The sequence below is a fragment of the Aquila chrysaetos genome, chromosome 24 (assembly GCF_900496995.4).
Source record: "Aquila chrysaetos chrysaetos chromosome 24, bAquChr1.4, whole genome shotgun sequence".
Taxonomy (NCBI): Eukaryota; Metazoa; Chordata; class Aves; order Accipitriformes; family Accipitridae; genus Aquila; species Aquila chrysaetos.
Window position 1 is genome coordinate 1,139,056 of NC_044027.1, and position 237,969 is coordinate 1,377,024.

At 43.5% G+C, this 237,969-nt stretch overlaps 4 protein-coding genes across 24 annotated transcripts; 2 read left to right on the forward strand and 2 right to left on the reverse strand.

The window, feature by feature from the left end:
* The first annotated feature begins 5,516 nt into the window (after nt 1–5,516).
* Nucleotides 5,517–148,204, forward strand: KCND3 (potassium voltage-gated channel subfamily D member 3). 9 transcript variants are annotated; one of them, XM_029999618.2, is made up of 8 exons: nt 5,517–5,713; nt 20,442–21,626; nt 112,608–112,770; nt 128,812–128,913; nt 135,785–135,877; nt 138,615–138,671; nt 139,637–139,884; nt 141,814–148,204. In XM_029999618.2, the coding sequence occupies exons 2-8, from the start codon at nt 20,518–20,520 to the stop codon at nt 142,016–142,018; spliced, it is 1,977 nt and encodes a 658-aa protein (XP_029855478.1). In that variant the 5' UTR covers nt 5,517–5,713; nt 20,442–20,517; the 3' UTR covers nt 142,019–148,204. The 9 variants fall into 9 exon arrangements, with proteins under 9 accessions (XP_029855478.1, XP_029855480.1, XP_029855484.1 ...); XM_029999620.2 differs by lacking the exon at nt 5,517–5,713 and adding an exon at nt 15,045–15,088; XM_029999624.1 differs by lacking the exon at nt 5,517–5,713 and adding an exon at nt 15,168–15,448 and having other exon boundaries at nt 139,637–139,889; nt 141,814–141,945.
* A 1,893-nt stretch (nt 148,205–150,097) lies between these two features.
* On the reverse strand, nt 150,098–156,313 carry DDX20 (DEAD-box helicase 20). The gene is made up of 11 exons (XM_029999615.2): nt 156,092–156,313; nt 155,913–156,007; nt 155,515–155,683; nt 155,099–155,213; nt 154,879–155,021; nt 154,364–154,502; nt 153,921–153,979; nt 153,131–153,213; nt 152,299–152,404; nt 152,121–152,222; nt 150,098–151,426 (listed from the first exon to the last, which is right to left on the reverse strand). The coding sequence occupies exons 1-11, from the start codon at nt 156,285–156,287 to the stop codon at nt 150,327–150,329; spliced, it is 2,307 nt and encodes a 768-aa protein (XP_029855475.1). The 5' UTR covers nt 156,288–156,313; the 3' UTR covers nt 150,098–150,326.
* A 7,652-nt stretch (nt 156,314–163,965) lies between these two features.
* Nucleotides 163,966–176,334, forward strand: INKA2 (inka box actin regulator 2). Of its 7 annotated transcripts, none has more exons than XM_030000947.1 (3): nt 164,364–164,474; nt 174,136–174,242; nt 174,385–176,334. In XM_030000947.1, exons 2-3 carry the CDS (start codon nt 174,228–174,230, stop codon nt 175,375–175,377), a joined length of 1,008 nt encoding a protein of 335 aa, XP_029856807.1. In that variant the 5' UTR covers nt 164,364–164,474; nt 174,136–174,227; the 3' UTR covers nt 175,378–176,334. The 7 variants fall into 7 exon arrangements, with proteins under 7 accessions (XP_029856813.1, XP_029856807.1, XP_029856812.1 ...); XM_030000948.2 differs by lacking the exon at nt 164,364–164,474 and adding an exon at nt 171,755–172,778; XM_030000949.1 differs by lacking the exon at nt 164,364–164,474 and adding an exon at nt 173,605–173,774.
* Nucleotides 176,335–192,067: 15,733 nt separating this feature from the next.
* On the reverse strand, nt 192,068–235,732 carry RAP1A (RAP1A, member of RAS oncogene family). Of its 7 annotated transcripts, XM_030000207.2 has the most exons (10): nt 235,627–235,725; nt 234,905–235,023; nt 215,714–215,783; nt 211,616–211,699; nt 207,838–207,906; nt 206,230–206,286; nt 204,687–204,827; nt 199,446–199,589; nt 196,159–196,274; nt 192,068–194,018 (listed from the first exon to the last, which is right to left on the reverse strand). In XM_030000207.2, the coding sequence occupies exons 4-9, from the start codon at nt 211,670–211,672 to the stop codon at nt 196,188–196,190; spliced, it is 555 nt and encodes a 184-aa protein (XP_029856067.1). In that variant the 5' UTR covers nt 211,673–211,699; nt 215,714–215,783; nt 234,905–235,023; nt 235,627–235,725; the 3' UTR covers nt 192,068–194,018; nt 196,159–196,187. The 7 variants fall into 7 exon arrangements, with proteins under 7 accessions (XP_029856067.1, XP_029856069.1, XP_029856068.1 ...); XM_030000209.2 differs by lacking the exon at nt 234,905–235,023 and having other exon boundaries at nt 235,627–235,732; XM_030000208.2 differs by lacking the exon at nt 235,627–235,725 and having other exon boundaries at nt 234,905–235,142.
* Nucleotides 235,733–237,969: the final 2,237 nt, after the last annotated feature.

Here is a 237,969-nt window from a genome sequence, read left to right on the forward strand (position 1 = left end):
ATTTGCATTTCTTATTTGGAAAACACTTCAGATGAAACAGATGTGAAGGGGGGAGTTGCCCAGAGGTTACAATAACACCACAATAATAAGGTCAGAAAGTAATTTATGACCCTACTTCGCAGGGAGCTGCCGGCTGTTCGGTCACTTGTGCACTTGCTGCTGGAAGCAGCCCATCAAGGGACACACTCCCAGACACTCTGTGTCTGTGCAAAAGAAACAGGTTGCCAGAGACCAAAGTGTTTATCTGCTAGTCACTACCTCATACAGACAGGAAGAGTATGGCTATTGCCAGCACTTAGTTCAACACCTTTCTTCGGTAATTAAAAAACAAACCAACACAAAACCCGCAGAACAGTTCTCACATTATTTTCCTTTGCTCTTTCAACTCTGGAAAGTCTGACTAACTGGCATTTGCAGAGTGCTGTAGTGGTACTTGCACCTCCCTGTCTTCAAACTGCTTCCCTTCCCCTTATCACAGCTGTAAACATGTATCACAGAGCCAATATTTACATTGCAAATGAAGACTGACTACATCTGGGATGACTTTACCCTGTTTTGCTCTCTCCTCAATTATTTTTCCATTTGTAAGCTGTGATGGCAGCAGATACATCGGGGTTCAGATGCAGAGGCTGGGCACAGTGTCCAGCAGAGGAAAGGGGAGATCCAAAATGCCAATTTTTGCTTCTCTACAGAAAGGTCTTTACAACAATGCAATGCTGTTAGAGAATGCTGAGGAACCGTTAATATGTTGGCCACGTTACAAAAATGTTTGGGTGATTAGCTTGTGAAAGGAGAGATCAATCCACTGGAGTGAAATAACTGTGGGTTCATTTTGCTACATGCTCTGTTCTGCATTTGATGACTAATTATCAGCATCTAATAAGAGAATGTTATCTTTAAATCATGTAAAGGTTAAATGCATTGCTTTTACTTGATGGTGAAGGCTGCCCACATGAGAAGGCTAATATTTCTTTTATTGCTATGTTTATCTGTTTTTATCTGTGTTGAGTAGAAAATACTCTACTTTAAAAATACATTGTGGCTTCTTTGATTTCCTAAATAGATTTATAATTATCTCAAAATTGAACACACTGAGCTTCTGTACAAGTAATTACCACGCGCTGTCCTTCACAGGAAGCGCAGCCTTTGGCGTATTTTCACTGTTCTCTTTGGATGCAGGAAATGAGGGGGAATGAGATAAATCAGCACAGGTTTCTGTGTAGCTGCAGGGGTGAGGGCACACACGTGGTCAGGCACTGCCGATACTGTGCCCCTCCACTGGGCTGGGTATTTTTTCCTCTGACCTGACTCTTTCTTAGGGAAAAAAAAAAAAAAGGGACTGCACTGGACAAAGCTGGAGCAAAAACTACAGAGACTGATAAACCGCAAATCTTCGGGGTGTACCTGCACTGGCTTTTCTTTCCAATATAATCTGAAAGCATTACAAAGTCCAGATCACGCAGCATTTCTTTCCCTAAGGTGTTGCTATGCCAAGAACCATTAACAAAACCCCTTACACCGCGACATGCATCTGCTGCAGAATACCTTTTTTAATACATATAATAAGGTCCGCACATAGGTGTAAGTTACCTCCTAAAAAACCTTTTCCATTAAGACATTTATTATTGATATACATAAAGAAGAGAGGTGGAGAGAGAAAGAACAGAAACTTATTGGCATTGTCTTAAAATTCTGAGCACTTAAGTCTTTTTAAAATTTTAGCTCAGGCACAGCCCGATTTAGGCCGGGGTCCCTTCTCCCTGCCCGTCACATCGCATTGAGCACCGGTGCTCTTCCACCCCATCGGCAGCTGCTGCCGCCAAGGGCTGGGTGTGCTGCGGGCACCTTTTTTTATGAAGAAGAAACTTTAACCTCTACTAAGAATTAAATTAAGGAAAAGCAAGAACAGCTCCCTCTCCATCCTTTCCCCATGCCGACCCTCCCAGCCAGCCACGGGCTGAGGTGGGAGGTGGCTTGTTTAGAGCCACGTCAGGACTTCACTCCACAGTGGCCATCCCTAAGTTTCCAAAAATTCATCCTTATTACACCCATAATTTATAAGCCTCCTCTGCGGTCCACAGGGACAGACAGGCACCTCCAGAGTATAAATCAAAGAATAAAACTGAAGACTCAGGCTGCTGCTGTGAGTCACCATCACAAAGAGCCTCTCGCCACCGGCTAGACCGAGAGCCAAGAGCAAATGGGATCTGACGGCGATACCGGAGTTAGATGCTAAAGCTGGCAGGACAAATCTGAGCCAATATCTACAACGTGAACATATCCGAAACCTCATTCAAGGTCCAGACCCTGAACCAACGTACAAGCCTGGTGGTCAGTTGGGATATCAGACTTCTTGGTTCACACCAGTGAGAAGGCAGAAAAAGTGAAGAGCTGGGAGAAGAAAAGCAAAAATTGTTCCCAGGTAATTCCGGCCCTGATCGGGAAGGGAAGAGCTGAGCTTCCTGGAACATATCCTGCTCTCACACGAACATAACAGTGTCACAGCCCAGGTTAAACTGATCTCTCAGTGCTTTTCTGAACTACTTCAATTTTAAAATTTTTTTTATTTTTCAAAGGTTTAATCTTTCAGTGAAAATAGCATCCAGCCAACTGCTTGCATTTCAGGTTTATGAATAATTTGTGTAATTTTTGTAACTCAGTAGAGTGACTGTTGTTAGCCTGTCCTTGAAGGAAATTCAGAAAAATAATTGCAAGGTAAAGCAAAATAACATAAGCATGCTTTAATTCTGCAAAATCTAGGGAATTAAAGCTCTTTTTTCTAAATGGCAGTCAGTGCCATTAAAGTAAACATCCAGGCTGAAAATGTATCTGTCCAGCATGCTGTTAAAGAAAGGGTTTTCTGAAAGTGAAGAAATAAGTAAAGAATCATGTCGACAAGAAATGACTTTAGATTCAGGTCTGTTGCAGGGCCCCAGTGTTTTATTGACACCCTTCAGCAAGTGACATTTCTAGACTGAGGAGTCAGCCAGCAGAGATGTCAATAGCCAATTTGTGGCTTGTTAGACTTTACACTTGTTTACTGGCATTTAAGCAGACCAGACGTTGATGCTAAGAAAGTGGGAGGGAAATGGTTTGAGCCAATAGCGTGTCTTGTCAGAAAATTAATTTGACTCTGGTCTTTGTGCCCCAAACTGCAGAGATAATCCGTTACAGGAGGACTGGCACTGCTGAAAATGAAATCAGTAACATGGAGGAGTCAGCAGCTCCTCCAGCACAGGCCCAGTTTAGTGCTAATTTAAAGCTCACGCTGGACATCTAGCAAGTGCCTTTTATCACAGAAAATTTTAAAAGGAACAACATTTTCTGACATAAATGTCTCTGCTAACGACAAAGACCAGAAGTAGCTTGTGGCCAAAGAATAAATGTTTTTCGAAAGCTTAGCAACAGCTCATGCACAGAATGTCATCATCTGCCTCAGAAGGCTAGCACTGTATTGTCAGGATTATGTGAAATTATCCTGAGTCCTGTTTGTAATGGTTTTTTTAGCTGTGCATCTTTATCTTTCTGTCTGAAGGTCAACTGAGAATTATCCATCCCTACTTTTGTTCATGAATAGAGGCTATCATTAAAAGTCAGGAAGTGCTAACTATAATTATTTATCGTTAATAATACTTGGTGTTATTATTATTATTATAGCAGTTTAAAAATTCCTGGAATTTAACGCAGTGTAGAGAAAACATCGCATTTTGCAGCACTGAGCAGCGCTGGCTGCTAGTAATATTGACTGGTCCATGGCCCAAATTCTCATCTACTTTGATATTCCTCTGCAATAGCTGCTAATGCTATTATCTGGATTTCCAGGGGAGTAAGTTAGAGCATAAGGTGGTCCAATATAGAGAGTTGATCCTGTAACATGAATCATCCCTGTAAAATGCTATTTTTATAAAACCATTTTGTATGCACACCAAACGTCATACTAGTACAGAGCACCATGAACCAGTCCCGTCCTGAGTGCCACCAACATTATCTCCACCACAGCCTTTTGCAGAGGTAGGACAGACAGGGCATGGCACAGCTCTGCTTTCAGAGCCTGCACAGGCTCAAGCAAACATAATTCAGTTCACATTTTCAGGCTTTTTCTTATATTTACAAGGGCAAGAAACAATATTTAAACAAAAGCTGGCAACCTAACCTCACCGTGCTCTCAGTTACAGTTTCCGATTTTCAAGATTTTGGGGGAATATGGTGCTTGGTGCCTCTACACACCTCTGCCACGGTTACCTTACTGGGGGGCACGGATCATCTCTGCACTGTGCTGAGCCATCGGTGGGTGAAAAGCGCTATATTTCTGCTATTATTGCTGCTGCTTTGGTTGACAATGGTAACAGAAGCGATTATCAGCAGCAATGTTCTTTCTTGGTTTATATCATTTATCTGCTCTCCAAGTTGCACACAAGTGGCTTTCCAGATTTATTGTGACATTGTACGTGCGTATACTTGCAAAGAGATACGCTATAAAAGTCTGACCCCAAACCTGGCCCAGTCCCTTCAGCAGTCTGTCAGGGGCTCTGATAAGCGATACATGCATTGGTGTGCTTTGTTTTGAGATCTTTCCAGCCCTAATTACAACCTGAAGAGCTGCTTGTTTCATTATTTAATTTTTGTTTACAATTGTAAACATTTGTTTTTCTAACAACAGAGCTTATTTTCTCAGACCTGGTTATCCTGCAGGGTCCCTTAGGCTGGAGCCAAGAAAAGCACCTCAATGGCATGCAAGGCTCGCTCTGTGAACCAGCAGGAATTTTAAATGAACATCTATTCATATGTCTATTTGTACTGGATTAATTAGTAAATAATCATAACCATTCTCTTCTCCTCCCTGCTGTCCGTATGTGAAGGAAGGGTTGTAGCTGTTTCCAAGCGGTTGCCTGAAGAGCCCTACAGCAGAAAAGCTCTACATCCAGCAGCAGCTCTGAATGCCATGTGACAACTTTTGTTATCCGCTGGGTCTAAAAATCTGCATTTTAATGGGGGTTGGGATCCTACAGAGTCAGCCCCCTGGCTACAGACCAGCAAAGCACTTAGTGTGTGTTTACCTTTATGCACATTAGCAGACCCTTGACTTGCTGGGCCTTTAGGATCTTCATTTTAAACGTGTGCTTAAATATTCCTGAGCAGGCACCAGAATTCTCCAGGGAGTCAGCACCTTGCAGGGCTGAGTGCTCAGGGTTAGCTTGGATTTACACATCAGCCCTCCATAGCTCTGCTTCGCCCCAGGGCACAGCCCGGCACACCAGTGCATGATGTCTGCACAGCCAGGATTAATCTGCATGCCATGACCATCAACCAAGTCCCCCTCAGCCATTCCCATGAGATCAGCTTCCCATAGGGACTCCTGAAAATAAGCAGTCATGGGAGTTCAGCTAGCAGATTTACCAGTTCCTTTGCCTGCATGTTTGAGCGCTTTAGATGATTTATCTGCTCAGAAAAGGATTACTTTTGAGCCTCCCTTTGCCAAAAAATGTAAGCCTTATCAAATGGAAATCAGAATCTATTCTTCGGATCAGCAGCCTGGATCAAAGCTGAGGTGGAAAGGAGGTCACATAAAACGCAGACACTTTCATGAATATTTGCCTTGCTTTTCTTTAAGCTTTACATCTGAAGGTCTGATCTTGAACACGCCGAGTGCCTTCACACGGTGCTGCATGCTTCCAACTCCTAACACAGTCAGTAACACAGCCGGGGGAATAAGGTACAGTTTTATTTGGCTTCTATAGTATATTAGATTGCAAAATACTGAAAAGTTCTGTTTCCTTTCTTTCTGCTGGTGTTTATAATAGCAATAAAGGAATCGTGAGATCCAAATTCCTAGTTATCTGTGTCACTTCTAACCCAGGAGAGTTTACCCCTGTTCCTCAGCTAACTTCATCATGCAGATGAAGGTAGTATTTCAGGTGGTAGATCTTTGCAACAAATAAACAAAATGTGGAAAAGGTTCTTCAACATTTTGAATACTGAGAAAAAGAGGAATTTTATATGCCTTCATTTCTGCCATCAGCAGAAATAAAGAGCTGCTTCTCTCTCAACTGGCTGTTCTGAGAAACCGGGCAATGACTGCAAACTCAGAGTTATCCAAATAAGAAGTGGCATAGAATTGTGAGGTTTCATCAATACCAAAGCAATCATCTGGATTGAACTCTATTTGAATGCTATTACATAGATTTATTGCTTGCCATTTAAACATTTCCTATGTTCCTATTTAAGCTGGCTTGTATTATGCCCTGCTACATCATTCTAGAGTGTGCTACTTTTTGCATGTTATTCCTTGCACAGAGAAATACTACACAGTGTTAGAAAATGCATTATCTAAGCATTCAGCTACAACAATGAATGTTATCTTATCCAATTTAAAAAAGGGAGTTAGCGTAACTCATTCCTGGGTGAACAATATGAATTTTCATTCTAGAAGGCTTCCTGGTCAGAAACATGTGCACAGTGATTTTGAAAAATCAAATTCTTTTTTTTATTTGCCAGCTTGTCACCTAATACAAAATCAGAATTACTAATCAGTTTGACCCTGAATTTTGCTATAAGCAAAACCTGTCATATTTAAAAAGATGTGCTGATGTGTCTTGATTAACCTCACCCCTGCCTGTAATAGAAGTAAAATTGTGTTCAACAGCAATAAAGTTTGCATATTTGGTGATATTACACATTTTCCTAGTAGAGATAAAAAGCCCAACAGTTGTTATCTTTTTACACTGCAAAGCAAGTGGGATCATGTTTCCAACACCTGCACAATCTTCAGGCAGTTTATCACTTTGACAAGTCAAGTGAGGATTAGTGCCGGGGAAAGCACCGCTCCGCTCAGGCTTTGTTTTCCAGCTGGAGACGACCACCAACACCCAACTTGGGGGCCATTCTCGTAGGCTATGAAGTATATCGCCAGATGGGACGTTGGTAACAAACCAGAAAACCAACAGACAGACAAGGTCTGCTTTCTGCTTTCTTTCAGAAACTGAGGGTCTTACAAAGTAGAAGCAAACATCAGCAGTGTCCTGGCAAAATGCCTGAATATTCCAAAAACCCCTTTAATGAGCTGATCTTCCAGCCTGTTAAGAAGCAAGATCTCCCTCATGTGTGCATGATCTAAGAGCAAGAGAACCTCCTGCTCAGAGAGATGTTTGCATAAATATCCCCTTTGAGCTTCTTGAGAAGCTTAGATGAGAGATTTTCCATTTGTGAAGAACTTCATTTAAGACTGGACTATCCAAAAATACTAACTGAATTTACTTTCAAGCTCTCAGCTACTGCTTCGAGCAAGTTTAAGTTAATGCATTAACAAAAGCCCCCTTTCTATATCAAAGGTCTGTACTGAGGATTAAGATCTGAATTCCAGGTTAGCCCTTAATGACACACATACACACAGAGAAAACCTTCCCTTTAGCTAGACGACTACATCCTGCTATAGCAAGACAGAAATAATGATCTTACTGGATTCAATAATTTTAAAAAAAAGTCAGATTAAGCTTTAATTCTAGTTACAGAATTTGTCTGCAGGTAAAGTTATTTTTAATCTGTTCCAAGATAAAAGAGTAAATCTACTTCTGCCTACTAGCATTCTCATATATAGAGAGAGGGTTGGTATGATAAATTAGTTCGGGGCTAGAATCCATCTCTGCTTTTTTTTCCCCTCAGCAATGAGTTGGGAACCATCCCCTCCCGACCATTAGGAAACAGTCTGAAAAAACTGTCCCTGTCTGGAGGTCCAAGCTCACTACGCTCACAGCTAAGACCACCTTCGCTACAGCAAGCCTGCCATATAGCTCTGTGCACACAAGCCAGCCCCAGCACCTGCTGCTGAGGGGCTTCTCCTCCAGACCCTTCATATCCTTCTAGAACAGACCAGGGCCACTATCCAACAAACGACAGAGAAATTACAGTCCTCACCTCGTTTACACACATTAAGCCTTCAGCATTTCACTGCTGGGCTCAGTCCTCGTCTGCTCCAGGCAAACAGAGACTGAGGTGGCTCAAAACCCACAGCAGCTCTGTTCTCACCGGCTGCAATGGTGGATCTTACCCAGCTCGTACCTGGACAAGCCTTACCGCAGCACTGGAGGTCAGACGTTATTTCCAGTAAGGGCCTCTAACATTGCATTTCTCTACAAGCAGACCAGTAGCACGGCTCCAGGTCTGTCCTGGATCTCTGTCCTGGCTTGAGAGGAGGGCGGGCACATACAGGGGCAAAGTGGGGCCAGTTCCAAAGAGGACAAGGCTTGCTGCAGAAAGCCTTCATCTCCTCTTCAGTGATTTTTCAGCTATTTTTATCTTCAATCTGATAATTAAGCAGCAGGAAAAAAAGGGCTTACAAGAAGTAGGGCCTTTGATTTTTATTTTCAACATTTTGTCTGTCTCATTAAAAGTTCCATCAGGGAGGAAAGAGCCACCTCTCCAGCGATGCCATCGTCATAGAAACGACGTTAAAGGCTAAAAGTGCTGCATGAAGCCACCAGGCTTTGGAAGGAAAGGCAACACCCACCCCCCCCCCCCCCCCCCCCCAAAAAAAATCAAATTCACAGGGTCAGAGGTCTTGAGCCACACTTAGGAAAGGGGGAGAATGGGGAATGACTACCTCAGCTCTCCTCTCCAGGAGGCACCAGCAGCCCTTCTCCAAAACCATACTCGTGCCACCCTCCAGCTGTGCGCGCGGGGAGGGTTCATCTGCCCCGACCCGTACTCACGCACCTCAAAGCCACCCAAGCAAGTTGCATGAGGAGAAGTAGTCAGCAGACGGGACCTCCCTGTGCACCAAGGGGAGCAAAGCAATCCCACAGCAGGAGCCCAGCATGGCTTCGCCAGCAGAGAGGAGGCTTTCACCCACCCTCTCCAGATCCCCGAGAGCCGTGGGGCTGAGCAAGCACCTCCTTCCCCCACCCTAATCAAGAGGTTAGCTGTGGCTGCTATCTTGGCTCTGCTGTGTATTTCCAAGTGTGCTTCATCAAACCCCAAATGGAAAACAAACACAGGCTTCCTTCCAGAAAAGGGAATTCACTGGGGAGACAGAGTTTGCATCTAGAAAAAGAGCAATTGCCTCCCACAGCAAGAAGATACAAGAAGTGGATCCAAGAAAAAGCAGCAGCAAAGTCCTTACTACAAGCTCTTTCCAGGAGCCCCTGGTTCTTCCCTCTCTCCCATGTCCTTGCGCAGCTGCCCCATCAGCAGTGGGCATCCCACCACAGCCCCGGGTGCCTTTCAGGAGACAAAACTCCAAGCCAGCCGCTTGAGAGGGCACAGGAGCCACGGGCTGCATGGGGTCCCTTCTCCTGACAGCTTCTATACTTTCTTTTACCCACAAATAGTTTAATCTATTTTGTCTCTTATTCCAAAGACATCCAAAGCTCTCCAAGCATGGCAGCAGCAGTATGTAAATTTCTGTATAGGTTTGAAATTGGGGACTAACCTCACAGGTGCAGGTCCATGACCAGCAGCCACCAGGGTGACGGGCAAGTGTGGTGCCGTGCACAGGGCGGCGAGGGACAGCAGGTCCTTACGGCATGAGCCAGGAGCAAGCCACAGCTCTGCAAATCTAATATGCCACATGGGCACCATAATCTAATTAGTTCTTTGTCCTGCCTGTCTGGGCCATGGCTGCCCAGCACTCACTGCCTGGGTCCAGAGGGACCTCTGCCACAAGGGTGGGAAAGCTCCTTCCCTGGACACAGGGATACCCAGAGAAACAACCTCAGAGCTTGCAGGGAGAAGCTGGCAGCCTCGGCCTTTTATTATCTCCCTTCCCTGCCCAGGCCACACTGATTGATGCTGTAACATAACGATCTCACGTGGTGAATAGCTTATAGCAGGCAGGTGAGCTTAAAAAAAAAAAAAAAAAAAAGGAAAACAAAAAAAAGCAAGGCTCCTGGTTCTTACTGGCCAGCCCTGTCACACTCTTGAGGTACACCTGTGTAAACCACTAAGACCTGGGAGCAGCTGGCTTCTACTCCAGTTTGCCCAAAACCAAGTAATCAAAGTGCAGGCCTTGGGTGGAGGAGACCCCATTGTTTTTGATGCAACCATATACCCTATATACCGGTCAGCTGAACAAGGACAATCTCTCTCCCAGACTTCTCCTCCCTGCCCCCATATCTAATAATAATAAAAAGGAATCATGATAGTACAGGATTCATTCCCCAGACAATAGCTAGGCAGGCTGTATATTGCTTTATGGCTGTTGACTTGATTTAAAATGCACTCTTAAAAATGAAAGAACAACTCCTTAAATTTGCAGTAAACGTATAGTTCCACAGATCTGATTTACTGGTTATAAGCCACTGAAAAACTGCAATTGCAATTTATTGTATTGTTGACTCTATCAGCGAAACCTTCAGCATCACTCTAGCTCTGGTAACCATTCCAAACCCGATAATTTAATATTAAACATTTATTTCAGGTTGGTTCGGGGGTTGGGGTTTTTTTGCTTTTTTTTAATTGGTCTCTCAACTTCCAGGAGATAATGATGATTCCTTTGATCGTGACTGGTTAACCCGATGTCTGTGAGATCAAAGGACCGCAGTTGGCTTGTGCTTTGCTCAGTTCAGAGCTTTTTAGCCTTGGTTGACTCATAATTGCAAGAATTCCCAACTGGCTGGAGGCAGATCATTGCAAAAGAAAGTTGCTGCAGAGCAGTCAGATAAAGAACGATGTGTGAAGTCCTGCCTGGACTGTAAGACACTAAAGCATTAGCAGTAAAGAGTACAGCAAAGCAGCAAAGATATGCTTTTACAGAGCTTCTAGCTTTAAGCCAATTGTCCTGATTTCCCTCTCATTGGCATTGCTCTGTTCTAACTCTCTTGTCTTCGGTGTATCTAGCACTCATTTACGCAGGACAAGCAAGAGGCACATCAGGCCTGTTACACTGATGGTACAGCAGTATTAGCGAAAAAATGCTTCAAATTCAGGATGGCGAAACTAGACTTCTCTGGCACCGTTCTCTTCAAGGCATAAATAAAGGCAAATCACAGGCAGTATTGTCTCACAAGCAGACACGGAATACCCAGGCATGCTAATTCACTTCTCTGCTAACTGATCTAGCAGCACTGCCTTCTTGCAGCTAACGCATCTCTCCACCTGCTCCTGAACAGCCCTGCATCCTCTGCTCACTCCAGCTTTATTTTCCACTTTGCCCTTCCCTACCTGCCTCGTGCAACATGCCTGGTCTCATCTGTAATCAAGACTGTTAACACGATACTCTCATTAGTTAAATGTTTGGATGTTGATAACGTGGAATATGGCCAATTAAGCACAATCCCTGATGAGCTGTTGCAGTGAGTAGCATTGTAAACCAGCGTTGTTATTTTACTCACCCTGTGAAAAGATACTGGAAGAGCGAGCCATGGTACGCACTGGGGAGGGACAGGGGACAGTGGACAATAAATCAAAGCCCTGATTCAGTGTCACTACTGTCTTTCAAGGGTCTTTTCCCTCTACTATCATGTGTGATCTTTTCTTGATTCATTAAGGTCAGCTGAGCAGAAAATTTTGCAGCTGCTGGCTAGCTAGCAGAGCCGCTGGACACCATCCATGGCTCTTTCCTCTTCCCTTTTGGAAAGACGTGGCAGAATGCAGCTGCCTGTGAAGCTTTATTTCGGGTTGGAAAATCTCCAAACGTAGAGGGGGGGAAAACTGAACACGCTGTAAATCGGAGATGGCCTTGAACCAACCCCCCGGTGTCCAAGTACCAACAGGCAGTGAAAGATTGCAGACCGAGACAGGGATACGGACTGCCCATCACAGACCGATGTCTCTGACAGACGGATGGGTCTGAGAACCGCACAAGGATGCAAACAGTACCCCTGTAAATTCTGCAGTGTTCCCCAAAGTGGAGCTAATACAACCTCCAGTCATCCTAAATAAATCCCCCAACCCTTATCATCTCCCTGTACAGAACTTTCTTCAAAAGGTGCTTGAAAATGAGTCACTTTTTCCTTCAGGATTTTTTTAAGCCATTAACAAGATCCCCTTAAAATCTCCTGAGGGATGCTGAGAGAATTTGGGGTTTCCTTTTTTACAAATCTCTGTAAAATGTTTCACATACTGGTTTTGCAAAAACACTAAAGCAGAACTGTGTTATGAAAGACCATTTATTATGGACACTTTCCCAACTTAATAGTCTAGTTTTCCTTATAAGAAAGCCCGCAAAATTTTGATCCAAATCCAATTTTTGGCAGTTTTTTCTGTGTCAAAATAAATGTTTCACCAGAAGTGTGCTGATAAAAGAAAATTTAGATTAGCCCTAGTGAATACCATTTCTGCCCCTAAAGTAGACACTGCGGTTTCCAGTGATAAACTATATACATGAGATAGACATACCAGTGAGCAAGATACTTGAACTCCTTATTTTGCCATGCCTGTGGCATGAAGGCTTCTTAATTCAAGAAAGCGGTAGATATTTTTTATTGGATTTATAGGACGAGATAGAAAGTGCCTTGTGCCTTCCTTCATTTATTCATTTTTAGGACTACCTGTTCTGTGCATTTGTGTACCATGATAAGAAGCCCAAGAGAAATCTTGGAGGGTGGATAGCTGGAGAGATGGATGGATAAAGTTTTGGAGAAATGCCCTATCAGTTTGCTTTACTATGCCAGAGTGATGGGTAGACAGATCAACAAACACGTAACCAGATTGCTCTCACTCCTTATACTTTTGTACAACTTATGTCCTTCAGGAACCATATAGCCATTTATAAATATTTATACATTCTGATAATATACTTTTTGTCAGTAAATATTATTATATTCTTTCTTAAGATGGAAACTAGGAACACAGAGCTTAAGAGACTTAGCCAAGGTCTGAGAGTTTTCGAAAGAATGAGGGATATATTCCAGCAGCTGTGTTTTCCAGGCTGTTTCAATCACTAGACCACATATATAATTTTAAGGTTACAAAGACTGACTCTTTCGCATAATCATATTAATGATCTTTCTTTAATCTATGCAGGCATTTTCACAAGCTTGGATCCAAAGCAAGGAAACTGTTGGCACAATCTATAGGACATAATCAGACTACAAAGCTACAATGTTATGGCAAGCTGTAATTTCAAGCAACCAAGCTAGCTTTATTACTGCAACTGTCATTACAGAATGCTTATGCAGCATGTCCATGAAGTCAATGGGATATTTAGATGCAGAATTAATGCAGGATAGCGCCCAGTGTAAAGAACAAACACAATAAATAAAGTACACTGTAGAGGCGTAGGATATAAATACAGAAGAAAATGGCAGAGCAAAAAAAAAAATCAAGTTAACTATATTTAATATTTATATTTAACCACGCATAGTTTATTCCTATTGTTTTTCTGCGTATGTGGCTTGTTTTAACACTGGCAGGTTCTACTTTTCAGTACTAGAAAGACAAAAAGTTATTCAAAAAGTTTTAATAAAACCCGTAATTGGTGCAGTAGAACCTAAGGAGATATTCCCAGAAAGACAGAGAAAGGGAAAGGCAGAAAGAAAAAGCAAAAGAGAAAGACGGAAAGACAGAGAGTTAAAGAGAGAAAAAGAGAGAAAGAAACAAAGAAAGAAAAAGATAAATAAAAAGAGAGAGAAGAAGGAATATATTCACATCAGACTATCTGCAGCTAGCTTGCTTCTGACTTTCATACTCTATTTAAAAATACCAAATTGGGAGCATTGAAAAAGAGTTCCCAAATTAGCTTTTTAATAGAGATTGGAAGTTAAAAGGGGGCCGAGTCATGGGGGAAAAGCTATTCAGAATCACAGCCAGGCCAGAGCCAGCAAAGAGTGAGGCCAGAGCATGTCTGAGTGAGAGAAGAGTCAGTAAGTTTTATGAAGTGGTGACGCTGTAAATCACAGAAAAATCTCTTATACCAGTAAAAGCCAAATAACATTTCTGGTCTTGCTTTCTTCTGAGCATCTGCAAGAGGAAAAGAGCAAGTGGAGACAGAGGAAGTCTTAGAAAAAGGAAAGCAGTTCTGAAGACATCTAATCAGGATGGATTCTGGATGCTTTGGTTTGCATAAATTCATGCGGCCACTGAAAGTTTCTCATAGAAGTTTTAGGATTCACTTTGCACACAACTATTCATGTGTCCAGCATGCAACTATTGGTATCCGTGTTCTAAAGACTATAATACATCGCGTTCGCGTAACCTCAACAACTAGTCTGCAGACATGGTTATGCAGCTTACAAATATTATCGTGGGAAATTGTTTAGGGGGAGGGTTACCCAGGACCTGACCTTGAGAAATTAGGATTATTTTTTAATAATTGCATTGAATTATCAGGGGTTGGACAATGTTGAGATGCTGAACTGGATCGATCAGGGTTCTGGTATCAGAGTTTCCAGATTCCATTTTCCAAAGCAGACCATCTGAGTCTTGAAGCGTTTGAGGATTTGGAGGGTTTTTTCTAATTTTTTTTTCTTTTTTTTTAAAATAAGGCCTTGCTCTAAGAGCTCTCAGCAGAAAGCCGTGTTATACCACAGGCACGCAAAACCACCTGGAAAACGGACCCCGGCCGGCGATGGCTTTGCGGACTCCCCGCTTCCCCTACCTTAAACCAGCAGAGGCACACCAGCTCCGCGCCCCCCCAGCCCCCCCTTTCATTTCTCTCGCTCGACGCGATACCCCTGGAGCAGCACCCGCGGGGGTCGCCTCCGGATCGCCCCGCAGCCGCCCCGAGCGGGGGTCCCGCGCCCCGCCGGCCGCCTCCCGCTGCCGAACGCCGGGAGCTCGCTCCGGGTGACACCTGCCGGCGGCTCGGAGGGAGGGAGGGGACGGCGGGGAGGGACGGAACGGAGCGGAGCGGAGCGGAGGGGAGGGGAGGCGGACCGTCTGCGGGGGGAGCCCCCGGCCACCCCGGCCCCCCCCCCGGCCCCGCTGCTGCGCCCCCGCGCCCCGCCGCCCCTCCCCGCGGAGCTGTCCGCCGCGGCGGTGCTGATCGCCGCGCTCCGCCGCCGCTCCGCTCCGCGCCCGCGCACTCCGCTCCGCTCCGCTCCGCGCCGAGCCGCTCCGCCGGCAGCCGCATGGCAGCGGAGGCGCTGGGCTGGCGGCCGCGGCCGGCAGCGCCGGGCGGGCGGGGCGAGGCGGCGGGCCGGCGCGCCCTGCGGAGGTGAGGGGGGGGCCGCCGGGATGGGCGGGGTGGGGGGACGGGGACACGGGGGGACACGGACACCGGCCGCGGGGAGCGGGAGGCGGGGGGGGCTCACCTGCGGGCGGGGAGGAGGCAGCCGGCGGGGGCAGCGAGGGGCAGGAGCCGTGCCCCCCGGCTCGCCGCCACCCCCGCGCCCTCCTCGTCCTCGCCCTCGCCCCCGCTCCGCGCTCTCTCACGCCCCTCGCCTCTCCCGCTTCTCCTCCCCTCCCTCGGGCCCGTCTGGCGGCCCCGCAGGCTCCCGGCGATAGATGAAAGTGTAGTCCCGAGCCGTGGAAGGACGCGAGGCAATGGCGAGGCAGCCGAGCTCCTGTATTTCATGTAGGTATTTTGTCTTACTTTATGGAAGTCGCTAACTATCGCTGCGGCGCATCAGTCGCTGCCGGCAGCTGCCCGGCAGAGCAGGGCAAGACCGGTTTGCTCGGATTTGGGCGTATAGTTATTTACTTAACGGAGATTCGCCGGCAAACAGATAAACGGGCAAGGATGCCGGGTCTCTGAGCGTGCGGAGTCCAACTTCTGACCGTGGATGAAAGGGGGATGCTCAGGTGGTGCGGAGACTGGACTGGTAAGAGCTGCCATGGAGCAGGGCAAGCGAGAACGGCAGGACGCGGGGGAAAGGGGACAGGTGGTGGGAAGGAAGAGGGGAGGAGGAGAGGGCGAAAGATCGGTTTAAGTCCGAATTATTTAATTTTATTCCTCAGTGTAGCCTCCTGCCCTGGCTAAGGTGTTGGTTGTAGGTTTGTGATGCTGGAGGAATAGCTCATTTTCTTGTCCGGGAGAAGGGACCTCTCCTGCACGGTCCCCGCCTGCCCGAGAGTCAGGGACACACAGGGAGCTCCGGGAGGGACCAGTGAAGTTCATCCCATACTTTTCCCCCCTTTATCCCCCCCTTGCCACTGCTGGCACATTAGCATGCAGGGTAGGCTCTGGGGTGTATTTAACGACTCCATTTGCCGGTGCCTCTGCTAGCTCACATCGCCTTTCTTCAGTCTCGCTTCACAGCCTGCCTCCCTGGGACCAGCTGGGTCCATCTCCCTGCTGCGTCCAGGCGAGCGGACTCTCCGGGACCCGGGTGCCGTTCCCAGCTGGGTTAGGCAGCGAGAGCAAAGCTCCGAGCGGTACTGGAAGGGGAGGGGGCAAAACGAAGCAAGCTCAGGCGAGAGAGGCAGGGAGAGACTCCGTCTCGGCAGTAACGAGGGAGAAGCTGTTTAGTCATCTCTCTATATATACTTTCACAATGATGATCACATTTACTGATTGCTTCTGACTGCATTTAGAGAGGGAGTCAAGAGGCAGGCAGCACAGTTCACCTTTTATCTGGAGGAGTGACTGCTCCCCCTTCCTTCCTGTTCCCCAGATGTAGCCCTACTTTTGGGCGCTGAGAGTGTCTTTCCTTGCCAGGTAAGGCATCGCTGCGAGCCGGCAAGATGGGGCTCTCTGGGCTGACTGGGAGGGAGGGGAGAAGTTTGCATGCATTTATCCTAAGCCTGTTGCTTTTGCTCCTAAATCTCTCCGACGGACTGAGAGAGTGAATGTTTTGCAGAAAGTTTTATTATCTGATGTGATTGCGAAGGGAAAGAAGTATGTGAGTGACAGAGGATATCGAAGCTTTGGCTGACATATTTTGCTTTAAAGCAAATATCTCTCTGCTGTCTGAGCCTGACCCAACAAGGACAGGAAAGGAGAGAACAAATGATCTCAAGGCTCTTCACTCTCATTAGCAGTGTCTCATCAAGAAACTAACAGTATGTTTATCAGTTGCATTTTAAATCATCCCTGCCTGCTTCTAGAAAGGGAAACACTATGAGATTTTTGTTTTGTTTCTGCTTTCATGAGACTATGAAGAGACGTTTATTAAGTATGGCATTGCCGGCGGGAGCTAATGTGGTAAGAATCCATTGTTCATTTCTTGACCCTTTAGGTGAATAGAAATAACTGTGTTCTCTAAAGTTTTCCTCCAGAGCTTTACCGACCTAGCCGTGCCTGTCAGGTTTTTGTTTGAAACTGGGATGAAACCGTGGTGCCCACGACGCGGCTGCAGCGGTGCCAGCGGTGGTCAGGGAGGGACTCAGATGGGGTCGGGAGCCCTGGGAGGGGGACAGGGGGCTCAGGCCACAGGCTTTTCTATCAAATTTGCTTGCACCATTTCACTGTCCTCATAATTATCTAAAGAAAACAGATTCTGTTCTCTATAGATGCTGACTTTTTTAAATCAGAAGGGGGCAAATTATTTTATTTCGTGTACCAGGTCTTCTAAACGTCATCAGCAAGGTACTAATCTTTTGTTAACTAGTTCCTTTCAAATTACATGCAGAAATTGCAGTAATTGAAATGAGGAATATGTGTATAGCTAAACATATGCTTGTTAGGACTAAAGCGTGTCTGTTTGCTATGTGAGCTGAAGAGACTGTCGACTGTACAGTAGATTTTGAGCCTGGCCAATTGCTTTCCAGCCTAAAAAGACTAGTTAGCAGTTACCAAACCCCAGGCATGCAGAAAAGGAGGATTCTTTCCACATTCTGTAGATAAACCAGTTACTTCATATTTTTTACTCAGCTTAGTTTGCGCAGCTCTGAATTACAAATCCAGTTCTATCTCTCTTAATTTTCTGTCTCTTACTTTGGGGAGGGGTGGAGTTCCAAGGACTCATGGACAAGAACAAGCAAAACCTCTGCGATAGGGGATTTCATTACTCTTTTCCCTCTCAGTCTTTCAGACAATTTATAGCTGAAAAAGACTCTCTTTTTGTGTATTTTGAGGATCAAATGGGACAGACTTAATGCAACTTTGAAAATTAACCTGTGTGCACTACATTTTCTTAACCAGCTGCATCTCTTGGTCACAGAGAAATGGGAACTAAACTTTCACAGAAGAATACCCCTCTCTTTCTCTTTTGTTTTCATCTCCTGTCCATTTCATAGCTGAGATATTTATAGCTTCCCCACATACACTGCCAGCATGGAAGGACCCATTTTATCTTTAAAAATTGATTTAAAAATGTGTAAGTCACTTATGAGTTACCAGTGCTTTATTAGAACAATTATATGTGAAGTATTTATAGTGCCTCAGCAGCTAATGTAGGTAACCTGGAATTTACAACCAAAGTTATAAAAGTACAGAAGAGATTTCTAACAAGGTTCCCCTGAGAAATTAGGGGAGATGAGGATCCAGTGTACTGTAGCTGGTCAGGTCACTGTACATCGCCAATCAGTCCTGGTAGAATGACTGTGGTGGTGCCGCTAATTGAAATTAAAAAGCAGAGAAGACAGTTTACCAGCAGGGAAAACAGGAATGGGATGCATTATCTTGGTCTCTTGGTTATTTGCCTGTATATATTTGGTGATTAATGAATGAAATGGTTCTCATTTTGCTGCCTCCTGTTTTGCAGTCCTGTTCTTAACGCAGTGTTTCATAAAAGTTGAAAGATCCACCACTGCTGGTATAAGAAATTGGCAGCTCTGCTGCCTGAGCCCACCGAGCCCCTGGAGATTGCCTTTCAGCTGGAGACTGAGGCATATTTTCAAAGTCGTGCGGAGAAAGTTTGCAGTGCTGTGCTCTGCCTCTTCCCCGCACAGACGAAAGAGCCTGGTCTCCAGGGCTGTCAGTCTGGCACTATTAACGCAATAAATTCCCTCTTTAGCGGGAGAGAAAAAATAGTGCATAGTAATATTGAACAATTCTTTATAGGAAAATATTATGGGATGTTTGCTCCAGTGCCATGTATATAAGCAAAGTGTCTCCTTGGGATAAGCATCGCTATGGATTATGATATGTTTCGTAATTACCAAACCTCTTCCAGCAGCAGTAAGATGCTTGCACGAGGGATTTCAATTGTCCTTTAGATAGTAAAATTGCATAGAAAGATGCTCCACGTTAAGGTGATGAATGTTAATGTGCCCTGAAGAGGAAGAGCATTTCTGTGAGAAGTTTAGTCATTTTCACCACAGATTGATTCCATCATTTTTTATTCAGTATTTTGATGGCCTGTTGAAATCAATAATGCTGCAGCCTTACTGGCTGGAGTGGCAGCTTTCATATAATTAAAAAACTTCAGAGGAAAACTGCCTAGAAGGATACCATGTAGAGGATGTAATTAAGCTTTGAGGGCCTGAGTCAGTGGAATCAATGGAATTTCCATTGATAAATCGACTTTTGATAGGGCCCCTAATGCATCTTATATGATAATGGCACCTTTCTCCAGATAATTTTATGGTAGACTTAGAAAAACTTTAGGGAAGTGAAAGTAAATACAAGTTAAAACAAAAGTTAAATATTGTAAGAACTCTGACCAAAGATCAAAAAGAAAAAGAAAATTCATGGCTAGATCAGAACCACAATAACTACTCTAACTTCAAGAGAATGTTGGCTTCCAGTGGCTGAGGATCTGGACAACTTGGGATATTTTTCGTCTAAAAATCAAGAGTGCAGTGAACATACTTCATTTCAACCTAATAGTCCTCCAGTTCTTTGGCTGAAGGACTTCTGCCTCTGTTAGCTAGGAAATAAGGTTTCCTGCTGGAAGAAAGTTGTCCAGCTTTGGAGGCTTCCCTCATTCTGATGTTCTTGGTACTCAGTTGGTAGCTTAATCCATCAGCTTTCACACCTGGGATTCAGGCTTACTGTTGCTCATGTATTCTGAGCAATGTTTCCCTGAAAGTCAGAATTTTCCTCTGTTCCGGTGGAGGGATGCAATATTTCACAAGAGTAAAACCCATCTATAAATGAAAGAGACGAGCAAAAACCTGCTGCTGAGGCCAAGTCTTTAATTAAAGGTGGAAGAAAACTAATGAAAACTATGGAAGATTTTCTGTTTCTTTCAATTGAAAATGTTCTTAGTGCAAGATTCATTACATATTGAACTTTTTTAAGACTGGAAACCCAGCTCAGTCCGGTCATGGCTTTTCATGGCATACAATTTCACTGGGTGAACTGCAAGCTGATTTCACTGGAGTTCCCAGCTCTTTCTTGACAGCTGTAGTTAAACTGATGAGCACATGAGGCTTACACCTGGGGAATTATGGATTAGTCTTGTTTGTAAGGAAGCAAATATAAATTAGTGTGTTTATGCTACTTTTAAAATGCTTTTAATGAGGAATCATTTGCTATTCAAAATTTCAATCTATAATAATGCCATAACCCCGCTGAGCTGATTATCATGTGCCTTGTTTAACATCATTCTTCAAATGGGAGATGAGGGCAAACCAGTTGTTTTAAATTCTTGTGTATGTACTGATACCTGACTCTCTCACACAACGGGGCAAGACACCTCACTTGACTGTGTGTTGTGTTTTTATTTTGTTCTGTATTTTAGATGGAACTGATCTGACTTCCAACAGGTCTCAGGAGCAGCCTAACTGTCTTCTCCAGTAACAAGGCCTGGGGTCATCATGGCAGCAGGAGTAGCAGCATGGTTGCCCTTTGCCAGAGCAGCTGCCATAGGATGGATGCCAGTGGCCAACTGTCCCATGCCACTGGCTCCAACGGAGAAAAACAAGAGGCAGGATGAGCTGATCATTCTCAATGTGAGTGGCAGGCGTTTCCAGACCTGGAGGACTACACTGGAGAGATACCCGGACACTCTCCTGGGCAGCACTGAGAAGGAGTTCTTCTTCAACGAAGACACTAAGGAGTACTTCTTTGATCGGGACCCTGAGGTCTTTAGGTGCATCTTAAATTTTTATAGAACTGGCAAGCTGCACTATCCCAGGTACGAGTGCATCTCTGCTTATGACGAAGAGCTTGCCTTCTATGGGATCCTCCCTGAAATCATTGGGGACTGCTGCTATGAAGAGTACAAAGACAGAAAGCGGGAAAACGCGGAGCGGCTGATGGATGACAATGACTCAGAAAACAACCAAGAAGGGTCCATGCCATCCCTGAGCTTCCGGCAGACCATGTGGCGAGCCTTCGAGAACCCCCACACCAGCACCTTAGCCTTAGTCTTTTACTATGTCACCGGTTTCTTTATTGCTGTCTCTGTGATCACTAATGTCGTGGAAACTGTCCCTTGTGGCACGGTGCCTGGGAACAAGGAGCTTCCATGTGGGGAAAGATATGCTGTGGCTTTCTTTTGCTTGGACACGGCTTGCGTGATGATTTTCACAGTTGAGTATCTGTTGAGACTCTTTGCGGCCCCAAGTCGCTACAGATTCATTAGAAGTGTGATGAGCATCATTGACGTGGTGGCCATCATGCCGTACTACATTGGCTTGGTGATGACCAACAACGAGGATGTCAGCGGAGCCTTTGTGACACTAAGGGTTTTTAGGGTTTTCAGGATTTTCAAGTTCTCTCGCCATTCCCAAGGCTTAAGAATCTTGGGCTACACTTTGAAGAGCTGTGCCTCCGAGCTTGGCTTTCTCCTCTTTTCCCTCACTATGGCAATCATCATCTTTGCAACTGTGATGTTTTATGCAGAGAAAGGGTCCTCGGCAAGCAAATTCACCAGTATTCCTGCTTCCTTTTGGTACACTATTGTTACCATGACAACACTGGGGTGAGTATTACTTTTTCTTTTACTGAGCAGCAGGCAAGCATGTACCAGGAGCTTGACTTCAGTTACTTCTAAGCATTTTCCTGGGTGCATGTTCGAAAAGGGGCTGGAACTGTTAAGGGCTTGATTGTTCTTTGCCTTACAACTTCTGCAATTTATGCTTATGTGAAGTTGTATAAAACAGAAAAAGCACTTACACCCACTTGACAAATGCTTGGCGCAATGCTAAATGAGTGCAGGAGGAGCAAGGCTGTGCAGTAGCAGGTCCTGTTTCGCACTCCTTTTGCAGGAGAGAAAAGTTAACATGAGTGCGAGGGAGCTGGCAACTAGAGCTGATGTTTTTTTTTCAGACATTTGTTCGAGCCATAGATTTTACACAAAGTTGCTGATGTATATGTTGTCTCTCTTCATGATGTCGGTCATTGTTTCTTCACTTGACATGCCAGGAACTATAGATTTGCTGAATTCATATGGATATTGTGGGCCACTATACTGAAAATACTCAGTGATCTCCAGGACATGATCTGTTTATTACTTAATTGAGCAGGATATGAGCTTCTTGTCTGTGTTTAGTTGTGAGTTTAAAAAATAATACAAGTATGCTGTAGCAGTTGCAGTAGAATTTCAAACATTCCCATGGACAGGTACAAAGATAATAATATCAAAGCAAGGGGAATGTAGCCTGGAGGGCACTTTTTTCCCTTATATTTCATTTTTGTCTTACAGATGTTTCTACTGAGATTATAGATTTGAGCTTCTGTTGTTCTGAACTAAAACCTTTGTAAGCAGAATGACCAAGCCCTCACCCTGACGGTGTTATGTAAAAGAAAGTAGGCATCACAGGCTGCTGCTTCAGTCAGTCACAAAGTTATGATCGAATGCAAACTCTTAATTCCACACATCAGAACAATATACTAAGTTTGTAGTTACTTTGCAAAGAGTATTCCCACTGGAGAGTTCACAGAGTTTAATATTCAGATGTAGACAATTCTCATTCCTGTAATACGGTGACCACTTTTTCTCTAAACTGCTTTTGATTTTAAACACTTCTCTGTGCCTATTATACATGAACAGGCTCACAGTAGCACTTTTAAATTATTAAAATAATAATTCAGCTGTCAGAAAGGCACAGAATCTGAGCATATGACAACTGCAAGTCTGAATTTGTTCATTAAGTGAAAATGTAGAACATGTTTGTCATAGTCACCAAAAGATCCCTTTTTCCTCCTTTTTAACATCTAAGCAAAGTTTGCAAGTTCATATGGCAAAAGCTAAGTTCCTTACCCTGGAAAAGAAGTCAGTGCTTACTTGGAAATCGAAGCTGGGCTTTGGATCCCAGCACTCCCCCACACCCTGTGGTTCAGCTTTCCATATTCTGACTGGTCCGTACTGGTCAGTTCCCACCCTCCTGTCCCCACCATCATATCTGAGCAGCTTCAGAGGGACACCTGTCCTGGGTGGCTTGTTCACACGACCTCTCCACGAGGGGGAAATGCATGAAAATATGGTTCTATTTTCTGGTTTCTGTTTAATAATGATTGCACCTATCTGTCTGTCTACACTCGTTTATGCACATTCACACGTATGTTGTTAGATGTTTGTAACAGGAAAGTTGGGGTCAAGGAAATGTTTGGTGTTGGTTGGGAACAAACCCTCTTTGTGAAATACATGCAGAATGTGCTGTAGTGCAATTGAGTATTCCTGTCAGCGCAGTGACTTGGTCTTGTTCTCTTTCCCTTCCTTTCTGAACGCATGGATAGACAAACCAGAGTGCTCCTGAGGACTTTCAACTGTTCTCAATCTGTTGTAATCACAGAAATTATAGATGAATAAGTGCTTTAAATGAGTTGACAAGAATTTAAAAAATTAGACATTTAAACATGGCTTTGTAAGAGTTCATTGAAAAGGGACCTATAAAATGCTGTCAAAACCTTTAAGCTTAAACTTCTAGTATTACTGATTTGGGATTTTTGTTGCAGGATTTTAATTAAAATAGGTGTCTTTAGCAAATAGTCTATCAGCTAAGTTTAGTGTCGTATTACAGATTTACAAGGAACTCAGAAACCTTGATAACAGCAGACCTCAAAGAGCCCCTGTGCTCTCGGACAACACCTGTCTGCCCACGACCGCATTCACCGGGCACCTAGCGCTTCCTTATCCAAGCACCCGAAGCCAAACACTGTCCACTGGGTTGCCCAAAACCTCTGCTAGAAAGAGTAGTTGCTACTATGAGCCATAAACACCTAATTCCTGCCAGACCAGCTCCACAGAGCCCCGGCCGGACCGCCTCGGAGAGGCACTTTTTGGAGCTGGTCAGGACAGTGGTGGGGTCCCAGCTGCGCGGGTGCAGGGACAGCACCGGTGGAGCAAGGCACCAGCGGTGCCAGCACCAGCCCTTGGCTCCTGCAACAGCTCTCACCCACGGCTTGGTATCGCGGCACAGAAATTCATGAACTCTAGAAACAACACTTTTGGCCTTAGGTCATTTCCACCTTCCTGACTCCCACCATGTGGTGTGGGTGGTTAACATCTCCTGGCCCCCTTCATTTCCCCATAAATCCTTTCAGTTTTAACAAACTAGCATTTTCATACAATGTTTCATATACATACCTCTTCAGAAGTAATTTCAACATATTTGGAAGGATCTTGTTACTAATGAGAGTACTGGCAATTCCTATCGCACAGGCATTGCCAAAAATGCAGCCAAAGTCTCTAATGTGCTTCTTAATACATCAGACTTTGCCTAGTTAGTGGTTGCCACTTCACTGCTTGCCTTTCAGCAATGCTCAGAGCTTTTATGAATGTCTTAAATATTTTCTGCCATTTGCCTTTAAAAATTCAGCCGGCATTTAAAACAAGGAATTATAAAGCACAATGGTTTTTAACTCAAATCTATACACATATGTATGTATTTTTTGTTTTGAACACTGAAACATTTAAATCCAGATGAGTGAACATTTCCCTGACACTGGAATTCCACCATTGCTTGTGACAGAATGCTTTATAAAAAGTGATTTGGAACACGCAGGGTAACTTTTCGCATGTTATTAGGACATTAAAAAATTAGCTCCATTTATATAAAAGGGAAAGTTTACTTACAACAAACAAGGCTAGCATTAGGAAACCATTAACTCTCCTACTGTACTGTACATCAGCTGCTGTTATTCCAGATTCCTAAGTATCTTTAGAATACAGCTGAATTTCCAGATTGACCCACAAATAAATAGCAATAAAAGTGCATTTCTTCTGAAGGTGAAGCACTGTATAAAATAGAATAAGGGCTACTTTTGGTGGGGTTACTATGCAAATCAATTTTGAGGAATCCAGGACAACTTGCAAGCTCCTTTAGGTAGTTAACAACCCAAGGAGATAGGTACAACAGTTTTTCTGGAATGGGAAACAAAGCAAAGGAATTAAATTATACTGACCCCGCATCTCTGATCCCTCTGCTGTGCTCATCAGCCCTGGCTTAACAGAGGCTGTTTTTAATTTAGCACGATTTAAATTTTGCTCAGGAGGTTTTATAATGAAAGCATTATTCTTGGGTGCATCTTAAATCAATCTGAATTACGGAAACAACTATTCAAAATTAATTCAAAATCAGCTATCCAATTCATGCAGAAACATTCTTCTCAAGAGGCCAACAGCTACCCATCTTCTCTCTTGCCCTTGTCTAAAACACCAATACAATACGTATTAGCTTTGCCAGCACCCTCTCTTTGTTCTGCAGGAGGTTTTGACCCCAGGACCCTCCATCTCAGTAATGCAAGCAGTGGTGAAAGCAGCGGAAGAGCACAGTGCTGGTTCCCTTCGTTAGCATTCATGTCCCTGCCTTGGTTTTTAGCTAACTTGATACGCAATACCCACCAGTTTTACATCTATATAGAGACAGTTTAATTATCATAAATTTTGTTACTCTGTTACCAGCGTATTGGTTTTATTCACTTTTAAATAGCTTTTGGTTGCGGATGGGGCAGCCTCATGTTTCGCTGCCCATCAGCACACATCACAAACTCGGCTGTGGTATGAGACCTCTCTCACGCTACTAAACCCCACATCATTTTTGCCCAGAGCCCATATTTTTCTAAGCTTTTTATAGCTGTTTTCACTTCACCTGACAACAGCAGTATGTTTCAGACTCTCGGGCAGTGTCTGCGACCTGCAACGTAGGCAGCAAATTGTAGTTGTGAAAACCGAAGTGCCACATCTACCTGCACCATCCCGGGGCACGGAGAGGTTCCCAAGGGCCCTGCAGAGCATCGCAGCGGGGCTCCCCGCCGTGTCCCGGCCTGGGGGATGCCCGAGCGGAGCACCGGCACCCCGAGCAGGCGGTGTCAGCACCCCCCATCGCCACCACAGCTGGGAGCAGACTGGAGCAGAGAAGGGGGAAAAACCTGCAGTATGTCCTGGAGGGAATGGTCACTGAGATCTCTGGGCCATTTCTGTCAAGAAACCAGCAGTATTGAGGACCAAGGAACACAGGTTGTTGATGGATTTTGTTCTGGTTTTAGCTTAGGGTATGCTGTGTGATTTTCTGTTGCCTAATGAAGGCTGAGCTCCCACAGCTCAGCGCCCTCGGGGTGGTCCTAGGAGAATCTATCTTCTGTCTGACTGTCTCCCTTACAATTTGCAAGAACATAATGGTTTCAAGAACACTATCCCTCTTTCAGATTCGGCTGCACTGGTCAATGAGTTTGAAAGACACACATCAGTGCACTTGGACAACACAGTCCTATCTATATAATTCATTTAAGGAACCAGGTTAACGCTAGGAAATCAATAAAACAGACGTGCTGGCCTGGTTATGTCAACAGCCTGATCTGGAGCAAGATCTGAAATTTCTTACAGTTTTTATTAGCTGAGTGCTTAGAGAGCAGGGATTTGGGGGTAGGGGTCTATTTTGGTTTGTGTTGGCTCAAGCTGATAGCCTGTGGTTCTGCAAAACGTGGGTCAGAGAGAGCATGAGAGAACTGACACCTAATCAACCCCTCTGGAAGAAACATCATTCTTTGTTTTGCTTACTTCTTGGACTTTCTTTTTTACTGGTATTCAATCATGGACAAGAAAGGGGATGAAATTTAAGTAGTGAAATAGCATGTGAAATACTTGCTGCCAAACTGTGGACAGCTGGACTAGCATGAACTTATTACTGACCACGTTTCTTGCAAATGCTGCCAGCTACCGTGTGAACAGAGATCTCTTTGCAGTTATTTCTCCAAAGCAAAGTACTGAAACCACTCAAGCTGATAGTAACCTTCATTCACCCTCCTTCATGCCAACTAAGAGGAGTTTGCAAAGTAAGGAAAATAATAAATCATCTCTGGAGCGCTGCCATTCCCGGCTTCTCCGGAAAGATTGCTGTTTGGCCCAGTAATCATATTGTGCGTGTCAGTACTTCAGTAACTGCCATTAAACTAAATCAGAAAAATTGCTTTAATAGAAACACTACTTTGCATATTTAACATCATCGATGGAAAGATGGATGAGAGGTGGGATATTTCCTTTGTAAAGCAAGGCGCTAAAATTTCATCACCGTTTCCCACACAGTCAACAATTCTTATATCCACAGGCCAAAGAACTGCTTGAATTTAATATACAGAAAGTCCAATCAAACAATGAATTGATGGAGCTACAGAAAGAAGCCATTTTCCTGAGCTTTCGTTCTCTTGATTCCAGCTTCATCTTATACGAAATGTGTATCAATTTTCTTCTCCTAATGGATTTACAGATACTGTGTGTGAAATGTCTTTGTATCAGAAACTACAGATGGAACCTTTTCCCTTCACTATCTTGATGTAAATCTCAGGCAAGCATCTCATTTTTGAGCTATTTGTATTCACCAGAACCCCAGAAGTATTAAAATACCTTTATTCATTCTCAGAGCAAGTGGAATTCACTGGATTTTTCTCTCTCATAAAAAAAATAAAATTTATCTGTCCTTAGGCTTTTTGTGGCTTTGGATATTTGTAATGATTGCACGTATGTGCACATGCACCATTTTTAATGTGCAAGACAAAATAACTTTCCTTTGGGGTGAACTCATTGTGTGAGAAGCGAATTATTTTGAATAAGGCCAAGTAATGGTACTGACTAAAATTGTAATGTGACTGCTAAATTTACCAATGGAAGCCTTGGCAGAGATGCATCTATAGCAACTGATTTACGAATTTTTTCTAAGCTCCTCTTTCTTTCTTTTTTTCCCTTTCTTTCTAGCCTGCATCACTGTAAGTGCCTGAGAAATACAGATTAAAGATAACATTGTATTTTCATTGGAGATGAAGGGAAGTGATTGGCTTGCTGACTGGATCTGAGCTATTTTTAGTCTCATAAAATGATAATTTCATAACAGCGCTGACCCAGTAGAAGTAATTAGTTTACAGAGATCAGCTGAAAATAAGGGACAGAGTAGCCACTGTCAGTCAGAAAGCAGGGAAAGGGGAAGTGAAGTTAAAGGCCCTGCAACAAATCAGCCAAAGCTAATTACGTCTCTTAGCTGATTACAGCCCATACAGTCAGAATCAGTTTTCGGTGTGAATGGCGGAGCACAGGCGAGCACAGAGGGACTTTCTGAGCGACCCGTGCTCTGCAGCCCCTCTGGCCGGAGGTTAATCCTCTACCCAGCCGGCTGCCAACAACCACCCTCACCCGTTACAGATGCCATCTCTATGTACATCACACCCTTACCTAGACTTTCCTACCTGGCACGGATTTAGCATGGGGCACCTAAAATATGAAATGAAACTCCTGCCGCACATTAATATTAGGAAAACAATATGAGACATTTTTACTGCAATTTCTTAAGGGATCTGCGCATTCTGGGTGGCTGAAGCCAGAATGTGGGAATAGCTGTGACCAAAACCAGCTTATTTCTAGGCTGTAGAAGAGTTTCCCAGGCACTGTAAGGAAACCACCTCATTAAAAAATAAGAAAAAAAAAAACCAAAAGTGTAAGATAAACAGAGAAACTTTTTCTCAGCGTCAACCAGCACTCTTCCCTGCCACCCATCACACTTACAGCTGGACTCCAATCTCAGGTACCATGGCGCTCTCAGTGAACATTAACACTGCTAACCGTGTAAACCAGTATGGTTTCAGTGGAAGCAGCGTACTATCTGCATTGAAGGCAGGCCATGTCTTCCTATCCTTCATTCCAGTCCACACAGAATTACACAGGGACGGAGCTGCCAAAGTGCGTTATCAGAGGACACAGCAGGTTTATTTATTTTTAAGGCAGCACAAGCCTCAGAAGTGGCAATACCTGAACCTAGCTGCTGGTTTTTGCACTGCTCATGGAAGTGCTCTGGCAATGTGCTTTTGTGCATGACCCTGGCAGTCAGAGGACCCACGGGTCGGCCACAGCCACCTCTCAAGGCTCACCAAAGGGTGCTGGCAGCCGCAGCGATATCCCACGGTGAGCATCAAGACTCAGAAGAAGTTGAAGAAGAAAAGAGCTACAATTATGCCATTTATCCATTGCCCTCCCGCTCTCGCTGCTTCAACATCCAGCACAGAAATTTTTTTTCTGTCAAACTCCACCACATCCACTGTGAATTTATTAATACTTTCCTTCGGTGCAGGCAGCTTGCTGGATGTTTTTTCTGCAGACCAGGAAGACAGGCAGGGTTCAGCAGAGCTCTGCCTTCTCCTGGACAGGCAATGCCTGCAGAAACAGATTGTGCCTATTTAACTATTTACCACTGCTACATTAGAGCACATTCAAGGGCTGTAATTCACCTCTTAAAGTTACAAGTAAGTGTGGAAGAGTTATTTTAAAATCAATATCTAACAGAATGCCATTGTTCCAACATTAAAACCTGCTGGGAAATTACTAGGAGGCATGTGGCAAGTCAAATCACTGCCTGCCAGAGGAGGAAACAATTCATTACTCCTTTAAAAGGTGCAAGTCTTTGCTGGCTTTTCATTCTGGTTTGCAGCTTCAGAAATTATGCTGGAGCATCTGGCTCTTTCTTTCCCTCATTCTTTCGTGATTTCATTCTTTTGTTCTGGCTCTACATTGTGGACTTTTTCTTACTTTCTGCACGGGGCCGTGAGGGGTTTGGGTCTGGGGACAAGCACTGCAATGGCATTGTCACTGCTGTCACTCCTCCTGATGGAAAGTGGCACTCTGCGTATGAATTATCTCTCACCTATAAAAGCATCTGCAACAACAACAAAACAAAATGGGCAGCCACTCAAAGTCATTTTCCGAGCAGGCTCTTCACCGCTCGGGTTCAGGAGAGCCATTGAGCAGATCGCCTGGGGAAGCCTGCTGCTTTAATCTTGGCCTGCCATCTGCAGCAAAATTAAAACACACATCAGCTTTAGCTTTTTGCCTTCAGGACCTTGTGAAATTTGGCTGATGTACATCCCCAGAAAGCCCTTGAGAAGGATTGTTTGCTTCTGAAGAGAGTAGTCCTGTGGAACCAGGCTACGGGCCCCTGAAACCTAAGCTTAAACAGAGATGCAGAGGTCTCAGTGCAACTGTGCTGTGGAGCGTCCTAATAACAAGGTCAAATAATTCAAGTAATAAGTCTTACACGTATGGAGGGAAGCAGCTGCTGTTATTGAACGTGCACCATGTACGGGTTTGCTGAACGCTCGTGCGGCAGCACGACAGAAATAACACCCTGCACCCACAAACCTCGCCCAACCTGCCTTGCAGCAGGCAGGAGTGAAAGCTGCTGGATTCACTTTTAACAGCTCCTGTTAATCAAACAACCCATCCTCAACATTGTGAAGCACCCTTAGCTTTTTATTATGGGTAATTATTTTTCATGTACTTACTGCTTTATTCTTTCAGTACACGTGACTCCCCTTTGCCATCTAAAAGACACAAACCGCTGCTGTTTTTCTCATCTTGCCTGTAGACACTGGGTTTCACATCAGATGTGAAAGCAGCAGATGATAAAATCTTGAGTCACTTTCAGCCTTTAATATTTAAATGCACAGACTTGATAACGAGATTTCACCCCACAACCAGACAGCCCCTTTTCTTCTCTCTCCTTCTTCTAAGGAAAATACTTCTTACTATTATTTAATTCTGCTTATTTTCTCATTCGGTTGCCACAATCCTCAATTCCATGTCTGTATGCTCTACATGCACTTTTGGGGTGTAATTTGGAGATAACGCGTCATCAGCAGTACACACTTTCCTCTATATTTGTATGACCTGAAGCACAAGGGAGCCATCCTCCTTAAATATTAATTACAGTCACTATGGTAAGAACAAAAATAGCACTTTATTTTTCAATTGAAAAGGATAATGCAAGCCAGCTATTCTTGCAACCTAATGCTTGGCAGAAGTAAGCTATCTTCAAAAGGAAAGCTAAGATGAGAGAAAGCTGCTCTGAGCTGCTTTCTCCTAGAGTCCATCTACTTCAGTCTTACTTTGGATCAGGAATGCTCTTTGAAAGCAAACTCAATCATCCTGTCCTTGCTGCAGTTTGGCTCACAGTGCAAAGAGGTTTCAGAGCATGCGAACTGCATTCCTTCTGGATGAAATACGACTGGAAGATGCACTCCAGGAATGCACCTAATGCGCTCTTACTCCTAATGGGCATTCGGTCCATGGACCAGACTAGGACTAGCCTAAAATTAATCCTCCCCGAGATGTGTACACTAGGGGTGTTTAGTCCCCTGCACCAGCTCAGCTCCTGTTGAGCCACACTACCTGCTAATGCAGATATAAACTTATTCTTTCCCTGCAATTGATTTCAGAACTCATTCTCAATTATAATCCTGTTTTAGTGTCTTTTGAGGTTTACATAGTTTCTTGGCCTTTTGTCATCAATATTAAACTGAGAAAAGCTCCAATTGCTTCTTTCTGCCTCTTCAGAGAGAAGACAGGAGTAGGCTGTTGTCGATTTAACAGACTCTGACACCTCCGTTACTCCACTGCATAAGAGCCTTTTCCTAGTAATCAGTGTCTGAAATGAGTAGAAACAGGACTTAAATTTACCACTTTGAACATGAATCAATGAAGCATTATTGCCAACACACATCCTTCACTGTCACACATTTCAGTTGTGCTGTTGGTTCAGGAAGATTTAAAACCCCGTCTCCCACCCAGCTTTGCACCTGTGAGATATCCTTTATATCAAGCTCACTCTCTGATCTCTGCATAATTAACCAAAATATGAAATCCCTAGCTTCTGCCACGCACGTGTGTGCTTTAATACTTCCTGCAAGACCACTAGATTGTGTACAGATGGGCAATCACGGTCAGCTCACAGGAGGCAATCACAACTTTTACTTGGTGCCTCTTTCGTTTTCCTGCCTACTTACATCTGCCTAACCGTCTGTTCATCAATCCAGGGAGCATCCATCATGTAATAGGATGAGTCCTACTGAGTCAGACACTCTGCTTCAGTTCATGAAATGAGTTGGCATGATATTCTAGCCTTGGCACGCTAGATGCAAAAGACTTCAGCCCTTTTAGATATTTTTCTGCTACAGAGGAATAGCAGGCCAGATTAAATAATAGAAACATTCATTCAGCAAGACAGCTGTTGAATGAAAATATTCAAAACAGATGAAATCAGGTAAAAGTCATCTCTCTTGCTGAGGGTCAAAACAAGTAGAAAGATGGGCTGAAGGGATACAAGATTTTGGGCTGCAGAGGGCTGAGCAGGATGAATTCCACCACTAATGAGCTTAGTGAATAAGCTCATTACCTAACGAGCTCTATTGAACAAGCTTGATTTCCAGCCTGGGAAAGCCTTCTGAATAGATAAAACATAGGTAAACAGCTCCATCAGTTTACACACAGAAGACATATCCGTAGCTCAAGAGCAAAGTCACGGTCATTGTCAGATTCTTTCCTGAAGGTGTAGGTGTCAGGATGGATCAGAAAAGCAACAAACGGTAGAGGCTCTTTTCCAGTTTTGACCTTTCTTTACAAATTCTGATACAAACAAGGAGGCATACCAACATGACTGGTTAACACACACACATCCTGATAACCTTCCTTCGGCATTAACATAGGACTGTTCTACCCTCCATGTAAGACATCACAGAGCTGGACTAGGTAACCTCCAGAGGTCCTTTCTGACCAAAATTATTCTACAACTGTATGAACAAATGCTCCTGAAATGGCGCGTATCTGTGGATGTCCATCTGAAACCCCAACCTTGCTTTTGTGGCCTGGGAAGACGTGTCAGATCAGATGCCAATTTAGAGGTCTTGCCAAATGGCCCAAAGGAAATCTCATATCCACAGTGTCTTGTGGACAATTTATTACCCAGAAAGGTAGGAGTCTTGAAGTATCTAGTCTGTAAGGAATGATCCATCATGTACCCACATGCTGTTTAGCATAATTTTCAATTCTGTTGGCTTGGAAGTGAAAGGAGAAAATGAAATTTTAGAAAAAGAGGCTAGATCTACAGACATTGAAAGAAAAATCTTTAAATCTTAATTTTGTCTTCTATATAGTAACACTTGCATTTATTTTTAACATGTTTTTTCTTAGATTTTCAGCAGATACTGAAGTATTGTTTAAACTATTCAGCTCCTACAGTTGTGCCCCTCTCAGACACTGCCACTGTCCATCCTTTGTCTATTATTGTCTGAGCAGAGCTAGAAATGTTTGAAGAGGAAAAGGGAAGGAAAACGTCTGAACTTTGCAGTAAAAAATAACTGCTAATTTGGCGGGAGATAAAGATTTTTAGGAGAAAACAGGTGTTCAGTCTCTAAAACTATATATATTTAAACCTATGCATGCATGCCCTCAAGTGCACATCACGGGGTAAATAGACATGCACACAGCTCGCTTGTACATGTCAGGATATATTCACATGATTGCAGCATGAAAGTCTGGCACCAAATGTACTGTGAACTGAAAATGAATTTCAGCAGCTTTTATGATTCATTTTTTGTCAGAAACAAAGGAGGCGTCTGTAGCTGCCTCGTTAGCCGTGTCCAGGGGGGTTCGTTTGCTACTGCAGCACATAAAACGCGCTACTCAGGCGAGGCTGTGGCTATGTGCGTCTTTCCAGGACTGCTTTATTGACAGCTTTGACAACCCCTTGCAATTTCCTCTATGTAAATAATTTTTAATGGTTCTGCCTACTCTGATTACAATGTGTATCGGGAGTAACTTCATTACAGTCAGTGAGTCACACCAGTGAAAAACGAGTGTCACTGACAGCTAAACTGGGCTCTGTGGATTTGAATAGGTCAGGGTGTAATTTGGGAGACATGTTATGCACTACTTTTATGGGAAAGTCATTATGGCAAGAGATGCCTTCTGGTGTCAGGTCCTCCACAGAGCAGTATCTCATCTTTCATGTTTACCAGTGCTTTCCTTGGACATCCCGTGAAAAGCAGCGATTTCCAGCTCGCAGTATTAGATGCACTATAGTTAAAGCACTTAAGAAAACTGCTGGACAGAATTTGTGTGCCATTAATAACTGCTACCCTGGCAATATCAAAACAGAGTGGGCAGGCAGCGCATCTATTACCTATAGCATTTGACTATACAATAAATTAAATCCACCCATTAAATCATCACAAACTGAGAGAAAGGGCATTTATCTGAACATCTGTGCATATTGAATGCTTTATCTGCAATGTGAAATACTTATGATGAAACCTATTGGTGACTAAAAGCATGTCAGACAAGGATTTGTGGAATTTTGTAGGAAATAAGCATAGCTAATGCACCCTGCACTCAGAGCAGTGATTTTAGAGGATGTGCAGGCAAACAGACAAATGAAACCATCAGCCGCAGCAGCATGCAGACAGACACATGGGACACCACACAGCTGTTAGGCAGTAGTAGCACCTTTGCTGAACTTGGTTTACAATATCAGACAGCTTAACACAAATGAATGCCGATAGTATTAGTGCAACCCAATAAAGGAGCAGGAGTTATCTGGCAGTGCTAGTTGAGTATCTCCAAGTAGGAGCGGGCAGACAGCTTCCCTTTACCTTGACATGTCCCATCTAATTGATTACTCTTAGCTTGTTCTCAACCTCATCACTGGATTGCACAGAAAGATCCACCTCTTTCTCTAAAGGTCGGCATCACATTTGATACAGGATACCATAAAATATGTTGTAGAAGTAGGATGTCTTGTGTCCTGCATTTCTGGACAATGTTTCTCCCTCATGAGCTGTCACAGTGGCTTAGCGTAATGGGCTTCTGAAGGCCAGATATAACTGCCAAGGGACAAGGTGAAGGGGTTTTTAGACAGCCGCAACCACTTCCCTCATCCAGCCCTATCACCAGGGAAAGATATAAATGAAAGTACAACAGCATCTTTGCTTCTGTGCAAGCTCTCACTATGACTCAGGACAAAAAGCTTCATGTGAGCAAGGCAAAATTATGATAACTTTGTGCTTCCCATAGCAACCTTTGGCAGGCATTTGGGAAGGACCTGATGACCATCTGTCAATTAGCTGTATTAATCTCTGTGCCAGTATTTGCAAAGTCAAGTGAGACTTAGATTCCACCTCTGGCTGTGCAATGACAGAGATCCAAAGTTTTCATCACTGTGCTCTGCTCTTCCGGACACCTGAAAGCAGTTGCCAACCATTGGGCGATGAACTTTACAGACAGAAAAAACTCTGATATGCTGAATCCCCAGCTATATGGAATTTAATCAGGTAAACATGCCCAGTCAGGTATCCCTCTCATCCCACACTTGGATCGCTCCAGTTACAATTCTGCTGCAAGACAGGCACCGTCACCACCGCATAGCTGAAAGACCAGAGGTCCAGAGAGAGCAGGTGACCTGACAGTGGTCATACAGTAAGTATATCAGTAGTCAGCTCAAATGGCTTACTTCCAAATGTGCAATGCAATCTAAATAAAATATCAAAGAACTCGATCTCCTCTCACAGATAAAAGGAGAGAATGGTGACAAAAATCACACAGAATTTTAGATGACAGAATAAAAGATGTTCTACAGGTCTGTGTTTTCCTGCTTTATAGGGAAAGACTGAAAATGATTTAGCAAAATGCAAACAGAAGTTGTTTCTTTCCCAGACGCTGATTTATTATTTAATGCTAAAATACTATAAATAAAAAACCTGCATAATCATCTAGCCAAGAAACGTATGCATGCATGTAAAGAAACACATGCACATCTCAACAGACTCTGCCAAAAGGTTGTCATTCGGCTCAGCCTGCGGATGGGCTGTTCCTGTTGGTGTTAGTGAATTAGCAAAGCAGTTATGTCTGTTCCACACTTGCCTCACCTATCATGAGCTTGCAAGTATTTCTGTCACTGTACTGGCCTTTCCTCATATTAAACTTTGCCCATCATTTATCAGTTTTAATTGGTTATAGCTATACATTTTGCCAGAAGAAAAACCAGTTCATCTGTGAACCACACAGTACTTTGAACTAGAAAGTGGGACGTCTGTGTCTCAGGCAGTTGGGCATTCTTCAAAGTTTTACCCAGCAACTGAATGTATGTACTTTGTGACAGGCACTGCCACATAGTATGTAAAATGTTAAATAGCAGCAAAATTAGTCCATTTAAGTTACAATACCATGTAAGGTTTTGAGCTTTTACTATGTAATCCATTTTAAAGTATTCTTGGGTAGGCTGTTCTATGTTAAAATTAGATTTTTAGCAAAACCTGGCCTACAAAATATAGCCCAAATACTTAGCATAAGAAAATGTAATCATAGGACTCAGTTTGCCATCTAAGATGCAATGCATCCTGTAGATCTTTTTTTCCCACTTATCTTTTAAATGCAATTTTCTGTCCCACTCTGTTGAAGACCAGGTTAAATCAATAAAATAAAATTAGCATTGTAATATCACATCTTGTGGCAAAAGACTAATGTTGGTTCTAGTCAGTAGCTGTAAAAGTGATAAACCCAAACCAGATTTCATGTAAACATGCAGGTCTTTGACTGTCTTTATCTATGTCACTGCTTGACTATGGAATAAGGCACCGAACCCCACTGACACCAGACCCCAACTTTCAGCAGTTCCAGATTTGTCATGCTATCTTGTCCACAGAGAAAAATCACTTCAAGAGTGACCACATCTCCAAATACAGATAGTGATTTTAACTGTTTTTAATTGCGTTTTCATCCATTTCAGAAGAGTTTCTTGGTTTTCTTAAAAAATGTGATCTTTCACAAAATAGAGCATCTGTCTCCCCCTCAGCTGTAAACCAGACTGTTCACACACACAGAGCGAGGTGTTTCCAATCGCAGAATACAGAACAGTCATTTAAAAATAGGGTTTAATAGGAACTCTGAAGAACGTTTGTGCGGCTCTGCTCAAGCCACCTGTAAGTACAGGAGAAACACCACCAACACCACCCCCCCCCCCCCCAAATCTCTGATTGATTGGACAGACTTTTCCTGTAAGATGCTTGAGCATCTTATGAGCACACCAGCTTTCCAGCTGACAGCATGCCTGGGCTGAGAGTCAGAGGGAATAACAACAAATGCAACAAATCATCTACTTAGTCAGTGGGCAGAGTCCAACCTTGGAATTTAAAACCAATCACTCTGCCTAATTGTTATTCGTTGCGTATTTTTCCCTTGTACAGCTCTGTCACTGGTTAATAAAATACCACAAGATGACTGTCCACTTTAAGCAATTACATGCAAGACACAGAATGCAATAGTTGGAGCCCACACCATCAACACTTCCATAACACAGGAATAATGCGTAAATTTAATGACCTTTCTATGGAAACATGGTGAATAAAAGAAATCAAGAGAGCAGAAGTCATAGTGCATACAGTGGGCTCAAAAGACATCTTAAAATCTGCCACATGCAATTTTGAAGTCTCATGAATAGAGTGAGTGTATCCTTAGCCATAACCCTCCATGCATCCAACTGGGAGTAAATCAGATTGAGTGGATATGAAAAAGATTCTTGAGGATTATGTCTAAGATGTGAAAAGCAATCACATCACTATATACAATAAAACATAACGGTAAAGTAAAAGACTGAAGGCCTGAATGATTGGGCATTGATGCAAAGCGATTTTTAAATGTTACCATTCAGATATGGTAGAAAATAATATCCCTCTTGGAAAAAAACAGTACTGAGTGGTAGAAACCAAAACCCACTACAGAAAAGGCAGCCCTGAGGAAAGACAGGGCAGAAGCATGGGTTGGTCTCCTCTGCCTAGCAAAGCCCATAATTTCCAAACTGTTTTCCTTTCTCAGTGTTTAAACTTTTACATAATTCAAGAGGAGTTCAGTATGTGCTGCTAGACAGGTCTGTGTCTGAAGAGCTGCAGCAGAGGATGTGCACCTGCAGCCAGAGATACAACAGGGCTTGCATATATTCTGCCCCTCATCCTTTTTGCAAAAGTATCATATATGTGGACTTCACAATAAAATTATAATAATTTTTTTAGTGAATGGACATGTCAAAAAATTGGTCTTCATGTGCTGATATACTCAGTTAAGGTTGATTTGAGACTAGCCAGCATAAGAGAGAAATCCAATACCCTTTTAGAGATACGTGTGCCGAGCAATACTTTTCTAGTCCGTGTATGGGCCGATGCGCAGTTGAACAATCTGAATCCTGGTCTAACACGCGTGAAATATGTCAAGCATCACAAGGGGTGGTAGGAAATGAAGTCTAAAATTTCAGAGATGATGTTGATGAAGAGATTGTATGCAGCTGTCAATAAAAGTCCTCTTCCTTCTCACCAAGTGCCCCCCGTGGTCACAGATCACTTGCAGGATATGCCACGCCTGACAGCAGCGTTACAGGGAGTGTTCTGTGAACCAAAGGGATATTGGCTTTATGCCCACTGTGAATAATGGGCTTTGTCAGGAATGATCTATTTAAAAACTAAGCACTACTCAGAGTTGTCTTTCAGACATGCATGATCGTTTACAAGGTACCACATTAGCGGTGCTGAGGGCTGGGGCTCCCAGCAAGGTCGCGGTCCCACGCCGAGATGGTCAGGTCTGCCCTCGGCTTGTGGCCAGTCCCCGGCCGGTCTGGGGACGGCAAGTGAGCCGAGGGCAGGACTCGCCGCCCCACACACGGGCACGGATCTGCGTGCCAAAACCTGCAAGTCCCCACACTGTCATCAGCTTACCCATGGACACGGAGAAAGGGGACACAGTAAGAACCTAGGTGGTTAAATGTAAATTGCTTATTTCCTTCCCCAAAGCCTTTTACTACAGGGAGAACAAGTATCATCCTCAGTCCTCATTCATCCTATCCTTAGCACAAAGGCGTGAGCTGCCTAGCAGAGAGAGATAGGGGAAGCACAGTTCAAAACCACTTGCCTTCTGTCCCATTTAGGTATTTGTTCGTGCCAGTGCAAGCTCAGGCTGTTCATTACTAAGCCTAAAAGACTCTTTCTTAGGGACCTAGGGAAGAAAAGAGCTGCTAAGGGCCAGTTATTTCTGCTGCCTCTCCTGCTGCTTTTTTTTCATAATATGCATCCTCCCAAAATGCCATTTTTTTTCTTCCATCTGAGTCACACGCTGCTTTCCTCTCCCTTACCAAGCAGTGATTTCGTGCTTCTGTGTAGGGACTGTTTTAGAAAGAGGGGAAGTGTCTGTGCTGCAGCCACGGTAAGTGACCCGAGTGCAAAGCTGTCTCGCAGCTCAACTGCTACAGCAGTTGTAGTGCTGCCGAGTCTGTAACCCCGCGACAGCTCTGCAGAGCAAACAGCTGGTGTCTGAGATTATTTCGGTGACGTGAGATGATTTCAGAGACTAATGTTCTCCCAGCTCACTATTGACACATGGGACGGGTAAATGAGATTTACTTTGGCATCTCATTCACTTCTCAATCCATCTTCTCTAGTACTTTTCTCCCCTCCAGCCTCTACATGGAAAGGTCAATCAGTTTAATTACAGATGTTAGACGCATATGTGCCATTTGCAGATCTGCTAAGTGTGCTCAGGCAACTGGAACTCTGTTGCACACTCCTACTGACTTTTGCACCAATTGTAATAGCAACAGGTTTCTTACTGCAGCAAAGAAACCTCCCCATGTGGTCACTGGATTGATAACAAAAGAAATAAATAACTGAAGAGTAGTGAGTTTTAATGACATTTCTGCAGCTTCACCAAGACTGTCAGCATATGCTACAAATATTTATTAAAGTTCACTGCCTTCCTAAATAAATATTGATATCTCCATTTTACAGATGTAAAATCCAAGTCAGTAAACGACCGAACTTCTCCTACACAAACCATACAATAAAGAATTCCCCGCTCCCGTTTTGGGGCAGAACAGCACATCTTTCTCAGTGGAGCAGAGGAACTTGTGCAATCCCTCAGACCATCACCTGTACCAGAACAGTGATAGCACAGCAATCTGAAGGCAGCTTTGATCAAATTACTCTGTTTCTTTAAAGACCCTGAATTCCACAGAAGGTGACCAGAACGGGTCACCTCCTACAGACAGGCAAGGGGTGGCACTGAGATTTCTGACGTTTGTTCAGAGAGTCAATCTGGCACTTTTCCACCCATAGTTTTCTTGCTAATCATGGTAACATCACCCTAGAAAAAAATTCTGCTGACAAGGCAGGTGGTTTTGATACCTGTCATTTCTCTCCACATCACGGTTCTATTTGGTACTCCCACATTGAAGACCCTTTGAGAACTGGAGGCACAAATCATTAAGGGGCTATAAACGGCCCACTGAGGCTGGCGTGTTGTTTCTGTCTCTTTAGAGAAACCCACAAACTTCTACAGGGGTCAAAACAAACACACAAACAGTAGATGCCTTAGTCTTCGGAAACGATTTTGTAGTGTGTTCCAGGAACTCCTACTGCAGTACAAACTTCACTTTGAAATAAAGGACACTTTACGATTTTTAATTGCATCCTAACCTTTCATTAATTGGGCTTTATGCAGCCAGCAACATCACAATAATAGGTCTGCAACCTCTGTGCAGAATGCAAATGGGCCACAATCAGGGGAGAGCACCTGAGCATGCCAGGCTGCCAGCCGCTGCGGGAGCAAATGGACTCATCCAGCACAATAGAGACTTCCTAATTATCCAGTGGCCTTTGTTTCACTGGAATTACTTTCAAAACAAGCAACATCTGAAGAGCATTCCCCACACACCACAAATTTTGGCATTCACTCATCAGAGAGGCATACAACAGCTCTAGAAAGTGATGGCTTTCAGCAGCTCTGAAAAGTCACATTTTAAATTTATTTCCATAATAATGAGTCTAGTGAACGATTTTGTCAGAAAGATTTATTTGCATACCTCACATTTATGTTTTCGTGTCATTTTTGAATTTCCCATAAACAACGGATTTTTACGGCTAATAAAAGTAATAATCCCAAGGGCAGTAACTTTGTTTATGGCTTTGGCTGCACGCGCACAGTCTGCCTGCATCTGCGCCACAATGCCCGAGGGACGGATTCTGCAGGATGCTCAGCACAGCCCTGGTCACGTCTGGAGCTCACCTGTCTCTGCCTGCAATGCACAGAACCTGCAGGATGAGGCCACCCAGTGTGAACTCAGGGCTTGAAAGACACAGACCCTATCTTGGGCGAGAGAAGGGAGAGCTCAAGCTGGAAAGGATCTCCCCACAAAGCACAGGGATGGCCTCTCATGCCTGTGCCTTGGAAGGACTTTTACAGCTAAGAGGAACAGTTAATCACAGTCCCAAAGCCAGATTTCTTCTCTCTTTTTTGCCATGACTCAGGCTTCTCAACCCCAGCTTTAGGAGCAAAATTTGGCTTTCTCCCTGGCCATCTCGGTCTTCCTACTTCTTGCGCCTTACCCTTTGCAGCCCCTCCACAAAGCCCCAAAGCCGCGGTTGAGCAGTCATTTGCCAGGGACAAGGGCAGCTGCACGAGCCCCGCTCGGGGAGCAGAAAACCTTCAGCACAGCCAAGCGCAGCCCTTGCGGATCTGCGCGAGCTGGGAGCAGCTGGGGAGCCCACCCAAACCCCCCTGCTCTGTGGCACAAGGAGGGGCTGGGGATAAAATCCAGATCCTGTATGTGTCCCGTGCACAGGGGCAGAGTTTTCCTCCCAGATTTTAAGGCCAAGGTTCTCAAAGCCTCCAGGAGAGCCCAGCTCTCCAGGGTAGTTTTGAAGCTCTGGTCCTGCGACCCTCCCCAAAACGCGGCTCCAGGCAGGGCGAGGGCTCTGGCACCGGCTGTGCAGAGAGGGCTGCGGAGGAGCCAGCAGCACCTGAGACCTCTCCCCTCCTCTCCCCGCTGTGGGCTGGCTGGAAATATTTCCCAGAAGAAACCTGTGGTCTCTTGGGGATTACAGTGCCATTTGTTCTAATTCTTGTTGACATTTCATTTCACACACTATTAAATGAACCCCTTCAGAAGGATGAAACAGAAATTTGCTTTAGAATAGAGAAAAACAATGTGTGCTTTAGGACTAAACAAGCTTATGATTTATTTTTCTGATATAGTTAACATATATGGTGCAAAGCATCCAGACAACCTTAAACAGTAGTGCTCTATTGTACATAATGCTCTACTTGGTGACTATGGCAGTAAAGTCACTAACGTTAACGCCACATGCTTCTGTCATTATTGCCATTTTAAACCAGTCATAGTATTTCTAACTAAACTAACCTTTCCCTTTGTTTGTAAGTAGAGTCGAAATGCTTTCTGTAAATATCCAGTTTTGTATCTGCAATAATACGGTACTGGATAACGGAAGGACAAGTGTAAGGGAACTTAGACGAATCATTTTTTATTTGAGCAATTTAGCAATGACATATTATATCAATCACTTCTGTACTGGGTCTGTAGAGTAAGCAGATATCCTGACACATTTTATACCTTTCTTTGAACAATATAAAATGACCTTAGGAAATGGAACAAGTTGCTAAAGGTAGCTGTGAATCTCTTTTACTGGTGAAATGGAGCAAGGGGGGAGAGGGATGTCCTGGCCCAGGCAGTCTGGGGCAGAAGGACACGTGGGGACAGTGGCTCCTGGAGCACCGCAGGGGACGGGCCACTGCTGGGGGGACCACAGCTCCCAGCTTTGGGGGGACCACAGCTCCCAGCTTTGGTGGGATCACCTTACCCAGAAAAAACCACAAACTGATGTGAGCAGAGCTGGAAAATACAGCAGTAAGAACAGCTACTATAAAAACACAGCTTCCTCCTGCTTTCCATGGGCTTTAACTCCCAACGTGCTACATTTATCTTCTGTGGTGATTAAAGCTCAGCAAAGTCATTAATACTGAGACTTTCCTCACTGTATCATGTTAAGAAATAGACTTTCTTACATATTTAGAGAAAATAGCCCCCTTTTTCCCTTCTAAATCTGCTTTCATAGGGGAAGTGTAAAACTGAAAAATGCTGTGGAGGAGTCCATTTGTATATGGCTAATCAACAATTTTATGAATACTGTAAAAAAATACAATTTATGGGGATAAACAAAGGCCATTATTTGCAGAAATCACACAAGTTCACGATGGCAATGCATCAAAGCAACTTGCAGAGAGGTATCCCACAGCATTGCCCTGTGGGCTGCAAATGTGGGGATGAACTGAGCAGTATTCTCTCCATCCAATACCTGGGCAAAGCGAGGGGCAGAGGGACAGATGCACAGCCTGACCAGCCAAGATGCCGGCAGGATCATTACTCTTCTAGCCCTGTACCTGACTCCAGCTGCCAAAAAAATGCTAGAAACTACCATGGGGAAAAATTCTTTTGAAACAAGGAAGAATTCTGAGGATGATGTGAACTTCTACTTTCTCAATTTTTAAACTAGGATTATGTCATATAATATCCTTAAAGATATTCCCCAGGGCCAGTCACTTTTACAGTGAATAATATCTAATCACCCATTTCTTCCCATATAATATACTACCACCTTCTAAATTTGTCGATCTAATTAGCTCTTTCCCCTAACACTCAGTATGATTAAATCTGTATTAAAACTTTCTGTGCAGCACAAGAGCAGACACACCTGAGCATTTTCTAAATTTAGCAGAGGACAATATTTAATGGGTTATTTTTAATGGATGCTGGAATTGCTGCATAAATGAATTCTGATTTGAATTTCCTCAGCCTCCTTATTTTTTCCTCAGCTCCCTTAAATTGTATATCAAGCAGATGAGAAAGAATAATGGAGAAACTTACCTGGTACCATCCATCAAGTATCTTTCAGAACTAAATTAACAATGAGCACTTTATGCAAAAAGAAGAGGAAGAAACTGGGTTTCTTTATACTTCAGCTTCATCATTTTATAAGATGTGTCAGAATAGACACATTTGGACTTGCCTCGCAGTTTCCATGCAGTTTAAACAGGGCAAACATATGAGCTGGAAACAAGGATTTTCATAACTTGCCCTTGATCCAAATTTTAGGAAGATTTGCATATATTTGGGGTAATTAAAAGGCCCGTTTCTGCATTGTGGAGCAATGACCCAATCCCCTTTTCACAGACCACATCAAAGTTACTGTTGATATGAATCATGAACACATCAGCAATTATTAAAAGATTTGTCATGCACCAGCACTCTGCAGACTGCAAGTGCGAAGGCAAAGCCGCTTTCCCCGGCAGCCTCGCCAGCCCATGCCCCGCTTGGCATCCGCATGCGAAGCCACACGCTCTGGGGGAACCTGATTTTCTTCTTCCTCCACTCAAATCGTGGGGACTCCTTGGGGCACAGCACTGCAGACCCAGAGGAGATGGGGGATGCTGGGCACAGCACTGGGAAATGCAGCCCCTGCACTCTGCCGGCTCCACCAGCCGACAGGGAAACCCGGCTCAGTTCGCCTCCCCAGAGCCCAGGAGATGCTGAAGTTTTCCCTAAAGCTACAGGCTCAGGAAGCAGAGACTCGGGGGTTATCCGAGTCGTGCAGAAGCACAGGGTAAGGGAAGTGCAGCAGATGTTCCCCACCAAGGAAGTCTCCTGTTAGAGCAACAGCTGAGCTGTCTCAGCCCCTGAGGAGCGACTCAGGGCTGTTTCCTGAGCTTAGGAGAGAATTTAAATTGCTCAGTGCAACTGGCAACTAAAGAGGTAAAGCAGGAAGTATGGAAGACCTGACAATATCAGCTCCAAGAAAAAACAGTAAAAATCTGCGATGGGATCTCTTCCAAATCCTTTCACTGTCATTCATTAGGTAGGTAGATGGGAAACCATGCTGGTGTTGCTGGAGGCTCTTGACTGCCTTCAGAAAACCCCACAAAAGTCTTTGCGTGCCTCTAATCGGAATACTTCCTGTTGCCAGTGCAGGAATTTATCTGGATCGAGTTGTGAGGGTTGAAAGTCAGTTCTTCGCCCATTTAACTATACAGCCACCTCCTTCATTAGAGTCCACTGGCAGAAAGATAACCAATTCCATCTTCATAATTACAAAGGCATCCACAGCAGGAGACAATAAGGTTGTTTCTTACGGAGGATTTGAATTACTTCAATTATCATGTTTGAAGCCTCCCATTCAGGGAAGCGTGAGGTTTGGGATTACTTTAGAGCAATCAATTGTGCCTGATTGGTTATATTCAATAAAACTAGATGGGAGAATCTTTTTTTTGTTCCCTTTAGGCAATACAAGCTCAAAGACTTGTAAAATCTCTATGCCCCCTTCAGGGATGTCACTTGAACAAAACAAAGGGACAAGCTGAAGAAAGGAGAAACTAATATTCTTGGGTGCATTTAGGCTGCTTCTGCCTGAAAGAACAGTTTATCCTCACATGTCATCCACCGAATTCAAAGAGCTGTGCTAGGGAGGTCAGTGCCGTTACCCTCCCTTTGCAGGTGAAGAAACTGAGGCACACAATGGAAAGTGGTCTAGGAAAAGGAATCACTTCTGCTCATGTTATAAAGGCAAAAGAGAAGGAGATCCAGTATGTTACTGTGCAAGGCTATACCTGGCTTCCAGTAGAGTACAGAAGTAGAGCAGGAAGGTGTCATGAACCCATCCTGACCAAAGGACAGATCCATTCCCAGAGTGGATTCACTCTGCAAGCAAAACCCAGCCAAGCTGAAGTTTGACCTCCAGTACAAATGAAGTTCTCATGACTAATTAAAATGCACTTTTTCTTTCTCTTCTCTCTGCTAGTCAATAAGATAAACAATAGGCTAGTGGAATACAAAGAACTTGCTTTGTGCATTGTGGATTCTCAAAGATGCTTTACAGCATTAGATAGCAAACACAAAAGCTGAGCTGATGATGTGTTTACTTCTATATAAATATGTGTTCCTCTGGTGTCATTTTTGGCATGGAAGAAAAGAAACATGTTTCTGCCTAAACATTTCAAAATGGCCAGAGGATTTAAAGCAGATCCTCATTAAAAGATTTGTAATCCTGTCTCTGGAAGGCATGCAGAAAAATGGGTATGCCTCAAAAACCTACAATACATTAATGTTTTTTACATAATCCACTCCTATTTAGCCAGACCTCCAACTTACATTTAATATGAAGCATAGATAAGGGTTCAGACTGGTTTAAAATTCTACATTGAATAGAAACTCATTGCTGATTTGAGGCCACAGCTATGAACTTACTCTCATCTCTAGTTATGGCTGACGTTAAGAACTCCACCAAATCTCTGAACATCTTACTGGCTCCAAGCTTATTAAATTTCCTAAAAGTTTCCCCTAAGAAAAGATTATTTTTCTCTTCATTTCCACCTCTGATCAAAACCCTAACACCTAAGTCAGACAGGTGTGTTTCTTCATTAGCCCTAAAATCTCTTTTGGGGAGGCAGCAGAATTGTTCTCTTCGAGTGAAACATGTATTTATGAAAGCTACAATTGCTCTGCTCAGGAGAGCAACGCACCAGTTCAGCGCTCCATGCTGGATCAACAAAGCACTTAAGCACATATTTCATTTAGGCAGGTGTTCAAATCCTACTGCCTTAAGCAAAGCACATCTCTAAGCAGGTTGCCATACAGACTGGTTTAAGCATCAGCTTTGCTGTACTCTGGTCTACAGCTTAGCCCTTTTCTGTTAAGCTGCCTAAGACGGCACCACCAACTCTTTCAAGAGCTAGACAAAGTTGCAGAAAGTAATATCGTGCACTCCCCAAGGAAATTAAAGTGGTCATGTTGGAGCTAGTTTCTGCAAGGGAGAATGAAAGATGCTTGCATTATCAGTGAAGTATAAGATATTGTGAAATAGGGCTGTGCTTTTGCAGTTCACGCCCAAGCTGAAGCTCTATCTTATCTCAGGACAACCTCACAGCCTGCTCCTACATTTGCTTTGCAAAGAAAAGGAGGACATAAAAAAATACTGAAAAAGACTTTTTTCTTTACTTAAGTGTCACCTGAAGGTTTAAATTTAGTAATTAAAAGTCCCTCTATGCTTATGCATGAATTTTTAAATATAGTCATTAAAAATAAAATAAACCCTTAGCATGATCTACCTTACATAACTTCCTCCACAATTTAAAAATAACTTGTACAACTTTCTAGTACTCAGTGTGCATCACGGCAATTACAGGAGAGGCAGGTACCCCGACTGTGGCGCACGCAGAGCTCACACCTCACCCCGTTCCTCGCCAAGATCTTCCTTTACAAGAGCTTTAGCCTTCAGGTACAGAATCCCCACAGTGAACGGGGTAAGACAGCCTCCCGCGACAGACCCGACCCTTGCTGCACCCCAAACCCCAGCTCTGGGGGTGCTGAAAGGAGGCACAGCCCAAATCCCTCCCTCACCCCAGCTGGGCGCCTGGCCTGGGGATCGCCCCTCACCCCACCATCAAACAAGCCTGATGGGCCCCAGGGCTCCTGGGTGGGTGAGGAGGCAGCTGCATGCGCACAGCTGTATTGTGGGGATCTGGTTGTCTTTCTGCACGTGGCGTTTCCTTACTTACTGCAAGCACATGTCACATTTTAAAGAGCGGTTTATGTCTGGAGCTAAAAGAAGCATAGCTCTGCATTGTAGCTTGGCTCCTGGCTAACTGAATTACCAGAGAATGCTAAATCTTGTGTTATTCTGGTCCAATAAATATTAAAATCAGGGGAAAAGCTCATTAAAAGTCCCAAGAGTATAAATACAAAACAGAGCTATCTTTGTATTTGTGCTGAAATCAAACAACGCATTAATAGCGCTTCATAAAATCTTCCATGTATTGGTCTATACAGCTCTGCAGCTGAATCCTCTGCTGTGTACCATGGGAGGACCAAGTATGAATGCTCTTCTGTTCCAGATAAAGTTCCTGAGAAATTCTCAGAAATGGCCAAAAACTGGAAGCCAGTAAGAACTGCAGAGTGGAAAGAAATGACCATGTGAGAATGATAAATGCATTGGAAAATAAGGAGAGCAAGTATATATATCAACATAGGTATATAAATCATGTAGATGCATGATGAATTTGTTATGCCAGCTATGCCTGTTGAACTGTTAAAGCAGTGCTAAAATATGATTGAGGCACATGTGAGAAACTCTAGGCAAGTCTCCCAGGCCTTCATCCCTGTCTGGAGTAAATTATTATAGCTGTACTCACCTAAGTTTACATTAAATTGGGATCTAGCCAGTTTTAGCTACAGAGAGAATTATTACTGAGCATACATCAGGCAGAACATCATTAGGTAGTCAGGCACATATTTATTTTCTATTTCCCAACTGTATACCATCCCAAGTCTATCTACTACTTCAAGCTTTCATCTCCTAAACATACACACACCTGCTTTGAGTGTGCAAGAAAAATCCTTCAGATGAACATCATCTCACGGCGTGGCCCTGAACCGAACCCCGGGCAGGCAGGCAGGCAGGGAGGGTGGCAGGGCATGGGTGAAGCAGGCTCCTTGGCGTTCGGATCGTGCAGAGCCACCGCTGCAGCCCTGCCCTGGCTGCTGGAGCTGGCTCCACGTTTGTTTTCAAGCGAGAAGCCAGGTCGGAGCAGACCCCGGGAGTCCTGCCTGCCCTGGGCAGCGCCGCTGCCAGGCTGCTGTGCCACTGCCTGCAGCCCCCACGCCGGTTTGCTGTGTCATTGCACAGCTATTTATAGACTCACGGTTGTATCCAGGGAACCAGAGGATGTTGACTAGTATTCTTCCATGAATAAAACATGGATATTTTCCTGGCTTGAGAAGCTAAGAGCTGCTTTAGATTTAACGTTTTTCTCTCTGATCGGACTCAGCTGCTGAGCCAGTTACTTGTACTTCAGACACAAAAAAAAGGATTTGAGGCTTGGCCTAAGAGAATACGTTACAAACGCTAGGTCAGTATGTCCTTTGCTGTGACGAAACAGCACTATTCTAACAATATTATGGAAAAAATGATAAAACTTCAGGAAATTTGCTTTTTCTGCAGATAGCATCCTTTTCTCCAGTTTTTCTTTCCCCTGAAGTCAAAAGATACCCTTGCCTGTCAACTGAGCACGAAACGTTTCATTCTGAAATTTCTTTGGATAATACAGGCCTTAGTAATTTTTATTAATAATAAAATAATAATTATAAATGGAATTTAAACAGAAGGCATGACCACGTTTTTTCCAAATACTAACTTGCACAAGAGGAAACGTTGCTTACTTCCCTTTCCTGATGCCCAGGCAAAAGCTAACTTTTAAAGGCAGGGGCTGTCCACTGTGTCCTGAATTCATACTACTTGGAAGAAATCCAACATCACCAAAAATCCTGTCTAGCCATGGAAGTCTAATGGGGACCCAGATCAGCGTAATAACAAAGACAGACAGACAGACCAACAACGCCCTTGCAAAGGCAGAGACTCCTCTTTTAGAAACATATTCAGGGAAAGGGCAAGACTCGCTCTTACTGATATGCCTTTATGCTATCCTGGCTTTGTAGGGGGAAAGAAGGAGCCTTAAAGTGAATGCAATGTGATTTATTCCTACCTATAACTTTTCAGCTATCAGCTTGGTGAAGGGAAGGGAAGCAGGGTGTCTGGATGTTTAGCTTTAATCAACCTAGCTTACGAATCAAAAGCAATGAAGGTACTGCAGCACACAACTCAGCACGCGGCTTTTCAGTGGGTTAAATGAATGTAAGCTGAGCTCTGTGCTGTTGCAGCCAGGCTGTTTCTTGTACATCCCAGCTTACCAGCACCAAATCTGCTTAGGGGTCTCTGCACTGCAAGGAATTCACCATAGGTCTGTCCCCAACATCAGTAAACAAGAGGTCTGGAGTATACCCAACTACACAAGGAATGGCCCAAATATTTCACTCTCTCCTGGTTAGGACACTGAGTGTTTTGACTTGTTTCCTGCTGAAATCCCCAATTTCTTGCCCCTCCTTCTTATACTCACACATTTGCTAGAAAGCATCAGACCCAATATACACTGCATTATTCCAGCTTTATGCCATCCTCATGCTATAGAGCTATACCAGCATAAAACCAATAGTTTATCAAGGACTTTCTACACCAGATCAGTGGACAGCTAGATTGAGAGAACAAACAGGAGATTCACCATCTCTCAGACACAACATGGCCTTTTGTTGATCAACAAGAATATGCATCCTGTTACCTGCAAATTACCATGTCTACCCCAATCTCTCTCTCCCTATTGAAAAATTAATGCCAAGTTTCCTACAGTCGCATCTGAGATGTGAAATGACAAAAGGAAGGTCAGTTTGGTGGATACATTTCTCCATACAGTTTTGAAGTGGGTCAAGTAATATAGGACTTTGCATCACTCTCAAAGTAATCATAACTGGAATTAAATTTAGATTTCAATAATGAAGGCACTTGAAAAAGTCAAAACTCCAGGCCTGTTTCTGTGGCCCCTCTGTCCTGCAAGAGCAACCCCATGAGTCTATAGTCATCTCAAAGGATCGATAATATACAGATATTGCCAATTCACCCAAGAGAGGTGAAGTTTCTTTTTTTTGCCACTGTTTTTGTCAGCCTCCCTGGACAAATCACCGTATGGTTAAGCATAGCACTTTCATGGCAACTTTCACTGTAAAATTTCAATTTATTTATGAGCTCTTGTAACAAACATAACCTTATAACTGCCTCTGCAAGATTAATAAATACCATCAGCCTCTGCCTTTACAGCTGAGGATACTGCAGCATGGGAAGATGAAGTGAGCTGCCCAGGTGTGTACCGGAATGACACGACCAACCCACAGAGAGCTCAGATTCTCCTGGTACTTAATCTACATTACTCAGAAAATGTTATTTTGAGGTTCAAAAAAGGCTTAGGTTTAATGTATACTTTTCATGGCTCACTAAACTGCTTGGTTTGAGTTGGATTCACAAGTAAAGTACTGAAACAGTGCAAGAAGTTCATTTCTCAGTGTTTCAAACCATCCTACGTTAGAAACCTTGCAAGAAGAAAGACTGACCTAATGAGATTACCCAGGCTACTATTTTCAGGACTAACCGCACTGAGGAAGAACAGAAAGAAAAGCACATTACTGACTGATAAATACAATAAAACTCATTTTCTGATTTATTCTGTAAATCAAAATGCTAAAAGAACCTCTAAAGCTATATTAAAGCTGAGAAAAATGTAACACGAAATCAATGTTAAAGGCCATCTCAGCATCCTTTTATCTAACCAAAATTGTAAACACACTGCTACGTTCCCGAAGCACAAAATCCATTTACACTTTGCATACTTGAAAAGAAGTCTAATGCATTTTGAAAACCACAGACTTAACTGCATGCTTCTCCCATTTAATACAACAGGACTTAATAAGATTTGCAAGAGGCATAAAAGGCAAATGGAACCCTATAGCTGAACACACAATTTCAGGTTCCCAGCAGAGGCAAACCTAGTGATGGGGAAAATGTAACACCAGAAGGGATCAAAGCAGGGTAACGGATGACCAGAAAACACAGGGAAAAGTCATGAAATGTAGACTCAGTGCTCAACTTCTTGCAATACTTCTCTGAACACTTAGCAGATGATTTGTAACAGAGTCAGTTTTCAAACCCAGCTCCCAGAAGGATTTTGTTTCTTGTGGATAACTGCATTTCAGAGCTACCCAGGTCTTGTTAGCTTTGGGTAACACAACTGGACAGCCAAACTCTGAAGGAAAAGGCTGCCCTGGCTCTGCAAGTTAGTGCTGCTCTTGTCAGCAAGCACGAACATGGCCTCCCTGAAGAAGCTGGTCCATCCTCAGGGAGACTTACATGTCTTTATCCTACTCTGGCCATCATCTAACAGCAGGTCAGTACTTCTACCCGAGAAGTGCAAGTTTAAATTTCTGAATACGACAAGAAAAGAGAAACCTCTGAAACCACACAGGCATGATCTTAGAAAGACAGGTCTCAAGACTTCTAAGACTTGTAGTCATTTGAAGTCATCCATGTAACTAGCCATCCACCCATCTGTGGACATATCCCTAACAATTATCCAGTGGCTTTTGATCTCCTTACTGACATCTCAGTGTCCTGCAAAGGCTGCAGAAGCACTGAATGGTGATTTCGTCATCTTAGAGGCCTCCTTAAACTCTCTGCCTTGTTCTCAGCACTTACAGGCCCACAACTTCTGTGAAGCCCACAATGTTGGAGAAGCATAAATGCAGGTAATATTTGTCCCTCTGCTTAAAATTAGAGGCAGGCATTAAGCTTAGTTTAAACTGGTATATACACAGCAGAAAGCTGAGAGCTTATCCACAAGTGGTCTAAAGCATGGCACAAACTCAAATGACTCAACACAACAGATGCTCTTTATACCTGTCTGACTTTCTGCACAACGTCTGCTTTGATCCAAAAGCTTTTATGGTAACGCTTGCGCCAAAGACCGCTGAGGAAAACAGAAAGACTCCTGTTGACTTGTGTAAGCCCTAGATCAGGCTGTCAGATGGCGGAACTAAGCATCAGTTTTGGAGTCAGTAACGTAAAATGTGCACACTCAAAATTAAAAACATGCCTCCTGCGCAGTCACCACAATAACTTATGTTAATTCTTTCTCTATCCCCCCCCCCCCCCAAATACCTTTCAGCAATGGTCTGGGAACAAAGTATGACTTTAGGAAATCTCTGCACATTGCCTGGCCGCTGCCTTGTCCGCTGCTCTCTAGATATCACGTGTTGCCAAGACAACGTGTGAGGAAGGAGCCATGCATGGGCTGTGGAGAGTGTAGGTGGCCTCATGAAAGGGGCAAGGGGTCGAGCAGGTTGGGAGCAGATTTCCATGGAAAATATCAAGCACTTACTTTGGAGGGGGCACATGAAATTACTAAAGATAATGTCTGTCCTTTTTCCCTTACTGCCTCCGTGGCGGTGTGCCGAACTCCCCGCTTCTGACAGAAAGTTCTGAACTGTACAAATAAATCCAGAAAAAAATGGGTCCACTGCTGCAAGCTGCCTTGGAAAGGAAAGAAACCCGATGGGGCTCCTGAGCCTTCGCTTTTTGGTCTCTCACTGTTTCCTTTTCTCGCCCTGCTCCTCTCCCATCTCCATCCCGTATCCAGTAGGTGTTTCCATGGCAACACCATGTAAAGCGATGCTTCCCTCCGACATGGGAGAAATGTTGAATGGCTGAAAAGAATTGGCTTGGGAAAACCTGGAAATTCAACTAAAAATAGGAAAGGCAATAATGGAAGGTGATGGTAGAAAGCTGCCTGGAGACTTCAAACCCTTCTGGAGGTCTCATTACAGGCTGAATGCAATTTGCTGTTTCTCTTTCACTCTGATGAGAAGAAAGAAAGATTTTTGTTTTCTTGTAAGATGTGAAGCATCTCTGGCAGCATTGTCCCTTCATTCAAGCTTACTATTAGCAGTAATTCTCCTAATTTTATCTTAACACATAGAAAGGATTCTGAGGGACCCAGAGAGCAAGGAATGAGCAGCAGAGCCCCAGATTCCTCCCAAAGGAATGGCTTCACTTGAAAGCATATACTGTTACAGTAAATCGGTGTAATTTGTGCTCTGATGTCCTGCACGGCTTTACAACAAGTGACAAATCAATCATTATACAAACATCTTTTGATAATCAGTGTGGTTACATTAATTATGATAAATGCTTTTAGCAGCTGCAGTATGTGGACGCAATGCATAATTGCACAGGAATCATATTACCCTACTTTTCTATTCATGTCCTGAAGTACAAAGTCTCTCAAAAATTGCCATACTTCAATAGCTGAATACAGAGTTTACAATCCACTCCTCCAAGTGTTTAATCGTAGAAAATGCAGAGTCCATTAGTATTACTGTTATTAAATATTAAGTAATATTCCTTGAAAAAGAACCATTGCCACTTTACAAATTACAAATATACAGGAGGACTATATCAGTTTCCTGACCCAGGGGATTAATTGTAGCAGTTGTTGCACAGCAACACGGTACAGCAGATTAGGACCTCACCTAATGAATAACACTGCATCCAATTGAAATTGCAAGGAAATTTAGCTTGGGAGAATGCAATTACACAAGTCTAAATCTGATTGGATTGCAATATTTCTGTATTCTTAAAAAGTGCATCTGTAATGAATGGTAAAGAGCAATAGATAAGGAACGTGTAATTCCCATTGGTCTTAAAGACCTAAGAGGGGTAGGGGCTGAAAGGTTTCGAATTAAAGCGACAAATTCAACAAACAGATCAATGGATACATCTTCCCATAATTAACCTCAGGAATTCAATGCCACAACACATCACTGGGAGTAAGAGTTCAGCTTCCTTTTCAGAAAGGACGAACATGTCTATCAAAAACAGGAATTGATGTCAAAATAATACAATGTGAATTTAGAAAAGGTTATAATTCTTTTGAATTAATAGAGAAATGTCCTTGGTGGTAGGTTTTCCCCTCCCTGCCTGCTCAGGGTCGCTTTTTTCAGAAGCAATTCGCATTTGTCACTGTGAATGACAGGATGCTGAACTGGACAGATTTCTGGAGTGCCTGTGTTTAAATTCCCTCTCATCCTAACAATCGCAAGGGGTCAGACCCTTGGTTTTACATCTTATCATCATGGAGCTTTAAGAGAGTCTTTCAGGGGATTTTGGTAAAGCAGAACAGCTACATTAATTGGGTAGGAAACCAAAAGCACATTTCAGCGCTTGCTACATCACCTGTGTTTTTCCCGCAGTAAAGCTATTGCAGGGAAAAGGATTTTAAGTTCAGTTTTAGGCTAGAAAAACCCTAGTTGTTTGGATAGTAAAAAAGCGGGCATGGCATAAATATTTGGACAGACTCTAAACCAGCACAGAGAAAGGAAGGAAAGCATGCAGGAGGCAGTGCCTTGGGAAGGCAGCCGAACAGCTCCTTGGCTTTCCAGCTGCCATTTCTCATCTGGTATGGACAGTGCAGCCGAGATGATGGAGCAGTTTGACAAGAGCCTTGATATTTTAGCATCATGGGAAATCTAAATGAAAAAATGTGCAGGAAGGCTCCAGCTGAATCACAGCCTGGCCTTCCTGAAACAGGGAGGAATTGTGATACTGACCACACAGCCAGCCAGGTCTGAGCAGGAGCCTCGACAAGGAAACTCCTGTTATGCTAACTCCAGCTGGGAACGAGCACAACAGCAGCCTTGTAGCATCCTGATGCCCCGGAAGGAAGCACAACAATGATTAGCAAAAAAGCAATATTTAAAGCATAAAGATAAGCGGAATTCTGCTTAAAGGACTATTTAGAGAGGATTTTCCCCCACAATTTGACTTTTTAAGACACAGAATTTTCATAAAAATAACAAGGGCTGTAATAAATTCTGAGTCTAAACATCCAATTCCCAATGCTTTACCTTTCGAGACAATCATTTTACAGGTTACGGCATTCGTCTTATCTGACACATGTAGAAAAAGACTTTGCAGAAGGATTTAGAAAAACACTAATATTTGTGTTTTCAGAAAAAAACCCCACCACTTCAGAATAACAGAGGCTGCATAGACACAAGTCTAAGGAGACTCCTGAAGCACCTCCATGAGATCCCTTCTTCTGCCTTTTACCACCCTATTCTTTAGGCTTCGACCAGAGCCTTTTCTTTTCTTCTGTACATGAGTTCTCCTGAGGCAGCTGTGTCCTCAGGTCCTCAGTGATCCGCTAGTCCCAGTGGTTTGTCCCCACCTTCCCCTTTGCTACTTTCAGGGATGTGCATCAGCACAGTTCCAATAGTTGTATTGCTTTTTAGCAAAGAGGGGTTTAACCCTGTATTTTCATCAATTTTCCCTAAACCTCTTGGCATTAAAAGATCTGAAAATAAACCCTCTTTCATATTTGGTGTGGTTTTGGAGTCTGATTTAGAAATGGTTTGAGAAGAGCTTTTTTATTCCTTTTTAGCCTTTATATCAGTCATTTTATCTGATATATGATAAGCTCAGATGAGTTTAAACTGATTCATCCTATTTTGTAATGTTTAAATGTACTTTGCCGAAGCTCCATCATAATGTCACACACTTTTAAAATGAATAATTCATCCTGCCCACCTCTTCTGAAATGCCAAAAGGATACTGCGCCTTACCAGATAGAAGCAAATAGCTTTACTAAAAAATACACAAGGAAACAATGTAATTTAAGAAAAAATACCAACCCAAGCTGTACCACTGCAAATCTCAATACCGCAATCTCATGTGGGAGAACACATTAAAACCCTGAAGGGAGGGAGAAGGCTCTTTGCCAGGGAGGGGTCAGACCAGGGGTTCAGTTGTTCTCTGCATTAGGCACCAATGGCTCCGCGCTTTCTAACGGGAATCAAGAAGTATCTGAGAATCACTGACAGGCACAGATAAGACTCTTCTAGCAAATGCCTGTCAAGGAACTGTGTAAGAAATGACATTGATTTTATCCCCATGCTGCTACTATTTCAGGTAAAGCCTTTGTCAGTTCTATATTTAGCTGCTGTATTATGTACCTTACTAATAGTCAGGTAGAGTTTTGTCAATTTTGAACCCAGCAGGGATCAGGTTAAGACTCCGGAATGAATGCCACTTTGTGCGAAACTGATGTTTGCCAACCGGACTAAAACACAGGTATAATGAAAGAAACACGGAGAACTTCAAATAACAGGCAGCAGAGGTTCCCGCAGCTGTATAGCACGATGGTTTCCTGCAGCCATCATGCAACAGCACACTCACACCCTGGGCTCAGCAGGGTGAAACCTCCCACCCAGCAGCACCCTCCCCAGGGCAGGGGGTAGGTTGTCCGTGGGATGCTCACAGCTCCCAGAGACACCACTGCACTCCCCGGGATCACCATTATGAATTCTCCAGCCACTGGGAAGGGGGAAACAGCCTGGGATGGAGGAAGATGAAGGTAGCAGAAACACCAAGCTAGGTCTTTGGGAAAAGAGGGTGTGCTAGAAGAGACGGGGGGGGGGGGGGGGGGGGGGGTGTCCCAAACCCACGCTCACTTGGATTACAAGTTTTGACTTGGTCCAGAGCAGAAAGCAGCATCTCACCCATTGGCTCCTGGCTGGCATTACCGCAGGAGCTGACCCGTACTTTGGTCATAGCCACTTGTCTGCCCAGCAGGAACCAAGAAGGAATTTTCTGAAGATGTCAAATAAGTCATTTTGCCACAGGGTAGCACTGACGGAAAGGCAAGAGGCTGTGCTCCCAGCTGGAGAGCTGTATGAGCAGGACCATTTGCCAGAACTGCTTGGCCTCCAGCAGCCCCATGTGCCTCTTACAAGCAGATTTCCAGCACAACGGAGCACTCCACAATGCCAATAAATGCATTGTTACGCAGCCTGATATTTGAGGGCCTAAGTCTTCATTTGTATTTCATAAATATTTTATGCAAGGTTATTTTTACTGAATCATGGACAAGGCATGAGACAAACTCTCCACTGGAGATACTAAAGGCATCTGGTCACTTTTGCTGAACATTTGCAGCACTACTGGGAGCACTGGGTGCTATCACTCACAGCACACCACTTCAGACATTGCCAGGAAGAGTAAGGCAGGGACAGACTTGTATCACACAGTCTTGCTTTTGTGGAGACAGGCTTTCAGAAAGCCAAAATCAGCTCTCAAACACCTTATGAGTCTGGAATAAATAAAAATTAAAGCAAACTAAAAAAACTGTAAAAATCCATAGTCATTTTCCATCAAGAGCCCCATGCTGCTCATCAAACATTGAAGAGCAGTCTGTGAATATCTGAAAAAATGACCTCATTGTCATTCTTCAAATCTTCCCTTCAAGCCTCAGAGCGCAGCGATGCTTGCAAAAGAACACTAGATGAGTCTGGAGTCCTGTGGCCACATGTTTTCACATTCACCAGCATTTTTTCACTCCCAACTATCCTTTTTTATATGGTTGAAATGCAAAACAAATGCATTGGCAGAGCCTCTGTACGCTCACCCAGGCTCTTTCTAAAGTAACTTGCGCAGGGAAAGAGAAAAACAAGCCAAATGGTTTTAGCACCGGTTGCAAATTTTCCAGTCTTAGCTACAAACCCAGGGAGCTAAACCACATAAAGCATCATGGGCATGCTATGGACATTTCCCAGACAGACCTAATTGTCAGTACTTTGGGGCACGACTAAGTGAAAAGTGTTGAGACCCCAGCTGAGGACTGTCTGTAATGCCTTAGAAATGATTGAAATAAAATGACTGAATCTTCATTGGTCTCTAATTAACCTCAGAGGGCTGACGATGAGCACTCTGAACCCTGATGAGAAACTAACATGTGCAGGATCCCTTAAAAAAGTAGGGTAGGAAACAACAAAACCATAAAACAAAAGGTGTGGCCTGGAATTGGACAGAGAGAGCTGGGGAGGGCGCAGAGGCACGTACAGAAAATTATGGCTACATACAGCGCTGAGCAGGGCCTCCCATGGTAACTCACTAGGGATTATGTTGTTTCTAACACAGATCTGTGGCAAACAGAGTACCTGTGCACATTTTCAGCTCCCCATCAGCCTGAGTCACGCTGCTTTCCTTTCAGACACTGGATGCTCCTTGGGGAGCATGAGCAGAGACCCGGACCTGTTCAGAGGTCAATACAGCAATTGCCTCCTGGCTAGAGAGCGGTGGAAGCGGTGCAAGGTCCACTCTGCGCCGCGAGTCAAGCGAGCTGGTGGCGTGGGCCTGGCACGGAGGGGTCGGGGAGGAAAGGCAGCTCCGAGAGCACAAAAGCTCGTGACTCACCCCCTGGTCAGGCTTCAGACCGCAGGGACGGGGGAGCGAGGTGGTTGCTGAGGATTCACGAGGCTCCTATGACTTGTGAACAGACTTCGGAGCTGCTGCAAAAATAGATGCAGTCTCCTGCTGGGTGACTTCTCTCGACCCAGTGCTAGCACTAGATTAGGTGAAGGCAAGTCTGGAAAATCCCTTCCTCCAGAGCGTGCCTCTGTGTGCATCAGAGGGAAGGGGCAGCACATCGCATTTCAGCGGTGGGTTCTTCTGTAAACGATGGGAGGTGGAAATATCTGTGCGTCAAACAAGATATTCAATGCTATACGTCGTGCTGCTCCAGGTAGCACGCCTGGTGCTAGCCCTCCTCTAAGTGAAAAACAAGCCTGTCTCATCCCTCCAAGGGCTGAGACGCACCCTTGGGAGGAAAATTAAATCTCCTGCAGCTCCTTTAGGAGGGCAGCCCTGCCTGCAATGGCATCCTGTCGTCTCCATGTTTGTCTGGCCCACTTATAAGGCAAGCGCTAGGGACCTGACTTCTGTCCAAAAGTAAAATCTAAAAGAGAGCATATGGCATAGGTCTAAGCATTTGGCTAATATTCTAGCTTGGGAAGAAGAGAGAGGAGCTAAGTTTTGGATGCCAGTGAAAGCTCAAGGTCCAGCCACAGGAAGCCCATTCCTGCGGGATAAGACTTATTTAATGTGACTAAATTACCCTTCCACATTTCACATTCATTGAAGGAAACTGCGTGTGTGATACTTACCTATGTATCTCTCTATATATATATGATTACACAGTGTTTTCATAAAGCTTATGCAACCGATCAATGGGGGGGTGTCCCTTTCCTATATAACCCATCACTCATAGACCAGTAGTGTTATTTATAGCTGTATATAAGAGAAAGCTATTAAGTTCAGAAGTCTTGCCAGACTCTGGGCACATAAATGCCCAGTGGGAGAAGCAAGGCAGAATGCACTAGTAAATAAACACAAGATGGGCCATAGGAGATCAGAGATTCATAAACAGCTTTTAAGGCAAGAAGGGAACATTGTGATCACCCTGGTGCTGGCTGTTCAGCAGCAAGAGGCAAAACACCCATCTACTTGTAGATATGCCATAACCAGAATGGGCTCATGACTAATTTGCTTAGTTTTGAAAAACAGTAGCATTTTCTATCAAGTTTGGTCACCTCTTTTTACTATCATTATTTATTAGGTGATTTGGTTTACCCTCTTTCTCTGGTACCAGGCTGCTAGGGATGTTGGCAATAGTTGCTAAGAGATACTCTCTGCTCCAAAAGTCTCACAGTTCAAGAGGAGAGGATTTAAAAGTGGAAGGGACCCACCATGCTGATGAAAAATGGGGACATACAGACTGACTCCTGAACTGTACTGAACTCTGTTCCTGATACAGCAAAGCAAATCAGCATTGATTTAAATGTGCTTACAGTAAAGCAGGTGCTTAAGTGCTTTGCTGGATGATGACTGGGACACTGAGGGTCTTGATGGATCCAGCCCAGCATTTCCCTGTGGCACTTAAGTCACTTTTGTTACGTTTTGCTATAATTCTGTCACTTCATGAAGAATATCAAGCCTTGTCTTCTACTAGCCATCTGCAAAAAGAAGTCAAATAAAACTCCGTAATGTGTTCTCACTGCAGAAATCTTTCCCACCATCCATGTTTTGGCCACCTTTGACCTCACATCCCCATAGAAAATGACCTTTCCTACATCTCATGGCTATGATCTGTTAACACTGAGTCTTACATTGCATTCATATTCCCTGTGACATGACTTAAATCTGAACCAAGACAAGGGTAAAAGGTGTGAAAAAATCCAGTTATAGCTTCTTTATAAATGATGATTCCATTTAAGAACTAGAAAGTACTATTCAAGAGAGGATAAAAGAAACCTTCTATAGGAACGCATAAATTTGGAAAGGGACACACAGCTTTCATGAGTCATAGGAGGATTTACTATCTATATTGTCTCTTATCATGCCAGTTTAAAGCTCATCTGTTGCAAATGGTTTCAAATTAAATTTCTGGGGTACAAACATACAGAAAGTGATCCACTGACTACAGTGCTAAACTAGGGGTTTGGCTGTGTGGGTTCAAGGTGCTCTTCTGCTCTGGAGCCTATGTGACCATAGCATCTTTGTGCCTCAGTAAAGGTTGTGAGTCATCCAGCTGCTGCCATTACACAGATGAAGTAAGTTAATAGAAGAGACAGGGCAAACATCCTGTTTTGTTCTTAATTCATATCATTGACTAAGACGTGGTTTAATTAACCAACCTTCTCTCCCTATAGGACAGTCTGACTATCATCACTTACCATATGTAAAACACTACACAGTGTCATTACATGCTGTTCTTTATACTAAAAAGCTGTATCACAATGTCACCACGATAACTGAACCTACTGTCAGCAGTCTAGATAGAAATGCCAAAGATGTAATGGCTCAGAGAGACTTAAATACCCTCTCAGCTGTAGAGCTGATGTCTTTCTTGCTCATACATGGTATCGAGACCGTGCATGGAGCAGAGCTAATTCTTGCTGAATCATTCAGAGGCCTTTTTCCTGCTTGTAAATTATCCTCAACCTGGCTGTTCTCCTGCCACATGCACTAGCACACAGGATTTCTCAACCTAAACATCGAGCAGGCAAATCCTAGCCTGTGAATTGCTGTCAAGCAATAATAATTGCTGTCCCCAGTAATATTCCTCTCATCTCTAAGCCAATGACTCTGGTGGGACACCTGGCACCCCCAGCTGCAGGGGAACAGCTCTGCTTGCCAGGACTCCGAGTATCCACTCGCTTCCCAACTGACTGCTCACAGGTATTTACACAAGCATTTACAAGACTTTTCTCAACCACTCTTCTCAGTAGCCTGGATGCAGGTGAAAGCACCTCAAAAGATGTTGCAGTTCAGGAGAACATCTCAGCTGCCACTGCAGCGTGTCAAATGCTTCATCCGCTTCCCTCGCCCTTCTCCTCCCACTGGCAAGTGGGTGCTGGGAGCAGGGGTTAGGGAAAGCAGCAGGTCTGGGCACATGCCAGACCCATCCTGATGGTCACACACGGGAAAACGACGGGAGGTGGTAAAGCCTCACGGCAACCAAAGTAATAGAGAAAAGGAGATTTTTGTGTTTGACAACTAGATGAGTAATCATCCTGAATTCTTGCTTCACCCTAATCTCCCGCTGAGTCACTGGGTCCCTGTTGATACCCTGGGCTGGGTGACTCCTCTCTTGGAGACTGCCAGGGATTTTTGCCATATGGCAACAAGGAGATTTGATTAGTTGACTGTTTCCTATTTGTTTTAATTAGTAGTTTATTAGCCATATGTTAAATTGCACATTTCAACTACTCAGCAGTGTTACTGGAAGTCAGAAAGTATCTGGATGGGGTTTCTGTTGCCTGTGAGCCATGTGGATATTTGCTTTGAACATAATGTCACCTGGTGGGAGTGCAGGAGTGCTCTCCCTTGTCTCATCCTATCTCATCTCATCTTATCTCATCTCTTCCTGTTTTATTTAATCTCATCTGCCACCTCTGCCAGCACTGGGCAGGGAAGCAGGTCAGACCTCCGGCTGCCTACCAGAGCTGCTTGTCACATCGGTGGATGTCAATGAGCTTTGGCATTCCCAAGCTCTGGGGGGTCTGCTGTAGGACACCCAGGGACCTCCAGGGAGAACCTCCTGGATGAGTAATTTGGTGGTTCTCCTCTATCTGGGTAGTAGATGAACAGGAGCTTGAAACCTCTGCACCAGTCACACTGTGGTGTCTGCACCTCTTTGTTTCTGTATTCCCATCAATCAGTCATATAAAAGTTAATGGCAAGTAGATAAAGTCATAAACAGCAACAGAGTAGATTCAGTTTAAAACTCACTACAATATCCACAGAGACCCGAGAGTCGTTTTCACCCAGCCCTAGTGCACAAGCTTTTATTGCAGACGGATTCTGGCACCAAGGGCTGCTGCTGCCGCCATACATTTTACCAGCACAGAGCTCTTTCTAATAGCTAACCAGTTATTAAACAAATCCCATACAGCATCCCACTTCTTGTCAGGAAGCCACTGGAAAGGTACTTGCAGCATGTGACTAAAAACACCGCTGGAAAGTACTGGGCAACTCAGGAAACATCCCAGACCCGTGCAGGTCCAACAAGGTCTGGCAGTGCCTTCGTGTGATGGCTGGCAGATCGCCCATGGGAAGCATGCCTGACCTGTTTGTGGTGTCATGCAGCCGGCCACAGGACACTCCTGATGGTGGTGGCTAGACAGCATGTTTCTTTTGCCTTTAAGAGAGTTGCCTTTTTAAGTTTTCAGATGATAATCGGATTTCTCCAAAGATTTGCCATGGGCTTTTCCAGCTCTTCTGAGTTCTCTCAGTGACCAGTATTGATGGCATTTATAGACTTCTATCAAAGTTCCATTCTTCCAGAGCTACAGCTTCAGGTTTTACTATTTCTGCACACAGAAATGCATGAACGCGCTACTAATTTTACCCTTGACTACCTTTACTTTTTCATATTCTTATAGTCTTTCACCATTATCACACTAGATGTCAAAGTAATTGCACAGAATTAAACACCAAATTCCGGTTTACTGGCTAGGCTAATTTGTTTACATTTGTTTTCTTTTTTTTTTCCCTGAGAGAACTGTGAACATCATTTCATACAATTGTGTCAATGGCCTCTCCATGACTGTTTCCCTCCTTCAGAGCAATGTTAAGTATTTTGTTTCACACTTGCATTTTCTTTTGGAAAACAACTTTAAATTAGGTTTTCTTGATTCTCATGCAGTTTAGAAATGCAGGTTCCTAGATGCTGGGATTGATTTTGTATCCTTTTTTTTTCCATCAGTTCAGGGGTTGTAATGGTCTAAAATGCAGGAACTTCACTCTCTCAGATACTATATTTAATCAACATGTTACTCCAATTCACTCTTATGCACTTGGTCCCTGTGTGGGCTCAGATCAATTTTTAGATTCTAATGACTGACACATTTTTAAAATACATTTCAGTTGCGTGCTCACAATAGATCCCAGGTGCAAATTTGCAAGTGCAGTTGGTTACAGCCCCAAACCCTTTCCATTTGCAATGCGAAGGCCAAGCAGTGGATGGAAGTGCTCACAGCCATGCTGCTGATGGGAGCAGGGTGGAGACTCCATCACCCCTGCAGCGGCTCCTGCTGCTCCTGGGGCGGTGGAGCTGCCTCCTCCCCCAGCACAGCACACTGGTTGCCCTGGGCTGACAGCAGCAACCAACAGCCTCAAGTCTTCCTCCGGCCCAGCAGACACTCAGGTGCTTTGCAAGAGCCCAGGGTTGAGCATGTAGCTCTGACTTGACTAAATAATCCAGAGCAGAGCAGCAACGGTGCTTTCCATGGCACAATAATAGAGTTTCTCGAGCTATCACGTTCCACGGCCCTCAAAGCGATTAGTACATCAACCTATTAATACTCCACGCCCTCTCCCCAGCCTGGGGGGCTGTGGTCTCCCTAATATTATCCTCAGAATAATCTGAGGGTGGCATGAGGAAATTGAGGTTATAAAGCTGTCCACCTAACAAAAAACAGCAGCAGCATCCCTCCCCTGGCCTCATGCCAAGCTTGGTAACATTTTGTCATCTCTGCTGTGACAAAACATAAGTGCTCACTACAAGAGCATTACAAAGCATTGCTAATGGAAGGAGATTTTGATTAGCAGGCCCTGGAGAAGGAGTTATACCCAACAGTGAATCCTGGAGCTTGTTCACGTTGCTCTTCCCTTGCTCACAACAATCCAGCAAGCCCAAGCCTGCACGCCCTGACATACAGGCAGTTCCTTCGCTCCAGGAAACAACCTCCCACCCCGTTTCAAACACATTTCAGCTCACACACAAATCCCTGAACTCTCCCCAGCTCCTGCATTCCCCCAGATTGCACTGACCCAGCTCTCTCCGAGACACTGGCGTCACAGACCTTGAACGTGACACCAGGGTCAATGAGGTCTGCCAGGGATGGGGCAGGAGGACATTTAACACCACGCTCTCAATGGCTGCAGTGCCTACGCCACACTATAGAGCACAGTGAACCTCCTGATATTGAATTTCTCAGTATCTTGAGAAGCAGGATCACACATACCCCACTCTGCTGATGGTCTCTCCCCATGAAATGAATCCCACCCATCCCAGCTCATCTGCTTTGTGGTGCAGAGGAATCACCAACACTCTTCCTGCAGCACAAGATGCTCATTTGTGTACAGAAGCAAGGAGAGAAACCTCCCTCTAAGAAGGGATGAGGAGCTTCATATTTACTCTGCCTGGTATATGAGAGATTATAATGTCACTGGTCATGTTAGTAAACACTGACAAATGTGACAAAACATGGAGTTAATCCTTGAAGCCTACTGAAACCAAATATTCTGTCCAATTTGGTAATAAGTACAAATAGAAACATGCTCTATGGCCTCAGTGTAGTCATATTAAATATTTAAAGTTACTTACTAAGTACACAAAGGGTCTGAACTTCCAGCTGATCGTTGGAACATGCAGATTCTGGGGAAGAATATGGAAAGGCAGGCATGCCAGCAGCTCCGCCTGGGTGTGAACAACTGGAAGTTATCCTTCAGCTGGAAAGTAAGACAAATGAGACAGTATTGAAGCATCAGATAAGAAAAGATGTTCCCTTTATTAAAAAATAGCAGTACATTCTTTACATTTAGCATAAAATCTGCTGTAATTACCTAGCAGTTGGAAAGCAATTTGCAACAGGCTTTATTGTTCAGCATCTGTACCAAATTCTCAGGGAAACATCCACGAGGGAATAAAGTAAAATGAGATGTGCCACAGTAACTACAACATTTAAATGCTTGCACAATAGAAATTTCAGTGAGGCTTAAATGAGCTACAATGCAATTCTACTTTTGTGTTGCTGTTTTTGTTTTGTTACTTAAAGGACTCTGGGTTTGACTCCAGCCTCTTTTTCTCCTGTATACACACACCCACCAGGAATGCTATCATCCACACAAACTAGTAAGGTTATATTACAAAAAAAAAGTAATTGTCAAAAGAAAAACCAAGTCTGTTGCAGCCACAGAACCAGAAATATGCTGGCAGGTACTACCACCAGGACTTCACTATTTATCAATGCATGTACCTCTTTGGTTTTAATCTCTACAATAAAGAGAAAAGGTAAAATAGCTTGCAAGTTAACTTATGACTTGCAAATTCACCACGGCATCCCAGAATAACTATTTTATCCAGTGGAGAAAACTGGAGGTAACACAAGCTTTTGTGGATGCTTAAAGGAAGCTAGTTTTACTCCTGCTTAGCCTGGTATAAATCTGGCCTAAGAAGTGAGACAGTCAGTAGAACTGTGATGGAAATAAATCACTTCAAGTTTGTACCAGTTTTAAACAAACAAACAAACAAAAAAACCAAAACCCACACAAGAGTTCTAGTTTTGCATCTACCCGAGGCAGGGAGTGTACATGTGAGGCCATTCAGGAATTCTGTCTCAGGTGTTGAAACCTGTGCCATGCGGGAAGAGAATACAAGCCTCATGCTTTCCAAATGCTTCCTAAGTTCCCAGGGGACCTCACGTGTCACATAGTGACAACCATGAATTTATTGGATGCCTGTTTATTCCTTCTTTCTTTCTTTGCTCACTGATTAAATAACATTCCTTCTGAATTAATTTCAGACCATCAAATAAAATAGGAACGTATCTTTGCAAGGAAACTTATCTTATGTTCCATTCCAGCCTGAAGCTAAACATCATAAACAAATTCATCCCTTTTGGTGATGAGGACATGATTGCAAGAGTGCTTGGAATTAAGGAATATTAACAAATTCCCTATGTTTTTCTCCCATCCAGAATTATGTTTCAGAACTCTGCTTCATGCTTTGCTACCCTACATTATCCTGTCCAATCAGGCTGTGTGCCCTCAAGCCTCCAAGCAGGTTATTAGTCTTACAAAATGCATAGGATTAAAAGCACGTGTCTTTAAGCTCTACAGGCTGAATTTTACTCAGCGTGATTGCATGGATACAAATGAGAACAGAGCTTGATTCTAGATGTTTACAGTACCATGCAATTTGCTTTAACACACTGACTTCTGATGTAAGGCGAGTTCCATGCAGAGGAAGTTAATGTCTATGTCCTTTCAGATGAGAGCAAAGCACACGTGAATGGAGAAATCAAAGTCGTCTTATTAGGTAAAATAATTCCCTCATTCAAGATAAAAAGGAAAAATTCAACTAATACTCAAAGAAATGGGATGATCTATGAGAGAAAGGAGGTAATGTAGATGTGATGACAGGAGGGATGTGACTGTGTGTTCTATGGGTTGGTAGGAAAGCCAGGAATAATAGAGAGCAAAGAGAATCAGACAGACATCTACAAAAATCCTAGACTTTATTCAATGAATTATTTAAAGTCTATTTCTGATCTGGCACAGGAGGTCACTTGATCTCCAGAAGGGAGCAACGGGAGCCCCATCACTTCTGCCATTCAAAACTCGAACAAACAAAGTAATAAGAAATACACAGCACAGAACCATCATCCTGCAGCTCCAGGGAAAGGACTATCTGACCTTAGTAGACTTCCCCTCTTTCTAGTATTTCTGTCCTGTTTGCAGCCCTGGGAGTTCACTGTGTGAACTAGCTTCACTGGGTAAATACTGACACCACCATACGTGTCAGTACATGTGGACCAAAGCTGTGGTCAGCTTCTTCATGTCTGATGGCTTAGGTGTGCCACCACAGACAAATAGCATCAAGCTGGATGAGGCTTTTCAGACTTACCAAACGATAGCATTAAATCATAACAACCTAGTCTTGAAAGACTCATTTTATTAAGACAATACCAAATACCAAAGAGGAAGTCTAGATGCTATCCAACAAAGCCTCTGAGCCGCTAAGCAGCCTCAGGATCTTACCCCCAGACCAGTGCCCTGAAGCGTATGAACATTGTGACAAACTTTGTCTTTATTAGATCCTGGTCTAAGAGTTGGAAAAAATGATAGAAATATGAGCTGGAAGTGATGAACTAAATCACATGAAGGTTAATGACTTTAATGACTTAGCCAAGGTCTCACACAGTACACTGCAGCAGTAATTTGGGAACACTATTGTCCCAACCCAGTTCTACAGTCATAAGATCATCCTTTCTACTTTGCTTCAGACAGCATAGAATAATGGAAGACACATCTTCCCACACACACCCCAAGAGCTTCTGCAGACCTGACATCTCCAGCAAGTGCCCTATTCCCAGGATCTGAGGGAGTGCAGCACATTTGTAGAAAATGGAAAGTGTATCTCAGGACCAAGGTTACGATCAACAGCCCAGTTTTGCAGGTCCACCAGGTGACGAGAGGCTGAAGTCACTCTTCATTCATCAAACAGTCCCTCTATTCCCCCACCTTTCTTGAAGTCATGGAGGTGTTTATTCATTCTCTTTCTAGACTCTATTTTGTCCCCTGTCCTACAAATATCCTTGACAACAAGCTCTGTGGTCAGAGAGGAATCTAAAAATGTACACTTGGTTTACCATGTTCAGCACATTCGCAGTGTCTGGGTTTGCCCATAAATAACCATACTGCTTAAAGGTGAACATGAACAACTTGAGCTCTGTAGACACAGACAGAGAAAATGAGTTCTGGCCAAAGCTGAGGTACACAGTTTCTCTCACTCCTATTCAACTGCAGCAATTTCACATCTCTGGGAAGAATGGAAAAAAGCTTCAAGCATAAGATTATTACATTTTGTACATTACACCCTGATAGAAGCTAAAAATAGACTCTGACGGTTGCTAAGTGCATTTCAAATGGCTTTCCTTAGAGGTAAAAATGGGATTTTATTTGAAAAAGCAGAAGGTGGGGTTTATAACATCTTGGGAAAAAGATGAACAGAAAATCACCAGTTGTTGGAATGGAAGAAGCAACGAGTTTGCTATTCCTTTTCTTCTCAAGGGAGAAGGCAAGGGGTGTTTACTAAAGACTATTTAGGGCTTCCTAGTGCACTACATGAAGAATACACATGCAAACTCATGGCACTTCTCATCCCCTTCCTTTACAAAACCCCACAAAATTCTTACAGGTCCTACCACACCACAAGGAACATCTACCCAGTGGACAGCAGAGGAAAATAAAAATACCTGTACTCGGTCCAGGTGGTTTCACTTGGCTAGGGAAGCACGGAGCCCCGTGTGAGCACACCTGGCAGGGGGGTTTAGGACACTGGGACAGGAAAAACTTCAGCTTTAGCCCAATAATCAGGGTTAGAGCTCAGGTGAGTCTGAACCCAGTGCTCCACTGCCGGGTAACCTTCGACACACCAAGCACCAAGGATGTTAACAGCTTTCAAGCTTCCATACAGACTAACACCACTTTGTGATTGCTTTCTGTTTAACCATTTGGTATCGCAGGTTTCAGATAGAAGAGCATGTGTAAAAAAGCCATGCACGTCACTGCAGTTAGGACAATGTGTTAAGGGTGAAGCCTGTTTGCCTTTCTTCATAGGTCTGAAATATTGAAGTGTAGGGACTGACTGCCATTCTCATTAAAAACACTGTGGTTATCATTTTGTAATTAAGAAAATGAACTGTTATAATAAAGATTGAGAGTTGTAATTGAAAGACATCTTACGTCAGAACAATTTTTGAGACGCACTCCAGGTATTAGGAGAGCCATTTCCTGCAGTAGTAACTGCTGTAAGACTAGGCAACTTGTTAACATACCTACTTGGCAGAAAACAGTCTTGAGATAATTAGAATTACAGCCATGCAAACAGAATGAATACACTATTCAAAATGTTTAGATGCTGTTAAAGCTTATGCAGAAACAGTTGCAAGCAGACAGGGAGAGATGAGGTTGGGAAGGACAGTAACCAGAAGCTCAAGCTTCTGTGGCACACTTTGAAGCATCAGACTTTCTCTGTGACCTCGCAGCTCTCCAGAAATAAGAACCACTATCCAGGGGGGGACATTAAAATGTTAGGAGGAAAGTAAAATAATGCTTCAAAGAAAACGGGTGTTAAATTAGTGGATACTTATGCACTGATGTGGAAGCATGTATATTGAAAGAAGAAAAAAAAGGAGAAACTTCATTTATTTTCTTGTATAACTTTTTCATTACAAACTCACTGTGTCCTTATCAAGGCAACATGAAAAAAAAGCATTATCATGGCTGAGAAAGAAAAGCTATTTTTAATCAATTCTGTCAAGGGAGACAAACTTGGATACATTTTTTGCATGCATTGTCAAACCAAAGATCTGGGCTGTATGCATCTGTGGACAGTAATTGTATCAAAATAGGTAAGTGTCTTACTCTGAACACTCAGTGTGGTTTCTCTGTTCCACCTTTCAAACAGTGTCAGTTTGTGGAATGTTGATATTCACAGCGGCACCTGTGGTTAATATGAGAATATTGCTCTGGTGATACATTTTAAAGGAAAACAATGCATAAGTAAATGCACAGCATGACATTTTGGGAGATAGCTGGGTATACAGACAAACGGTAACTGCCTGTGGGGGTATTGGTTCTTCATTGGCCATGTTCATTCTAACAATTAGAGATGGACTTAAGAGAGTGCATGTGGGAGGCTGACAGGTTTTTTCTGTTCAGGAACTTGCCCTGTGCCCAACATGAGAGTAGAATAGAATATTTCAGCAGCCAACACCCTCACTGTGACTTCAGTTGAATCACCCTCCTTTTGGATTCATAATACAATGGAAAAAGGTAGAGAAAAATCTATTTCAACAAAATGAATTTGCCTCAAACTTCCATTATCAGATCAGTTTTATAAAAGAAAAGCAGGCAATTAAACCCAACTGAATGTTTCACAAACAAAATCATTGAGGTTAAGAATCTGCATTAATATGACAAAACGCAGGAAATTACAAACTTCTACTGACAATTTATCCCTAGCCACCTCTGTACAAAGGCCTCGCAACATTATTAATGACCCACTTTGTCAGCAACTTCCTTAACTTCAACACAGTTTTCTCCTTTTACTGTAGAATTTGGGACATTTTTTATCAAGTACTAGATAAGTCTTAATCATGATGAAAGTTATAGAGTTTATAGGGAAAGTAACTGATGCACTGGTTAATAACCTGCTGACAGGTCTTTCTCCATTGTACTCAAAAGCCACACTGAAAACCTCATTACAGCAAAGCCCAGGTAGCTTGAGTAATGTCTGCTTTTATTTATTTGTTTATTTTAAATGAAAACCACTGTTACTTTTCACTCCCGACAGAATTTTACATTTCCTATGCAAGTCAGCATATGATAAAATAGCAGAATATTCACCAGTGTCAAACAGAGGATTTTAGCAATAAGCTTCAGTGCAATGTGAAATATTATAACAATTATTCCTTGTGATCAGGATGTTAATCTTCCTTTTTCAAATACAACCCAAGGTTATCAGTATGATCTTGCAGTTTCTTAAAAAAATTCAAAACTATTTCTAATTACAAAATTCCTATTTTGTGAGTCCTTGGGTTCACTGTGATCAAAAATCACTGACATAATTTAACTCAGAGCCTCCCATTTCCACTCTGTGCAGATTTCCAACTTAATAAAACCTAAATTTGTGGGTGTTTAAAGATAGCCTAAGTAACATACATACATACATATATATATATGTGTGTGTTTATATGAATACACGCATGCTTACATACATACAAGCTTCATTTAAAAATGTAATGGAAAACATTCCCAGCCCTAGTTACCTACACTGGAGATACATGAGAGACAATGAGGAGTCTCCTGAGTATGCCCAAAGCAGTAAGAAAAGTGAAAATGTTTAAAACAGACCAATGTCCAGAAACAAGTACAGATTAAGAATATTTTTACTGATAAAGCCCTGTATATCTGGATTTAAGAGTCTGGATAATTTGATGAATTATTAACATGCTAATGTAAATGTAATCAAATCTCATGACTCAAGTGTACAGGGATCACCACAGGGAAATAAATAATGAAATCTTTAATTTTCCCTGAACTCTCAAGTACCAGTTTGCTGAAGATAGCACGTATCGGGTGGGATGGACATGAGATTGTTTCTGCCACGGCACAAGGTGTGATAAAAAGAAACGGAAAGAGAAAGCAAACGTATGCAGCATTGGTTTTCCATACTGCAAACATTTTCCAATCCTCCACAGAGAACATAAAACAGAAAATAGCAGCAGTGTCATCAGACCCTAGACCTACCCTGCTACATGCATCACATCACATCATCCCCTTCATAAGCATGACAAGCCAATTCTGATGCACCAGCATTAGTGTTTCCCCATCTCTGCCGGGTATGCTCTATCTGGTACAACCTACACCAACTTTATGTCATTAACTCATTTCAATGGCTACAAAACCCGTGGCTAAATATTTGGTTTCTGGAGCCTTTTATGACCTGTTTCACTCCACTTCAAATATTTTGGCACAGAAATAGCATCAAAGAGCTAAATAGAACTTGTTACTCATAATACCCCTTTAATCTTATAAACAGTGTTCAGCAGATACAGATCTCAGCAGTGCCATAAGATTAATGTCCAGGACCCAGCTCACAAGGAAAATGATGCTGGGTGAGCAGCTCCGTGTAGCAAAGCATATTTCTCAAGGTGACATGACCCCACAGAAATATTTGACAGTGCATGCTGCACATATTGAGAGCTAGAGAGTCACCCTAAGCACATAAATACTGTTCAGTGCAGAAAAGGCAAGAAAAACTGTACTTATGGCAAAACTGTGGAGATGTTTTTCTCTGAACTTAGAGTCTTGCCAGACACTAGTGACTGTGGCACATTATGGGGGTATGGAGGACTTATGCAATGGTCCAGAACCCAACAAGATCTGTTTCATGTATTCTGTTTTGGTATGACAGAGCACAGGGTTGGTCCTCATCACGCAGACAACAAATTTAGGAAGGAGGGAATTGAAGAAAACCCAAGAGAAGATTTCACATCTCTTAGCAAACCCTTGCATGAAGTGGCAACATCCGGACTCCTGTTTCTTTCTCTGTCATGTTAGCAGTTTGCAGTGCTTGCCAGGCAAGAGAGAGAATGAGCTGGAAGCAGCTGAGCTTTCATCAGCCCCCACAGCCCCAGAGTTGGCCAGTGACCCCCATTCCAGAAGCAAATCAAAACCTCTCCCAGCTGCTGGGGCCAGAGCGAGCAGGATCAGGCGACTCACCCTTCACTGGGCTGGCGCAGACGAAGGACCAGGCAAGGAGTGGGATGCAAAGACTCAACTGCCAGCCCTTGCACAGGACACCGGTGTGTTTTTATGCATTCCCCTCCAACCAGCAGCTTTCTCAGCCATATGATGCTGATAACAGCCAGCATTTTCTCACCTCAGACAGGGACTATGAGACTAATGTGACTAATGTCTGAAAAGAGCTTTGAGGCAGCTGGATGGGAGCGCTGGCATTATGATTAATTCCATAGACTCCTGTGGATTATAATAAGCATGAAACCAAACCATTGCACAGAGGACATATGATATTATAGTGCTGTTGTCTTTGTGGGGTTTTAGCCTTCCAGCATCAACTCATAACCAGCAAGAGAGGGCTACATGTTGCTTGTCTAGGACACTCAACAGCTCTTCATGTCTTCCTAGGGAAGGGTACATAACAAGAGCTAACAGCACACACTAGAGAAGCCAATAGTACAAGTCACTACAAAGTCCAACTAAGACAAGAGCCTGAATCACATTAAGAGTTCAAAGACAGTGGTGAAAGCAGTACGGCACCCATCAGGGTCGACAGTGGGGCCGTGACAGCATTTGCAGCGAAATAACTCCTCTTGCTGGGACGAGAAGTGTGCCACACGCGAGAACACCTCCCCACCCGTGCCGGCTTGCCTGCGCTCTGCCGGGTTCAGGCTTCTGCTCCTGGGGCCAGGAGGCTCTAGCCGGCTGCGAAGGGGTCGAGCATGAGATCTTCCCTCCCTGAGCCAACGCTCCTGCTTGGACAACCTCTCATGTCTCCCAGCCATGGCCAGACCACAAGGCATCTTATAGGCAGGAAGGGTGACCAACCCCATCCTATCAATATAAAGGTAGCCAGTGCCAGTGAACAGAGGAAGGTCTCTTCTGCTCTACCTCTTTGGCAGAGGGGAAGATACGGATTTGCCCAAGGTCATGCAAGAAACAATTAGAGCTTCAAATAAAATGCAAGAAACATGGGTACCAATCTCACTTTCCACTCACCATCAGGGCCACCTCTTGCAAGAAGCACTTCAGGGCATCGTGGCACATCAAAGCAGTATCACAACACGCATTGCGCCTCAGTTGATGCAGTCTTTGGCAAAAATGATATTAAGATGGGCTGTTTCAGTAAGAGAGGGATCTCCAGTACTTGTGAAACTGTTCCTTGAAAATAGTATGTTACACTAAACTGTCAGCTTTCCTTCGTCACTGACCAAAATACATTTCTTTTCCTCACATCTAACACTGTTCATGGAAGGATGCGATAAGTGCAAACTTTCACTTACAAGTTTTGGGTTTTTTTTAATTAAAAGAAGAATGTTATGTGAGATTAATTTTATATGCAAATTAGTTCCCTGGCTGAGAAACAGTTTGTCTACAACCACCCCCATGGTCACAGGTACCGTTGCCTATGTGTGTGACCTTCAAGGCAAAAATCAAATTGCAATGATCATAAAGATTAGATTATAAACACACACAAAATACAGTGTTCACAACATCCACTAGTAATCCCACACTCCTGCCTGGCTACAGACTCAGCAAAATGTAGCCAGAACACACATGCTTATCAGAATTACTTCCTTCCTGGGAAGGACAGAGATATGGTACACCTCGCAAGGGAGGTGCAACAGAGCTTTAAATAACCACTTACAAACTTTCCTTCCAAATAAAATTACAAGTCAGTTAATGCCAAGAAATCCCAGGCTAAGACTGGTAAAATAGTACTGCCTTCTGCATTTGTGCGAAAGGAATTAAGGAGTCATGTGAAAGTTTTTGGCACAGCAACCAGGAGGAGAGGGAATTCTCACTTTTGCTTTTACTGAGAATGACTTGCAAAAGAAAGAGCTGTGGTTTGGTTCTAGTGTAAGACACGCGTGATTTGATTAGGGTCAAAGGAGTTGCATCCATTTGCAATGGGGGGAATTTAGCACAGGAACTTTGTATCTGAAGTCTTCACCTGAAGTCCTGTATGAAGCAAATTTTCCTGCTGGGTTACAGCAAGACTGAAGTCAGCAGGACGTCAGGGTTCAAATCAGGTATCCACAGACTGGTAAAATGTTTCACCTCTCTTTGGCCAGTTAATTTAAAACAGGATTAATAATTCCTGCATGATTAGGATTTTATGAAGCTTAATTAATTAAAGGTCATAAAATGCAATGAGACCCGCATATGACAGATACCAGATAAATCCAGACTATTAGTATGTAAGTCACGCTGTGTTTGAGACTTATAAGCAGCTCTGCAGAAGGACGGCTAAACTAAGCCAAACCGCGCTCCCCCTTGCCTCCCCCGCCCCAGGGCTGCAATGGGGTGCTTGGCTGGGGCTCAGACAGGAGCAGAGAACCCCCCGAAAATCTAGAGGGGAGAAAAGAAAACCCACAAAGGCAGAAGTGTGGATTCACAATGGGCATGGGTGCAAAACACCCGGCGTCCAGACCGACTCCTGAGGATTCATCCAGCACCACGCCAGTGTGATTTGTACAAGCATGCTAAGTGTGGGGTACGTCCGTGCGGCGGTGTGTGAGTGTTTGGGCACAGAGAGCTGTGCACATCCAGACCTGAGTGTGTGCACGTATCATTCAATTCAAATGAGCTCACTGTTCTCCAGTACCTTTAATTACTAAAAATGCAGCAAATCCCCTTAAATATGCCAAATTGGGGTGGGCAGAAGGGGCTGTTCAGGATTGAAGGAGGATAAAGAGAATAAAATGCAAATCTCCCTGCAGTTTATACTTATGACTAATACCTATCACAACAGATTCATTTGGAAACACGCTTGTGACGTTAAACTTGTCAATCCTCCCCACCTCTCAAAGCCTCTGCTCTGTGACATGCCTGTGCCAGCTTCTCGAGGCCTGCACAACAGTTGCTCAGAAAATGCTGCATCTCTCCAGCTTTGGATCCCACTGCTAGGAGTCAATGCTTGAGAAGCAGCACCTGCAGCCAGAGACCAGTTTTCAGTGTATGAGCTGATGGCATCCTGAAAACAAAAATCCAAGCCCTGCAAGGGTTTATGAATAAGCATGAGGCATCCTTAATCTGCAAAGCTGCGTTCGGTGATCCCGAGTTAACCACGCAGGCAGCCTACAGCTGCTGCTCCTTGCAGAGGCATGGCTGGGGCTGGGTCAGGCACCCCGCTCACCGCTGAGCTATTTCGGCAGTTCTCTCCAGCTTCCTTCTGAGCTCCCACCACCATGGCTGTGTGACATCCAGTGTGCCACAGGGGTGGCAGGGAGGGGACTGGTGCTGCATGAAGCACTGGGTGTCCAGCAGCACCCCAGCATTTAGCCAGTCAACCCAGGTGGGCATGAACATATGCAAATGCCTCCAACAGGGCCAAAGCTAGAGAATAAACTGTCTGAAACTGGTCTGAACTGGTGGGGCACCTGTCTAATGGGATGGCATGCATGGCCATGGCACTACGGTGAATAACCCCAGACCACAAAAGCATGTGGAAGCACGAAGGGGAAGAACAACCTAAGGGAGAAGGCAGATTATTCACAGAGGGAAAGGCTAAAGCTGCAATCCAAAAGCAGAGATATTAGCATATGAGTATCCCATTTGCAGTTCTTAAAGAATGAGACAAGCAAGCTAAAAAAAGAAAATGCTGTAAAAGGAGCTGAAGGACCTCAACATAGGCATAAACTGCCCTGAGTAATTGCACATTTGGTTAAGCTTTTAGGAAATCCTGCATCTTCCTCTAGATATCAGACACTGGGAGGCAGGTTATAGCTTGGCCAAGGCTAGGCAAGACACCCAAGTTAAATTAAGCTCCTCTGGGGGAAATTCCAACTACTGAAGAAAAGTTTCTGCCCTGAACAAGCAGCCAGAAGACCCTTCTCCCACCTTGGGATCTGGATTGTCAATCCCTGTCCTGGGGTCACAGAAGGTGGTGGGAGCACTCGAGGGAGACAGCAGAGCCAGGGAGTGGCAATCTGTCCTTCCTTCTCTAAGGCTCTAACCCACAGTTTCCAGCAGCTACTAAATGATTTGAGAGCTGCAAGCCTATGATTTTTCACTGGAAGTTAGAATCCTAAATCCAGTATGTAACACCACCGGCCACCCCGCTGGGTGATGGATATGTGACAGCATGAGGCCCTGCTCTGTTCCATCTCCACAGAGGAGCTCCGACTCTGGCTCCGGCTCTGCCTGTATCCTATTCAAAGAAGTTTGTTGGTTGGGAAAGGCTCCAAACCTCTTAACAGACCACTTCTGTCTCAGTGAAATTATCAGGAAGGGTAAGAGTGCAATTTATAACTATAGAAAAATAAACTGGCCTGCATTTGAATAAAGCCATGCCAAATCCATACATGTCTGGATTTGCTTTGTGAGGCAAGGTAGCAATGGTCATTTAGGCATCCTGCTTCACTAAGAACCCCGTACAAAAAAGCTTATATCCTGCGAATCTATATAAGTACATTAGACAGAGAATGAAAACTGCATTGAGATTAGACTTCCATCTCTTAACATCTACGTACATGACAGATGGGATTAGTAAATGAACAGACCACTGAAGGAAGTAGGGAGGATTAACAATGGAAAATAAAAAAGGTCGATAATCAGTGGCAGCTCTTTGGAAAAGAGACTTAGGACAAATGACACAAGCGACTTCAATTTATTTACTTTGGCAAATGAGAGATGCAGAATATGAAAATGAAAGAACAATCTTCCTTTAATCTGCGGGAAAAGCAGGGCTGGGTACAGCCCGCACAGGACATCATAGCCACTAACGAGGAGAGAGCTCTCCAGGAACATGCTCTGACAACTCTAATCATCCCACGGCCTGGGAAGCTTAGAATCCAATTTCAGCTCCAGCTATTACTGCAGAAGTTTTAGTCTCCATTCTTATGCAAACAATTTGAGGGAATGATGGATAGATAAATAAACGAACAAATGAATAAAAATCAGGCTCACACACTGACGCAAAGGAACTATTTCTCATGGAGATGAGCATCACATGCTGGTCTGAGTTTGTGAATGACAGTCAGTATGAAGATGAACATGACAGGCAGAGGTTATCCTCCTGCTTATGCTGGCTTTAGATCAAGTCCAGATTTTATATTCCAGACACAGCAACAAGGAAGCAGTGACTGCTGTAACAGTGAGTGCAAATTGGAAAAAAAAAAAAAAAAAAAAAAAAAGGAGCACTGTTCTTCATTTATGTTCAGACAAAGAAGATCTGACCTATGAAGTCAAAATTTACAAGCGAGATAAATAAACGGGCAGCGTCTGATTCTACTAGGATTCTACCCAGGCAATGTAATCTAAAACCACACTCACTGCACAAAAGTCCACCTAAACATCTGTCTGGGCTCCAGCACTGACCTACAACAGATGTTTATAGGTTATTTTCTTTTTAACTACACATTTGTAAGTTTGTGGATCCTCAATTCCTGCAGCAAAAGGGTCCACAGTATTTTTATGCACTGTGTAACAAAGTACTTTCCGTTGCTTTAAGTTTGATAGTGCCTACATCAGTTGGTTGCTTCAGTGAAACAAAAGCAGTTTGGATACACACTGGTCTTTGTACTTTTTGTTTGGGAAGATTTTGAGAGAGGGGAGGAGATTCCCACCGCATCTTCTGCACTGGAGGTACTGACTGAGAAGGACATGGAGACAGAAGTCTACCTCTACTCCAAAGTCACTGAGAGAGGGACTGAACTCCAATGTCCATATTCAGTCTCCCATCTCCTAAACTTGTGTTTTACACACCTGTCTGCCCACTTGTTCCTCAGTTATAAAGCTTCATCAGAAAAAAAAGTAATTGATACAACTCCATTTTCACCAAAACATCATGTTTTTTCTTTTCCAAAGGAGAATGAAACCATACTGTTCCCCTCTGTTCAGTGCTGCACTTCATATTCAAACCTACACAGTTCCTGAGTCAAAGACATTCTGCCCTTGGGCTCCTGAAAACACACAACACTCTTCCTTTTTCCTTTTCTTCATTTTGAGAGAGTAAGTGACCTGTGCCTTCACTCCCTCACAGCCAAGACAAGAAACAACCAAGAATGAGAAGTGCTGGAAGAGCTGGCTAACATTTTTTAAAGCTCATGTCTTTTATTGTTTTCAAATGTTGATTCAGAAGAAAAGACATACAAAAGTCAAAGAATGTACAATCTGTGTTTCAATCAGCCTGACTGTCCCAGGATTTTCATCATTTGAATTTCAATTATTTAGAATAAAAAACTTTTTCATCAAAACATCACTGGTTCAATACAGTGCTGGAAGCTTAGAAAAAGAAAACCCCCTAACCACCAGCAAGGCTTTCTTGCTTATGGTATATCTTCTGGATATATTAATCCAAATTCTGTTAGGAATTTTTACCATTTTACCCCACTCCCCAAATACCCACTAACCGGTCTTTTTTGGAACAACCCCCTATAAACTGCCACCAAATTGATAGAATAGAAATTGCCTTCTGTGACAACAGCTACATCCAAGCTGGGAGCGGGTTAGGGGTGCTTGTTTTGGACAGCCACATGGATGATGCTTCCAGGCTGTAAAACTGGTACCTTTCACGTACACTAAATCATTTCACTGGCACCAAAAGGAAATTAAAGATTATTTTATGCAATCAGCTTTTAGTCCCTTTACAATTTTCTGCATTAATATTAAGATATATACTCTCACTTTTGTCCAGACTGTAAAAAACACATGAATTCAAGATATTTGAAAGTTATTTAAGACTTGTGCCCTCTGAACAGCTCTCTCAGAAGGTGAACCATTAGGTCTTGGCCTCTCATTTGAATCCGACTCTAAAACACATTTGCTGCTTGTTAGCAGATTAACAGATGAGACAGAGGGGAGTTAAACATAGCCAAGGTGTGAGAAGTAATTATAGGCTGCCGCATCAGGCTAGCAATAAGAAAAGACAGTGTTAAGTGTCTGCTCTAAGAGGTGATATCTATCTTTACTGGAAGAAGAACAAGGCATAGCTGAACCTGTTTGTATCTTAAGCAGTTGACCTGAATCTCATTCTGTACCTCCAAGTGTACACTCTTCAGACTGGCTGCACTTAGATAAATAAACTTTAATCTCCTCAAAGTCTCCCTTTTTGGAGTCACCTTTTGGGAGAGTCAGATTCTGCAGCTGACTCCGGCAAGAGACACTGCTGGAAACAAGGGCTGCATTGCAAGTCTAGTAAAAACAGTAGCAAACCAATAATGATTTCAAGGGACAATGAACTTTCATTGAGAAAATGGTGGTGGTGGGGGGTGTGTGTGTTTGTTTGTTTGTTTTTTCCCAAATCAATGAAGAGACACACATGGTCGCTTTGCTTGGAAAGGACCATATTCTCCCAAATTTGTGCAAATGAAAGTCAGCCAGTCTGAAGCGTCTGACTTGAAAAATAACAAAACCCCTCCAATTTACAATGCAAGAAGTGAAGTTCCTCCACTAAGCAATATGAAGCAAAGACCATATTACTCTGAAGCTTTAAAACATTCTAATGAGGAGAGAGCACTGCCCATTACCATTGCATATTCAGGAACAGGCCAGCAGGATTTTATTGGCAATCATGAAAAGAGCCATTTGTGGGAAACTGGCTCAGACTACCCTTAAGCCATCTTTTCATCAAAACTGTCTTAGTGTTGTTCCTTGCTTCTCATATTGTATTCACCTGTTGTCTTTTGCCTTGTACTGTGATTGTAAACTCTTTGAGGCAGCATTTATACCTTTGTTATGAGTGAAGTCCAGGTGTCATCAAAGTCAGAGGTGATTTGTCACTTACATCAAGAGAGGCAGCTTTTCATCACATGCGATTTTGCACAGTGTCCATCACACCAGACCCAGGGCATCCAAGATTGCTCTCACACAAGTAACAGTGAATGATGTAATATTATGTGCCCTAGTAGCTGTTATTATTTGGCTACTTTATTTACGGATTGGGTCAAAACTTTGTTGTTGTGAACCTTATGCATCTTGATGCAAATTCACATCAAGAACGTGAGTAAGACTGTATCGGCAAGTAATATTTTACACCAATTTTTCATCTATTTTAAACCTGTATAAATAACTGCACAAGTTGCAGGGCAATGGAATATCATTCCCTCTGGGGTTGTATTTCTTTCTCTAAGCCACTCTCCTGGTTCCACAGAGGCAAAGCTCTAATGTGGGAACTGTATAGCAAAGATGACCAGAAACAGAAGAAAATATTTTTTTTTCTTTTTAACACCCAAACCTCACCAGCATTCCAATGTTGAGATAAACATTTCTGCAATGTAAGGGAAGCCGTTTAGCACTAGTAATTTCATCAGTCAGAGGTTATGACTTATGCATTTTTTGAGTTCATGACTGATTCTTTATGCATGCACAAGAGCTAATTGCATCCAAGAGAGTTCTGTGCCTGTTGGTCTGGAGGTGTATTGCCATATGTTTGATGTATACTTAATTAACACAGTGCAGCTGCACTGCTTTCCATCTGTATTATAGATTAGATTTCTATTACATATCTAGGCAGGAGTCCCACAATTCATATTTATTAAAATAATTACCCCAAGATTTAGATGGTTGGAAGTACTCAGTCAAGCAGCCCAGCATTATTTTGCACAAGGAATATTATTCAGCTATGAAGCAAAACTGAATAGCATGAGTACTTAAGTGGTTGACATGCATGCAGTCAGAACATCAGGCTTGCAGGCAGAGGTTAAAACAGAGCCTGCTGAGCATTTTTTCCAGGTACTGGTTCTTAAAATACAAAGATTACTGAAGTGCGACTTGCTAGTATATTCACATTCAGCATCAGATTCAGATCTTTTTTTAGCTTCCTGCAATCTTTCTCTCTAGGCATTGGAAATTTAATTTTAAAATTCAATTTGTGTAACGCGCTCATTGGTCTTTAGTATCTGTTTATGAAGCACCTGTGGTTCAAAATTCATATGCTTGTGCAAATTGTCACAGGTGTAGAAGTTTGAGTAAGGGTGCAAACTGCACATATGTATTTCAGTCAAGTATACTTTCAGTAACTTTTTTCCTGCTGTACAAAACCAGCTTGCATATAAATACACTGAGGCCACAAGAACAGAACAAATCCAGAATGCAAACACATGAATTAAATGTGACCTAATTGCAATGTTTAGATCCAGGATCTAATTCCAACCTCAAATACCTTTTCGAGATACTGGAATACTAGGACCCAAAGCTGTGGTTTGGGTTTGATAAGAAGGGGACATTTATCATTTTATGTGAATGTTATTGTCTTGTCCAACTCTGAACTGAGGAAGTAATCTGACTAATTAAAGTCCAAATCTATGCAATTATAGACAGCAACGCATGGCTGAGAAATAATCAAATTTACTTTTCTTATCCATTCATAAAGTCATCGCTATAATTCTGTAAGCTGGTTAAGACCTGCACATAGGAAAGCGAAGATTTCCAATTACCTGAAGAGTACAAAGGGCACAGCACAGCAGCTGAAGCTGCTCTTACGCTACACTTCACTTATATACTGCATGTCTCAAAATGGTGTTTCTGATCCCATGCCAGGCAACGGCTATTGTCTGCTAGAAGCAGACTGGAGATTGACAATCACTTCGGATAGGCTGATGAATAGATATCAGCTGGCAACTGGCACCTGACAAATATTTTGGCAAAAGGCACTGATGTGAAAGACCTTGCAAGTTAAGTTTCCCAATGAAGTCGATCAGTATGTATTTACTCTTTCAAGTAAGCTGGATTTTTAGGTCTCTTAATTTGGGAGTTCAAAAGTACTCTGCACCTGCTCAATATAGTTTTTGTACACAGAAAAGGTAAATCATAAAACAATCCATGTGTGAAGAACTGTGTATATCAAGAAAAGGTGCAGTTTCACACATGTCCTTGGCTGGGTCCTGCAGCAAGGCAAGCTGTACTACTGGTGGAGTCCACAGAGCCTGACCCAGAGGTCTGGCCAGGAATTTCCACAATGAGTGGAATAAAAGAGCTGGGGATAAGGGGGTAAGGTACTAGGCATTTGAATGGCATGATTTATGGTATCTGCTGTAAAACGCAGGTTTTCTGCTATTAGCCAGTGTACTGTTTCCCCAAAGAACAGGCAGCAGAAAATGACTGTTTCCAGTTTTCTTGTGCACCATGCTAGATGCCATTGCACCGATAAAAAAATGCCAAGATGTTGAGGTCTACAAATGTTATAGCAGGCCCCCAAAGGGGAAGGCGTCAACATGTCTAGACAGTATTCAAACCAGATCAATAACATTCAGATCTTCCAGTGCCATTCCTGTGCTCCGAACAGATAAACAAGCTGCTTAGCTTGGTGTTTCTTGTGCAGCTGTACCTGCCTGGGAACTGCAGGGGAACAGCACGGCCAGGGTCCAGTTCTGGGGGACTAGCTAAAGCACTGGTGTCATGGCATTCCTTTGTTTTTTGTTTAAAGCCAGAACAGCGATTTGGGGGGAAGCAAACTTGTATACCACTTAGCACCAGATGATATTTTGGAACAAAAGTTAACAGAGCTGTAAATCTAGGAGATGGGGGGGAATTACTGGGTCACTTTGAATCAGCTGCTTCCACAGCCCTTCTGTTAGGCTTATTAGCATAGAAATTTCTAACTTTCCAGCTGAAGAATTTTGGCTGGTTTATGTTTAGATTTGAATTATAATAGACTTGCTATAACTGGAGGGCAGAGATAGGGAGAGGCCTAGGAAATACGCTTAAACAGCTCGTTGCTTTTGTTTTCTTGGGTATCTTTGCCCACTTTTAAGGAAACTGTTGCTTGAAAACAACACTGAGAGCAACAACAGTATTATTAAATATTAAATAAAATTCCAGGAGAGGATGCAAGAGAAGGAACATGGCAGATTTTGCTTGAGAAGTTAAATGCAGTTTCATTGATCCATCTAGCAGCCACAGCTCAGAGGCTGCTTTGTGCATTAGAGCTTTACAAAAATCTCCAAATCCTCAGGAGCAGGCTTAAGGGACTTGATCCATGTGTCAAATCCCCAAACTGAAGCAACATACTGATAGGCCACAGCTGCAACGAAATTATCCTAAACAGCATGGAAGGTGGTTATTGTCACCCCAGAGGGGAAAAACAGACTTTCTAAGAATAACTTTAAAGTCCTCCTCTTGCTTTGCATGCCCTCCTCTGCTCTCTGTAATGACATCAGCCGTAGCCAGCATGGGAAACATCATGACCTTTGGCTACACGAGTGACTACTGCTCTCTTGGCAAGCCAAGCAGTGGTACAGCGAAGGATCTGTGGGGACCAACCAAACCAGCACACTCCTCAATTACGGGCAGAGGCACACAAATCCAAATCAAGCACTGAAAATGAGAGCCCTCTCCAGGAGAGGATCACACACACTCCAGCAGCCAGACTGTTTCTAGGCTGCCTGTCACTAAGTCTCTTGGTCCTTTGAAGTAACTGTTTGGGGTTTTTTTTGTTTTCACCAAAGGCCACATACTTCAGCATATGGCAGTGGCACATCAGTAGAAGACCAGGAGCATGGTGTGCCAAAGCAGCTCAAGTAATTTAAAGTGCAAAGCTAAAACGTCCCCTTTGGTGCAAGCCTCTACTCTCAGGTGTCCTACAGACAAGCAACTACAATATACTGTTTTACACTTGCCTTCCCCCCCCTTAACTTTCCATTTTAATTAACATTACAATCTTCAGCCAAAGTAGTGCTTGTGACACTGTGCATTAACAGAAGCAGCAGAATTGCATCTCTTAGTAGAAAACAGTATTTTGCAAATGAACCTAATCCTTTTAAGACTTTCAGCACATGAACACACATTTTCTTGCTGGCCGATGGTTCATTTTTATACCTGAATTCTCAGGCAACTCAGAATCATGGTAGAAAATTTCATGCTGCACTAAGCTGCTTATCAGCATCAAAAGAAATGAATTAAGACGGTTGGGAGAGGAAAAAAAAAAAAAAAAGATTTTTCAAGTAATGCTTATGTTCCACTCAAAGAGCATATAAGGTGGGTTTGCTTTTCAACTTCAGGAGAAACTGTTCCCCCTTTTCTTATCCCTTTGAAGTACATCCAACCCTCAAGAATAACTAGGTTGTTTGTACATAAAGAACTGACAGGGAAACTTTATAGCACAGTAATCACCAGCTCTCCATCCTCCAGTATCCTCAGCAAAGGAGCATTAGTAAACATTAAAGAGGAGCGTAAGCTAGGCATCTTTCTAATTAAGAGTGGAACAGCCTGCCAGACGAGGTCAGTCCCCACATGGGGTTGAAGGGCAGTGTAAGCATGAGAGAATAAATTCAATGTAAAGGTCATCTATATGGATTAAATGATCTGAGCAGTCATTTCCAGAGCCATCTTCTGCAATTAATATTTAACTAAAAATAGAAACACTGTAAACTTTAGCTTTTAACCAGCAAAATTATTTCATGTCCCATAAAACCTTTAAATACAAGATCATGCATTCTTTCTCTCTCCCTATACAAAGTAGGCTTCTGTGGTTGCGAGTAACCTAATAGAGCTGAGCAACTCAAGAAAGGGCATTTCAAGGGCAGTCAGCCTTTGCATCTTAAAAAAAACACTTGAAATCTGTTTCTAGTGACCAGAGACAGCATTTAACAGCTGAGGGTTGGGTTGGGTTTTTTTTCATTCAATTGAGAATTAAATGGAATTTCTAATCAAACATTCATCAAAATACATAATGAACTTAAAGAACCGGACTAACCCAGGGTCATCAGCAATACCATGTTTCAGAGTAGAAGGTGATGGAGAAAAGGCACTTGAGGATGCTTCAAGTGCAATCTGCTGGTCTCACGAAGGCGTTGCCTTGCACTAGACCCGGAGCGAGCTGCTGCTGCTGCCTCCCAGCGCAGCAGAGCCCAGCATGCCCGGTGCGTCCTGGCCCCGCTGCCCTCAGCTCCTCTCCTCCGGGGGACCTGTTAAGCAGTTCAGAACCAGCAGTTCCTAAAGAACTAATAGTAGCTTTTCACTTTTCTTTGCATATCTCCCTGGACCTCTCCTAAAAGTGCCTCCAGCATTTGTTTAGTGTGATTTGAAATGTTCTGTCTCCTATGACTTTGCTGCCCAAGAACTAGGCCACTAAGCAAGTCACCAGAGGAATACTTGTTCTTCAGCACTCGAGTCCTTTGTAACCTACTTCGAAGTTTTTAACCTACACCATCAGAAAGAAGTTGGAAAAGGAGGTTCAGACTCACCATATGAATTCTTATGTTTGGAAAATGCGACAAAAAGTCACTTTGCCTCTACAATGAATGACTGGTCTGAAGTTTGAGAAATTTAGGTCTGGTTCCCAACTCTATCACCGATTTCCCATTGGACTTTCAGAAAGGTGCACACTCTCCAAGCTTCAGTTCCCTGTGAGTGCAGATAATAGTAACTTATTTTCATTTGAGCTGGAGATATTTTTCACAACGCTGTGAAAATTAGAAGTAATCTAGTTCAAAGACTTGTTTTTGCTTCCCTCAAAGTCAACCGTAAAATTCCCTTCACTTCAATAGTGCAGGATCAATGCTTTTTTCTTTAAGTGCTCGATAGAGCTTCCTCTCTATATTCTTGGAGCTTGAGGTCTTACCCTGTTTATTTTTACTTATTACAGGGACAAAACATGGGATTTGTCATTGTTTTCAAGGGTACCACAGATGTAAGTCAAAATCTCCATGTATCTGACTTCTTGAGGCTGTTAGCCTTTCTCTTTGGTTTTAAACAACCTTCTTGAGAGGTGTGACCTTCTCCAGTCAGCCTTTCTGGTTTGCCCACATCTCAGGAGAGTCTGGGCCACTCTCTGCTGGTTATCTACTCACTTCAGAAAGCTGCTATTAAACCTATCTGAACTGCTATTAAACCTATCTGAACTTGTACTAGTACCCGGCTGCAGGAGCAGCCTGGGTAATCCTTCATGGAAGGAGGCAGAATCCTCAACATTCACGGGAGCATTCATCCATCAGGAAATGAAAACAGGCAAGGAAAGGCAATCAACTTTTCTGAGATGCTAATAAGAAGGCACAATTAATCTCTTTATCTCTTACTCAACCCCTGCTGCATATATAAATTAAATTAGCAGCCATATAGATATACACACACATATATATATATATGAAATGCCTTTTGTTTTCAAGTTAGAAGTGCTATTTAAATCAGAGGGTAAGAGGTAAAACTGTTGAAGTTAAGCAAAAGACAACACATGCAACATCATTTCTTCCATGACCCACCAGGCCCAGGTATTATTTGCATTAGATTACATACGCATAAAAAAACCCTTCCGAAATCTTTTGAAGTATCAAATACTATTTGTTGCTAATTCTGGTTTGCAAACAATTGCCTAGTGTTTCTGTTAAAATATGTCAGAGCTGTTAAATGCCTGTGTAAATAATAAATGGGAAGGGCATGTACTAAGACTAAGATCTCTCTGCATCAAGACATAGACAGCACTATGTTTTATTAATAACAATTTTAAAACCACAGTGAAGTAGGAAAATGGCTCCTCTGCCAGGATTTCAAATCCCTTGCTCACAAACACACACTGTCCAGAGGGTAACAGTCCTAACTTTATCATATGGACTTTACTAGAACATTTAGACTTGTACATATAGATTTAAGAGGTGTAATTATCTTTGGTAGTGCATTCTTTTTCAGCTCCATGTATATATTGATTAATAGGCCTAGGACTGATGGCGAATCCAATGTTGCTGGGTGTGGCAGAGCAATACATTACTTATGATCACTGTTTGTAATCACCCAGAACACCTTCTAATGATGTGCCTTTCTAGACAAGAAAAACATTTTCTATAATATGCTATTGCAGTTTACTAACCCCTTAAAAACAGGAAAAGGGAAAAATACTATTTTTAAAAAGCTTTTCCATGTCTAGCTTTGTTCCTTTGCATAGTCCTTCTGTTTGTTCTCTGCATGACCTTTGGGTAGTTTTATACCTTGAAACCATTTTCATAGGGTGCTCTCCTTTAGAAGACAGTGTAATCCCTACATGGAAAGCAGTATTACAACGATGCTGATAGCCACTAACTTTTGCTGCGGTATTTGCCACCTTAACTAGGTTATTGGCCTAGGCAGGCGCACCTGTTCCCAAGTTAATACTCTACACACAGTTAAATACTTCAGAACTGAAAAAGGGTTCTGCCTTTAAAATATAAACTATTCCATGATATCTTTGGGACAGCTGTAAAAATCTTCCTCTGATTTCTATCAATGGTTACTTGTGCTATGATTATGGAAAAATATGTCATGGATGTGCGTGCACTTATTATTTCAGTAGAAATAGTCTTGTGCATTTCTAAAAAAAAAAAATTCTAAAACCCTTTAGGTACAATAGGCAGTGACAGACGGAGTCCAATTTACATAAAATGACACAAGCATCGAGTTCTTTTCAAGTAAGTCAAAGATTCAAAAATAGCAACATGAAATACTTTCAGCCTCAGGATGCGCGTGTATTACAGTTGCAAAATCTCTGGTGATGGATTATGATTCTTTCTACTTTTGCACTTTAGAAATTACTTGCTGGTATACAGTTAGCATATAACTCTTCACAGATGGCTTTGAAGAACAATCAAGTTCTTTAAAACAAGAACTAGAGCGTAATCAGTTAAAAAACTAGGACTTGGGTATAACTTTTTTCACAACTCCAGAATTCAAAGATTCCCTTACATACAACAGATCTGCAGCATAGCAGCTGAAAGAACAGATTTTATAGCTCCTTTATTTAAAAAATTCTTGTTCTTTGCTTTCACATAATAAGAATTCCAGAAGGGTTTAGCTCCCACTTACATGCCCAAATAATGCCTAGATATCCAGAATATGGCCTGTATTGTAAGAATGCAACTGAAGAATGGGTATCACACACTGTGTTGCCTACACCTGTATCCATGACAGACAAAGCAGTAAACAGCATAGTACTTAGGAAGAAAATCCTTGGTCTGATACAGATGTTGTCCCCAGATGTTGCTCACTTCACCTATGACTGGCTCAGATGCAGTAACCTTTTCTATGCAGGCATTTATTTATCCTGGTGTTCTCTTTAATTCCTCTGAACTGTGTACGTAACAGCTAATGGTTACAGTGACAGCTAACAGCAACACAGGTTTTCTTGGAAAAGGTGACACCATTTGTGTAAGCATTCTTCTAAACGTTCACATCTCGTCTAACCTTTAGCGCATGCTCTCCTTTTAGTGATGCCATAAGCACTCATACTGCCTTGGGTGCACAGCATCTCTCCTGCAAAGCCAGTCGCATCCACATCCTGAGCGCCTGTTCCCGTAACACACACACGTACAACCTGTTGTCTGTGCTAAAGAACAGACATGTAACATGGTTTTATGTTTCAGTATCTCACATATAGGCATTCTCACACATCCAGAAACTTCAGTCAACATGTGGGCCAAGAGCAGGTTCCCCTTTAAAATATGAACTTCAAAAGCTTTTGTGAAGGTGTGGTATCTGCTAGGAATAGCACTGTGTTCATTATAGCATAGCTGCCTTCAAAGAGGAGAAAATGGAGATGTCTCAATTTTATATAACTAATGTTTTAAATCTGGAGTAATTCAAGTTAGTTTTATAGATGCCAAACAAATACAAATCCCATCTATGGATACAGCTTACAATCGGAAAGAGTATTTTACCTGGGAAATTAAACTGAAAAGAAAAGCTGCTCCTAAACCCCCATATATATCACATTAAGCCAAATTCCTCTTTGGGGACAGCCTACAAGAGTTTTGAGGAGTGCCCTGCCATCCCACATTGCACACACTAGAGTTATGCCCCAGAAGTTCATCTTTTCATTCCATGATCAAAATGCTGGAAAGCCATAAGGAGAGAAATGTAGCGAGGGGAGCTCCAGTGCATTCACAGCCAGGCTGAACAATCTAACAAATAACATCTTGGTACAAAACATTTTAAAGATGCACTGCATAGAAATATGACTTATAAGAACACTGAGGCCAAAAATTTGAGCACAGCTCCAGGTCTGTTCTCTCTTTTTTTAAATATAAACACTATCCTAAGGTTTTGAAATAGTGACTGCCAGATCACTCATGAATATAAATGCACTTTTTAAAATTACCCAGATGAAGGCCAACCTTTACTTATATACAGGAGTGTGTTGTGTATGAAGAAAATCACTGAAAGTCAAACTAGTGCATTTACTTACTCAGAGGACCTTACAGGAATCTAGAACTGAAACAGCTGTGAATTAATACTTCATGAATATTAATGAACTCCCCAAACAACTTATTCTGCCCCTGGTGTAAATTGGAGAAGTGAAACATCAAAGCAGTCTCCAAAGAATGAATTTTGTTGACATTTTGCTTAGACTAAAAAACTGATCTTTGTTAAGTCACATCTAATGTTGAAATACCAGCGAGTCCAAAAGCAGAGAACGCTACACTGGCATAAAAAAAAAAAAAAAAAAAAAAAAAAAAGCCTGATTGTTCCTGCAAAAATATCACAGAGATTTAAGCTTCGTTTAACATCCCACCACACCTGCCCTTCACTAGAGCTCACAGTCAGTCAGCCACACTCCTCCAAGCCAGGAATCAGAGCCTGTGGTCCATCTGAAACTCAAGTTGCACAAACACAACTGCTCTGAGGTGGGGACACTGCAAGAATCCCAAACCCACCAAGCACTGGAGGAGTGAGAGAGCTCAAGAGCAATAGTGTTTCTTTGCAACTAGCTGATCCGATACCTTTTGATTTCAGCAATGCTGTTACTGCTCCAAGTGTCATGCCATAGCTGCCCAGACCTTTTCAAACATTAAACTCTACATCAGACTTGGGACAGAGATAAGCATTTTTTTAGCCAAGATCTACCCCAATATCTAAAAGTTAAACAAAAATTTAACTTCAGCCCAGCCTCAGAATGATTATCTTGCTGCTTAGCAGACCATCATTTGAATTGCAAGTGTTCAGACGTATTTAGTAAAAATAATCTATTTTTCTAAGTTTTTTCTTAGAGAGCATGCATTTCACTATTCACCCAGGATCTACCTGTTCGGTGTGCAGAGTATGCTCTTTACCATACTACACACACAAGCTCTTAATTCAAAGGGAAACTTCAGGGAGATGTGGAAGACCTGTAGTCACTGGACCATACTCTAACCTGCCTGGCAAAGTACCCAGGTCAAAAAAGAGGAAGTTACAGTAACAGCCTGGGCTTACACGTGTGCCAAAACTTTATTTCTTTAATGCCAAATAGCACTAACAATGCTAAAAGGATCAGCAACAGCAAGCACTGAACAAGGCCGGAGTTCAGCATTTCGCACCACCGATTCTGCTACTCTAATCTGCACGCCTTTTGTCTGTCACGCCTGTACACCCCCGAAAGGCTTGGTCCAGCTGTCCTCCCCTCATTCTGGAGGAGGGAAGGGTAAACTTAATTACAGGGTAACAAGGTTGGTGTTAGCCCCTTGCTTATGACGATGCAGGAGAATTCCCAGTGTCCCAGCTCAGGAGTCGTTGGGATCTGGGAAGAGTACTCTCTGGCAGTGACAGAGGGGGAACTGGGAACCAGAGTCCCAGCGTCCTATTTTGGCCTTAACACTGGCTGTTCAGGCCACACTTTCCACCAGCTGACACATTTTGCCCATCTGCGAATTATGCCGTACATTAAACGATAAGCCCAAGACTATTAACCTGAGCGCAGACACTCCCAGGTCCCAAGGGAGCAGAGGACCGGACTGCCTGGACCATGCCCACATCTGCCGTTACAAAGTGCCTGCCTACCTGCGGGGCTGCGCAGGACCCGACCCTGCCCCGGAGGTCTCAAATCCCACGAGGTGTGGAGCACACACTAGACAGCAGCAGCAGCAGCAGCATGCTCCGAAGGCTCGCCTCTACTCCCCGGGAGGCAGAGCTGTGCTAATAAGGTTAGCTAGAAGGTTATCACCACAGGGGTCAGGAAGCTTTTCTCCTTCATCACAGTGCTCCTGCTTCGCTTTGCTCTCCCACTCAAATCAGCAGTTGTCTCTAACTAGCTCAGGAGGAAATAGTTCACATGTGCTTCGAATATGGACCCCCAGGGCCCCCATCCAGCTGGGTATTTAGGACAGTCTCTCCTCTGACTTCCACAGCTGCTGAGCCCAAGCTCACCAAGTCAATGAGACTGTTGACATGCTCATCATTTACCACGGGCTTTACCTGCCTTGCTGGATTATTCAAAGTGTCTTCCAGAATAGCTAATAACAGCCTTTTGTTGCATGGTGAAGGCCTTCTTGAAGAAACAACTGCCCTGCTGGGTCAGTGAGCAAACCTGTTTCCTATGAGCTTTTGTCACCTCCAAGGCTTGCATGATAAATACATCTAACTGTACACATTTGTTTTGCACCTCAGCCAAACAGATGGCTTGGGAGAACTGAAGGGATATTAAATTAAGCTAAGGTGAACCTTCTGGGAAAATTCAAAGGAACTTAATTGTATAGTATTAACTTTTACCTATTTCTCCCTTTTTATTTGGCAAATACTTATGAGCAAACTCCGCATTTAATGAGGAAGAAAGCACTGATGAAAGGATTTTTTTTTTAACACCTTTAATCTGAATTCCTGCTGGTGCTGCATATTTTCCCACTAGAATGCTTACAGGTGATGAGGTTACCCTGCAATTTTTTACTGATTACACCCCAGGCTAAATTAGATACAGGAGAGATATATATATGTATAAAAACTTCAAGATAAACACAAAATTTTAAACTCATCAAACAGAGCCCTAATCCCTCTGCAATTTTAAAGTGCAAATGTTATGTATCATATGCAATGTATACAGTTTTATTACAGAACAAAGAGATAACACGCACAGACCTTTGTTTTCAATGGCATTGATCACTTGACATACTAGCTCTGTCTCTAAACTTGTTCAGGATAAACTGCGGTGCAGAGGTGCAATTTCCAGCAGGGTAAGTCATCACAGGACTAGGAATAGAATCAAGGCTCTCTCCCTGACCCAGCTCTGGCTAACAGATACAGTTATATTCTGAACAGACCTGCTCCAGCAGGGAATTCTCAGTCACCTTGAGTCATGTAGGACTTGAGAAGGAACAATCCTTTCTAGTTAATGGAGTGTCTTGTGTAAGGGCTGAAGTCTAATGACAAAGTAAACCACAGGAGGGGTCTGTTAATGGGAGATCGAGCCTGTCGTCTCCAGACTTCTGTTTTAAATCTAAACCATATTGGTGTGGACTAAAAGTCATCTACTCCTGACAGCTAACTGGTTGCCTCTGAGAAAAGCATCACAGAATTCTGTATAGGCCATGAACAGACAGATAACCACAGCATCTTATATCAGCATTGATAAATATAGATACTTCTTATATAAGAAGGGACATTCAGGTCATTGATTTTTTAGAAAGATGTTTTCATTGATTTCCAATAGGAAATTCTGATCTTAAATATGGTATAAAATGGCATTTTGATATTATTAATGTCATCTACTGAATAATATGAATGCTTAATCAAAGTGTAAATAATGATTATGAAAATACATACTGGACACTGTGTCAGTGCAAAGAGCAAAGTCCCTTATATAAAGACCAAGAGAAAACACTATGGATTAGAGGGAAGGAAATAATAGCTCCTCACTTTTATGCAAGGGTAACTGAGGAGAAAAGAGCTTGCTTAGGCTGACCAAGGTCACATAAAGAGCCAAAACTCACATCCCTTAGAGCCTCTGCCTATCGCTTTAACATCCTGTAGGTGACATCTCCACGTCTCCTGGACCAACAAATCTCCAGGCAAAAGGAAGCTTAAACTGGAGTGGTAGAAGGCATGGGAAGCTGGCTTTGGGTTAAAGCCCATGCTAGAAATGACAAATGAAGGACAAATATGTAAAGTTTATCAACTAAATAAATCTTAAAATAAAAGGATTTAGGAACACCGTAATGATCTCACTGCTTACATCAAGCACAAGCTGTGCATATCTTCACATTATATTTACTGTTATGAAAACATAAACTGGATTATCAGGGCTTAGTGCTTAAGCAGCCTGTTTCATTAGGAAGGCAAGGAACTTTGGCTGTTCTGATATCACAGATGTGATTTAGACAGGACAGAGAAAAGACGAGGACAAGGATGTTTTCCTGTTCAAAGCACAACAATTATACCAAATAAATAAAATTAATATCACAAAATCTTACCAGCTCATATACATAAATCCAAACAAGGCTGGAGGTTCTGAAGCAGCTACATGCCTGTAAGGATGTATGTGAGCTCTGTGAATTCATTTAGAGTTTTAAAATCATTTTCCTGAGGTAATATGAAACCTATCACACTCTCACTGAAGGGTAGGGAAGTTTTACCACTGTTTTCAGGGGACAATGTTACTATGCAAGGTACAATTATTAAGTGTAATAATGGGAATAAGGCTCATTTTACTGGGAAAATTCTGGTTCCACTGAAATCTAAAACCGCCCATTCATTTCAACAGTGAAATGATTTCATTTTAAAAACAAAAACCAAAAACATCAAGAAAAATTCCCTCCCAACACAACTGCAAGCAGTGGCAGTCAGGGGATGCACTGGCTGGGTCTCTGCAGCAGTCCCCGCAGCAGCCGGAGCCGAGCACAGAGGCGGCCGCTGCAGCCAGGGCTGCACCGCTGCAGCCAGCAACCAAACCCACCAGGAGCTGTGACCGGTGAGGGTCTCTCTAAGGAGAGCTGCACAGTTGAAGTCCCTCTAGGATGAAAACAAAAGTGCTACAGATTCAAGGAATTACAGTTAATTTTCACTGCGGTGAAAGGGTCTGCAGCAGTGCACAGCGAACAAATGCAAAACTTAAACACTGTTTCATTCAGATTTATACCCAGATTTACTACTTACTAGGCTTATCATACCCACATCTCCACTCAGCCACACTTGTACAGCCCTACTTTAATTGCATAGCTTTAACTGCATTGCTTTTCAGTCTGCTTCACTGGATTTAAAGTAATACTAAAAAACGCATTCCCTGTGCTACAGCTATTCTGAACTTCAGTAGCTCAGCAGTCTGGGGAAGGATGTCTTCCATTCCTCTCTCCTGTCTCCCTCAAAATAAAGCAAAGGTTTGTACCCCTAAGAAATGTTCAAATGTGAGATATTTTTAGAAGATATTTTTGATCCAGCACTGGATAGAAGAGGGCTGAAATCTCACTGCTGCTGTTTTAGATTTGCAGGGGCTTAACTGCCCTGTGAATACCAAAGGAGCAAAACATAGCTTAAAATGGGCAGAAGTCAAAGGAAATCCATGTACTGAATCCAGTCAGCTTAAAGGTCAGCCACAGATTTTCCTAAATCAGGATGAGTTAAAAATCTGGTTTGTTTCCCGTTTATGCAAGATCTACACAAAAAAAAAAAAAAAAAAAAAAAAATCCAAAGAAACAAACCTCTGGCATGCAGTTTTCCCTTACCTGATTCCCTGGCCAATCTGGTAAGAACTGTTTGTAACTTATGTCACTTTGTATGGCTCTTACAGCTGTCGTACTAATCTGCAGGGAAAAGGTACAGCAACTTCCTTGCCAGTCACAATATAAAATGTTGACAGATCCAAATGGCATGCTGCACTGCTTTTGCAGAACATACTGCGAGACATTTGAATTCTGACATCTCTCCTTTTTCTATGGGAAAGACAAGAATAAAAATGCATGCTGCAGATCTGGGCTCCTGGTTGTTTGTTTTAGGGTTTTTATGTTTTGTTTTGGCTTGGTTTTGTTTGCTTGTTTATTCCAAAATAACCTTGGAAATGAGCCTGCTGCGTATCACTCCCATAGACAAATTCAAATAATGTTATCTGTGGTGGTTTGTACCTGGAGGAAGGATAGTGAATCAGTAATTGCAAGAAAATGAATTCAGAGTCAATTGTTTTTATGAAGGCATCAACTCAGACTCGGCATTCAAAGTGTCGTATCTACAGGGAAAAGCTTAACTTTTCAAGGTGCATATGTAGCAACAGGAAGAAAAAGATATCACAAGTAGCAAATTCAGAAATGCTCGCTTTTCTCCAGGCATCTCCCTGTAATATCTCAGAGAAAATAAAGACTGAGGCGAAAACAAAATGTGCCTTAACTACCTGTACTAATCTGGAAGGGAAAGGAAAGAGGCTTCTTCACAGCAGACGTGGGAATGAAGTAACTAACAGATGATGGTTTGAATCTCAGATTGTCCAAATAATGGAGAAAAATCTTCTAAGACAGAAAGGAAATTAGAAAATAAAATCTCCTGACAGGGAAGCTGTGAATTTACCAACTCTGCAAGCAGTGACGGGAAGGGCTAGACAGAGGATTTAGGACTAGACAAAAGATTTACGGATGGAAACTGCAAAATGATAATTTCACTATGTAGTAGTGATGCCAGAAAATGGACCAGACAACCCAGTCTTTTGTTTTTCCTGAAATACTTATGAATGTGCATAAAGATCTGGCTGCTCAAATGCATAAAATATAAGCAAAAGGACCCGGGGTATCTACAGATACAAGAACCATCATTCAGCTTCGTCCCAAGGTGCAGACCACAAATGATTTATTCTTATAATCTGTTTCTATTTATGCAATACTTAAACACACTTAGGGAAACAAAGCAGGGTTTGATTTTGGTGATTGTCCCTTTGCGTACTAATTATTTTTATTAGCAAGGTAATTTTCATCACAAGCTGTCTGCTTTCTCATCTGGGAGAAACATATTTATAAGGCCAAAAGTTCAAAATCAACTTTCCGAGCACTACCAGAGAAGGAAGATATCCTGCACATTATATAATCTTGCAGCAAACACATTAGAACACAATTCTGAAGATCAAAGCTAAAGCAGATAAGGCAATTCAGACTGTATGTAAAGCAGGCACACATACACACACTCAGTCATATGTGGTAAAACCAGAACCTGCCTGTGACACACAATAGGGAGGAGAGGAGAGATTTCTGTACTAACGAATGGACAAGCCAGCAGACATTTCAGGAGACGCTGCCCAGTCCCAGTACAGTTGGGTGGGATGGGCAGATTCCTGGAAGCAGCCCCACGCTAGGGGGTTTTGGAGCTCAGGGTCACCCGTCCCAAAGCCTCCCTAAATCACACGTGGGACGACACCGTTCCAGTTCCACCACTGACCAGAGCTTTTCTGCAGCTCCAGAAAAACATGGCCTGCATTTCTAGTTGGTCAGCATCCTTCAGCATCTTCAGAGGTACATGAACACAGGAGAGCGCGCTTCCCTGCTCCGCTCCATACCTCACCCCAGTCCTCGGCACAGCCCCATCGCAGCGCTTGGCAGAGCTCTGCCAGCTGATGTCCTGCTGGTGCCGTTTCCCCTTGCAGCCAGGCAGGCGGCTTGCTCTGCATCGCGACACGCACTGCCCGGGCTGGGAAACTTGTCCCTGTTTTCAAATCCAATGTGATGTTCGGAGTGACAACATGGCTGGCGCTGCTGACTTTTCAAATTGCACAAAAGGGAATTTTACACTTTGGCAAACTGCCTACCTGAATTCTGGAGGAGTGAAAAAGGAGAAAACAAGTTTTGACTAGTAACATTTAAGGTGACACTATCAATCACTGGCAAACTTCGACAACTCCAGTTAATTTTTGCTCAGAATGATAAAACACTCCACTGGTGAAGAAAATAACAGGGAGTTTCATGCGGGGCTATTTTTCTTGTTGTTTTTCTTCCTATTTAGAAGAAAAATCAAGTTAAATCTGCAGTGTTTTTAATCAAATGCAGACAAGGGAAATTGAACTATGCACAAATAAGCCTATATTTTCCATGGGCTTTTGTTGCTTTCACTTAAAAGTTTATGGTTTGGATTATTTTTTTTCCTAACAAAAATTCAAAACATTTCAAGAGAAACTGATGTTTGTGAGCATGCTCCTTTAGTCTGTCTTTGGAGAAAGAGGAGTCTGAAATAGAATAGAATTATTCAACCAGCTCTAGACTCAGAACACTTCCCTGGAGGCGTAGATCTGGCAGCATGTAGGTGAATTTGATTTCTTACTCAGAAAAATTATCTATGTGTTATTAATATTAACACATGCTTAGAGGAACAAATGGATGAGACATTCTAAAATACAGATAAAGATGGATCCTAGAGCCTGAAATTCTGGCACTCCAAGTGAAGAGGGCCAACCAGCGAGGGGCAGTGAAGAGGAAAGGTGTCAGACAGACAGTTCATGATTTCCAGGTGACCACTTAGACTGAAGCTCATGGCCACCAACTGTCACTGGAAGGAACGCTGCATTTCTTCACATCCCACTTCTGCACTGGAAAGCAGCTCGTGGGTACCTGTGTCTGTGCAATCCTGTAATCACATAGGGAATAAGCAAGTGAAGTGTATGCTGGTATTCTCAGCAGGATCATTTTCACCAGAGCCCTGCCAGGCTAGCTTTATACTGCCACCCATCTCGTCAACTGCTCTAATGACAACCATAGAGTGAAACCGGTTTCTGCTACAAGTTTAAACTGATCCATAAGCTGCTTTGGAACCTGCAATAGACAAGACATATCCACACGTATGTGACACAGTGCTAGAAGAGTCTGTACATCTGTAACGTATGAATCCATAAGACAGTGGGTCCCTATACATAAGACCTGCAGCTCACCAACAGTAAATCCTCTCAGACAGTCTAAAAGACACTGTTGTGCCTTCATGGAGGCTGTTCTCAAAAGAAGTGGAATAAAATCAAGGGATCATTCAGAGCAGGTTCATAGCTTTGGTCTTCCATTTGAAAAAAAACTGTATAAGAAAGGAAATAAAGATTCTCTGATTTGTCTGTCATACACTTAATAGAATAAATTTTGTATTGCAGTGTGGTGTTTAAAGCTCACCTTTTTTTTCAATAAGGCAGTATTAAAAGAAGATAAAAGAGATAAAAGAAGATAAAAAAGTAGCTAGTGTAAGAAAAAGCTATTTGTTTTCACTGTCTCCTGTGACAACCTTTTGCTGTCCTGCTCTAAGTAGGTTCGCAGAGGGCCACCTGTATTTCTTAGGGTTTTATTATTTATTTTCTGCTATACAGAGTGATGAAATGAGGAGAAAAAAGTTATTTCAAGGCTTCCAAAAAATCAAAATTTATTCGTAGAAAAGAAAGCAGAAGGAACACAGTTATGAGCAAGGAATGCTGAAGTCATCTAGCTTGTAATAAAGTCTATAGCTAACTAGCCACAGGTGCTCTTTACATCCCAGGAGCAAATGAGAGTATGATTGATAGGGATACGATAATGGTTCTGCAACCATAATACAGTCTTTCTGGAGTACAGGTTTGCACCTGCTCAAAGACAAGGCATTAATATTTATTTAAACAAGACCATTAAAAAGGAGGGTGGTGGAGAAGAAATCATTAAGTATCTAAACCAAGGTAGAACAAAGCACGCCCACACCAAAGGAGTCTTCTGCATTGCAGAGAAAACACCCCAGCGTTGGTTAGCAGAGCTAGACACCGGTTCTGGATATGATCTCCCAATTTTTCATGGTATATAATGTTCAGACTGTGGCTCTGCTGTAGTGTAAACCTGTTCCTACTGGCTAGGTTGCCTGACGTGATCTAAAATCAGAGTGGATTTCAGACTCATATATAGTGTCTATGGCCAGATTTACAAAATTATTTAGGTGTGTAAAGATGCAAACAGCATTAGGCCTGCACCAGTGCTTCAGTGATCCTTCTTATGAGCCCAATTAACTTTGTAAATCTAACCCTATGTCAATTGTAATCTTGCTCACAAGTTAGGTGAGTCTGTGGATGAGAACATAGCCACCAGAAGTCAGGCAATGCAAGGCTGAAAGGGCATACTCAAGCACTACATGCTTGCTGCATGTGAAAGCATTGAAATACATGTCTACAAGTCTTCAATTCACCCCGATTCTGCTTTCCTTAGAAGTAAAGGCTGAGACAGTCTGCACTACAGATACACCCTTCCTGGTTCCTCAGCATCGGAGCTCATGCGCTCTGAAAGAGAGGTCCAGAAACCTGCCTTCCCACCCCGTGATGTGGTTTTACAACATTTGCAATATTATTTGTGATTTTACTGAAGGGCAATAAAGAAAACTCCTTTCAAATCTTTCTGATCTCAGTAATATCCTGTACACACCAAGTCATCCTTCAAGGACCAGTTCCACATTTGAATTTCCGGATTGCCTTTCAACCCATTATTACAAGGATTTTTCCCTTACATTTCCAGGACTTGAGTAGCCTGCACTGAAATAGTTTCTGCAGGGCTTCTATGTACCCTCTGCAACATGATCACTTTGATACTCATGTAATTATTCCTATCACTGAAATACGTCTTTCATTTACAATGTATGCCTCACCCAAGTAAATTCTTAATTCCTTTCATAGGTTACTATCTGATGACAAATGCCGCATTATTAGGTCACTTTCCCTTGGAAGGGACAGAAGTGTATATTTAGGTAATATCCAGCCCTTGGATAGCATTTTACATCTGCAGGAAAAGGAAGCATTAATCAGATAGGTCTAAAACTAACTGCAATTTGTATGCAACTTTCCATTGCCTTGAATGAAGTGAGTTTCTGACATCACTATTTAAAAAAATATGCATTTGTGCAATTGTGTTTATTAGGGTCTGTATTTTATGGATAGAGATAATAGGATGTAGAGGGAAGTGTACAGCTCATATTATTTTTTCGACATGAGATATACTTGTGCCACATCTCTCATTCCAATAAACCTGACACACTTTATGCACTTCACTATTTGATCATAATTGCTAGACTGTTGGAATAGAACTTTTGATCAGGAAAGGTAATTCTATGCAAATTTACAGAATTATAGCTATTCTTAAATATAAAATATTTCAAACTATTATTTAAAGGGGAGCTTGGGTGCTTAAATATAATTAAAGGAATCAAGCTTCTAAGGAGATGATCAAATTAAACCAGTTTTACTCTTCCAATAAACTAGTCAAAAAGCCATTCTATAGGAACTGTGAGAAAGAGTTTAGTTGTTCATCCGTGTGTTACTGTACCCAGTACTAAAGTGCAGCTACCCCCACATGGAGGCAAACCTTCCAATACTGCAGCAAGAAAAACACTGCACAAGAATTGCCTCCAGATCAAGAGCAGTCACCTTTTTTTTACTGCAAGGAGCACTGGAGCAGCTTGCCCACAGAGATCATGCAGCCTCCATCCTTGGAGACATCAAAAATTGCCACAGCCCTGAGCAACCTGCTCTGGGTGATTCTGCTCTGACCAGGGGTTAGACTAGACGGTCTCCAGAGGACCTTCCAACCTCAGCCACTCTGCGATTCTGTGACTTAGCCATCTATCCAGAGCAGGCTTCTTCTAAATCTGTTGTCATGAACATGGCGGAGGGAACTGGCCAGGGCTCCAATGATTTTGTCCCTCTCTGCTCATCCCCGCAGAAAGGCTATAGAAACTTTACAGATGATCCAGGCATTACATGGCATTCCTCTCTCAGAAAGCTTCTAGAGTGTGGATTAATTATATATACAGCTTCCAGTGCATCTTCTAACCAGCAGAGAGATGCCTGGGATGTGTAATACTCCATTACAACTTACTCCTTTTTCTTCTGCTCGCTTCTTCAACACCTTTGAAACTGCTTCCAATTCCAAGTTCAACTTTTCCACAATCTGAAGTTTTCAAAAAGCCAATTCTTAAAAAGCTAATTAATTCCCCATAGGCTTTTTTTTTTTTTTTTGACTCAGTAAATATTTCTGAGATTGCTTTTTGTATAATCAGTGTTAGCAGCTCATTAAAATGCACAGTATGTGTATCATTTTGAATGTGACATGGCTCAGCATGGACGCTCAAGCTCCTTAAAAAGACAGAAAAGAAAAAGATGAGGATAAAATGAAAGCAAAAATCCAGCATTTCCTTTAAGCTGACACCACAGTTAAGAATTTAAGACAGGGCAGGGAGCCTTCAACCTTGCTATTAGGTGAAAAGTCTAATTGCTCAATGCACTGACTGCCCTCTCCAGCCTGTATATTTTCTGAAAAAGATTTCTTTTACAGAAAGCTTTAAGGTGCTAAAAAAAATGGATTCTACTACCAGGTTAATTGTGTAAGGTTTTCACTCTGGGTAATATGAGGATTCTTCTTGAATGAATAATGAATGAAGTAATTTAAAAGGCCTTTAGTGTACGCAGCCAGAAATAAATAATGCCTTAATCTGGCACATTTTATTTTCCATTAAAACAAACACTTTTTAAAAAGTGTGTGTTATTGAGAAGAGAAGCACTCAGTTGCTAACATGCCAGGTGCCTGTATCAGATGATGGTCAGATGGACAATAATACTCAGGACTTTTTCTAATATTTCCTGAGTATTGTTGATGCTTGATGGCTGTAGAAAACACGAAGGTTAAAAATACTACTTTGGGTCACAACGAGAAAACCCAAGATGAAGGACTCGCTCAGTAGTGGGTGGCTGCAAAGCTCCTGTTTCACTTTAATTGGCCTTATATCTGTTGGTATGTGCTCTATATTGGATAAAACACACCTCTGTTCATTTACAGACAAATTAGAATGACTGACATACTAGTAAAATGATAACAATGCTAAATCATAAGCTAATTAGTAACTGTGAGTACAGTAACTTCTTTAAGCATGTTATAATCACAAGCTGTTAGGCAAGACATCTCCAAGCATCAGAACTGACACTGCAGACTTCCCCTTGCCTGCATGCAGGGAGCAGCCATACAGCTGAGGTTAATTGAAATAAAATAAATAAAAACCCAAAAAGATCAGAGCACAATGCCTCATTACAACTTGTAGGTGTGCCACAGCTCTATGGTTTAAGGGCCAAAGAAAACCCACAGGTGGTGACTGCCCCGTACCACCACAAGGCCTAATTCTTATAAATGGATTTGAGTCTTAGTGCCCACATTAGAATTTAAATTAAATTAAATATTGACCGAGGAAGAACTTGCTGTCAGGTTCAGGGTGAAAAGCTTCAATTATGAAGGAAGCAGGAGTCCTTGAAAATAACATCATACTTTCACCTTCACGGGGAAAAAATCCCACAATACAGAGATACACAGCAAGGGGTGGGCTTTTTGTCAGAAAAGAAAGAAAGAATCAAATGGAACTTTTTTCCTTATGTATGACAATAAATCCCCACTGTTATGGTAAACCAGTGAGCCTTTCCTCAACCGATAAAGGTGAGTTGAAGGACTAAACAGTAACTTGTCACGAACATATATGCATTTTTCAATTCTGCTGACAAAAGACCTGCTTCGAGCAAACGACTGCTCTAGAGACCCACACAGGCCCCTGACACTGCCATTACCATGGGTCTATGAATTTGCAGCTTAGAATAGGGAAAAAAAAACCCAAACCAACAACAACCAACCTTCCTGGTTCAGGGAACCAAGGACTTTTGCAATTTGCCAAACACAAGTGTAGGAAATGGATTCAACTCTTTTCCTGTTGGACTCTTCATTATTCTGCAACTTGCCCTGCAACACACACAGACTTCCAATGTGTGGTCAGAACTGCGGGAGGGTTTGAGGTGCATCAACATGTAGCAGTTGCTCTTCACTTGAAATTCTCTAGTGCGGAGAACTTCAGAATGGCATGAAATTACCACCACCACCCACTGGTCCTGGAGTCCATTGAAAAGTTTCCTCTTTACAGTCATCTTCCGCTCAGAAAAATAACAGCCCAGGTAACATCTGGTGTTGCCTGCTAAGTCTTCTCAATAAATTTCAAATCAAAAGTAACTCTGTCAATTGGAGAAAGATCTGTCTAACCAAAAATGCTGTTAAGTTCAGTAGGCTAACAAAAAAAAAAAACAAAACAAAACAAAAAAAAAGAATCTAAGAAAGCTTTTTCTGCTACATCTATCACTGCCTAAACTGAGATTTGAGGATCAAAAACTTAGGTGACAGCATAGCTGCTTGGTGATACATGGAGCAAAAGAAAACTGAGATCACTTTTTGCTGGTTATATCAGCTTTGCAGGAACTAAAAGGAATAGAGCTTCCTTTGAAAAGCTGAATGAATAAACATTAGGAATAAAAGACAGTAAGGTGTAGAGGTTAAAACTGGAGGTATTTTCTGCAAAGTGAAATTCAGCTTTTCTTATATTGATTCAACATTGAAGTAAATTCCTCTTTTTCTCTGAATAACTTAAATCAACAGTTTAAATTTTCCTTTTATTTGTGAAAAACTAGTTAATGCTTTATTAAGTAGTCATGGAGAAACCTGAGATATCATAAAAAAAGAAAACATCTATTTTTCTTTAGTGAGATGTATATGACATAGTAAACTGCTATTTCCGTTAAGCAGTAGACAATTACCCTGCATGTCATATCTGAGTTATATAGACCAACAGGATGTTCCAGATTTCAGTCCCTACTTTTGTTACCTGCTACTGTGACAGTGAGAGCCAAGGATCAAGGCAGACAATCCACATCTACCATTAAGGGAGAGCAAACAGGAGGTCTCTGACACTTATCTCTAAAAATGCATTTGCTGGCAGAGCTGAAATGCAAGTAATTCTCCATTCAGAGAAATGTGATTTCTAGCAGTAGTTTGAGGGGAAAGGGAGAAGAGTAATGACAGCGTATTAGCTTGGGTTTGCCAAATGCAAAGAACAAACATTCATCTTAGTACCATTTCAAAAAAATATTTGAACAAGCATGTTATCATCTTTTCAGTGAACAGGAATTAAGTATGTGCTTAATATTAAGCAAGGGCTCAAACAATGTGCTGAACTGGGACCACTGCGTTAACTGGTACAGGTTCCCCTTTTGCTTTGAATTCCTGTCGGCTACAGTGAAGAAAGATTTCTAGCAGTTGGCACACATTTGAAAACGATGAAGAACAAAGAAATCACTGACTGAAAGTCTCAGATATGGTGCAAGTCACAATTTGCAGAGGCGATGAAATTACAGAACCTGAGTCAGGTGGATGACAGCGTTAGCGTGGAAAGGATTATTAGTGTGAAAGGTATTAATAGAGGATATGCAAAGAGGCTCTCCTGTCAGCACTCCTGTGACTGAAGCAGAAGATAAAGTTGCTTATGTTCCCATGAAGAAAACTGTTCCCATCCTGTGGCTCCAGCTCAGCCCACAGGACATTTTTGGTCGCTCCATCTCTCACATCAAAACAGGTTTGCAAACGCACAGGTCTCCTTGCAGGAAGGAGGGTGCTCACACTCCCATTGTAATCCCTTTTTCAAAGGTCTCTAATAATATTTCTTCCCCTGCTCCTTTTAATGAATGGTAATAGAGAACACTTGATTAGAAGCCTTTCATCATTTTAGGACTAGGGGCTTTAGCTTTCTGACCTACTTTTCTTGCCAATGAAATTCCATTTTTAGCTTCAACTCAAGGTCTGAGTGTTACCCAAATTCAGACCATCTGTTCTAACTGCCTACAGGCTGAGAAGTTGATCCAAGCCAGGAAGAATAAAGGGAACCAGTGTGTGCATATATTAAGTATTGTCAACCCTGAGTGTATTTAATAACCTACTCAGTTTATTCCTGAGTCTACACAAACATTCGTGTTTCTTTGGGCAGTGCCTGCTGTTGCTGTAAGGAATGTTTATGCTACCAGTTGCTCTCAGAGACCTTCAGCTAGGTCACCTTTCTTGAACAAGGACAGGAATGAGCAGGCTACAACTGACCGCAAGTCCATCTAATCCCTTAATCTGGCTTTGGTGAGGGTTGGTACGGGCTACCCAGAAGAAGTGCAGATCCCCCCTGAGCAAGTCATTAGGGAATAACCTGCCTCTCTTTCTAATTCTCCCTGTTAGAGAAGCAACAGAACTTGCATCTCCTCAGTGATCCTTCTTCATCCCAGGTGACGTCACTACATGGTCTCAGTGTTAATAAAAAGACAGCTGACCAGTCCTTTTGTGAATCGCTAGCAAAATCCCCACAGTATTTTGAAACAGTGAGTTCCAATGAGATAACTTCTTGCACTGTACAGAAATCCCTCTCAGTTTTAAATGTCCTATCTTCCCATTTCATTGCACATTCACTTCTGTTAGTATGAGAAAACGGCCTAACAGCATCAGACCTTTCTTCAGGATTTCAGATACATCTCTTAGTCCTTTTATTACATGAAACTCAGTATCAAATCTGAATTTATAAACCAGAACAAAATCAAAAAGGCAACGCTACCTGGAAAATCCCTACTAAGCACTGCTGACCACAGCTTTACAAAAATCAAAATGAATCTGAGTACTGAAGATAAGCTTCTGCTGCTAGCACAGATACACATCTACAGCACTCATCCCTCACAGCTCAGATGATGGATGTAATTTCAGCAGAATATCTAGGGAGGATGAGAGCATCCATGAAAACATTAACAAATAAAATAAGCCAGGGAAAAAGAAAACAGTAGCGTAAAACCAAGCCAGATATTGCAGAAGTTGAATACCCAGCTGGGGAGCTGCCCAGCTCAAAACAAGGCAGAAAATAAGTATATTTAATGTAAAAGAATCCTAGCATGAAATAGGCTCTGTACTTCCCCGGACACAGCTGATTTGCTGTTCAAGTCTGTCATTTGACAGCCTGTTTATAGATTCTCTCACTTCAAAGCCATTATGGCTCTGTTTACAGCACGCTCTTTCAGGAGGCACCACAAGCCTCCTCACGTGTCAGGTTTCTCAGGCATTCATCAGTGCATCCCATTCCTTCTAGGATTAGTACATTTAAAAAGCTGACATTAACACACCAGACTGTCCTCATGGACATGGATTACTGAGTCTGTGTCTGCAAAACACTTTCAAAAAACTTCTCCTATATTTTCAAAATACCATGCCAGCATTAACTAATTAATCCTCACAACACTTGTCCAGGACAGCTCTGAAAATATCTTGACCTCCCTTACGGACATGTAAAAAATCAGATAGAAAGTGGACCTGTCTTTCCTGGGGCCGTAAAACAATCCCATGACAAAGTCAGCTTTCAGACTTCAGGAGCACTCCATCACTAGTTCTGCATCTCAAGTCTGCATTCAATCCATCAGACAGTATCATCACCTCAGTAGCTCCAGAGCCCTCTTCCCACCTTCCCAGTACAAAGGAATTTAATACATCACATGTGAAAGTTTGTATGCCTCTGCTGAAAAAGGCAACAGCATATTTGCATACCTGGAGATATGAATACATGACAGGATAAAACCCAACCAGGCAGGAAAATGGCACACATGAGCAGCAGCTCACTGTGCTCTGGAGAGCTGTGGTTTTTGATGGGGTAATTCCAGCAAGGCGGATGAAACAGCTAATGTGGCAGCGGAACCGTGCATTAAACCCTAAACAAAAGATCTAACTATCCCCAGCCCCCGTACCAATTCCCTTTTCGTTCGTCATGTGCAAAAACAAGAAAGAAATGAGTAATATTTGCTTTTGTTTTCATTGTATCATTGGAAGCGACATGATCATTATTTCACTGGAGGTTCAAAGCAGCATTAGCATGATTACATTGGACTTGTACCTATTAAATGGAGGGACATGAGCTCCTCTGAGCTGTCAAATGCAACATATGCAGTCTTCCAATGCCACTGAAACATTCTAGCTGAATTTTAGACTTTTTCTTCTCCTTTGTACAAATCAAAACATTGCATAGGAATTTACTTATACTATAAGAAAAGGATCTCTTGCACCTGGAAAGCTACATGCTAATTCCATGCTTTATTCTATCTCTTTCATGCAAAAAGCTTTCAAAATCACATGCTATTGTATGGTACATAATGTTATTATTCTGTGCTTATTGTCCTAAAAGCGGAAGCTTACAAGCTGGACTGAAATCTTCTTTTGACTCTGCTGTGCTGGGCAAAAGGTTAGAGAGATAAAGCAGCTCTCAAAGAGCCGTTAATGCCAGTATGAGGCAGAAATACTAAATCATTTGAAGCAGCATTGTTTCTGTTTCCATCCTCCATGAGGTATTTCAGCTTTCGCAGGCTGTGTGTAAAAACCACAAGGTTTTGCACCACTAGGCAGGAAATGTCCCTTGACCGCTTAAACATAACGACCAGAAAAAGCCCGGTCCTCTTCTGACCATTTGATCCACGAGCCAGCTGTCCCCACGTTTTTGTGTTGGCTCTGCGACCTTAACCAAATCATCTGGGGGCACAGGAGCACACACCAGCACTCCCTGAGCATGCTGCTCTGTGGAGCCTGAGTGCCCTGCCTTGAGCCAGCTCTGGAGAAGAGGACGGGTGCTGGACCTGACGCTCTGTCCAAAGACAGGTCTTTTACTGGTAAGAAGGAAGGTGTTGGGATACAGTTTATCAATTTTCAGTTGCACTCTTATCTCCTCTGCATCTAGAGAAACCAATGGAGACAATAGCTATACAATAACGGTAATTTATGAACTGTAAGACCCTCCCCAGATGCATGCCTTATACCAGCTGAAAAGTTGGCACATAAAAAGGCTGCTGGAAAAGAGCGTCCTCTGTCCCTCTTCCGATCTCCCTATACCATAGGATCTTCCAGCTTTTTGACTACAATTCCCTATTTCTAGGGCTGTGAATGTTGTACAGAGAGAGAGGATCATCAGAGATGCTGCTGAGAGTCTATTTTTAGAGTGAGTCATTTGATGAGCTGTTCAGCACCTTATTTATTGCTGCCTCCAGCTGGGGAGCTAAGCGCTGTCCAGACACCTCTACCGCTAAAACCAGAACTCAGAAGCAGTGACCTCTATTTGATAACATTTTCTGTACTGACAGAGAGAAAAACAACAGCACATTATGCTGTCAAGGCTAATAGCTGCTAATTAGGGTGAGTGACATATGACCCCTTTTATATCCAAAGAACACAGAAGTCACAGTACAAATAAAAAAAATATTGAAATTCTGCATTCACAGTCTTTTCCAGTCTAAAGAGTGACCACTTAAAAATAATTTCCCCTTTTTTTTTTCCTGGTTTGTCTGTTTAAGGCTTTACTTCAACTTTACATCATGTGTACAGAAAGTAAGAGTCTCAGTGTTCACAGTGCTTTCTTGGCAGGAAACGGGGCTTTGGAGGGACACCAGGAAAAGAAAAGGGGACAAACCGAAGCTATGTCATTGGAAACATGGGATACGTGTATAGAGGCTCCAGGATCACTATCAGTGTCCAGAGAGAGCACTGAAGGGACTGCGGCAGCAAGGGCAGCTCCTCCCAAAGGTCACCCGCCTCAGCGCTCGCCTGGCAGCAGGTGTATCTCACCTCGCGCAGCCAGTAAGCAGAGCAAGGAATTCAGCAACTGAAAACTGGCTGAACCTGTTCTCATCTAACTGGGTTCCTAGCAAAATAAATAGAAAAGATGTTTGTCTCTAGGCATGTTCCACATCTAACCTAGCCAATGCTCAGCATTTACCTCTGGACAAGCCTGAAGCCATGTACAGGCTGGGTTTACTCCAGATTTCTGTACAACTGCCTTGCATTATTAATATTTGTAATGCAATAGCACTTAGGGTGTTGGGTATATTCAGAACATGGGGCAGCTCCTCCTCTGAAGAACCTAGCACCTACTTAACCAAGCAGGCAAAGAAGCAACCAATTGCCATTTCACAAATGGGGAACTGAGGTACAGAAAGCTGAAATGATTTACTAGAGATCACGTTAAAAGTCTACTGAATTTGCAGCCTCCTGTTGTTTTATTAGGGGTTCAAACATCCTGTTAGACCCTCTGAATGTTAATCATTATCTAACTCTTCTATCTTCTTGCTGCTCTAATGAGATTATTGATGAATTACTTAAAACGCACTTTCCGTAGGAGAAATTTTTTAGGTGGCAAGTTGCCTTTTACTAAACAAATTAATGGGAAAGTGTGGGAAAAAGAAGTTTTAGGTTTAAAATGCCCAATTAGTACTAACTGAAATACAATATTTGAGATTATTTGGCACTGTATCTGTTATAAATATGCCATGTGGCCATTAGTACCTCATGGTCTCATCAGGACAAAAATAGTGACTCCAACAATTAATATTGCAGTAACTGCATATGTCAATATAGGAGTAGAACAATTGCAACTTTATAGGTTCACTCCAAAAACTATCATAGTCAAAGTCAAAGGGAGACCTCTCATTAAGTGCAAGGAGATCTAGATCAAGCTCCAGCTGGGTTGTACTCTGATCAAAAAGCTAGGACATTTCCAAATATCAGTATCAGTCACATTGCAGGTCAGCCCAGTAAAGCCAGAAAACACCGCTACAAGTGCACAACATGCTATGCAAACCCAGACGGATTAATCCAACAGTGTTCTCTCCACGCATAACTCTGCGGTAGATCCAGAAGTCAGTGTTACAAGTTTTAGGTCTTGATCTTATGCAGCCTGCTCCAGCTAGTGCAAAATCTCTCATTGCAGTATCTCTCATAACAGTTTTGCAAGTGAAGTTCTACATCTCCCCAGCAAAATGCTCTGTGCTCCAAGACAGTTTGATCTTTCCTGATGATGTTTTAAAGCACCTTCTCTGAAGTCCCAAGTAATGAGGTAACTCTCAGTCTGCATGTAAGAACAAAACTCTCCAGGACAGACTGTGAGCCAGACACTTATTATTATACTTTCTACAAATGCACAGAAGGGCTTTCTCTCAGTGCTTCAGGTCACTGAGATCATGTTTGAGGCATATGATTAATTTTCAGCCTTATTGTGTTAAGGGGTGGCAGGAGAAAAGTAAGAAAGATTTTTTTTAGAACAGTGTTAAATGAGGCTGAAGACCTCGTCACTTCACAAGAGCTTTTAAACTATCTTTGCATAAAGCAGCAGCTAAAAAGTTAATAGACATAAATAGCATTTTATTGTTTTGAGGTATTCTGAGGGGTTTTATTGCAGGTCAAGGCAGGAAAAGAATTCTGCTTGGGATAATTAAGCCTTAGCTAGTGAAGCCTGAGGCAATTACACACACACACACGAAAAAAAACCCCAACCCCAAAGCCTGAAAATGCCAAAGAAAAGCTGTCACTTAGCGTGAAACTAGGCCTTTCCTTGGACACAAGTGAGTGTGATAGCCCAGCAATGATAATCTTTTATCCAGCTGCTTGGCCACACTGTCTAGTCACCAAGCCTAGAAGGAGAGACATGAGAGACTCCCAGGAGCAAGCAGTTAACGTGTAATGAGTTCTGCTTTTATTCAGAGACCCTCATACCAATGAGGTTTTGGATGGGAGAAAGAAGTTTAGCTGATAAAAAGGGTATTTTGAAATATTTGGTTTTCCCCTTGGACATAAATTATTCTTAGCACAACTCTATTCCCATAAAAGCTCTTTGTTGGTCATATGCAGACATCCAAGGTAAAAATAAAGCCTCAACTGTAAATCATTTTGCTTTTCAGTATTTGCTGTATCAAACACCAGAACATCCCAAAGAAGAGAACAGAAATCCCAAACACCATCTGATAGCAACTAGGGACCTCTCCAGATTTCAAGGACCCTGAAACAAGGGATGTCTTCCTTAGGCCCAATTTTAATTTTAGCATCCTTTCCCTGTCTACTGCAAAACTTCAGCAGGTTGCAGTGCCTGGGACGTCTCTTCTACTCCACGGTGTATGTAGCCAGGTCACATAAACGTGCTTGTAGTGGGATTTCAGAGTACAATGTGTTCTCCTGAGTCACAGAGGTACTTTGGGAATTCCTGTATGCTAGTGGTTTCTGCACAGTCATTTCAGTACTAGAGATTTTTTAAAAAATCTGTTGTTATTTGGCTGCTTGCTTTTCCCTGTCCTCCAGATGAAAATTACTTCAATGAATGTTGATATTAATATACATTTGCATGCAAGCACGTAATAAATGGCTCACTAAAACAAGGCCTGTAAATTCAGTAAGTGGCTGTGCTAATCACGTTCCTATCATACTCTAGGGGCACTAGCTACAAGTAAGCTTTTTGTATGTGATCAGAACACACTGAAATCCACATCCAGCTTTCTGGATGGGTTTTTATTTGCCTGTCAACCGTTTGCAGAAAAAAGCATTGAAGTCACTTCTAGAGGGCAAACTGCAGGGGAGGAAGAGCCTCCTGTGTAGGTTACCACCCTGCATCTGCTGAACGCAGGCACAACATTTGCATTGCCAACATCTGGTGCCCACTGGATATCAGAAGTTGTGCTGTGAGGTGGGGGAATCGTGAGCAATAGCGCCGTCGGTTAGAATTAAGAGGCCCAATCACCTGGGGGGATGCAACATGGGGATTTTGTCAGGCCAAACTGTAAATCAGAATTCAAAATCCCCATTGCCTTTGCTATAATGCAGCATTCAGTGAGCCAGCGCAGTCAATCAGGTATCCAAGTCCCAGAGCAGTGTCAGTACTGTATGTTCCATGAGGGCATGCTTCTTCTTATGGCACTGGTGAGTAGCCATAAGGCAAAGCACATTGGTTTTCTTTACAGACGGACGGTATTAAAGCTTAAGTATAAAACTACTGCAGAAAGCTTTTGCAATATAAAAAGTAAAAACACAAACAGCAAGTAAGCCTTCAAGAGAGTAGTGATTTCTGTCGTGTGGAATCCACAGAACCTAAACCAGCACCATCTTCCATCTGTGCAAAATAGATTATTCCATCTCGGATTCTGCTGGTATTATTTAACATACAAATTTTAATTGTTAATGAAGATTGCTGGCTCAAACCCAGCGCAGAGGTTTGTCTGAATATTTTTCAGCTGGTCTCATATTCCTGAGAATTCACCCTTTATTGAATCCAGACTTTGAACGACCCCCAAATTTCTGACTGTACAGATGGCAAGGAAACTGCTGGGTTTTGAAATGGAAGTGTAAATCAGTCCTCATTTGCACCTGGATACAAGGAAATGAAAATATATGAACCTGCTCACAAGCAGACGTACAGTTTTAAGTTTGTTAGAGCTCAGCTACATGGAGAGGTAGGTACTAAATGAGCGAGGATGTGAATTTAACATACTCAGCAGCTGCCTGAACTGGCATATCTATTCTGCAACAAAAGTGCCTTTCTTTGGTTTAGCATAATTCATTGCCAAAGCGTAGTGTAAATTGTCATCTCCAGGATGACAGCACCACATGAATTGCTGCTTGCATGGTGGATTTCTAAGCTTTAGCGTCTAACCTGGACACTCACATTGCTGTGCATTCAGGAAACCTGAAAAGGCTTGTGGTGCCATTGCACTTGTCTGAAGGAGGGGTTTCCCCCTTTTTTTTTTTCCCCCCTCTAGTTATGGTGACATGGTGCCCAAGACAATTGCTGGGAAGATATTTGGCTCCATTTGCTCCCTGAGTGGGGTGCTGGTCATTGCTCTGCCGGTTCCAGTCATTGTTTCCAACTTCAGCCGAATTTACCACCAGAACCAGAGAGCCGACAAGCGGAGAGCACAGAAGGTAAGCCATCCCGCGTGGCCACCTCCTCTGAAAGCTCAGCAGCTGCCAGGAAATCTCAGCCCCTGCTTGTCACCACGGGGCTTGCGAGACACCAGTGACAATTCTGAGCATTGCAAAGGACAGCCTGCATGCACCTATCCATCTACCTATACTTGTGTAGGCTTACCTTCACACACAGTTATAACTACCTATACCCACAGGGACACAAGCTAGTTCATTGCACACACTGTATGCTAGCATATCTTAAACGATCAGAAGTAATAGGGCTTTTATTGTTCACCTTTGCTACATACCAGTCTGAAACAAATATATACATATACTCATAAACCCTTAAATCATTAACAGGAGCTGTTTATCTGCCTGCTTGGTTCCTGTTGTCTCTCTGGAGTTTTGAAAACACCCATCCAGAAACATATACTTATCAGTACACATACCCCCTCAAAGCTGCAGACTGTAACATAGACAAAACACTGGGAATACACAAAAGCCCCTGGAAATGCAGGAGTATTACTGAATATTCCAGAATCTGAACAGTTTTTACCAGTATAAGCTTACTGATTCACTAAGACAGTATAACAGATTTATTATATCTCTATTTCAGTCTGCTAAATTACACCAAACCAGAATCAGGTTTTTACAACAACTGCAAACTAAAGGTCTGGGGTTTTTTTCTCCCCATGGAATACTGTCTGCCAGAAATTCAAGACTCAGGGGACCTGATGGAGAATAGTAGTAGAAGGATGTGCTATTTCTGCTTCAGGCAAGCATCTGGGCCATGCCTACTTCTTGCATCTCAGGGAGCTGACAGCAGAGAGCTGAGATACAAGACCTACAAAACCACAAAATCTGGCAGTCAAAACACATAAGGAGAGTAGCAAAGAGAGAGAATCATGCAGGAATGAGCTGCAGTCTCCATAAGTCACTGCTGGGTTTTACACATACCTGCATTAGGTTTGGCATTGTACATGTGAAACATCAATACATGCATCAACATGCAATAATTTTGGGAGGTGTTTTTGAGGGAGAGTTGTTTACATGATTAGTCATACAACATAATATAGATTTAAAAAAATCTAAAGAGAATCATAATGGAAGTCCACTCTGTACCACACACTGTTCAGTCAGCAGCTGGACAGTGGGAAACCAGTATGGATCATTACATTCATTTAATGAATTTAAATGATTTGCAGAGTGGGCTGCCTAATGTGAGGTTGCACCCAGGCATAAGGTATTTGGATTTAACTTGCAACAGGAACGTGCTAGGTATCAATGCACCGGAAGGACTGGAGTACTCACGTAGAGGTTTGTGAAGGGGATCGTGTGCAATAGTTCATTTAAATAATCAAAGACTTTGGGAAAGCACTTGTTCTACTGAAATGGCACATAAACACAGTGAGAGACAGAACCTGCATTACAGTATAGCTTAGGCAGCAAATAAATAGGCAAGACAAATAAACAAAAAAGATTTGTGCATAACCACAGACCACAATACAAAGAAGCTCCAGAACTGACTCCAGGTCTGTGCTTTCAGATGAGGTTGTCCTCTCCAAGCAGCATAGTGAAGTTTCTTGTTCTGATTCACCTTTTCCTTTGTTTGTTGGACTGTGATCCACTTGGTGACAAGGAGATGTACCGCCACCTTTGATGCTGATATGATTGATTGCAGCTTTTATAAGGTTTGCTGTATTGACATACACAGTGTATAATTTGCCCCCATTTGAATTTCTAATTCCCTTGATATTGGATGAATTTCTGGGCTAAGAAAGTTTTCTCAAGTCAGAAGTGTGAGTAATTTTCACATGATCATCACTGCATGAATACTAAAGAGAACGAAAGAGACAGAAGCACACTAATGACAGTCTCGCTGGAGATGGTCGGGACGTATACAGGGACGTTAAGAATCTGCTTTGATAGCATACTTGTTCCAGCATCATCCTCCAGTGAACTGAATCCCTTCTTCAGGAATAGGGAAGTTTTAGTGATAGCTAACACTGTCCCCATCTAATTAAAGATACAAAGACACTTGCATGGCTTTTTCAAGAAGGTTGGAAAAAGCTCTTTGCACTCTCTCAGTCCTTGAATATGAAGAGCCTACCCATAGCAGCTCCTTATAAGCAGAGTTTAGAGGATACAGCCTTGAAGAAATAACATAGACATCTTATCTAAGTTTCTAGTGTGCTAAATAAATTATTTTTCTCTTTTAATTGAAGACTAAATAATTTGTAGGGTATGTATTAGTATAAATACTTCAGAAGTTCTGTTTAGTTCAAGAATCATAACTATTATAATGCACAAGTAGGTTTCAAGATTAGGCTATAAACCATATTTATTTATTTTTTATGAACTCAGACTGAAGTTTTCTAATGAGTAATAATAAAGGCAAAAGTCAAATTGGCTGGATGTGACATTCACAGATTTGAATGCTGGGGTGTGAGTAAACCTGGGCTCTCCAGTGCAGTGGGGGTTTCTGAGGGGCTGCACTCCAGAAAACAGGAAAACACAATAGAGCCCTCATGCCCCTCTGGGATATGATGTGTTCAGTCTTAACTTTGCCTCTTAACTGTTGAGGAGGCACTGGTCTAGCAGGAAGAGGTATTTAAATAGCATGAATAAAATACCGGGAAGTGGCTGTTACTCATCAGCATCTATTCTTCAACTAACTGAGGAGAAATGTTCCTTAAAAAAGGAAAAAAAAAACCAAAACCAAACTACCAGTGATTTAATCACCTTGAAGGTAAATTATTCTTTGCCAAACCTGCACTGCAAGAGAATTAATTACAAGGAGATCTGGCAATCTTAATTTATTGTGCTGTGTCATCAAATTTTGTCCTCTGGCATGCAGCAAGGACCAGGTCAATCTGAATGGAAGATGAATTGATCATTTCTGACAAGGTTCATTTTGGTAAAATTGTTTGTTTTTTTTTTTTTCCCCCCAAAGACTTTTTTTTTTCCTTTTTGACTGATGTGCTAAGAATAGACCTTCCTGACTTTGAAACGATACTGTTCTTTAGTGAATGTCACAGCCTTTGGTTTTAAAAGAGAATTTGACACTTAAAAGGCTTGACAATAGAACGACTTTGTAATTCAGATAATGCTGGAGTCTCTCTCTTGCTGTGTTCAGTTTGCAGCATGGATGCAATGTGAAGGAGACAAGTATCTGGTGCTGGTTTGAGGACTACACCTCCCACTTTTCAACCCTAGAAAGGGAAAGCAGAGGCAGCTACCAACAGCTACTGAAATGCTGCTCCTTTAGCAGCAGTAGAAAAAGTAAAACAGTTCATTGTTTAGAAGTTAGAGACTGAGTGAATACAGCCCCAAGCCTCAACGTTACTCCCACCAGAGCAGGGCAGTAGAGAAATGCACAGCTGAAAGATTGCCAGATAATACGGTGGTGAAAAGAGTAGATGCAGCCTTTGAGCTTAGTGCAGCATAGATCCCAGAAGTGCAGATTGCTCTCCCAAGGTTTACAGGAATGTTGTAGACCTCTGGACTGTGAGACTGGTCAAAAATCCTGCAAGAATGATCCTTCTAGAGTAAACTCTAGATGCTGACAGACAAATCTAATCCCATGTCTTTAAGAGGAGAACCAATACTAAAATCAAAGGCCCTGTCTTTGCACAAAGATTAACAAAAAAAAGGAAGAAAGAAGGAGAAGAAAACACTAGACCTCTTAGTGAAAATACTTTTAGAAAGGTGTTTTTCAAAGCGTTATGGGAGCCTTTGTTGGTCCTTAATGTCCCAGGTCCAATGACTTTTGTCTTTGTTTAGGTTTAAAATAACCAACTCGGGTCACTCAGCTGGAAAGATTGTGCCAAGTACAGCAAAGTTAGCTTGTTCTGTTAGGGTTTTTTTGTTCCTGGAATGAGGCTTCAGAAAAGACATCTAGAGATCCCTTCGATATCTCCCCAAACTGCTCCAATACAGTCCAACTAATCACAGCAATACAACACCATCAGCTCCTATATCCCCTTCCCTTGGGAAACAGGAGCTGGCAATAAACTGCACAGGAGCTCTCAGAAATGTGAGTTTTATTAGGTGGGCCAGTGACTGACAAATACCAATGTGCACTAGCAGCTTTTCAGTAAGAAAAAATGGTAAGACAGAAAAAAAATTACTGTAACAAGGGCAATAGAGCATTACAGGTTAAGCCTATGCGGTTGTTAGCCCCAACTCCCTGCACACGTGAACATACATGCAGATGAAGACGCCAAGTCCTCAAAAGCATATTTAAAGCAGTTTTGAACAGCCTCAGAAGGCACATGGAAGTGGAGTGGCAGCTGAAATGTTTCGAAAGAGCAACAACAGCCTAAAGCCAACTGGTCTCTAGAGCAGCCCCCTTAGGGCTAAAATTTAGAAAACTGAGTTGTTCTAGATCTTCTCAGTTTGGGGGAAAAACAAGCGTTCAGAAAGTGGCCTCTTACACAGTGAAGTATGCCTCCTCACATTTGCACAATAGAGGAGGGAGAAATGTAAATGCTCAAAAAAAAAAAAAACCAACTTGTTTAATGTGCATTTATCATTTAATGGTTAGATTTGCTAAATGAGCCAAGATACTGAAATGGCTGATAATCTCAGAGGGATTAGCATGGTTTTAGTGGTGCATTTCACAGGGGCTAAACTGAAACTGTCACCTATGAATATAAAGCTTCAGTAATCACAGTACTTGGTTTCAGGTCTGCAGTAAACATGCTTTTGAGGACTGCAGCTTCTTAGTCTGTTCAATTCATATCATTTATTATCTGGTGGCCTTTGACTCTATGAGAACAAGCAATGTACTGCAACATCCTTGAAACAGACTTCTCATTTCATCTTCTAGGCTATAAGTTTCCAGGAAAGAACCAAACACCCAGATTTAGGCAACGAATGGACTACCCAGGACAAAATCATTTTGCAGAGCCACTCTCACATAAAACTGTAATATAGAACTGAAAACTGTAAAGCAGGCTATCAAAGAGTAGATGATATAAATTAGGTGAAGCAGGGAAGTGGACACATTGCGTGGTGGATGAATTAAAGCATTCAATCACAAAGCCAATATCAGCAGAAGAAAGGAATGAAGGGGCAAGGAAGAAGCCGTATCTTTTCAAATGGAAGTCTATGAAAGGCAGTAGATGGAGGAAGGTTATTCCTGACAGTGAGAGCTACTCATGAGATGGTTGCACACAGGCAGCTATGACTCTGCAGACTGATGAAGAGGTAACTATGGAGATGCTTAAAAGGGGCTTAAGCCAAAAGGAAGGAAGAGTAAGGACACAAACGTTTTTCTGATTGTTCCATAAGAGGCATGTTAGAAACAGCCTGTTCCAGACCCAGCCATCACTCTCAGAGGCATGGAAAACAGGACTGCAGTCAGCAGAGCGGATGAAGAGGGAAGATGGTGATGAAGAGAATGGTTAATACTAGATTTATGTCATCATCATACCCATGAGAAAGACAGCCCACACACCTGTCAATAATGAATCCATTATAATAATTGATTTGCTACAGAGCAGGGGAGTCAGCTTTGAAATGTTCTGTTTTTCAGCTGACACCCTAAATTTTGGAGGTGGGTTAGTGAACTTTAGAGCATGGAACAGAACGGCCAGAAAAATAGACTCGAGCAAAGCTGTGAGTTGTCTAAGGAGAGCTCAGCGACAGAACATGACTCAGTTCCCAGCAGGGGATGGGGTTGGGAACTTAAGGAGAGAGAAACAATAAGGTTAAAACTGGAGCTGGCTGACATTTAAAAAACATGTTTTTTTCAACCACAATGAATCTGTGTGGAATATGTTTTTGTTGATATTTAACAGTTTATGACAGGGGGAAAAAAGCTTTTTTTTTTTTTTTTTTTTTAAAAAAGATATTTCATTTTTGCTGGGGTAGGTACCTCTTTTTCTTCCTCCTCTGTTTCGTGTTTGGTGTTTGTCACATCCCCTCATACAGTTCAGGGGGGAAAAAAACCCAAACAAATAAACCAACCAGGAATCCTTCCTCTTTTCTTTTGTATTGTCCAGGAAAGCAAAATGGCATTTTCTGTCAGTTCAGCTAGTTCAAATTCCCTAGGTCCCAAATTGCATAAGACAAGTAATGTCTCCTCTGAAAGGAAAGATTGAAATCAGTGAGCTAAAGCTTATAGGTTCAGCCTCCAAAGCAAGACCATACTTATAAATACTAAGCCTGTTGTCAATAGTGGCCCAATGCCCAGATGAAATAATTTCCACACATATCCAGAAGCCACTCTACATTTGTTTGATGCCATAAGGCCCTTTCACGTCATGTCTCAGTCATAACCAGGTAACAGCCTGCAATGCGTAAGAACCTGACTAATCCATCCTTGGGGTCTCTCCTTGGTCATCTCAGCAAGAGGGCGTCCCCTTTCCCCACCTGTTGGAAGTCCGGGTTGTGTGTGGCAGCCTCTGTCCAGATGGCTCATTATGTAGCACAGTTGGTAGGATTTGTAATGGCTGATGTTGCCCACTTCATCCCAGATGTCTAAATAAATGCAAGCTGAAATTTCCTTGTCAAGGAGACCTGCATGCAAAACATTCAGCCAAAAAATGTTGGGAAGCCTGATCCTACTTTGGAACTGGGTTCTAGTGATCAGATTCTTTGCTGTTACCTTTATTAACTAGTTATTTTACCACTCTGCCTAAGTAATACAGAATCAAGTGGGCTGGGCCATTTAGCTCCCATGCAGTTCGCAGGCTATATAATGAATACAGCTCAAACACCCCTGCACCAACCGCAATGTATGGTTATGTCTAGATTAATGGATATGGATATATCCACTGGGTCAGGAAAATACATACCTAAAAGTGGGTGTAAATGGTAGTGAAGCTTATTGTGGTTACTAATTTGTACCATGACAGTGATAAGCAGATGAAGAACATCATTTGTTGCTGACACATGTGGTGCTGGGATGGCAATACAGGTCTCTCAGTCCCTCTAACCGCCTATGTCAGATAGATGGGAACAGTCTGCAGTCTACCAGCACATCTCTCAAGGGCCACTGCAGAATTTCCCTGCTTACACACTACCAGATGTCTTAAACACCCCAGCTTGAGAAGTCCTAGAATCTCATTACTCCATTCCTCCCACTCCACCCAGCAGCAGTGGTCTGCAAAATCTGACTCAGAACAAGCCTTTATTGTTTGAAGGTCATGAAAATCCCATCAAACAGTAACTGCTGGTAACTTCAGCATCGCATTAGGCTCTAAACCAGCACAAGGCAGGCCCTCTCTGGGCAAGAGCAGGAGCCTGCCATCCTCTTTTGTCTCCCCACTACAGCCAGTCTCACTGTTTTGACAAACTCTGATGCTGCAGCAGCATTACCCTTCCATACTTCCCTCTCTGTGACTCAGGTTTTTTCACACATAAAACTGGGATAAATCCACTTCTTTTCCTGGCTCGGTGGATTCTTGCAGAGTTAGTTCATGTACATGTACAAGGTCAGAGAGTGAAACCATCTTATAGTAATACTATTCATACCCAGGATTTCAAATTTATCTCTCCGAGCTTTTGCACTAGCAATTCTTGCTGACTCACCAAACAAGGCAGCAGAAATGACAGCATGTGCTTTCCTGACCAGTCATGGGTAGCAAGCAGAGCAACAGTAAATGCTGGCGCAGAATGGTTCAAAAGCAGGCAAGGGAATCAAGAGCATGCATAAAACTTACAGATCATTTAAAAAAAAAAAAAATCTATATGGAGAAATCAGTCTGCCTGCGAGTACTGAGCAGGAAGAAAACAGTTCAATCCACCAGACAAATTGCTCCATAGGAAATAGTTCCTCATTTCTCCTCTTTGTCACAGTACAGCAGAACTCTTCTGTTTACTATGCAGACCACTGCCTGACGGTAATTCCAGCCACCTGTTCTCCATGTAAGTGCAGCCATTTAGACCGAACTCAGCATTAACTCCGAACAAATACAATAATACAGAGCAATTCTACACATTGTCCACAAGCTCCGGTATCCAGGCACCAGTGCATTTCTATCCACATATGAAGCATCAGCTTCGTTAGCGATTGAGTCAGGATAATTAGGAGCCATTCTAGTAGGAACGTGCAATGATGCTGGAATGCACAAACAGGGGCCAGAGCAGCGCGTAGCCATGACGACTCCACAGCTTTCTGCTGACAAACCGGGAGCGCTCCAGTGCCCAGGACAGCAGGCCAGGCAGGCTTCTCCCTCCGCATCTGCCAAATCAAGGCACGCAGCCAACGTGTTGTGGCTGTCAGCGTAAGGACGTGAGCTGACACACACATTCTTCTGAGAGTCTTATCAAATAAGGCCATGGGATGGGTTTGTGAAGGATTTTTTTTCCCCCAGAAGCCTAGTGCTAGAGATTTGTCCCCAGAGACCCCAGGAGCAAGAGGAACAACTAGAGGCAGCTTCAATAAGAAAGCTAATTGCACCGCACAGCAACTTCATTGTCATCTGATGACTCCTGAGCAATTTTCGTTTGCCAGCAAGCAATGCTTCTCTCAATTAACGCTGAAAGCTTGCAGCACAGAGAAGTGGGATGGAACACAGCTCCTGGCTGTACCCCACCTGGAACAAGTGTTGCCCACACTCACGCTTCACCCCATTCACTCCCCTTTGCTGCTGGTGGGCACCTGCCTGTCGGAGACAGCACCTACTCCAGCTGCCAGTGGGCAGGCAATGAGCAGGAAAACAGCCCCACCATCATCTCTTCCCCTTGGGCTTCATTCCACAGAGGAGAACAAAGGGTGGGAGTTTTACAAATTTGCTTATTTTTCCTTGAGTATCATACAGAGGTTTTGTGGTCATCATCCCCATTCCCCCCCTCCATGTTTTCACCACCTTCCTGGGGAAGGTGCGAGCAGCACTATGTGAAGCAATTACCTTCATTTTCTGTAGCTAACCACAGGCCTCCACACCATTAATTAGTGTCCACATATCTGGTCTAGTAAATTGGCATGTGACACTAGATCAAATTCTGTTAATTTCTCCATCCCCTGAATACTTTATACCTATTAATTAGGGGTGTGAGCTGTGTGAAAGATGTTATAAAAGTGAGATCTGGAAACAGACAGACAGATAAATCACAGGCAGACAGATGCTCATCATACTTTGCTTTCACTGAAACACAGAACCTTATTTTAGAATAATGGGGAACAGCAACCTCTCTATTAATGATGCAGAAAAACATGAGGCTCTGCTCTTGAGATGTTTATTAAGCAAGACATTTCCAGACAAATTCTGACACCCTAATTTACACCCCGTAATACTTCACTTCTAATTCTAACAAACTATACCAGATTCCCACTACAATTGGTATGGCACCTCCTTGACCATGCATTCCTGGAACGATTTTGACCCAAGCTCCAAAATCTGTTACAGCATTATCAATACAAAAAAGCATATGTAGGATTTCTTTCATTGTATTTCAAGAGGCAAACTTAAGAAGTGAAGAGAGCTAGCTCTGTCAGTCAGCTGGACTAGTAGCGTGGGAACTTCAGCATAGAGGAAGCTTTGAATTTCAGCCAAGATACATTAACCGTGTATAACATTTCAATCAAGGAAAAACTGTCCATAAGGTCAGTTCTTATAGAGATCAAGGTCTGACTGTAACCCTTACTGGGTGGATGCATAGATGGATAACTAAAAAAAGGTATTAGAAATAAGCAGGGCATCTACAGAGGATAAAAGCATGAAAAGGCCTCCAGAAAAGCTTACTACTTAAATGTCAAGCAAAGGAATGAAGTGAGAATTGTCAAACTCTACAAAAAGTGAAGTTTACTCTATTCTTTCCTGTAGAATGCAGTGAACACCAGAAAGGGAATGGTCTATGTAAAAAGAAAACGTCAATACAATAACAACTGAGTAAAATTGGCAACAAATACACGCAGGCTGGAAAACAGAAGACATTTTCTAAATAGAAGAATGATGTTCTAAAATAAATGCCCAGTAGGAGTAAGAGCTTCCCTAAGTTTAAGCCAGAGCTTGCTAAGTTCAAGGTGAAAATGTACAAAAGGAAGTTTCCAACAGGAGGGGATGAGTCTCAGTGCTCCAGGGGCTTCCTGACCATCCTGCGTTCCTCTCTGCAAGTTTTGTGTATTACGACACTTTTTTCAAAGTTCTGTGTTTAATCAGCCAGGATATCTATGACTAGTAGAGAAGCCGAGATCCATTAAACTCCATATTCTGTGCATTGTTCTATAAATAGATTGAACATCATGTTCTTCAGGGTTGGGAAAGATTAAATGATATAGTGCATTTGAAATGATGTTCTGTTGCTTTAATGGTGCCAAGTGTAAGGTAGGATTAAAAGGAGAGCCACAGAGGAGGGGACGGGAATCTTTCATCTCTGGAAAGTAATGAAGAGGCCCAAAATAAGATCAGGGTCTAACTGTAAGTGGTTCTATTAAATTATATAGGAATATAACAAGTTCTACACTATCTAATTTCCATATGCAGCTCTACAACATCTCCCCCAAAGCAAAAATGACAGAATATTTAAAGTTGGCTCAAAAGCTGTTTAATGCAAAGAGTTGAGAGGAAGGAAAGTCCAGATGTGCATACTCGGTTTCTTAGGGAAAAAAAAAGGTTAAAATGACAGAAAGATGATCTACAGAGAACTAACTTTTCTAACACTGCTGTAACTCCACTGCCTGCCTATTACAATAGCCAGATGGAACCATGGCTAGCAGAATAACAACTAGTACTTATTATATGGGCCATTTGCTTTTTAAACAGCCATTATTTCACTCAGCGTTCAAACACATGTAATAACCCTGAGTCCTAATTTGGCAGTCCAGCCTGTTTCCAGGCTTTGTTAAAGATGGCATATCAGCTTCCCAGAGCCATAAGTAGGACAGATGATCAGTGTTGCCTGATTATATTGAGGAAAGCACACCACAGACAGTAGATTCATTTAATATCTTGTCCACTCTATTATTTTTTAATGCTTTTTTTAAAATGAAGAATTTTCCATTTTCTGCTTGGCAAGGAAAAACTACCACAATAGGCCAGGGAGCTAAGCTAGTTTCCACCAGATGAAGGTTTCATCCATTCCCTTTCCAAGTTACATATGTGCACTGAATTCCCACTCAGAAGTACAAATTGAAGTCTTTGATGAATTCCTTTCTGAATTTTATGCTAAAATTAGTCAAAGGTACCACAGATGAGATCATTTTAGGAAGGTGAGAACATAACTACAAGAAAATACTTTTTTGTCATTCCATACTCTAAGCCTTGTTGTTAAGTCTGCAGAAACTCCAGTTTCACTGTACAATCTGCTTTTCCATGTCCTAAAATCAACCATGTTCTTTTCATCCAGAATTTAAGTCCAGACCCAAACTAGCAACAGATGCAGACAAATGCAAGAAAATCAAGCACTTACTGAATGGCTGTCGTATTTCACCTTGGAAATAAAAATCAGATCAAAAGTATTCTGTTGACTACTTTTGAGAAGAGCTTCATTTTAGCCTTAAAAGACCAATGCTGTACAATTACTGCACCACTGGACATACTGCAGCTGTCACCAATAGGTCTACTCGTATTCAAACTACTAATTATTTAGGAATTACAATGTGAAGCACTGTTAATTATCTAGTGTAGCTGCATTTTCTGCCAGGAATGCTCTTAGTGTGGTTTTAGCAGATAAAGTTAAATAGGATATGAACTGGAGCCATCTCTCATATGAGGAAAGGCTGAGAGAGCTGGGACTGTTTAGCCTCAAGAAGAGAAAGCTCAGAGGGATCTTATTAACATGTGTAAATAGCTGAAGGGAGGGTGCAAAGAGGACAGAGCCAGGCTCTTTTGAGTGGTGGTCAGTGACAGGACCAGAGGTGATGGGCACAAACTGAAACACAGGAGGCTCCGTCTGAACATCAGGAAACACTTTTTCAGTGTGAGGGTGACCCAGCTCTGGCACAGGTTGCCCAGGGAAGTTGTGGAGTTTTCATCCTTGGAGATAATCAAAAGCCACCTGGACACAGTCCTGGGCAACTGGGTGTAGGTGGACCTGCTTGAGCAGCGGGGTGGGACAAGATGACCTACCAGATGACCTCCAGAGATCCCTTCCAACCTCAACCATTCTGTGAAGGATAATGCTAATAACAGCTCCAGTCCAAAGAGGGAGCAGGAGTGGACATAGGACCCATACACGTAGTACCCGACATACATGTACTCCAGTCATCTCCTTGCTCAAGTACAGAAGATCTGGAAAGCTGAAGACATCTGGCAAATATGAAATTATGTCATAGGTTGTAACTTAATAGTTTATTATACTACATAAATCAAGAGTGAACATTATCTCCATAAGAACTAGATGAAAATCATTAATAAATAATAATTAGCTGTTTCCTGGGCCTGCCATCTGGTAAGCATTTTTCCTAGCCAGCAACTCCTGCTCCTTGTACTTCTCTAAAGCAGCTAAAAGATGAAGACAGGCTATTCTTTCTCCTTTGTCAGTCCCTTTGGGAAATGTAGATACCCAGGATGCTGACAGCCACTTACATCATCCTCCCCACTGTACTTCAGCACTCCACGTGTACTGGGCTTCACTGCCCTTCCTGCTTATTCTGAGTCTCCAGTTTCTTAAAAAGCAGTAAGGAGCCAGAAGTTATTGAGACCTGCCTTCCATCCTGCTCTCAGAAACACGTGGGCTCCAAGATAACCAAATTAATCATTCTAACCTGTAAGTGGCTGTCATTAGTATTATTATTTTCATCATATAAATTATCTTCCAGATTAGGTCATATGCATTTTGAGATCCTGTGGTTTCCTAGCAACTCCTCTTACCACTCTACATGCAGACACAGTGTGCCGTTTTCTTTTCCTTTTTTAGATTCTCTGTGCAGGGGTTATATTCAGTAACAGTGATCTCAGGCCTGGCCCTAATGACCTTTAGTCTGTCACATTTGTGGGATAAGATGCAGAAGACACCTATCCCCCCACCCTTCCCACAAGACATTTGCAGCAGATGGCCAGAAAAACATGGTCCTCCACTTGTCTGTCTTCTGTCCTGCAGACCAGAAGTTCTGAGCTCTGAAGGACAGGGATGACAAAAGCATACCCATGCATGTTAAAAACTGGCAGAGTTTGGAAGACCCCATCAGCCTAATTCTCTAGGTTTCTGACAGCAAAAGACATGACAGTACGTAGTACAGTTTCCTGCAAAATACTGCTGCTTCAAAGATTGTGTGGCATGCCCTAAGTTCAAGGCTTTTGCCTCTGTAATTTAGTCCACACCTGATCTGCCAAGGCATCTCTGCCAGCCAGCCAAGTCCAGACTGACGCATTCCAACAGGTAACACAAAACTCCTTTGAAAATGGCCAGCTTTTACCTGCTTCCACACTGTAACCCGAGTCTTACACTGCTGCCAGGTGCCCTTCATGTCCTCAATCCACTTTGCTCAGTCATATAAACCAGTGTTGAACCTCTGCTGCAGATGTCAGGTGGGAGTGCTTTGCTGCACTTAAACTTTTTGTTACTGTCAGGCATGATCAAACTACTGCATCCCGTGTAAACATAAGACATGTACCTAAATATCATGTAAAGCTTGTGTCACCTGATAGATATGCTTTCCAAATAATGCACATTTACCCACAGACTTTCACATAAAAACATGAACTATGGTTTTAGAGTTGTTTCTAGTCCAGTGTGGGAAACTGTCTGGAGGGCCAAACCAATTTTAGTTACCTATTTTAATTAACTTCTCTAGCTGAGTTAATCAAGATATCTACTAAATTTAATCATGATGGGGGCACAGAGTTAGGCAATGTGACTATCCTAGACAATCTTTTGTGTAAGGAGAATAGGATTAACTTCTGTCCTGCCCCACTGACATTTATTAAAATAACAACGTCTGTTCTAAACTACAAAAGCTATGGGCCTTAATTATTTAGATAGCTAGTGGCCCTGTTTCAAAGAAGAAAAGAGAACAGACCTCAGAAACGAACCATCTTCAGTCCACATGGAGTACAGCTATTAATATTTGATCCCCTGCTAGCCTGGAGGCAAAGGGAATAATGTTCATTACAAGAGCCTAAGAATGAACCCACTTTAACAATTGACTGAACTGAAGATGAGGATGAAACCTTTCCTGCTATAGGTGAGGTAAGTAAGTTGAGGGACTCTGGTAATTCCTTCAGCAAAGGAGCTGGTATTTTGCCAAGCAGAGAGAGAAATGAAAGTCTTCTGTGGTTGCCATTAGGAGCCTCACTGTAAAGACAATCACTGGATCCAATGTCCAGTCCTGATTATGGAATAGATAAGATCATTGCGAAAAGTAAGGAACAGAGACAAAGGCATGTACTTGCAAACAGAAGAAATAATTCAATGGAAATATAATTAACAGGAACAGGGAGACAATGCCATGTAACTGGGAAATGGAATATCCTTCAGTCCCTTATCCCCTGCTCTCTCCCCCTAACTCGTATTCAATAACAGTAGTCTCTGCAGGTTTTGTTCCACATTACAGTCTCAGGCCAGTCTTATTCGAGACCTAGAGCAACACAGCATTTTGGGAAAGTCTTCAGAAAAAATGAAGATCCAATTTAATTTTATTGTTGTATCCTCAGTCTACATCTTGCCAATACAACTCGCGCCCCTTTCACAGGGTGACCAGATAGCCCTGTGAGATATCTTGGCCCCAGTACAGAGTAAGTTTCATCAGAGATTTCACTCTCATATACTGACTTGGAGTCTTAACGTTAAAGTGGGACAATGAAATCTAGGTGAAGTATAGAAAAGAAAGTCAATTTTGGATGTCCCCATTTTGGGGTGTCAAAAGAAAACCTATTTTTCAGACTGGTCATAGTCTGTGTCACCCAATTAAAGCTGCAAACTAGCATCCTGTACGTGTCTTTGCCTGAGAAATTGTCTGCTTAAGCAGAAGCTCTTAAGGTTAAACAAATCTTTCAAATACTGAGGGCCAGAGTCACTCACGCATGTACAGTAATAGAGCTCCTGGAATTATTACGGTCTCTGGACCCACTGCAGATATTTGCCTGTTGGCTTTACTCTTCCTACAGTGTATACCCATTAGCACCTCTAATTAGAAAGGAAAATCACGAGTTCCATGTTATTTAAAAGATTATGCAGCATTTTAAACTACAGCACAATGTAATTATTTTTTAATAGCCACAGCTATTTCATGTATTTACTTTTAATGGTGTTTGAGTCATAAATTAACAGTAGAAAAGAAAAAGGGAAATCAGCACTTGACAGAGAAGCAGGCAACAATTGAAAAGAAAAACTGAAATGCTAAAAACTGTGTGATCAAAAAGGAAGAGGGCCTTACTAGTTTTTCTTGTTTGCTTTATTCTGGACTGCTTTTTATCATCTAACTTGTCTCCCTAGAGGTAAGAGGGTCAGGGATAAATAAAAATGAGAAGAGTTGAATGTCTGTGTTATTGCAGACTGACCTCTGTCAGTTTGTCAAGAGATGAGTATTTTTGGATGGAGTCTTATATTATCAGATACCAAAGTTAATAAATTAGCACTGCCACTGCAGAGGACAGTCCACCATCACTGAGGACCGGGTGTCACTATGCTAGCTGCAGAACAAGCAGAGCAAGTGACAACACAGATGTCAGGGCACAGACCTGAAAGATAAAGAGAGGATTAAACAACCAAGTACGTTAGAGAAGGCAAGCCATGAAAGCAACATGCATGCAGAGCATGTGCACACAGCTAGATCACATACAGTCATACAGTCATTCTATGCCAGGAATATGTCCAAGACAAGTGTCTCTAGTTGCTGTGCATCTCATCCCACGAAAATTACTACTAACTTTTGAAAGGATAAACAAATCTGCAGTACCCCATTTCCTATCTCTGGAAAGGCTATTCACACTCTGTGGCAGATTATGTTCTTCAGACACACGTACTCATCTGACTCCCGGAGACAGACCTGGGCTAGCTGTTCTCAACAGCACCTTGTCTTGTCTGCACACCCCTTGTATTTCACCCCCAGACTTTTTCAGGTAGAGTGAGAACCTGAAATTTCCTTCCTCCTGGTATTGCCAGCACAGGACTGATCACTCAGTGTGCCTAGCTCTAACTTCAGCTTGTTTGCCTTCTTCACAGAAAGCCCGGCTTGCACGGATTCGAGTGGCCAAAACAGGCAGCTCCAATGCTTACCTTCACAGCAAGCGCAACGGCCTCCTGAACGAAGCCCTCGAGCTGACGGTGAGTGCAGAGACAGTATCTCCTTCCACAGAGTTTGAGAAGTTCCTTATTCCCACTCCTCTCCCCGGGCTCCCTCCCTTTCCCTCTCTGTTGCCACCTAATTGCTCATTATCCAGCATGGCAGCCTCACACACAGAATGGCATTATGCTACAATTACGCACTCATGTACTGTATGTGCCGTGCGGAGGGACGGCTGGAATCCAGCTGCAAGATTGGATGGGAGGAAAAAAGCTTCCTTGGGCTCCTCCTTGAGCTGGTAAAGGATCTTGCCTTCCAGCAATAACCAGGTTCACAGTTCCCTTGAAGCCCTCTGTGTGATGGAGCTGTTGGAGCTGTAGTGATTTATATGGCCCAGGGTTTGCCCATACTATAAATACCCACTCTCTTCCAACATATAGTTAGTTATTTTTAAGAGTCATTCTCTAATATGGACTATCTGATCGTGCCCAACGGGACAGGAAAATATTCCCCAGCTCCTGTTTCAGGCAGTTTGGTGGTGGGTTTTTTTTTTAACAGAAAGGCCTCTGGAGGCTAATACTAGCTATTCATGAGAAGAAAAGTTTTAAGTGCGTCAGATTGCTCAGCAGAATCAGCGAAAATGAGAGGAGGTTATTACATTAAGCCTGATCAACACCAGAGCAGGTATTAGCACATTTCATGGATTTCATTTCAAATAAATCAGCCTTTCGTGCACATGGGGAGCAAAGAGCGAGATGAAGAATGCTTAATTGAGCCACCAGAGCCGCCTAGCACTTGTTCATGCATCCTTACTTGGGGCCTAATCCTTCAAATGTATACTATTTTCCCTGGCACACATCCTTGCATTTGTAAAATCAAAGCTGAAAAACCTTTTCAGCTCATGGTGAAAGCTGCTCCCTAGGACCTGAGCCCACTCCTACCCAAGTTCAGTGAGTACAGCACACAGAGGGAAACTGTGCAGCACCATATTTTGCACGTAGGATGCTACTTGGTGCAGACCGAGAGAGGGGAATCTGGCCCTTTACAACTGGAATAGTTTTTAAACTGACTCCACAGAAGCACTTCACATGAAGTACAGATTTGGAAGGTAGGATGCCCAGATCAGTTTCAGTTCTCCCCTCCAAAACAAGATTAATCCTTCTGACTACACATCTAACGTTGTCTCCTGCTCTGCGAATGGCAGCGACACTCAGAAAATCTGTTTCTTGAACCATATGTTGCTGTTGAGTGGTTCAAGAAAAGTTTCTTTACCAAGAAGAGACTAGGAAGACTGGTCACACCTAGTCCAGAGCCTTATCCCCGTAAAGGAAAGGCTCAGGACTGGAATGCCAGCTCAGCTGAGATTCTGCTATTTCATTACCCAGGAACATGCCAAAATTTGACTACAAATTTAAAACTTCCTTTTAAGTTTTAGATTTCTAGTTTTTAAAAATGCCAGAATAGCTTAGCAGGGACACTCAGTTTGCACTTGATCTTCCAGCCTGCCATCCCAACAAGAATGTCCTCACTTCTCTTGTCAACCAAAATTCCCTGCCAAGACCACTCATTGAAGAGCAGCTGACACCAAAGCTTAAGTCCAAAATGCATAAGGTTGAGAGAAATATTTGGCTGAATGGGTTCATTTGCTGGCACTTGCCCAAAAATAAGTGTAGGAAGGGTCATTTTGTTGGCTACAAAGCTACTGCAGACACAGGAAGGAAAAAAAACACATTTCTAAAGAGGTTCTGGAGGACTTTTTTACCCATTAATAACTAAATTTAGATATATAGTAGCACCTAGAGCAGGTCTTCCCAAGCTTTTCTGGGAGCAACTTGGCTTTCTGGTGGGTTTATAGCTCTAAATGCTAATATGACTCCCCCACAGCCCAGTAAGATCCACAAATCCTACTTTGAAAAGCACTGAATATTGTGGACATTTGTATTAATACTTTGTAAGAAAATATCCCCACCCTAAGGAACTTCCTTTTGAAATAGTCAAAAGCAAAGGGTATGGGGAAGGAAGAATTACCATCCACCTGTGACACATGGGAATATAATTTACTAAAACAACAAGCTTACCAAAGCCGTGCCTAGCATCTGCACAACCAACAGGAAATGATATTTGACTACCTGAGGACTAGCCGCATACCTGAATCAAGAACAGATACAAGTCTCTCCATCCACAGGTAGTGGCATTAATTAATTACAGAACTGCAGAACATAATTTGTTGTAAAGGTATACATGACCGTTTTAACTCCACAAGGCAAGATTTTATATCCTTTCATTTTATGGCAGGAGAACAAACTATTCTTAAGAGTACAAAATGTGAATGACAGCATAGTCTAGCCAGCCAAATTTTTTAAGCTGTAAAAATATGAAGGAATGTGACTTCTGTAGTTGCTATATTAGGGACCAAAATATTATCTACATACTGTGCATATCCATCAGTCAAACTAGTATCAAACTGCTTCACTGGTCAGGTACACATCCCATTTTGATACCTTGCCCAGGACTCATGCTAACTTTAACGGACTTCACACGGCCAGGTTGCCATAGGGCTGGTTTGTTACCCAGCAGTAATTCCAACTGCAATTACTATATGGCCATGACTAGATATTATCACTTTCATCACTAGCAATCACACAGTACTGTGATCAATGTATAATTGTTTTACAAATGCCCAGCAGATTGCCCTGCAGTCCGACACCTTGAGGGTTCACCCAAGGAAAACAACTGCCCCAGAATGTATCCTGGCTGTGGCTCTGCAGTCAAACTAATAAATTGGGAAATAAGGACTGTTCAAGATTCCGGAACATGTGCCAGAATGTCCTTTCATTAGCACCAGAATGAATACACTGACACCATCTTTCAAGGGAACAGCATGTCTTCAGCCTGTAGCCTTGTAAAGAAAAAGCAAAGGATTCATCCAAGGGCAGCAGCAGGAAGGAGTTCTGCTCCTAGCAAGAATACAGACTCTTGCTTCAGAAACATGTGGATTTGTGGTATTTTGCATTTGCCATCTAGACATGAAGTAGTCAGACTATTTTCTTCTCATTTAGAGAGATTTTTAGTGGGCTTTATGTCAGAAGTGCTCAAGCAATGGTGAGCTTCTTCCCATGGCAGCAGCCTACATATCCTCTTAACGTTAATCTCCTTGTACAGCTAGCTGAAATTCCCTTTTAGCTAAAATGCTAGAAGGTGTATATCCTAGGAACAGTAGGTTGTGAGGTCTTGTGCCTTTTCACAAGCAGAATCTGCTTAGCCATAGATAAGCATTATAGCCATTCTCATGGGAAGGGACAGTCTAACCACTGAACCAGTTCATCTCAGTTCACCAGCGTCCAATTTTGCGTGCTGAAGCACTAAGTAGAAGAGGTGAAGTGGAAGTATTTTGGATTTCAGAACTGACACTACAGTGTGTTTCAGTCTCCCTCCGAGGAACCAGCAGTTCACTGAAAGTCTTCCAAGAACAAAATGAATGGTAGCTGGCATCAAATCCTTGCAAAACTGGCATCCCAGCTCAAAAAGCAAATGATCTCTTCTCCTCCCCCCCACCAGCTTTTTCATTACAGCCAGATCCTTCTAGTGAAGACACAGATTTTGTTTGCCTGCAGTAATGTAGGTATCACTGATGCAATCTCTACAGGTACACGTTCCTCAACAGTACTATCAAAACGCCAAACAATTCTGTGATGTTGGCACTCTCACTATCCTGGGGCAGTAGTTCCTGCAGATCTCATTCTTAATTTGCATGCTAGGATGTTCTTGGTGGTTGCATGCTCTTTGTTTCTGAAAACACCTAGCTGACTGAAGAAAAAGTGAAAGGAGGATAAGGTATGAGTTATACTCACTGATGCTACGCTTTATTCGTGGTCACTGCCATCCCTTGATCCATTTCCATCAGCAACAAGCCTAGCCTTGTGATGGAAGACAGAGGGAGAGACTAAGCTGTGCTGCCAAAATTTAACAATTGGCTTAGGTCTTCTGCCAGAGGTATGGAAGCTCTATCTTTGCTTTCAGATTCCATTTAGATCTCCTCTCAAGCAAATCCTCATAAAAAAGATACTGTTTGCAATATGTGCTCTTTCTCTCTCCTTTTCCAGTGTTTTAGTGCAGCATCGTATCTGCTTTAGGGCTTGCAAGGATCTCCATGGGAAATATTCCAACACAGACTTCCGCAGAGTCAGTAATCTCAGCAGGGTACAAACAGGACCCGCTTGATGTGTTAGCTCACCAGGAGGATTGTTAATAAGAAAAATAGAACTGATTTTTTTTTTTAGGCCACTTCTAAAAATACTTCTGGGAATGCTCATCTTCCAAAACAACAGCAACAAAAAATCCATAACCTGCCTAAGATGCATTCCCATAGGAATCTATTAATTCTGTGTACAGTAAGTCAGCTTTCTTAATGTACCAGTTCAGCTATGTTTTGGCATCTGTCAGAGGCAGAGTTATTCCTTCACTTAAGGATCACAGAACCATCCTGGAAATGGCATCCAGAACACACATTTGCAGTGAATCACTGGGACACATGGGTGCATTTAAAAGCAATGCTTTAAGCATAGTTGAATTTGACCCCCTTGAGAGCAACAGACAACGTCTTGGCACTTCTGCAAAGATGTTCTGCTGTGTCTCCCATCCCACCCATTTTCTATCTTGCACAGTTAGATACTGCTGTTTTGTGTCTAAGTAGAGATTCAATCCATGCATGTCAATTTTTTACTTTAAGATTTAGACATTACAGAAGACACCAAGCACCCCTCACTTACAGGGCGCAGGGAAACATTTTACAACATCTAATTGCTATTTTAATGCCTGTAACTGTCTTCAAAAATGCTAGTCACCAAAGACACGCACAGATTAATGTGTCATGAAATCACAGTGAATTTCGAGATGAGGAGCTTTAATAGTAAGAGAACATCCTTAACAACTCAGATCTTAAACCTGCCACCACAGAACAGAGAAAGTGAGAAAAATAATCCTGTCTCTCAAATAGCACAGAAACTCTCTAAACAACGCCTATTGTTTCTTTTCCTTCCATTTTTGAGGCATGATCATCAGATCACTGGGTAAGTGACATGCTATATTTTGAGGAACGTAAGCATCTGATTCACTGATACAGTGTGGAAATCAAAAATACAGAGTATTGGATTTCTCCACCCTCCCCACCCCCCAAGTTGACTAAATTGGCCTATTAATGTTTTGATGAATGCTTGATGCCAAGCTTTCTGCATGAGCTAAACATTACGCACATACTGAACTCAAGCTTCTAACCTCTTATCCATTTCTATTCCAGCTGTTTCAAGCAGATCAAGCCCCTCAGTTTAATGAAAGCACAGAGACTGGTCTGAGATCTATAGCTTATCCTAACCACTAATAACACTGCAGTCTGAGCAGTCTCTTCCCCAAATCACCACATGCACACATACCTGATGTAGAAGCTGAGAACAGACCAGCAAAAGTGCTCCAGTCTTTCCAACCCACAGTCCCTAAATAAGCATACCAAAAGCAGTTCACCCCCCTCAACTCTTCCTAGGAGGGACCACTCCTTTTAATAGTTTTTTGACCTAAATACTCTCAGCTGTACCCAATCCCTTCCCAGATGGCACAGGCTGCCTGCTTGACTCTAAGCTCACCCTACTCTCTGAATTAGCTTACAAATTTGTTAGCCACATTTCAGCAGTTTCGGTACACAGGGGAAGTAGGGGAAAGGTGGTCCCCAATTATACAGGTGCTGCTGTACAATGAGTGAAGTATCTGGATCGTGAGGTCTTTGGAACAGGCTTGCCTTGTTCTGTTTTTGTGCTAAGTGATGCACAAAGCGTTCCTGGTTGGTTTGCAGGACTCTTGGCACTGTGTTACTAAAACTAACGCAGTAAGCCATCCTACTGAGTGAAAGCCACAATCTGTAAGAAACTAATGAAGGTGGGACCTTCCTTCTCCGATGGAACTGCTGCCACATTTCATGTGAACATAAACCCTTTGCCACTGCTGCACAATTCTTCTTCATTTGAAGTTTGCTTGACTAGGATAATTTATATATATTAACTCTTACATACATAGCATCTGCCTGTTCCTCCCTTCTCCTTCTCCCTGCCTTTCAACAAGGGCTTGGCCACAGGAGAGGTTACACACCTTCAGTTTGCACCGAACCCAGTCCTCAGGGCCTGCTATACACTCCCCACTGACAACGATATACAGAGGCAGGGAAAGAGCAGCCCCCTTTTAATACACTACAGGTACAAAGTGTGGAAGACAATTGGTGATGTCCATGAAGAGGAGAGACAGAGCCAGAAGTCCTGTCTCTAGAAGCAGCATTACAAAGTCCAAAACATGAAGCCTGGATTCACATTTTTTGATCTGGCGTGCAGCCGTGACTCAGGAAGGAGGCTTTGGCAATAACACATGCAAGTTCCAACAGGCCCAGCGCTGTGCAGCCCTGAAGGTCAGGCAGAGCCAGGCTTTCTGCTCAGCAAAAGCAAGACAGCTTGTGTTTTGTCTCCTAACAGAGACTGAAGTTCAGGGTACATCTGTTGGCATTCAAAGGTCATGTCAAGCTTAAAAGTCTTAACATTTTTTGGAAAAATAAAGCAGCATAGGTTCTTTTCTTCTTTACCTTCTGGTTCCTGAGCCTTGACATCATATGTCAACAGTACTTCCCAGGTTTCCTCCCCAGCTACAAAATGGCTAGAAACTCACTGGTTTTTAATCAAAGCCAAGTTTACAAGCCAAATCATTAAGTAAAAAAATGAGGTATCCTCATAAGAGTCGTGAGAAAAACCTGAGGGATGGCAACACTGAAATTGTTATCTTTATCCCTGTGAAAGCTAATGCTGGTAGTTCTGTTTGTTTTCATGGTTTTACACCTGGTTTGGGCTTTGGTTTCTTCCCTCCTTTTTTCTGGCTATTCAGGGATCAACTGAAGATGAACAGCATATGACTAAAGGCACCTCCTTAATTGAAAGCCAACATCACCACCTGCTGCACTGCCTGGAAAAAACAACTGTAAGTAGCAACACAATCCTTTTACATCTTACTAGATCTTTGTGCCTGGCCCAGGCTTCATATGGAAAAGAGGTGCATGCAGATGCTCTGAAGTGGCACTCAGTTAGACATACTCAGTAGATCTACAAACTGTACCAGAGGGGGCTGACACTCAAGCTCCCAAGAATATTCTGCAATGGGTTAAATGCACTTTTATTTCATTGTCGTCTTTAAAAAAAAAAAAAAAATTACTGTGCAAAGGGATAAAGATGTGATTATCTGCTACTCCACAGTCATCTACACCAGTACAAAGTCAATAGCAGGTTGCTCAGTCAAGTTCACTTGAACACAAGTAACTTTTCAGCATGGGGTTAGGGAGAGCCTATAAACAAGGTGTACATTAAGTTTAATTTCTTCAGTGCTTCTGAAAGAGAACTAAACTGCATTTGTCTTGTGCTGTCAGTCACACATCATATATACTCATCAGATGTGCTAGTTAATAATAAAGGACAGTTCTGCTGCCTCAAGAGGAGGAAGATGCTGTCAGTGATTCCAAACTACAACCTGGTCACCAGTGCCAACAGGCTGGAAAAAAATAACCTTCAGCCCTTTATATGGCACAGAGCAGATGAACTCTCTTAATAGGTTTAAAGGCTGCACCTACCTTTTCTCACTACAGTTCTGGTTACAAAGGCAGCCAATTTATCTCAAAACCAGTCAAGCAGTTTCTATAACATGACTTTTCTGTTCACATTATGCAAGGTGTTGGGAGTGAGAATTTTATTTTTCATTGTTAAGTGATTCTGTATGTAGAAGTCTCTCAGAACATTTCAGATATTTATTTGCTACATATGTTTTACTTCCAGGTTTATATAAAAGGTTCTGCAGTAAAGGAACACATTATCTATACCATGATTCATTCTAGAAAGAATGAAGAGAGGTTAACACTTGAAATATTCATGCCTTTTTCTATCTGCATCCATCATCAAATGTACTTTTGATTTCTGACTTGCAAGAGCTTTCTTTTAGATAAATCACCTTCAGTTCCATAGTTTGGCTTATGCTGGAATAACACCACTTAGGCTTCAGCGATACACAGGAAGAAGATGACTGGTTAATTACAGTGACCTGCTGAGTACAGCTGGTTTATCCAAATGAGCTATAAAGGTCACCATTCCAAGGACAGTGAACTGATTCTTCCTGTATCAATGACTATTGAATTTATTTTATAAGACTCATCTTGCCTTTACTTCTAGCAATTTTGGATGTTACATAACAAGCAGATATTTCACAATCTGACTCTTCAGTTTAGAACCTAAAACCTTCACTACTACAACCCATATTTCACAAGAATACTTTCATTTGAAAACTTTAACAAATTGGCTGAAGCAAACAAAAGCTGACAACCCTGTCTCCAGGGTCTGCCCTTGTCAGGCCCTGACTTTGTAATGGCTTATAGAAATTCTGACCTCTGCACAGGGTGGGTAGACATCTCTGGGAGCTGCATGAGTCTCTCCATTTCTAATGAGCTGGTTAGGGTGCTGGAAGTAACATGGCCAAAGCATATCCTAATTTGTGGATGTATTAGCCTACCACACTAACAAAGCTAGATTGCCTCCAGCACATAAGCCTACTCAGACAGTGAGTCTCAGTGGTTGAAAATGTTCCAAATGTTGCTTTTTTCAGCAAAAAAATGGCAATAACAGTGATACTTTGAATTTTGATTAAAACCTAGAGGGATAATCTGCACAATATTTAATGTGTTTTCCCCCACATTTTTCAGCCAGTTATTACCATGATGTTGCATCAAGTCACACAGCAAGTTTGGATTCTGGTCTGAAATTATCAATCAAAATAGTTCATTCAGCTTGTGTGGAAATTCTGTAGTTCACATAATTGATTAAAATACTATGCAACAGTTCTCGGAAAAATTTAAATCATAGTCAAAGAATTTTTAAACAATGAAGAGTCATTTTATGACCAAGTTGCAGGAATGGAATGAGGAATGTACCATGGTTGCAAACTTGTTTCAATGGGCAATTCACCTTTCCTTAAACTAGGCAGAAGGAGTCTAAAAGTACATGATTTATTGTCATGGTATCTGTGGTCGTCGCTAGCATACAGCCTTACAATTGAATGGCTGTGAATGGCTCACAAATCTGGTGTGTCAGATGACAAAATGACCCTAAAGTACTTCTAGCTGCCATAACAGAGGTTACTTTGTCATATTAACACAACAGATGGAGTTTGTTCAAACAAAAGGAGGTTTTTTCCACTCATTCCAACTCCCAGATTTGAGTACGGACATTCACATGCCATATTTTCTCCAAATGCTGAGTGCATCGAATCCAGTCCTTCAACCCAAGCCTTTCTTCCGTGTTTTCACAGAGTATGATCAAAACCCATATCCCATTGGTGACCTAATGGCAATTCAATTCCAATTCATTACTTGTGAATCAGCAGCTGAAACTTTGTTTTCCTTCGCCTTCAGCACTGGAAAGATCAAACTAATAAAGTTGTTACCAGTTTTGTTCCATTTCCAAGAACATAACATTAAAAAGCTTAAGTGTGAGAAGGAAGGAACAAAGGGGTCTGATTCAGGCAAGGTTTGGTAAAGAGAAGGTCCTGTTGCCCATTCAAACTTGAGCGAGCCAGCTGGAATGCTGAGGCAATAGATGCAATGCTGGGACTAAACTTCTGAATGCCGGAATGGACAATCAATTGTCTTTTTATCTTTTGTTGGCATGTTGTCCCGTAGGGATTGTCCTATCTTGTGGATGATCCCCTGTTATCTGTACGAACTTCCACCATCAAGGTATTTCCTTTTTAATTCAATCTGTTTTCTCTATGGTCTCTGTGACGTGTCTGGAGAGTGTTTGCTTCCTTTCTCGTTCCTGGTCTTGTCCTTGGGAGTTTGTGCACGTGGCTCTTTTTGGCTATCCAGTGCTCTTGTTTCCTGTGAGAGTTGTTAGTTGTTTCAATGAAAACCAATGGCTGCCTTCACCATGGTTGCTTTTGTTTCCCATCTTTTCTGATGCTGACAGGGACTGGATAAAGTATGTTCACTTAGAACAACTTGGGTGCTCATATACACACATAAGAGTTCTTTCTTTCAGGATTTCTTGTTCCTTAGCACAAAAGCTCTTTACCAATTCAGCTTTCTGAACTTCCTTCCCCTATACACTTCCCACTCTCACCTGCCATGTTTATTTCCACTCAGCTAATAGCACACAATGAATTGCAGGTATGCTTTGAACCCAACAGCCAATACAAGCAACATCCTGCAATTACGCTGTATGTCAAGATGGTCATCCAAATACAAGGCAATCCTGTCCCCAGGCACATAGAAAAAGGAGCATGAATCTCCTCTTGGGTTTCATAACCATGTGGCATTGCAGACTTTTTGAAGCCACTTCTGGAATCCAGACACAAAAATGAAAGGAAACTCCAACACAATATATTAACCATCTCAGACTACGTATGCAAGGCAGCATTGATAGACTATCATGCTTTTGTCACTGCAACAGCTTCTCTTATTCCCCTACTGATGCAGGAGAGTAAAATCTTCTCTTGGTTGCAGTGAGTGAAAGGGCAGTGTCATTTCTTTTTAATATCTGCCTACTGCAAATATTTTCAGGCACAGAGGCAGAGAGCATCTTACACAGACAAGGGGCTGGCACATGCCACCAACCTAGCAAAAGGTGCCATTGAAAACAAACTGCTGTTGGGCCAAAGCTGTTGGTGTCACCAGAGAGTAATGGCACTGTTTTTTCCCGTCAGAACCATGAGTTCATAGATGAGCAACTGTTCGAGCAGAACTGCATGGAGAGCTCAATGCAAAACTATCCATCTTCTCGGAGCCCCTCCTTGTCAAGTCACCATGGCCTGACCACCTCCTGCTGTTCTCGCCGTAACAAGAAGACCACCCACCTTCCCAACTCCAGTGTGCCAGCCACTCGCCTCCGGAGTATGCAGGAGCTCAGCACCATCCACATCCAGTGCAGTGAGCAGCCCTCACTTACAACAAGGTACAGTAAGTAGGCTCTTGCTGCTAACTACTGCATGCAAACCTCTGAAATGCGTTACCCAACTAGACGTTCTTGCAGGCATATTCTCCAGCCAAGGAGAGTGGTCTAGTGCTGGAAGCATCTTTGTTTCCCTCCTTCTCATGACAACCCAAGGAAAGTGGCTCCTAGCTGGGGAAGAACCAGGTCAAAGCTAGACACTAGTGCAGCTCTTCTCTGGCCAGACTGGACATAGAAGAATGAATTCCAGCTGACACCTGCCTATGAAGTGCTAATCACACATGCAGGAGCCAGCAGTTCCCAGCTGTGAGCCACTCACCAAAAGCTGGCACAGGACCATTTCACAGCCCACCTCCCAGATAGCCCAGTACTTTCAAGCCTTTACTGGGAGCAGGCAAAGACAACCGGCTAATCACTGTCTGTCAGCAAAAGCTGTTAAGAGAGCTGTACACACTGACACGGTCCACCAGGGACACTCACTTCACTGATTTTCATTGTCCCAAAGTCTAAAGCACAACTGTAAACATCAAGCAGCACTGGGAAACAAATAAGGAGGAATTTCACAATGGTATTTTAGTAGCTCTCACCTAAAAAAGCCATTAGTGACACAGGTGAAGAAGCATCTCTTAACAGAAAATTTCAAAATTTTCATTTTATACATAACTGGCTGAAAAAAATAATTTCTTTACCGCATCTTTCTTGCAAATATTAAATTACTTTCTAAATCCCCCTCAGCCCATTAAGCTTCTTGTGCACCGGGCTGTTTCTGAATTTACCATTCTTCTCCCCACTCCTGTCAAAGGGATCTAGAAACTGAAACAAAGCTGCCTTTAGGGCAGCAAGTGATTACTTTGTGCCACAGTGAAGTCAGAAGGGCATTTCAGAGAATGAATTATGAATGACTAAGCACAAAACAAGTCTCTAGCTATTGCGGTTTCAAGATGACAATAGTTTTAAACCAGCACCTGAAACAGTAATTCAGGGGAATGTCAACTATTTTGCCTATTTCAGCAGGTGCTAAATCAGATGCCAGTGATATTTTAAATGTCAACACTGTTCATTATTTCACTTGCTTACCAAACTGTGTAAGAATGGAGAGAAAAAAAAAGCTTTTAAGTTGTTTTTCATGTGGAATGCAACTAACTGGGTGTACTGGTTACCACTGGCAGAACCACCCAGTCCCTAAGACTGCCCCACTCTCAGCTTGTGACTGAGGCAACCAGGGAGCAGAATGGGTTCTGCTGTGTTCTTGGGATGCTTGAGCGATCAAGAAACATCCTCTTGGTGAGTCACTCTGAGATAACAACAGCAATAGCTTTCCAACTGGGAGCTTTACATTTTAAAAAGGACAGGCCTTGTGTTTAAAATGAACATGTTGGGCTGATAATAGCAGACTCCTGTAGCTGTGCAGATGCACAGAAATCAACCTATCATTTTCCCTCTGTAATTAATTATAGGATGCAATTGATGCAGATCTAATAAGAATGCTCCCAGCTGCCAGATCCTTGAAACTACTGCAGATAGATGAAAGAATAGAAAAGATCAAGGGACAGTGAATTTGAAAGAGGTATTTGAAATGCAAGGAAGACAACATCGCTTTCTCAGAAAGAACTACCTGTGCTCTGAAAAGATGCAGTACACAGGACAGTATATTTAGATGTCCTCTTAATTAAACTAGAATTATGCAAGAATGAAATGGAAACATAGAATGACTTGCCCTGTGAAAAGCTGTATCCTAACCAGGGGGAATATTAAAAAAGCTTACTGTAATCTGGGTAGAAGGAACTGGGGGGAACATTTAAGTGGAGTCTTCTGAATATTTTGGTGCCCTTAGTTTGGAGGAATAAGATACTGATTAAGAACAAGTACCATTCCCATCCTTTCTATTGTCTGGTTTTAAAAAAAAAGCCAAACACTAAATTTGTTTTCTAGTCGTTCCAGTCTCAACATGAAATCAGATGATGGGCTGAGACCGAACTGCAAAACTGCCCAGATAACGACAGCCATCATCAGCATCCCCACGCCGCCGGCACTCACGCCAGAAGGTGAGAGCAGGCCTCCGCCCAGCAGCCCCGGCCACTCCACGAACATTTCCACCACCACCACAAGCAACATAGTCAAGGTCTCTGCCTTGTAAGACGTCTCATGCACAGAAGGAGGCTGGAAGACCAGTGCCCCTCTCCCTCCACACCTCCATGTTCCTTTCTTGCTGCAAATTGTGCCTGGATGGACCAACCTGACATTTCGTCATCGAATTAGCAATGGAGACCTAACGAGGCAGCTTTCTTCAGACTCGCATTCATGCTGTGGACTGAGGAAGGATTAGGAAAGGGAAGAAGAGGCTGGTTAAAGGAAAAACCTGCATGGAGAGCGTGTTGTGCCATGGTACAGGGCAAAAATCACCTGCAGAGGCTCGAGGGAAAGAATCATCATGGCAACAAGAGAGTCAATAAAGAAAACAGAAATATAACACTGTGTATCGCAGCACCTTTTTAAAGGTTTTTAATGGATAATATTTATTCATGAGGAAATGACTGAAAAGGTGAAAAACAATGGATTTTGTGAATTTTTTTTTCTTCATGGAGCAGAACCTTTAAACCAACCAAAATTTCACATTTTTTTTCTTTTATAGGAAAAGATTTAGACAAAGAAGCCACCTGTCACAGAAATCTATTTCCATTCCTCTGTGTGTGTGCGTGCGAGTGTACAACAGAACCACATCAGAGCCACACTGAATTACAAAGAGTAGCGCATGTGTCCATGATTGGGTGCACAGTAGAAAAATTCAAGCTTGTGTCAGCACATATATGTGCACACGCACACACACACACACAACTATTTCACCCTGGATGGCATTCTTTATTTAGACAATTTTGTATCCGCCTTTTAAGTCAATACAGTGCAATTGCAAACAGTGTGTTTGTCTGCTAATTATTGTCTGTGAAAACATATCTGTGGAAAAAAAAAAAAGACAGGCTTTAGTAGAGTTTTAGTCCCACATGGGTATCTGCTTTCTATTTTTGTTATCACTTACTTGTAAGAGTGTGACTAGACTACCAGTTCTGTATTTTTAAAAAGGAAAAAAAAAAGTAGGATTCTTTTTTAATACTGTACACACAAATGGCAAAGAATGAGAAAGCACTGAACTCAACTGCATCAAGCGTTCATAAGTCTAACAGGTTTCTTGTAATGTATCCCCATGCTTTTTAATTTTTGTTTTCTATATATAAATTTCTTTGCTAGCACTGGACATACAACCCATTGTAAATAGTAGCCAAATAATGTCTGGATCTATACTTGATAATAATTAACCCAAGAGCCAAATATCTTGCATGGACAGGGAGGTATTTGGCTTTTTCACAGTCTTAGGGCTCCAGTTGTCTCATCAATGGCTTCTGGGTGGCACTGATTTTGGGGGCAGACTAGCTTAGCAATTTTAGTTCTCCAGTCCCAGCACAAGATCTACAGCATGCATCGACTTGAGAAAGGGGAGCAGTACTGGAGTTTGGAATGTGTGGTACAGACAGCATTTTCTTTTTGCAGTTCTACACTTAGTTTGGGAAGTCACGCACTTCTACTCAACCAAAAACAGAAGTAGCACTGTGTGGTACTGCCAAGAAGCTAATACTTCTAACTAAGCTGTGGTCAGTCCTAGCACCTCTTTCTGAGAGCCTTCTAGGAATGATTTATTGTAAGGAAATACATGGTCCTGAAACATCACTGATTTTTTCCCCCCTTAAGAAGAGTAACTTTTTTCTTCCATTCTGCCTTTCTCAAGTCCCCTTTTCATAAGAGGTGTGATCCATGAAGGGCAGAGTGAGTAACATCATCCACCTTTTCACTTGTCATACACTGTTTGGCTAATTATTGTGGTCACGCACAAATGCCTCTTCGAGGCCCTATACCCATGAATGGCGATGCACCTAGCCCCCAACAGCTTGTAGATAATAAGGAAACATTTCAAGTGTCCTGTTTCTGAACAGTGATTTTACCAACATTAGAGTTAAAAGAACTACTCAAAGCATGTTTGAGGCTGCTTCAGCAAAGGGATGACTTTTTTTTAACATCTGTCATAATCTATCCTGATGTAATATTTATATACACATATACACGCATACACATATAAATAAATACAGACACATACATGTATAGATAGATAAATAGACCTACATGCTGACTTAAACATATGAGCTAGCAATCTGCTTTGTTAGCACTCCTAACCTATTAGTCTATAGAGTGGACTCAGATGGCTGATGCATTAACTCAATACCCTCCTTAGAAACCTACAACATTCTAGGAATATTAGGGCTATGGCTAAGCCTTCAGTAGCTGCACCAGCTTATAGTCATTTATTCCAGTGCTGTAATACGTTACCCAAAACTATGTTTAGTCCTGTTTTAAATGATTAAAATGCTCTGCCTTCGCTGCTTCCTGTAGGAGGTTATACTGCAGTTAATCTTACCATTATTGAGTTTTTCTTGATGTTTTAATTTAATCTTTCCTTTGCTTTAATTTCATTATTTGTCATCATCTGCTCCCCATCTGAACACCCTCACCCTTGTAGATCAGAGGCCTTGCTCTCCACCACTTACCACCTTGCAACCTCATTTACACTGGCACAGAATGAGGGTTAAATGCTACCATGCTGACAGGGTACAGTGTTCCTTCCAATGCGCAGGAGTAAATGATTACAAAGAGTCAGGGACTCAACATGGATTCTCGGTGCTGCCTTTCTTATTCCTGATTTACTGTGGAGTGGTAAACAAGCCACTTCATCTCTCTGCACCCATTTCTTTATCTGTAAATAGCAATCATGGCAGCCCTCGTCTAAAGCACTACTGGTTCATTTAATTGCTATCAATCAAAATGCTTTTTGGAAAAAAAAAAAAAAAAAGAAAAAAATCAACATTTTTAAGGGGGCAGGGGCAGGGGGGGCGGTGAAAAGTAAGGAGGAAAGCCAGTCCTTGGGGTTTCTGGCTGGCTGCTTGGGCTCAGATTGTCAAGGCAGCCATGGCCTTTGTTCTCTTCCACAGAAGGGGAATCACTGTTATCCTTGCTCAAAAATACACGGCTTGCCTCTTCTACCATTAACTTAGCAGGTGCTGCCCCATGCAGTCAGTATCTCAGCACAGACTTTCAGAGGATAAAGACAGATAAAATTAAGGAAGTCTGAGCCTAGAAGAACAGGGCTAAAAATATTTTTAATGGAGGCATTAGTTCCCTTTATACACTGATTTGAAGTAGACTGAGTAATGCTTCCGAAAGCACTTGAAAATATGCTAGTACAAAACCTCCCTGGATGGCCCAACACAGCTACATCCTCATTATGAGAGCACTGTGCATTCATTGAAACAGCAAAGACAAGAATCTATCGCCATTGTATCAGTGGTTGGTAGGGCATAACATAGCATCCTTCAAATGAAACGCAGGGAGGAAGGGAAAGCATTTGCACAGAAGAGCATGGGAATTGCACTACAGCCACTTATTTCTACAAGAAAGGGAGGCAATTAGCTTTATGAAACTGCAAGGCTCTTTATAATCTTTAAATAGCAACTTATAAACCATTGCTGAGATAAGGCCAAGTCACTCCTGAAAATTCCTAGGCCAGAACTTTAACTGAAGGATTTGGACCATTCTCTCCAGCGGTCCCCAGTACTGCCCTGTCTTACCAGCAACCCTCTCCCTTTCCCCAGGGCCATACACATACATTGACACGGATACAAAAACCAGCACATACCCCTGCAATCCTGGTCATTCCTGATGCATATGGAAGGGGGCTTCTTCAGGTGTGGGCTACCTCCGGGAGAAGAAGCATCCAGAAACATAGGTAGGTTCTAGTCCTGATACCTTTCTGAAAGGCAGGTGGTACAAAACAGCCTGATTAGCAAGACTGCTCAACAAAACATCAATAGTATGTTGGCAGTTCATTTCAAAAGCCTTCCCCCCTCCCCCTAATTCCTTACAACTTTTTATAGTTTTAGAAAAGTTCATTAAAAAAAAGATAAAAATGGATTGTTTGTACAAAAAGCAAGTGGAAGGGGATTATTTTTTCAGTCTTTCATAAAGCAATATTAAAAATATCAAAGAAGCAACACCTTTTCCCAAGCATTTTGTTTCCTTTCCAAAGCCTTTTCTGAGGGAAAAATATTTTCACAGGTTTTCAGCATATTCTATTAATAGATTTACTCTCTTCTCACCTGGCATTGGGCTGCTAATAGAAGGAATCACACCCAATTGGCAAAGAATGATGAGAAATACCTTTCACATCTAGGCTTTGACTTCCATCTACTCTTTCTAAAATCCACCTTTTACTTTCATTTTCCTTAAAAATCTTAAGGACAGCCATAAAGAAGAGGCCACAGATAACACGTCTTGGCACATAAAAATTAAAGAATTAAAAAATTTAATCCACCCTCTGCTAGCACAAGATCCTTTGCTGCAATATATTGCATTGCTTTCTCTAGATTAGATTGAAAATTCTCCAAGGAAAGGACCCCCACTGCTTCCCTGGAGAGCTTATTCCAGGCTAATAGATCTCAATGTCAAGGATTTTTCCCCTGCTGTTCAGCCATAACTCTTTCCTTATTTTTTCCTCTCTTGCTGCCATTATACTCTCTCGCACCATGTTAAATTATTCTCCTTTCCACATGGTAGGTTAGCTGCCTACAAGCATAAGAGGAATATAAAATTTTCTACAGCAAATTCTTATCCCAGAGACTACTTTTGTCTGCCAAATAATTATCATTGTTAAAAGCGAACTGAGGAAAAGGTAAACTAAGTTACACAGATGGCTTTAGCGTGGAATAAAGTTAGTAGGTAATTCAAAATATATCCTTTACAGTTGGCCAGAAATACTAAATTTGAATCAATGCTACTTGTTAAACCTGAAACAGTTGATAATATACTTGTACTGCAAACCAGCATTTATCGTTCTAGTTTAGACAGCTTAAGGTGTACACATGAAAATCAGATTAATACCAGCTAAAGAAAGCAATGTTTCTTCAAATATTTTGCTTTTTTAAGTAAACAGGTTGTAAACATGTTGTAACTTACATGTATTATAAAGCAAATTCAGTAAATTAAAAATCACATTTAATTTATGGGTTGCAACATCCCTTGGATCCTGTAATATTTTTTTTATGTCAGACTATGGCAGAGTTACAAAGTCAGCATTCATGGATGGCTTGCAAATATCAGCAAATTTGAAGTGAAAACTTTATTCTGCTTTTGAAGTTTGGTGAATAATATAACTTTTCCACATAATTTACCAATCAAATATAATGTAATTGATTTTTTTTCTTAAAATAACTTATTTTTCTCCAACACTTTAAGCAACCGCACTAGATACATGACTTCAGAGCTCAAGTTTTTAGGCTTCACATTTAATGCTGCCATAAACACTCTTCATAATGGTTTTATTTTTCTAAAACTTCAAGAGCAAACAGAAGGCAGTATGCACATCGATTAGAGCTAGGAGACTTGCATCAGGAACCTATGTTCTACTCCTGATTGTCTTGATGAATCACTAAGTGACCTCGAAAAAGTCATTTCACCTCTCTTTGCCAATTATACAAGCTGTATAGAATTTAATACCTCCTCTTTCAATAAGTGAAGCTCAATTCATGAACACCTACAAAATACATACAGAATTCCGGAGAAAGTGTTACCAGAAGAGTACTGCTACTTACGTTCAGAATGCAAAAACTGTGCCAGAAAAACTTCAGGTGGAACAGTCAAAAGACCAGGTGACAAAGAGCTTGTGAAAATTCCTTCTCGAGTTTTGTTCTCAGTCAATAGTCTGTTACTTTGTGTGTATATGTGTGCACGTGTTTCTTTTGAGTTAAACTAGTGCTAGTCACGGAAGTCACACAGCTGTCTGGGTGAGAAGTTAACAACCCTATCAAATGCTCTTCTCCATTCTGTTGCAACTATGACTAGGAGCTTCCATGGGCTCCTCGGACCAATGAAGTATCTTACAAAATGCGTGTGATGGTATATTTTTGATAAATCAGTAAGGCATTCCAATGCAATGGTGTTTTCTTTAGAAGTTTTATGTTATGAAAGGCTCTCAACCTTATTATTTTCTATTTTCGTACTATAAATGGGCTTTGCTTACAAACATCAGAGGACAGATACAAAATGTACTGTATACAACTGCAGGTAGCTTCGAGAACAACTTTCTAGAAGAATCAAGTTTCCTGTTGTCTTCTTTTGGAATTGTAGTGCATATGTTGAAACTTGTATATCATTTACAGTATTGAGTCTTGTGCCACTGCTGTACCTGATGTATCCAATCTGGATTAAACAGAGTATGTGCCACAAATACCAAGATGATGCTGTAGATTTCTTCTAAAAAAATTCTGGGAGGTTCTTTTGGAGAACTTTGGGTGTTGGCCTAAGCCACGCGAGTCACATTTAAATACTAGTAACTCTTACTTAAGCAACCATTAATGAAAACAGCAAGATGTCTGAGATGTTATAGGAGAGCAATAATGCAGATACCTAAGTGCATCTCCTACAGTATCCTCCTTTTGAACTTTAAGAGTTGCAACAAAATTCATCTTGTAAACAAAATCATATCATCTTGGCTTTTTCAAACTATGCAGACAAAATCTAGGCAACCCCCCTCCCTGGGGTAATTTGTGACACAAAGGGAGTAAGGCAGGGAAAAAACGTACAGAAAGAAAAATACTCTTCCTAATGAGATATTTATTATTTTTAAAAGAGCACATCTTAAGCATTTCTTTTAAAAGGCAATTTCATCTTGGCAATTCCATTTAGGCCAAAGTCTCGCATTCTATATTGCAGATAGGGTCAGCTTGTTTCGACCACAAAGCAAGTAGAGCTGATCTCATCTTAACCATATCAGAAAGTGTCAGTTGGAGGCATTATTTAAAATTTTCAAAATTCTTTAAGCAGAAATTAAAATTACCTAAGTGACCTCTAACACCCACCGAGTTAGGGCTGAAGAGAACAGCTTACAGACCACTTCTCTCTCATGCAGGGAAGGCTGACACCCACTAGGGGACACCATTGCCCAAGCTGCAGGAAAACCACAAATCAACCTAAGGCACAACAACGTCCTTGCTTCCCAATCTTGTGCTGTATTTCTATGCCACTCATGACCTAAATCAATCTTACAATTCTCCTGCACAGCAAAGAGAGTCTGAATTGAGTGGTATAAAGTTTAGACCCACCACTGCACAAAACGGTCAGAAGTGCTGCCAGGGACACCACAGGATTTGCACATGGAATTTTGCAAGAACATTAGGAACACTCAGGCAGCAAGTGATTCATGTAATTTGAGTGAAAACATACTGAATTTCTCAAAATGAAAGTTGCTGAAGGTGAGCAATCAAGTAACCTTGAAGACATCCATTTCACCAAATTAAAGAAACAGCTCTCCTTGGAAGCACAGTTCATAGTAGGTAAGAAGCAGTGCTTTTACTGAAGAAATTCCAGCCTTACTCTGCTCCAGAAAAAAAAAGAAAAAAACAACAGACTATCCGCTCTGCTGAATTTTGAGAAATCAAAGAAACTAGCTGAAGAAAACTGTCTCTATGATTCCAAACATACTAAAGCTAGAGGATGAAATTTCAAAATTAGTGTGGAGTCAACCTAGGGTCAATACCCCAAGCCAGACAGTACTCTCATCTTTCCCTGCTTCAGGACAGCTACATACAAAGCAGTGCAACCCAAACAGGAAATACCAATTAATTTTAGTACTAATAGGTAATTTCATTTCTAATTAAAGCTTTCCTGTAAGTGTGGCAAGTCTGATATTGCTGCACCCAGAGGGACAGACCAATTATGATTGCTGCACATTTTCTACATAATTAAACCATCCTCTACTGAACAGCTTGGCATGCACCTAGCCATAGAAGTGTTATTTATACAATGTTAATTAACTGGATTTAAAATCGCAATACAGGCATGGAGATGCAGGTTTCAGTCTGCCACTTAACCGGTATATAATCAGTGCATGGTGTTTAATAAGAGAATTACAGAAAATTGAATATCTCCAACTATAAACAGACTATGTAGTCTTATGGTGAATTCATCTTCACCCAAAAGTCACATGGAAGACATAAGTCAAGCAAATAAAACTGGGGTTGGTTTGTGTTTCCTCCTTACTGAGATTTCTGATGTGTAAGCAGCTACCTTTTATCCTCCTTTGTTTACTTTGGATTGTAAAGATTGCAAGTGAACATCCAGCTGTCTTTCATTTCCTTTTATTAACAAATTGCTGTAACACCATCACTGGAACACATGTAAAACCGTTTACCTCGACACAGCTCACTTATAAAAAAGACAATGTTTTTCTTCAAACGTAAACAACGTCTGTTTATGTTAGTCAATGTACTTGTAGACCAGCAGTTATGTTTTCACAGATAATGTCCATTCAATGCACCAACCAGCCCATCCCTAACAGCAGTGTCATTACATCAATCACCACTTTTCAGCAGTTCCTGAAGATAGACTGAGTTGACATGATAGGCATTCATCCAATTAAATTGTCTGTAACTTTTCCTATAGTGAGGCACAGCAGCATAGTAGTTTTGCCATGCTTGGTAATAAGATTTCCAGTAGTTTCTGTAACTCGAAGCCTCATATGGAACACCATCATCCCAAGAGCTGCAGGAACAGTCATCCTCAGTTTTTCTCGTGGAAGGACTAGGGAATTGATGGTAATGGCTTTTCTTTTGTTTAGCATTTTGTTTCACAACTTTCTTTTTCACTTGATTTTGCTTTGGGACTTGTGATAGTTCCTGAGGCTTCTCTGGTGTAGGACAGAAGCCTGCATGACCCTGATGCACTGTGGGAACAGCATTCTTCTCCTGTGTCTCTGAAAATGCTTCAAAGCATGAGTTATTTTCCCTACTATTGCAGGAAGCCCTGGAACTGTATGAACCATCACTGTCACCAGACACAATGCCATTTGCTACTGTCTCTGTGTTATGTACCACCTCTTTCCACTCTACGCCACCATTTCTGGGAAGCTCACATTGTTCTTCTGGGCCTGAGTAGCTTCGTAAAATTTCAACCTCTCTCTCCAACCCTTCTTTAATGAAATACTCATAGTCTTCAACAAACTCTGAGAAGCTCCAAGGATTGTTCGGTTGGTTTTTGAAAGAAGACAAGCATGGAATTCTGGGAAGATTTTTTTTTAAGGCCTCCTCATCTGGAGCCTGAGCGTTACGCTGTCCATCCGTTCTGGAGACAGTTTTGACTTGATTCCTCTGTTCTGTGCGGCAACTGGAAGTTTGGGGGTTTCTACTACCTTTTTCTGTATTTGCAGAATTTGTGCTCTTTTTTATCTGCTTTTGCTTCAGAGCCTTTTTTGGCCTTTCTACAGAATTATCACCTGGAAGATTAGAAAGAGGCTGAGGTACCTCTGAAAAACTATTTTGGACAGGCTGCAGTACTGGTTCCTTTGGTCTAAGACACACAGTTTTAGAATTCACTGAAGCACCTGTATGTACAACAGGTTTGACTTCTACCTCCCCATCTTCAAACTGATCCATCATTCCAGGAGGTATAGGCTCTGCACAAAAGGGAAACAAGCAGGCACTCAATTAAGTGCATCCTTCCCTGTAGAACTCAAATGAGTACTGAAGTAAAGCTTTGCAAAATCGCAGATAAGATGTTAAGACATATTAAGTTAGGGCTACAAACTGACCCCTTCCATTCTTGAAAGAGCTCAAATAGCCAGAACATTTTCTTCACGGAAGGCATCAAAAAGTTGATCAAGACAAAGAGCACTGCATTACTTGTCCTGTATTTTTCATATCCTACTTAAGCAGATAAAAAAATTAGAACTTAAGCAAGAAGGCAAATGCTACGTTTCTAGCAGAACAGTTTCTGGCAAAGCAAGGGTAGCAAATCTTCTGCTGTTTCAATTATTCCTTCCTTCTCCTACTGTACCTTACAGCCTGAGAAAGGCTTAATACTAGTTTTCTGGAAATCCAAGTAGTTATGTAGTTGCTTAAGCAACAGCTGGATGAAGAGTTCCTCTCCCCATCCACAGGCATGCATTAAGTTCATTTTCTATTGCTTCACACAACTGCGGCAGTTACACAAGTAGTCATTAGCACAGAGTATGAAAAACCTGTACCAAAGTTAAGGCAACTTCAGCAGAGAAGATACATGTCAGTTCCCTGTGGACTTGTCTGAAGCTTTGAATAATAGAAAACAACCAATGAAAAAACAAACAGTTGCATTCACAGGACAGAGCATACCTGGTAGAGGAAAAAGCTGAAGATTACACTTCTGAGCAATCTTCATCATCATGTTTTCCTCCTCTCCACGGCAGCAGTATGTCACAGATAAACCTAAAGTTCCTGTGATACACAACAGAAAGTGTAATTACCTAACCAAAGCTAGTGCAACTCAAGAAATCTGCATTACTGTTTTTACCAAAGCGCCCAGCTCTGCCAATACGATGCATGTACGTTTCCCAGTCTACAGGTACATCCAGGTTGATAACCAGATTCACTTTTTCGGCATCAATTCCACGAGATGTCTTGAGAAAATGAGAAGGAAAGAAGGAGATTGATAACTGAACATGCTAAACAGATCTTTAAATAAATACAACACATTTCGGAGTAATTGCTCACATAGTAACTTTTAGTTGTTGCAATACACCATAAAGCACCTACAATTTTCCAGCCACTTTACAGTATTACATGTAGAACAGGCATATTGCATTGGCACCATGGAAACTAGGGATCATTTTTCTTATGCCTTCTATGTATCAAATATACGCAGGCATGGTTTTTTCCCCCAGCATCAAAAAAAAAAAATCCAACCCGACAGCATGCAATAATCTTTTCATGACAGGACCTCAAATGATCAACTGAAAAGAAAAATACATCACCATGAAAAAGCTGAGAGTGCCTCAAACATAACCACTGCTCTATTTAGAGTTGTTTGCAATGTTACTATTGTGAGCATACTGTACTAGAGAAACAAACTATTCCTTCCCATAGCTCCTATCCAAAGGAAACAACTCTACTCCTCCAAAATACCAATGAGCTTCTGCAAAGCAACAGATAAATTAAAAACTATTTTTGAACCAAATGAGGAATAGGACACAATTCTAAGTTTCACAGTGAAAATAAGTCGCGCACAGCATTCAAGTCACATGCTTTATCAGTACGCTTATGCTCTATTCAATTCCAAGTCAAATCTAATTCTCCGAAGTAACTTTATGTGCAATACTCATGTATGCTATAAAATACTAACTCACCAAGTCTGTGGAAATCAGAACTCTACAGTGAAATTGCTTTAATTTAGCCATTGCATCAAGTCGTTGATTTTGATTCATGCTGCCTAGAAAGACAAAAATCAGGAACAGATTACATTCTTCAGTTTTATGCCCATCAAAATCTGGAAAACACTGCTTTGTAAAACTGTAGACGAGATCAGAGATGAGGCCGAGAGAAACTTCCTCAAACATCAGTTCCAAATGAGTAAACAAGGAACAAACAAAACAAACTTGAAAATAAGGAAATTCATTACAAAAATAATTCTTTTGCTTGTTTTTAAAAAGAAACCAATTATGTAGATACGTAACCTCGTGAACAACGCTGACTTTAGAAGAACTTTATTTAAACACATAAACCATGGAAAACACTGTTGAAGTAAAAATTCAAAGGAAGGTTTCTAATAAATATTAGGTACGAGCTATCAGCTTTTTACAGAGCAGCTAGAAATAAACAAGATTTAAATTCAACATCTGCATTCCAAACAAACACTGCTTCAAACTGCAAATGTCAGTTAGATTTCTCTTTACAGATAAGCCAATGCACTCATCTAGATATTCATAAAAACAACTCTCAAACAAATCTGAAAACAGGAAAGTTAATCAATATAAAAATTAATTCATATGTAAGTCTTAAAGACATAGGAAGATCCAAAAGCTATTCTTAGTTATTCCATCAGAGGCCACACAAACCAAGATTTAAGATCAATTTTCCTAGTTTAGGTCACATTTACACACAAATTCAACAGAATCAGAAAGTTTTGAATGGACTTACCTGATATGCATTCAGCAGGAAAGCCTCTGGATGTTAGTATTTCAGCTAGATGTTGAGCCCTGACAAAATATACACAATGAAAATTGTAAATATATCCGCAGACCTAACAACCCCTGTGCATTTCTTAACAACAGGCTATTCTTTACAGCCAAGGACTACATTCCAAATTGTCACTTTCATCTTTATGTCTAGAACAGTCACCTCACAGATGGAAATCTATCAGGCCTAAGTGTACTCTAAACAATGTATGAGGTACCTTCATGCTAAACCATTCCTTTATTTTCAGTATTTCATACTGCATTCCTCTGACTGTATTTCTGATCTGAAACTTGCATGCTGCTTTAAGACCTTTATAGAAGGTCTACACAAGTTTATCCATGAATTGACATTACAGCCACTGCTTTCAAACAATCTTTTTACAGATATTTTTTTAAATTTATTACCTGCTATGCAAATTTGAGAAGACTAAGGCTTGATTAAATGGAATTTTGCTGAACAACTCCTGCAGGTGCTGGGTTTTCTCCTCAAATGTTTTATGCGGAAGCGGATGGGAATTCACAATTTTATAATATTGCTTCAGCCCTGAGCATGAAACCAAAAAATACTATCAGATTAAGGGTTTCCATAAAAACATGAACAGTGCTATGTTGCTGTCAACGTATGTCACTGCAGCTAAAACAAAGACTAAATGTAAACAAGCACAGACATGCCAAATAAGAACCTACAGGACAGGCTTTTCTTAAAAGGCTGAAATATTTTTGGAACTGATAGGAGAAACAGTTACACTCATCACTGACATTTTAAATACATCAATACCAGAATCAAATACTTTGTAAGCTAATCAGCTCACCTGTGGAGGGGAATTATGAAGCATCACAAATTTTAAAGGTGCGTGTTTTGGTTTTAGTATACCTTTTTCATCTGTTGATGACATCACTATAAACAAACTTCTACTTACCAATGAGACTCGGATCAGTAGGGTTCAACCTCACAAATGTTGGCTCTCTCATGTACCTGGTCAAAGCATTAGCTAATGATTCAGGATAAGTAGCTGAAACAGCAAGCATCTGTTTATTGGCTGGTAGTGAAGAGTAAATCCAACTGTGAGATAAAGAAATGGAAATTACTAACAAATATGTATCTAATCTACTGATGAATGCGTGAGGTGTTTTTCTTACTTGATTTGTTCCTGAAAGCTGCCTTCTTCTAGAAGCTTGTCTGCCTCATCAAGAATGAAAAGCCGGATACTGGCTGTATTCAAGTAGTCCAACTCTATGAGCTGTTTTATTCGACCTACATATGAAAAAAAAAAAAAAGCAAAAGGAACTTCAAAAATATTAACTGAAAGATTCTAATGATGAGTTTTGCAATTTTTAAAAAAATTAATTTTATAAGCCTTCAAAAAAGGGCATATTGGGAATAATCTCTGACTAAAAATATCTTTCTGGTCTAAATGTCTTTGGCACTGGCCTTTGAGACTATCGCCTATCACTAGGAAAAAAAAAAAAAGAAAAGCCACCAACCCAGATTCCAAAAGCGCCAGTAATTGTGAAGTATCATGTGGTATCTGGAGCACAGTGAAGCTCATCCATACCTGGGGAGCCAACTGCTATGTGGCACTTCTTTAGTCTGACTTTGTCCTGGTTCAAAGGAGTCCCTCCAATGAAGACGTGGCATTCCAAGCCTTCCATTTTTATTCCGATAGTTGTGATTACAGCATGAATCTGCACAGCAATCTCTCGCGTAGGAGCCAAGATCAGAATCTGTAAGGGCCGAGGATTAAATATGAAAGCTGCAGAACGGCTCCGAAGATTAAAGCCCAACGTCGAGTCGTGATGATTTCAAATACTGCGTCTCACAGGCGACAATGCCGTTTTCCCAAGAAAAAGAGCGATTCTCTCTCACAAAGCAAAGCCCCCCCCCCCCCCCCACCGCGTACCGGCAAAGGCGGGCCGGGCCAGCGCGCAGCAGCAACCCGGGGCCGGGGCTCACCTGCGTGGCGGGGCTCTCCAGCAGCACCGCGTCCAGGGCGATGGTGGAGAACACGCAGGTTTTGCCAGTGCCGGACTTGGCCTGCACGATGAGATCTGGAAAGAGCCGCCACAGAGGTCACCGGAGGCCGCAGGGTGCCCCCCGCTACCCGCCGCCCCGCGCCCGGCCCGCCCGCTCACCCAGGCCGCAGCGCCCCAGCGGGATGGCCTTCAGCTGGACCGGCGACGGCCTGTGGAACCCAGCCGCCTCCAGCCCCGCCAGCACCGGCGCCGACAGCAGCAGCGACCCGAAGTCGGACGGGCCGCCGGGCACCAACACGTCGCGCGTACGGAACCGTCCCTCAGCCGCCGCCGGCGGGACCGCGGGCGCCGCCATCTTACGGGGGGGGGGGCGGGCGGGGAGAAAGCGGCGGAGGGCAGCGCGCTCGCGAGACGCGCTTTGAGTCCGCGCCGCGCATGCGCACTGGGCGAACCCCCCCTTCTCCCTCAGCGCCCCGCGCCGCCAGGGGGCGCCGCGGCCGCCGATTGGCTGGCGGGGGCGCGCGGGGCCGCCCGTCTGTGGCTGGCGGGAGGGGCGGGCGGGCGCGGGCGGGCTCCTCCGCCGTTTAGTCCGGGTTTTTTATTTTTTTTCTACCGACATTAGCAATTATTTCCTGTTTGTGCCAATAACTGAGGCTGCGGCTCGCTGCTGAGTATCTCGATAGGCGCGTTTATCTACAGAGAAGCAATTAATGACGGTGTTAATGAAACAGCAGTCCTTTAGATGGAGAAAGACAAACCTTTGCAGCTGAAACAGCCTTTCTTACGCGCCTGGGTCGTGTGTCTTATATGAAGAGCACGAAATTCAGACGCCCCTGGGTCATTTGTCTCACGAAAAGCACAAAAGCTTAAATTTACAACCACCACAGAGGGACAAAACCTCTGAGTGGAAGTGGAAGGGCGGGAGCTGGCGGCCTTGCCACAAGCTCCACCAGCGAGAGCTTTACCCGGGGCAACAACCGGCACCGCGGAGCGAAGCTGGGCCCGAGGCATGGCGGAGGGTGGATGAGCCCAGGGCAGGGTGAAAGCAGGCAGCCGGCCATCAGCGGGAGGAGGGAACGAACGGTCGGGGGGGGAGGAATGAGCGGAGGGAAAGGGATTGTCCTGAGAGGAAGGGAAGGGACGGCAAAGGAATGATGGAGAGGCTGCAGAAGAGGATGAGGAGGGCAAGAAGAGGATCGTGTTGGCATCAACAAGCTTGCTGACAGTCGGTGCCCGAAGCATCGAGATCTCTGTTAGTTCGGAGAGAAAGCAGCCGCCACTAATCCCTCAGCCATCCTACTGTAACAGAACAGTGGGGACGTTTTGTTCCGAACTCTCTAGTTTCAGCCCTCCTTCTACCATCCCGACGATAGAAATGAGTTTCTCATTAAGCACTCGGTGTCTGGGATACAGCTGTGCTGCACACAGAAACAAGATTTAAAAGCCAGGGTACTACGAAAAATTAATAGTATATCATTCACTTCAGCAAAGGCCAAATGTGTTAATCTGTTATATGTGCATTACTTACTACCCTCTGTAGACCACTTATTTTAAATCGTGGGTGGTTTTATGCATATCAGCTTTTATTGTCATAGCAGTTCAGAGGCTCTGGACGTGCAGCTTCCATTCATTGCAATGGGATTTGAAAAAATCTCAACAGTGGCTTCTACTGTACAAGTACATACACTGTGTCATTATTCTTACATTGCCAGGCAGCCTAAATGAATTTTAATGGCTTTGGTGTACCACAGGCTTTGTCACGCCTTTGAAATTCCTCATGTTTATATTCCTGATGGGGGAGAAAAAGTCTGTCGAATTCTATTCAGTTGTTATTTTTTAGTATTATGATATTTTCATACGAGTATCTGAGTACCAACCAAGAGTGGGGCCCCGCAGGACAAAGAAGAGTTTCAGCTTGGAGAGCTTACCTCTACCAAGTCAGGACAGACCAGATGGCAGGGGCGAGAACTGTCCCCCAGAGTGGAGGTAACAGGATAGCGGTCTACAAGCATTCTGTTAGTTCCAATTATTTTTTAATTTTTAAGTGGATATTCTCATTGGTCCTCAAGGGGAAACGAGTCTCTAACATGAGATAATTATCTCTGGATAAATCTGGGGAAGGAGACAGACAAAGACACCTGGACATAACAAACGTTTGATTAAATACAGCCTCTCATAACCCTTTTAAATTGATGTGATTTAAACAGACAATGAAGAGCAGTCAGAAGTGACTGTTCCCATGGGGGAAGGGCAGAGAAGAGGTGATAAAACAGCCCAAAACAGCCATCGAATGAACTGCTCCCCCTCTCCATTTTTCTCACATATTCCTTTTCTCCCCTGAGGTTGCATGCGCGTTGCAATACAACCAAGGTGATTTGGAGACAGACATTATTCTCTGTGGTGCGTTGTTAATGAGACATTCAGACACATCGCCTTCATTCAGAAAGATGCTGCTGTTTGTATGTATTTATTTAATTTTCCATCGGATGCTGGAGGGACAGATTCCAAACCATCTCAATGTCTGTATGCTGAGAAACCCTTCGACACCACAACTGGCAGATTTATTGTCCCTCTTCCTTTGGTTTTGGCCCTTACTGATGGGGCTGTGTCAGATTTAGGTCAAGCTCCTGCAGCTGTATCAGTTGATCTAATGAAAGGTTTTGTTTGTCTGTTAACCCTTATTCCTGTAGAAGATCTTAACTGCTACTGCTACTAACTTTGTTTTAAACTCTCTGTATGTTGTGTACTCTGCCATGAGTCAGTGTAAAAATAGCAATCCTCAACCTTCAGGCCTTGTTTTACCTCAGTGACTCTCAAGTACTGAATTCACATTGTCGACGTTCACGTCAGCCCAGCCAAGAGGAATCTGCAGTTTTGTCATGACATTGCTTTGCTTTCGCTTGCAGTAAGATCCAAAGGAAGTATTCCTTCCTGCCTGAAAGCAGCCTTTGGAAATCTTGACAATTAATCTGAATACTCTGCAGGCAGAATAGGTCCTGGGAAAGAATTTAGGTTAGTAAAAGAAGTGGTTAAGACCTCCTTCTGAGCTGTAATATTAAAATAACTAGTTCTTATGAAGGGATATAAACTCTCTAGCTTGGGATCATAAGTTTTGGGACTTAGGAGAAGACTCTTGCTAGGGAAAACTCTTGCTCCTATATCTACTGAGTATGTGTTTTATTCCCCCAAGACAGGACTCGCCACTTTTTTGTCCCTGTTACAAAGTGCACATTACATATTTGATTTTAATTCCATCCAAGATTCATTATCCTCTGAATCTATATATCTGTGTATCAGCTTTGGATAAATGATCTTACAAGACACCTGTGAGGTGCATGTTGCTGACACTCAAGGTCAGGTTCTCGCTGTTTCAGACTATAAAGCACTTGTCTTCAAACTCCCAGCAGGAAGGCAAAGGTCTGTATCACATGTTCGATGTGTAGTTTGCATTGTGCCGAGACCTCCTAAGGCTAACACGTGCAATGCAAGAAACGTCTTGACCAGTACTTAGTACCAGAACTAAGTAGTCACCACAGATTTATCCATCTCCTCTTTCTGTGGAACTTACTCTTCATTCACGACAGTTAAATTCTTGTTGTAACTCTTTGAACGACTGGGATAAACTGCTCACAGAGAATTTGTATTGGCTTCCAGAACTATCGGGTTGTGTATATCTTTTAAGAAAACATTCATTATAGATTTGAATATTGCTACTGTAAACAAGCACCTGCCTTGTCTTACGCCTTTAGCTTCAGAGGATTTGTCTTTCATATCTGCCAAGACATGGAATTATTCAGAACAAATCTTGGTTTACATACTATTTATAAAATATTTTTAAAGTGAGGTAATCTCATCCTCCTCTCCCAGATGTGTTCGGATTAAGAAAGTGAACTTGCTCCGTTCTATGCAGCACGTGTGACTCACTCCTCGGAGTGTGGTATGTATTTGTGTTTACACTGCCATGGAAACTGTATTTGTTCTCTGTACAGTAAAGCATATTACAGTGAAAGGGCCATTGATATTAGCCTAGACAGCGACTTCATATTCACCACCAAAAATTGACTCCAGGCACCCTGTGCATTCATTTTCCCTTTGAAAAAAAAAGCTGGATGGCAAGTTACCAATGAGTAGCAAGTCTCTGGGGCAGCAAAATCTTCTTTGTTGCTTTAGTAATTGGCAAAGTCTGGGATTTTTTTCCAGCAAGTCTGGTGCGTGGGGTTGTTATAAATGATGATGATGATGATGGTGGTGGTGGTGGTGGTGGTGGTGTGGGGGGGGGGTGTCTTACAGTGCCCTCATTTCAATGCCCTTCTGCTGAATGGATTTTGTTCCTTGTCAGGCATGTCCATCAAACAGATCCGGAAGAACTCCACAAATTTCAGATGAAATCTAAAGTATACCGGGGGGTCACTGCAGTTGGATGTGGAGATGCAGCTACAGATAAAAAGAAACCAGACATCAGGATATCAGTTCAGAATAGCTATTTCAAGTATACCAATAAGAAGTGCCAGTAGTTTGCTTCTGTTTTTCCTCCAGATAAATAAGTATCAGCCCATTTTAATCTTAGACACGCTTTTATACCAAGGTTTGCTAAATTATTTTTCAGCTAGTATGAACAGGATCTAGGTCACCAAAATGCAGCCAGCCGAGATGTAATCCAATAGTTCTTTAACACAAGACAGCACAGTGAATGCACAAGGATTTCTGTACCCTGGTACTTACTCCTGGCACTCCAGTGCAAGCAGAGGAATGTCAGGAGCTGGAATCTGGCTGGAGCGGAGTTAAAAGTTTTACTTTTGAGATGGGGGCATGGTGCGGTAGGGGCATGTCAGGAACTTTAAAGACCAGGAGTACAGAGACTGCAGACAATAAATTAGGCTTAATGGAAGAAATGGTCAAATTTTCAGGGGTAATTTATCTCTTTATGCACAAACATAAAACCAGAATTAAAGTTTTGACAGTATATTCTTACCTACTTTGGCTGGATGTTTATGGCCCAGTGGATTTAAACAAAGATGGATGCAATTCAGGTCATGCCGCAGCTTAAGTGGGAAGAAATTCTGAAAGGTTTGCCTTCAGTATGCAAGAAAGTAAAAATGAAAGAAAATTCAGTGATAACCACGCTTGTTAGTTCAGCAAAGAACAGTCACGTGAAAGCCCTGAGAAACCAGATCAATGAACTGAAAGACAACAAATGAGATGAGCCTTCAGCTGTGAAGGGATGGATGTTTCTCAAATGGGAAGGAGTGAGGCAGTTCATGTAAGTGGAATATACCACTCTGAAGGCATATTCTATTTCTTGCCCAAGGATCTCAGTTTTTCATTTTATCCTGAAATAAGCCATGTAGCTTTCTGCTTGAGGGTGTTTTATTCTCAGCTCTGTATTTTCTTGTAGACCTGATTTTCCACTGCACTGCACCATCTGCTCATGGTTTGCACCACGACAGAGTAGAAGGAGCGCAGGGCCTGGCATGAAGTGTCGATGCTGCTTTGAACCAGTTATCTACATGGGAGAGAAAAATGTTGCTTAGTAGGGAAATCCTGCTGAGAAAATATTTCAGATTTTTCTCTTCTCTTGCAAGTTCCCAGAAGTTTGGAGCACATGAATATTCTGGTCTTTTCTTTATTCTGTGTTCATGAACTCCTTTATCAGCCTCACGGGACAGAAGCAGCCCCGGAGGCTGAAAAACAGATCAAAAAAATTACCTTAAACGGAAGCCAAACAGAGGCTAAAAACTCTTCCCTGTTCATCTGCCTGCAGATCACACAGTTCAGTGTCCTGCAAGTGTTGCAGGAGCTTTCTGGCACACAGCATCTGCCAATTGCCATGTACCTGTGCAGTTGGCCTCCTGAATGCTAGATGTGCTGGAAAATACAACATTGTTTAACTTAGATTTGATGCTTCAAATAACCACGTGTATCTTTTGTATCTCTTTTGTATTGGAATAGTCAAAGTGCAGTGAAAAACATCAGTTAAAATAAATTCAGGAACGATATGATTTAAAAAAAAAAAATATGGTATTGTAAAGAAAACGTTGGGGAGACCATCCTGAGCCTGGGATAATCCCTGGTCTGATTTCATGCATTTTTTCAAGATGCCAAAGCCATATTGCTCATCAGCAGTCTACTTTGTCTAGACATGGTAACCCTGGGAGAAAAGTCATTCCCTCCCGATGCCTGCTCTTAGTCTATTCACTACCAAATGTAAAAGAATACCTAAAAATACTCTTGTTCAAAGCTGGCTTGGATAAATCAAGCTCACAGTCAGCTTTCAGCTCAAACCAGCTGAACCTAGGTCCATGTATTACAAACGTGAAGAGAAAATGCCATCATGTTTTAGCTTTGGTGCCATGCCACAAGGAAGAAGTAGTGCCCACATATTACTTTACAGAACTGAGATAATACAATAAATTATAAAAACATGGTACCAGTAGCAGAAAAGAAATAAACGTCTTGAGCCATCCAAGCAACACAGAAACCTGGACTCTGAGACTGCAGCTCTTCTTGAACACGGATCCTTGTCTGTGGTACAGAAAGAGGAAAGGGAAGTTGGGTCATTCCCTCTACTCTTAATAACTGGCAGAGGCAGGCGTTTCAGCTTGTAGTCTCCACATGGTGCCATCTTTTTGATTTTTTACCACTGACTGGCTGTTCAAACCTGCCATATGATACTTGATATGCTTGGGTAGGCTGGGAAAATACATACCCCAACCCTGGGCCGTGGGGAACAACCAGCTGGCCAACAAATCCAGCCAGATTTCAAGAAAAAATTATAGCTGGGCTAGCTGGCTTAGACTTTAAGAAAGACTCAAGACTGGCAGGTATCCCACTCACATCATAGCATACCCCGTTGGAAGTGATTAACTTTTTGCTAAGGTCATTTCTTTAATACGTTAATGTGTTTACTGCCCCACGTTCTACAGATCCCTGAAGAGAGATGCAATTTTCATGCTTCCTTAATAGATAGGAAATGGAAACCCCAAAGTGAGTAAAGAGACAGGAAAATTCAAGCAATAATAAAAGATGCTGGAAGGATCAATAAATGTTAACTCTAAAGTGTTTTCCAAACATACAGGAAAGGGCAGATTGCAAATTTCTTGTTTAAATTAGATTTTGACACAAAGGTCAGCTTTCAAACACCAAGGCTGATTTCTACAAACAAACAAACAAACTCCTATTACCAACTATAAAAAAAATGTTTTCCTTTAAAAAACGAAGACCTAGAAAGGCAAAGATCTTAGCCAGTCTTTGTCAACACTAACATTTATGGGGAAAAGCAAATGATTAGGTTTTTCATCCCAAATTTGAAAACACAGAGTAGTATTTCTCATCCTATCGATTTCTTTACCGTTGCAGAACAATTCAGACAAACCTTGCTAAACCATTACAGGGGACTCAGTATTTATCATCTAAACAACATATTTTGCATATAAGCTGAGAATACTACAGATATATGAGAAATGCCAAAAAATGCAGACCCTTTCAAATTCAATGCAGTTATAAAGTCTGATGATACAAAAGTGCTTGTATTTTTTCCTGGCTCATCTGTCCATCTGTTTGATTTCCTGGGGTGACAAGCAGTATCAGAGGTTGTTGATCGGAGGGGAAAAAATCCTGCCCTTAGAGGAGTGCATCTGTAGCACTGACAATATCCCTCATCTCCAGGAAGTTTCCAGCTGCTGCCGTGTGCATAGACTCCTCTCGGCCGAAACGCTGCGAGGAAAAAACCCCGCTGTTCTGAAAAGAAACCCACACTAAGAATTTGCAGCACCTGTTTCTCGCAGCTCCCTAAGCATGTGCTGTTCCTGACAAAGGGCATTTTGATAACGGCACGGTCATGTGCGAAGTTCAGCGCTGGTGGTATTGCCACCTTCCAGGGGAACCTCTAACATCCCCCAAGGTGGCAACGCGCAGCTTGGCCCAGGAGGGACGTGCCCCCCCGCAGCAACCCAGCCCCCCAGACGGCACAAAACGGGGAAAGCCACAACTGGGTGGCCTTGCCATTTGTCGCGATTAAGGCCATGGAGGTTAATCCACGCTTTTGTTGGGGTGCTGGGTCTCTGCAGAGCAATCTGCGGAACCTACACCGCAGCCGGCTGACCCACCGAACTTTTTCTCTGGCGGGAGGGAGACGGGCCAATTCCCCGCACGAACTCCCGCGCTACCGGCGTCCCCGACTCCTGACTCTGCCTTCGACTCAAGAAGCCTCCCACCCTCTGACGCCTCCACCGGGACTCCCAGGCCCTGCAGCCCGGGGGGGGGGGGGGGGGGGCATGGGGCACCCCCCTCTTTTTTCCCCAGCGCACCGCCGCTCGGCGACGCGGCTCCGAAACCGCCTCCAGCCCCGACAGCGCGGCCCGGGCTCTGCCCCGCCGGCAGCAGCAGCAGCAGCGGCCGCCCCCCGGTGCCGCCCCCCCACCCCCGGCTTCCCCCCCCTCCTTCCCCCGCACCGCGGGTGGCTGCGCGGGCGGAGCGGCCGCATGGAGGGGCCGCGCCGAGCCGGGCCATGGAGCACCACCTGCGGCGGCTGAGGCAGGAGCTGGTAAGGGGGCGGGCGGGGGGGGTCCCCGGGGTCCCCTCGCCGGGGCCCGGGCCGCGGTGGCCGGTGCCTGCGCGGTGCGCGGAGCCCGAGGTCTGCGGGGCTCGACTCTTTTTTTTTGGGGGGGGGGGATACGGGACACCGGCCCCCGCCGCGGGACGGCAGCTGCCGGCGGGAGGGGAAGGGCAGGTCCCGGGCACGGCCGGTGTCCGCCTGGCCGGGGGGAGGTCGGGGTCCCTCCGCAGGCTGTGCGTGGCCCCCCCCACCCCGCTCCCCTCACGTCTGCATCGCCCCGAGTCGGGCGGCAGGGCTCAGGCTCCCAGCGCCGGTCGGTCGGTCGGTCGGATGCCGCCGGTCCGTTCGTCTGCGAGAGAGAATACGGGGACGGGGACGGGGAGGGGGGCTCCCGTGGCTTTGAAGAAAAGATCCCAACGAGGATCGGAAATCAAAGAAACATTGGCAGAAATCTCCGATAAGAATAAGTTTACGGGCATCAAAGTGATGCGAACGGAGCGTGCGCTTGCCACCTCCAATACCCTCCGAAAATACTACTTCTTTAATAGGAAACCCTTTGTCATAAATCAGCACTGTTTTCTCCCTCCTCCCGCTCCCATTCAGACGGTAACCTCACTCGCTGAACTTGCTTGGGCTTGCCCGCAAGCCAGAAGGCACTGTTGGTACACTGGGTCTTGCTGGTGGCGGGTTGGTAGGAAGAACGGACACTTTCCAAAATAGGGTTCCAGCGCTCGGTAGGTCTGGCTGGCTGGGGAGTCCTGCGTTGTTCAGATAAATAGATAATGAGAACAAAAGGGGAAGACAAGGCAGGGCAGAAACGGGTGGGTGAAGTTTCTCAATGCACAAAAGCTTCCCGGTTCAGGGCTTAATAGGACGTTGTTTTCAGCTGGTATTTGTGCTAGCCGGAGTTTTACAAAAAGGGCTCATAAACAGTATTGCTATCCTGCCTGCATTACGGGAAACGTTTCGCGTGTAAGCAACACCATTTGAGTCAATACAGAGACACGCAAAGTTACAGCTGTGCCCAGGGCAGGCCAGGGACTCACTGGTGCTCCTGCAGATGGGACGTGGCTTGTGAAGCCCGGGCTTTACTCCCAATAAATGTGGCAGCAATGACATACCTGCTAGCATTACCAATGTTTCCCTAGCAAGCAGAGGAACTGGAAGACAAACTAAAACAAAGGAAAATGAGAGTCACTAGTGTACTGTACGCTGGGTGCGATGAATGAAATGCAAACTGTAAACCAGGACATGTGTGTTATAATCTGGAAGATCTTTAAAATCTGAACGAGTTGGAAGGTGGGATGTGTAAAAAGAGTAACTTTCAAAAGAGCGGGCTTAGAATAAGGTTCCTAAATCTGTGTTTTGTCTTCTAAACATATCAGTTTCAGTATCTGAGCAGTATTTTTTATAGAAGCCTAAACATTGCACCTTTACATGTGAGTCTAAAACATGCCTGTTTTGTAGCACACAACATAACTTCTGAAGAATTTGAATATATTCGAAAGGAAGGCAGATCCCTCACAATGTGAAAACCAAAAAATACTTAAAATGAGAAAATTCTGGTTTTGTTCATACCCTTGCTATAATGCAGTAATGTATTTTTTTGAATTGTAAAAATGTGCCAATTTTTATTGTATTAATAAACCAAGACTTTAGCCTGGCAAAGATTTATGTATATGCTTGGCTTAAAAAACTGGGAAGGGACAGTTGTCACCTTCAGTAGGACTACTCTCTCCCCCCCCCCTTTTTTTTTTTTGTTGCTTAAAAACTTACTTCGACAACAAATTCTTAGGGTATCAGAGTGCAGTCTTGGAGCTGTTGTGAGCACAGGCGTGCCAGGACAGCCCGCAGAGTGACAGCTGGAGAGACCCTCTGCCTTACAGCACGCCGTCGGAAACAATTCCTTTCATCAGCAACTTAAGTGAACTGCAGATTGCATTTAGTGAAGGTAGGAGGACTGTCGTAATTAAAACAACCATAAATGATATCCTGAGCAATAACATCTTTTAAAAATCAATACTTTCAAGATAGCCTGCAATTAAAATAGGTTAATGTTTCTTTAAAGAACCAGATTTCTTTAAAGACCAGCAAGCAGTGCAATAGACAGCTGGGACCATCTGCATTGTGAGTGGGAACTGAACCTCTTGACCCTGCTTCTTTGCCACTTTCTTCATTACTGGGCAGGTCATGCCTCCAGACATTAAATGCACCAGAACCAAGAATCATGCGGGAGGAATGGTGGGAAGGACTTGGCCAGATCGAGACAATGAGCCACCCCGTGTGCAGCTAAACGGGAATCCAGTTCCAGGGTATCACTGCAAACTTGGAAACACAGTGGTTTGCATCATGTCCAAGGAGCAGCTCCGGTCAGGTGGGAGGGAGCAGGGTCATGCAGGGGTGTTCTGCAAAAATGCCCTGTTTGAGGAACCAGGCTTGCTGAGGCTGGTCCATGTAACACATGAAAGCTAGAGGCCATTCGATTAGCAGAAGTTTAGTTTGTCTCAGTGGAAACTACTGCAGCCTTTGGCTGGTTTTGAGGAGGGGATTGTCTCAAAAAAGAGCGGATGTTGGCACAGCTCCCCGTTCCCAAGGAAGGGTTATCTTCAAGTGCAGCTCTATCACCCACCAGTGTGGGATTCGAGGATTCCAGCTCTGATTTTTCTTTCTTCTGCTTTGTGTATTAAAAACATATTTAAATAATTGTGGGCTTGGTTTGGGCTGCTGGTGTGGCCCAGCATTTCAACACAGAGCCTATGCATTGAGATCACACCGTGCTTTGCCAGGCAAATCACAGATGAGCGTGGGTCTGGGCGTGCTTGCACCGGTCTTCGCATCTCCCCTGGGAAAGCTCTGCCATGGCTCCCAAGGATGAATCTGACCCATTTCGGTCAATGAGAGATCTATTCCAATTGCATGTTTTCCATTGTAAGCTGATAGTTTCTGGCATGCGTGTTGTCCCTTTGATTGGAATTCATTCAGAAGCTTTCACGTGCAAATGCTTCACAGCCAGGAGAGCCTCAGCTGACACAGCCATTCATCCCAACTGGGTGTGGGATCGGGGGGCTCTGCAGTCGGATTGATTGCCGAAGCTGGGGGTCCTCATCCCGGTGCTGTGGAGCCATTTTGGACAAGCCGTGCCAGCTCTCTGCACCTCAGTCTCTGTATGTAGAAAACACAGAAGACCTTGTTCCCCTCCTGTGGAAAGGCCCTGGAGATTCGTGGATGCAGTGTGATTTGCAAGAATATGCGGTGCTGGTTTGTAAGCCTGGCATGGAATAAGTCATGCTTCTCCACTCCTTCTGTTACCTGTCCTTCATATGGCAGTTGTGAAATGAGCCACAAGCTTACGAATCTTCCATTAATGCAATTAATACCAATCCTAAAAGTCCTCTTGACTTCATTGGCTGGATTCGGAGTCTGCAAACATCTTTCTGAGGCACAGAAATATGATGTCTGCTTTCCAAGTTACAGAATGTTATCTCAGCTGAAACATCAGATTTAACAAGAATTATCTTGCTCAGGGATTAGCAGAGAGGAATTTCATTTCGGTATCTCACGCTGCAGATGGCATTACCTCTGTAAACTTTCTGACACAGGGATTGTTTGCATTTATACATAGTAACATCAGCATACGTACCACGGGATTGGGGTTTTGAGGCTCTTCTACAATAAGAATAAATCACTTACTATCTAGCTAGGGACTGGCGAGTTCATGGGGCAGATTTACACTTGGGGTTTGTACGGCTGTAACAGGCAAGGGGTCACAGTCAAGTTAGCTGTAGTTGTAACTTTACTTTGCATGTTTCGGTCTTTCTTGAGGAATCCAGGATATTTCTGGGTTTTCTGTTGCTTTTTTCTAGGAGGAAAAGTATTAAAGTAGGTATTTAAAATGAACCCCACCACTCTGACTTGAACTTTTGAATGTTCTCCCTGCACATTCATCATAAATGCATCAAATTATTGAGTTTGATAGAGTCCAACTCCCTTCTTACATTAATTTATGTCCTGGTAGACAATGTTTCTTGCTATGAATATCTTGCAGGAATAGAACATTTGGTTTGAGTGAAAAATACAGCCAATTATTTTTACTCTTTGTCTCACACTGGGTCCTATTCTGGTAACTGTGTCATACTTGAAAAGGAGTCTGCTGTGTTTTCATTACTGCTATTTCTGAAGGGGCAGCTCTTGCGATTTGCAGTAGAGTAAGGCATAAATGACAGACCTCAAGGTCTAACGTCACTCTAACAGGTGGGAACATACAGCTCCATTTGTATCTCTGCTGGTAAAATGGTCCCTTTAAGGATGGCTTTGCCCATCGCTGCAGGAGGTAGCGTTAGAAACTTGGGTGGTTATTGCAGAATCTTGTTCCTTGCTGTTACCTTAAGAGAAGGTGCAAAGGAGTAACTTGACAGGAGATGTCCTGTCACATATAACCTGGGGAGAGAAAAAGCAGTCGTGAGCTTTGTCCGCTTGTTTGTCTCCAGAGAAGACTCCTAAAGATGATGGTGGATTCTTTTAGGCTCCCAGCTGCACGTATTCAGGAACGTTAAAGACCAGATCCCCCAGTAAACCAGACCACTGGGCTGAAAACCGACGCTTTTAACCATCATCTTCAATGGTCAGTCTGTACCTTGAGGCTTGTAGTCTCTCTTATCCCTGGGTTGTGAATAAAAGTCTGAAGGGTGGAGTTCTCTTTCGTCCATTTATTTCCTGGTTGTAGAGAATTGATTTTCTAATTTGCCTTTAAACGTAGCAAGTGTGATTGGGAAGCACAGAACAATATCGTTGCAATGGAAAGGAAGGCAATTGAGTAAGGAAGATGGTTAACTGAGTGATGTGAACTGTGTCTTTCATGGTTAACATCTGTTTAAGATCTATTCGAACTATGGGGAAAAAAATATTTGGTAAAGTTTCAGCATCCTTCCTCTTTCAGATAAATTGTGAGCTCACAGTTAACATCCTCGTTTATGCCTAAAATACTCTGGAAAGACAAGAGGTAGAAAAGAGACTTGAAATTCTTGTGATAAAAGGACAAAAAGGAGATCGCAGGGAAGAAAAGAAAGGTGCAACATCAAGCTGGAAAGCAGCTCTCTGTGTGCTGTGCAGCGCGCTCCGAAGAGTTATGCCCAGCCACAATTGCAGGCTTGTTGAAGATTAATCTAGTTAGTGACCCAAAGGAAAACACAGAAACAATATGATCAGCTCAGCAGTTCTAAAATAATTTTGGTCTCTATTATGTCATCCTCTTTAAAGACCAATTGTTTGTTGCTGGTTCTGTTGCCTATCAGCACTATTATTAAGAACTGCTATTTGCCATTTGTTCTTTCCTGTCCTCTTAGCAATAACTTCCTCTCTTTGCATTTCTTTTACCTAAGAGCTGGACATCTGTCTTCCTCCTCATTACAACAAACACACTCAGAGCTCTTCTTTTCAGTTCTCTGTGCTCAGCTGAAAGCCTTGGTGTGTTAGCTGGCTTTTTCCTTTTCTCCCATCAGCATCACAAAGCTGCTGCAGTCCTGGGCAGGCCAGATGTGCGGATGTGCTGGGAATACAGACAGCTGTGGCTCGAGGGGATTGATGGGAACTGAATTTGAGAAATCGGTGAACGTAGGTGCTAATAGGAAAACATTAGTTCCCAAAGTGGGTTAAAAAAGTTACTTATTTACCTGTAGAGTGGGAAGTGACAAGCAAAATCTCCTTTATTCGTGGTCTCAGGTGATTGGTTTTGAATTTGATAAAATGCCAGTAACTGCTGGAGGATGTTCCTTGGGGCAAGTTGTCCTCCTGCTGTGTTAATCAGTGGTGGAAGATCATCGATTTATAAACTGTGTAAACCAATAGCAGTTGTAGTTCTGGGAATAAGTATTTTGAGGAAATCATTAAAAAGGCATGGCTTACAAAGCGATTGATACCTTTGCTACTCAAAATGGTAGACGTCGAACGTAAAAAAACTCCATATTTGAACTCTGCCAGTTTTGCAAGATGCTCACGGTTTGTTGGGTTTTTTCCCCCCTCACACTGAATATTCCTTGATGATCATTTGAAAGTGCTTGAAAAGCTTTTGAATTTTGCCCTTCAGTTTTCAATGTTCAGGGTGATTATAGTTTAAGCAAGCTTTGCTTTGGAGAATCATTTAGCCAGAGCTGCCTTGTCCATGCCTTCACAGGAAGATTGATCTGGAGGTAATACCTTACTGCTGGAGAAGAAACGTTTAACATCACGCACCGAATCCCAGCCACTGAAGTGGAACACACGCATCACAACCAACTCAGTGCTCAGCCCTGTGCGTACTTGTCTTGCTATAAAAGGCATCTGCGTTGGCTTGTTCAGAATTAGACTAAAACTTTTTCATGCCAATTTTTAGGGACTGCGAAAGTTTCAGAAAAAGTAGTGAGATGCAATTTGAGGTACTTGATTTTTACCTGTTTTATAAATTTGAACATCTGCAAGTTGTCATAGTTCTAATTTGGCTTTTCTTGGAAGCAGAGGTGCCAAACAACCACTTGTATTGAAGCACAGAGTGTCTCAAATTAGACACCCAGAGTCCCTTGAAATGCTGACGTATTTGTGCACCTTGAGCAGAGACCAGCAGGTACAAGGAGGGAGGATGCTGATGAGCAAGCTCTGTGCTAGACCCGAAGTTTTGTAATGAATGCCGTTTCCCCTGCACTCTGCTCTGCAGCATGACTGAGCATGGGGCTGATTCAACAACAGGTTCGGGATTTACAGCTCACAAACATGCACAAGACAGAACATCTCCTGATGCCCCATGGTGGCCAGCTTACATAATGTCACTTGCATAACCCCTGCAAGTACAGTCAGGGTCTCTCTCCACGCCAAATTAAGGCTCTCTGGGGTTTTGTGTCACATTCACGCTCTGTTTGAAATTGCACTTCAGTTCACCACAAATTCCAGTTCCTTCTACATGAAGCATGTGACCACAGAGCCAGCGAGGCTGCAGTGGTTGTCCATTCAGCCTTGAGTTCCCATCACCTTGCAGTCAGAGCATCTGTTTGGCTTCCAGCCCAAACTGCTGGATTATGCACAGAAACTTTTTGTCCTCTAGCAGCCTGAATAGTTCAATCTTGAACCTTCACCAGGGTGGTGGTCTCTCTTCTGTGGGAGATTGTTCCTTTTCTGAAGAGTCTCAGAGAAGCCAGTCTGAACTTTGGAGAACTGAGATCTTCTTGGCAAAGCAGAGAGAGTGGCTGTTAGACACAGAGGAAGAAACTTTATTTTCCTCCAGAGTTTTCTCTCCAAGGTGAGGACTCTTAATTACCTCAGGGTAATTACTAGTGGATGAAATCCAAGCCCCTTCTGCAGACTGCAGAAGTCAGTGACTTCACTTTGGGCTGGGTTTCACTCACTCTTCAGTTCTGTAAAAGACTGAACAGATACCATGAAAAGCAAAAGCTAAAGCAGAGGGGGAGTTGTCTGCTGTTTTTTTTAACTTGCACAACCCAAAGTTTTAGCAGTGTTTGCAAGCAGAGATAAAAGCCTCAGGATCTTTAAAATTATCTTGCTGATGGTGGGAATCACATGGCCAGAGGGACACCAAGGCTAAGTCCAGAGGGCAGGATTCGTCCCACCGCAAAGCAGGTTGCTGAAACCGGACAGACAAGTCATGTCCCAAAAGCCCCCGTTTCTCCCCCTCTGCTGCGAGGGGGACGGCTCAGCCCAGCCCTCGGCACCGGCAGCGCTGGGCATCAGGGGAGAAGTGTCCAAACCTCATAGTCATTCATGGGAAAGCATTTCCACTGATGAAAACATCTCCACTCCTTCTCCAGTGGCTCGGGCTCGCCAGGCTGGTGCTGGTGCCAGGTTTGGCAGGACAAGCTCATTTGTTCAGAAGGAAAAGTGCTGGAGCCTGAGCGTTCGGGGCTCAGGCCTTTTCTTGTCAGGGGGAGACGGGATCTGCCCATGAGAAACGACCACACTGACGATAAATGCTGCCTATGAAATTTTAATGCTTAATAGAGCCTCGCTGGATGAGGTATGCATTGTAATGATACCACCCATCATGGGGGAGTTAATTGAATCAATGAGGTGAACAGCAGAGCCGTCCAGCATATGCCGAGGGTTTGATCAGCCCAGTCATTACCGCAGGACCTCGTCACTCACCACGGCGTGATTACAGCGCTGTGCCGGCCAGGGGATTTGGTGGGAAGTGGCCAATGGGGGGCCAAGCTGGCTCCAAATCCAGCTTTTTGCAAAGCCCCAGATAAAACAGACTTCCATTAATAAGGCGAGAAAGGTTAGGACAAGAAGCATTACAGCAAATCTGGAGAGGTAAGGTGATAGTTTTGTCTGAGGCTTGTAGAGCATATGGCCCCAGCTTTTGTACGGGTAACCCAAGAGCTTGGTTAGTCTGTAAGTGGGGCATTATTTGCATGTCTACAGAAGTAGAGGTTTATTTGCTGCTGGTAAAAAATTAGATAGCTCGAGACACTTGATAGTGTAATCAGGAAGCTAAACACAGATTTTCTGTATCCTCACAGCTTGTGTGTTCTTTCTGGGTGATAAATAAGTTTCTTGGGAGTGAAGCTATGAAAAATGATCGTAACCTGCCAGCTAGTTTTAGGTCCTGGGGTTTGAAATGGAGATTTGTGGTCAGAAACTGTTGAGGAGCTTTCCGCTTATGGAGCTAGATCGTTACAGAGATCCAATTTTTTGATGACTGCTCTTTCTCACTGGTCAGATCCACATACAGAAATGGAAATAGAGCAAGTAATTGAACTAACTTAGTTAAAATGAAGGAGATGTAAAAAAGTAAACCTTGATCATGTAAAGCTGAACATAAGATTCATCTGTCCTTTTTCACCCTAAGCTTGAGATCTATCGCTGTACAAAAATTGTGACGAGCCTTTTAAACTGTTTATGACAGCGTAGGCTGAAGCTTTTCCTAGACAGTGGTAATCTCTTCTGCAAACCACCTTACATCAATGTGACAACTCTTCACCTCCAGCCCTGCCATCCCCTGCTGTTCTTCCCCTCTCCTTCCCATTCCCCACTCCCCCTCCCTGCTAAAAAAAAAAAGTGGCAGCTGTTGGAAAGTATAGCCCATTTGTTTTATGATGCCGCTTTGGGAATATGATCCAGATCCTACATGAGAGAGAGAAAGCAACAGAGCGAAAGAGTGGAGGGGGAAGTTTAGAAGCTCTGGAAAATAGTTTGCTTATTTTAAGTCTAGTATAGAAAGTTAAATCTTTATAGCAAGGTTCAGGGATAAAGCAGAACTGCTACTAAAGGCTCTAGCTTGGGAATCAAAGGGATTGCTAGTTTAACGTAAGTAATTTTTGAGTCCGTTGGTTGGTTTTTACAAAATTTCAAGTGCATTGAAATGTCTTTGATTGTCCTGTAATGAGGGTATTGAGATCTGAAGACGTGTTATATAGTAACAATGCGATTCTTAATGGGGTTTATTTTTAATTTACTTTAGCACTTTAGGTAAAGAAGCGAGGTTCTTTGTGGAAGGTACTTCTGTTCATTATTCTGACTCCTGATTTCAGTTAGTTACAGGGCACAAAAGACACAAAAGCAGAAGAATATGCTAAGACTGGTGGTAGCCAGAACCATTCATAGTTCTACACCTTGGATTTGTGCCAAGCAATTAATGGAAATTCAAACTATTTATTTTTGTTGTCAGGTCAAAAAATCCACTCCTCCTGTCAGCTCCTCTTATTCCTGGAGGGAAACTCCTAGAAAAATCTAAGAAAAATCCAATTGCTCTTCCATGAAATGGATGTAGTACAGGTAGGATGCATCTAAAATGTAGTCAGTAGGACGAGGTGATGTTTCAGAAAGCCGCTCATCCCAGCTCTCCTGCCCTTTGGTCAAAATTTTCTTGCTCGCTCCTGGGGACACTAACTCGATCTCTGCTTCCTTCCCTCCACAGCTATCCATGAAGGAGGTTGGAGACGGGCTCCACGAGCAGATGAACTGCATGATGGGTGCACTGCAGGAGCTGAAACTCCTCCAGGTCCAGACAGCTTTGGAGCAGTTGGACATCTCGGGGAGCCGGAGCACCGTTTCTGGCATCGAGCAGCACCAGTGCTGCCGAAGCAGCAGCGATGTGCCGAGGGCCCGGCAGGACGAGGGGCTGCGGGGGGAGGCATCGGTGGAGGAGCACGGCCCCACGGCCCTCACTTGTGCCGTGCCGCGGCCGGTGGGTTTGTCCCATCCCGTTGCGATCCCGGCGGGCGGCCACCTTAAAGACGCCCCCTCCTCCTCCAGGAGCCTCCGTGATGAGGATGTTTGTCACCCAAAAGGACCTTCCTCCACGTCGATCAGAGCGGAGCACGTCCGCCCAAGGACATTCAAGCCCAGTAGCCAGGGCACAGCGGGGGGCTGGCCAGCATGCCAGGAGTGCCCAGGGTGCGACGATGGCCATGACTGGACATCCTCCCTAATGTCCCAGAGCAGGAATCGGCAGCCGCTGGTGTTGGGGGATAACATCTTTGCAGACTTGGTTGGGAACTGGTTGGATCTGCCAGAGCTGGATAAGAAGGGGGAAAAAAACGAGGCATCGCTGTCCATGAGCAGATCCCAGGAGCTCTGCAGGAAGTTCTCCCTCACAGCCAACATCTTCAAGAAGTTCCTGAGGAGCGTTCGGCCAGACCGAGACAGGCTTCTCAAGGAGAAGCCTTGCTGGCTTCCGCCTGAAGACAAACAGCCCAAAATTTCTAAGAGACCCAAAAAGATGAACAAACTCAAGGGGACATTTTACTTCCCACTTCATGGGAACATCCAGAACCATCACAGCAAAGCGGAGAGGTGCCCAAAGGCAGAAAGCAATGGCGAGAAACCCAAAATTGGCACCAAGAAAGTCCACGATACCATAGACTACACCCAGTCTGGGTTTGACATCAATACAGCTGTTTGGGTCTGAGGTCGTCGGTGTTCCCTGCTCTGCCGAGCATTTGTTCCACACCGGGGAGGACCTGGAGGCCGTACACTTCTTTTCAGGAGACTGCTGAGCTCTCAACATGGACTGAGATGAGAGAGGAGTCCTCTGCAAAACATGCTGTGGGCTTCCGTCACCTGCAAGTAGCATTTTCCAGAGAACTACAGCTTCGGGGACAGTCCAAGCAGCAGCTGACACAGCCCCATGTGGGGAGACTTTTGGGGACTGATATTTGCAAAAATAATCAGAATCTTTAGCAGCTTTAGGGTGAGTGGTGCCATGGACGACCAGCTCCTGGAGCCCAGCTTAAGACAGCCACTTCAGGCCCATTCCATCATCTCTAGTTAAAATAGCTGCAGCACAAAATTCACTGTGTGCATGTGTGTGTATGAGTGTGCAAATATATATATAGTTTTTTTTATAAAAAAAAAAATAATCTATTCCTGCTTGTGTGCACTTAAAACTGGGTTATAAACCAGGCAATTCAAGCATTGTACCTGAAGCACTTGTTATTTAAATTGAAAGAAATAAGTTTGAATTTATAAGACTTAAACAATTGCTAAGTGGGGGCGTTGAACCCGAGCTTTGTTGTAGTTCAGCTGTGGGGTTCTCCCCCGTAAACTGCATCTCCACTGTGCTCCCAGCATCTCTCCTTCCCCTGCCAGTTAAACCAGTAGGACACAAGGCTCTTTTCATGGAAATTTGTGACCCTCAAGCTCTCGGCAGGTTTTCCTTCTCTCCCCATGCCCTTCTCCCCACAGGTCACACCAGATGCAGCGTTGCATAAGTTTATTGTTGAGGTTGCACCAAGTTACAAAGTTGCAACAGATGTTTATTGTTGTTGTTTCCTATTGCTGTTGTGTACAAACCTCGTCTTGACAGAACCAAGTTCTTCAGTGTCCGGCTCTCCAAGAGTTACCAATAAAGTGACATCAGTCTCCAGCGTGCTGTGGGGCTGACTCCATCCCGGGGCGACCCTCAGTCCTGCTTTTCTCCAGGGCAGAAGCTGCTGGGTTTTCACCGTCATGAAAACTCGGCCGAGTAGGCACGAAAGGCTCGGCTGGCGTGGGTCGGAGCCGGGAGCGCGTGAGGTTTGTGTCAGCCTGTTCCCAGCGGGGACCGGGGAGTTTGGGGAGCGGCCAGGAGAGTTTCCATTCAAGGAGAGGTTATAAATCATAGCAGGGATAATAGCTGCAGCCAGGTTCCCTGCCAGGGTCCCAGCGCTGCCCTGGCGGCACGTCCCACTGCAGCCCATGCACGTCCCCGAGAGCCTTCGGGTAACGCTTCAACGTCCATCTCTCCCCCCCCAGCACGGGGAAGAGGCGGAGGGAGAAATGTTTGGGGGAGAAACTGCTGCTGAGGGAAGGGCCTCAGAGCCGCGCAGTCCCTGGCTCGTGGAGGGGGACGAGGCCACGCGGGTCCTGCCGCAGCCTCCTGCCCCGCCGTGGGACCTCTCCTCTGTCTCCGGGAGTTAAACGTGATCGAGGCAAGTTCCCGGCAGCTCCCTGAGCCACAATCTCAAGAGCATGAAGACGGCGCAGAGCCTGTTGATTGCATTGCAGCCCCCCATTTCCATTACCCTCACCAGATGCTTCGTGTGTGCAGCAGTGTTAGGTTGCAAAAACCTGTTCCGCTCACTCCAAGTTTAGGAAGGGCTTATGAGTGAGCAGTAGTAGTATTTTTTTTAAACATGCAATTCTATTCCTGTTTTAACTTCCCAAGACAGAGAGGCCAGTGGAGCAGAGGCATGGAGGGAGAATTTTTTTTTTTCCCTTGCAAATTAAATATAGGCACAAGGCAAGCCCCGTTTCTGCCCATACAAGGAGAGGAGTGGGTCAGCATCTGAAAGCTATGCTCAGCACTTTTTCAGGAACCTGAGTTGCAAGCAAGCTTTCGTTTTTCCTCCTCACAGGCTTTAGGTCTGGTTGTTTTCCCCTTCTTCATTTCTCTGAATACCAAAAATCTGTTCCTAAAGCATTTTGTTTTCCTCCTCTTTTATCAGTAGTTCATCCTGTTTGTTACAAATACGCCCTCGCAGCTCCCACCAGCCTTTCCATAGGGTAAGCAAAGAGGAGAAGGAGCTTTCTGTAAGCAGCAGCACAAGAGAAAGCAACAGCTTTTCCTGCAACAGCTTTTCCTGCACCAGCCTCAGTCCCCAGAGAGCGTGGCCTCACCCCGGGGCTTCCCCGCTGCCCAGGCACAACCGCGGGGACCCAGCCGAGGGCCAGGCTGACGCAGCAGCGGGGAGCACCGAGCACGACAGCATTGCCCCACGGTACGCCCCATCCCCAGGAGCACGTCCCAGCCTGGCACTGAAGGCTGAGCCCCACGCAGAGAGAAGCACCGTGCCAGGTGGAGAAAGGCTCTAACATGCTGAGCATCCACACCAGGGGCTTTTTAAACTCGTCACTGAGCATTGCCCTCAGCTGTGATGAGCGTGGTGGGCAGCAGGCAAGGGCGCAGGCTGAGCGTGGCGGGGCAGGGAGACGGGCACAGCTATGGCCAGGGCGACGTTTCAGCCGAGAGATGAAGGGTACATCTCTGCAGGTGGTTACCTCTCCAAGGCCATGTATTATCCAGGAAAGAGGATGAGTTTATGCAGGACACAGGGAGATCTCGAGCCTAAAATGTACATTGGGAACCTACTCCGCTGGAAAAGCAGTTCTCAGGGATTGCCCCCCATTGCCTCCCGTCGGTGCCACCCCCGTCCAGCCCACCACACCTCCAGCACCCTGCAGAGGCTGTGCAACCCAGGGCTTTAAAAACCCAAACCCACTTTGCCAGCACACGTGGTCCCTTGCAAATGCTGGATCCTCCACCCCAGCAGCTGTCGCGGTGCCGCTCCCCCCGCCGACGGGGTCTCGCGCGGAGCCGATGGGAAGTTTCTCTTGAGAAGGAGCGCTTCTGGCCCCGCGCGCTCCCGGCAGCTGCCCCGGCCCACGGAGCAGAGCCAGGTCATCCTGCCCGCAGATGCTTGCGCCAGGGAGCTGCCCAAAGATCAGCTGCTAAACCCAGCCTTTTCTGTCCCTGCTCGGAGGAAACACTATTGTTTCTAGTTTCACGTGGAAAAGGCAGTTCTTGGCCCCAGCTGCCACCCACGTGTTCCTTTCCCACCCAAAATAATTGCTCCTGCTGCAGCCGGCACTGCCGAGTCCGTGCCCGCTCCCACCCGAATCCCCGTGAGTGGGATCGGAGCCGGGGTCAGAGCCCGTGCAGGGTCCCTGCACCCCCGGCACCCGCTGCTCCTCCCTCCGCTCTGCCTGCAATTGCTGGCGAGGCAAGTGTTCGGCTTTGGGGACCACGAAGGATGAACGCCGGCCCTAGGACAGAGGTGGTGGTGTTTGCTTGATTTCTTCTTTTTTCAAAGGAACAGATCCCTACCAGGGCACTTTGCACAGACAGCTGACCAAATGCCCAACATAGTTTCAAATGTATTTATGTTCTCTCTGACTCTTAAGTGTATCTTCAAAGGATGTTTTGCATTGAAATGGGATTTTTCCAGGGTGTTTGCAGTGACAAATTCTGTGTGACCTAGGCTTCAAACAGCCACTTGAAAATTGCAAGTAGATGTAGCTGGATCTCAAAGTCCTTAAGAGAAAAAAAATATTTAATAAATATTCTTTAAGAGGCATTCAAATAATAAAGAATATCAGCCAAGCCAGACACCCTACCTAATTTGGTCTCCGGAGCAGGATCTGGTAATAGATCAGGGTAGGATTTGTGAATTACCATTTCGCTTCTCCAGGGACTTTTCCTGAAATTATAATGGCTTTTTCTCCTCTTTTTTCATGAAACTGCCATGAAATAGTTCCCTGTTATTAAGCATGAAACCTACCTAATTAGCACAATGACAGTCTTTAATGAGGCCCTGGCTGCGTTCTGCATCTTTGATAGGAGTGGTTAATACCAAACACAGGACAATAATTACAGAAACACATTCCCCCATGAACTTGCCCCGTGGAAGGCAGGAATGGCAAATGAAGCTTGGGCATTCAGGTTTATTAGAAACCTCTATTCTTGGGGTGTGCTAAGCCCAGATGGGATCAAATGCGCTGGAGTTAATTTGATGCCCATAACATTCATTCAAACACCAGGGATTAATAAACTGACACGAGGGGAGCTGCTGTTCACTGTGCACCTCATATTTGCAGCCAAGGGGAGGAGGTTGCTGCTGGATGCCAGCTCTGCCTGTGCGGAACGCCTCCGGCCAGAGGCTGCAAACCTCCCTCCGGCGCCGGGGGGCAGAAGGCAGGGGCAGGTCGGAGGGGGAAGGTGTTACGTGCTCTTGGTGCTTGCAGGATTCCCCTTCTGCGGGGGGCGGCCGGGGTCCTGCTCGGCCAAGGGCTGGATGAGCAGCACCGCCCAGCCCCTTCCAAAGCCCACGTCACGCAGCACCGCATCTCTGGCACCGCTGAAATGGATAGGCGCTGGACCTGGCCCATATGGCTTAATGTATAGAGAGGATTTGGCTCTTAACATTAATAGAGTGCTTTTCCAGGAGCTGCTCCTCACTCTGCCTCCCTGGGCTTTCCCTTCCCCACCAGCGCTGATGCTAACACCCCGCTCTTCCAGCCAGATGGCCTCCAGAAGGCTCACAAATGTGCCTGTAATTAAAAAGCCTTTATTTTCAAAACCATTTCACAGCTTATTCTTCTGACAATGGGATGGGGCTTCTTAGGCTAATGCTGGGCGAGAGGAAAGGAAAATACAGGCTGGCTGCTGCCCGTCGTGTTTTCCTTTCCCATTGACACAGGTTATATTTACTATTTACCCGCTGAAGCTGAGGGTCCCACGTGCCTGCAAACCTGCGCCACTGCCGAAGCCTCCCCTGGGCCAGCACTCATCTTCCCTAACGATACTCGGCTCTGTCCCCATTAACCATCCGTGCTGATGTGCCTAACTAACCCGAAAGGCTTTCTGACTGGAGACTGAGCAAATTTAACAATTTCCCCACAATTCCCCTTGTACTGAGTCCGGCAGAAAAGAAACCAATTGCCACATCCTTGCTGAACTGAGATCCGCTTTATTCAAAAAGTCCAGCACTGTTTTATTCACTCCAGCACATCCCCAATCGCCTTCATGGCATTACTAATCAGCAGCAGAATATCTTCTACTTCTTTAAACAGCGTTTCTAAAACATGGACCGTGCCTCTTTAGCGTCCCTGTCTCTGCAGAAAGAGGCTGTATTCTATTTCTCTTTCCTTTTGTTCAAGTTCATTTGTATCCACGTGGCATTTCTAATCAAGAAATCGTACCCCCTTCCAGCTGGCAGGCAGTCTCGTGTGCTGATTTTAAAGCATAAATAAAACCCAGGTTTTTCGCAGCCATTTGCCGAGGCCGAGGCCGGGCTGTGGCACCGTTGCGGGAGCACCCTCACCCCCTCGGCTCGGCTCTGCCCCGGCCAGACGGGGCCGTAGCCCAGGCTCAGCCTCCCCGTTGGGGCTGATGTCCTCAGCCTCCTCGCTTGCCTTTCTGCAGCCGGGGGGGTCAGTCGTGGCCGGGCGCTCGCCCCCTCCAGCGACTTCTCATCTGCGTGTTTTTCAGGAGTGTTTCCTGCAATAACGGTATTGAGCAAAGCCTCTGAGCTGGCTCAGATTTCCTGGCTTTCGCTGAACAGGAAAGAAAAAGGGAGGGGGGAAATCAATATCCCAGAAAGAAGAAACGCCTGATCCTGTGTCGGTCCTCACCTTGGGCAGGCTGGAGGTTAATTCGGAAAGCACTTTCCGACATGCTATAAATGCAACCTTAAATCCCACCGGAGCCAGCAGGACACGAGCCCCAGGATCCGGAGAGGAGGCTGAGGGGTCCTTGCTCACGCTCACTCCGTCCTTTGCACCAAAGCCCACCCGGGCCCCTCCGCCGGCGCGGGGGGAATGGGCTGGACGCGGCTGCGGCCTCGGTGCGGGAGCGGAGGAAGAGGAGCTTGGGGCTGACCTTGCCCACCGGCCATCACCTCCTCCCGCGGGGCTGGCACAGGGTCCCTGGGCGGGCAGAGGGGCTGCCCAGCACAGAGCAGAGCCCATGGCGCAGAGGTGGTTCACGCCGGCTTTACCACGCAGCTTCTGTGCCGGGTCCGGCACCACCGCACTGCCCTGGGGGGGCTGCGGGGGTCCCACTGCTCAGGCAACGAGGAGGGAGATCTGCTCCCTCATTAACGGACTAAGCCGGCAATCGAGGCTGGACCTTCCCAGAGGGCTTCGCCGCGTTCATGAGATCGGGCTGGAGTTAGCGATGTGACATTTCGAACCTAGAGATAACGAACGTGACATTCTGTCAGGTTTAATTAGTCCCTTTGCTCTGCCGGTGACAGCCGCTGCGGAGGCAGAGCCTGGCTGAAGGCTGGCGGGAGCAGAGGGCTGTTTCCTCCGAAGGCTCCGCAAGCAGAGGGGAGCAGCGGGAGGAGGCTCTGGGACTGGGATAAGCAGTTGCCCCGTGAAGCGGTTGCTTTATTCTTAAATGCCTATGTTAACAGCAACCTCCCTTTGCCTAGTTGGGATAATTGAAGGGTCATTCCAGGCCTCCACTGTGTATTTTCTGTCCTCTGTGGTCTGCAACAATCTTCTGGAGCTGAAAAAGCTCCTCAGAGGACTGAGTGGGTGTCTCCAGAGAGCAGGAACATGGCAGAGCATCCTTCACCTCTGCTCCAGACAGAAGGCATTGCAGCACCAGGTCCCTTCGGAAGGGCAGCATGAAACGAGGTCCCAGTTAACTCAGCGGCGTGGGCAGAGGCTGTGGCAGGCAGCGGTGTGACATGGCAAGGAACAAGGTCTCTGGGCACGTCCGTGTGCCCGGCGACTCCGCTAACCACGTCCAGCCCAACAGCCCTCCTGTCAGCCGGCACGGCCGGCCAAGGCAGCCGGGAAAAAAGTGTCCTGGGGATCTGGGGGACCTGCTCTCTCCCTCACCCCTGTGAGGCCGAGGGGAGCAGCTCGGGTCCCGGGAGCCACCGCCACCAAGGTCCCTGCAGAGCCCAGCGCGTTCCCTTCCTGGGGGCCGGGATCACGTAACCCTGCGCGGCTCCGAGGATGTTCCTCGCCTTCGGTCCCATTCTGGGGTCACTCGGCTGCAGCTCTCCCGAGCTACCTGCTCAGACTTTTCCCCTCCTCGTCTGTTCGTTCTGTCCCAGACCAATTACTGAGAGTTTGCACCCAAAGGCAGGCAGCCAGGCATTTATGCATGCAGCTGCCTGATCTGCATGCACTCGTGCTAATTGTGTGGAAACGATTCATGGCCGGCTTTGTACTGAGTTTCCTGCACCCTGAATTGAGCTCTGCTTGTAAAAAGGAGAGCTCGGGTCCTCTGGATTTAAAAGAATTCGAGTGGGGATCTTTCTATTTACTGCTTACCTGGTTTTCAAACATGTCACCGATGTTAGCAATGCTGTTAGCAAGAGTATCTGAGCTTTTCAGAGAATGTACGTGTTAGTTGCCTTTTTAAGGTGTCTCCTAAGATGAATGGGAACAAACACTCTACTTGCGGCTACAAACAGAGTCTTGGGAAATTCACTGGAGATAAGATGTATTGCCAGGAAAAGTCGAGCAAAAGTCCTCCTTCTGCAGGGCTTTTATGGGACCTCTAAATCACTCTAAAGATGGACAGGATAAGACACTCGTAGCCTGCCTGTGAAGCAGCAAAACCTGCGGCTTCTTACAAACACCCGGCAGGCGATTCCTCCTACCTCCTTTTCCTCTGCTTAGGAACACCGGTGCCAGGACCGGCTCTCACCCCGGCGAGCCAAGCCCTCAGCGCACGAGCAGCCCCGAGCCGCCAGCAGCACGGCGGGGACGGCGGGGACGGCGGGGACGGCGGCGGCATCGCAGCCGGCAGGAGGGACGCCTGCTGCCGCGTGGCGAGGGCTCGACAACGGCGTGCTCGTGCCCTTTGCGTGCGTGTTTAAATCTCTTCTAGAACAACCTGTCACTCCTGCGCCACGTCAAAGGTAAATTTCCCCGTATCCCTACCGGAGGGGATTACGTTCCCAGCAGGGGTTCGGGTTTTTTGCCACAATATGATTTAATGTGACAAGTGTAATTAGATGTGACGCGTCTTTGCAACAATTCACTACCTTGGAAAATCACAAACAAGCTTAAAATAAAACAGAATGCATAGACTCACATCTCCCTGTACATCGCAGCTGGAAAAAATAAGCACCAAGTTAAGGACTTTTCAGGGCTTCCTTTGGGAGACAGCAAAGTCATGAACATGATACTATAAATTAATTATTTAGATCCCAGCCCTGCAATGAGAGCCATCTGGCCAGATGCCTTTACCCTTACCAGAGCCCCCTTGGAGTTAATAGCACTCCATGCAGAAAGAAAGAGCTATCCACGTGTATCTCTTAATGGACGGAGGCTCCAGTCCCTGCCCTGAAACAGGCAGAAATAGAACAAAAATGACTCTTAGCACCTGGGTTCCTGAGCCATTTAGTTTCCTCTGGAATTAAGACAACACAGTAAACCTACAGTGTCTTTGTGAACGTAGATGGTTGTATACTGAGACCTTTGGCTCAGGCTGCTGATCGAGCTTGCGCTGCTGCTCGTCCTTCCCGGCCCCACATCTTGGTTTACACAGTGGAAAAACACCCAGACTGGGAGACTGCCTCCGAGACAGTTACCTGCAGCTGCACCTCATCCGTAGGGCTGAGGGTGAAAGGCTCAGACAATTCATTATGCACATCAAGATTAATTCTCATTTCCACTCTCTGGGGCCCTCCATTTACAATTCAGTGGCTGGAGTGCAGCACTGCATGAGACATTTTCATTTGCCATGGCCTTGAATTCAAGTGGATAGTCAATTCTATTTTCTTTGAGTTTCAGATGTTCAAGGGCTTCAAGTTGCAGCATTGCATAGGAGAAAGACAATCCTGTGTCTGGAAGAAGCACTGAAGGAAGCAGGCAGAGGCTTTGGAGATCCTGGAAAACCCTCAGCGTTAGCAAGAGGGGAGCATGCAGAGCGGCACGGCCGTCGGCACACCGAGGAGCCCTGCCTGCCTTTCCTGGGGAAGATACAAGAGGGAAAGAGTTAAAAGCTGTCTCTAGGCAGGAGAACAAAAACGCTATTGCACTCAACTTGCTCGCTATGCTCATCTAATTATGTTATTTAACAGGATACCCTCTCATTGATTTTAATTACTCACATAATTTGGGAAGTAATTCACAGTACATCCCTGCAGGGTGCATGAGTCTGAGTCGGGAACAATGTGCTCAAGTCTTCCTCGCTACATGAAAGGAGAAGACGGGGAGGACGAGCCTCAGCCCAGCAGGCAGGCAGGGGGAACGTGACCTGGTGGTTCCTTCCCTTGGGGAAGATTTCTCCGGCAGGGCAGAGGCTCCACCAGTTTCTCCACCGGCACCGGAGACGTCAGCAAAGCCGGGACCGCACTGCAATAAAACATTATCGCACACGGGTATTGGTGCAGATCCGTTTCTGGACAGCCGGCGATGCACTCCCACCTGCACGGCTCCCTTGTCCCGGTGGGATTTTCAGGATTCCTCTTGCAGCGGGAGCCGGCGATGCCGCGGCCCCGGCCCCCAGCTGCCGCCCGCGTGGGGCGGCTGAATGCGATTCAAGAAGCTTCTTGTCTCCCGCCGTCCCCGGCCCCCCTTGCAGAGCAGCTGCAGATTAATTGGCCCTTTGATATCAGTGGGTTTCTGCCAGGGACGATTCGCTCGTGTCTTGCTGATGGGGGGAGACGCTTGTCCCTTCCAGTGCGCCCAGACAGCCGCTCGCTTCTTACAGCTCTCCCTCCAAACACTCCTGGAGCAAAGAGCCGCTCTTGATCCCCGAGGACCGTTAATCAAACAGTCCCCATCATTGTTGACTATTAAAAATGCTTTTAACCCCAGTCCTCCTGATATTTTGATATATCTTTTTAAACATGGTCGCACACAGTTTAGCAAAATTGGGGTTGTGCATCCCCCAGCGTACACTTGTTTGGTTTCTTCACTGTCCTTTGTAAGTTACCGACTTAATTAGGATGCGAACAATCCCACAGGAATGTTTAATTAATATTATAAAGCAACAATGGGATGATTAAGCAAGTCTGGGCAGCTGCTATTTATACACAGGGCATGTGGCACTTGTTGGGGGTGAGCGTGTCAAGGAAAAATCATTCCACGGACTTCTCTGTACAATTTTATTGCTTGTTTTAATTGTCTGGTTCAATCCTTTTCTCCTCTTTGTGTTCGCTCAGGCAGAGCAAGAGAAACAGAGATTTAGCTCAGAGTCTCTTGTTCAGCTTAATTATAGAGTGAAAGCTTTCAACCGAGGAGCCTCTCTCCCACCCCTTCTCTTCTTCCCCAGCCACAAGCTCTCCAGAAACAACCCAGCAGAAGCTTCACGCAACAAATGCCCTAGAACTGGTCCAGGAATAGCATCCGGGAGGCCTCTTCAAGCAGAAAAATACCCCAGAGGATAGAGGCAGGCTTTCAGGCTGAGAGAGATGGAGAGGCTTTGCCAGGAGCAGCAGCAACCGCTCGGCTGCCCCGTGCAAGGGGACGGGGTGGGACGGGGCATGTCGTGGGACGGGGTACGCGAGGCTGCGTGTAGCAGTGGGGTGTCTGGAGCACCAGCCAGCACCCCCTCCCACCCCCGTGGAATTAAATGTACTCCTCACATAGTTAAGTGGTGCTCTCATTGCACAGTGGCTTCACGGCATTGGGTTTTAGGGCATTTGCTATTCAGAAAATATTTCTTCTTTGCTTCTCGGAAGCCTGCGTGCAACCTGAAGTAATTGTGTTTGCCTTGGGCTGAACTCTTTTTGCAGTTTCTAAAAATAAACACTTGATTCCTTCTACTTCCCCTAGAGCCATCTCCACTGACAGCAGCAACCAAACAAATTGATAAAAAAATTGAAGGAAGTGGGAAATCCAACAGAAGCGAAGTGAGATGGCAACAGCACGCTCCCGATCCTATTAGGAATGTACAACTCACGTAACACAGCACCAAATAAATTCACGTTCCCCGGGGGAAGACACCCGACTTCCAGAGGCAGGGAACACCGCTGGTCCTGGGCCCCAGCTCCACGGGCACGTGCTGAATTTCGTGCCTCCCTCCCCGAAGCCGAGCACGCGCTGCCCCGTCCCGGCTTCGCCACGGACGAGGCAGAAGCGGCTGCGGCTCCACTGGCACAACCGGACCCGCCACGACCCCGACGGCCGCGGGAGAGGGGCAGGCACCCGGCCCTGCGAGCCAGCAGCCGGAGCAGGCTGCAGCGGGACTCGGGGTGCCGTGCACCCCAGCACCGGCCCCAGGGAAGTCCCTCCCCAGCCTTTCCCCCTCGAAAAATCTACTTCTGGCAGCTGGAAGAGCTGGGTCCCACCGCTGGCAGGCGGCGGAGGAGACACCGAGGAGCCTTTTCCCTCCTTCCCAAGGGCAGCGGCTTTGCCTCCAGCTGCTCTGACTCATCCTTACGTGGCTTATTCACTGCCTCACACTTATTCAATTATTACTTCAGTCCTGGCCCCACTCTGGGAAGCTTATCTCACACCAAACCCTTCTCGGTCAAGCCCTAAACACTGATTGTTTCAGAAGGAGAGGGCCAAAAGCTGCCTGTCAGCTGCTACTCAGACCCTGCATGGTGTATTGCATAAAGGGGAACACCCTGAACTCAGGAGCAGGGCACATCCCAGTCCTGTCCCTGCAAAAACTGGTGTGAAATCTGCAGAGGGACAACCCAGCTGTGACAGAGTCATATAGCAATTTTTACCACGCCAAAATTGTAGCCTGGCTCAGGCATGCAGAGCCCAAGCAGCAGCAAATACCAGCTACGAAAGCGGCTTCTTTGCTTTCTGCTCTGCTGTCATCCGGACATATAAAACCTGGCTCGGGACGGGGTTGAAGCCGGCACCTCTCGGCCGAGGCTCCGCAGGGTCTCCCCTCTGTCAGCGGCTGCGGGAGCAGAGGCTGTAAGGGGAGAGCAGCCACAACTCTGCTTTTTGGGGTTTTGAGAGAGCCAGGGCCTTGTCAGAGGACTCCATTAGCTTGACTCCATCTCCTGAGGATGCTCAGTTCTTCTAATATCTTGGGGGGGGGGGGGGGGCAGAAGAGCTCCAAAAATTTACTGGCAACGAGGAAACCCTTTACACAACCACTAATGAACAGGAGGATATTTAGAGTTTCTTGGAGAAAACCTCTTTTGGAGTAGTCTTTTCAGCTGAGAGAGGGCACTGAAAGAGTTAACCGTGTAAGTCCCAACTGATGACAAGACTATATATTCACCATTCACCCTGGTTTCTTTTAAAGCCAAGGTGCCCTGTTTCTGCCCTCTGGGCTCGGCTGGGGCAAAGCCTCCCAGCCCCAGAGCAATCTGCGGCCATGCATTTATCCTGCCCATGCATCAGAGGCCTTAATGGATTTTCATGTCAGAACCGAATGAATACATTTAGATCAGAAAACTTCACTCCAAGGCCAGTAAAACATGTGTTATCGTTTACTCAGTTGGAGCCTGTGATATACTGACAGGACAAATAAGTATCTCCCTGTGCTAGAGTCCTGCAGAAAATGGATGCTTTCTCTTGTTTCCATTGAAATTCAGGTAAGTTTCTAATGGGATTTCAGAAAACAAGAGGCTTCTCTTTGCCATGTAGGTTTCTTGCCAGATTTCTGGTACTTCTGCAGTAGACAATGTCGAGAGTCAGTTGACCAAGGTGCACATTACAGGAGAGAAACCTGCAGGTATGTAAGCATTGGCTTTGCTGAGTGACAGAAGGATGCTCCAGTTCAGTTTGTCTTTGCTACGATACTCTGGGCTGATCGTGTCGCAGGTTTAACTGCTGGTTTGTCGAAGTCCAGCCTCTGCCCTTTGCTCTGTACACCCGTGATTGCGTTGTGCCTTTCCCTGTTCCTGCAGATTAACTGTGACCGAAGCGTGAGACGGCCAGTATCGGGTCTCCCTCATTTCAAACATCATTTATCACAGAGGATTACCCCGTAGGGGCTCCTGTGCAGTCATATTTAATAACATAAACTGCTTCAAATCAAATGAGTTCTCCTGTGAATTTAAGCCACACTGACACAGCAGCTTGACACTGCTTATTTCCAAAGCTAAATGAAAAATGGTCATAGAATGCTCGATGTCTGTGGCCCTCAAAATGTTGTATCCACACATCGACCATGGGGAAGGTTGAGTAAATGCGTAACATCTCTGAAGTCAGTTTGTCCAATGATTTGTAACAACTTGGGTAGGAAAGGGCAGCAGAGCTGCAGCACTGCTTGCTTTCATTCAGCTCCACCATCATTCGCTCAAAATGGGTTGCAAGAAATTTGATTTATATTTAAAACCCTTGCAGGGAAAAAAAGGCAAAATTATTTTTAACTTCCATTTTGATGAGGAGCTCAACTTGCAGTGGCTGTTGCTCTCCATGGGGTCGTTCTGAAGGACACCCAGGGGTTTCTCAGATTTCTTGGCTGCAAAACAGTGCGCCACGGAAATTAATCCCGGGAGCCTCCGGCAGCATCCTGCGAGCAAAGGTGGTCCCGTACAGCACAAGGCGGTCGTCCCACTGCCAGAGGCGAGAGGCTGCCCGGCACTGCCTCACCCGGCTCCATAATGCGCCAGTGTGCTCGGCCCGCAGAGCCGCTCTCGGCCCCATGAATTTGTCCTTTGTTGCTTGATGGTGGGGAGCGGAGAGCAGCTGCCGGCCGTGCGTGCCCTGCTGCTGCCGCCCAGCCCACGTGCCGCGGCCGTCTCCCCGTGGGCACGCAGCACGGGAGCGCTGCCAGTGCCCGGAGCATCCTCCCCTCCGCAGCACAACAGGCTCCTCATTCACCCCCGAGCCGTCGTGACGTGCCAGTAAGGGGGCTCGCTTTCGGCCTTAAACGTTGGTACGGCCCAAAGAAAATGCCATGGATGTTTGAACTCAGGCTTCTGCCTGGGACTGCCAGAGCGGCTGTGCTGGGGCCAGCGCTACGGGGGAGGCACGCGATTCCTCTGTCCCCAAAGGGCATGGTGCGATTGGGATTTAGTCAAGAGCTGGCACGGGCAAGCCAGCGGGACGGGCACCTCGGACTCCAGCACGGGGCTGCAAGGCCAGCTCTGCCACCGACTCGTCCAAAACCTTAGACAAATGATTTAACCTTCCTCTGCTGCTCCCTCCGAAGCGCATCCTGTTGGAGATGAGGGACAGAGGATCCAGGGCAACGTGGATAACGGGGTGTCACTCACCGCTCTGGCCTCTACCTGCTGCTGACAGACACAAGGAATGAGCCGAGTTTACTTGTGTGCCACTTCTCTGCAAAGTGAGGGAGAAAAGGCTTGTTTCAATCCCAGGATAATACAAACACTGTTTCCCAACACTGGCATTAGCAAGTAACTGAGCTAAAGGCAAGAGCCGGGCCTCAGCCAGGAGCGGCCACATTAGCACAGCGCTGTGCCAGGGCTACTGTGAGCTTGCAGCATGGCTAATTAGCTCTGGCATAGCCTCTAATTAGATTGTTTCTAGAGCCGGCTCCGGGCTCTGCACTGAGCTGCCCCAGGCTGGGAGCTCGGAGCCCCCCACACCACGGGCACTCACTGGCCAAACCTGCCCGTCCCCAGCTCCGACCACGGGCAGAGAAGTCCTGCGTGTCCCAGGCAGACCAGGAACCCCTCCGAGGCGCCGGCAGGAGCAGCTCCTGTCCCTGCTCACAGCAGCCGCCCTCCTGGAAGGGGAACTGGTTTTCCAGGTGAGTGGGGGGTGAAACCATCGCAAACCGTGGCACAGTGCCTTGGCCGCTGAATGCCTTCACCGGTAACAAACCCAAGTTAAAAGTCCAGGAAACCCCACAGGCACCGAGCTCAGCTGAGCACTGTTTTTACTGCTGGGCATTTTCTTCTTTGTGCCGCAGCTTCGTGATGCTGCTGGGGACCTTCAGGAGTGGCTCCTCTCCCTCCTCCCGCACAGGGCTCGTCTCTGAATTTGGGGGTTTTCTTTCTGGGAGGACCAGAGACAGTCTCTGCACCATGCTGGGCAGACCGTGCTGGAGGCGAAAGCCAGAGCACCGAACTGTTGCTGCAGAGGAAACCAGTGCCGGCTCCCAGACGCAGCGGGGAGGATGGCCTGGCACGTGCCTGGCCATTTACTGAATGGTGCCTGGTCCACTGTAAAATTCAATTTCACTTCTTCAGTGCCTAGTCCTGGCAAAATAAATAAAACATTCATTAGGTTTGGTGATTTTGCAAAGGTTAACTCTGAACCTAACATGAATTTTCTCGTGTCGCTGCTCAATGCGAGACCTCACTCATCAGCACACTGCAACATTAAGAACGTCTCTGCAGCTCAGAGGCAGTGGAACAAATCACACGTGCACCAGCATCGCTGCTCTCTCTGAAGACGACACGATGTTTCCTTCCACAGCTCCTGCTTCGCTTGTGTGTTTGGATCAAAACCCAAACTTGCAACTACAACTCTCCAGCAAGGCAGGGCATCACTGAGCAGTTACTGTCTGATCCAACCCACAGTAGATGGGAAAACGTGATTTAAAATAACCTTTAGGTAACACCGAAAATTGATAAATACAGAGAAGTTTAAGAACAGCGTATTTGTACAGACAGCAGTGAATCACTTTGGATGAATTTGTGCACAGCTCAAATCAACACAACTAGGAGCTAGACTTTGGGGACCATGGGTCTTTATTGAAATTTTAAATGTGCTCCTTTCCTCGGAGCAAAATCTTACTTTGCTTGGTTGGATGCTGGTCAAAAGCAGAAGCATGCAATTGCTTCTGGAAGGTTTTTATTTTAACCTTTCTTTAGGACATTCTTCAGTTAACTCATTTTTAACCCAGTGAAACATTAAACACCAAGTGCTTTAGGACACATTCTGTTCGCACATAAAACTACGCAGCATCTGCTGAAGTGTATCCAAGGGCAGAATTCGGGCTATTGTGCTGAAATCCATTAGATTAAAAAAAAAAAAAAAAAAGAAAAAGTCTTCCCCAGGGAGAACACCCACTCATTCTGCAAGGTAGGAAGGGAAGGGCACCAAAGCTGTCCTGGGGCCGGAGCATCCCCCCTGCCGCCGCCGCGTCCCGGCTGCCCGGCCCCGCGTGTTTTCCGACACCACCATCTAGTGGCAACGCCAACAGGCTCGGGAAGACTTTCCGCCCCGCTATCGACCTCTTCCTCCACCCCTTACACCAAGTTTACTACTCGTTTTGCAACCCCAAGGGCCTCCCAGGCTCAGCCCGACATCCCTGCCTCTCCCGGGAAGCATCACCTCTCCCGGGAAGCCAGCATCGACTACAAACCTCTCTCGCACTCCAGCTGTTGCAGGAGATGGGTGAACGGAGCAGACGCATCTCCCCGGGGAGCACCTGGGACACCCCTCGGACACCCCGCTGCTGCTCAGCGCTCTGGGAGCGGGCCCTGACATGCTCCAGGCAGATCCTGCTACAGACAAAAAACACCACGGAAGTGGCCGGACTTGCCTTCACCAGACCAACCAGTTCCACCATGGAACAGCCGGACTGGGAGATGCTGCTGAGATGCAAAGTTGAGAAGAAACGTGGAAAAGCACCGGCAGGTTGAGCACCCCTGTCACCACACACCCCCAGCTTTGCTGGCAGTAGATAACGGAGCCAGCTCTTCTGTATAAAACACAGTTAGCATTTACGAATAAAGTTTGATGAACTTACATACTGCACCGTACCTAGAAAATGAAGGTTTTTATAGAAGAGACATCTACCAATCAGCAGGTACATTAAAATTACTTTATTACTAAAATATTTTTACATTTAGTAAAGATAACCAACCTGCAAATACCTTGCTTCTGCTCCTCCTGAAAAAGGAAGCACATAGGTAGGTTGAAGACAACCAGCTAAGTAACTACATTTGTCCTAGTAGCTTGTAAGTAGGCAGATGTTTTCACATTATCGTCATCCAAATATTTTCATCCAGTCTTGTTTGGGTTGCATGTAGAAACTGGGATCTCTGTATAATTCAAGAGCTGCATCAGTAAGACAGTTTTAGAAGAACCTATTTATAGAAATTTCTCCCCCCTGGTTTCCAATAAAACTATACAAGGGGTCCAGGAACAACTGCTCACCAGCTATTACATTTAGATTTCCCATTTAAACAACCAGGACAAAGTCTGTCCTGAGTTTTCTCCACTGTGAAGATACATTTCTCTTCTCACTTACTCAGAAGCGAAGCAGGAGCAAGTCCTCCAACACTGCAGGAATTCCAGCAGCATCACACTGAGGATGCGATTTGGGCCCCGCAGGTCCCAAAGGCGGTTCTTTTACTTGCACATACACGGGAGGATCGAGGCTGAGCACCCATGGGTCTCTTCATATCCTGCTCTTTTAAACTTTATGAAACTAACACGTATTTAAAAAAAAAAGAAACAAACCCAAAAGGAAACAAAAAGCCCCTTCAGCTGACTGTGCAGATCAGGTAACATTAGCCAGATTTTGTCTAAAAGTGTAAAGCAGATATTTGCTTTGTTGAAATTGTATTTAGACAGAACCAACTTTCAACTCCACAGCTTCGTGTTGAGATGCTGACTGTGAGGGATCATGATGGGCTCCTGCCCAGTGGGTGGCATCGTCAAAACAGGGATTCTCCCCAAAAAGTACATGATCGTGTGAAAACGAGGATCACAGTAAAAGTCAGACCTTGATGCAGTATTCAACCAAATTTGTACATATAAAAATAATTGTACAGAGGAAATATTTTCAGCAGAATACAATCTTCAAACATTCAAAAGAATATACAAAAGTAATTAAAAGTAGCCTTCTGTACTTTAGTGTGTGGTATGATTAAATACATCCAAAGCGGAGGGTGCGCGAAGACATCGCATCGGCGTAACGACATACTGGTGGCATTTGTTATAAAATACTTGATCTACCAGAATGGAAGAGGCATTCACAAAACATGGATAAAAACCAAAGCCTGGAAACCATAACAAAAACACAGAAACAAAATGAAAATGTACTAAAATTTAATCATTCATAAAAGCTGTAATTTAATCTGTGACAGTAAAACACAAGAAGCAATATTAGAGTTGGTTTAGTATATTATATATTTTTGCTTTTAAAGCCATAGAAATCAGTTATCCCAGTTTTTCCTATAAAAGACCCATTTTTCCAAAGCATTATGCACAAACATTTTTAATTAGAATATAATGGCAGAATGAAAATAATGATATTCCGTAACTTTTAAATATAAAATGAAGTCAATGACTCAAAAAGTTACTTGTTGCAGTGAGTTCAAAGGGAAATTTCAGATAATATATATCTATAGTTATAGATATAAAATATAATGGTGGAACATTTTTAGTGCTTGATGGGGAGAAATTATGATAAAAGGGTCAATATGAAATTTTAATTATAGTAGCAATATCTAACATTTGAAATGCATCCATGCTCCTTTGTATAATCATACACTAGAGTCAATTATATTTATTTTCACAGCTGTTAACTGCTATTGCAAAGGAGGAGTACTATTGTCTTAGATTTCCAAGAGATATACACAGAGCAATTTCTTTTTCCAGGGACTGTGTGCAAACCATTTTAAGATCTAAATTCTTCTCATGGTATATAAAAACAGGAGAAGTTTCTTCAGATATGTCATTAATTTCCATAAGGTTTTGAAGTCGGGAATGCTGGCACTTTCCATTTAGGCAACAGTTCTTCATTCCTGCAATCTAGAAAAAAGTAAAAAAAGATGATGGAGAGAATGTTTCTCATCCTACCCATGAGACGAATGATCTTGAACAAAGGCCTGAAAGCTTCCCCAGGCAACTGCCCGCACCCAGGCTTGTAAAAACACAGAGCATTTCAGCAGGAAGAGCTTATCTTCTTGCAGTACTGGGGTTTGTTCCTACTGCCCTCTGAGTTTGGAGGTACAGAAAGAAAAAGAGACTTCAGAAACTCTTAAGAAACGAGTTCTTGTTTTATCATGACTGCAGCAGAGCAGTGACAGACAGCCACCACCCTGTCTTTCTGCTGTGATAACGATAGTGCCCTTCCAACTCATCTGCTTTACAAGACAAGCAGCCTTCAAGTGGATTTTGAATTCAGCAATGGATGAACAATTTATGGGAGAGGGATTTCACCTTTTCTATCTCTGAGATGCTCTTAAAGTCTAATGACTTGGAGACCTCCCCAAGCCCTGTTCCAGCTGGAACAACAGGCAATGAATTGGGAAGAGATTTACAAAGAATGGGGGAGACACCGTGAAGTATTCTGACCATCTAGAGCAGACAGATTTGGAGGCATGAGTAGAAGTCAACGTTATGAGAAGCCTCATCAGTAATTGACTGAATGCAGGAACTCCTTTAGCAGTGCTGCATGGCTGCTGGTGCTGGGCTTTGCAGCACGGGATCCGGGCAGGAGGGTGAGGGCAGAGCCGCCCCGAGCCTGGCAGGGAGCATGTCCTCCCCAGGGCTGGGGAAGCCCGTCTCCAAGAAGTCACCCTGGCTGACGCCACACTAGCTAAATTCAGATAAATCACCCAAGGAACAGGAAAAGCCACTTAAGACGTATTCTTCAATTTCTTTTCCTAAAGCCATTGTTTCCCCACAACCCTAAGCTATTATTTTTCTGGCATTCAAAGCTCAGGATAAGAGACTCATCAATCAATAAAGCACAAGTCATTAGAAGCCAGGTTAACTGCATAGCTCCACTTATCCTACTCAATCACGCCTAGGCTACATAAATGGCCATCTACAGCATGAACTTCTGATCTGGCAGAAGGCAGAGAGCCACCTGTTTTCAGGAATTCATCCCTGAAATCCCTCTACGACCAGGAGTTTGTCTTTAGGACAAGGGCACTTGAGTTGCTTTGCCAACTACACTGCACCTATTTATGAAACTAAAAAACAGAATCATAGCTTCTGATGGGTCACAAAAATCATCAGAAGTTGACAGCCTGTGCAGCCTAAGATCACAAAGGCAGCCGGCACAGCCAGAGTGCTGCAGGTGAGTTCATCCCTCCCCAGCTCGTCCCTACAGGGCCGGGCTGCTGCGCTCGCAGGCTGAACGTGCTTTGTGCTACAACCACTGTCTGGGATAATCTGCTTGCTTTCTGACCATTTCTGACTTCTTAGTGCCAAGACGGGCCGCATACCCCGCACCCTTCTCTGCCTCCGAACGGTGCCACGCAGCACACTCGTGTGCTAACACGCTAACAGCTCATGGGGCGGCCTAGGTGATATTTCTGTCCAAAACCTGAAGCTACAGAAATGCTGTTTTCTTTCAGCAGTGCGATAGAACAGCTGCAAGCACACACAGTACCCTGCCAAGACACACAGGAAGATTATTTATAGCTATGTCCTTTTTTGTTTTCGTTTTTGCTTTGGCGTTTTTTTTTTTTGGTGGGTAGCTTTTTAATTCTGTGCCATTGAAATCCATGTCCCACCCAAAACAATTTGCAATTGTCCCCATAGCACCTAGGACTGAGACAGCAGCTGCAGCAAGAACACAAGTTACATAGATGGTACCAAATTTCACCAGAGGATAAAAAGGAAGCAAAACTGAGCCATGGCGGCTCAGAGCACGGTGTCACAAGACGGAGAGAGAAGCTGCAAGAGTAAAAAGGACATTCCTGCTCTGTCGCACTCATCAAGCCAAGCAAAAGGAGAAAGAAAGAGAAACAGGTATTTCTCTGCCAGGTCAAGTCAGTACAACTGACTTTTTAAAAGAAGTCCAACAAAAGCAGAATTTTATATTTGGGAGCAGACAGAAGGAAGAGGGGTGGAGAGAAGGGGAGTGAGTCCTCTCTCTGTTGGGAGCAGCTCACGGTCTAATCACCTGAGCTGTAGGTAGAATTCAGACACCTCTTACCTGGCTCAGAGCTGCTGCACGATGGGAGTCTAAAGCAGCAGACAGGATTTCTTTTTAGGCTTCTTCTTTTCCACTGGTGTTTTTCTATTTATCTGTCTGACCAGGTCATAAAAGATCTGAAAATGAAAAACACAAACTGAAAAATCAAAGTGATAAAACACTATGCAAGTGTCAAAAATTAGGCAGGTTGGCAAGCCGATACTCCTTCCTGGTGGCTGCAGTCTTATAAATTCAATTAAACTGCTTACATTTACTTAAACATGTTTCTCAAGCAACTTCTTATGGAAAAAGAGAGTGCAGAGTTCACATCAGTGTGCAGAATACAAGGGAGCTGTAACTCATTTCCTGCAGCATGCAGCTTTCTCCCTCAGGTTGCATATGACTAAAGGCGTCAGAAGAGTACAGCGATGAAATTGCAACAAATCCCTTGCTTTGGAAAAGTGGGAGAAAACTGGGAAATGACAAAAGGTTGTTTAAAAGACAGGCATAATATCCTTAAGGATCACCTTCTCACTTGTGCTCCCTGGGCTGGTGAGTGTCTCTGCAGAGCGCTGCTACGCCAGCAGCAGCGTATTCTCACTGTAGGGAAAGACATCCCTTTTTGCCAAACAGATTTGACTTGTTAATCACTTCACCTTTTTGCCTGGTCTAATCTTTTCAGTTCGTTAATAAAATTAGCAAGGAGAAGCAAAACATCTGCCCTGAACTCAAACACTTCCAGAAGGGGATGAGTACAGGGGCCTCTTTCAGCTTCAGAGACAAGTTTCTTGTGAACACTTTTGCTGTGAGTGGTTTCCCCAGCAATACTCAACCCATTTATAGCAAAATGAGCTTTGCAAAAATGCTTGGAGCCAGGTCACAGTATTGAGGAGAAATATTTAAACCTTCAGAAAGCTCCACCCTTGTCCTTGTTTACTTTTTTCCTTCCTGGAGTGGCTGACAGCTCACAAATTCTTGTTGATTCCAAGGAAATTCAGAAGACAAAGAAACAGTTTATAACAAATTGCAACTGGAAAGTCAAGATTTTCTGGCTACTACCTACATGAAAAAGCACTGGTGCACAGTTAAATAGTTTCAAATGAAATGAACATGATGGTAGCTTTATCAAGCCCTCATGTAAAGTATTTTATAATAGCGTTTGAGTTGCTCATGCTACTCCTTTACTAAGCTTATTGCTACTGTTTTCTACTGTCAGCCTCTGGCAAAAGTGGCAGTTTGTACTCTCCAACAGACACAGACAAGACATTCAAAAGTGTACAGGTGAGATACAAAGAAAAAGTTTCTGTAGGAGAAACCAATTAATAAGTGGCATCTTCTATGCTGAGGCAAAACAGCTTTCAGTATTTAAGCCTTTATAAACAAGAGCCAAGATGATTTGGATGTGATTATGATGTGCAGGAGGAGTCTGAATTTCTGAAGGCACCAACCGTCTTTGCTCTGGCAAACGAGATCCTTGAATGTTTTAAGGTAGACCCCTCTCACAGGGCTAAGGGGGGGGGGGGGGGGGAATCCCTCTGAAAAAAAATCTCAAGTTAGATCATTTAAGTGCTAGTACTGACTGTGAGTACAGAAGTCTGCAACAAGGATTCAGGAATGCCACTATCCCTAAGAACAGTCAGTGTGGTGCAAGAGCATCACCTAGGTCACCAGAAAGACACCTGAAGCGCTGCTACTGAGATTGACTCTGTATTGAAAGCTTATTATCTGGATGAAAGGTTTGTTTCACTTTCAGCAAATGCACGTAGAAATTTATTACCCTTTAGCCTAGGTTTTAAGAAAGTTAGAAAGTCCAAAAGTAGCAAAAAGGCAAAAACAAAACCCAGAATAATGCAAACACTTCCCCAGTCCATGAGCCAGAAGAACAAATAACCAGTACGGTAAGTTGCTTCATTCACAGTGTTTCTTCTCTTTGATTTCCTCAGCTTTTACGCTTTTCTTAGCCAGACAGTATAAATTGGCAGAAAACTAGAAAATGAAGTTCACAATAAAACCAGAAACTAATCTTCCAGATAATAATTTTCTTCTCTATGATCTGAGTCTCACTGGAGGCAGTAGACATGACAGGGAAATACGGAGACACAGGATTCACACGTTAAGGATGACTGTATGTAAACCACGGGCGTGCATTTGCCCCAGGACAGCTCAGTGTTCTGCCTATGAGAGGATCCCCTTTCCCGCACAGCTCTCAGGAGAGCTTTCAGGCACCTCTGGCTAATGGTAATCTGTTCCGACGACTGAGCCACTAGTTTCTTCGTTAACAGTCACAGTTTTACTCTGCTTAGACACGCACAAAAATCCCTTCTGGCAGGAGTCTAGCTCAGTGAGTTGTATCTACCAGGTTAGGTTAGTGCACATTACAGCTAGCCTAATCCCAACCACTGAAGCTGCAATTCACGCAGCCTGGAGCTGCCTTCCCTCTCAGCCGGGTAGATGCAGTGCTGTGCACGTCCCACTTGCTGCCAAATTAACGCTGGGTCCAGTCCAAGATCCTACTGCTCCTGCTTATCACACAGCCTCCTAAACGGTCCCAGTTATCTCCTGGCACCAAACCAGCTATGCTCAATGGGGTCACCTTAGCTTTTGTGGCTGGCAACCTGGCCTCTGTCAGAGTCAGATAATTCACAGCAGAGAATAAAAACTCGGTGCCTTATGTCAAGCAGAGCCCCCTCAGCAGAACTACACTACCTCAGGCAGCAGCAAAAGGCACACCAATTGCAAAGGTGTTTCTCACTTAGACAAGGGGAACTGCTTAGACAGATAAGGTCTGGACACGGTCTCAGTAAGTTAGTGGCTTACCAGAGGAGGGCTGTGATGGGACGTCTGCTTGAGCAGCCAGACGTAGCAGGAATGTGAAAAGCAAATACTTCAAAACCAGCAGCCAACACTATGCAAGATGACAAGTAATACAATGGGGCATAATCCACGTTCTGAATAGCAGCAGCAGTTATCTGGAAAAAGTATACTCTCCAGATAAAGTTTATCTAAGCTAAGAGTCATCCAGTTAACTGGGCTTACTCAGGACCCTCTGCTATTCATGTCCTTTGACACAGGCTATAGAAAGCACTTACCTGGAGAAGTCACCCACCCTTTACAGAGAAAAAGGAGCAGATATCCTTCAAACAAACAGATAGCAGTAGCTAAATACGCTGCATCGCAAGCCTTTCTTAGGCTGAGATTTCAGAATCATCCTGAATCTTCCCGATTAAGAAATACAAGAAGGACCGCATGCTGGTTTTACGTGGTATTCATGCTGAAGTAGGAAAGACAAAGGAAAAGTTGATAGTTACCTCATTAACGTTGATTTTAGACTTTGCAGATGATTCTAGAAAGGCACAGTTACACCACTGTCTTGCTAAGTTTTGACCCTGTTCTTTGCCAACTACACGCTCTTCCTCCAGGTCACATTTATTGCCAACCAGAATCATGGGAACCTGGAGAGGAGACAAGCAAGAACAAGAGATGCATCAGCAAGTTAACATACAACATGGACTGTAATGCTATGGCTTACAAAAGCATGTGAGGAGGGGGGAAAATATAGACAGTATGAAAAACATTAAAAATCAGAAGTTCCGCAGAGCTCACAGACTAGACTGGCATTTAGATGCCTGGTGGGAAAGGGTTGAAGAAAGTCCACACTATAGACACCCTGGTTCACTAAGAATTAAACACATGGAGGACACCGTAAAACCAAATGGTAATATTTCAGCACAATCTTAAATTAGTAAAGATTTATTTTCTGGTCTCTACATCCAACACCGTTCTAGTCAAAAACTTAATTTACTACTGAAATGCATTTCAGGACTTTCATGTGACAGTAGGCTAAACTGCCTGCCAACTTAGCCTATTTCAGACAACAGAACATACAGCACGTGTTTTAAGACACATATCATATGTTTCAGCCCCTTTGACCTGTCTTGTCAACCTGTTGTCAAGCCACACAACAATAAATGGAAACACCTTTGAAAAGCACTGCCCTGGACATGGAATAAAAAGGAATAGTCCTATGTAGCCAAGTATTCCCACAGCCCGGTGCACAAGACCTGCCTTTCTCATCTCAGTGCAGTATCATACTACTGACATGTTTTGCATACACACAGAAAGGAGGATGTTCACTACAAAAGGCACAAACACTGTGCTCGGTATTTACTAGCTTAGGATAATTAAAATTTCCAACTAGTGAACACCTAGCAGCTCAGCTCCTGAAAGCACATCACTTCCAATAAATAATCTCATGCAATATTAAAACGAACATTTGATACGTGTTCAAAAGATTCATCCTACACCCACGATGCAAATACAGGCAAATCATTTGTTCAAGACAATGATGAAAGGCCATCTGCCCCTCTCCTTAAGCTATTGCCTTTCTGAAGTATCTGGGTGAGTCACTTTCTTGCTCCTTCATGGGGAAGAAAGTGCCTTGGAGAAACCATATTCCTTGTGACATTTCCTACAGAAAAACAGAGAAATTTAATACCGTAGGAAAACGACCCTGGCTGTAGTAAATGCTTATTACCAGTGTGTTTGCATCAGGCTGCCCAGAAAGGAAGGGTCCTGGGACAGCCCTCCCACAAATGGCACAAGGGGCAACAGAAAGGACGGGGTCTCTTGCTTAGCCATAGCTCACCGGTTTCTCACCAGGGCTGTGATTGTATTTGCTTGGTGCAGTGCGGAGAGCCAAGTGCAGTCTGCACTCATTAAGTTATAAAACCATTTGTCTCAGAAAGAATCAAAAGTAAGCGTTGGTGAGTATAAGCAGCAGGAGACTTGCTCTTATCAGTTATGTTTAGATATTGAATTAAAACTCTTTCAGGAGAAAGAAATTGGGCAAAAAGATAGATTAAAAACAGTACTAAGACATCTTAGAAACAGCATCCTGATACATAATTTCATAAGGCTTCCTCTGCTTCTCAGGCAGTCTCTGCCACAGCTGTAGCCCACCGAGATGTCACAAATAGGTAGAAAAGACCTTAAACAAGCAAACAAAAACCACCCAAAGCACCCAAAAAACCTCTGTAACAACCAAAACTACCTACCCTCGGGTACCATTACCATACTTACAAGATGATGAGACGACAGCGCAGTCCCTGCCTGCCCCCCCCTCGCCCCCGGCAGGACCCTTCCCCAGGGGCCGCACAGCCGGGGCACCCAGCCTAGCACTGCACGGCTCCCCACCTCCAGCCTGCACATTTGCACAGCCAGTCTGGAGACAGATACGCAGTCCAGGACTTTCTACGCCCGAGAGTTGTGGTTTACATATCATTTTGAAGTTTGCTTTTACGACCTGCATCTCGTAGATCTTGGGGGATGATACAGCCAGAGCTAAGGTGGATTTTGAAACGCGAGACCACAGCAGTATCTGCAGGACGCACTGCAGTGCTCTGCATGCACACGACAGCGACAGCATCCTGTTTCCCTTACGCTATGTAGAAATAGAAAAAAAAACCCTAAAGAACTGCTGATAATGGGTGTGCACTCCACTCCATTTCCTGAAGCATTTAATTCTTTGAACAGAAAATGAGTACTTTCCAGCTGAAAAATAAATCATTATCTACTTCCTTTGGTAATTTACAACACACTGTATGTTTTTAATCTACTTCAATGCTAATATTTGTAGTCTCTTCCCAATTCAACTACACTCAGGATTCATTTTTGTATTTAAAACTCACAGCCATACTGATTAGAAAATGATCAAATTTCTATTTTTGAGAAGTAAGTTTTACTTATTACATCAGAAATCTGAAGTCACAGTACTTCATGAGGCAAATCCAAAAAAGCTTATTTCCTATCAGACACCAAAAGGATATTTACAACTTTATTAGCTTAATCCCATTGTTTACAGTTTTCTAGGTAGTTAAGAGAAATCTTCTCATACCAAAACATGAAAATGTGTTTCAGACATGTTCAGCAAAAAAATAAAGTATATTAAGATGTAAAATAACAGGAAAAAAAAGTGATACTTAGATGGGTAAACAATGCAGGTTTGAAAGACATGAAACTCTGTATAAGGTTATTTCAAAAGGTAGCGATTGTTTATCATAGAGCCAAAAATGGAGCGTGATGAACAACTAGCTTTTGATCAATTACTATTTCATGCAGAAGACTGGAATTTAAACTTTGTTAGACATACAGAATTTAATGGTTTAAGCATTGGGATTTTAAAAGACACATTCTGAAACTAAATACAGGAAGGAGTGCATTTTCCTAACTCAGCAGAACATGGCTTAAATGTTCAAAAGGTTCTCGAGCTCAGATTCAACAAGTAACGTCCCCCTAACACAAAATAAATAAATGCATTTTAATAATTAAATCAAACCACTGAAGTAAAACAGAAAGCAACAGTCTCTATTGTCCGATGAACTTGACCAGCTTACGGTGCAAATTCCCCTCCAGCGAGCGCAGCTGAGCGAAGCGCTGGGCTCTGCCCGAGAGGCTAATAAAGGGGATTTATGCAAGCATAATCCCTACCTAAAGGAAAATCAGTTTTGCATAAATAGAAGTTCAGCTTGTTAAACCAAGGAAGGAACCAAAGCCATTCAAAACAAGGTAATCAGGATACGGGACAATGAAGATTCAAGAGAAAGCAGCAGCCCTGAGAGGTTGCCCCCAGCCCCAGAACAGCTGAGCCGTGGGGCTGTGCTCGTCCCAGCCCAGCCCTCTCTGCTCATTGCTCAAACTGCATTTTCCTGAATGGCTATTTAAATACAATGCACATGGCTTACCTAGGATTTGGCCCAAATACCTGTCCCAGCCCGGTTTGCCGACCAGCCCCGCTCCCCCCCAGCCGCAGGAGCGCTGCAAGGAGACGAGGGCTGGGAGCCGGAGGCTGCTGCTGCTTCCACAGCTCTGCTGGGGGGCCAGAACGCAGCCGACGCAACCCCAAAGCAATTGACATTAAAGGCAGCGGCTACTTTTAAGCTGTCAGTGGAATAAAATAGGCAATCTTTTTCACACTCCTCAGGGCAAACCCTCGAATACGTTACTAACTGTTAGGGAAAAAAAAAAAAAAAAATTACTTTCAGCTTCTTTTGGAGGAAGCCTACACAGAAAGTTCCTACGTGTCTCCACCAGCCACATGGCTACCGTGGCAAAAGCCACCACCAACCTCACCTACATCACACATTTAGAAATTAAAAGCCTGCCAAGGAGTTCCAGTTACAGGAGCTGGGGCCTGAACTGGAAACATGATAAATAGTTTTCTTCTGTCAAACAGGACTGAATGCAAACTATCTTAAATGTAATTTTTCCTTATTTTAAAAAGAGATTTAAACAACCCAAATTACAACCTTGCTTCAGGAGCTAAGACTCCTCCAGAGCCTTTTGATGATTTAATACATACAACTGTGTGATCTCCTTTGGGTTACAGATTTTGTCAAGTGACTGAAGGAACAAAGACAACTGTCGAGAGTTCAAACACCTCGGACTGCGAAGGCGGTCTGCAGAGTGCCACTGCCATTCACAGGGACAGGCACGCGCGCCCGCAGTGCAAAGCTGAACCCTTCCTGCTCACATGCACGCATCACGGGAGCGACAGACCACAGACCCTTAAACATCCTCCTTTCCTTCAGAAAGGGATAAGCACATTTTCATACGATAACCTAAAATCCTATAAAAGTTCTGGTTCTGAGGGATTTGAGCGGAGCAGAGCTAACAAACCAAGACACTCGGCACAGCTACAGTAAGGGAACCTCTGCTTCATGAAACAAGACCCAGGGCTACTTCATCTAATGAACAGCTCCCAGAGCCAGAGCAGAGACGACGGAACAGGCTCCCATCCCACCCCCCCAGCCCCTACTGACGCTGCCCTCTCACACAGAGAAGTGAAAATAAAGGAACATTCAGTGATTTTCCAAAAAAAGGCTATTAATACTAACGACACTTCAATTACAAAGCACAGTTTGGTCAATAAGCTGAACACGTCCTTTCTATTTGCAGTTCAAGTTCATTGACTTGGATTATGACCCGTACGCATGTGAACGGCACGGAGGGCACAGCGTACAGCACCGCCCTGCTCCAGGACTCGAGAGACTTCACAGCTGACCTTCAGGAAACGTCACGGATTTGTACTTCAATTTCCGCTTCATACATTTGGGAAAAGCAATGTTAGTCTCCGTTGTAAGACAGCTGCAGATTTACGAAGGACATCATTTTTTATAAGTTTGGCTATTATTTTTCCTTAACTTTGTGGTAAATAAAGTACTGCTAAAGCACAGTGAAAGAAGAAAATGCAAATACTGGAAAGGAGTTAAAAGGAGAAAAAAAAAAGTTGTTTTCAATCAACTCCCACCATTTCCAAAGACTGTTAGACTTCCCATACATGTGAAAATCTGGTTTCATCATGCCCCTTTGCAGCTGTTGGACCTCAAATAACAACACTGAAAATAAAAAATGATGCTAAGGAAACGTGCTTCAACACAAACTTTGCTATACAGCAAAGAATATTCTTAGAAAGAAATTTTGCTCACGAATTCCTGTATGTTTACTTACAAACACATTTTAACCATTTGCAGAAGAAAAAATACTCTACTTACATCTTCAGTGTCCTTAACCCGTAAAATCTGTTCCCGCAGGTCCTGTAAGTCGTTAAATGTGGACTGTGCTGTTATAGAATATACTAGTGCAAACCCTTGACCATTCTTCATATAGAGATCCCTCATTGCTGTGAATTGCTCCTGCAATCAAGTATTTTTTAAAGTAATTAGCTAGTGAATGCGGCTAATGAACATTTACATAGGAATACTTTTACTGTAATGGAGACAAGAATATAGTACCGCACAGCATGCATTTACATTTTTATCCCTTACAGAAATCCACTGAAGCATGCAAATTTAATAAAAGCATTCACACATCTTTTTCCCTTTGTTTTTTTTTTCCCGATAGAGAAAAAGGCTTCCTAAAAAAAACAGGAAAAACATCAAGAGCAGAAATAAAACTACATCTGCCGACGGACTGTTGTATGCCCCAAACCATAATACAAGGTGTTAAGATTTGGCTGACATATTTTGTAGTGATCTTTCATTTATTTTCCGATATGGTGTTAAGCACGAGTCTGCCATCAGACCAATTCCCCAGACGACAGATATGGACTGGAAGTTCATTTTCTCCTCTAACACAATACCGAAACAGGCCTAGGTGTCACACACTCGCAATTTATTGTAAGCACGACTGCGTGGGAAGGCACTGCCTGATCACCTCTGAACATACGCAATTATATAGTAGTCACCTCTAGCATGAAAATGGCTTAAAGGTTCAATGCAATGAAATGCAAGAGCAGGCTGGAAAATCTGTACCAGATCAGAGCTGCCTTTGTCCAAGCCTGTGAAAGGAAGCTTTACCAGAACTGTGCAGCAATGATTTCTGCTTCCACGCCTTCACATTGCTGTTGATAATTTTCAAAGCTTTCTAAATAAAACTAACTTTTAGGAAGCATGTCCTCCCCTTGTGATGTGCACTCAACCATTACAAGGTCTGTTTACTTAGTGACAGGACTTGGCATGGCAAAGGGAGTTGCTGCACAGCCCTGGCTGCTCTCAGGCTGGAAGGATGACATGAGCCTCCCAAAGCTGCACAAGGCAGCACCAGGCAGGTGCCACCTGGGTAGAAGAGTACGCCTTGACAGGTACAAAATCTTTACTGATTAAATCCTCTCCACGTAGGCTGATGTGACATGCCAGGAGACAATCCCTATGCATTGCCTGGAAGCGGCTTCAATCTGTGTCTGTGTATTCTGGCCACTTGCAAAATTAACATACCCGTATCAGTACGCTGATAGCGAGACGATGGTGGATGGCAGAGAAGAGGTGAGTGGCACAGGATGCACTAACCTTTGCGTCCCAGCACTGGGGCACCAGCTGGGGAACGGGTTCACAATGCTGCTGGCAGGGCTGCAGAAGGCTCATTCACCACACTGGGTTTTGGGTTATTTAACAAAATCATTCAGTTGAAATTATTGCAGCTGATCTATTGTTTTTGCTTGGGCAGGATTATTATACTAGTATAAGTTCTATTCTTAACACCTCATCTCATTCTTAACAAAGAAACTCCATACCAATCAGAAAAAGAAATTATACTTACTGTCCCTGCTGTATCAAGGATTTCAAGCATACACTGTTGACAGTCTACTTCCACTTGCTGGGGAAAAAAGGGAAGAGACAAACGCAGTTAGAACTAAAATGTCTGAAACGCGACAGGCAAGAGGAATCTCAGCTTAATTTTTACTTCTGCCACAAAGACCTCGACAAGCAAGCCAGCCACCTGCACTTCCCTAACGCTAGGAGAGGCACCGCTATTAGAGGATTAATTATGCCCCAAGCCAGGCATTTGGGTCAGCTCACTTATGCTCCAGGACTCTGTTGATTATAAAGGCTTAAATGAGCAGCTTGTTGTAAACATCTCAACTTAAGTGAGAGAAAATCCACTCTTACAAATCAAAGGACCTTAAACTTCAATTTTTCATTGCCGCTGGGGGAGAAGGGAGTAAGGAAGAAAAGAAAAAACAAAATATCTAGTGATCCTCACAGTTAGGCTTAGCAAGTCTTCCACTCACTGAGAAATGTCTCAGAGGGAAATTCCAGGCAAGTCAAATAAATTTAACAGCAGAACTCATACCACAATTTACATTTAATTATCATAGGCACAAATGCTTACACTTTTTGTTTTATGTTTTGGTGCCTTTAATTATGGTAACATTTATGCTAATCTGTAAAACAATGGGTTACTTGACAGCAGTTGAGTGAAGAAAGCAGCTCTGTTGATAGAATTACATAACATGACAGCATCAGGGATACTGACAAGGACTTTTGCTCAGCAATTACAAGCCTGCATCCAAAATGGCCGTAAAGAATTTTATATGCCTTCAAACCAAGCAGAACGCATTTGAACTAAATGGCAAAACAGCCATTCCTAAAAGAACACAACAAAAGGCAATTGCTATGCTACAGTAATATAACCTGCTGTGGTGAATGGTGTATTTAACCTCTGTTACAACTTCTACAGATAGCAAATATTGATATCTTTATGTTTTGAAGTAATAATTATATGTCAAATTACAGCAAACAGATCTGAGTAACAGTCTGACCCCAGTTTGGTTGAGCTGTTCCCATCCCCAGGCATCAATCAGAAGCACTGGCAGGAGGACGGGCAGTACACTCGTCTGCCAACCACCTCAGCTCATATCCCAGTACCACTGGAAATTCGTGATGGTTCAGGAAAATACACCACACTGATCTCTGGGCAGGTGTAGTAACCTCTAACGAAGAAACAGGCAAACAGTGGAGAGCTGCAGCCTCAAACTGCCTCAACTTGAGTCATCGGAGACAGAGTGAAAGCTCTTGGTTATATGGAGTAACAGAGGTTTAATCTTCCTGTTCAATAGAACTAAGTTAGGGAGCTGTCCAATTAACAGCAAAATTTGTCATTCCCTGATAATTCAGCTTTATAGTAGCTGATACAATTTGTCTGATTGCACTCAGGGGCCCTAAGCTAATAAAGTACTCTGTAAAGCCAAAGGAAACCATTTCCAAGACTGATGCTTTTCTATGCATCGCTTTCCTGCTGCGGTTTTATGCAGCCATAACATTTTCTCAGAAAAGACCCTTTCTCACTCCCGTAAGCTTTTGTTGCACTATTAAAAAGAAGCAAGCTCTTTGAGACTTGAAAGAAATAAAAATGATGTTGTTTTACCTTTCTGTATGAATCTTCTATTGTTGGGTCATATTTTTCAACAAAAATTCCCTGAACGAACTGTACAGTCTGGGGAGAAAGAAAAGAAGGAAAAAATAAAGTGAACTGAACATGACCAGTAACATTTACCAAGAAGCACTTTATGAAAAAGTAACAAAACAAAAACTACTCAACGCTGCTGTTAAAATTCAATAGTGAGGAGCAGAGAAAAAGACATATAAATTTTCAATTCTTCAAAATAAAATTTGTGCACTTTCTGTTGTATTAAGAATCACTTTATTCAAGCATGTTTTCAAAACTGTTTTGAAATGTAAACTGTTTGCTTGCTTGCTTTTTTCATAAAAGGTGATATCCTCAAAAATGCCTGTGACTTTAGAATAATAAAAATCACCAAATATGGAAGACTTGAAATGTAATCAGAAGAACTGGCAATCTGTACGCTGTGGAAGAGTACACTGTGGAAAATCCACATTTCAATTCAAATCGTATTAAGAGTAGTGGAGCTACTCTGGATTACATGCCCAGAGCACAGACATATTTCAGAGCAGCAAGTTAAATCTGGAGTGTCTCCAGATACTCAATTTGTATTAAACCATTAAAGAAGGAGACATCATTCATTTCAAAGAGGAAGTCTTTCTTGCCCTATATAATTATTCAAAGCAAATCTACTCTAAACATTTCCCATCAAGTTGCCATTCGGATGTGGCCCATCTCTGGACATCCCAGTTCTGTACATGGTGTGCTTTGGCTCCTGTGAGTCTGCAGCTTTACTTGTCCTCTGCAAGGCAAAGCTTGCTTTTCCTTTTTGCCCCACGTCCCCATGCTCTTACCTACAATAATCTGCAATAATGTAGTAATGCAGCACAGGAGTGTCCGGAGGTTTGGCTGATGTTTGTAAAACAAGGTGGTGTTTGTTTGTAAAACTAAGCACCAAGACCCCAGCACTTAATTTTGTCTTTTTAAAAATGAACACACATACCAACTATCTTTTGCCAACTGAACTTGCCACAATTTTTTTAATACAAATTCTGCAAAATCACTACCTGTTTTGAGAAGCTGTATTTTATCTGGACAGAAGGCTGAGATTTTTCTGCAAGAGGGTTCACATTTGTCACACAAGTACTTGCAAGCTTTCAGAGAGTGGCATATGCCAGATACACGCAGAACATCTCACTGTATGCTGGAAACTGAGCAGTTCCTCATGGTTTGCTTTCTTTTAACATAAGAAGAAAAGATTTCTAGTACTACCTCATCTAAAAATCATCCGGTATCACTAAATAAACCTATTTTACACTCTTAACAATCAACGCCTTTGCTTCTCCAATATTTTGTCACACTGAATGGTTGTCCCAGTCTTCCTTTCAGACAACAGATCTCAGCAAAATCATTATAAGATACCACTATTAACATGGATTACAGTGTTATACCAGCAATGGAAACCAACAATAAGAATTGTAGGTTACTGATTACATTTTAGCATTCTCAGCACAGCTGCTAACCAAAGAGGGTCCAAGAAGGCTGCTATTTGCTAGGAGACTAGCATTTGAGCACTGAAGTCGGTCACATCTGTACTGCTCTATTCTAGGAACTGTGTTTGTGAACCAGCCTTCAGTGCGAGAATCTGACAAACCACTCACAACATTTCATCTTTCTACTATAACACTCACAGTCTTATTTTATATCTGCAAATACAGTACTGCTCTGAAAGAAAATTAACTGAACCCATGTATTCTCCTCTCAAATTGTTTTATTTCTAATAAATCACTGTTCTAACTTTTGTTATTTCAGCTGGTGCTTGTGTGTTCACACAGACACCAGTTACACACAATCATAATTATGATTATATTCAACTTCATTCATAACCTATCTTACTATGTAATATTCTTAATCTCTGATGTACCGTACTTTTATTGACTATAGGAGGAAAGAGAGACCAAAGGAGAAGATACAAATCTGAGGTTGTTTTCAGGTTATGTGTGGATCTAAGACTTTTATAACTTTCTCTTGGTTTGAGGGTTGTGCATCCCAACTTTGGTTTCCAGTTTATATACGACTATCCACAACTGGATACTCTTCATAACACTGCCTACCCACTGACACTCCAGAAGATTTTTGCCCTCATTAGAAATGGGGAGAAAACTACTGTACAGAAAACAAAGAAGTTGCAAAATAACTGTGCCTTAATAACTGTGAAGGTTTTTCTGCTATCCAGTCACTGTTACCACAAGGCACAATCAGCATCATATCGGCACAGAAGAGTTAAAACAATAAGGAGGATTTGCACTGAAACAACACCATATTGTAATCTACACTCAAGACTGTAAAAACACAGAACTGAAAACAAACACCAGCCTCTTTGTTAGACAGTTTAGTTTATACAGTTCGAAGAAAGACACTTTAAAGTGACCTCCACATTATTTTAAATCCCACCTTGTAACCTCTCCTTGCTAATGCTTGTAAATAAGTAGAGTCATCTTGAAAGCTAAATATTATTCACTCTTAGCTGCTAATTGGCACTTATTGTGTCCTGTTATAAGCATAATGGATCAATGTTGCATATGAATTACAATATATGCTTACTTAGCACCTAGACTGTCAAAAACAATTTAACTTTTGTTTACCAGACTAGGTATTTGCATTTCGGCTTTTAAAAAGGCCAGTGATCGATGCTGACTCAGACTTCACATTACAAATAAGGAAACTCAAGTATGTCAGACATTTTGACATTGAGTAATTTTTATGTACAGCGTATTAATAAGTGCCCTATTTTACCTAGTGGTCTTTCAACGTTACGTAACAAAAGGAAGATACTCAATCAAGGGGATGCTGGTGGAAAAAGTAATACAGATTGCTTAAGTTGCTGTGGAAGAACAGACTGCATCAAAGAAATGACACCTACATCTTGTAAAGGTTAGGACGGGATCTCTGAAAGAATACATCAGATTTGATGCATAATTGAATAATGTTTCCTCCTGTTCATCTGGATTATGCAGGTGATTTACCAAGATTATTAGCAGCCCATTTCAGCAGAATAAACAACAGTACAAGAAGCAGCGTCTACGACATAAACGGCTGGTCAGCTATTATCATCTTCTGTGAAAAGGTACACTGTGTAGTTCCTTGTTTTAGATAACTTTACACTTGACCAGTACTTTGCCTTTCTTGTTGGAGTGAGCTGCTTGACTGATTTGTGATAAATAGGTGACAGAAATCTCTCTTAAAATGCTTTACTATCAACTCTGCTATGTAAACCTCTTATTAGAAACAACACAAGTACTTAAGGAGTGCAAAGTGTCATCAGTCCGCTTATCCCTCTGCAGTGCATACGCTGGAGGTGACTTCTCGTTCTGTCCCGTGTTTCCAGTCCAGGCTGCTCATTTGGGTTCTATCCAGGATGGAAAACACACAGCCTTCAAGGTATGCAAAGCTGCAACCATCACTAATTCACTGCTGTGCAAGGCAAGACTTCATGCACTGTTCCAGTGTAGGTTAGGCTTTTAATACTTAGATACAGACATTCAGTCATTTACAATACTACACCCATGTGCCAAGCAGAAATAAAATGCTATTATAACAGCGATTAATCGCCTGTTGCTTCTCCAAAACCATGACACAAATTCACAGATATTTCATCAGTGTAACAGTGGCTATGTGGAAGTCACTATGCATGTTAAAAGTAATACAAACATCCCACTACATTTAATGAGCATCGTCTGCAATAAGATAGGCCAGCTTTGAAGTTTGTGTATCAGTTTCAGAACTGCTTCCCGAAACTCACCAAAGCGGACTTCCCCACACCTCCTGAACCAAGGACCACTAGCTTGTATTCACGCATGGTGTGGTCTGTTCAAATAGCAACGATCTGGAAAGCAGGAAAAAAGCCAACCGTTAAAAGCATACCTGCACATACAAATTTATGACACTGTCTTCTGAAAGTAGCAACACACTCCCCTTCTCCAAATACTCCTGAGAACAAAAATCTCTTTGGTAACAGCTACGGTTTTTATTTTTCCACCTGGGCACTCAAATTTAGATGGCTGCTCCAACAGCCCCAGTCTATACGAGATGCCCAAAGCCAGACCTATTAGTCTGCCGGTGCTCAGAGAGGAAGAGGATGAATAATACACCATGGTACAAACACAGCGCAGCTACACGCGCCCGCTCCCAGCTGCACTGGGCAGCACAAGCTCTCGCTGCCTGTCCTCTGCATTCTCTGTGGTTTATAGCGTAAAACAGTGAGTACCTGACAAGAAAATTAGATTAGAAAGATGCAAGTAGAGAGGTTTACTTCTCCCACCCACCCCCAGCAGGGAAGGATTTAGGTCAGTATTTTCCCTCTGGAAAAGGTCAGGCCTAACTTACAGCTGCCAAGGCAGAACCTCTCCGCTTGCCCAAGCAAAGACTCTGCCTTTTTATGGAAATCTTGCAACTCCCTCCACTCACTAAGCAGCACCAGAAAACTTCTCATTCTCATCGAGAATCCCTGACAAATAAGGCAAATGACAAAGCTGGTGATAAACATTTTACACTATGTTTACGTTATAAGCCAGGCTGGGCTGTCCCTATCAACAGTGCTCAAGCAAACAATGACCTCAGCAGCTAATTATCTTCCCCCTCTTCCCCCAGCAAGATAGCACTTTCTTCCCAAGTAAGGCTTCAGAAACACAAGTGCTATAGGGCTAGGCAAGCTGCGTTTCTCAAAGGCATTTCAAACTAATGCTGCCACAGGATTTATGGGTTCACTGGCTACAGTTTAAGGATTGCTTTAAAAATAAAAATGTATTCCAAGTAGTTTGATAGAGAAATGTATCACCTTGTCGACTACCGTTAACAACAGTCTGCAAAGAACAGGGATCGTATTTTTAGCTTTGCAACTGTGGACAACTCCCTGACAATCTGTGTCTCAAGTTTATATAATCATTAAATTAGGACAGGTTCTTTTCTATCATTTAAACTCCCAAGGGAAAGCTGTAAAACAGAGACTCAAGAGGAAACGCACGTGCTGCCACACACCCATAGCCAGTCCCCACTGGAGCTGCATCGGGACTGGCAGCTGGAGACCCTGCCCAAACATCCTACTTTTAACCCTCAGCCCTCAACCACAGGATGTTTTATGGTCTAAACATGACACAAGTACAGCTTTAAACAAAAATTTAAAAATCCTGCATGCAGCTGGAGAGAGGCATACAAATTCTGCAGTCGGTTTAGCACAACTTTAAGCTTATTTTTAAGTCAGAAGAACAGAAATACAGGGCTCCCCTGCATGCACTGAAGCTCTCTGCAGTCATGTAGCCAAGCTGCCCCTCCCTCACCCAAGCCTTACAGAGGGAATAAAGCTGAAGCTATCAGCAGCAGCCCATAGTTTTAAGCACCTTGGGGTGGTTTTTCTTCAATTCTTGAAGTCTACGTGAGCTGCAGTTAATTTCACAATTTCTATGAAGTTAAGCAAGTCAAACTGAAAGGGATTTTCCAGAATGGTAACTTTGAATATCTAAAAGCAGAACAAGCAATGTCTATGCACTCTAGTACATTGACAACATTTTTGGTTAAAATTCTGGCAGCTGTAAGCTCTTCTGCTTGAAAATTTCCCCAAGAAGTAACATTCACTTCCTTTCTCTCAAAAATCATGATTTTGGATGGGAAGAAGAGGGGAATTCCAATTAGCAATGGTTTTCCCCTTGATAATCCTTGGAAATTAAAAGGCGATGCATTTTTCGTAAAGTATAAATGCAACTTATTGATCCAGTTTTATCTTCATCTTCCTACAGTTCCACAGTCTGTTCAACCTAAGAAAACCCGGAAAGCAATCAAGCTAAGGGTTAAATTTAGCTGTGAACTCTTTCACTTCTTATTTATAGTAAAAATACTTGTGGGAAAGTTTCAGCTGGGAGCAGTACAAGACTTACTTCTCATTTCTTCTCTACAGTATTTGCTGATTTTTTTTTTCAGGTGCAACAGGAAACCAAGATCCTGAAATGCATGAGCCTTATTACTGTAAAACCCCACACGCCTTAATTATCTTGTAGCTCTTTCACAAGGATGTTAATGTTATCTGTTTATGCAACATGAATAGAGTGCTCAAGAAATTACTATGCTGCATCCTAGCCAACTTTTCATTTGGCAACTGTTTATGCCCACCTAAATACAGTTAGACACAGTAGCATTCATTTCCACCCAGAGCTCTATGTAGTGAAGTTGCATGCTGTGAAGCAATGGCTACGTTTCAAAATGGAATGAAATTACGGGCATTAAGTGTTTCGTTCAAGTCAAGTAAAGAATATGATCACTATGGAGTGTAAAAAACCCAACTTTTAGTGTTGTCATAAATGTTGTGAAACCAGTCTCATTAGTTCTGGATGCTGTGGTGCAAAAAGATAAAGCAAAAGCTGAGCATGTCTCCTTGCTTGTGCTCCCTTTTCCCATACACACACAGCTACCTAGCTACGGCAGAACTGTGGGGCACGGAGCACGTTTCATACCAACCCTTCACTGCCCTGAGCAGCAGGCTCCCTCGTCCCCACTGTATCAGACTCTCCAACCTACCCAGCACCTGTACAGCCACTTTAAATACAGAGTAATAAATTGGTAGGGTTCAGATTTCATCTATAATGAACAAACTCTGCTTCTGCACTGCAAAACACCTGACACCTCAGGATTAATCTCTTCTTTTCTTTATTCTTTAAGAGGAGCATCTCTTTTCTGCTGCTACGGCCACCAATGCTGCCTGGGAAGTGACAGAAACGGATATTCAGCTATTCACAGCATCAGCACCAGGATGCCCAGCTCCTTCCTCAAGAAAGAGTATAGGGCCATACCCTGTGAACAGATGGAGAGGTGAAGAAAAGATGCAGGATGTTTGTTTTAATATACAAAAATGAAAGGTAGCGCAGGCAGGGTGGCAGAAGGATCTCTGAGAAGGACCGGCAGATGGACGCAAATGCAAATGAAGCTGTAATCTGAAACACAGCTTCCAGCGCCTGCTCACCTGCTTTTTTCAGCCAAGCACTCACGCACTCTCTTAACTGCACAAATCATCTTTCGCCCTGTTGCAACCGAGTGGCTGAATCAGGGTACAAAGAAGCTGAACTTTCAGGGTATTTCTCAACCAGCAGAAGCACCCAGGCAGAGGCTGCCGGGAGGGTGGCGTGGGGAGAACAGCCGAGGCCCTTCAGGAGATAAATCTGATGCAAAAATTAGCCACTCCAGTTAAAAAGTTTCACCAGCTCATCAAGAAGTTTATAATTCAGGTGACGGGGAGAAAGAAGCATAAACAAAGAAGATAAGCGAACACAGCACTGAAAGAGAGTGGGTGCAAGAACTTCACACAAACCTGAAATGTGACATGCACCCTGTGAAATGCAAATGCCTGAATACAAATTTATACATCTGAAGAAGGCAGTTTGTATTTATTAGTTTCTCCTTCCTTCTCCAAACACCGATGGAGCTATGAGTAACAGGAGGTGCAGATATGCTGCTCAGTGGAAGGAAGACAGTGGTAAGAGCACGTGGTCTGATGGCTTTGCATAACTTGATGGAACGTTGGCTGTAACTGATGACACAATCTCCACTAAGTAGGATGATAACAAAAGACTTAAAATAAAAATCAAAGCAGACACATTCTTGACTCAGCCTTAAATGAAAAACTGTGGACTGTAGTCACAGATTTTTATTTTGTACAATAGCAGAGGACATCAGAAAAGACAAACCACAAAACTTCAGGGTTTCTTTTCCCCGCTACAGGAAACAAGATTTAGGCAACTTTATATTTTAAACAATGCATTATACACTCATCAATTCTCAAATTTCCCCAACTGCCAATGTTTTCACAGTTAGCAATTTTATTTGAAATATATTGAGAACATTAAAAAACTCATACCTTGGCATAAAAGATCTCTCATCAGTGTTAGCAGCCCTACTGAAGGTTTTTCTAGGCTCCCTATAAGGGACTGAAAAAAAAAAAAACAAAACCCCAGAATTAATCATTTTTCAAATGACAGTATATGCAAGCATCAAATCTTCTCTTTATGGTTTCAAACCAAAACATGCCTGTTACAAAACTTGCTCTTTGCTTTATCAATGGAGCTCTACGCAACTTCTGAATACTTGCATCAAATTAACTTAAAAACAAGAACTCCAGCACAATTTAACCTTGCCTTCAGGACAGTGAAAGAATTTGGGGGGCCAGGTGGAATCCAATGGCAAAACACAATTTCTACTTGATTACGTCATTAAAAAACACTTTACCAACTGGATTTGCAGTTAAGGTAAACCATAGGAAGTCAACGGGAAATTGAAGTTTTTTAGGTTAAAAAGTGAAAAATTAAGCTCACAACTGTAATGTTCGCATTTCTGTTTCATACAGGACTGCACTGGCTTTTGGAAGCCAGAAGTAAAACTTGTCCCTGTGCTATGCAGCTCCTGCAGCAGCGTCAGCTCAGCCATCCAATCTCACGTTTGGTGACAAAGCTTGTCTGAAAACAGAGTAATCACAGCTGACGAGTCTCGTTTTCCAAGAGCCACAGCATACCCACTGCTCTGCTTGGGGCGGTCTGGGCCAGACGCAGCTGAGCTACGAAGCCAAAATGCTCCTACACCTCCGGCCCCCGCACAGGCAGCAGAAGAGCTGCAGCAGTGCAGGACCGCGCTCTGGCTTGGTCCTCCTCGCCTCCCGTCGGCTCAGGCAAGGGCTGCTCACCCTGCTGCCACGTTGGCTTGAGATTTCATTTAGGAGCACAGGTTACTTGCTGTTTTGGTTTTTTTTTCCCTTTCTTTTTTTTTAACGAAAATTTCAACTTCCTGATTTCTGTCTCCCAGATTTGAAAGCTATAAAATACATCCACAGACATGGAAGGAAAAGATTCCCATCACAGGGAGAAGTACTTCTCTCTTCTTATGCACTGTTTTCAAATCATTATCTAAATGGCTTGTCCACGGTTTTCTTTACATCAATTTTTACTGGATTTATGCAAAGTTGCCACTTCCATCCACAATCCCCTGTACCTGTTACTTGATGACATTGCATTGATTGGCATTTGCAAAAAGTTCACACATATTTCCAAAGTCTCACTTTTTCGCTTTCCTCTGGCAATGCCTTCTACCTCGATACCATGGATTTCATCCCCAAATATACATTGACAGCCACCCTCCCTTGATTTCTGACCATTCATTGTTCAGCTAACCCAGGGGTGGGAATTTTAAAGAACAGTTCAACTCCTGTTGAAAGTCAACAGGATCTGGGCTCCCACATCCCTTCTTCCAACTTACTTGAAACTCCCTCCCCACCGCCTTTGCACCTGCAGCACGCCGTGCCTGCGCCGGCGTGGGAAAGCATTACTCCAGAAACCCGGGGAGATGTGTTTCTGAAGAACAAGCTACAGATAACAGATCAACAAAGATATTTAAAAACTGAGTCAGTACTAAATGAGTCAGAAGGCCACGGCCGTATAAGAGGCGAGAGGGAGGCAGGGCAGAGGGGGAGGCATCTGCTCCTCCGCAGCTCCCTCTTGCCGCAGTGAAGCTGCTTGGGCAGGCGTTGGCATTTCAGGCAGGCACTGGCGTTACATGGCAGCTGAAGCGGGGCTGGAAACGCCACCGAGGGTGCTGGCTGGGCTTCCACTGCACACTGAGCACATGTCTGATAGGTAGGTTTAAACAGACGCAGCCACTTTTTAACAGATGAACAGACTCCATCCATTCTGACAAACAGGATTAATCAAACCCTCACCCGAAAGCTGGCTGCTACGATTTCCAAGCACTCGGGAGCTTCCCATGCTCTCCAGGTTCTTTCTCCTCTCCTGCAGTTTGCTTTTCCCACAACAAAAAGACAACTTTCTTCTGCAGGAGAGATAGGTGCTGCTTAAGTCAAATCACCATGTTCCTGTGGACTTTTTCTCCCTAATATACCCTACAGAAGACTTCACTTACAAAAGACAAACTGAGGTCAGCCTAACCCTGTTTGAGGTTCTATCAAGTTTGCAACACATTTTAGGAGATGAAAACTTAGTACTTTCTACTATCAAGAAAGCAGGAGAAAGCCAGCTATGTTTAAAGCAGCCCAGCAACCCTGAGTGATTTTATAGGGGAGAAACCATCACTTAACCGCTCACAATCGGCATTGCCATAGTAAAATCCAATGACTGTTGCAACACCTACAAAGTAAAGTTATTTTATGGAATCCATCAGGTTTCTTTCTTGTAAGAAACACACAACACCTGTACAACCATGTTGTACCTCTGCAGCTGAGCAGCACGATCTCTGCGGGAAGGCTGCACCGCAGACCGGTGCCAGGCGCAGTATCACTGCATGCAGGAAACAGAAGCATCAGGCACTGATGCTATCAGGGTCCGTCTGAAACGAATCCAGCATCCTGTCCCGTACCTCTCCAGCCCACGCACGAGCCCTGCCGTGCCCCGGCCCCCGCTTTCTTCTCCGGCCACCCGGGCAGCCCCATGCTGCAGCGAGACAGGGGGGACAGGCCGTCCTCCCAGCCCTGCCCGGGCAGCACAGACGTCACACATGTGATGCTACTTGAAGAGCATCTACAAGCTGTGAAAAAAGAAAAGAGTGGAGGGGAGAGCATGGAGGTGCACCCAGACAGAGGATGCAGCATCTTGATGGTCCTAAAGAGCAGGACAAGTCCCAGAGCCACTGTCCCACTTGCCCCAGTAACCCTGCTGGCTCCTTGTCCACATGTTTTAAAAGACTGTAATACTTGTGGTATCACAATCCTTTGCTCAGCAAGACTGAACTGCAGCAGCAGCAGTGATACTTCAAACAGTAATTATAGCCATGGCTACACCCTGCTGCTATGACAGGCAAAGGGTCCTCTGTCTTCAGCCTTTTATACGTTCAGCACCAGCTACACCAAAGTCTCTACTCACTACTAAAAGCCTACAGCTCTGTGTTTCTCTGTTTTTGGAGTATCAGAACAACATCCATAGGTAAGTCTGCCAAGCAAGTGCTGTATTGCAGGAAGCCTCATATTTTGCTTTTCCCTGCTGACCCCAGTTCTGGCTCCCCCAGCCCTGCCCAGGGTGGAAACCAGCGCTCACCGACTCCTGAGCCAGCAGCCTGGGAAGTGCAGACTTACCCCGAACATCGATGGGCAGCCACCGCCTTTCACTAACAGCCCAGGCAGCAGGGTCCCATCCCGCTCACAGGCTGCAGCTGCGTAAGACAAGGTGGTTATTTCCCAATCCGCAGGCAGGGCAGGACACATGCTTGTGCTGCGGGGGCACAGCGAGACAAGCCCTTGGAAAGCATTGCTGGTCCTTCATGCCCCAGTGAGACGGTCTGGCTTTATGTGGCTACTTGCTCTTCCCAGGAGCATCTCTGAAAGCTTCCAAGGGATAAAAGAAGCAACTGTTCCCCTTTTAATGCTAGAACCATAGGAAGTTTAAATGAAAACCTAGTAATTTGGTTTTTTTTCAAAATATTTCTTTTTAGCAGCTCTGCATCCAACACTCCAGAGCTGTGGGCACATGCCACCTCGGAGCCACAGAAATCAAAATGTTTTAGAAACAGATAATGAAGTTGTCATAATCCTTGTCAAATATTTTTCCAAATATAATAGGAAGTGAGTCTACGGCAAAGCAGAGTTCATTCAGGCAGCTCTTGCTGCAAGCATGTGCTTGGATCCAGTCTGTACACACCTGAAAACACAGGGATTTTAGTGAAAGCGCTGACACAGTCTCAGCTACAGGACTGAAGACAGGTGACAACTCAGCAACGCAGACTGCATTTTCACTCAAGAAGCACAACGCACAGCCCTAGTTTAAAAAAGGGTGAGAGAAAAGGAACAGAAAAAAGCAAGGCACCGAATGAGCACACACCAAACCACAAACATCGGTTCCTAGAGACAACATGAAATGGCCTCTCAAGGTGCAGCTTCTGCAACCACGTGCACTGTTAGCCTGACATGTATTTTGCTCCCTTGCTGTTCCCCGGAAACATGCACTGGGATAGAGGAAGATAGGGAAAGATGTCCCTGGGATAGAGGAGAGAGGGGCAGGGAGCAAACGCCACTTACCCAGCCTGGCGGGGGGGGGGGGGGGGGGCGGGCGGGGAGAAGGAAAAAAAAAAAAAAAAAAAAGAGAGAGAATAAACCTTCTTCTGAGTGCTGGCTTGTACATCACCCACACCTCCCATTTTCTAGAGCGGTCTGATTTTCACATGCGGAAACCAAAATATTTAACATTTCCAAGGGGAAATGTGCTGTCAGCATTTTACAGATTTGGGAGAGAAACGCGCAGATGTCTGTGTGAACTCCAGCACCTCCCATCTCAGACTGGCTGCGCTACCCCAGCGGCCATCGCTTTCCCATTTCCCCAAGAGAGGGGCAGGTTCTTGGGACATTACATCCACATGTCTTGGTTATTTTTACCCTGGCAGTTAAATACAGAATCATGGCTACTATAAACAGACCTGTTTAATTTTGAACTTGTAAATGTTCTTCATGCCAGTTTTTTAAGTTATTATAAACTAGGCCATGAAAAGGGGTGGATTTTTTTTTTTTTAAAGTGTCTACTAAACATTGCTCAATATTCCACCAAAATCCCTTCATTTCTCATAGTCGTGTTTGCAAAACAAACTCAAATCCAGCCCTTCTGCAAAGGAAAGATTTACTTTCATCAAAATCACACTAAAACTGACAGATGCCCTCCACAATAAAAAAAACCCCCAACAAACAGAAAGAATGATACAGCAGCGAAGGCTGGAAGCACAAGACCCAGGGCTCTACCCTTGGCTTCACTGAGGACCAGCATTTGCCAAACCCTAGGCTGCAAACTGCCAGCGGTACCGCGCCGGTTCGGCCGCACGGCTCTGGCACCGCCGAACGACAGCTCCACTCACCATCTGCTCCTTAATTTGTTATACACCATGTTCTTAGATATTAAATTACTCATTGAAGTCAAAAGCACATTAAATACTTCCCTAATATTAATCAAAGCTGTCAACAATTATGCAATTGTTACATGCGAGCTACGGAAACGTGCCGGGAAGAGGGATGGCAGATCACAAACGAAAGGGTGTTTGTCTGCAAATCACACAATTAATTAACAGACACCTCCCCTAAAAATTAGCAAGACAAACACCACCATAGACTTAGCCTGTTAGTTAGCACAGAGTTTACTTAAATAATAAAAATCACTGCCATAGACTCACTTGCCAAGTCCATTCCCCAAGGCAGTCAATCTCCCTGTCTTTAGGGTACACAGAAAACCTCCTCCACCTTCCCGGAGGCCATCAACACCAGAAAAATGAGAGGGAAGGAAAAAAAAACCAAAAACAACAACAAAAAAAAACAAAACCCAAGACTGAGCAGAAAGCAGAACTTCAGCGTACCTTCCAAGTACAAGTTGACAAACTTCCATTCACACAATCTTCAGAGTCTACCTCTATTTCATTACTATCACTGCAGTATCTGACACCCAAGTAAATGTATTTTATATATTAACATTATATAATAGCATACATCTTTTATACATTATGGCAGGAATCTCACCCTCAATTTTACAATTTTAACGGTAAAAATGTTACCATTTCCACTGACTGCTTTCAGCATCAAATCAAATACAAATCAAGGCAACAAGTGTATAACTAACTGTATGCATAATGATGTTGCAGGATGAGTCACTACCCAACTGTGGAGCATTACCCATTCTGCAGTGTACATCCAGTCCCTCTAGGTTTATAAGCTTTTGTTCTCCTAAATTCAATGCAGGCCAAAACCTGAGTTATTTCTTGTCAAAGCAAGGAAAACATTTTGGTTCCAGGCAGGAATTTACATTGCCTAATCCACCTACTTTATACTTCGGTAACTTCAGCATTAGAAAACAGGTATTTTGGACATTCAGAAACACACGTACTCCTCAGGGGAAGCCTAAGTACACCAAAGAACTGAAGCAACTCATAAGTGAGTTCCAATTCCTTACAATAAGACTTCAGAATTGAATCCAATTCTGAACCACTGCTGTGCTAAAAAGCATTTTAACAAAGTAACTATAAACTGAATTCACTGTGATTAGTGAAAAGAGTAACAATATTTCAGTATTGTGACATTCTAATATTTCTAAAAGAGAACTTTCACCAGTAATTCATAAATTTACAAACAAGAAGGCAGCAACATTTTATAACGTAGCTTGTCCACGATTCAGTAATTTAAATCTAAATACATTTTTTTTGTTGTTTTTGAAGTCCTAGATAAAAACAAAAAACCACAGTGAGAAGCATATGCAAAAAATAAAGCTAGTTTCAAGCCAAATAAACAAACAGGTATTTGAGAACACAAGAGAAAAACAACATTGTTCTGAGGTGTTATTTGAAGTGTTCGACTGGAAAAGGCAAGAGACCGGCCTTCAAATCTTGCACACATCCATTCTCAAAAATTCAAGTCCTGACCGTGTGCTCCTCTGAACCACATCCAAATAGCCAGTTTCTGCATAATTTCACATCTTCCGCGGTGTATTGTGAAGGTTACTGATGCAGGGCCAAAGCCATAAAAGCCTGGGCTAAGAGTAAAGTCCTCTAGCAACAGAGTCGTCCTTTCTGACTTCAGTGTTGTGCTGAACTGGAGCTTTGAGCAAATTAACTACAGCACACACAAACAAGCCAGAGAAACAAACTTCTTTGAAAACAGCGGTAATTCTGTAATTTGAAAGAGTGATCTTACGCACAAATATACTGAGATGGATCTTCCTCAGTCTGTAATCTTTTCTGCAACCAGCTTCACGCTGAACTTGCAATTTTAAAATACCATAACATTAACTTCTATGGAAGTGACTGCCTACTTACTCATTTTAAATTGCTTTGCTATAGAAGCACTCCAGGCAAGGAACAAGTACTTTGGGCAGCTAAAGCTTGCCATGCTGAAATGGCTAATTTATTTTTTGTCCTATTGGTCTGCATTTGCAGAAAGTTGCTAGGGACGTGTGCCAGACAGACAAAGACATGGGAAAGGAAGCCAGAAGCAAAACTCAAAGACCAACACACACTGCATCCCCAAATTAGAACAAAACGCTACGTCACTCGCTGTAATTGGCAGCCTCCCCTCCAAACGGACTGCAGCACTGCTGCAAATTTAATACTAATGAGCACTGATCTGCAAACAGGAGGAAAGACATCCGCCTAAACTGTGCAGATTTAGGAGAAAACAGACTTTTCTCAATTATATATATAAAACAGTTTAATAGAAAGTATTGTGTGGCCACATTATGGAAACAGAATGGTGATGAATCACACAGCTAATGCCTGTGTGGCAGACAGCCGGCAGAACAGAGGTCCTCCCAAGCAACACCATGGTCACACTCAGCCATTTCTCCTCTTCTCATCTAGAGCTACTTGAGTATGTTCAGCAGAGGGGTTTACACAATTCAGAGGAGTTCTTGACAGCTCTTTCAGAAGAAGAAAAGAAAAATACTTCCTTTCCCCCTTCCTCATCAGCAAAACATGTAAATGTTAAAGGGCATAAACATTAGACATAGAAGCCATTTATGGGACTTCTGCCACGTCTTGTCTACCACATCCACAACTTGCCACTGACTTTTAAGTCCTATAAAGGGTTTTTTTCTCCATTTTCTTTAGTGGAAAAAACATTCTGACCTTTTTTAATACAGATTAAATTCCAGACAGACTCTAGGAAGCCCAACTGTAGCAAAGCACCAACTACATTATACTTGGTAAGAATAATTCGTTGTGCTGATAGTAGCTTGGCAACGTTCTTAACTATGTTCTTCCTGGTTTATGTAATTAGAGTAAATAAGTGACATGAGGTAGGTAGATTGTCACTGTAATTTCAGCTTGCACTTTATAATTATTTTCTTTCTGCAGTAATGGTGCCCAGACACTGGTCACAAAGCCCAGGCACTGGTCACTGCTGGGGGCTGGAATCCAGTTTGACCTTATTTGGTCTCCGGCATCGAATCTTTGATGGAGAGACCAATAAAGCTTCCTCCCGATTAAGGTTCCTTTGAAACTTTTTGAAAAAACTGCAGAGGTTTAAAATGCTCTTCAAATGTATTTCTACCCATCAGTGATAAATTCTAAGACTTATATTAAGCCTCTAAAAACACGTCGTCTGTTGGCATGGACCACTGCCCAGCTTTTCAGGAGACTGGGCTAACTTACAAATTCCAGAAAATATTAAGATTCTTTAAATCTTACTGGCAAATCTGCAATAATCGGTTTACGTGTATACACTGGATTTGACCATGTAGACCAATCTAAAGGTCAGGTTTGCATATGCAGTCTAGAGATTTTCACTGCCTTAAAAATACTTTACTGTTTAGCATGCGTCAGCCACAAGCAACCAAAACACCTACCGTTCCCACGCAACTGTGGCTAATTAAACGCCTGTTCTAACAATGATTTTTTGAATGAAAAGCCCCACTTACCATATGGCCACTTATTAATACTACATTGTTTACCAGTTTAAATAAAACCCATACAGCAATGAGTATCCATGTAACAAGTACCTAAATACAGTTAACGATGGATGTATTTTAGCATTGTAAAGTAGAACTGTACCTCTTGAAATGTTTTCATGGCAAATTTTAAGGCTTGATAGGCACCTGAATAACAGTAAGTTAATGTACAGAATTAACTTAGAGGAAAAAGTAACAGTCATTACTTTTTATAAAGAAATGAAGTTATTTAATATGGTACTTAATCCTTCAGTATTTAGCTCAGTCCCTTAATGCTGCTTCCTGGAACCTGGGGGCAGAGGGGGGGTGGAAACTGAATTTTCTTTTACAACAAGAAGGAAATTTTCTTCTACGTAAAGATTTTAACTGAAGGAATATTCAAAAATGTTATTAACACTTCAGTGTTGGAGCCTGAAGGGCATCGCAGCGAGAACTTTCAGGCCAGGAGGGTTGAGAACTGAACCGCTGGCAGATCTGACCTCTGCACTGGGGCTTCTCCGAAGTTTATAAATCCTGAATCTGCCAGGCAAAACTACTTTGACCATTTATCCTGGAATTTCCTCTATGGAAAACAAAAGGTGACACTAACCCCTAAAGGAAATGGCTCTGATAGTTTAAATCAGTTTTATATGAGCCATTTCAGTATTTATAGGTCAAGCTTGATTACAACCAAAATAGATTATTATACAGCTGTCTTTAAACAACAACAAAAAACCCTGCGGGCAGTTGGACTCCTGCTCCCAGAAGAAGACACTATGTTTAACTCACAAGGAAGGGAGGACACATCCTACAGCAGCTAACAAGATGAGCACCACTGGCATCAGCCAGCTCTTCCCTTCCGCCTCATGAACAGTATTCAAACAGCGACAAAAAAAAAAGTTGTCTTTTTTTCATGTGTCTTTGAAATGATAAGACATAAGGCAATAGGAAAAAGAAAATCTCTCCCATATTAGTATGCAAATTTGTTAAACATATGGCCCGGAGACAGTCATGTCAGTCCTGCACTCTGAGCAAGACCTTAGAACATACCACACAATTTGAATGTTAATTGCCATTATCCACAAATTCTGTGCTTTCCATTTTGGTTAGGACATCTTTCCATCGAGGATAAAACTCCCATTCAACTGTTTTTTCTAGAGTAACTCTACAAATACAACATCAGCCATACAAATGCATGGGCACTACCGCCACTGGTTTTAAAATATATTTAGGAACTTTTTTAAACTTCTGCCCATACAGGTGCAGTTAATATCAATTTGGCATGAAAAGGACAACAGAAGAAGTTTCAGCCCCTCAGCTCTGTAGACATGACTTAGTTTTTCTGACACCTGTTAATGGCACACTCAGCTACCCTACCGCCCCACTCAAGCTTGCTTTAGTGCTAAATTGACTTGTACTCAATACCATTTATGATGAGGGTTTAGAGTAAACAGTTCATTTAACAGATAGAGGCTACAAAGCACTGAAATTACAGAATAAAGGAAAAGACACACTTTCTTGGAATCACACCATTGAAGAAAGTGCCCTGGAGCATTAAAACATCTGTTTGATCCTTTTAAGTGAGATTCCTGAAAAAGCTTTATTCTAAATTTGAGTGCATTCTAGTGATCAATATGCCAATGCAGTATATTCATGAAACAAGACAAAGCCATAATAATATTGTAATCCCTATGACTTTGTAAGTGATCTGATGAGTTAAAAGTCCTAAATGCATGAATATTTCATGAGAAAGACTGTCTGGAATAGTTTCAGCCTGTATCTTTAATCTTAATGTTATTTTCAACTACAATTAGCGTTATAATCCCAAGCAGAAAGCAACAATTGGCTAAGTTTATTTTATCTTCACCTGTATTTATTTTATAAATCCATCAAGACTTCTGATCTTCAGGCCCGATACCCACTAACGGTTACCCAGCACAGTACTAACACATCAAATCTCAGGGTAAAGCATGATGTGCTGGAATGAGACTACTTATGCAAAAAGGAGAATTGCGCCAGAAACAACCTTACCCAGTGAACTATGATTTACTTTAAACTATCACGTGGTAGGTGGCATATAAAAAGATATTATTCTGCATGTCAGCTGTCTGTAATGAAAGTTTTCCTCTTCTCAGCAGCCCCGCCCTACAACTTCAAGTTTATTTGCATTAGAGAAAAAGAGCATTACATAAAAAGCAACATAAAAGGCACTGCAACCAATACATCTAGCTGAACTGCTCCTCCCACATACTCGGTGCTTTCCAGAGTAAGGGTCTGTTTCCAACGGATGTGTTAAAAATGTGAGAGATGCCCAATCCCATACAGATTATTCACTTGGACAAAAACTAATAGCGATCTTACTTCTAGAGGCACAGAGCACTCACAACTACAGCCACAGCCAGCTACAGCCACAGATGCTCAGATCTTTAAAGAGCAGATTTGATAGCTATGAGTTCACATGCAATACCCTAATTTAAATATGACAAATTCAAATTTTTTCAGTATTAGAACACTCCAGAACACAATACTGTTGGATCCAAGAAATATTTCAACAAAAACCCCAAACATTCCAGCCAGCCTTGAATTTGCAGTTCTAGCCACTCACAAGTAAAATGCAACTGTCTGTCTTCCTGTAATGCTCCACCAAGTAGCAGTTATGCAATGTAACCGATTGACAAACATGATGTGTGCTACTAGTCACAGTGCATTTTCAAAAAGTAGTTTTCTTCCAGTAACTTTTGACAGGGTGACAATTGCCTATTACAGAAGTGCTCGTCCTACTTCTTATGTGAGTGTATGAAGCATCAGGGCAGCATATATTTTTGACTGCCTCATTTAAGCGATTAATAAAGATCTGTTTCAGCCATAACATAACCACTGCTGTGGACATATCCAGACCTCTTGTTTCAGTGCCCCAGATAGATTTAAATACTTTCCATCTTATCAATATTCAAAATAAATAACAAACCATAATGACTCAAGCCACCTGCTCAACAGGACTGCTATTGCCTGGCTCCCCATATTTTCAGTCAAACAAAGTGAAAAGGGTGGTGAGAAAGCCAAGCCAACCACCTGCAGCCGTGGGCTGTAAGCAGCCCTGAGGCTTCCTTTTTTGCTGTTTGTCCTGCGTTACCCGCTTCTTCCCTGTTACAAAAGCACTGTGGAGGGTCAGACTTTCCCCCCCAGATAAAGGATTTTGTTCATCAAAAGAAAACAAACAGCAGTTTTCAAAACATACTAAGGTCTACTTTTGTCAGCATCTGGATTTCTCAATCAAAAAAATTAAATATGTGCTTTCACCTGGGTTCACGTCAAGCAACTACAGCTGCACCGAGGAAGTGCCTGTTCAGGTATAGCAGGTATTTCCCAACACCCAGCACCCAATACCTGCTGGACCACTCGCAGCACGGGGCAGTAACACACATCAAAACATCGTCTTCATGTGGCCACATTCAGATGCACGCAGAGCTACTCTACCTGCTTCAGCCAGCTGACGCAGTGAGAAAAGAGCCCTTTGTCATGCCCTGTGGACTACTGTCACAAGAGAAACAGACACAACACAGTTTTAAATCTCACCTTTAACTAGATGTAGTGGCTACTACAGTGTTGTGAGTGCAATCTGCAAATATAAAAGTTATAAAACCCAGAACAACTGGTGATCAAAATTAGGGAAGGTTTCCGGTGCCCCATTTCTTCCCACGCACACCTCAAAGGATCTTCCCACAGCAGATGAATGGAATTTAAGTTTAAACACACCATTTCTGATTAGGAATGTAACACTCAGTGCCTCCTCCTTGAACACCACCCATCTTCCCACAGACTCTTCATTTTAATATCATTAAATGGACTACTTTAGACAACCTTAATTATTGCAGTATTTGCAAGGGGAGAAGTGATCTCTCAGTAACCAGTTTCTGCCCCGTTCAGAGCTTTGGAGATCAAAACTTGTTTTGTACCAAACCTGGTAGTGAAGTGGCATCAGTAGGCCTAGCACCAGAAGTGCTTCAATGTAAGTACCAGGTACCAACAGCTGAGCAGGTACATGCTGTGTCCTGACTGATGCTCCGCTGTCACTAGTGTCTACACAGCTTCCCCCTGCACTCCCCTTTCTCCAGAAGGGAGCTCAGAAAATAGGCATTAATTAACAGAATTGTCACTATCACAGGAAAGAACAGGAAGCTAATAATGTGAGCCATTTAGCTCTGAATGGTTTCAGTCAGCCAGCAGACATGTAAAACCAACTCACAGATGATGTCTTAACAGTCACCAACACAACAAGCAAAGCCAACTGAAAAACAAGCAGTGCAGACCCTAAATTTCTTGCAACAGAAAGGCAGCTTGACATAAACTCCCATAAATGCAGGCTGTTCCTTGCAAATAACAATCTGTTACCACTGAGGACAGAGAACAAATATTCACCTATTCAGCCACCATCCAGAATAAGCCACAGGTCGTGTTCTTTCCAGATGTAACAGGCAAAGCGCATAGTCACTACGTTACCTCTAACACAGTCCCAGCACAAAACTGACAGGAGGACACTGCCCTAAGTCAGATGCAGTCAGGAACTGCAGTTTCTTTTTCTCTCCGCAACTCCTTCCCTCTATCAGCAGTGGTACTTGCACCACCACACAATGAGTCAGAGCAAGAAGTGATCTGGCTGAAAACTACATATATATTTTTGGGACTAGCTCAGTTTTCAGGTAGCTAAGCTCCCTGAGTTACCTCAACATCTAAGAGCGCAAGTATCAGAGCAAGGGGGACACTGGAGTGTGTTACTCCATTTAGTGACCATGAAACCACAGCCTGAAGCTCTGGCCACTGGAGCTCCCAACTGCATCTCGCCCACTCTACCAGGTAATACAACCGTGCCATGTAAACGCAATGAAACAGAGGGTATTTCAGCTTGCAATGTATTGCCAAAGGTCTCTGCTACAACCCCCTGCTCCAAACAGGGCTAGCTTCAAAGTCAGACCAGGTCAATCAAGAACTTGCCCAGTCAAGTTCGGTGTATCTCCAATGACAGAGCCTCCAAAAGATCCTGGGCAGCCTGTTCCAGTGCTTAACTGCTCCCACAGAACAGTCCATCCTTGCTTTAACCGAAATTTCCCTTGCTGCCACTTGTCACCATGGCCTCTCGTCCCTTCAGCGTGCAGCGTTGCCTTTCACTTGCCGTGGCAGGCTCCAAGAGACAGGCAGGGTCAGTCACTTGGTGACACATCTACAGATGTTGAGATAAAACCAAACTCACACCAGGAGGTTTCAGAACCTATCTTGCTTATCCACAAGCAGCTTTTGTCAAACATTCTCAGTTTCCTTTGCTTCTAACACTACAAGGTAAACTGATCTTAACAGGCATGAAACATCTACTTTTTTCAAATTATATGTGGTATGATGTATAATCTTCCCCCCCCCCCCCCCCCCCCCATGGAAGACACTATCTACAGAAACCTAAGTTACCTACTCTGCCCTCTCAGGACCGTCACCCACAGCAAGTCCACTCTGACCTTGGAGGATGCTTTTTCATGGCCTGCTCTGACACCTGAGTGAAAGCAAATCAACTCAAAGCACACACAGCTGGAGCCTCAGAGCTTACATTAAAGCCATTCAATCTCGTAGTTGCTTTCAAACCTGGTGATACTCCATGAAATACAACTAAAACATCATTTTTTCATATACTATAACCAAGTTTCTCCTAAAAATCTTACAGTATTGGAACTAATGCTGTGTTGAATGCCAGGTCCACTAGCTAAACGGCAACCTTAAAAAGCATATAATTTGCATTTTTCAAAAACTCAAAGGTATGGCTAGGAAAACCAGCACTGACTCTTAAAATCTTATCTATTTTATAAATCAAAAGAAATGATGCATTCTGGAAACCAGCACTGACTCTTAAAATCTTATCTATTTTATAAATCAATAGAAATGATGCATTCTGGAGAGATTGTTTACGTGTAACTCAAGTAACCTTAAGGAGAAAGTTGGACTAGATGACCATTGTAGATCCCTTACAACTGAAATATTCTGTTCTATTCTGAAAGGGAAAAAACCTAGATGCATCCAAGGAATCTCTATTATTTATGACACAGGACTGTTTTCCAGAGAACCATTCAGGAGGAACATCTGGCCAAACTTCACCCTGTTTATGTAACATCACACTATGGAGTTCAAACCCATGATTTGTTTTCTGGTCCCTGAGTGATCCAACGCTAAAGATGCTGACTCCCGACAGAGGCAGCTCCATTCTTTGACAGCTGGGACCTCTCTGGAAGCCCATAGACAGGGGCACAAATACAGGCAGTGAAACAACAGAGCGGGGGACACTTCCGAGCAGAACCGGTCATCAAGGGCACAACAACCTCACGCCAAGTCACTTAGAACACAGACTTGTCTCAAACACAAATCTAAACTAAATTTGGTTTGGACTATCAAAGAATATTATTTAAATAGAGTTATCATTCCTGCAATAACTTTCCCAGGTGGTGTAGGACATTTAGGGAAGAAAGCTAAAAGCAACACTGAAATACAGAATTAATGTCATATGGCTAGATACTATTTTTTCAACACGTAATTTGCAAGTATGTATGCAGGCTAATCAAAGGTTGTTTTCATTTCAACATATTTATATGTAGCCACAGATACTTTACATTAGATAATATTTTTTTATATCCTTCTTACTCAGAAGATATTAATGAAAGTATATCTTCTTCACACTTATAAACCTTTCTCTTCTGGTATATTATTTCAACAGTTCTTCATTTAACCAACACAGATTTTTTTTCTTTTTTTTTTCATTCTAATATTAGTGTTGGAGACACTAAACTGGATCAGTTAGACTCCTACTCGGTTCTTGCTTCCAACTGTTCTTGAATGCTCAACAATAAAAATTCAACAATGGGAAAGCAAAGGAGTTAAATCTGTGACTTGCCTAAGAGCTCTAATCTTACCATACAACTGCAGAGGATGAATAACCTACTACTACTTCTAACTGTACGGCTTTAAAAAAAAAAAAAAAAAAAAGTCATCAACCATTCTGAGAAATGTTTTACCCATAAAAATAGTGCCTCTCTTCTTGGACTGACTAAAACAATCTATCACGTGTATATGTAGGATTGAAATAAATTCATCTTCATGACTTTATGCTCTATTTAACCATTTCCATTAACTGAAATATACTGAACTTGATTATATTTGCAACACTAGCAGCGGGAAGCATATTGTATTTTCAGTCTGCTGAATAACAGCCATGAGCTACTGCAGCCGTAGTCTCGTTCCAACCTGTGCTTTGTGAACAAAAAGCTAGGTCCTCCTTTATCCTCTCCGTACTGTACTTACGATGCTAGGATACAATCCAAGGAGAAACCTGTTTGAGAGGTGACATTAATTTATACCCAGAGAGCAGTCTAGAAACCCGAATAATCTCAAATCCTGCCTGCCACCAGACTTCAGTACTGCGGCAAATAAAACATAACATCTCATACAAGTTTTAGCATCTGAACAAGACAGACTGGATCAAACAAGATAGCTCAGCAAGATTAACTTTTCTTTCCAACTTTCTAACATCCTTACTTGTCTTGGCCATTAGGTGTCATGTTTGCAGGATCAGAAGCTTTTGCAAAGTGTGAACACAAGTGCCTAAGTAAAAACTTGACCCTGGGATTTATGAGCACCCCTTTAAGAAGATGCTTTCATTAAAATTCTGTTTAATTTCCTATTACCTATTAAATAAAAGAGTAAAAGCAAATCAATAACTACTTCAGAGCTCAGCATAAAATGAATTCAGGCTGTACTCTCATCACCATCCTCACTATCTCCTCTTAAAAAAACCCAACCAAACAAAAACCAAACAAAACCCACCTCAAATCAAGGCCAAAAAAACCCCCAAAACCCCACACAACAATCACCAAGCACAACCCCAGGACTTGACCAAGTATTAAAAGTTAGGTCTCTCTTGAATCTGCTTCTGCAGAATTCAACACACAAAGCTACCAGAAGTACTTGATGTTTAACTTTAATCTGGCTCATCAGAAATTAAAAGAAAGCGATACAATAGAAGTCTTCCATATTATCCTAAAAAAAAAAAAAAAAAGTTTTGATCATGATCTACAGCCAGACCCAGCTGACCAAGCCCAGCAGCGCTCTGCTGAAGTGACTTCAGCAAAGCTGAAAGTAACCCTGGACCAAGGGGAATTCTGAATTTCAAACAGCTACAAGTAAAAAACACTTCAAATATAAAGAATAAAGATTTGAACTTTATGTATGTTAAAAAGATTCACTTCCTTTTCTGTAGTCTAAACAGATAACATGTTCCTGTTCTCAGAATATTAGGATTCCTCTTTAAGGTGATTTTTTTTTTAAAAGCCTCTATAGAGTTGCACAGAAGCAATCTGTTCTCTAAATACGAAGTACAAGTTCAAAGTGCCACTGAGTACGCTGTCCACGCGCATGGTACAAGAAAAAACACTGCAATATATAGTACAAACAAATGTTTAGGATTGTTTATGCCTAAGACTGAGTCAATATACAATTAAAACTTTTATGTTAGAGTATGCCCACATGTTACACCACTGCTATCTAATTACATTTCAATTTTTTAAGAACAGTCCTCAGACTGGATGAAGAGCCTTGAAATGTATCACAAATAGTCTGTGTATTTACTGCTCACGGTTTCAAATATAAACCATTTTGATAAACTGTATAAACATCAGTCTCCAAATAAAAGCATTAACGTGCCACTGGAATTACACTGTGCTAGTAATTTAGTCCATTTGGCACGTAGTCCTCTCAAAATCTTCAGCAAAGCTACTTACCCTAAAAACGGCCACACCAGAGCCAAGACACGTGATGACAGACACCGCGCTTAGCTTCCTTTGAGTCTTGAGAATTACAACTCTTGGGTCTGCCAGCACCGCCTGGGCCTACTAAACGCCATCAAGGTTTGCTCTGCACCGTACGTGGTTCCTTGATCAGACCACTTACACCCTTCTGGACATACTCTCCCCTGTTTACAAAGGCCATAAGAAATATCTGCTTGTAAGAGGTATAGCTCACTTTTCTGTGGATGATCTTAGCCTGACAGAACACAAACAGCCCTCTCCTCCTGGTGCATAGAAAATACTGCGCACGAAAACAGATTATTTTTAGCAGCAGTGTATGTGAGCACAGCACTTCCTGTCGACTCCACCTTGAAGAATGACATGTGTATTCTCCTTCTCATTTCCAAAACTAGGATTTCACAACTTCTGCTACCCAGCACAACAGAGAGAAGGAAGGGACAATCTGCTGAGAACTGCAAGTGACAATTTCCCGGTTTCTAACTCAGCATTAAAAACTTTTGTTGGAGTATGTTGTCGGTCTTCAGGCAATTACGCCAATAAATTGATGGCATTTTTTCTGCCACAATGATGAACAGAACATTAAATGTTTTTATTTATTACACTGATCTTTTCCATAGCAACAGGATGTGAACACGGCATTCCCAGCGTAATGAAGTCACTATAGTAACGTGATAATGATGTCAGAATAATCAGACAGCATTTCATACTTGGGACAGGGTGAACTACACCGCTTCTGTAAGTTAAGAAAGTTGCAGATAGCACAAATGCAAGGGTGCTCCATCTAAAACTTCCCTTTAAATTGCCTCATTTCGGAAAACTTCTCATTAAAGGCACAGACCTTCGACTGCTAACGCACTACTTTCTGTTTCTCCATAGCTTCACCCATTACCGCCTAAAAGTCTCACAGATTTCCACATCAAAACCCTTCCAGAACCTGAGGGATCTGCGAGCACCCGTGAGAGATAATGACATACTGTTTCAGTAAGAAAAAGCAACGACAAAAATCACAACAGTGAAATATTTCACAGCAGACAGCCGCTCTCAACTACAGCCAGTTTCCTCAGTTTAACTCTTCGCATAATTTGGTGCCTCTTTTTACATGGAGCAATACTACTACTCAGACAGAATTACAAAAGGAACAGAAATTATAGAGTGCTGATATAATACTCCAAAGGCAGGCAGGCGTTTTCAAGTCAAACAACTATTTTAAGAAATATTATCTCCCTCGTTAAGCTACTGAAAGGAAAAAACCCAGAGTTTTCATGGTTTGCCCTTCCTGTTTGCAGCTCTTTCCAAGTTCTGAGCAAAGCCCAAGAGCCGATTCCAGTTCTGTGTCGGTCGGTACGGACGCGTCGTGTCCAAACCCCAACGCTCCCGCTGAGAAAGCTTCGCAGAAACCCCGGCACCAAACCCCGGCACCAAAACCACCTGTATCGCAGCTCAAGTATCGTAAGCAAAGGCGCCAATTACCGAGAAGTTATCTAAACACAAAAGTTTCCCTACACGGAGAACGGTTTCTCTTTAAAGCGACCGAAGGAAGCGCAAGAAACCATTTCAGAGCCGAAGCGGCCCGAGACAACGGGTCCCCGGGCCCGGAGGACGAGGGTCGACCGGCGCGTTGCTCCGCGCGGCTCGCGAGGGGCTGCTCAGCGCCCGCTTCGAACACCGAGCCGTCGTCCCACCTGCCTCCGGCCCAAACCCCGCCGACGTCCGTCCGGGCAGCGAAGCGGGGCGGCTGGCGAAGGCTGGCCCTCGTCCCGCCGTCCGCCCGGCCTGGCCCGGCCAGCCCCAACGCCGTCCTCCCGCTCCCCTCCGGCCTCGCTCCCCGTTTACCTCCAGTGGTCTTCGGGGACGACAGCGCGCGAGACCTTTGTGGGCCCCCCTTTACATCTCGGGGAACAGCCAGACGGCGCGCGCTCCCCTCGAGCCCGGGACGCCCGGCGCACACCTGACTATACGAAACACCGAAAGAATTTTGGTTATTTCCCGAGGCACGGCGACACCCTTCGCCGCGCCGAGGGCCAACCGCCCCCGCCTCGGCCCCGCCAGCCTCCCGGCGCCTGGCCGCCTTCCCTCGCCCGGAGCCCCGGCCGCCCTTCGCCGCCGGGGCCGGGGCCGGGGCCGCACAAGATGGATGTCCGGCCCGCGCCCGCCGGGGACGGGGCAGCCCCGCCACCGCCGCGGGACCTGCGGGGCCCGGCGGCGGGGGAACCCCGCACCCGCCTCGGCCGGGGCCCAGCTCGGCCGCCCGCCTCGCCGCGGGCTGCCCTCCCGCCCCGCCGCGGCCAGGGCCGGGGAAGAAGCCGCCTCCCCCCCCCCCCCCCCCCACACCCCCCCGGCCTCGCTGCCCGCCGCCCTTCGCCGCGCCCCCGGGGGAGGGAGCGCTCAGCCCGGCCCCGCTGACACCGCCTGCGCTCCCCGGACCCCCGCCGCCGGGACGCGGCCCCGCGGCCTCGCCGCCGCCAGGCCCCAGCGGGGGCGCCCGGCCCGCCGCCGCCCGCGGGGCCCCGCCGCGCCCGCTCCCGCTGCCTTTCCCCCGCCGCCGCCCCGCTCACCCGCCGCCTTCCGGGCCGCCTCCCGCCGCCGCTCGGCTCGGGGCTCGGCTGCTGTGCGCGGCGGCGGCGCCGCGTCCGCTCCGCCCTCACCGGCCGCGGCCTGGGGAGGAGCCAGCGGGGCGGGCCGGGCCGGGCGGGGGCGCGGAGCCGGCGGAGCCGGAGCGGCGGGAGGGGACGTGACCGGCGAGGCCCGCGAAAAGTTCCGGGCGGCGGCGCCCGCGGGCCCGGGGCAGGTGCCGGGGCCGCCCCCCGCCCCTGCCCCGGGCTCCCTTCCCCGCTGGGCCCTCGGCTCGCCGCCCGACCCTTCCCCGGGCGAAGGTTCGACCGCGAGGGGAGACCCGGCTCCGGCCGAGGGGGCCACGGCGGCGGCTGGGCCTCGGCCTCCCGCCGCCCCTCGGTCAGTCACCACCACCCGGGGGTCCCTGCCCGCCCGGGCACCAGCTCCTCACGGCCGCCGGCTCACCGCCGCTATCGGCGAAAGGCTGCGGAGGGCAGATGGAAACGGGCCAAGCCGTGGCGGCGGGTGACAGCACGCAGAGCGGGGACCAAGCAGATAACGAGGCCGAGAGCGGTTCCTTACCCAGGGGAAGGGGTTGGCGGGGACGGGGGGACGCGGGGCGGACGGGACTCGGTGGCAGCTTCGAGGCCGCCGGGCCCTGCGGACATCGCTGCTGCGGGGAACGCGGTCCTGTCCACCGCGCTGCCATCGTCGCCTTCGCCGCCTCGAACGCGTTTCCTGAAACACAGCGCTTAACGATAGTGTGATTTTTTAAAATTTATTTTAAAAAGCATCAAGAGCTGTAACGTTGAGGTAGACTAGATCTGTAATCAAGGAGAAACAGAAGAAACACCGCGTGTGTATCCCGATGCTGGTTTTATGTCACTTGGGGTTTGTGAGTGACAGCAGCCGTGCGTAAAGGATCAGCTCAGAAGTTCACCATAGTCACTGCTCAGGGTCTCGTGATCTGTTAGATTGCTTCCTCAGACCTAACATAAACTATAATTCAGCTATAAAATATATACTCAAGAAAAGCCAATGTCAACAGTTAATAAATTTCAGTACAATTTTTAATTATTTTTTTCCTGGTTAAAAATTTGTAAATGCCCCATGAAGAGCTGTAACTGCCTCCATGATTTGAATGCTGAGCTCTCCGTGAGCATTACTTAAAATGCAGAGGGATCTCTCGCGTTCGCAAGCACAGCGTCACCTCCTTGCATCACCAGGGACAGGGCAAGGACTGCAGCCACCATCCCCGGGGACGCTCAAGGTGAGGCTGCAGACAAGGGACTCTGCGAGAGGTAGCGGCATTGCTCCGCAGCAGGCAGTGTACCGGGTGTCCTCCCCAGTGCTCCACACTCCTCACTTGCAAAACTTCAGGGACACGAGCAGGAGATTTGTTCAAGTCTAAAGCTAGAGCAATAATATTTTTGCATTCACACTGGCTTTCATCCAGAACTCCAAGAAAAATGCTAAATACTTCTCATCTGGCTTTACAGATGAAGAAACTAAGACAAAGATTAAATGACTTACCCAAAATCCCCAGCAAGTTAGTGGCCAGGAGAGGAATACAGCTCAGAGTCCCCACTCACATCATCCACTCTAATTGAGAGAAAGCCATCCTCTAGTTCTCCCGCTCACGCTCTTTGTGCATGCATTAGAAATACACAGTGCAGAGAATTTTGCTTCCAGGTACGACTCGTAGCTGGTGATACTGATCTATAAATCCCTGTTCTTTATAGCTCAAGTCCTAGCAAGGTATCTCCTTCTCCAGGGACCACCATGCTGGGAGCGAGCAGGTGAATCACTGTTTCTTAATTTGCATAGCTGGAGGCAGGGTAATCTCAGCAGAGGCATTTCCACATTTTCTTTCTCTGCAGGACTCAGCCTTGCCAGCCTCGGCAGCAGGGCTCACAGCAGGGCAGTCGGTGTGGCAGCAGCATCTGCCTTTAAGGATGCTTAACACTGGTGGTTGCGCAACTTGTTTCCTCTGAATACAAACATTATAATGAAATCTGTGAACTTAGGAAGTTACTCGCTCAATGTTAAAAACACAAGGCTGTATCTGGAGAACATGCAGAGACAAAATACCAGTAATTACAGCTTTTAAAACAGCAGTTAAGTCAGTAAAACCAATTCATTCCTGCAGATAGAAGCTGCACAAGGAGACTCTTCATATGTCCTTTAAGAGGCTCCACATATACATGGAGGTAGTGAACATTTTGCAAGGCTTTAACCAAGGTTTACTTTAAAATTAAAGGTTTAATAAACCCTGGCCCAGATATCAATGCATCTGCAGCTTTTCCCACTCAGCACTACTGAGGAATTTTATTGTATCCAATGAA

Excerpts from the sequence above, each read along its gene's own strand:
- KCND3 (XM_029999618.2), top strand. The coding sequence starts at position 20,518 with ATGGCAGCAGGAGTAGCAGCATGGTTGCCCTTTGCCAGAGCAGCTGCC. Across the intron at positions 128,914-135,784 it reads ACGAAGCCCTCGAGCTGACG|GGATCAACTGAAGATGAACA; the intron begins GTGAGTGCAGAG and ends CTGGCTATTCAG. Across the intron at positions 138,672-139,636 it reads TACGAACTTCCACCATCAAG|AACCATGAGTTCATAGATGA; the intron begins GTATTTCCTTTT and ends TTTTCCCGTCAG.
- DDX20 (XM_029999615.2), bottom strand. The coding sequence starts at position 156,287 with ATGGCGGCGCCCGCGGTCCCGCCGGCGGCGGCTGAGGGACGGTTCCGT. Across the intron at positions 155,214-155,514 it reads CATAGCAGTTGGCTCCCCAG|GTCGAATAAAACAGCTCATA; the intron begins GTATGGATGAGC and ends TTTCATATGTAG. Across the intron at positions 155,022-155,098 it reads AGCTTTCAGGAACAAATCAA|TTGGATTTACTCTTCACTAC; the intron begins GTAAGAAAAACA and ends TTTATCTCACAG.
- INKA2 (XM_030000953.1), top strand. The coding sequence starts at position 164,439 with ATGGAGCACCACCTGCGGCGGCTGAGGCAGGAGCTG. Across the intron at positions 164,475-174,384 it reads GGCGGCTGAGGCAGGAGCTG|CTATCCATGAAGGAGGTTGG; the intron begins GTAAGGGGGCGG and ends TTCCCTCCACAG.
- RAP1A (XM_030000209.2), bottom strand. The coding sequence starts at position 211,672 with ATGCGTGAATACAAGCTAGTGGTCCTTGGTTCAGGAGGTGTGGGGAAG. Across the intron at positions 204,828-206,229 it reads TCCTTGATACAGCAGGGACA|GAGCAATTCACAGCAATGAG; the intron begins GTAAGTATAATT and ends ACTTGATTGCAG. Across the intron at positions 196,275-199,445 it reads CTAAAATCAACGTTAATGAG|ATCTTTTATGACCTGGTCAG; the intron begins GTAACTATCAAC and ends TTTCATTTTCAG.